The 288,358-nt window shown below is 43.8% G+C and overlaps 9 protein-coding genes across 25 annotated transcripts in view; 1 reads left to right on the top strand and 8 right to left on the bottom strand.

The window, feature by feature from the left end:
- LOC136308205 (zinc finger protein 343-like) overlaps positions 1 to 8,724 on the bottom strand; it is a 15,498-nt gene extending 6,774 nt beyond the window's left edge. The window contains exons 1-4 of the mRNA XM_066235432.1: positions 8,496 to 8,724; positions 7,815 to 8,066; positions 7,579 to 7,637; positions 3,599 to 3,725 (exon numbers count right to left, since the gene is read on the bottom strand). Of these exons, the coding sequence (XP_066091529.1) occupies positions 3,599 to 3,725; positions 7,579 to 7,637; positions 7,815 to 7,935 (307 nt within the window). The 5' untranslated portion in view covers positions 7,936 to 8,066; positions 8,496 to 8,724. The remainder of the gene's footprint in view (positions 1 to 3,598; positions 3,726 to 7,578; positions 7,638 to 7,814; positions 8,067 to 8,495) is intronic.
- A 25,244-nt stretch (positions 8,725 to 33,968) lies between these two features.
- LOC136308229 (zinc finger protein 343-like) lies at positions 33,969 to 59,872 on the bottom strand. The gene is made up of 5 exons (XM_066235503.1): positions 59,796 to 59,872; positions 58,776 to 59,028; positions 40,347 to 40,405; positions 35,472 to 35,598; positions 33,969 to 34,756 (listed from the first exon to the last, which is right to left on the bottom strand). The coding sequence occupies exons 1-5, from the start codon at positions 59,865 to 59,867 to the stop codon at positions 34,734 to 34,736; spliced, it is 534 nt and encodes a 177-aa protein (XP_066091600.1). The 5' UTR covers positions 59,868 to 59,872; the 3' UTR covers positions 33,969 to 34,733.
- An 8,035-nt stretch (positions 59,873 to 67,907) lies between these two features.
- Positions 67,908 to 123,544, bottom strand: LOC136308219 (zinc finger protein 343-like). Of its 7 annotated transcripts, none has more exons than XM_066235474.1 (6): positions 95,663 to 95,723; positions 94,852 to 94,962; positions 94,303 to 94,557; positions 77,464 to 77,522; positions 73,615 to 73,741; positions 67,908 to 71,383 (listed from the first exon to the last, which is right to left on the bottom strand). In XM_066235474.1, the coding sequence occupies exons 3-6, from the start codon at positions 94,421 to 94,423 to the stop codon at positions 69,942 to 69,944; spliced, it is 1,749 nt and encodes a 582-aa protein (XP_066091571.1). In that variant the 5' UTR covers positions 94,424 to 94,557; positions 94,852 to 94,962; positions 95,663 to 95,723; the 3' UTR covers positions 67,908 to 69,941. The 7 variants fall into 7 exon arrangements, with proteins under 7 accessions (XP_066091571.1, XP_066091574.1, XP_066091572.1 ...); XM_066235477.1 differs by lacking the exons at positions 67,908 to 71,383; positions 73,615 to 73,741; positions 77,464 to 77,522 and adding exons at positions 86,386 to 88,956; positions 92,331 to 92,457; positions 94,064 to 94,122; XM_066235475.1 differs by lacking the exons at positions 67,908 to 71,383; positions 73,615 to 73,741; positions 77,464 to 77,522 and adding exons at positions 86,386 to 88,959; positions 92,331 to 92,457; positions 94,064 to 94,122.
- On the bottom strand, positions 112,753 to 115,078 carry LOC136308224 (zinc finger protein 875-like). The gene has a single exon (XM_066235490.1). It carries the CDS (start codon positions 114,934 to 114,936, stop codon positions 113,659 to 113,661), a length of 1,278 nt encoding a protein of 425 aa, XP_066091587.1. The 5' UTR covers positions 114,937 to 115,078; the 3' UTR covers positions 112,753 to 113,658.
- A 13,322-nt stretch (positions 123,545 to 136,866) lies between the features above and the next one.
- On the top strand, positions 136,867 to 165,809 carry LOC136308199 (zinc finger protein 343-like). Of its 5 annotated transcripts, none has more exons than XM_066235421.1 (5): positions 136,867 to 137,282; positions 138,264 to 138,513; positions 138,694 to 138,752; positions 150,431 to 150,557; positions 153,633 to 157,633. In XM_066235421.1, exons 2-5 carry the CDS (start codon positions 138,393 to 138,395, stop codon positions 155,705 to 155,707), a joined length of 2,382 nt encoding a protein of 793 aa, XP_066091518.1. In that variant the 5' UTR covers positions 136,867 to 137,282; positions 138,264 to 138,392; the 3' UTR covers positions 155,708 to 157,633. The 5 variants fall into 5 exon arrangements, 3 of the variants coding, with proteins under 3 accessions (XP_066091518.1, XP_066091520.1, XP_066091519.1); XM_066235423.1 differs by lacking the exon at positions 153,633 to 157,633 and adding an exon at positions 165,637 to 165,809 and having other exon boundaries at positions 136,869 to 137,282; XM_066235422.1 differs by lacking the exon at positions 136,867 to 137,282 and adding an exon at positions 137,371 to 137,455.
- Positions 162,868 to 173,917, bottom strand: LOC136308201 (oocyte zinc finger protein XlCOF6-like). 3 transcript variants are annotated; one of them, XM_066235425.1, is made up of 5 exons: positions 173,827 to 173,917; positions 172,602 to 172,682; positions 172,363 to 172,421; positions 168,348 to 168,474; positions 162,868 to 164,867 (listed from the first exon to the last, which is right to left on the bottom strand). In XM_066235425.1, exons 2-5 carry the CDS (start codon positions 172,642 to 172,644, stop codon positions 162,961 to 162,963), a joined length of 2,136 nt encoding a protein of 711 aa, XP_066091522.1. In that variant the 5' UTR covers positions 172,645 to 172,682; positions 173,827 to 173,917; the 3' UTR covers positions 162,868 to 162,960. The 3 variants fall into 3 exon arrangements, with proteins under 3 accessions (XP_066091522.1, XP_066091523.1, XP_066091521.1); XM_066235426.1 differs by lacking the exon at positions 172,602 to 172,682 and having other exon boundaries at positions 173,827 to 173,873; XM_066235424.1 differs by lacking the exon at positions 173,827 to 173,917 and having other exon boundaries at positions 172,602 to 173,268.
- A 38,614-nt stretch (positions 173,918 to 212,531) lies between these two features.
- Positions 212,532 to 288,358, bottom strand: part of LOC136308198 (zinc finger protein 585A-like) — a 126,949-nt gene continuing 51,122 nt past the window's right edge. The window contains exons 1-5 of one of the 5 annotated variants that reach the window (XM_066235418.1): positions 273,001 to 273,131; positions 271,957 to 272,217; positions 271,718 to 271,776; positions 269,345 to 269,471; positions 212,532 to 216,128 (exon numbers count right to left, since the gene is read on the bottom strand). In XM_066235418.1, coding sequence (XP_066091515.1) covers positions 213,298 to 216,128; positions 269,345 to 269,471; positions 271,718 to 271,776; positions 271,957 to 271,990 — 3,051 coding nt within the window. In that variant the 5' untranslated portion in view covers positions 271,991 to 272,217; positions 273,001 to 273,131 and the 3' untranslated portion in view covers positions 212,532 to 213,297. Of the gene's footprint in view, positions 216,129 to 219,206; positions 219,349 to 239,863; positions 239,923 to 240,102; positions 240,353 to 241,630; positions 241,693 to 269,344; positions 269,472 to 271,717; positions 271,777 to 271,956; positions 272,218 to 273,000; positions 273,132 to 288,358 lie in introns of those variants that run through there. The other 4 variants (XM_066235416.1, XM_066235419.1, XM_066235417.1 and 1 more) reach the window with 4 other exon arrangements.
- LOC136308415 (oocyte zinc finger protein XlCOF6-like) lies at positions 259,510 to 264,015 on the bottom strand. Its single transcript, XM_066235753.1, is given in 3 exon segments — positions 259,510 to 262,681; positions 262,683 to 262,787; positions 262,882 to 264,015. Coding segments are annotated over 3 exon segments (1,905 nt in total). The 3' UTR covers positions 259,510 to 262,015.
- Positions 284,298 to 288,358, bottom strand: part of LOC136308213 (zinc finger protein 343-like) — an 11,253-nt gene continuing 7,192 nt past the window's right edge. Inside the window, exon 5 of the mRNA XM_066235460.1 lies at positions 284,298 to 287,980. Coding sequence (XP_066091557.1) covers positions 286,329 to 287,980 — 1,652 coding nt within the window. The 3' untranslated portion in view covers positions 284,298 to 286,328. The remainder of the gene's footprint in view (positions 287,981 to 288,358) is intronic.

Here is a 288,358-nt window from a genome sequence, read left to right on the forward strand (position 1 = left end):
ATTGGAAATGAGTCTGAATTTCAGGTTTCCCATTTGCAAACAAATATTTAGAAGAAATAATTTCTAAGTACTAAGTTCTCTGTTAAATACTGTAACTTCAGCCATGTACAAGAAAGACGTGGTCCATGGTTAAAGGATTTAGAAACCCTGTGCACAGACCAATCTCATCACACTAACACTGGCATGGCCAACATATGGCCCATGGGCTGGATCCGGCTCACATAATGAATTTATGCGGTCCACGATTAAAATCTTAATATTTCCCACTACTTTAAAATCTCATCTACTCAGAAGCAGAAGCATCTCTGGTTATTGGAAATCGAGATATTTAAGAAGATAGTGATACGCAGAAAAGAATTTCGCATGTGACTAATCTAGGGTTAACTTTCAATAATTGGTCGAATGGATTCATAATACTTCTTTATTTTTTTTTTAAACTCCATTATAAAGATTTACAACTTTTGGCCCTGGCCGGTTGGCTCAGTGGTAGAGCGTCGGCCTGGCGTGGGGGGGACCCGGGTTCGATTCCCGGCCAGGGCACGTAGGAGAAGCGCCCATCTGCTTCTCCCCCCCCCCCCCTTCCTCTCTGTCTCTCTCTTCCCCTTCCGCAGCCAAGGCTCCATTGGAGCAAAGATGGCCCAGGTGCTGGGGATGGCTCCTTGGCCTCTGCCCCAGGCACTAGAGTGGCTCTGGTTGCAGCAGAGCGATGCCCCAGAGGGGCAGAGCATCGCCCCCTGGTGGGCAGAGCATCGCCCCTGGTAGGCGTGCCGGGTGGATCCCGGTCAGGCGCATGCGGGAGTCTGACTGTCTCTCCCTGTTTCCAGCTTCAGAAAAATACAAAAAAAAAAAAAAAAAAAAAGAAAAGAAAAAGATTTACAACTTTTGTACTTGTCTGTATTCGATATGAACTGTTTGATGTTAAGCAGCGATGTGACACCCACATTCATTTAGGCGGAGTTTGCCAGTGCACACCCAAGGTCAAACAATTCATTATTTTTGTGGTCAAGTGTGCTGAATCAAGTAGCATTGTAGCATAGACAATAGCTGCAGTTAATAACTGAAAACGTGTGCAGGCTGTTTGTAAAATGAAATAACTGTTTTATATGCGATATAACCCCTTCAAGCTCATTATATTAATTAAATATTGTGTTGATTGTGATATAGTATGGATATTTATATGGTATGTAATGATATTTTTATTAAAACAATATTGTATATTAAAATTTTTTCCACCCACTTACATTCATAAACAAATTATATAATAAAATTTTGTTTACTTAAATGAATCGTTTTTGTATTTAACATTTTTCAATTTTAATATTTCGCTTGGCCCATGAAAAAAGTTTTCCTTCTAATCTGGCCCAGGGGCAAAAACTGTTGGCCACGTTTGCCCTAACATCACACTTGATAACAGGATTTCCCTGGGCCACCAGAGATTGGTGAAGAATTAGTGCCACTTTGAAACACATTTTTAAAAGTCACAATGTGGTGATCTCATTGCTGCTTCTCCCTTCTTATTTCTATCTGTCCCTCTCTCTGTCTCTCTCTATCTCCGTCACACACACACACATACACAAAGTATACCAGACCCAGACAGAGGCAAGTCTTTGCCAAGATTCTAGGACCGACAGAGTTGAAGAAGAGGCAACAGAAGACATGAACATTTGGCCCTGACCGTCAGTTCAGTGGTAGAGCATTGGCCTAGCATGTAGGTGTCCAAGGTTTGATTCCTGGTCAGGGCAACAAGAGAAGCAACCATGTGTTTCTCCACCCCTCCCCTTCTCCCTTCCCTCTCTCTATCTCTCTCTTCCCATTTCACAGACAAGACTCAGTTGGAGGAAATTGGACCCAGACACTGAGGATGGCTCCATGGCCTCGCCTCAGGTGCTAAAATAGCTGTTGCCAAGCAACACAGCAATGGGCCCAGGTGGGAAGAGCATCGCCCAGGAGAGGCCTTGAAGGTGGATCCCCGTTGGGGCCCATGTGGGACTCTTGCTCTTTGACTTTGTTTAAGAAATTTAAGAAAAACATTAAATCCACTTTTAAAAATATTTTGATTACATGTTGAAATAATATTTTGAAAAAAAAAAAAAAGAAATAATATTTTGATAGATTAGATGATATAACATTGTTAATTTCACCCATTCGTGTCTACTTTTTTAAAAAAATGTAGTTACTACGAAATTTAAAGTCAGCCCCGTGGCTCACATTACAGTTGCACAGCACAGCACTGATCTAGTGCAAGGGGTGGAAACAATAATGCCTGCGACCTATTTAGTCCTCCCCTCTGTTTCTGTACAGTCGACAAGTTCAGGATGGCATTTAAACTGTGAAAGAGACAGGAACAAATCAAGAGAATAACAGAGCATGACACATGAAACGATATGAAATTCAGACTTTTGTTTCCGCCAGAACCGTCTTACGGGGACGCAATCATACTCATTCCTCTACGTACCGACCTGACGACTTTAGTGCGACCCGGAGAGAGTTCAGAGCGGTTAGAGACCACATCGCCCATAAAAGACCTAAAGTAGCTATCCTCCGGCCCTTTACAGAAAGTGTGGCTGTTGGCTGATTCAGGGTAACGTGGCAATTGAAAGTATCCACCAACGGTTAAAGAATCCATGTAATTTTCTAAATAAAAAAAAAAAAAAAAACTAGCTTATGAAACTCAAATTTCTGACGGTTGCAGAAGGCGTTTCTCACTACTCTGCCATGTGCAAACTGCACTCCCGGTCCCACTGGCCTCCTTACAATTCCTTCCCTGGGAGGGACCATCCCTTCCTTAAATCCTTAGCACCAAACACGTCTCCACCTGAAATGCTCTTGCTTTAGACACACAGAGTCTAACTCCCTCACCACATTACATCTTTGGTCATGTTACCTCCTCTGTGATTTCAAATTCAGCCCTTCGACCTTTCACACTTGATACTACTTCCTCCTGCTTTTTTTTTTTTTTTTTTTCATTTTTCTGAAGCTGGAAACAGGGAGAGACAGTCAGACAGACTCCCGCATGCGCCCGACCGGGATCCACCCGGCACACCCACCAGGGGCGATGCTCTGCCCACCAGGGGGCGATGCTCTGCCCATCCTAGGCGTTGCCATGCTGCGACCAGAGCCACTCTAGCGCCTGAGGCAGAGGCCACAGAGCCATCCCCAGCGCCCGGGCCATCTTTGCTCCAATGGAGCCTTGGCTGCGGGAGGGGAAGAGAGAGACAGAGAGGAAAGCGCGGCGGAGGGGTGGAGAAGCAAATGGGCGCTTCTCCTGTGTGCCCTGGCCGGAAATCGAACCCGGGTCCTCCGCACACTAGGCCGACGCTCTACCGCTGAGCCAACCGGCCAGGGCTCCTTCCTCCTGCTTTAATTGATCATTACTATTGACTAGGAAATGCTTAGGACCATCTAACACACCATCCTTTCCCTGCCCGTGAAACTTCTTGTTTCTTATCTATCTTGATACATTGGGAAAAGTAAACTCCTATAAACAGAGGTTGCTTTACTTGACTTCTGTGCTGTTGTAAGGAAGTAGAACATTTTCTGCCCACGGTAGGTGGTCCATCCCGCTACCGCAGTAAGGAAGGACAGAACACAGCCTCACCCAGCGAGAGCAGGTTCCTGTAGTTCTCCAGCATCACTTCCTTGTACAGGCTCCTCTGCGCAGGGCTCAGCCTCTTCCATTCTGCCTTTGTGAAGACCACGGCCACATCCCTGAATGTGATCAGTACCTATTAACAAGCAATCTGTTAATGAACAGCAAGTCACCATCAATTTTCCAAAGCACAATGAGTAAATCTTGTGACCTTGGATGATCTGGGTCTACAAAAGTTGGTCCAGTTCTTTCCCTAGTACACAGTTCTATGTACCAACTCTTCTGGCCACAACAATGGCTTTGTATTAAAATCCAAGGGTGCAGAGCTGACACAGACACCCATTCCTGGGCCCTAGGCATTTATGATTTCCTTGGAGAAGTTATTTGTGAATCAATTTGAAACCTGGCCTGACCAGACAGGGGCACAGTGGATAGAGGATCGGACTGGGATGCAGAGGACCCAGGTTTGAATCCCCGATGTTACCATCTTGTGCACGGGTTTATCAGGCTGGAGCGTGAACTCAACAGCATGAGTGTGGGGTCACTGGCTTGAGCGTGGGTTCATAGATATAACCCTACGGTCACCGGCTTGAGGAAGGGTTAACTCCCTATGCTATAGCTCCCACCTCAAAGCACAAGTGTGGAAGCAATGACTGAACACTAAGGTGCTGCCATGAAGAACTGATGCTTTCATCTCTCTCCCTTCTTGTCTGTCCCTATCAGTCCATCCCTCAGATTTTCTATCTGTGCCAAAAAGTAAAAAAATTAAAACCTGAAATAATGTTCAGGAAGGTGACCTTGAGGATGCACTATGTTAAAATTTTGAGACAGGCCTGACCAGGCGGTGGCGCAGTGGATTGAGCATCAGACTGGGATGCGGAGGACCCAGGTTCGAGACCCCGAGGTCGCCAGCTTGAGCGTGGGCTCATCTGGTTTGAGCAAAAGCTCACCAGCTTGGACCCAGGGTCGCTGGCTCAAGCAAGGGGTCACTCCGTCTGCTGAAGGCCCACGGTCAAGGCACATATGAGAAAGCAATGAATGAACAACTAAGGTCTCGCAACAAAAAACTGATGATTGATGCTTCTCATCTCTCTTTGTTCCTGTCTGTCTGTCCCAGTCTATCCCTCTCTCTGACTATCTCTCTGTCCCTGAAAAAAAAATTTTTTTTTTGAGACAGAAGAGTTACAGATAGGCAGAAAAGTTTTCTTTTGAAACAGACTTGGTGTCCACCATGTATCGCCCAACACACAATTTATAACCCACAGAGGAAGGATTAATATACAGTCCAGGGACACTAGCTCCCCCCTCTGAACGTGGAGAATCCAGAAGAAGGCAGAGGAGAAGGGGGCCTGCAATGTCTGGGGTCTTACACTCCCGCCTGTGAGCTCAGTGTTCTTGACTGAGAGAACAAAGCCAGGCAGAAATTTTGAAAACTAACAAACCACGGGAGTGGACCTTGGTGGTTATCAGTTCCTTGAAATGAAGTGCAGCTCCAATAAGAAGTATGACCTACAGGATCACTAGTGATGGGATGATCGGGGACCGGCCCTTCAGCTGCCTCTCCCCTTTCCCTCCCTGAGACCTGAAAGTCAGGTCGGGCTGCAGACAAAGAAGTCACAGGAATCAGGCACGTGTCACGTGAAAGCTGAAGCTGCAAAGGTGTATGAGACAGAAGAAATCGGGCTTCAGGTAGCGCGTGTCTGTCTTGCCCCTTCCAGAAGTCACACTGCTCGGCCGGCTAAATAAATCCTACTTCCATCAACAAGTTCTATGGGCGTATTTGCCCTCCTTTGATTCCTGCAATAATAGGACTGAAAAGTTGTTTTCATTTTACATAACAGGGAAATTTATTTAGACTTCCTCTGGTTCTCATATTCATATGTTCTTTCTTTCTTTTCTTTTTTTTTTTTTTTGTATTTTTCTGAAGCTGGAAATGGGGAGAGACAGACTTCCGCATGCGCCTGACCGGGATCCACCCGGCTTGCCCACCAGGGGGCGATGCTCTGCCCCTCCGGGGGCGTCGCTTTGCTGCGACCAGAGCCACTCTAGCGCCTGGGGCAGAGGCCAAGGAGCCATTCCCAGCGCCCGGGCCATCCTTGCTCCAATGGAGCCTTGGCTACGGGAGGGGAAGAGAGAGACAGAGAGGAAGGGGGGGGGGAGAAGCAAATGGGCGCTTCTCCTATGTGCCCTGGCCGGGAATCGAACCCAGGTCCCCCGCATGCCAGGCCGACGCTCTACCGCTGAGCCAACCGGCCAGGGCCCATATGTTCTTTCTTTATCACCCTGCGTCTCAACCCTTTGATATACTTCCTTTGATAAGTAAACGACAATTTATGTAAAATATTGTAGCAACTCTGGAGACCAACCTAACTCACTCCTCAGGATGTGGCTCTTGTCACTTGTTCATGTTTTCTGAATCATCTTGGCAACTTCAATAAAAACTACTGCCCCGAAAGTCATGGCTAACCAGCAGGAGAAGTCTCGGACATGCACACAATCACGCTGATATTCCTCCTCCACCAATGACAGTCCTTTTAGTAGGTCTCACTTGGCCATTCTTCCTGAACTACTTATGTAACCGTCACTAGAATAAAAAAAAGAATCAATACAATGATGAGCTACACAGCATTACCAGATGAAGAAAACATCCACCTGGGCTGTAGCTCTACCCAACATCACCAGATGAAGAAAGCATCAGCCTGAGTCTTAGAGTAATAGCTAGTTAAAACAATAGACTAAGAAAGAAAGAAAAAAAATTATAAGTATGTACCAATCTCACCAAACACTACTAGAAGGACACATAACCACACCAGGAAGCTTCAGCCAGGGCTGCAAAATAGGCCTCCCACTGGGCGCATTTCCAATGAAGAGTCCTCTAGAGAGAACTGCCCATTCAGGGGTGTCTGAGACCCTACCAGTTTTTATGGGAAGAGTTTGGCAGAAGGGCCCTTCCTGCAAAGCCTCTAGAAACAAAGTTCACGACATTCAGAATAATTAACTAGGCAGGCAATGAAGTGATTAGGAACATCCTTTCCAGTTGGGGAAACTAGAGCAGGACCTCTCAACTCCGAGTCAATAACTCAGTCAGTCATTCCTGCAAAAATTCCTATTTTTATGACCTTTTTTGCTCATGTTCAATTGAGTTCAAATTCACATATTTTTAAAATACTATTCTTCCACACTATGCTCTGCTTCTCCACTGGTTCAAAAAAATTCGATAGTAAAAAAGTAAAAAGATGTCCACTACAACAGTCAGTACCTTTAGCTAGTGTGATGTGAAGTGACATTAAATAGTACATTTACAATTTTTAATAATCTCAATTTTTCAAACATAACTTTTATCTTTGGCACTTTCCTGGGTTCTACTAATCTTGGGTAGATTTTTCAACACGAAAAATGAAAGAGAAATGCAGGAGTCATTCTAAAACATGCTGCCTGACACAGGCATGGACTGTCGAATGTTGTTTATTTTTTCCCTTCCCAAGAAAAGAGAATACTCAGTTTGCCTATTCTTTGCAAAATGAGCCAGCACTTCATAAAAAAAAAAGGAAAAAGGCCCTGGCCGGTTGGCTCAGCGGTAGAGCGTCGGCCTGGCGTGCGGGGGACCTGGGTTCGATTCTGGGCCAGGGCACATAGGAGAAGCGCCCATTTGCTTCTCCACCCCCCCTCCTCCTTCCTCTCTGTCTCTCTCTTCTCCTCCCGCAGCCAAGGCTCCATTGGAGCAAAGATGGCCCGGGCGCTGGGCGCTGGGGATGGCTCCTTGGCCTTTGCCCCTGGCGCTAGAGTGGCTCTGGTCGCGGCAGAGCGACCCCTGGAGGGGCAGAGCATCCCCCCTGGTGGACAGAGCGTCGCCCCTGGTGGGCGTGCCGGGTGGATCCCGGTCGGGCGCATGCGGGAGTCTGTCTGACTGTCTCTCCCCGTTTCCAGCTTCAGAAAAATACAAAAAAAAAAAAAAAAAAAAAAAAGGAAAAAATGTAACTCAAACTCACCAGTGTTCTGGGCTTTCCCTCCTTTTCTTGGAGCGAGTCAGTGCAGCTGGAAGGCAGACCTAGGGGAAGAACACAGCTCTGAGGGTGCAGGCCTCCCAGAATGCCCCGGGGAGCAGCTCCTCGGAGCCCAGGACAGAGGGAGCAGTCCCTTTACTCAGCCGGGGTCACTACAGTGCTCTCAGCTAAGCCCAGAGCCTTACTCCTCCTCCTCACCTCTCTGGACTCTCAACTCTCACCTTTAGTCTCATGATTTGGGGTCAGATTCTTCATGGTCTGCACGTCTTCCCTGTTCTCCTCCTGGTCCTGCTCTCCCAAGGCCGAAGGATCAGGCAACGTCACGGCCCCGGGGTCAGACATGTGTTTGCCCTGAAATTCTACCACCCGACCACGTAGAAGTTATTTCATCTCGGGGCCGATTTCTGCTCCTGCCCGGGTCACTTCTCCGAACCCTTCTTGTGAAAGCTCCCGTGTTTCCACGAAGCCAGCACCTGCGGGAGGAGCAGCAATGTGACGTTTCCACACTCCTTACTGTACAAATCAGGCACTGCAGGTCCTGAGAGCTCCCACCCAACCGCATCCCCACTCACTCACCGACTTGGGCCAGAGTCACCTCCAGAAAAACAAGCAAAAACACCCAGAACTCTATATTCACAATCATTCCGTGGTGCCCACAACCATTCACACACGCATGACCCAAGTAGGTGTCTCCTTGCCAAAAGCAGGGGGGTATATGGTCGGCTCCCGACCACCACCACCACCACCACACGTTTCTGTCTATTTAGCTCTGGCTAAACTCGTGTACCCAGAGTCCAAGTAAACTCGGGGATGCACGTCTGCGGCCACCTCCTTATTTGAATCACACGGCCCAGAATCATCCCAATTTTCTCCCAAAAAATGATATGAGAGTTCCTGCTCACCCGCTCCAACAGGAGAAGGACACAGGAGAAGGACGGACCGCAGTAGGAACCGCAACTCATTAACTCGGAGCAAGCTGAGTCTCACCCCACTTCCCCGCCCCTAAATACACGTCTGGGGCCGCGTCCCGTTTCGAAAAATGAAACCTCCCACAGTTTCCGTTCCATCTACTGCACACCAGCCTCACTCATCCCGGGTCCAACCCACCAGCTCCCACCACGGCTCCTAACCCTACGCACCGCCGGTCCCGTCTTTCCTTACAGCTCAGTAGTCACCCAGGCAGTCCCCGACCACCGGAACCTGCTGCAGAGGTCCACGTGGTCTCCCGGGTGATCTGTGCAAGGACTACAATTCCCAGAATCCCTGGAGGCTTTGCCTCCATTGGCCGCAACACAGCGACCAATAAAACACGAGTATAATAGAACTGGACATAGTCTTCTGTAAAGGCAGCCGACCAGTTTTTTCTATTTTTATTATATATTTTAGAGAGAGAGAGTGTGTGTGTAAGGCAGAAAGACAGAGACACAGAGAGAGAGAGAGAGAGACAGTCAGACAGACAGAAACATAGATTTCATAACTGTTGGAATCCATGGGAGTCAGAAAGACCAGAGTAACAGGCTTTATTGAAAGGAAGAAAGGAACCCTGCCCGGCACTTCTCAGAGGAGAAGAGCGCCGGTTACAGACTAGGGGTGAGTTATATAGTGTTTGGGAGAGCCTGAGGGGATACTGAGGCAAAAGTCCTGGTATGTCCAGAGCCCCTCCTTGGGGACGCTTGTCAGCTTTTTGGAATTCCTCTGTCTCAGGGACGATAGTCCAGTAAGCCTGAGGTCTGACAGATAAGCAGAACATCAAGAAGGCAGTTTGGAATACACAAATCTATCAATAACCCACTTATTTATACATTCACTGGTTGATTCTTGTATGTACCCTGACTGGGGATCAAAACTGCAATCTTTGCATATTCCACGATGCTCTAACCAACTGAACACACCAGACAGCTCTACCCATCTCTTCTCTTAAGATGCTGAACGGTTTCAATTGAAAAGACTACAGTTCTAAGAAGTCTCTGCAGCAGCATCTCCTGAGGTTTTTCCCCCGTCCTCGCAGTCCTCTCCCGGGTTCTACGCAGAGTCGGCATTTGTGGTTTCTGAGCCCAGGTTGTCTAGCGCGCAGAGAGCGAGGCTGTTCTGCGCTTTGGAATGTATTTCCCTTCATGTGATCCAGGGAAACTCCCTGCGTTTAAGTCGGGTTACAAACACGCCTCTTTTTTTCCCTGAGCACCTTCTACGTGTGGCTTCGTGCTTCTGGCCTGCACCTGCGGGCAGCCCCGCGTTACTAGCAGGAAAACCACGGAATGCAAAGCTGTCACCCCACTGTAGATGCTGTATAATCAATTTCCTCTCTCCAAGTCAGCTGGTGGCAGAGAAATGCAGGACGGCTTAACAACACAGTACAGGACACGATGTGAAAACTGAAATGGGACGTGGGAAAACGAGGTTCCCCCAAATTATAATAAGTCTCCTCTCTCCTACCCCTCCTCCCACTCCCACGTGGTAGAGCTGCATGAAGTGTTTCCTGGGATGGACAGGAAGCTCTCAGGAGGGTCTAAGCACAGAAGTGACGGGACCGGGCCCTTGCTCACTGCTCCATCCTCATCTCTGGCTTCCCCCCTACTCCAGTAGACAGTTCCACCCTCCTAGACCTCGCGATTTTTCTTAGAGTTAAACTCCTCCATGCCTCTCTCTCCACCCTTCTTCCATGATAGATTGGACTAATCTTCCCTGAGGTGTAGGCTCAGATTTCTTTGCCTCCAGGAAGTCTCCTCTGGGTCCATGGTCTGATAGGAATTTTCTTGATCACCAGAGAAAATTTCCCACAGTTTTTTTAACATTTTATTCAGTCCTAGTCTGGTCAGAGCTGTCACTTAGGAGGCTGTGATTTTTCTGAGGACAGCACCATCTACTGTGTCACCGCTGCTTTATATGTCCCGAATAAACCCTGAAAACATTACTCTCAGAAAAAAATAATGACTGGATGAATGGATGGTTGATGGATGGATGGTTGGAGGATAACTTTATGGAAACCACTCAAAGACTTCAGCCTATTGCCAATTTATTGGAGGATAACTCTCTGTTGGAGAGCAGGGCAGAGATAACGTAGCAAGTTTGTAGCAGATGGTGGCTTTCATTGTTGTTCCTGTAGAAATAGACCATCCCTATTCCTCCAAACCCCACATCTCCAAATTCTGTTCCAACTTTCCAAGGGAAAGAATAAAGAACATCATTCACTGGACTCTGTTCAATTATTACAACTCTTCAGCTTGAAAGGAGAGTGTGTCCTGGGCAGCCCTGCCCCCTGCTGTTATGGGGGGGGCTCTTGCTGGGAAACAGCAATGGGCGTTGTGAGTAGCTGTGCTCTCCTGAAAAGTTTATTCCTAAGCTCCTTCCCATTACTCCTTTCTGGGTGTTTCATATCGAAGCCTCCAAAATGTCAAGCCAATATTTCTCAACAACATTTCACCTTTACATGCAATCATGTTTCCTGGGTCTACACGTGCTGTAAGGTACCAAAAAGCTGAAAATTGATATTGATATTCTGGGAGGAAAGGTCAGGCTTTCCTATCAGGCTTTCCTTTCCCGTTCTTCCTTTAGAGAGGGGAGGGAGAAGAATGTAAAAGTTTCTGGCTTACCAGAACAATGGGTCATTCCGTTTTAAATCTAAAATAAAGGTTAACCTTGAAATTTCTTCACTTTCAATGGGAGACACAGGATTTACATACCACCCTGCATTGATTGCATTGATTGTAGTTCCTCCCCCTTCCTGGAATCTTTTTTTTTTTTTTTTGTATTTTTCTGAAGTTGGAAACAGGGAGGCAGTCAGACAGATTCCCGCATGTACCCAACCGGGATCTACCTGGCACGCCCACCAGGGGGGCGATGCTCTGCCCATCTGGAGCGTTGCTCTGTTGCAACCAGAGCCATTCTAGCACCTGAGGCAGAGGCCATGGAGCCATCCTCAGTGCCCGGGCCAACTTTGCTCCAATAGAGCCTCGGCTACAGGAGGGGAAGAGAGAGACAGTGTCGGGAGCCAATCAACAACTGCTGGCTGACAAGGTCACAGCAGGAGAAGACCCACAACTGCTGGCTGACAAGGTCACAGCAGAAGAAGATCAAAAACTGCTGATTGACAAAGTCACAGCAGAGAAGACCAACGGCTGCTGGTTGACAGAGTCACCGCAGTGAAGACCAATGGCTGCGGGTTGACAAAGTCACCACAAAGGAAAGGCACAATGATACTTCCCCCTTTGACTTTTTGAATTAATCTGGCCTTATATCCCCCCTTTTCTGGGTGTGTGCTATTATTTGTAGCACAGGGATAATAGTACTGTGCTTTCCCTATAGATTCGTAGGAATTTCTTTGGAAATGAGACAGAGGGTGTGAGTTCCACAGAGAAGCCTGTAAGCCCCTTGAACTGGGCTCATAAACATAAGAGGCTGGCTATGATATCCCTTGTAAAGGGTTAAGTTTGTAGGAGAATTTCTTCTTAATAATGTTAGAAAGAATAGATTGTGACTTGTGCATGGGTAGAAGGCAGTGGCTGTGCACAGAGCACCTTTTGGCCTTCACTTAATTCATCATTTTTCCTCCCTAGCCTTTTCATGTGATAGAGTAGAGAAACTTTTCTTTCTTCTTGCGTACCTGACCTGCAGATGGTAGAACACTCTGAGAAGAATATAGTTAGAACTTAACTAGTGTGTGAATATAGTAAATAAATAAAATTTGACTAGACAATAGAATCTTAGGAAAGGAGTAATGGAATGGCCCGCTGCGTGGCCTGGGATGGGAACGCAGTCAGCAAGAAAAGAATGTTTTGCTAAGAGACTTGTTTTATGACTGAAGGCAGTTGCTGGGCTTTCTCAGTGAGACACTCTTGTGAGGTTTGTATACTTCCCAAAATTTTTTCTTCAGATAATAAGAGGAATGTGGGGGGATCCATAGCAGCAATAGCAATTAATGTCTGCTGAAATTATGTTGCTACTAAGCTATCTTACAAGTGCACTCTATATATCTTTAAGTAAAAGTTACTCTTAATGTTATGTCAATTTCTTAATGGAAAAGCCTTTTGTTATCTTGTGAGAAAAGTTAGGACACTGCATAAACTCAAGGCCATTTGACTGAGCAAGCAGTGGTCCTTTGCTAATCCTTAATGGTTTCATCTGTTAATCTCTCTCTGCCCCTTGACTCACAACAACAGTAAAGTTGAGTTACTAGTTAGTACTAATCCTTTAAAAGCTTTTACCGATGTTGTTATCACTATTCAAGTTATTTTTTAGTTGTACTTTGAGTGAATTGCCACCTGATTTGTAGTTTATAGATATAAATTAACTGTTATCTGGAAACATGTAAACATAGTGAAACAGAAGCAATGATTAATACCATGTAATTGTAACTTGGTGTGTGTGTATAAAAAAGGAGCTGTACTAGCATTTGGCAGAGATGCCTGGCAGTAAATGCTAACTAGAGAATAAAGAGAAAGAAAAGAATTCAGCTCTCTCACTCGATTTTGCCAATGCCGTCTCCTCCTGTGGGACACCTGGATCCCTCCCAGGGCTGGACCCCAGCATTTGGCGCCTGAAACAGGGACCCACAGGTAATCCCCCCTCGTTTGCCGGGGTCCAGCCCCAGGGGGATCCAGGGGTCCCACAGGAGGAGACGGAGTTGGCAAAATCGAGTGAGAGAGCTGAATTCTTTTCTTTCTCTTTATTCTCTAGTTAGCATTTACTGCCAGGCATCTCTACCAATGGCTGGTCTAACTTTACTTTTTATGCACACACACTAAGTTATAATCACATGATATTTTGAATACATCATTGTTTTAGTTTCACTATGGTTACATATTTCTAGATAACAGTTAATTCATATCTATAAGCTACAAGTCAGGTGGTAAGTTATTCAAAGTACAGTTATACAATAACTTGAATAGTAATAACAATATTGGTACAAACTTCTAAAAGATTAGTACTAATTAATAACTCTATTTTACTGTTGCTGTGAGTCAAGGGCGCAGAAAGAGATAGCAGATGAAATCATCAAGGACTAACAAAGGACCACCGCTTGCTCAGGCAAATAGCCTTGAGTTCATGTAGTGTCCTAATTCTTTTTTCACAAGACTACAAAAGGCTTGCTATTTAAGAAACTAACATAGCATTAAGAGTAACTTTTACTTAAAGATACATAGAGTGCACCTACAAGATAGCTAGTAGCAACATAATATCAGAAGGCATTAATTGCTATTGCTGCTATGAATCCCACCACATTCCTCTCCTTATTCTTGGAAAATACAAAAATCTCATGAGAATGTTTTACTGAGAAAAGCCCAGCAACTGCCTTCAGTGACAAAACAAGTCTTTTAACAAAACATTCTTTACTTGCCAGCTGCACTCCCATCCAAGGCCACGCAACAGGCCACTCCACTACACTTTACCTAAGATTCTAATGTCTAGTTAAACTTTATTCATTTACTATATTCATACACTAGTTAAGTTCTAACTTTATTCTTTCTAACATGATTAATAAGAAGAAATTCTCCTACAAACTTAACCCTGTATGAGGGAGATCATGGCCAGCCTCTTATGTCTATGAGCCCAGTTCAAGGGGCTTACAGGATTTTCTGTGCAACTTACACCTTCTGTCTCATTTCCAAAGAAATTACTACAAATCTACAGGGAAAGCACGGTACTACTATCCTTGTGCCATAAATAATAGCACACACCCAGAAAAGGGGGGAATATAAGGCCAGATTAATTCAAAAGATTAAAGGGGGAAGTATCGTTGTGCCTTTCCTTTGCGGTGACTTTTCACCCCGCAGCCATTGGTCTTCACTGCGGTGACTCTGTCAACCAGCAGCCGTTGGTCTTCTCTGCTGTGACTTTGTCAATCAGCAGTTTTTGATCTTCTTCTGCTGTGACCTTGTCAGCCAGCAGTTGTGGGTCTTCTTCTGCTGTGACCTTGTCAGCCAGCAGTCCTTGATCGGCTCCGACACTCCTTGTCTCCGGATGGCTGGGACTCCACTTAGGTTGCTGCAGACCCCCCTGTAAGAAAGACAGGGTGAGGATAGGTGGAGAATTTCGGAACTTAAGATTTTGAGAAGTCATGGGCCATACTGAGTCTAAAGAAAGAAGACTCTGTATAGAAGTCATTAAGTATATGCTTTCCCTAAAAAGAGTTAGTTTTTCCCCTCAACAAGTAGCTCGTTTTCTGTATTTCTTACAAGAATGTTCTCTGCCGGGGTCCAGCCCCGGGGGAGATCCAGGGGTCCCACAGGAGGAGACGGCATCGGCGAAAATGGAGTGAGAGAGCCGGATTCTTTTCTTTCTCTTTATTCTCTGGTTAGCATTTACTGCCAGGCATCTCTGCCAAATCCTAGTATAGCTCCCTTTTTATACACGCACACTGAGTTACAATCACATGGTGTTAATTATTGCTTTTGTTTCACTATGCTTGCATGTTTCCAGATAACAGTTAATTTACATGTATGAGTCACAAACCAGGTAGCAAATTATTCAAAATACAAAATAACTTGAATAGCGATAACAACATCAGTAAAAGCTTTTAAAGTATTAGTTCTAAAAGGCTTGCCTCTAAAGAAATTAACATAACATTAAGAATAGCTTTCATCCAAAGATATACAGAGTGCACTTGCAAGATAGCCCAGCAGCAACACAAGGCATTCCATGGATTTCCCTACATTTTTAAATCTCATGAGAACATTTCATTGAGAAAGCCTAGCAATTGCCTTTAGTCAAAAGACAATTCTCTTAGTAAAACATTCTTTTCTTGCCGACTATGCTCTCATCCTAGGCCACACAATGGGCCATTCTACTATACCTTACCTAAGATACTATTGTCTAGTCAAATATTACTTATTATATTTAAACACTAGTTAAGTTCTGACTCTATTCTTCTCAGAATATACCACTATTTGCAGATCAAATAAGCAAGAAGAAAGGAATGTTTCTCTACTCTATCACATGAAAAGGCTAGGGAGGAAAAATGTTGAATTAAGTGAAGGCCGAGAGGTGCTCTGTGCACAGCCACTGCCTCCTACCCATTAACAAGTCACAATCTATTCTTTCTAACATGATTAAGAAGGAATTCTCCTACAGACTTAATCCTTTACGAGGGATATCATAGCCAGCCTCTTATGTCTATGAGCCAGTTCAAGGGGCTTACAGGCTTTTCTGTGGAACTCACACCCTCTATCTCATTTCCAAAGAAATCACTATGAATCTACAGGGAAAGCACGGTACTATTATCCCTGTGCCATAATTAATAGCACACACCCAGAAAAGGGGGGATATAAGGCCAGATTAATTCAAAAAGTCAAAGGGGGAAGTATCATTGTGCCTTTCCTTTGCGGTGACTTTGTCACCCCGCAGCCATTGGTCTTCACTGCAGTGACTTTGTCACCCCACAGCCATTGGTCTTCTCTGCTGTGACTTTGTCAATCAGCAGTTTTTTGGGTTTTTTTTGTATTTTTCTGAAGCTGGAGACAGTGGAGAGATAGTCAGACAGACTCCCGCATGTGCCTGACCGGGATCCACCCGGCACGCCCACCAGGGATGATGCTCTGCCCACCAGGGGCGATGTTCTGCCCCGACCAGAGCCACTCTAGTGCCTGGGGAAGAGGCCAAGGAGCCATCCCCAGCGCCCGGGCCATCTTTGCTCCAATGGAGCCTTGGCTGCAGGAGGGGAAGAAAGAGACAGAGAGGAAGGAGGGGAGGTGGAGAAGCAAATGGGTGCTTCTCCTATGTGCCCTGGCCAGGAATCGAACCCAGGTCCCCGCACACGCAAGGCCGACGCTCTACCGCTGAGCCGACCGGCCAGGGCCTCAATCAGCAGTTTTTGATCTTCTTCTGCTGTGACCTTGTCAGCCAGCAGTTGTGGGTCTTCTTCTGCTGTGACCTTGTCAGCCAGCAGTTGTGGGTCTTCTCCTGCTGTGACCTTGTCAGCCAGCAGTCGTTGATCGGCTCCCGACATCTCCCCCTTTTTTATTATTTAAATAAAGCCTATGTACTTTCAATGTACTTTCACCATTGTTTTCCTGAGATTGTTGTTTAAGAGTCGGACAAGAAGAGTGATAATTGCCACAGCTATTATTATGCCTATATCAGTAGCTAAAGAGGTCAGGCCATGCATAGAAAACATACTTTTAATGTTTTCAACAAATTGATCAGCTACTTCTGAGGCAGAGACTAAAGAGCCTGAATGTCCTAAGTTTTGTATCTGCTGATGTAATTCCTTCAAATCTAAACTAACATCACTATTATTCCATACACCTAACAAATGATTCTGTATATTATTCCATGCTATGATAGACTGATTGTATTCTAAAGGAGTCACACATATCCACCTGAATTCTGCATGGCATCTAAGAGTCATCCTAGCCTTCATAGCTAACAGCTCATTACCTATGTGAATAAAAGCCTCCTCTAAAGCGTTCACTTTCATTTCTAACTTCTTATCTAGAGTCTCCTGTACTGCTAATGCAAAAGATATATTACGAGATAAACTATCTACATGATTTGCAGTGTGAACTGATTGAGCTAAAGCAGTGGTGGAAGCAGCTACAGATTCTATAATAGTAATAAGAGCAGTAATTCCCAAAATCAAGTCAGCAACAAATCGCTTTCCTCGATGGCGAGCAAGCTCTTCAGAAGCAGCCTGTAGTGCATGCAACCCTGGGTCATCATACCAAGGCTGAGACAGACTAACAGGTAACATCACATAAGGTGGCTGCTGCAAAATAAACATGACTTGAGCTTTGGTGTCATAAGATAGACAGTTTGTTAAAACACAGCGAGAGCAGGAAATGCTAAACATAGAATTATAAGTACTAACGGAAAGATTACTGTTCTTTGTAGCAATCAAGAGTACATAAGGAGCCTGTACACAAGCCTGAACAAAAATATTCTGAACAGGATAAGGGTGAGGTCTAACCAAATATGATGGTGCAGCAACTGCAATTAGCTGCCAAAGCTTTGTTTGATACCTGGTGGTTGATTTTTTTTTTTTTTTTACAGAGGCAGAGGTAGACAGGGACAGACAGACAGGAACGGAGAGAGATGAGAAGCATCAATCATCAGTTTCTCCTTGTGCGTTGCGACTTCTTAGTTGTTCATTGATTGCTTTCTCATATGTGCCTTGACCGTGGGCCTTCAGCAGACCGAGTAACCCCCTGCTGGAGCCAGCAACCTTGGGTCCAAGCTGGTGAGCTGTTTGCTCAAACCAGATGAGTCCGCGCTCAAGCTGGCGACCTCGGGGTCTCGAACCTGGGTCCTTCTGCATCCCAGTCCGATGCTCTATCCACTGCGCCACCACCTGGTCAGGCCCTGGTGGTTGATTTATACTGATAAGTTAGCTGTGCAGGTATCCATCCAGTAGACTGCCAACGTGTGATGATTTTATTTAAAGGATTATATTCATCTGACCAACTGTAAACGTCTTTCATTTTCTGTAATAATTTTCTATAATCATATTCAAAATAAGGACTAGACCAATCTTGTACAGTGAAATTAATAGCATATGCAGTATAATTCATATAATTGTAATATGCACATTCTTGCCATGGGGGAAAACCAAATCTATTTTCCACAGACCACCAGTAAGGCTCTTGAGTTGCCTCTCTTGGAGGATAAAGTTTACATGGGTGAAATCCCTTAGGAGGCAAAGTAACAGGATTATACTCATGGGTGTCAGGGCCTCCAGGCATTAAAATTGTTAGAGACCATAAGTCTCTTGTAATGTGTCCAGGTTTATTACTTTTAGGAGAGTCAGTCAAAATGGTCTTAAATGTAGTAGGAAAACACCCAGAAATCTTGTGAGTATTATTGAACGTAAAACATATAGGTATCTTATTCGTTTTTCCATGAAATGAGAAATTTGAATCAGTTTTATGCATAATAAAAGAACTACATGATTCTCCCAAAAACTTAGTATGATTATTAAACACAGATATATCATTTCCTCCCCAAGTAACAGGCTTAACTAATGGTGGATTAGGAATATAAGCCCAATAAGATTTGTTTTGTCCAATAGCTTCAACATTAAGTACCTGAATTGAAAGTACAGCTAGCATAGCAATAAACATATTAGCAGGGTTATGATGTATGTTTTGTCGATGACAAATTAAATCAGCCCTCTCAGACAATGCCTTCAACTGGTTCCAGGTTGGTGGGTTGACAGTTCGAGTAAAGCGAGCCATCCGTTGACCATGATAGGAAGGTCGTCTAGCTTCCTGTAATGACAGTCACTGCATCACTCGAGTAACAGGATTATACAGAGAGTTCCTTGATGGCTTTTGCTGGAAAGTCACTGGTGACACAGGTGGCACAGGAGTCTCCTTCTGGCTGGGAGGGGGCAGCAGTGGCAGCGGAGGCCTCTGGTGAGACATGGCGAATCAGCTGGTCTGGGATTCAGAGAGGCGAGTCAGCGTCCTGTGGAAATATACAAGCATACCCTCTCCCCTGAGTTAGAATTACATCTGGACCTTTCCATTGACCTGTCAATAAATCCTTCCACTTTGCCATTGGTTTAGGCTTATCCAGATCCAGATTCCAGTGTCTCAGCATGCGAGTGTGGCCTTGATAGTCTGAATTAAGATTGTTAATAACAAACAAAGCATGATTTAAAAGCTGATGTGGGGAACTATATTTTAACTCACCTTCCCGTAGTTTTTGAATCTGCATTTTTAGGGTCTGATGAGTCCTTTCTACTATACCTTGTCCCTGTGGATTGTAAGGGATGCCAGTAATATGTGAAATATTAAAGGTGTTACAAAACCTTTTAAAGGCAGCTGATGTATATGCTGGAGCATTATCAGTTTTAATAGCCTTTGGCACTCCTAGAATAGCAAAGCAGCGAAAAAGATGTTGTACTACATCCTTAAAGGCCTCTCCAGTTCGTGCAGTACAAGCAACAACATTTGAAAAGGTATCAACACAAACATGTACATAGCAAAGTTTGCCGAAAGATGGAATATGACAGACATCCATCTGCCAAGGTCATTGGGTCGGAGTCCTCGTGGGTTAACTCCAAAACTACGATTAGAAAAGTGAGTAGGGCACGTGTTACAGCTATGCACGATAACTCGAGCAGCTTCACGAGATAGTTGAAACTGCCACCGGAGTGCAGATGCATTCTGGTGATGTAAAGCATGGGAAAGTTTAGCTTCTTCTACTGCTGTAAACACTGCTTTCTGCTGTGTAAGAAAATCAGCAAGACGATTTCCTTTGAGTAGTGGTCCTGGAATAGAAGTGTGAGAGCGAATGTGGCCGATAAAGAAAGGGAGAGTTCTGGAATGAATCTGCTTTTGTAGGCTGTTTAAAAGTGAAAAAATAGTGGTTAGATGATGTGGCAAAGAAGCAGTTTCAATGTGAGGAAACATTTTAACTATATACTGTGAATCAGTGAACAAATTAAAGGGAACATGTTTCAATTTTTGAAATGCTGTTATAACAGCAATAATTTCTGGTTTTTGTGCTGATTTCTCCTGAGTTTCAGTGATAATATGCTCATTCCCTACAATTGTTACAGCTTTACCATTAGATGAGCCATCAGTAAAAACCAGTGCAGCTGGTGGCGGCAGCGGATTTCTAGAAGTCTTAGTGGGAAAAATTACTGATTGTCTTTTTAGAAATTGCAGCAGTGGGTGAGCAGGAAGATGAAATAAAACCTGCCCTGTAAAATTACTAAAAGCAATTTGCCATTCTGAATTTAGCTGTAATAATGCTTGAAATTGATTCTTATTATAAGGAACAATGACTTCCGCCATTTCTTTACCAAACAACTCTCTGCTGCGGTTTCTTCCTTTAATTATAAGAATAGCCACCAAATCAGTATAGGGCATAATAACTTTCTTGTGAGAGACAGGTAAGTGAAGCCACTCTAGAGGGCCATTCTGCCACAAACATCCAGTAGGAGTGTGTTCAGTGGCTAAAATCACAAGCTGCCATGGTTTCTCTATAATAATTCTGACTAAATGTTGATTATTAATTACTTCTTCTATTTTTCTAAGAGCTTTTGCCGCTTCTTCTGTGAGCTCTCGAGGAGAAGTTGGATCAGCATCTCCTCTCAAAATATCAAACAATGGCTTAAGCTCTGCTGTAGTTAATTTCAAATAAGGTCTAATTCAATTAATGTCTCCCAATAATTTTTGATAGTTATTTAGAGTTTTTAAATGATTTTTTCTTAATTGTAACTTTTGAAGACTGACAATGTCTGTAGACAGAACACCACTCAAGTAATTAAAAGGTGGCTGTACTTGAATTTTTTCAGGGGCAATTTTTAATCCAAAATTCTGAGTTGTTTCTTGTAAAATATTATGCAATTTTTCCCGATCAGGCAGAGCAAGTAAAATATTATTCATATAGTGAATTAAATAAAGATTAGGATATTTTATTTTTATTGGATCTAAAGCTTGATTCACAAATTTTTGACAAAGCGTGGGACTGTTCTTCATTCCCTGGGGCAATACCTTTCACTGATATCTCTCATAAGGTTGTTTAAAATTTTCTGATGGCAGACTAAATGCAAACCTTCGACAATCCTGTGTAGCTAATGGTATAGTAAAAAAGCAGTCCTGTAAATCTATAACAATTACACTGTAGTCATGAGGCACCACAACTAGTGCGGGGTTTAAGGGTTTTTATTCGCCTATATAAATCATTTCCATATATCTGGAGCTATTTGGAAAAAGACAAAACAGCAGTATTAGCTGGATTAAACAAAAGAGAGTAAAAGTTTGCAGGAGAAACAGGTTCAGCATTTCCTGTAGGACTCCAGCGTCTCTCAGGTGTTGAATAATCCTGTACATCAGCATTCAAAAGAAATTTTTTAAAGTAAGAAGCATGATAAAGAAGATTTGCAGGAGTTTCAGTATACGAGTTTCCTATATTCATAAAAACATTTCTACTCCATTAATTAACAGGCAATTTAAAGAACACGTTAAAGCTGGAAAATTCTAGTGTGACTTTTATTTTTTTTCTATATTAAAAAAATCTACACCTTTGTTAGGCAAATCTACTCTGCTTCATGCTCTGCAGCCACAGCAAGCAGCCTGAAGCTTGAAGCAGTTTAGTCAAAATTAACAAGTCTTTAGGATTCATATTTCATACTATTTAAATTTAAATGAGCGCGCTTTACTTGTTTCAATTAAAATTATAAATTTGTAGGGATGATATTTTTATAATATTAGAGCTGGCATATTCAATTTTTGCAAGCAAGAACTTAAAAAAATCACATTTAGACAACATTAAACAAAGACCAAACACAAACAAGAATCAGACAAAGTAGACAAATCAGACAAATTAGAGAGAAACCCGGGACTTTAGAGATTAGAATATGGCCTGCGTGATTTTTACACAGGGCTATTTTGATTGGAACACTAAGGATAGAAACCAAACAGAACTCTCTCTCAAAAAGTCTTGAGAACTGCCGTTTATGAGATTCTGTTTAGCCATATCCAAACAGGTGCTCCCTTTGCCCTCTCTTTTCAGGCATAGAACAGGAAAGAAATAATATGAGTTGAGAGAAAGAGGAGAACAAAAAAAAAACTGTAATTTTTCCAAACTCTTAAGTCCTTCTATTTACTAAAGAAAATCAGATAATAACACAACTTTAAAACTCATCTCAGTCTCTAATTATTCTTAAATTCTAATAGCTGCTACAACCGGCAGCCGAAATCCCTCCATTTCAACCCCACAAGAGGCTTCCTTCTCATATTTTGTATGAAGGCATGGGTGGTTTAGTGGTAGAATTCTTGCCTGCCATGCGGTAGGCCCGGGTGAAGTCTGAGACAGACCGGAGTTGACAAATGGATTCAGGCTGGCCCCAATTATTATTGGGGCCTGAGGCTGGCCCCCTTGCCAGTTTCCCTGATTACTACTTGGATTGCTTGCTAGATTTTGATTTTGTGGGGGCTGCCATTCTACTCCTAACTTTGGTCCTAATGGCTGTCTGTTTTTGTGAAATTTAGAACGGCACAGCTTTGCCTAATGATATCCTTTTTGACAGCGTGGACACAAAGTCTTAGGCAATGGGAAATTATTATTAGCATTATTAATTATGGGAGCTGTTCCTTGCACTCCTGGGCCTGCTTGCCCACTCTTGTTAGGGCATTGTCGGCTAAAGTGGCCCGTTTGGTTACAAGTAAAGCAAGTAAGACTTTCCTTAGAGGAAGCTTCATTGACAGAAGGCATTTTTCCTTGATACATAGTCTTAATAAATTGAGGATATGTTTCTCCTTTTAAAGCTGCAGCAATAGTTACTCCCTGAATAAAAGCAGGATTTACATCCTGACAGGTTTTGATGAAATCCCCTATCGTTCCTTCTCTCCTCACTGACCGCAACATGGCCTGGCAAGTGGAATTAGCATTTTCATAAGCCAACTGTTTAATTATAATATCTCCTGCCGCCTCATTTGAAATAACTCTTCTTACTGCTTGAATCAACTGAGCAACAAACTCCTCATAAGGTTCATCACCTTTCTGTTTTACTCCTACCACAGTAACATCTGCACCAGACGAAGCCGGCAACGTTCTCCAAGCTGATATAGCACAACCATTCACTTGTATCAAAGCCGGTTTAGAAAGTTTTAACTGTTCACTAACATCAGCAAATTCTCCTTCTCCCGTAATCATTTCTCTAATCACAGGATTATGAGTCCTCCGATTCCTAACTGCCTGTTGTTTAGCTTGCTCCTCATATTCAGCTCTCCAAAGGAGATAATTTCCTCCAGATAAACAAGCTTTAGCCACTTGTTCCCAATTATAAGGAGTCATCCAATTATGAGAAACTGTTTCCACCAAAGACATAGTATAAGGAGAGGTGGGTCCATATTGACTGCAAGCCATTTTCAACTCTTTCAATAATTTATAAGGAAGCGGCTCCCATGTAGGATCCTCCTCATCATCAAATTCACCAGCCACAGGAAAACATAATGCCAAATCAGTTTCCCCTTGGTTGCAAGAAGCTTGAATTGCCTTCTGCAACCCTGTTAACCCTGATGATTTTTTCTTTTCATTAACATCTGGTGATTGTACTGGTAGAGGCAAAGACATTTTAATAGCCTTATTTTTATCCTTTTTGTCAGTCTTGGAGGGATATAATATGGGCAAGACTGTTTTTGACTTCCAATCCTCATTATCCCTATTATTTTTAGCTGCCTCATCTTCTAATTCAGCCTCATCTGTTGGAGATAAATGATCTTCACTATCATCCTGATGTTTACTTAATTTTAAAGAGGCCACAGCATGATCTGTACTATCTTGAGACTGCCTTCTACTTCTAATTAACGGAATCTCTTCTTTTGGAGGAGCAGTTGCCTTAGGAAGTTTATGCATCTCATGTTCTGGATCTAAGGCATCTTTAATCAAGCTCCATAAAGCAAATGTATCAACTGGGACCCTTTCTGGTCCGTGTAGCTCATAATAAAGTTTTAAATCTTCTCCAACTTTAACCTATTTCTCGAAACTAAGCGTTCCCTCATCTGGAAACCATGGAGAACATTTTTGTACGAATTTCATAAAACGAGCTACTTGTTGAGGGGAAATACTAACTCCTTTTAGGGAAAGCGTATACTTAATGACTCCTATAAAGAGTCTTCTTTCTTTAGACTCAGTATGGCCCATGACTTCTCAAAATCTTAAGTTCTGAAATTCTCCACCTATCCTCACCCTGTCTTTCTTACAGGGGGGTCTGCAGCACCGTGAGTGGAGTCCTAGCCATCCCGAGACAACAAGGGGGGCTTACCTGTGGGTCCCTGTTTGGGCGCCAAATGCCGGGGTCCAGCCCCGGGGGGGATCCAGGGGTCCCACAGGAGGAGATGGCGTCAGTGCGAATCGAGTGAGAGAGCCGAATTCTTTTCTTTCTCTTTATTCTCTGGTTAGCATTTACAGTCAGACATCTCTCTCAAATGCTAGTATAGGTCCCTTTTTATACACACACACTAAGTTACAATTACATGGTGTTAATTATTGCTTCTGTTTCACTATGTTTACATGTTTCCGGATAACAGTTAATTTATATCTATAAATCACAAACCAGGTAGCAAATCATTCAAAATACAAAATAACTTGAATAGCGATAACAACATTGGTAAAAGCTTTTAAGGTATTAGTACTAATAGTTAACTAACTTTACTGTTGTTGTGAGTCAAGGGGCAGAGAGAGATTAGCAGATGAAATCATTAAGGAGTAACAATGGACCACCGCTTGCTTAGGTAAATGGCCTTGTGTTTGTGCAGTGTCCTACTTTTTCTCACAAGATTCTAAAAGGCTTGCCTATAAAGAAATTGACATAACATTAAGAATAGCTTTCACCCAAAAATATACAGAGTGCACTTGCAAGATAGCCTAGTACCAACATAATTTCAGAAGACATGAACTGTTATTACTTCTATGGATTTCCCTACATTCCTCTCATTATCAAAGAATCTTGGAAAGTATATAAATCTCATGAGAACATCTCATTGAGAAAGCGTAGCAATTGCCTTTAGTCAAAAGACAATTCTCTTAGTAAAACATTCTTTTCTTGCCGACTGTGCTCTCATCCTAGGCTACACAATGGGCCATTCTACTATACCTTACCTAAGATTCTATTGTCTAGTCAAATATTACTTATTTATTATATTTAAACACTAGTTAAGTTCTGACTCTATTCTTCTTAGAGTGTACCACTATCTGCAGATCAAATAAGAAGAAAGGAATGTTTCTCTACTCTATCACATGAAAAGGCTAGGGAGGAAAAATGTTGAATTAAGTGAAGGCCGAAAGGCGCTCTGTGCACAGCCACTGTCTCCTACCCATTCACAAGTCACAATCTATTCTTTCTAACATGATTAAGAAGGAATTCTCCTACAAACTTAACACTTTATGAGGGATATCATAGCCAGCCTCTTATGTCTATGAGCCCAGTTCAAGGGGCTTACAGGCTTTTCTGTGGAACTCACACCCTCTGTCTCATTTCCAAAGAAATCACTACGAATCTACAGGGAAAGCACGGTACTATTATCCCTGTGCCATAAATAATAGCACACACCCAGAAAAGGGGGGATATAAGGCCAGATTAATTCAAAAAGTCAAAGGGGAAGTATCGTTGTGTCTCTCCTTTGGGTGACTTCATCAACCCGCAGCCATTGGTCTTCTCTATTGTGACTTTGTCAATCAGCAGTTTTTGATCTTCTCCTGCTGTGACCTTGTCAGCCAGCAGTTGTGGGTCTTCTTCTGCTGTGACCTTGTCAGCCAGCAGTCGTTGATTGGCTCCCGACAGAGGATAAAGCTCCACCCACAAATCCTGCCCACATCTGTCTATTCAGAGTGTCCCCTGGTGCACTACTAGGTATAACTGATTGCTAAAGCTTCTCACAGACTCCCCTCCAGCCAAGAAAATTTGCTCCTAGTGCAGTGTAGTATTAAAGCCCCATTGGAATTTCCAACGTCCCATGGAAAAATCCTCCTCAAGACAAACTGATTGCAAGAGGAAGAAGGAGAGGCCTGCCAGGACAGGCAAAGACTTCCGGAGCCCTCTTCCTCACAACTTTTATTGACCAGAGGACAAAACTTTTTCTTTTTTTTTTTTTTTTTTTTTTTTTTTGTATTTTTCTGAAGCTGGAAACGGGGAGAAACCATCAGACAGACTCCCGCATGCGCCCGACCGGGATCCACCTGGCACGCCCACCAGGGGCGATGCTCTGCCCACCAGGGGGCAATGCTCTGCCCCTCCGGGGCGTCGCTCTGCCGTGACCAGAGCCACTCTAGCGCCTGGGGCAGAGGCCAAGGAGCCATCCCCAGCGCCCGGGCCATCTTTGCTCCAATGGAGCCTTGGCTGTGGGAGGGGAAGAGAGAGAGAGGAAGGAGAGGGGGAGGGGTGGAGAAGCAGATGGGCGCTTCTTCTGTGTGCCCTGGCCGGGAATCGAACCCGGGACTTCTGCACGCCAGGCCGACGCTTTACCACTGAGCCAACCGGCCAGGGCCAGGACAAAACTTTTTTACAAGAACAAAAAAAACAGGGTTACTAGTGGAGCAAGATCAAGAGATAGGGGGAAAGAATGAATAAATAATGGACTTTTTGCTGACATGAAGAAAGGGCTAGTATGGGTCAGAACGTTCTTTTGCTTTTGCTAATTAACAAGCACAAAGGAAGGGAAATCTAGAACCTCTAGGCTACTTTTCTAAAGCCCCTTCAGGAGCATTTCTCTGTGTCTGCACAAGCGTCGCTCACAGAGTGTCTTGGTGTTGCATCCAAAACACACTCACTCAGGGCTGTGAACTCAAGTTTCCCAATCAGGTCATACAGGGTTCAAAGTGAGATGGCTGGTTGCCTACAGTGCAGCTGTTCTATGATGCATCCTGAGGTGAGCTTTTCCCTAGTCTGTGCCCATTCATCTCATACATCTAGAATGTATCATATATGCTGGCATTTGTGAGGGTAGTATATGGTCACAGCTGTGACTATCTTCCTTATACACTTAAGATGTCTCCTGAGAGTGGAGTCCCTGGAGAGACAATGGGTGGAGGATTGAGTGGTTTATTGGTGACTGAGGGCTGGACTGGGCAGAGGAAGGAGCTGACCTGCAGTGTGTTCACAGCTGAGATCTCATGGGCACTCCTGACCCAGGATGACCCTCTGAACCCAACAGAGACAAGAAGTGAGGTTTTGTCTCCCCATCTCAATCAGTCATGGGCCAGGAAACAATCTGTTTGAATGGGCCGTTCCCTGTGGCTGAGAGCAGGTCCTATAGAAGAATTCATCACCATGTCCATCAACAGGACTTAACAGCTGCAGGGGTGTGGGTCCTGATAAGGTGATCTGGGCAGAGCTCCTCAGGATCCCCAGTGAAGGATCTCCCCACAGCATGAGAACAAGGACGCATGATCACAGGAGCCTTGTCCACACTCCCTGCAAACACACGGCCCCTCCCTGACCATGCCATCATGTGTTTGCCTGTTGGCCACTGGCTGTCGGGCAATGTTGACTTTTTCCTAACGCTTCACCCACAGTCCCTGCACACACACTTCCTGCCTAAGTGCCTCCTCCTTGTACAATGGGGGCCGACGTACAGCTTGAGCTACCTGCATGCTGAATGCACGCAACTCTTCTGGTGAATGTGTCCTTGGTGCCTGATGACAGGTGACACATCTCTGTAGGTTCACTTACTTTACAAACACAAACAGACGGTGTGGTGCCTCTGGTGTGTAAGATGAGGTCTCACTGATTGTTGAAGTCTTGACCATGATCCCTGCACACACAAGGCTTCCCCTCTCCATGTGTCTGCGGGTGTCTGGTGCTCCGCCCACATTTTATGAAAACATCACCCTTGACCTTGAATGTATTCTTTGGTGATTAAGAAGTTCTGCTTTCCAGCTACAGCCTCAATAATGGAACTGTACTTGTAAAGATTCTCTCCCAAGTAAGTCTTCTGGTATCTATTGACGTTAGATGTTTCACCAAATCTTCATCTACACTCCAAACACTCGAAGGGTTTCTGCGCTGAGTGAGTCATCTGGTGTCTCATAAGGTGTGACTTAAGGAGAAATCTGTGTCTACACTTCGGGCACAGGTAGGGCTTCTCCCTCGAGTGAGACCGTTGTGTCCGAAAGCGGTCTGGACGCTCCCTGAAAATAGGCATGTCCTGGGAGTGTTCCTCTGGTGAAAACAAAGGGATGACTTCTAGACAGACTTAGGCCACACTTACTGCTTCTGCACTTGAACGAGTCATCTGGTGTGTCCTGAAGCTTGACGTCACCAAATCCTCGACCACACTGGAGACACACGAAGGGCTGTTCCCCCAAGTGAGTCGGCTGCAGCCAAATGTGATCTGAACTGTCTCTGGAGCTCTGCCCACACTCCCAGAAAGCATGCCTGTCCTGTGAGTGTTCCTCTGGTGAGAGTGGAGAGATGACCTGTGGACAAACTGCAGTCCACACTAAGAGCACAGAAGCTTCTCCCCTGAGTGAGTCTTCTGGTGTTTCCTAAGGTTTGACCTAACACGAAATCCTCGTCCACACTCCAGACATATGAAGGGCTTCTCCCTTGAGTGAGTCCTACAGTGTCTCCTGAAGGCTGAACTATCACCAAATCCTCGTCCACACTTTGGGCACACGAAGGGCTTCTCCCCTGAGTGAGTCCTCTGGTGTGTCCTGAGGGATGACGTATCGCTAAATCCTCGTCCACACTCCCGGCAAACAAAGGGCTTCTCCCCTGAGTGAGTCCTCTGGTGTCTCTTGAGGAGTGACTTATAACCAAATCTTCGTCCACACTCTGGGCACACAAAGGGCTTCTCCCCTGAGTGAGTCCTCTGGTGTGTCCTGAGGGATGACATATCACGAAATCCTTGTCCACACTCAGGGCAAACTAAGGGCTTCACTCCTGAGTGAGTCATCTGGTGTCTCCTGAGTTTTGACTTAAAAAGAAATTCTAGTCCACACTCTGGACACTCGAAGGGCTTCTCCTCTGAATGAGTCATCTGGTGTCTCCTGAGATAATACTTTTTACCAAATCCTCGTCCACACTCCGGGCACAAGAATGGCTTTTCTCCCGAGTGACTCTGATGGTGTCTCCTGAGGTCTGACTTATACCCAAGTCCTTGTCCACACTCCGGGCTCATGAATGGATTCTCCCCTGAGTGAGTTTGCTGCGGCTGAATGCTGTCTGAAGTATCTCTGAAGCTCTGCCCACACTTCCTAAAAGTGTCCGTGTTCCGTGAGTGTTTCCTCTGGTGCAAGAGAAGGGATGATTTCCTGACAAAGCACTGGCCACACTCACTGCACACATAAGGTTTCTCTGCTGAGTGAGTCCTCAGGTGTGTCCTGAGGTTTGACTTAACACCAAATGCTCGTCCACACTCCGGACACACGAAGGGATTCTCCCTCGAGTGAGTCCGTTGATGTCTCCTGAGGCCTGACTTAGAACCACATGTTCTTCCACACTCGAGACACACAAAGGGCTTGTCCCTCAAGTGAGTCCGTTGGTGCACTGTGACATTTGATTTATCATATCTTTGGCCACACTCATCACACAGAAAAGGCTTCTCTGTGGATGAGTGCACCCCTGAGTGTCTGAGGAGGTGTGATGTAAGTGTGAAGCCTCGCCCACACTGCCTGCAAATGTAGGAATTCTCCCCTGAGACGGTCACCCTGTCTGCCATAACGTTTGATTCCAGGCTGCAGTCTGGCTCATGTTCACTACAGCTCGAAGATTCGGATCTCCAGATTTCTAATTCCTTCCTCCCCTTGTCTGTCTGTACAGGGCTTACCCCTTGGGCTGAGCTGGGCTCTATTTCTAGCACCACATGACCTTTCCTGGAATGTCCTTGGGGTGGGCTGTGGAATTCACCTGAGGTTTCCCCATCCTGCGTCCTCACAAACAAGGGTCTCAAGCCATCTTCTCTGCCTTCACCTTCTGTGTTTTGTCTCCAGCAACTCTGAGAAAAAATTGTCCACTTCTGGTGCCACAGGGCCAAATTCCCTGGATGGAAGTCACACATGTCCGTGCACATGGGAAGCACCTGCTGGCTGGGCAGTGGCTCCCGGGAGAAGGCCAGTTTGGAGGAGTGGGGGTTCATTTCTGCCTTTGATTCTGCTGGAGAAAAAAAGTTCAGTCAGAGAAACCCCAAAAGGCTGCAGGGCAGTCCCTCCTGGTCTCAGGAAAACAAGGGTCCTCCTGCCACACCTGTTATTAATCATATGTGTACAACATCATTTGTTTCCACCAATGAATTCTTTTTTTTTTTTTTTTTTAATTTTATTTATTCATTTTTAGAGAGGAGAGAGAGAGGGAGAGAGAGAGAGAGAGAGGAGAGAGAGAGGGGGGAGGAGCTGGAAGCATCAACTCCCATATGTGCCTTGACCAGGCAAGCCCAGGGTTTCGAACCGGCGACCTCAGCATTTCCAGGTCGACGCTTTATCCACTGCGCCACCACAGGTCAGGCACCAATGAATTCTTTAGGTTCCATTTCTATACAGTCCCTTTTCTATGACAAAACAGAGGAACCATCCCAGAAACATATTCTTCATGTCACTCAGATAGCGAGCCTTCCAGGTCAGCAATCTGCCCTGTAAATACCTTCAATACCACCAGCTGTTTCTTTCTAGTAAGTCAGCCAAGCCATGACACTCCCACTTGTGCCCTGTTTACACTTCTGTTGTACTTGGTGGTGACAGTCTCTATGACCTATGTGGAAATTTTCTTCATGACTTTACTTATTATAAAAAAACAAAAACAAAGACAATACATAAAAAGTTACTTGATCAGGAAGGCTACCAAAGATAGGAAATGGTACATTACACAGTGGTTGAACAGAGTGTAGAACAACTGAATCTGAATTTCAGATTGCCCATTTGCAAAAAAAATACTGAGAAGAATTAATTTCTATGTACTAAGTTCTCTATTAAGTACTGTGACTTCCACCATGGGTAAGAAAGACACAGTCCGTGTTTCAGGCTTCTGGTAACCTGTGCCTAGACCAGGCATGGCCAACAGTTTTTGCCCCTGGGCCAGATTAAAAAGAAAACTTTTTTCACAGGCTGGATGAAATATTAAAATTAAAAAATGTTAAATACAAAAATGATTCGTTTAAGTAAACAAAATTTTATTATGTGATTTGTTTATGAATAAATGTAAGTAATTTAGTACAACAAATTAACAAAGAAACTAATGTGATGTGTTGAAGCGATTTACATCATCTATTATTTTTTTAATATCTGGCTCTACACTTGTAGCTATTCTTAACACAGTCTCCAAATGGAAATCATTCAATCTTGATCTTGTTGTACTTTTATTTAGATTCATCAAAGAAAAAGTTTGTTCACAAATATAAGCTGAGCTGAAGATTACTAAATGTTCCTTGGCAAGTTTTTTAAAATTTCCATATTTTCCATTATTCAATTGCTTATAAAAACTGCACAGATGAGTACAAAAGTTATAAATCTTTACAATAGAATTTTTTTAAAAAACAAAGAAGTTTCACGAATCCATTTGACCAATTATTGGAAGTTAACCCTAGATTAGTCACACGCGGAATTCTTTTCTATGTATCACTATCTTCTTAAATATCTCAATTTACAATAATCAAAGATGCTTCCGCTTCTGAGTAGCTGAGATTTTAACTTTCATTGTTGTACAATGGCTTGATATCGTAGTTTATGTATAATGATGTAAAAGTACCACTTATTTCATTTCCACAGTGCGTCGTGCGGAGAATATTAAAAATGTAATCGCGGGCGGCATAAACTCATTCTGCGGTCTGGATCCGGCCCGCGGGCCATATGTTGGCCATGCCTGGTCTAGATCCATCCTATCACACTGACATCACACTTGGCAACAGGATTTACTTGGGCCAATGGAGATTGATGAAAAGTTAGTGCCACGTTGACACACATTTTTAAAAGCCACAATGTGGTTTCCTGATTGCTCTTTCCCCGTCTTCTTTAAGAATCCCACATCAGACAGAGCGGGGTCCTTTCCCCTGGATTCCAGAGCCGACAATGCAGTTTAAGAGTCAATACACGACATGAACATTCGGACCTGGCCTGTCTGCTCAGTGGTAGAGCATGGCCTAGTACCGTGATGGCGAACCTATGACATGTGTGTCAGCACTAACACGTGTAGCCATTTTCGATGACACGCGGCCATGCGGCCGCATACCAGAGAAGTATGGGGCTGCATGCCAAGAAGGATGTTTCATCCTCGGCTCCTGCACAGCCAGGTGCAGTAGCTGAAGATAAAACATTTCCTGTAGTGCAGACACTCTGTGCCAGAGGTCTGTAAGTCAAAACAACAGAACTCTGGCACAGAGCGTCTAGTCCTGGGACTTCCAGTTAGGCCGTTAGGGGATCTCTGACCTCACTTCCAGCCCGCGGAGCAGGGAGCAGCGGATTGCCCCGGGGGACGCATCTCTGAGGGCCCTGTGATCGCCATTACCAGCAACCACATAACCACAGCAACCATCATCCAATCTACTGCTCTGGCGTGTCGTGGATTTCTAACTGACCATCATTACTGAGATAAGTGAGGGGGAGGCTGGGAGAGGCAAGGGTCTGTGCTATGGGTGCCGTTTCCTGCCATTAGAAATAGCGGCAGCCATCTTCATTTACATAAGGTGCAACTTGCAGAATTTCAAGACGGCATCTGGGCTCAGGTGTTTGTTTCTCAAGCTTGTCAAAGCTTGAGAATCTGGAAAGGTGCCGCTTGGAGAATCAAGAGGAGTGTCACTACGAACAGGAAATTTGGAGTGCCTGGAACCGATTACCAGCCACTTTTAGCACCTTGAAAAATACAGCAATGGCTTTACTCACAATTTTTCCCTCTACGTACTTTTGTGAGACCTTATTGTCAGCCTTAAATAGTATCAAAACCAAAAAAAAGAAACAGATTGACAGATGAAGTTAGTAGTGCTTGCTTGGGTTTGAAGTTACAAAATACCAACTTTCAATTGAAGATTTAGCCAATGAAATTCAGCAACAAAAAAGTCACTAACAGGCCCTGGCCGGTTGGCTCAGTGGTAGAGCGTCGGCCTGGCATGTGGGGGACCCGGGTTCGATTCCCAGCCAGAGCACATAGGAGAAGCGCCCATTTGCTTCTCCAACCCCCCCCTCCTTCCTCTCTGTCTCTCTCTTCCCCTCCTGCAGCCAAGGCTCCATTGGAGCAAAGATGGCCCAGGCGCTGGGGATGGCTCCTTGGCCTCTCTGCCCCAGGCGCTAGAGTGGCTCTGGTCGCGGCAGAGCATCGCCCTCTGGTGGGCAGAGCGTTGCCCCTGGTGGGCGTGCCGGGTGGATCCCGGTCGGGCGCATGCGGGAGTCTGTCTGACTGTCTCTCCCCGTTTCCAGCTTCAGAAAAATACAAAAAAAAAAAAAAAAAGTCACTATCAGGCAGGTTAGTTAAAGAATTCCCCCTCCTCCTCACTTATCTTAGTTCACAGCACCCCAAACAAGTTAAATAATATCAAGACCAACAAAAGAAACCGACTGACAGATGAACAAAGAAGTCACTAAGCAGGTAAGTTAAATAATTAGTTTTTGGTTTATTAAATACAGTTATATATTACAATTATACATTTTTGTTATTTAAAGTATAAATATCGCAAAATTATGGGGTTTTTTCTCGAAGTGACATACCACTCAAGTTATGCTTGGGGTTTTTTTTTGTATTTTTCTGAAGCTGGAAACGGGGAGAGATAGTCAGACAGACTCCCGCATGAGCCCGACCAGGGATCCACCTGGCACGCCCACCAGGGGCGACGCTCCGCCCACCAGGGGGCGATGCTCTGCCCCTCCCGGGCATGGCTCTGCCGCGACCAGAGCCACTCTAGCACCTGGGGCAGAGGCCAAGGAGCCATCCCCAGCGCCCGGGCCATCTTTGCTCCAATGGAGCCCTGGCTGCGGGAGGGGAAGAGAGAGACAGAGAGGAAGGGGGGGGGGGTTTGGAGAAGCAGATGGGCGCTTCTCCTGTGTGCCCTGGCCGGGAATCAAACCCGGGTCCTCTGCACGCCAGGTCGACGCTCTACCGCTGAGCCAACCGGCCAGGGCCATGCTCGGTTTTTTTGGCGAATTTTGACACATCAAGCTCAAAAGATTGCCCATCACTGGCCTAGCATGTAGGTGTCCCCGGTTTGATTCCAGGTACTGCGGATGGCTTCACGGCCTTGCCATAGGCACAGAAATATATCTATTGCCAAGTAACAAAGCAATACCCCAAGTGGGCAGAGCATTGCTGGGCAGAGGCCTTGCGGGTGGATCCCAGTCAAGGCCCATGTAAAAGTCTTTGTCTCTGACTCCCTGCTATTCATTTAAGAAAAACTAAAAAAAATTTTTTAAAATATTTTGATTAAGTGTTGAAATATTATTTTGATAAATTGGATAACATAGGGTTGTTAATTTCACTCATTTACTGTCAACTTTTAAAAAAATGTAGTTACTAGAAAACTTTAAATTATCCCTGTGGTTCACATTGTATTTGCACAGCACAGCACTGACCTAGAACAAGGGGTGGGAGAAATAGAGCTTCCGACCTATTTAATCCACCTCTCTCTCTTTGTACAGTCGACAAGCTCAGGATGACTTTTAAATTATTAAAGAGACGAAAGCCAGTCAAAAGAATAATAGTTCGTGACACATAAAAACAATATGAAATTCAAACTTTGTTGTCCGCAGAAAAAGTCTTACGGGGACACAATGATACTCCTTCATCCACGTGCCGTCCTGGCTACTTTAGCACGACAGGGAGAGAGTTCAGAGCCGTTAGAGATTGCATCACCAACAAAACACCTAAAGTAGCTATCTTCTGGCCCTTTACAGAAAAAATGGCTAATGGCTGACTCAGAGTAATGCTGCAATTAAAGGTATTTATCAACCTAGGATTAAAGAATCAATATAAGTTTCCAAATAAAAGTGAAAACACCAGCTTAGGAAACTCAAACCTCGGGCAGTTGCAGAAGGCGTTACTCTCTACTCTCCCACGTGCAAACTGCACTTCCAGTCCCACCGGCCTCCTTACAATTCCCTACCCCTGGGAGGGACATCCCTTCCCTGAGGCCTTAGCGCCAACACGTCTCCACCTGAAGTGTTCTTGCCCCAGATACAGAGAATCTATCTCCCTCACATTAGTCTTTGGTCAAATGTTACCTCTTCATTGATTTCAAATTCAGCCCACCACCAGTCACAACTGATACTCCTTTGTCCTGCTTCATTTGATCATTATTTTTGACTAGGAAGTGCTTATCACCATCTAAGGTACCATCCTATCACTGCAGGGGAAGCTGCTTGTTTCTTATCTGACTCAATACATAGGGGAAAGTAAGCCCCTACGGGCAGGGGTTTCTATTCCTTTACTTATGTGGGGCTCTAAGTGTCTGAAACATTTTCTGGCTCATGGTGGGTGGTCCATCCCACTACCGCAGTGAAGAAAAAAAAAACAGCCTCACCCAGTGAGAGCAGGTTCCTGTAGTTCTCCAGCATCACTTCCTTGTACAGGCTCCTCTGCGCAGGACTCAGCATCCTCCATTCCGTCTTTGTGAAGACCACGGCCACATCCCTGAATGTGATCGGTACCTATTAACCAGCAATCCGTTAATAAACAGCAATTCACCGTCAATTTTCCAAGCATGATGCACAAATTTCGTGGCCCTGGTCAATTTGGATCTAAAAAAATTGGTCTACTTCTTTCCCTAGTACACAGTTCTAGGCCCCAAATTCTTCTGGCCACGACCATGGCTTTGTATTAGAATCCACAAGGCGGAGAGCCAACGCAAACCCCCATTCCTGGGCCCTGGAAATGGATGATTTCCTTCAGGAAGTGATTTGTGAATCAATTTGAAACCTGGCCTGACCAGTGTACAGGGGCACTCTGAATAGAGCATCGGACTTGGACACAGAGGACCCAGGTTTGAATCCTCGATATCACCATCTTGAGCGTGGGCTCATCCAGCTGGAACGTGAACTCAACAGCATGAGTGTGGGGGTTGCAGCTTGAGTGTGGGTTCACAGATATGACTCCACGGTCGGTGGGTTGAGTCCAAGGTCGCTGGCTTGAGCTAGGGGTCACTCCCTGTGCTGTAGCTCCCATCTCAAACACAAGTGTGAAAGCAATGACTGAACACTAAAGTGCTGAAATGCAGAATTCATGCTTTTCATCTCTTTCCCTGCCTAGTAGGTCCCTACCGGTCCCTTTTTCAGACTCTCTCTCTCTATCAGTGTCAGTGTCAAAAAAAAAGTTGAAATCTGAAACACTGTTCAGGAAGGTACTGTGAGGATGCACTATGAAGAAATCTTGAGACAGAAGACTTATAGATGCGCAGAAAACATTTATTTTGAAAAGGACTTGGTGTCCACCATGTATTGCCCAACACACAATTCATAACCTGAAACGGAAGGATTAGTGTAAAGTCCAGAAAGATTGTAACTCAGCACAGAACAGAAAAGCTGTTTTCATTTTACAAAACAGGAACATTTGTTTTGACTTCCTCTCATTCTCATATTTGTATCTTCCTTTCCTTTCCTTCCTTCCTTCCTTCCTTCCTTCCTTCCTTCCTCCCTCCCTCCCTCCCTCCCTCCCCTCACTCTGCATCTCTCCCTGTCTTTGTACTTACTTCATTTAATACTGGATATTTTAGGTAAAACATTGTAGCAACTCTGGAGACCAACCCAGCTCCCTCTCAGGCTCTGGCTCTTGTCCCTTGTTCATGTTGTCTGACTCCTCTTGGCGAGTTCAGTAAAGGCTATTGTCCCCGAATATGTGGCTCATCAGCAGGAGAGGCCTGGACATGCACCGTCACACTGACCCTCCCCCTCCAGAAATGACTGTTCTTTTAGCAGAGCTCACACGGCCGTTCTCCCTGAACTGCTTATGTAACCTTAATTAGAATGAAGAAGAAGAATCAACACAAGGATGACCTACACAACATCACCAGATGAAGAAAACATCAGCCTGAGTCTTACATTAATAGCTCGTTAAAGAATAGACTATAGCCTGACCAGGTGGTGGCACAGTGGATAGAGTGTCGGACTGGGATGCGGAAGCACCCAGGTTCGAGACCCCGAGGTCGCCAGCTTGAGCGCGGGCTCATCTGGCTTGAGCAAAGAGCTCACCAGCTTGGACCCAAGGTCCCTGGCTCCAGCAGGGGGTTACTCGGTCTGCTGAAGGCCCACGGTCAAGGCACATGTGAGAAAGCAATCAATGAACAACTAAGAAGTCGCAACACGCAACAAGAAACTGATGATTGATGCTTCTCATCTCTCTCTCTGTTCCTGTCTGTCTGTCCCTGTCTATCTCTGCCTCTGTAAAAAAAAAAAAAGATAAAAAAAAAAAAAAAAAAAAAGAATAGACTATAAAAGAAAAGGAAAAAACCAATTATAATTATCTACAAATCTCACCAAACCTTGGAAGAACACATAACCAGATGAGGAAGCTTCAGCCAGGGCTGCAAAATGGGCCTCCCTCGCTGCACAGTTAAAGGAAGTGTCCTCTAGAGAGATCTGCCCATTCAGGGGTGTCTGAGCCCCTACCAGTTTTTTTTTTTGTTTTTTTGTTTTTGTTTTTGTTTTTTTCTGAAACTGGAAACGGAGAGAGACAGTCAGACAGACTCCCGCATGCGCCCGACCGGGATCCACCCGGCATGCCCACCAGGGGCGATGCTCTGCCCCTCCGGGGCGTCGCTCTGCCGAGACCAGAGCCACTCTAGCGCCAGGGGCAGAGGCCAAGGAGCCATCCCCAGCGCCCGGGCCATCTTTGCTCCAATGGAGCCTCGGCTGCGGGAGGGGAAGAGAGAGACAGAGAGGAAGGGGGGGGGTGGAGGAGCAAATGGGCGCTTCTCCTATGTGCCCTGGCCGGGAATCGAACCCAGGTCCCCCGCACGCCAGGCCGATGCTCTACCGTTGAGCCAACCGGCCAGGGCCAAGCCCCTACCAGTTTTTATGGGAAAGTTTAGCTTGAGGCTATTGAATGAGGGCCCTTTCTGCAATAGCCTCCAGGAACAAAAAAGAGTCATTGCATTCAGAATTGAGCAGTCTGGTAATCAAGTGATTAAGAACATCCTTCCCAGCTTAGGGGAAACTACAGCAGGACCTCTCAACCCAGAGTCAATAACTCAGGCATCCCTGCAACCATTTCTTTTATTGTGACTTTTACGGCTCATGTTCAATTCAGTAAAAATTCACATATTTTTAAATCCTGTTGCTCCACACTCTACTCTGTGTAGAGCCAGTAGTCGTAGCCGTCTCGGCCATGCACATGCACGTTCCCATCAGATTCATGCAGACAATAAAGAAACAGTGGAGCCAAGCGTGGTGGGCCACTCCTTTATTAGAGTCTCTCACCAGCCGACAAGAAACATAAAGGGAAGAACACTTCCCTCTCCATTCATTCAGAGCTCACAGAGCTACTGACACACGATCCAGTTCCACAAGCAGTAGAATCTTCTCTGGGTCCTCCTAGAATCAACGGCCCCGTCAATCTCAGCAGAGCTCACAAAAGCCCAGCACCTGTCTGCTCTCACTCTGCAAAAACCGGCTTCTCTCTCCACCTTCTCCTTCTCAAAACATTAGCATAACAATGCCCTTCCCATGCAGGAAGGTAATTTGCAATTTCACACATCACATATACCTCCTTGGTGCTGCCCCGTGCCATTTTTCACAATAAAAGTGAGCAAACTAAAAAAAGATTACTTTGATATATTCACTGACCGCCTGACCAGGCGGTGGCGCAGTGGATAGAGCATCAGACTGGGATGCTGAGGACCCAGGTTAGAGACCCCGGGGTCGCCAGCTTGAGCAAGGGCTCATCTGGTGTGAGCAAAGCTCACCAGCGTGGACCCAAGGTCGCTGGCTCAGGCAAGGGGTTACTCGGTCTGCTGAAGGCCCGCGGTCAAGGCACATATGAGAAAGCAATCAATGAGCAACTAAGGTGTTGCAATGCGCAACGAAAAACTAATGATTGATGCTTCTCATCTCTTCATTCCTGTCTGTCTGTCCCTGTCTGTTCCTCTCTCTGACTCTCTCTCTCTGTCTCTGTAAAAAAAAAAAAAACTTCACTGACCAACACTCTCCCCTACTTGTTCAAAAACTTCAATAGTAGCCTGATCTGCCGTGGCGCAGTGCATACAGCGTTAACCTGGAACAGAGGTGGCCAGTTCAAATCACTGGGTTTGGAGACTAAGAGACATGGACAGGAGTGTGGTGGTTACGGGGGGGGGGGGGGGGGGGTACAAAGAAAACTGGATTGAGGGTGACGGAGGACGATCTCTCTTTGGGTGATGGGTATGCAACAGAACTAAATGACAAGATAACCTGGAAATGTTTTCTTTGAATATATGTACCCTGATTTATTGATGTCACCCCATTAAAATAAAAATTTATTTATAAAAAGAAAAATCACTGGGTTTGCCTGGTCAAGGTACATACAGGAAGCAAATACTATTTGGAGATGCTTCCAGCTTCTCCTCCATCTTTCTCACTATCCCTCTCTTTCTCTCTCTTTCCCACCTCTCTCAAAATATCAATAAATATAATCTAACAAAAAAAGATTAAAAAAAGTTTGAATAGTAAAAAAAAAGGATGTCTGCTGCAACGGACAGTATCTTGAGCTAATGTGATATGAAGTGAAATTAAAGACTACATTTAAAATTTTTAATAATCAGCCTTGGCCAGTTTGCTCAGCAGTAGAGTGTCGGCCTGATGTGTGGAAGTCCCAGGTTTAATTCCGGGTCAGAGAACACAGGAGAAGCGCCCATCTGCTTCTCCACCCCTTCCCCTCACCTTTCTGTCTATCTCTCTCTTCTGCTCCCACAGCCAAGGCTACAATAGAGCAAAGTTGGCCCTGGCACAGAGGACACTGCATGGCCTCTGCCTCAGGCACTAGAATAGCTCTGGTTGCAACGGAGCAATGCCCCAGATGGGCAAAGCATCGCCCCCAGTGGGCATGCCGGGTGGATCCCGAATGGTCACATGTGGGGGTCTGTCAGACTGCCTCCCCGCTTCTAACTTCAGAATAATACAAAAAATAAAATAAATTTTAAAAATAAAACAAAATTTTGAATAATCTCAGTTTTTCAAGAAAATCCCTTATATTTGGCTCTTTCCTGAGCTCCACTAATACTGTGTAGATTTCCTAACAAGGACAATAAAACACACAAATGCAGGGGTCATTCTAAATTGAACAACATGGTGTATGACACAGGCATGAACTATGTAATGCTGTTTGCTTTTTCTCTTCTCCAGAAAAGAGAATATCCAGTTCACCTATTTTCTGGAAAACAAGCCATCATTTCAGAAAAAAAGAAGGAAAAAATGTAGCCCCAACTCACCAGTGTTTTGGGTTTTCCCTTCTTTTCTTGGAGCGAGTCAGTGCAGTTGGAAGGCAGACCTAAGAGAAGAACAAAGCTCTGAGGGTGCAGGCCTCCCAGAATGCCCCGGGGAGCAGCTCCTCGGAGCCCAGGACAGAGGGAGCAGTCCCTTTACTCAGCTGGGGTCACTACAGTGCTCTCAGCTAAGCCCAGAGCCTTACTCCTCCTCCACACCTGTCCAGACTCTCAGCAACTCTCACCTTTAGCCACATGACTTCGGGTCAGATACTTCATGGTCTCCACGTCTTCCCTGTTCTCCTCCTGGTCCTGCTCTCCCAAGGTTGAAGGATCAGGCAGTCACCGCCTAGGGGTCACACCAGTGTTTGCCCTGAAATTCTACCTTCCAGCCAGGTAGATGTTAGATTCAGGGAGTACTGGAGCTGCCAAAGAGTGTAACTATTGCAGGAACAGTAAGTGCTGATATGGCTCCTGTGAGGCTGGGAACAAAGAAGGTCAGAGACCCTTATCAGAAGTTTAGGTTTGAAATTCGCCACTAAGCTAAAACCGGCCCGTTGCTATGCCGGCCCCTGTTGCTATGCTGCGTGTGACCTCCCTAGCCAATAGCTAAACTGCCACATCTGCTTCTGTCTATGCTTGCTCACTTAGGATATATAAGGGCTTGGCTGTAAGCTCCAGGCGCAGCTCCCATTTGCAGCTCCTTGTGGGCACGGTGTCTCCGGACATCTCGGGAGTTCTCCCCTGCGCAGGTTAAACTGGCCAATAAAGTAACATCTTAACTCCTGAAAGTCTCCGACATTTGTTCTCGTACCCGGTGGATGCTACAGTAGACGTTAATTTTATTGCAATGCTGATTTCTGCTCCTGCCCCAGGTCACTTCTCCAAACCCTTCTTGTGAAAGCCCACCGTGTTTCCACGAAGCCAGCACCTGCGGGTGGAGCAGCAATGTGACGTTTCCACACTCCTTACTGTACAAATCAGGCACTGCAGCTCCTGAGAGCTCCCACCCCAACCGCATCCCCACTCACTCACCGACTTGGGCCAATCACCCCCACAAAAACAAGCCCCAAACCCCAGAACTCTATATTCACAGTCAGTCCGGGGTTCCCACAACCATTCACACACGCATGACCCAAGTAGGTGTCCCGTTGCCAAAAACAGAGGGGCTATAGGGTCGGTTCTGCACCCCCACCCACCACAGGGAACGCCTATTTAGCTCTGGCTGAACTCGAGTGCCCAGAGCCCAAGTAAACTTCGGGAATGCACGCCTGCAGCCACCTCCCTATGTGCATTGTATGGCCCAGAATCATCTCAATTCATCCAAAATATGATATGAGAGTTACTGCACACCCGCTCCAGAGAGAGAGAGAGAGAGAGAGAGAACTCAGGTACTCCGGTCAAGCTGAATCTCATCCCAATTCCCTGCCCCAAAACGAACATCTGATTCCGCGATCTGGCTCCTAAAATGAAACCTCTAGCACTTCCCGTTCTACTACTGCACACCAGCCTCACTCATCCTGGGTCCAACCCACCAGCTCCCACCACGGCTCCTAACCCTACGCACCGCCTCTCCATCCCTCCTTCCAGCTCGGTAGTCACCCAGGCAGCCCGCGAACGCTAGAACCAGCAGCAGAGGTTCACGTGATCTCTCTGCTCATCTGCGCAAGAACTACAGTTCCCAGAATCTCTGCAGGCTTCGCCTGCCATTGGCCGCAACACAACTACGTATAACCCACGAGTATAATATACCTAAATATTGTATACTGTAGTGGCACCCGAGACGTTTTGAAATTTTTAATTTATTGATTTTAGATAGAGAGAGTGGAAGTCAGACAAAGAGAGAGAGAGAGAGAAACTTGGATTTTTGTTCCACTGATTTATGAATTCATTGGTCAATTTTTGTATGTACCCTGACTGAGGATTAAAACTGCAATCTTGGCACATTACCCGATGCTCTAACCAACTGAACAATCCAACCAGCTCGACCGCTCTCTAATTCTAAATTACTCAAGTATTCAGAGACAACAATTCCGGGTAGTAGTCTGTTCCCAAGGTTTCAACTGGAAAGACTACAGTTCCCAGAAGGCTCTGCGGCAACATCTCCTGAGGTTTTTCCCGTGGAGAGGATTTCTCACCCAGGTTCATTGCGGAGAAAGCATTTCCGGTTTCTCAATCCAGGTTTTTCTCACTCACTGGCTGTGAGCCTTTTCTCCGCTTTGGCAAGTCTTTCCCTTCCCGCGACCCAGGGTAACTCACCGCGTGTCAGGAGGGTTACACGCCTCCTTCTGTGCGCGCCTTCTAAGAGTGGCTCCGTGCTACTGGCCCGACTCTGTGGATAGCCCCACGTCACTAGCAGGAAAACCACGGAAGGCAAAGCTGTCACCCCACTGTGGATACTGTGTAGTCGATTTCCTCTCTCCAAGTCAGCTGGTGGCAGCGAAATGCAGGACGGCTTAACAACACAGTACAGGACACGATGTGAAAACTGAAATGAGAGTTGGGGAAGCCAGGTTCCCCAAAATTATAACGAGGGTCCTCTCTCCTTGTCCTCCTGCCAGGTGATAGACCTACATGAAGTGTTTCCCGAGATGGACAGGGAAGCTCTAAGGAGGGTCTAAGCACGGAGGTGACTGGACCTGGCCCTTGGCCACAACTCCATCCTCATCTCTGGCTTCCCCCTACTCCAGTAGACAGTTCCACCCTCCTAGACCTCGCATTTCCTCCTCGAGTTAAACTCCTCCCTGTCTCTCTCTCCACCCTTCCCCCATGTTTGGTTAGTGGTCTAATCCTCCCTAAGATGTAGGATCAGATTTCTGTCTCCAGGAAGTCTCCTCTGGGCTCATTGTCAGACATGAATTTCCTTGATCCCCAGAGAACATTTCCCAGAGCTCTTACCATTCTATTCTGTGCTAGTCTGTTCAGAGCTGTCAGTTAGGAGACTGTGACCTTTTTTTTTTTTTTTTAATTCATTTTAGAGAAGAGAGAGAAAGAGACAGAGAGAGAGAGGAGAGAGAGACAGGGGGAGGAGCAGGAAGCATCAACTCTCATATGTGCCTTGACCAGGCAAGCCCAGGGTTTCGAACCGGCTACCTCAGCATTTCCAGGTTGACGTTTTATCCACTGCACCACCACAGGTCAGGCAGACTGTGACCTTTTTGAAGAATGCACCATCTGTTGTGGCACTGCTACATTTTATATCCAGAATAAATCCTATAAACATTATTCTCAGTAAAATTAATAATTGTTTGGATGGATGGATGATGGTTGGATGGATGGATGGATGATGGATGCATGGAAGATATTTTCATGGAAAGGCTCAAAAACGTCAGCCATTTTCCACTTTCTGTGGGGGGTGGCTCTCTGTTCAGGGGCAGGGCAGAGATAAGGGGGCAAGGTTGTATCAGAGGATGTCTTGAATTGCTGTTTTTACTGAAACAGTCACACCATCATTGGTGTGACTACCAACCCCACATCTCCAACTTCTGTTTCAGCTTTCTAAAAGAAGCGATCACAAAGATCACTCACATAACTATGTTCAGCTATTACAACTCTTCACTCTGAAATAGGAGTGTCTCCCAGCCAACCCTGCACCCTGCTGATGTACACTGGTCACTTGATGGTAGACAGCCGTGGGAGTTGAATAGCTGTGCTCTTCTAAAATGTTTATTCCTGCGCTCCCTTCCTATTACTCTTTTCGAGGTGTTTCCATGTTGAAATCACCAAAATGTCCAGCCAGTATATCTCGGTAACATTCCAGCTTTAAACGCACCCATGTTTCCCGGGTCCACCTACACCTCTCTCTGCTTTGTTCGTCAATCTGCTATCACCTGAATTTCTTTCCAGTTTACTTGGAGATTTCAGTGAGAGCTTAACTAAGATTCTCCCCCTGGATATCATGAATAAATAAATATTCCTGAAAGTTGAATACAGGACTTAGTGTTTATATGCATGTGTTCATTTCTGTAAGGACAATTAACTGTTTTTCTTAGTCTCAAAAAAAACGTATTATGTTAACAGAAACAGAGAGAGGGGCAGATAGGGACAGACAGACAGGGAGATCAGAAACATCTATTCTTCCTTCCCGCACCTCAGTTGTTCATCGATTGCTTTCTCATATGTAGAATTGTCAAATTGGGCTATTTGAGCTCAGAAGGAGGAGGAATAGGAAAGGGTGTGGCCAAACACCAGACCATTGGACTAAGAAACAACAGCTGGGGTATGTCGAAGCTGTCTTGGACAAAATAGTAGGATGATGTGTCTAAGCAGGAGGATCCTTGGATAAGTGAGCTGAGGTGACTTGTCATTGAAGGTTTATTTATGGTTCTTTAAACCCATGAGTAACTAAGAGTCCCAAAGCAATGATTCATGATGGGAGGAGTGATCACAACTAAAGTGATCACAACTAAGTGATCACAACTAAAGAGAGTGTACCAGTAAAGGGTCCCTGAAAATGTAGGGCTTGAATAGACCATTAAAAAACAGTGATGTCTTGATGTGGATGAGAGCAGAGTCGAAATTCAGAGAAAGAAAACCCAGGCGGTGTAGCCTTCACAGCAGCCAACGAAAGTCATCATTTAGAAGCAACAATTCAGTTCTCAGTGACTGGGGAAGGCTCTCCCCTCTGGAGCCTTGATCATTCACTCCATGCAAAGGCTCACATTCCCCAACAAATCTACTAGATTTATTTAGGACTCATTTCTTCAAGAGTTGGATTTATGCAGGAAACCTGGGCTGTGAATGCGAATTCTTTTCCAGGTGCAGGTGTGACTAAGGGGCACAGACTGAGCTTAAGAGATTACTGGAACAGAAGGACGGGAAAACAAGAGGATGAACTGTGTATGAAAATTGTTAAGCTGGTGGCCACGGCCACGGCCCTGCAGATGCGGGTTCACGTTGGATTCTGGCCGAAGGTAAAGGAACGATGGAGACAGAAAATGTTAAGCCATTCTGTTTCTTAGTCTTGTAACGCAGATCAAACAGGCAGGAAGGACCGCTTCCCTCTCACTCAGGGCTCCCAAGCCCAGATCATTCTGGGCGTCAACACTCCCCGTCTCCCTCTGCACTCTCCAGCAAACAATAGGAAACAATAGCCCCTTCCCAAGGAGGAAGACAATCCAGTTTGTTATTTGCTACCAAGGGCAGCACCTACATCCTTCCATACAGTATACACAGAGGGTGCTGCCCCAATAAAGAAGTAAACCTAAACAGTTTTTACCCAACAAAAATATAACAGTGGTCATTCTTAAGTTACTTAAATGATGCCTTTTATTTCTTTATTCCAATTACAAGAAGTGAAAAAAGAAAGATGTCTATTTAGCACCTAGTGCCATCTTTACTCTCATATGGTGGTGGGGGGGGTGTTCCCGACTTTTGAGAGCCCCTCAAAGGTGACTCATAATTGATGTGGTGATTCGTGGAAACAAGTATGAACTCTTGGAAGGTTGAGGAAAAACAACAGGATGAAGCTCTGCCGCGGACCAGCGCAGCTTCCAAATAACGGTGCGGAATTAAGGAAACACACTTTGTCAGAACAAAACCGATGGGACCGGGAGGACTCCTCAAACTGCCTGGCAGCATCTGAGTGCCTCACAGCCTCAGTTCGCTTTATTATATGGACCTATGCATATCAAGGACCCTGATACAAAGTTGCACATCAAAGGCTAAGACAGGAACTCTCCCAAGGCAAAAACAGTATACATTAGTGAATTTTACAAACATCTGAAAACAAAGAGTCAGAGGAAGGGTATGTATATTGCTTCCTGCAACCCAAGGAAGGAAGTGGAGTGGGTGCAAACACAGAGCATCAAAGCCAAATATGGAGATGGAGGGGGTAGAACTTAAGCCCCCTGCCAAGCCTTGAATCTATAATGGCTTTTTGCCATTACCGGTCCACAACAAAGCTCCACCCACAAACCCTGCCCACATCTGTCTTCTCCCCGAGTGTCCCCTGGAGCACTATGAGGTATGACTAATTGCGCTCCCAGGCCACGTAAAGTTTCTCCAAATGTACTGCAGTAATGCAGTCAAATCGGAACTACCAACATCCAGTGTCGTGGTGAAAAAACCTACTCAAGGCACAAACTGACTGCAAGAGGAAGAGGGAGAGGCCTAGGGGACAGGCAATGAAGACCTCCGGAGCTCTGATTCTCACAGCTGTTATTGAGCAGAGGACAAAACTTCTATATAAGAACAAGGGAACAGGATTACAGAGGAGGAAGGTCAGGTGATAAGGGAAAAGAATGAATGAATAAGAGACTTTTTGCTGACATGAAGAAAGGGATATTATGGGTCAGTACATTCTTTTTCTTTTGCTAATTATCAAGTACAAAGGATGTGGAAATCTAGAATCTCTAAGCTACTTTATAAAAGCCAATTCAGGAGCACTTCTCTGTGTCTGACAAAGGTCACTCACTCACAGTGTCTTGGTGTTGCAAACAACACATTCACTCAGGGCTATTAACTAAAGTTTCCCAGTTAAGTCATAGAGTTCAAAGTTAGATGGCTGGTTGCCTACAATGCAGATGTTCTATGATGTATCCTGAGGTGAGCTTTTCCCTAGTCTGTGCCCATTCATCTCACACACACTGAACGTATACGCTGACATTTGTGAGGGTTGGTTTATGGCCACAGCTGTGACTATTCTCCTTATACACTTCAGAGGTCTCGTGAGAGTGGAGTCCCTGGAGACAATGGGTGGAGAATTGAGTGGTTTATTGGTGAATGAGGGCTGGAATGGGCAGAGACAGGAGCTGACCTGCAATGTGTTCACAACTGAGATCTCATGGGCACTCCTGACCCAGGATGACCCTCTGAACCCAACAGAATCAAGGGGTGAGGTTTTGTCTCCCCATCTCAATCAGTCATGGGCAGGAATCACTGTGTCAAGGGGCTGATCTCTGTGGCTGAGAGCAGGTCCTATAGAAGAATTTATCACTGCGCCCATCAGCAGCTGCAGGGGTGTGGGTCCTGATAAGGTGATCTGAGCAGAGCTCCACAGGATCCCCACTGAGGGATCTCCCCACGGCATGAGAAGAAGGATGCACGATCACAGGATCCCTGTCCATAATGCCTTCACGCACACGGCTGGTCTCTGAGTATGCCTTCACGTGCCAGCCTATTGGTTACTGGGTGTTCGATCAGGGTTGAATTTTCGCTAACACCTCACCGACAGTCCCTGCACACACTCTTCCCGCCTAAGTGCCTCCTTCTTGTGCAATGGGGGCTGACTTACAGCTAAAGCTACCTGCATGCTGCATGCATGCGACTCCTCTGGTGAATGTGTCCTTGGTGCCTGATGACATCTGACACATCTCTGCAGTCTAACTTGCTTTACCCACACACAAGGGGACAGTCGGGTGTCTCTCTGGTGTGAGATGAGGTCTCACTGATTGCTGGAGTCCTCACCATGATCCCTGCATACGCAAGGCTTCCCCCCTCCCTGTGTCCTCAGGTGTCTCATGACATCAGACCTGTAGCTAAAGCTTTACCCACACATTCCCGAAAATGTCATGCTCGTCCTTAAAAGTATCCTCTGCTGATTAAAAAGTTCTGCTTTCCAGATAAAGTCTTGTCCACAGCAAACGCACTTCTAAGGATTCTCCCCCAAGCATGTCCTCTGGTGTCTCCTGAGGGCTGACGCATCAGCAAATCCTCATCTACACTCTGGGCACATGTACAGCTTCTCCCGCAAATGAATAGAATGGTGTTGAATAAGATCTGAACTATGTCTGAAGCTCTGCCCACGTTCTCTGCAAACATGCTTCTTCCGAGTGTTTCCTCTGGTGAGTCCAAAGGGATGACTTCCGCTATACCCTCGGACACACTCACCACACATAAAGGACTTCTCCGAGGTAGTCCGGTGTCTCATGAAGTTGCCCTTAAAACCAAGTCCTCGTACACACTCGGGGCATACCTAGAGCTTCTACCTCGAGTAGGCAGACCAGTGTTTCTTCAAGTATAACTTCAAACTAAATCCTCGTCTACACTCCTGGCACAGATAATGTTCTCCCTCAAGTCAGTCCGCTGGTGTGTCCTGAGGTCTCTCAGATAACCAAATTCTCCTCCACATTCCAGGCACACATAGCGTGTCTACTCTGAGTGAGTCCTCTGGTGTCTCCTGAGTGCTGACTTATAACCAAATCCTCGTCATCACTCCAGGCAAACAAAGGGCTTCTCCCCTGAGTGAGTCCTCTGGTGTGTTTTGAGGGTTGACTTCTCATGCAATCCTCATCCACACTTCGGACACACAAAGGGCTTGTCCCCCGAGTGAGTCCTCTGGTGTCTTCTGAGGTCTCTCAGAAAACCAAATTCTCATCCACACTCCAGGCGCACATAGGGTGTCCCCCCCAGTGAGTTATCTGGTGTGTCCTGAGGGCTAACTTATAACCAAAGGTTTGTCCATACTCAGGGCAAATGTGGGGCTTCTCCCCTGAGTGAGTCCTCTGCTGTGCTTTGAGGGTTGAAATCCTTGCCCACACGACAAGCACATGAACGGCTTCTCCTGCTGTGGGCCAGCTGCAACAAGTACACTCAGGTCCCCAGCTGGAATGGTATGGAATTAGAAAAAATAGACTGAAAGTCTGAAAGAATATAAAAGATGGGTGTGAAAGGGCCCTGCAATTCCTGCTAGCAGTAAATACTGCCCTAGCAGGGAGCAAAACATGGGGTTTGGCACCAGAAACCCTATTCTTCCTTATTTACACCGCAAAGTGAAAATTAGCATATCAATGACTTTTCTGATTACATTTTTTTTTTTTCAGTGACAGAGAGAGAGAGACAGATAGGGACAGACAGATAGGAATGGAGAGAGATGAGAAGCATCGACCATCAGTTTTTCGTTGCGCCATCTTAGTTGTTCATTGATTGCTTTCTCATATGTGCCTTGACCGTGGGCCTTCAGCAGACTAAGTAACCCCTTCCTCAAGCCAGCGACCTTGGGTCCAAGCTGGTGAGCATTTTGCTCAAGTCAGATGAGCCCGCGCTCAAGCTGGCGACCTCGGGGTCTCAAACCTGGGTCCTCAGCATCCAAGGCCGACACTCTATCCCAGGGGTCCCCAAACCGTTTATGCAGGGGGCCAGTTCACTGTTCCTCAGACCATTGGAGGGCCGGACTATAAAAAAAAACTATGGCCTGACCTGTGGTGGCACAGTGGATAAAGCGTCAACCTGAAAACACTGAATTTGCCGGTTCAAAACCCTGGCTTGCCTGGCCAAGGCACATATGGGAGTTGATGCTTCCTGCTCCTCCCCCTTCTCTCTTTCTCTCTCTCTCTCTCTCCTCTCTAAAATGAATTTTTAAAAAATTAAAAAACAAAAGAAAACTATGAACAAATCCCTATGCACACTGCACATATCTTATTTTAAAGTAAAAAAACAAAACAGGAACAAATACAATATTTAAAATAAAGTAAATTTAAATTAACAAACGGACCAGTATTTCAATGGGAACTATGGGCCTACTTTTGGCTAATGAGATGGTCAATGTGCTCCTCTCGCTGACCACCAATGAAAGAGGTGCCCCTTCCGGAAGTGCGGTGGGGGCCGGATAAATGGCCTGGGGGGGCAGATAAATGGCCTCGGGGGGGCCAGATAAATGGCCTTGGGGGGGCCAGATAAATGGCCTCGGGGGGCCGCATGCGGCCCGCGGGGCCGTAGTTTGGGGACCCCTGCTCTATCCACTGCACCACTGCTTGCTCAGGCTGATTACACTTTCCGAGTCAACTCAAAAACTCTACCAAGTGTGGAAAACCCCCACCAATTCTCAACATCCTAACTTTACAAAAAGAAGAACCTTGCTCCAGTTTCTCTGGGAAACACCAGGGGTAGGATGAGCAAATACATGGAGGTGTGGGGAAGGGCTTAGCCTTTTACACCTTCACAGAACAAGTGGTGTGAGGGATTGGACAGCAGCCAGGTCCCAGCACCTCTGTCCCTCAGAAACAACGCTAAAAACCCTGTTGATATTTCGGTCCCCAACACTCTCCCCTGAGTGAGTCCGCTGGTGTCTCCTGAGGAGCGAGTTATAACGAAATCCGCGTCCACACTCTGGGCACATGAAGGGCATCTCCCCCGAGTGAGTCATCTCGTGTGACCTGAGGTATTTCATATGACTAAATTCTCGTCCACATTCCAGGCACACATAGGGTGTCTCCCTTGAGTGAGTCCTCTGGTGTCTGCTGAGGGATGACTTAGAATCAAATCCTTGTCCACACTCTGGGCACACGAAGGGTGTCTCCCCGCTGTGAGTCATCTGGTGTGTCCTGAGGGCTAACTTATAACCAAATCCACGTCCACACTCAGGACAAATAAAGGGCTTCTCCCCAGAGTGAGTCCTCTGGTGTGCTTTGAGGGTTGACTTCTCACGAAATCCTCGTCCACACTCCAAGCACATGAAGGGCTTTTCCCCTGAGTGAGTCATCTGGTGTCTCCTGAGTTTTGAAATAACATGAAATCCTCGTCCACAATCTGGGCACATGAATGGCTTCTCCCCTGAGTGAGTCATCTGGTGTGTCCTGAGGTCTCTCAAAAAACAATATTCTCGTCCACATTCCAGGCACACAAAGGGTTTCTTTGCCAAGTGAGTCATCTGGTGATTCCTGAGGGCTGACTTATAACCAAATCCTCTTCCGCACTCTGGGCACATGAAGGGTTTCTCACCAGAGTGAGTCCGCTGGTGTCTCCTGAGGTGTGCGTTATCACGAAATTTTTGTCCACACTCCGGGCACATGAAGGGCTTCTCTCCCGAGTGAGTCATCTGGTGTCTCTTGAGTTTTGACTTAACAAGAAATTCTTGTCCACACTCTGGGCACATGAAGGGCTTCTCCACCGAGCGACTTCCCTGGTGTATCATGACATTTGATTTATCACCAAATCTTTGGCTACACTCACCACATAGAAAAGGATTCTCCATGGATGACTGTATCCCTGGGTGTCTGAGGAAGTGTGATGTGAGTGTGAAGCCTCTCCCACACTGCCTGCAAACATAGCGATTCTCCCCTGAGAGGGTCACCGTATCTGCCATAAGGTTTGATTCCAAACTGCAGTCAGGTTCATGTTCATTATAGCATACAGGTCTGGATCTCGGGGTTTCCAATTTATTTCTCCCCTTGTCTGTCTGCACAGGGCTTACCCCTTGGGCTGAGCTGGGCTCTATTTCTAGCACCACATGACCTTCCCTGGAAGGTCCTTGGGGTGGGCTGTGGAATGTGCCTGAGGTTTCCCCCTCCTCCATCTGCACAAACAAAACTCTCAAGCCGTCTTCTCTGCCTTCACCTTCTGTGTTTTCCCTCCAGCAACTCTGAGAAAAAGATGTCCACTCCTGATTCCACAGGACCGAATTCCCCGGATGGAAGTCACACGTGTCCGAGCACATGGGAAGCACCTGCTGGCTGGGCAGTGGCTCCCGGGAGAAGGCCAGAATTCGAGAAAACCTGGGGTCCATTTCTGGTTTTGATTGTGCTGTGGAAAGAAAGTTCAATCAGAGAAGCCCCAACAGGCTGCAGAAATTCCTGCCTGGTCTCAGGTAAACTAGTGCCCTCCTGCCACACCTGTTATTAATAATATGTCTGTAACATCATTTGTTTCTACCAATGATTTCTTTTTTTTTTTTTAAGAGACAGAGAGAGAGTCAGAGAGAGGGATAGACAGAGACAGACAGACAGGAACGGAAAAAAGAGAAGCATCAATTATTGGTTTTTCATTACGCATTGCGACACCTTAGTTGTTCATTGATTGCTTTCTCATATGTGCCTTGACCACGGGCCTTCAGCAGACCGAGTAACCCCTTGCTGGAGCCAGCAACCTTGGGTCCAAGCTGATGAGCTTTTTGCTCAAACCAGATGAGCCCGCGCTCAAGCTGGCGACCTCGGGGGTCTCGAACCAGGGTCCTCGACATCTCAGTCCTACGCTCTATCCACTGCGCCACTGCTGTTCAGGCCACTAATGATTTCTTTAGGTTCTGTTTCTACACAGTCCCTTTTCTTTGGAAATCCAGTGGAACCATCCCAGAAACATCTTCTACATGTCACTCAGACTGGGCACCTTCCAGGTCAGCAATCTGCCCTGTAAATACCTTCAATACACCAGCTCTTTCTTTCTAGTAAGTCAGCCAATCTGTGACACTCGCATGGATGCCTTGTTTACACTTCTGTTGTACTTGGAGGTGACAGTCTCTATGATCTATGTGGAAATCTTCTTCATGACTTTACTTGTTACAAAAAAAAAAAAAAAGAAAGACTGAACACATAAAAAGTTACTTAATCAGAAGGGCTTCCAGACATAGGAAATGGTATAATACACAGTGGTTGATCAGAGTTTTTAAGAAATGAATCTGGATTTCAGGATGCCCATCTGCAAAGAATTACTTGGAAGAAATAATTTCTAAGTACTAAGTCTCTATTAAGTACTGTGACTTCTGCCATGAGAAAGAAAGACATAGTTCATCGTTTCAGGATTCTGGAACCCTGGCCCAGACCAATCTCATCACACTGACATCACACTTCTCAACAGCATTTCCTTGGACCAATGGAGATTCTTGAAGGATTAGTGCCACTCTGAAACACATTTTTAAAAGCCACAATGTGGTTTCATGATTGCCACTATCTTCTTCATTTTTTTTTTGTATTTTTCTGAAGCTGGAAACGGGGAGAGACAGTCAGACAGACTCCCCCATGCGCCAGACCGGGATCCACCTGGCACGCCCACCAAGGGCCACACTCTGCCCACCAGGGGGCGATGCTCTGCCCCTCCGGGGCGTCGCTCTGTTGCAACCAGAGCCACTCTAGCGCCTGGGGCAGAGGCCAAGGAGCCATCCCCAGCGCCCAGGCCATCTTTGCTCCAATGGAGCCTCGGCTGCGGGAGGGGAAGAGAGAGACAGAGAGGAAGGAGAGGGGGAGGGGTGGAGAAGCAGATGGGCGCTTCTCCTGTGTGCCCTGGCCGGGAATCAAACCTGGGACTCCTGCACACCAGGCCAACGCTCTACCACTGAGCCAACCGGCCAGGGCCTTCTTCATTTTTAAGAATACTAGACCCAGCCTGACCAGGCGGTGGCGCAGTGGATAGAGTGTCAGACTGGGACATGAAGGACCCAGACTAGAAACCCCGAGGTCACCAGCTTGAGCGTGGGCTCATCTGGTTTGAACAAGGCTCACTAGCTTGATCCTAAGGTCACTGGCTTGCACTAGGGGTCACTCTGTCTGCTATAGTTTTCAGGTCAAGGCATATATGAGAAAGTAATAATGAGAAATTAAGGTACTGCAATAAAGAATTGATGTTTCTCATTTCTCTCCCTTCTGGTCTATTTCTATCTGTACCTCTGTCTGTCTCTGTCACAAAAAAAAAAGAAAAAAAGAATAGCAGACCCAGACAGAGGTAGTTCTTTTACCAAGATTCCAGAACCGTTAGAGTTGAACAAGAGGCCATACAAGACATGAACATTTGGCCCTGCTCTGTCAGCTCAGTGGTAGAGTGTCAGCCTAGCATGTAGGTGTCCCGGGTGTGGTTCCTGGTCAGGGCAACAGAACTGACCATCTGCTTCTCCACCACTCACCTATTCCCTTCTCTCTATCTCTCTCTCTCTTCCCCTTTCCCAGCCATGACTCAGTTAGAGGGTGTTAAACCCAGATGCTGAGGACTGCTCCACGGCCTCGCCTCGGGCACTAAGATATCTCTGTTGCCAAGCAACAGAGCAATGGTCCCAGGTGGACAGAGCGCCCTGTAGGAGAAGCCTGGTGGATGGATCCTATTCGGAACCCATGCGGGAGTCTTTCTCTTTGACTCCGTGGATCTCACTTAAGGAATACGCAAAAAAAATTCTGTTTAGCCCTGGTCGGTTGGCTCAGTGGTAGAGGGTCGGCCTGGCGTGCAGAAATCCCGGGTTCGATTCCCGGCCAGGGCACACAGGAGAAGCGCCCATCTGCTTCTCCACCCCTCCCCTCTCCTTCCTCTCTGTCTCTCTCTTCCCCTCCCGCAGCCAAGGCTCCATTGGAGCAAAGATGGCCGGGGCGCTGGGGATGGCTCCTTGGCCTCTGCCCCAGGCGCTGGAGTGGCTCTGGTCTCAACAGAGCAACGCCCCGGAGGGGCAGAGCGTCGCCCCCTGGTGGGCGTGCCGGGTGGATCCCGTTTGGGCGCATGCGGGAGTCTCTGTCTCTCCCCGTTTCCAACTTCAGAAAAATACAAAAAAAAAAAAATTTTTTTGTTTAATGTTTTGATTACATGTTAAAATAATATTTTGCTATATTGGATGACATAACATTGTTAATTTCACACATTTATGTCTATTTTTTAATAAATATAGTTAAAATTTTTAAATTATTCTTATGGCTCACATTATATTTACACAGAACAGCAAGGATCTAGAACAGGGGTGGGAACAATATAGCTTCTTACATATATAATCCTCCCTTCTGTTTTTCTGTCCATAAGCTCAGGATGGTTTTTACATTGTGAACCATACGCAAACAAGCCAAAAGAATAATACTTCATGACACATAAAAACGACATGAAATTCAAATTTTGGTTTCCACAAAAAAATCTTAAGGGGACAGAAACATACCCACTCACCTACCTACCATCCTGGCTACTTTAGTGTGACAGAAACAGAGGTCAGAGCAGTTAGAGACCGGTTTAACAACAAAACACCAAAAAGAGCTATTCTCTGGCCCTTAATAGAAAAAGTGGCCAATGGCTGATTCAGAGTAATGTTGCAATTGAAAGTATTTATCCACTAGGATTAAAGAACCAATGTAAGTTTCTAAATAAAAGAGAAAAGAACTAGCTCATGAAACTCAAACCTCCAACAGTTAGAAGGCGTTTCTCTCTACTCTCCCACGTGCAAACTGCACTTCCAGTCCCACCGGCCTCCTTACAATTCCCTACCCCTGGGAGGAACATCTCTTCCTTAATGTCTTAGTGCCAACATGTCTCTACCTGAAATGCTATTTCCTTTCACACACACAGTCTAACTCCATCACCGCATTACATCTTTAGTCAAATGTTACCTATTCCTTGATTTCAAGTTCAGCCCGCCACCCCGTCACACTTGATACTCCTTTGTTTGTCCTGCTTTATTTGATTATTATTTTTTACCAGGAAGTGCTTAGTATGGTTTAACATACCATTTATCCCTGCACGTGAAGCTTGTTTCTTATCTGTCTCGATACATTGGGAAAAGTAAGACTCCACGGGCAGGGGCTGCTATTCTCTCACTTCTGTGAGGCTCTAAGTGTCTAGAACATCTTCTGGCCCACGGTAGGTGGTCCATCCCGCTACCGCAGTAAGGAAGGACAGAACACAGCCTCACCCAGCGAGAGCAGGTTCCTGTAGTTCTCCAGCATCACGTCTTTGTACAGGCTCCTCTGCGCAGGGCTCAGCATCCTCCATTCCACCTCTGTGAAGACCACGGCCACATCCCTGAATGTGATCGGTACCTATTAACAAGGAATTCATTAACAAGAAGCAAGTCACCATCAATTTTCCAAGTGCGATGAGTAAATCTCGTGGCCCTGGGGGTCTGGATCTACACATGTTGGTCCAGTTCTTTCCCTGGTACACAGTTCTATGTTCCAAATTCTAATGGCCTCGACTATGGCTTTGTATTAAAATTGAAGGGGCGTAGAGCTGACGCATACACCCATTCCTGGGCCCTGGACATTTATAATTTCATTGGAGAAGTGATTTGTGAATCAAATTTTAAACCTGGCCTTACAAGGCTGGGGCACAGTGGTTAGAGCATCGGACTGGGAAGCAGAGGACCCAGGTTCGAATCCCCGATTTCGCTGCTTTGAGTGCAGCCTCATCCAGCTGGAGCATGGACTCAAGGGGATAAGTGTGGGTTCACAGATTTGACCCCATGATCGCTGGCTTTAGTCCAAGGTCACTGGCTTGAGCCAGGGCTCACTCTTTATGCGGTTGCTCCCATCTCAAAGCACAAGTGAGGAAGCAATGATTGAACACTAAGGTGCTATAATGAAGAATTCATGCTTTTCATCTCTCTCCCTTTCTGTCTGTCCCTATCGATCTCTTTTTCAGTCTCTCTCTCTATCAGTGTCAAAAAAAAAACAACCTGAAATCTAAAACAGTGTTTGTTCATGAAGGTGACATTGAGTTTGCATAAGGCGCAAGAGGTGCAGATGGGCATAAAAGATTTTGAAAGGGACTCGGTATCCACAGTGTATCACCCAGCACACATCTCATTACCAGTGAGGGAAGGATTAATGTACCGTCCAGGGACATTTTAACTCAGCACAGAACTGAAAAGTTGTTTTCATTTTATGCAACAGGGAAATATATTTAGACTTCCTCTCATTCTCATATTCGTATGTTCTTTCTTTCTTTCACACCCTGTATCTCTCCCCTTCAATATATACTGTTAAATACTGCACATTTTAGGTAAAATAATGTAGCAACTCTGGAGACCAACCTAACTCCCTGCTCAGGCTGTGGCTCTCGTCACTTGTTCATGTTTTCTGACTCCTCTTGGCGAGTTCAGTAAAGGCTCTTGCCCCAGAATATGTGTCTAATCAGCAGGGGAGGCCGGGACATGCACCATCACGCTGACCCTCCCCCTTCAGAAATGAGTTTGTTTAGCAGGGTTCACTTGGCCGTTCTGCCTGATGTACTTCTGTAACCTTACGTAGTATAAAAAAAAAGAATTAACACAAAGGTGAGCTACACAACAACACCAGACAAAATAAACTTCCACCTGGGCTGTTGTTCCACACATCACCAGATGTAAAAAAACAACGGCCTGAGTCTTAGAGTAATAGCTAGTTAAAACAATAGACTAAGAAAGAAAGAAAAAAAGGAATTATAAGTATGTACAAATATTCTCTAATCTTGGAAAAATACATAACCAGACCAGGAAGCTTCAACCAGGGCTGCAAAATGGGCCTCCCAGTATGCACATTTATGAGGAAGCGTCCTCTAGAGAGAAACGCCCATTCAGATATATCTGAGATGCTACCAGTTTTTATGAGAAAAGTTTGGCTGAAGACTACTGCATGAAAGCCCTTCCTGCATAACCTCTAGGAACAAAAAAGGTCACTACATTCAGAATAACTCACTAGATCGGCAATCACATGATTAAGAACATCCTTCCCAGTTTAGGGGAAACTATAGCAGGACCTCTCAACCCAGAGTCAATAACTCAGTCATTCCTGCAAAAACTCCTTTTTTTGTGAATTTTTCTGCTCATGTTCAACCGAGTTCAAATTCACATTTTTAAGTACTGTTTCTCCACACTATGCTTTGATTCTTCATTTGTTCAAAAATTTCAATAGTATAAAATAAATAGATGTTTGCTACAAAAGACAGTAACTTTAGCTAGTGTGATATAAAATGAAATTAAATAGTACATTTAAAATTTTTTTTTTTTTTTAAAGATTATTTATTTATTTACAGAGACAGAGAGAGAGTCAGTGAGAGGGATAGACAGGACAGACAGACAGGAACGGAGAGATGAGAAGCATCAATCATTAGTTTTGCGTTGCGCATTGCGACACTTTAGTTGTTCATTGAATGCTTTCTCATATGTGCCTTGACCGTGGAGCTACAGCAGACTGAGTAACCCCTTGCTCGAGCCAGCGACCTTGGGTCCAAGGTGGTGAGTTTTTGTTCTAACCAGATGAGCCTGCGCACAAGTTGGCAACCTCGGGTCTCGAACCTGGGTCCTCCGCATCCCAGTCCGACGCTCTATCCACTGCGCCACCGCCTGGTCAGGCCATTTAAAATTTTTAATAATCTTGCCTGACCTGTGGTGGCACACTGGGTAAAGCATTGACCTGGAATGCTGAGGTTACTGGTTTGAAACCCGGACTTGCCTGGTCAAGGCACATATGGGAGTTGATGCTTCCTGCTCCTCCCTCTGTTCTCTCTCTCTTCCCTCTCTCTAATAAAAATGAATAAATTAAAAAAAAGAAAAGAAATACTGACCCCTTTAAAAAAATTTTAATAATCTCACTTTTTCAAAAATATCCCTATATTTTGCACTTTCCTGGGTTCTATTATTCTTGGGTAGATTTTTCAACAAGGACAATAAAACACACAAATGCAGGAGTCATTCCAAATTGACCAACATGGTGCAGGACACAAGCATGAACTGTCTAATGTTGATTGCTTTTCCCTTCCCAAGAAAAGAGAATATCTAGTTTGCCTAGTCAGCATTTCAGAGAAAAGGGAAAAAATGTAACCCCAACTCACCAGTGTTTTGGGCTTTCCCCACTTTTCTTGGAGCGAGTCAGTGCAGTTGGAAGGCAGACCTAGGGGAAGAACAAAGCTCTGAGGGTGCAGGCCTCTCAGAATGCCCCGGGGGAGCAGCTCCTCAGAGCCCAGGACAGAGGGAGCAGTCCCTTTACTCAGCTGGGGTCACTACAGTGCTCTCAGCTAAGCCCAGAGCCTTACTCCTTCTCCTCACCTCTCCAGACTCTCAACTCTCACCTTTAGCCTCATGATTTAGGGTCAGATTCTTCATGGTCTCCATGTCTTCCCTGTTCTCCTCCTGGTCCTGCTCTCTCAAGGCCGAAGTTTGAGACAATGTCATGGCCCTGGGGTCAGACACGTGTTTGCCCTGAAATGCTACCACCCAGTCAGGTAGAACTTGGTTCATCGCAAGATGAAATTCTGCTCCTGCCCCAGGTGACTTCTCCAACCGTCCTTGTGAAAGCCCACCGTGTTTCCAGGAAGCCAGCACCTGCGGGTGGAGCAGCAATGTGACGTTTCCACACTCTTTACTGTACAAATCAGGCACTGCAGGTCCTGAGAGCTCCCACCCCAACCGCATCCCCACTCACTCACCGACTTGGGCCAGAGTCAGCCCCGCACAAACAAGCCCAAAACCCCAGAACTCTGTATTTACAATCAGTCTGGGGTTCCCACAACCATTCAAATATACGCATGACCTCAGTTGGTGTTCCCTTGCCAAAAACAGGGGGGCTATGTGGTCGGATGTGAACCCCCACCCACCACAGGGAATGCCTATTTAGCTCTGGCTTAACTTGAGTCCTCAGAGCCCATGTAAACCTCGGGGGTGCACGTCTGCAGCCTCCACTCTATGTGAATTGTATGGCTCAGAATCATCTCAACTCCTCCAAAAAGTGATATGAGTCTGACCAGGATGTAGTGCAGTGGATAGAGCATCGGACTGGGACGCGGGAAACCCAGATTCGAAAATACGAGGTCGCCAGCTTGAGCTGCGCTCATGTGGTTTGAGCAAAGCCCACCAGCTTGGACCTAAGGTTGCTGACCTTGAATAAAGAGTCACTCGCTCTGCTGTCGTCTCCCCCCCCTCCCCCCATTAAGATTCATATGAGAAAGCAGTCAATGAACAACTAAGGTGCCGCAAGAAAGAATTGATGCTTTTCATCTCTCTCCCTTCCTGTCTCTCCCTATCTACCCCATTCTCTGACTCTCTCTCTTTATGTGTGTTTTTTAAAAAATCATATGAGAATTCCGGCTCACATGCTCCAGCGGGTGACGGAAGGACCCCGGCAGGACCCGCAACTCACGTCTCCCCAGCAAGCTAAATCTCATCCCATTTCCCCGCGCTAAATGGACGTCTGGGGCCCCGTCCCTGCTCCAAAAATGAAACCTCCCGCACTTCCCGTTCCATCTACTGCACATCAGCCTCACTCATCCCGGGTCCAACCCACCAGCTCCCAGCACCGCTCCTAACCCTAGGCACGGACTCTAATCCCTTCTTCCAGCTCGGCAGTCACCCAGGCAGCCCGCAACTACGAGAACCAGCAGCAAAGGTTCACATAATCTCCATGCTCATCCGCAAAACAACTACAATTCCCAGAATCCCTTGCGGCATCTCCTCCCATTGCCTGCAACACAACGACCGTTAAACCACGAGTATAATATTCCTAAATAGCGTATACTGTAGTGGCACCCAACAAGTTTTTCACATTTTTAATATATTGATTTCAGAGAGAAAGCGAGAGTGGAAGTCAGAAAGACAGAGAGAAAGAGAGAAACATGGATTTTTTTATTCCACTAATTTATGCATTCATTGGTTGATTCTTGTATGTACCCTGACTGGGGATCAAACCTGCAATCTTTGCACATTCCCCGATGCTCTAACCAACCGAACAATCCGACTAGCTCGACCTGATCTCTTATTCTAAATTATTCAAGTATAAAGAGAAAATAATTCCGGGTAGTAGTCCGTTCCCAGGATTTCAATCGAAAAGACTACAGTTCCCAGAAGGCTCTACGGCAGCATCTCCTGAGGTTATTTCCCGTGTAGACTATTTCTTACCCAGGTTCAGTGGAGAAAGCATTTCCGGTTTCTGAGTCCAGGTGGTCACCCCGCAGGTTGTGAGGCTGTTCTCGGCTTTGGCATGTATTTCCCTTCCCGTGACCCAGCTAAACTCACTGCGTTTAAGGCAGATTACACACACGCCTCTTTTTTTCCCCCCGAGTGACTTCTAAGTGTGGCTCCCTGCTACTGGCCCACTGTTGGGATGCAAGCCGTGAGGAACGGAACCAGAGCCCAAATTGATTAGGAATTTGAAAAGCCTTTATTAGCACGCCGCCATCTGTCCACTGGCAATTGCAACAGACAACGATGAGCTCCAGGGGACAGAGGTATTTAAGGGCAAAACCCATGAGGTTACAGTTGTTTCAGCACGTTTGCACTATATCTTGCAAAGTTCTCATTGTTCTAAAGATAATAAACCGTCTTCCTGCAATATCTGCAAGGCTGACGCACAAAGAACACACCCTGCTTCTGTTAGCAAGATTAGATCTGAGCCTAACTGCTGAGGCTTGTAAATATTTTCTACTTGTTGTAGCTATAAACTAGTTCCTCTTAAGCATTGAACTAAATTGGGTCAGGGTTCCTTAGCATGGGCTGGCAAGCCAGCACACCTGCCCCTGTAGGCATCCGCATGTTACTAGCAGGAAAACCATGAAAGGCAAAGCGGTCCCTCTATTGTGGATGCTGTACAATCAATTTCCTCTCTCCAAGTCAGCTGGTGGCAGAGAAATGCAGGATGACTTAATAACAGAGTACAGCACACGATGTGAAAACTGAAATGGGACGTGGGGAATCCAGGTTCCCCCGAATTATAATGAGGCTCCTCTCTCCTACCCCTCCTTCCACATGATAGAGCTGCATGAAGTGTTTTCTGAGATGGACAGGGAAGCTCTAAGGAGGGTCTGAGCACGGAGGTGACTGGACCTGGCCGTTGCTCACCGCTCCATCCTCATGTCTGGCTTCCCCCTACTCCAGTAGACAGTTCCACCCTCCTAGACCTCGCATTTCCTCCTCCAGGTAAACCCCTCCCTGCCTCTCTCTCCAGCCTTCTCCCATGTTTGGTTAGTGGTCTAATCCTCCCTGAGGTGTAGGCTCAGATTTCTTTGCCTCCAGGAAGTCTCCTCTGGCCTCATTGTCTTGACATGAATTTCTTTGATCCTCAGAGAACATTTCCTGGAGTTCTTACCATTCTATTGTGTCCTAGTCTGTTCAGAGCTGTCACTTAGGAGATTGTGATCTTTCTGAGAAATGCACCATCTACTGTGGCACTGCTGTATTTTATGTCTGGAATAAACCCTGTAAACATTATTCTCAAAAGAATTAATCATTGGTTGGATGGATGAATGATGAATGGATGGATGGATAGATAGATGATGGATCGATGAATGGGTGCATGGAAGATATTTTCATGGAAAAGACTAAAAAATGTCAGTCATGTGCCACCTTCTGTTGGGGGATGTCTCTCTGTTCAGGAGCAGGGCCGATATAAGGTGGCAAGGTTGTAGTAGATGGTGTCTTAAATTGCTGTTCCTATAGAAACAGTCCCAACATCATTGTCCCTCCCAACCCCACATCTCCAACTTCTCAAAGAGAGGCGATCACAAACATGACTCACTGGACTAGGTTCAACTGCTACAACTCTTCAGTCTGAAATGAGAGTGTCGCCTGGCCAACCTTGTACCCTGCTGATGTACCCTGGGTTCTTGCTGGGAGACAGCTATGTGCATTGTGAGTAGCTGTGCTCTCCTGAAATGTTTATTCCTGGCTCCCTTACTATTACTCACTTCTAGGTGTTTCCATGTTGAAGCCACCAAAATGTCCAGCCAGTATTTCTCGGTAACATTCCAGGTTCACACGCACCCATGTTTCCCGGGTCTACCCACACCTCTCTCTGCTTTGTTCGTCAATCTGCTATCACTTGAATTGCTTTCCAGTTTACTTGGAGATTTAAGTGAGAGCCTAACTAAGGTTCTTCCCCTGGATATCATGAATAAATACTTCTGAAAGTTGAGTACAGGACCTTGTTTGTATATGCATGTGTGCATTTTTCTGTAAGGAGAATTAACTGGGTTTTTTTTCGTCTCAAAAAAATTTTATTATATTAACAGAAACAGAGAGAGGGACAGATAGGGACAAACAGGAAGAGAGAGTTGAGAAGCATCAATTCTTCATTGCCAACCTCAGTTGTTCATTGATTGCTTTCTTGTATGTGGAACTATGAAATTGGGCTATTTGGACCCAGAAAGAGGAGGAATAGGAAAGGGTGTGGCCAACCCACCAGGGCATTGGACAAAGAAACAACAGCTGGGGCATGACGAAGCTGTCTTGGACAATTAGTAGGATGATGGGTCTAAGCAGGAGGACCCTTGGATTGAAGAGCTGAGGTGACTTGGCATTGAAGCTGATTCATGGGTCTTTGAACCCGTGAGTAGCAAACAGGCCCAAAGGAATGATTCATGATGGGAGGACAGGTCATACCTAAAGGTTCTGCACTTAGAATATGGAGCTTGAGACTGGTTTGGAGGTTCTAGCAGGGGAGCGCAGCTACTCGTATACCCTTGACCGAAGAACGGTCCTCTCCTCTAGCGGGGAAGGTCGTCCTCTTCGACCGAGCCCGCAGCTTCGGGAGGGACGCACATGGAGCGGTGAGGGAGGAAGGGGACACCCGCCTAGCCAGCCAGATCAACCGAATCAACCCTGGCCATCAATGGGGTGACAGATGTCGCAGCCAGATCGCCCTCACATGCAAATATGGAAACCCAAACAGAATGTACCTGTAAGGTATATTCTGCCAAGGAAGAAAGAAGGATGTAGTCACCAAGTGTGGACAAGCAAAAGCTTTATTTAGAGTGCATTCCGGACGAGGTTCACTGGTTCGCAAGACGGGCCCAGGGAAGTCGTGCAGCTTCCCCCATACAGGGGTCATTTATAGGGTTGGTAGGGGAGTGCGAGTGGTGAAATTTCATTGGACGGCGGTTTTTTCAACATGCTCCTGGGCCGTATCTTTTGGCAGGCCTGGGTGTGGGTGCTTCCAGCCAAAGTCCCCGGACCTGGTTCCTCACGTGACCTTCCCCCATTGCCAATCCACCTCACATTCCGACCTTTTATGTTAGATAGGGCCGCCGCTATTCACCTGGCTGCATCCTGGTGGCGAGGGCCATCATGGAGAAGCGAGGTCGGAAGGTGGTGGTGAGGAGAGTCGCATATATGGGTATAGGAAAACTCTCCCAGTTTCATACCTATTCAGTGCAGTTCGACGTGGGCTCACGCACAGATTTTTTAGGGCTCCTTAGGTAGCTATCCCGTATAGCCTCTACAGACTCGTCACTGACTGATGGCCTACCAGAATGGGGTTTCTCCACCAAACTGGCGGTTTCCTTCAACTGCTTATCCCACCGAGTCATGTTATTCCTATGTGGTGGCACTTCGTTATAAACGTGCTGATATTCACATTGCACTTTGGTCACGAATTCAAATTTAGCGAGCCACAGAACACACTGAACTTTCCTCTGTACTGTCCACATTTCGACTGGCATGGCCGTGGGCTGCTCCGCTGTATACTTGGTGTTACATCATCATCTGCGCATGCGCACATGCTGCCACATCATCCTACAGAAACTGGGAGGGTTTTCCTTTTATTTGGTGCAGATTTCACATTTCTGTTCTTTTGTTGCTTTTCTGTGACTGGTCAAAACTGCACCATGACTTTATGAACACACTGTATATACCTACGCATTTTCCCTGGGCCATAGTGAGTGCCTGCGTGAGGGCAATTAGCTCTGCTTTCTGGGAGGTGGTGCCTCTGGCAGCTGTTGGGCTTCTAGAGTGGAGGAGGTGGTGACCACTGCATAGGTAGCCTGTCGCCGTCCGTTGGGTACAGAGCTCCCATCTACAATAAGTATCAGATCTGGATCTTTTAAAGGAGAATCTGATAATCCATCTCGGGGTCTGTTGAGGAAATCTATTAGCTCTGTAGAAGAGTGGGTGGGTTCTGGAGTTGTCGTTGGAGCTGGCAGTAGAGTGGCTGGGTTGAGTCTGGGAGAGGATGAAAGAGTGACTGAAGGGTTTTCGAGGAACAGGTCCAATTCTTGTAGGCAGGAAGGACTTAACAGAGAAAGAGATTTGTGCGAAAGGAGATCAGTGAACCTGTGGGAGGAGAAGAGGTTGGGAAAGGGTGAGTTCAGTAGCCTCCTTGGTGAGTTCCGCTGCCGTGTCCAGTGCCCGGAGGCAGGGCTGCCAGTCTTTGACGGTGGTGTCCAGTTGTTTAGAGAGGTATGCTATGGGAAGGTATGTAGGCCCCACAGGTTGAGTCAGTAGTCCTATTGCATTACCGTGATTTCATCAGTGAAAAGGTGGAAGGGGCATCTGGGGTCAGATAGAGCAAGAGGGGGAGAGGAGATGAGGGCATCTCAAAGGGTAGAGAAAGCCCTTTTAATAGTGTTGGGGGGCCTGGCCTGTGGGGGCACAGTGGATAAAGCGTCGACCTGGAATGCTGAGTTTGCAGGTTTAAAACCCAGGGCTTGCCTGGTCAAGGCACATATGGAAGTTGATGCTTCCTGTTCCTCCCCCCTTTTTTCTGTCTCTATCTCTTGCTCTCTCTCTCTCCTCTCTTTCTAAAAATGAAAAAATAAGAAAACTAAAAAAAAAAAAATTTTTTTTTAAATAGTGTGGGGTGATGTGAGAGGTCCCGTGGGAATCTCTTTTGCAGCCTCATAGAGGGGTTTAGCCAAAAGAGCAAAATTGGGAATCCAGTGTCTCAAGATGCCCATCAGACTGAGGAAAGCAAGAATCTGATCTGCGGTGGTAGGCGGCTGGAGACTGTGGAGGGCCCGTGTTCAATCCAGGGTGAGACGCCGAGTGGCGGGAGTTAAGGCGATGCTCAGATAGACTTGGGACTGAGAGTGAAGTTGAGCCCTAGCAGGGGAGAGACGATACCCCTTCACAGCGAGAAGTTAAGAAGGGTGACTGTCGGACAGGGAGGGGCTGCAGAGGAGTAGGTCATCTACATTTTGCAAGAGTACTTGTAAAGGCAAACAGAAAGTACAAGTCAGGAGTCAGGGTGTAGAGCAGGGGTCCCCAAACTACGGCCCGTGGGCCACATGCAGCCCGCTGAGGCCATTTATCCGGCCCCCACCGCACTTCCGGAAGCGGCACCTCTTTCATTGGTGGTCAGTGAGAGGAGCACATTGACCATCTCATTAGCCAGAAGCAGGCCCATAGTTCCCATTGAAATACTGGTCAGTTTGTTGATTTAAATTTACTTGTTCTTTATTTTAAATATTGTATTTGTTCCCATTGTTTTTTTTACTTTAAAATAAGATATGTGCAGTGTGCATAGGGATTTGTTCATAGTTTGTTTGTTTTGTATTTTTCTGAAGCTGGAAACGGGGAGAGACAGTCAGACAGACTCCCACATGCACCCGACCAGGATCCACCCAGCACGCCCACCAGGGGGCGACACTCTGCCCACCAGGGGACGATGCTCTGCCCCTCCAGGAGGTCACTCTGTTGCAACCAGAGCCACTCTAGCGCCTGGGGCAGAGGCCAAGGAGCCATCCCCAGGACCCGGGCCATCTTTGCTCCAATGGAGCCTCAGCTGCGAGAGGGGAAGAGAGAGACAGAGAGGAAGGAGAGGGGGAGGAGTGGAGAAGCAGATGGGTGCTTCTCCTGTGTGCCCTGGCCGGGAATCAAACCCGGGACTTCCACACGCCAGGCCGATGCTCTACCACTGAGCCAACCGGCCAGGGCTGTTCATAGTTTTTTTTATAGTCCAGCCCTCCAACAGTCTGAGGGACAGTGAACTGGCCCCCTGTGTAAAAAGTTTGGGGACCCCTGGTGTAGAGGAATGGTAAAGAAGACATCCTTGAGGTCTAGGACCCTGAAGTGAGTGGTGTTTGAGGGAATATGTGACAGTAACTTATAAGAGATTAGGGACTACTGGATGGAGGGGAACTATCGCCTCATTGATTAGGTGTAAGTCTTGTACGAGGAGATAAGCCCCTGAAGGTTTTCAAACAGGAAGAATGGGGGTATTGCAGGGAGAGTCCATGGGGATGAATAAGCCTTGGTTCAAGAGGCAAGTAATTACTGGTTTAAGGCCTAGGCAGTGACTTGCTGAAATAGGGAGTTGGGGCCTAGATGGGAATCTAGTGGATGTGTACAGGTGGGTGGTGGGTCACTACCACTGGGGTAGAGGTGTCCCAAATTTGGGGGTTGACAACGTCTGGTGGAATAGGAGGTATAACCAGGTTAGGGTGATCTGTGGTAGTGGGAGAGCCTTCAGTAAGGAGTAGAAGAAGTAAGTGGGAAGATGTTGTCAGTTGGATAGTGGCTCCGAGTCCGCGTCAATCGTCCATGAGGCTGAGGAGTTCGAGTGATGGAACCACCTGGCTGGCTTAATCTCCCATTTGGGTGTCTTGTCCTCCGCTTGTAAACGCGGAGGAAGAGCCTGTTACCCGAATGGGGCAATCGCTCCACCAGTGACCCGGCTGCTTGCAGTCAGGGCAGGGTTTGGTGGGTGGCCTCGGGCAGGGACACTGCCGGGCCCAGCGACCCTCTGCCACATTTAAAGCAAGATCCTGGTGGGTTCCTCTTTGCGGCCGAACCTGGGTCAGGCACTTTCTATGCTTTGCCCCTGTTGCTCTGCCGGTGACTGGACCTGGTCCTTGCCCACCATTCCGTCCTCATCCCTGGATTCCCTCCTACTCCAGCAGACAGTTCTACCCTCCTAGACCTCGCATTTCCTCCTGGAGGTAAACTCCTCCCTGCCTCTCTCTCCACCGTCCCCATGTTTATTTAGGAGATTCACCCTCCCTGAGCTGTAGGCTCAGATTTCCTCCAGGAAGTGTCCTCTGACCCCAGTGTCTGATATGAATTTGCTGGATTGTTGCAGGAAAGCCAAATCACTCAATGACCTTCTGCTCCCATCCTGAGGAAGTGAAGGTCGAGAATAAGCATTCCTGACTCAAAGCAGTCGCGTCCAGGGAAGGCCCAAGGACGTGGGAGCTTAGCCCAGCCGGAGCTTTCTGCAGGTCTGGAATCAGACTGCCGATGGTGCTGTTATGTCTCAGAAAGGGCAAAAGAAGGCCTGACCTGTGGTGGCACAGTGGATAAAGCGTCGACCTGGAAATGCTGAGGCCGCCGGTTCAAAACCCTGGGTTTGCCTGGTCAAGGCACATATGGGAGTTGATGCTTCCTGCTCCTCCCCCCATCTCTCTCTCTCTCTCTCTCTCTCTCCTTTCTAAAATGAATAAATAAAAATAAAAAATAAAAAAAATAAAAAAATTAAAAAAAGGGCAAAAGAAGTATAATTACCCAACAAATCTACTAGATTTATTTGGGACTTATTTCTTTCTCAGGGGTTGGATTCATGCAGGAAATCTGGCTGTGAATGTGAACTCTTTTCCAGATGCATGTGTGACTAAGGGGCACAGATGAATCTTATGAAAGAGTTAACTGGAATAGAATTAACAAGCCCGAAGGAAGGAAAATCTAGAACCTCTAGGCTACTTTTCTAAAGCCCTTCAGGAGTATTTCTTTGTGTCTCCACAAAGATCACTCACTCACAATGTCTCGGTATTGCATCCAAAAGACATTCATTCAGGGAAGTAAAATAAAGTTCTGCAATCAAGTCATACAGGGTTTAAGTTTAGATGGCTTGTTGCCTACAATGCAGCTGTTCTATGATGTATCCTGAGGTGAGCTTTTCCTCCTGTCCCCATTCATCACAAACACATAAAATGTATATGGTGAAATTTGTGAGAGATGGTTTATGGCAACCACCATGTCTATATTTATCCACTTAAGAAGTCTGAGAGTGGAGTCCCTGGAGAGACAATGGATGGAGAATTGAATGGTATTGGTGAATGAGGGCTGGAATGGGCCGAGGAAGAAGCTGAGCTGCCATATGTTCACAAGCAGGATCTGATGGGCCCTCGTAATTCTAGGATAACTCTCTGATCCTAACAGAGTCAAGGGTTGAGATTCCGTCACCCCACCTCAATCAGGAATGGGCAAGGAGCCACTGTTTGTGAAGGGGCAGATCCCTGTTGCTGAGAGCAGGTCCTAGAGAAGAATTCATCACTGCGGCCATTAGCAGTACATATCAGCAGCTGCAGGGGGTGTCAGTCCTGGTATGGGTTTCTGGCCAGAGCTCTTCAGCATCCCCAGTGAAGGATGTCACCAGGGCATGAGAGCAAGGGCTCATGACAAGAGCTTTGTCTACAATCCCTGAAAACACACGGCCCTTCCCTGAGTATGCCCTCAAGGGCCGGCCTGTTGGCCACTGGCTGTTCGGTCACTGTTGACTTATTGCTCACACCTCACTCAGGCACACACGCTTCCCATTTAAGTGCACCTTCCCTTGTGCAATGGGGACTGATGTACGGCTAGACGTATCTACATGCTGGATGCATGCGACTCCTCTGGTGAATGTGTCCTTGGTGCCTGATGACAGGCGACACATCTCTGCAGGTTCACTACTACACACACACAGAGGGATGGTTGGTATAAGATGAGGTCTCACTGATTGTTAAGTCCTGACTGTGATCCCTGTATACACAAGGCTTCCCCCCTCCATGTGTCCTGAGGATTCTGATGACATCACACTTGTAGCTAAAGCTTCCCCCACACTCCATGAAAATGTCACACTTGTCCTTGATGTGTCCTCTGCTGACTAAGAACTTTTGCTTTCCAGCTACAGCCTCATCCACAGAAACCACACGTGTAAGGATTTTCCTCTAAGTACGTTTTCTGGTGTCTCCTCAGGGATGACTTATCACCAACTCTTTGTCCACACTCCAGGCAGATGTAAGGCTTCTCCCCCAAATGAGTATATTGAGTCGAATGAGATCTGAACGATGTCTGAAGCTCTGTCCACATTCCCTGCAAACATGCTTCTCCCCTGAGTGTTTCCTCTGTTGAGTCCAGAGAGATGACTTCCGGCTGTAGCCTCGGCCACACTCACCACACATGTCAGACTTCTCCTCCGAGTTAGTCTTCCGGTGTCTCATGACATTTCCCTTAAAACCAAGTCCATCCACACTTGGGGCATAAGCTTGTTCTCACTCGGGGTCTAAGCAGGGCTTCCATTCTGAGTGAGTACACAGTCCTTCCTGAAGTAGGACTTCAAACTAAATCCTCGTTCACACTCTGGGCACACGTACTCTTCTCCCTGAAATGAGTTCACTGGTGTCTTCTGAGGTGTGACTTTTCACCAAGTTCTTGTCCACACTCTAGACACAGATAAGGCTTCTCCCCCAAGTGAGAGCACTGCGGTTGAATGCGGTCTGACGTACCTCAGAAGCTCTGCCACACTCCTTGAAAGCGTGCCTTTCCCGTGAGTGTTACCACTGGTGCAAGAGGAGGGATGACTTCTTTACAAAGTGACACCCACACTCACCGCACACGTAAGGCATCTCCCCTGAGTGAGTCATCTGGTGCCTCCTGAGGTTTGACTTAAAAGCAAATCCTCGTCCACACTCTGGGCACACAAAGGGCTTCTCCCCCGAGTGAGTCGTCTGGTGTTTCCTGAGGGCTGCCTTATCACCAAATTCTTGTGCACACTCTGGGCACACAAAGGGCTTCTCCACCGAGTGAGTCCTCTGGTGTCTCCTGAGGGTTGACTTATCACCAAATCCTCGTCCACACACGGGGCAGATGAAGGGCTTCTCCCCCGAGTGAATCCTCTGGTGTCTATTGAGGGTTGACTTATCACGAAATCCTCGTCCACACAGGGGGCAGATGAAGGGCTTCTCCCCCGAGTGAGTCTTCTGGTGTTTCTTGAGGGCTGACTTATTACGAAATCCTCGTCTACACTTGGGGCAGATGAAGGGCTTCTCCCCCGAGTGAGTCCTGAGGGCTGACTTGTCACCAAATCCTTGTCCATACTCCGGGCACACTAAAGGCTCCTCCACTGAATGAGACTGCTGGTGTCTCCTGAAACATGATTTATATGCAAATCCTCGTCCACACTCAAGACACACAAAGGGCTTCTCCCCCGAGTGAGTCCTGAGGGCTGACTTGTCACCAAATCCTTGTCCATACTCCGGGCACACTAAAGGCTTCTCCACTGAATGAGACTGCTGGTGTCTCCTGAAACATGATTTATATGCAAATCCTCGTCCACACTCAAGACACACAAAGGGCTTTTCCCCTGAGTGAGTCCGCTGCTGTATCGTGACTTTTGACTTATCACCAAATCTTTGGCCACACTCATCACAAAAGAAAGGCTTCATCGTTGATAAGTGCACCCCTGGGTGTCTGAGGAGATGTGATTTGAGTTTGAAGCCACGCCCACACTGCCTGCAAACGTAGGGCTTCTCCCCTGAGAGAATCATCCTGTCTGTCATAACGTTTGATTCCAAGCTACAGTCCGGTTCGAGCTCACTACAACTGACAGATCTGGATATCGCGGTTTCTAATTCCTTCCTCCCCTTGTCTACCTGACCAGGGCTTATCCTTTGTGCTGAGCTGGGCTCTATTTCTAGCACCGCATGACCTTCCTTGGAAGGTCCTCTGGGAAAACTATGGAATGCACCTGAGGTTTCCACCTCCTCTGTCATCACAAAAAAATGTCTCAAGCCGCCTTCTGTGCCTTCACCTTCTGTGTTTTCCCTTAGGCAACTTCGAAAAAAAGATGTCTGCTCCTGATGCCACAGGCCCGAATCTTCCGGAGAGAAGTCACACGTGTCCGAGCACATGGGAAGCACCTGCTGGCTGGGCAGTGGCTCCTGGGAGAAGGTGGAAAGACGGGAGCGGTGGGGGTCCACTTCTGGCTTTGATTCTGCTGGAGAAAGTGAGTTCGGTCAGAGAAGCACAAACAGGGCTGCAGGGCAGTCACTCCTGGTCTCGTGAAAACTAGGGCCCTCCTGCCACACCTGGTATTAATAATATAGGTACACATCATTTGTTTCCACTAATGATTTCTTTACGTTCCATTTCTACACAGTCCCTTTTCTATGGCAATCTAGGGGGACCATCCCAGAAACATCTTCTCAGACTGGGCGCCTTCCAGGTATGCATTCTACCATGTAAATCCCTTCAGTACACCAGCTGTTTCTTTCTTGTATGTCAGAGAAGCCATGACACTCCCACTGGTGCCTTTTTTACACCTGTTGTACTTGGTGGTGACAGTCTCTATGACCCACGAGGAAATCTCACTCCTGATTTTACTTATTCAGAAAAAAAAAAAAAAAGACTGAACACATAAGAAGTTACTTAATCACGAGGGCTTTCAAACACAGAAAAACAGTACATTACACAGTAGTTAAACAGAGTGTATAACAACTGAATCTGAATTTCAGGTTTCCCATTTGCAAACAAATACTTAAAAGGAATAATATCTAACTGCCAAGTTTTCTATTAGGTACTGTGACTTCTGCCACGGACAAGAAAGACACGGTCCATGTTTCAGGATTCTGGTACCCAGCGCCCAGACCAGTCTCATCACACTGACATCACACTTGTCCACAGGATTCCCTGAGCTAACGGTGACTGGTGAAAACTTAGTGCCACACTGAAACACATTTTGAAAAGGCACACTGTGGTTTCCTGATTGCTGACTTTCCCTTTCCTCTTTAGGAATCCCACACACAGAGGCGGGTCCTTTTCCCTGGATTCCAGAACCGACAGAGCTGACCAAGAGGCAATACAAGACATGAACATTGGGCCCTGGCCTGTTGGCTCAGAGGAGAGCACCGGCCTAGCACGTAGGTGTCCCGGGTTGGATTCCAGGTGCTGAGGATGCTTCATGGCCTCGCCTCAGGCTCAGAAATATATCTGTTGCCAAACAACAAAGAATTTCCTCAGGTAGTGAGAGCATCCCCCCTGCAGAGGCCTCACGGGTGGATCCCAGTTGGGACCCATGCGGGAGTCTTTCTCTTTGACTTTCTGCTATTCACTTAAGAAAAACTTTGAAAAAACTTTTTTAAATATTTTCATTACATGTTGAAATATTTTGATATATTGGATAATATAGGATTGTTAATTACACCCATTTATGTCAAGTTTTTTTTTAAATGTGGTTACTGAAGAATTTAAAATATCCCTACAGCTCACTTTATATTTGTTCAGCACAGCACTGACCTAGAACAATTAGTGAGAACAATACAGCTTGTGACCTATTTAATCCTCACCTCTCTTTGTACCGTCGACAACCTCAGGATGGTTTTTAAGTTGTTAACAAGATGGAAACAAGACAAAGAAATAATACTTCATGACACATAAAAACAATATGTAAATCAAACTTTGGTGTCCACAAAAAAAGTCTTCTTGAGACACAATCATACTCACTCATCTACGTACCGTTCTGGCTACTTCAGAGTGACATGGAGAGAGTTCAAAGCATTTAGAGGTCGCATCACCCACAAAACACCTAAATTAGCCATTCTCTGGCCCTCTGCATAAAAATTGGCCAATAACTGACTCAAAGTTATGGTGCTGTTGAAAGTGTTTATCAACCTAGGACTAAAGAACCAATGTACGTTTCTAAATAAAAGAGAAAAAACAAGCTTATGAAAGGCAAATCTCTGTCAGTTGCTCACTCCTCTCCCACGTGCCAACGGCTCTTCCAGTCCCAAGGCCTCCTTACAATTTCTTACCCCTGGGAGGGACATCTTTTCCTTAAGGTGATAGCGCCAAGTCTCCCCCTGAAATGTTCTTGCCTCAGAAACACAGTCTAATTTCGTCAGCACATTATGACTTTGGTCACATGTTACCTCCCTACTGATTTCAAATTCAGCCCACCGCCCTGTCACAATAGATCTCCTTTATCCTGTTTCACTTGATCATTATTTTTGACTAGGAAGTGCTTATCACCGTCTAACATACCATCCTATTCCTGTACAGGACGTTTCTTGTATCTTCTCTGTATCAATACAATGGTAAAAGTAAGCCCTGATGGGTAGGGGCTGCTATTCTCTCACTTCTGTGAGGCTCTACGTGTCTAGAACATCTTCTGTCCCACGGTAGGTGGTCCATCCCGCTACCACAGTAAGGAAGGACAGAACACAGCCTCACCCAGCGAGAGCAGGTTCCTGTAGTTCTCCAGCATCACTTCCTTGTACAGGCTCCTCTGCGCAGGGCTCAGCATCCTCCATTCCGCCTCTGTGAAGACCACGGCCACATCCCTGAATGTGATCAGTACCTATTAACAAGCAATTTGTTAATGAACAGCAAGTCACCATCAATTTTCCAAGCACGATGGAAAAATCTCATGGCCCTAAACAGTCCGGATCTATAAAAAGTTGGTCCAGTTCTTTCCCAAGTACACAGTTCTATGTGCCAATTTTTTCTAGCCATTACTATGGTTTTGTATTAAAATCTAAGGGGCACAGAGCAGACACATACAGCTCATTACTGGGCCTTGCACAATTATAATTTCCTTGGGGAAGTGTTCTTCCAGTAAGTTCGACACGTGGTCTGACCAGGTAGGGACACAGTGGATAGAGCATCAGACCGGGACATGGTGACCCAGGCTGGAAAACCCCAATGTCGCCATCTTGAGCTCAGGCTCATCCAGCAGGAGCGTGGGTCAACAGCATGAGTGCGGGTTCACTGGCTTGAGCGTGCAATCAGAGATTTGCCCCATGGTCACTAACTTCAGCCTAAGGTCGCTGGCTTGAGCAGAAAGTCACTGGATTAGGCACGGTGTCACTCGCTCTGCTATACCTCCCACCTCAAAACACAAGTGAGTAAGCAATGAATGAACACTGATGTGCTACAATGAAGAATTGAAGCTTTCATCTCTCTCCCTTCCTGTCTGTCCCTATTGGTTCCTCTTTCAGACTCTCTCTCCATCTGTGTAAAGATAAAATTGAAACCTGAAACAGTGTTCAGGAACGTGACCTTGAGCCCGACCAGTCAGTGGCAGAGTGGATGGAGCATCTAACTGGGATGCAGAGGACCCAGGTTCGAGACCCTGAGGTCGCCAGCTTGAGCACAGGCTCATCTGGTTTGAGCAAAAGCTCACCAGCTTGGACCCAAGGTCGCTGGCTCGAGCAAGGGGTTACTCAGTCTGCTGAAGGCCCGCGGTCAAGGCATATATGAGAAAGCAATCAATGAACAACTAAGCTGTCACACCAAAAAACTGATGATTAATGCTTCTCATCTCTCTCCGTTCCTTTCTGTCTGTCCCTATCTATCCCTCTCTGTCAGTGTAAAAAAAAAAAAAAAAAGGAACATGTCCTTGAGGATGCACTATGGAAAAATTTTGAGATGCTAGAGTTACAGATAGGTAGAAAAGTTTTATTTTGAAAGGGACTTACTGTCTATCACGTATCATCAAACACACAATTCATAACCCATTAAGGCAATGATACATGTATCTCTCTCCCTTCTTATCTGTCTCTATCGGTCCCTCTCTGACTCTTGAACTGTGTCAAAAGAAAAATGGAAACCTGAAGCAGTGCTCAGGAAGGTGACGGTGAGGACACACTATGGAAGATTTTGAGAAGGAAGAGTTCTAGATGGGCAGAGATGTTCCAATTTGAGGGGGACCTGCTGTTCAGAGTGTATCGTCCAACACACACACAATGTCCAGGGACATTGTAACTCAGTACAGAATGGGAAACTATTTTCATATTACATAACAGGGAAATTTATTTTAACTTCCTCTCATTCTTATATTCATATGTTCTTCCTTCTTTCCTCCCTCCGTTCTTTCCTCCCTTCTTTCCTTTCTCATCCTGTGTTTCTCCCCTTCAAAACACTGTCTTTGTTAAATACTGGACATTTTAGGTAAAATATTCCAGCAACTCTGGAGACCAACCTAACTTCCTCTTCAGGCTGTGGCTCTCCTCACTTGTTCATGTTTTCTGACTTGTCTTGGTGAGTTCAGTAAAGGCTCTTGCCCCCGAATATGAGGCTAATCAGCAGGAGAGGCCTGGACATGCACAGTCACGCTGACCCTCCCCCTCCAGAAATGACTGTCTTTTTAGCAGGGCTCACGCGGCAGTTCTGCCTGATCTACTTCTGTAAACTTAAGTACTAAAAATAAAAAGAATCAACACAAGGATGAGCTACCCAACACCACCAGAGAAAAAAGCATCAGCCTGGATCCTACAGGAAAGCTAGTTAAAACAACAGACTAAGAAAGAAAGAAAAAAAGAGTTATAAGTTATGTACAAATATCACCAACCATAGAAGAAGACATAAGGAGACCAGGAAGCTTCACCTAGGACTGCAGAACGGGCCTCCCACTGGGCGCATTTCCAAGGAAGTGTCAGAGAGAGAGAGAGAGGGAGGGAGGGAGGGAGGGAGGGAGAGAGAGAACGGCACATTCAGGTGTATCTGACACACTACTAGTTTTTATGGGAAGAGTTTGGCTGGAGGCTATTGAATGAGGGACCTTTCTGCACAGCCTCTAGAAACAAAAAAGGTCGATGCATTCAGAATTAACTAGGCTGGCAATCAAGTGATTAGAAACGTCCTTCTCAGTCTAGGCAAAACCTCAGCAAGACTTTTCACCCAGAGTCAGTATCTCAGTCATTTCTACAACCATTTCCTTTTTTGTGATACTTTCTGTTCATATTCAGTTGAATTCAAATTAACATATTTTTAAATACTGTTGCCTGACCTGTGGTGGCGCAGTGGATAAAGCGTCGACCTGGAAATGCTGAGGTCGCCGGTTCGAAACCCTGGGCTTGCCTGGTCAAGGCACATATGGGAGTTGATGCTTCCACCTCCTCCCCCCTTCTCTCTCTGCCTCTCTATCCTCTCTCTCCTCTCTAGAAATGAATAAAAAAAAAAAAAAAAATAAAAATTAAAAAAAAATAAATAAATAAAAACTGATGATTGATGCTTCTCATCTCTCTCCGTTCCTGTCTGTCTGTCCCTGTCTATCCCTCTCTCTGACTCTCTCTCTGTCCCTGTAAAAAAAAAAAAAAAAAAAAAAAAAAAAAAAAAAAAAAAAATACTGTTCCTTCACACCATGCTCTACTTCTCGATCAAAAATGTCAATAGTAGGCCCTGGCCGGCTGGCTCAGTGGTAGAGCGTTGGCCTGGCGTGCAGAAGTCCCGGGTTCGATTCCCGGCCAGGGCACACAGGAGAAGCGCCCATCTGCTTCTCCCCCCCTCCCCCCCTCTCCTTCCTCTCTGTCTCTCTCTTCCCCTCCCGCAGCGAGGCTCCATGGGAGCAAAGATGGCCCGGGCACTGGGGATGGCTCCTTGGCCTCTGCCCCAGGCGTTGGAGTGGCTCTGGTCTCAACAGAGAGATGCCCCGGAGGGGCAGAGCATCGCCCCCTGGTGGGCAGAGCGTTGCCCCCTGGTGGGCGTGCCGGGTGGATCCCGGTCGGGCGCATGCGGGACTCTGTCTGACTGTCTCTCCCCATTTCCAGCTTCAGAAAAATACAAAAAAAAAAAAGTCAATAGTACAAAAGTAAAAAGATGTCCACTGCAAAAGACACTATCTTTAGCTTAGTGTGATGTAAAATGAAATCGAATACATTTAAAATTCTTAATAGTCTCAGTTTTTCAAAAATATTCTTTATAATTTACACTTTCCTGGGTTCCTATGCTCTTGGGTAGATTTTCCAACAAGGAAAATAAAACGCACAAATGCAGAAGTCATTACAAATTGACCATCATGGTGCCTGAAACAGGAATAAACTGTCTTTTTCCCTTCCAAAGAAAAGAGAATATCTAGTTTGCCTATTCTCTGGGTGAAAAGTCTTGCTGAGGTTTTGCCTAGACTGAGAAGGACGTTTCTAATCACTTGATTGCCAGCCTAGTTAATTCTGAATGCATCGACCTTTTTTGTTTCTAGAGGCTGTGCAGAAAGGTCCCTCATTCAATAGCCTCCAGCCAAACTCTTCCCATAATGAGGCAGCCTTTCAAAAAAAAATGGGAAAAAATGTAATCCCAACTCACCAGTGCTTTGGGCTTTTCCTCCTTTTCTTGGAGCGAGTCAGTGCAGTTGGAAGGCAGACCTAGGGGAAGAACAAAGCTCTGAGGGTGCAGGCCTCCCAGAATGTCCCGGGGAGCAGCTCCTCGGAGCCCAGGACAGAGGGAGCAGTCCCTTTACTCAGCTGGGGTCACTACAGTGCTCTCAGCTAAGCCCAGAGCCTTACTCCTCCTCCTCACCTCTCCAGACTCTCAGCAACTCTCACCTTTGGCCTCATGATTTAGGGCCAAATTCTTCATGGTCTCCACATCTTCCCTGATCTCCTCTTGGTCCTGGTTTGCCAAAGCTGAAGGATCAGTCAACATCATGGCCTTGGGGTCAGATCAGTGTTTGCCCTGAAATTCTACCACCCAGCCAGGTAGACCTTTATTTCATTGCAAGATCGATTTCTGCACTGGCCCCAGGTGACTTCTCCGAACCGTCCTTGTGAAAGCCCACCGTGTTTCCACTAAGCCAGCACCTGCGGGTGGAGCAGCAATGTGACGTTTCCACACTCCTTACTGTACAAATCAGGCACTGCAGGTCCTGAGAGCTCCCATCCCAACCGCATCCCCACTCACTCACCGCCTTGGGCCAGAGTCACCTCCAGAAAAACAAGTCAAAACACCCAGAACTCTATATTCACAATCAGACCGGGGTTCCCACAACCATTCACACACACATGACCCAAGTAGGTGCCCCCTTGCCAAAAGCAAGGGGTCTTATATAGTCGACTTCTAACCACCCACCCACCATAGGGGATGCCTATTTAGCTCTGTCTGAACTCGTGTCCCCAAAGCCCAAATTAAACCTTGGGAAGCACGCCTGCAGCCACCTCCCTATGTGAATTGTATGGCCCAGAATCATCCTAACTTAAAAAAAAAAAAAAAAAGATATGAGAGTCCTTGCTCACCTGCCCCAGCAGGAGTTAGAAAGACCCCGGTAGCGCCCCGCTACTCAGGGACTCCGAGGAAGCTGAGTCTCCACCCAATTTACCCCCCGAAATACATCCCGGCTCCAAAAATAAAACCTCCCGCACTTCCCGTTCCATCTACTGCACACCAGCCTCACTCAACCCGGGTCCAACCGATCCTAACCCTACGCTGGGATTCTCTCATCCCTCCTTCCAGCTCCGTAGTCACCCCGCAGCCCCGGCTCACTGGAACCAGCAGCAGAGGTTCACGTGACCTCCCGGGTGATCTGCTCAAGAACTACGATTCCCAGAATCCCCGGAGGCTTCGACTCCGGCAACACAATGACCTCCTAAACACGAGTATAATATACCTGAACATTACATACTGTAGTGACAGCCAACGCGTGTTTCCTATTTTTTATTTATTGATTTTAGAGTGAGAGAGTAGAAGGCAGAAAGACATAGAGGGAAAGAGACAAACATGGATTTCTAGTTCCACTAATTTATGCATTCATTGGTTGATTCTTTCATGTACCCAGACTGGGGATCAAACCTGCAATCTTACTGCACATTCCCGATGCTCTAACAAACTGAAAAATCCAGCCAGCTGTACCCATCTCTTTTCCTTAAATATCCATGTATAAAACAGACAATATTTCGGAAAGGAAGTCTGTCCCAGGGTTTCAATCGGAAAGACTACAGTTCCCAGAAGTCTCAGCGGCAGCATCTCCTGAGATTTATACCGTTTTCCATAGTCCTCTCCCGGGTTCTATGCTGGAAAGCCGTATCTGGTTTCCGAGTCCAGCTTGTCTAGCGCTGTTGTAGACCATAAATGGCAGAAAGCCATTGTAGATTTGAGGCTTAACAAAAGGCTAAGTTCTCTCCCCTTCACCTCCATATTGGCTATTATGCTGAGCACTTGCACCCAATTCACTTGCTTCCTTGGGTTGCTGGAAGCAATTTACATACCCTTCCTCTGTTTGTTTTCAGATGTTGGTAGATTTCACTAATGCATCCTGTTTATGCCTCAGGAGAGTTCCTGTTTTAGCCTTGGATGTGTAACTTTGTATCAAGGACTTTCTTGATTTGCATATGGCTATATAATAAAGCAAACTGGGGCTATGGGGCACCTGAATATTGCCATCAGCCTTTGAAGAGTCCTCCGGTCCCATTTTTTCTTGATGAGTATATTTCCTTAATTCCGCACCGTTATTAGGAGCTGCGCTGGTCCGCGGCATAGCGCACAGGCTGTGGGGTTGTTCTGCGCTTTGGCATGTATTTCCCTTCCCGTGACCCAGGGAAACTCACGGTGTTTAAGCTGAATAGGACACACCGCCTCCTTCCCTAAGCACCACCTAAGTGTGGCTCTATGCTACTGGCCCGCACCTGCGGGCAGCCCCACGTTACTAGCAGGAAAACCACAAAGGCAAAGCTGTCTCCCCACTGTGGATGCTGTGCAGTCGATTTCCTCTCTCCAAGTCAGCTGATGGCAGAGAAATGCAGGACGGCTAACAACACAGTACAGGACACTATGTGAAAACTGAAATGGGACGTGGGGAAGCCCGATTCCCCCAAATTATAAGGAGGCTCCTGTGTGCTACCCCTCCTTCCACGTGATAGAGCTGCATGAAGTGTTTCCTGAGATGGACAGGGAAGCTCTCAGGAGGGTCTGAGCACTGAGGTGACTGGACCTGGCCCTCGCCCACACCTCCATCCTCATCCCTGTCTTCCCCCTACTCCAGTGGACAGTTCCGCCCTCCTAGACCTCACATTTACTCCTAGAAATAAATTTTTCCATGACTCTCGCTTCCCTCTCCCCCCATGTTTGATTAGTGGACTCATCCTCCCTGCGCTGTAGGCTCAGATTTCTTTATTCCAGGAAGGCTCCTTTAGCCTCATTGTCTGATATGAAATATCCTTGATCCCCAGAGAATGTTTCCCAGAGCTCTTACCATTCTATTCTGTCCTAGTCTGTTCGGAGCTGTCACTTAAGTGACTGTTATCTTTCTGAGGAATGCTCCATCTACTGTGCCATCCCTGCCTTACATGCCCTGAATAAACCCTGAAAACATTATTCTCAGAAGAAAAAATGACTGGGTCGATGATGGATGAATGGATGCATGAAGATAACTTTATGGAAAAGATTGAAAGACTTCAGCCATTTACCACCTTTTGTTGGTGGATGGCTCTCTGTTAAGGGGCAGGGCAGAGATGAGGTGGCAAGATTGTAGCAGATGGTGGCTTTGTTCCTGCAGAAACAGTCAGACCATCCCTGTTCCTCCCAAACTCACATCACCAACTTCTGTTCCAGCTTTCCAATGGAGGCGATCAAGAACATCACACACTGGACTCTGTTCAAGTATTACAACTCTTCAGCCTGAAAGGAGAGTGTCGCCCAGCAACCCCTGCACACTGCTGATGTACCTGGAGTTCTTGCTAGGAGACAGATGTGGGTGTTGTGAGTAGCTGCACTCTCCTGAAATGTTTATTCCTGTGCATCCTTCTTATTACTGTTTTCTGGGTGTTTCCATGTTGAAGCCACTAAAATGTCCAGCCAGTATTTCTCGGGAACATTCCACCTTTACACTCACCCACGTTTGCTGGATCCACCTACACCTCTCTCTGCTTGGTTTGTCAATCTGCTAACGGTTGAAGTTATTACCAGTTTACCTGTAAATTTCAGTGAGTACCTAACTAAGGTTCTCCTCCTGGAAATCATGAATAAATCAATACTCCTGAAGGTTGAATATAGGACCTTGCATGTATATACATCTGTGCACTTTTCTGCAAAGACCACTAAAGGTTTTTAAGAGTCTCAAAAAAAATTTTATTGTGACAGAGACAGAATGACAGACAGATAAGGACAGACAGACAAGGGAGAGAAGCATCAATTTTTTATTCCCAAACCTAAGTTGTTCATCAATTGCTTTCTCATATGTGGAACTGTCAAATTGGGCTACTTGGCCTCAGAAGAAGGGGCAGTAGGAGAAGGTGTGGACAAAATGCCAGGCCTTTGGACTAACACATAACTGCTTGGGTATGACAAATCTGTTGTAGACAAATCAGTAGGATGATGTGTCTCAGCAGGACCCGTGTATTGGAGAACTGAGGTGACTTGTCATTGAAGCTGTATTTATCGGTGTTTAAACCCATGAGAAGTTAAGAGGCCCAAAGCAATGATTCATGATGGGAAGAGAGGTCACAGCTAAAGGACTTGCACGTAGAATATGGAAGTCTAAAGAGAGTGTACCAATAAAGGGTCTGTGAAAAAGAACTAGAACAGACTTTAAGGAACAGTGATGTCTTGATGGGGATGAGAGGTATTCAGCAGAGACCTGAGTAGAGATTGGGAGAAGAAAACCCAGGCGATGGAGTCTTCACTGCAGCCAATGGGAGTCATCATTTAGGAGAAGTAGTAATCTAAGCCTTGATGACCTGGGAAGTTCCTCCTCTCTGGAACCTCGATCATCCTCTCCATACAACGGTTCAGATCCCCCAAGAAGTGTACTAATTTTACTTGGGATTTATTTGTTTCTCAAGGATTGGATTCTTGCAGGAAACCTGGGCTGTGAATGTGAACTCTTTTCCAGATGCATGTGTGACTAAGGGGCACAGACTGAGCTCATGAAAGACTTTACTGGAACAGAAGGACGAGAAAACATGAGAACGATTTGTGTATGAGAATTGTAAAGCTGGTGACCACGGCCACGGCCATGCAGATGCGGGTTCACAACGGATTCTTGCAGAAGGCAAAGGAAGAGTAGAGACAGAAAATGTTGGGCCATTCTGTTTATTAGTGTGAACGTGTTGTAAAGTACCTGTACCTCAATTCCGCAGGTTTACATAGAGAGACCTTGTCCCGATGAATTTTGAAAAGTTTTATTAGAGGAGGAGATTTATTAAATATGACGGCCGCATATAGCTGACATGGGGCAGTCTGGAAGCCCAAATCATGTGCGCTTAAAATATTTCATGGGATGTTTATATACCCTTGATCACACATGGGCGGGGAGAGCATGACATCATGGCACCTGCTCACAACAGTACAACATTTGTTTAGGGGATATAAAGAAACATTAAGACTTTCAAGGTAACACAATCAAAGATGTTTACAAATCTTTCAGGGTTCCTCTTCCCTCACTAGCCTAGAGCTACAATATTTTACTCTCAGGATTCCAGGAAGGGGGAGGAACTACAATCAATGCAAGGTGGTATGTAAATTCTGTCTCCTATTGAAAGAAAAGAAGTTTCTAGGTTATCCTTTATTTTAGATTTAAAACTGAATGACCCATTGTTCTTGCAAGCCAGAAACTTCTAAATTCTTCTCCCTCCCCTCCCCAAGGGATGGAAGGGACAGGAAAGCCTGATCTTTTTCCTCCTAGAATATCAATATTAATTTTGCAGCTTTTTGGTACCTTACAACAAACGCAAAAAAAGCAAAGAGGCTGGGAAGACCGCTTCTATCTCACTGAAGGCTCCCAAACTCAGACTCATTCTCAGGCTCTACAGGAGTCCTGGGGCCCCTTAAAAAACTCAGCAGGGTTCCTAAGCATTGAACACTCCCGCTCACCCTATACACTCCCTAGACAAACAGGCTGGAGGGAATAAACCTTTCTACAGCAAACAATAGGAAACACTCCTACAATCGAAGCAGGAAGTCAACTCACAGTTTGCAATTTGCTGCCCTGAGGGCAGCACCTACATCCTCCCATAGACTATACACACAGGGCGCTGCCCCAACACAAAGGAGCAACCTAGAAACATCTGTTTACCCAAGAAAGACATAAAAGTGGTCATTCTTAGGTTACTTAAATGAAATCTTTTATTTCCTTATTCTGTAGTGGAATAACCCATTGCATGGCCTTGGATGGGCACACAGCCAACAAGAAAAGAATGTTTTGCCAAGAGAATTGTTTTGTGACTTGAAGGCGAGTCACTGAAACAGGTCTATGTGACTGAAGGCAGTTGCTGGGCTTTTTTCTCAGTAAAACATTCTCATCAGATTTCTGTACCTTCCAAGGTCATCCCTTGAGATAAAGAGAGGAATGTTGTGGGAACCATAGAATAGAAATTACTGTCTTTTGATATTATATTTGTAACCGTGAGTGGAAAAATTCTGCTTGACCTTTTGACTAAAATTAAAGAAAGCAGGAATTGACCGCTCCCTACCATAAACCACTTAGAAATTTGCTTAGAGCTAGTTCACAGGAGGCAGCTGGACCCCAACCTGCTTATGCGAATAGGTATGTGTTCCTGATAAAGATAAAGATAGGATAAGGGTTTTAACAACTAACTGCCAACTCAGCTTCTGTAAACGGTTGCTTGCTTGCCTACCAAAGTATAAAAGCCCTTGCAAAAAGACTGAGAGTGTTCTTGGCCACCTCCTTGCCTTGAGCCCGCTCGCGAGTGTAATAAACTTTTTCTTCTGTTTTACCCACACACTTGGGTCTAGAGTCTTAGTGGTGCGCCCTCGGTCAACAATATTGTTATTAAGCTATCATGCAGGTGTACTGTGCTGCATGTATCTTTAAGTAAAAGTTATGCTTGATGTTATGCCAATTTCTCAGAAAACAAGCTCTTTGAAATCTTGTGAATAAAAATAAGACAGCGCAAACTTGGGGCCATTTGCCTGAGCGAGCGGTGGTCCTTCGCTAGTTTACAATGATTTTGTCTGCTGATCTCTCTCTCTCTGTGCCCCCAACTCACAACAACATTATTCCAATTTTAAAAAGTGAAAAAATAAAGACATGTCTATTGAGTAGCTAGTGCCATCCTCCCTCTCACACAGAGGGGCGGGGAGGGTTCAAGACTTCTGAAAGCCCCTCAAAGGTGACTGACAACTGAGGTAGTGATTCGTGGGAACAAGAATTTACTCTTGGCCTGACCTGTGCTGGCACAGTGGATAATGAGGAGCCACTGCGCCACCTCCGCTGCAGGTGTTGTAAAGTACCAAAAGCTACAGAATTAATATTAATATTTTGGGAGGTTTGAAGAACATTTTATTAATTTGGGTTAAGGTGTGCAGAGAAATTGTGAGAAATAGTCTCTTTACTGTGTGATTGGCATGACCAGGATGGCCCTTGGCATTGTATTGTAAATGCAAAGGGGTGAATGGCTAGCTACGTACAGGGAAAGAAAAGCCAAAATAAACTTTTTCTTATAGCAATGAGCCATTTGCGGGCATTTGTCCCCCAGAAACTACCTCTCCTATGTAAATGCGTGTGGTTAACGCGTGTGACTCTGGACAAAGAGATGGCATATAAACACTAGATTATATAGGAATGCCTTTTAATATGTCATTTAGGATTAGTGTTCTGAAAGGATTGAGGTTATCTGAAGAACTTCCTTTCCCTTTCAATAAGACAAAATTTACATACCACCTTACACTAATTTTGGCTCTCCCTCCATTCCTGGAATCCTGAGATTAACGTGTATCTCTAGGAAAAGGGGGTGAGATAGATACTAAAAGATTTGTGGCCTGACCAGGTGGTGGCGCATTAGATAAAGCGTCGGACTGGGATGCAGAGGACCCAGGTTCGAGACCCCGAGGTCGCCAACTTGAGCGCTGGCTCATCTGGTTTGAGCAAAAAGCCCACCAGCTTGAACCCAAGGTCGCTGGCTCAAGCAAGGGGCTACTCGGTCTGCTGAAAGGCCCGCGGTCAAGGCACATATGAGAAAGCAATCAATGAACAACTAAGGTGTTGCAGCACACAATGAAAAACTAATGATTAATGCTTCTCATCTCTCTCCGTTCCTGTCTGTCTGTCCCTCTCTCTGACACACTCTCTGTCTCTGTAGAAAATAATAATAAAGATTTGTGAATGTTTTTGATTGTATTACCTTGAAAGCTTTAATGTTTTTTATAAATCCCTAAGACAAATGTTATAATCTTGTTAATGATTGTGTCATGATGTCATGCTCCCCCCAACCTGTATGAGGTCAAAGGGTGTATAACCCGCTTCTGAGATAAACTTGGAATTGCACAATTTAGGTCAGATACCGTTAGTCATATGCAGCCAGCATATTAATAAACCAATTTTTTTTTTCTGTGACAGAGACAGAGAGTCAGAGAGAGGGATAGAAAGAGACAGAAAGACAGGAACAGAAAGATGAGAAGCATCAATCACCAGGGTTTTTTTGTGGCACTTTAGTTGTTCATTGATTGCTTTCTCATATGTGCCTTGTCTGTGGGCCTTCAGCAGACCGAGTGACCCCTTGCTCAAGCCAGCGACCTTGGGTCCAAACTGGTGAGCTTTGCTCAAACCAGATGAGCCCACGCTCAAGCTGGCGACCTCGAGGTCTCAAACCTGGGTCCTTCGCATCCCAGTCTGATGCTGTGTCCACTGTGCCACCGCCTGGCCGGACTATAAATTTCCTCCTTTTAATAAAACCCTTTAAAACTCATCTGGACTTGGTGTCTCTACAGAATCACGTGGAAGTGAAGTACGGTAGTTTACAACAAACACCAAAGCCACTACCTCATCCGAGTGTCCTAGAATCAAAGGTTTCTACCTCACCAGCCTGATTCACCTCTGTTTTCCCATCTCCTCCTCTCTGCACAAACTGGCTTCTCCTTCAGCACTCCACCATCTTGACTGCCTCTTCTATGCAATGCTAATTTCAGGAACCAGGAAAGAGCAAGCCTCCGGTCTGCCCCATTTTATAGTGTAGAAGTCAGACTCTTTAAGCCAGCATACAAATAAGGAAGTCTGATACAAAGCCACTTATCCGAGGCATAAATGGGATTCCTCATAAGAGCGCACCACCCCACATTATGTAACAGTCAACGATGTGGGGAAAAGCTTAGCTTGGAAAATATCTTAGTATTAAAAAACTGGGAAAGGCTAAGTCTTAAACTAAGACTTAGGCTATAATGAGTTTGCTAGCTTACAACCTGTCTCCCACACCCATTGCAAACTAGAAGTGAGCAAACATATACATCATATTTGCAAACTTATTTGACCCACACTAAGTTAATCATGTTATGCAGAATACATTGAATAATAGTTCTTTGATTTAATATGGATAAATATTTCAGGAAAAGATTAGTCCATTTCTTTAAGCTATAAATCAGGTGATAAGCCATTCTAAGTACAGTTACACAACACCTTGAGCAGCAACAAAAATATTGGCATCAGCCTTGCACAGGCTTCTAAAAGATCACTATTGATTAACAACTCTGCTTTACCTAAAGGCCTACTGTCCAGTAAAATTATGTTTTTCTACTATTTTCATCTATTAGTTAAGTTCTACCTTTATTTTTCTCAGAGCATTCCACTACCTGAAGGTCAGGTATATAAGAGGAACGGAAAGTTTTTCTATTCTTCTATAGTATGAAAAGGCTAGAGGGTTAAGTAATCAGGTAAAGGCTGAAAGGTGCTTTTGTGTTTAGCCTCTGTTTCCCACTTATTCGTAAGTCACAACTTATTTTCTGATAATATGATTTTTAGGACGAAATAGTCCTACAGACCTAGCCCCTTTCGGGGGATACCATAGCCAGCCTCCTATGTCTATGAGCTTAGGCAAGGGGGTTATATTCTTTAGCAGGGGTTTCTTCAGGGAATTCCTGAGGGTAACAGCTTAGACATTTTGGAAGTACAATTGTCCTGATAATTACCTCTAGCTCTTGTTTTAGGGTTTGCTGGTAAGTTTTCTTAAAAGGAACACAGAGGGCTCGAGTGGTCAAGGAGGTATTAGTGTGGTTACTTTTAGAGTAATTCTGGAGAGACATAGTCACAGACTGGTTGACCTCAGGGTCTCCAGTAGCCTGGGGAATTACAGTATTGATGGAATCATACCGTGGACCCCTCACAATAGTGAATGCACATAGCCCTAATAAGGAAAGAATTGTCAAAGCAAATGCCCAGCTACGACCCCAAAAATATATGCTGTGCAAATGTTTCTTTACTGCTGCGACTGTGTCAGACAGCAAGGTGGGATCAACACCCGACAAGATGACGTCTCACTGATTGCTGATCTCTTGACAGCGATCCCTGCACACAAAAGGCTTCCCCCCTTATGTGTCCTCAGGTGTCTCATGACATCAGACTTCTAGCTAAAGCTTCACCCACACTCCACAAAAATGTCATGCTTGTCCTTGAATGTGTCCTCTGCTGATTGAGAAGTTCCACTTTCCAGCTACAGCCTCGTCCACAGCAACCGCACTTCTAAGGATTCTTTCTCGAGCATGTTCTCTGGTGTCTCCTGAGGGCTAACTTATAACCAAATCCTTGTCCACACTCAGGGCAAATAAAGGGCTTCTCCCCAGAGTGAGTCCTCTGGTGTGTTTTGAGGGTTGCCTTCCAAAGAAATCCTCGTCCACACTCCAAGCACACGAAGGGTTTCTCCCCTGAGTGAGTCAACTGATGTTTCCTGAGTTTTGAATTAATACGAAATCCTCGTCCACAATCTGGGCACATGAACGGCTTCTCCCCCGAGTGAGTAATTTGGTGTGTCCTGAGGTCTCTCAAAAAACAATATTCTCGTCCACATTCCAGGCACACATAGGGTTTCATTCCCAAGTGAGTCATCTGGTGATTCCTGAGGGCAGATTTATAATCAAATCCTCTTCCGCACTCTGGGCACATGAAGGGCTTCTGCCCTGAGTGAGTCCTCTGGTGTCTCCTGAGGGATGTCTTATCACGAAATCCTTGTCCACACTCCAGGCACGGGAAGGGCTTGTCCCCAGAGTGAGTCTGCTGGTGTCTCCTGAGGGCTGAATTATAACCAAATGCTCGTCCACACTCTGAGCACAAGAAAGGTTTCTCTCCTGAGTGAGTCCTGAGGTGTGTCTTGAGGTGTGACTTACCACCAAATGCTCGTCCACATTCTGGACACATGAAGGGATTCTCCTTCGAGTGAGTCTGTTGATGTCTCCTGAGGCCTGACTTATAACCATATGCTCTTCCGCACTCGAAACACACAAAGGGCTTCACCCCTGAGTCACTCTGCTGGTGTACCGTGACATTTGATTTATCACCAAATCTTTTGCCACACTCATCGCAAAGGAAAGCCTTCTCTGTGGATGAGTGTGCCCCTGGGTGTCTGAGGAGGTGTGATATAAGTCTAAAGCCTCGCCCACACTGGCTGCAAACCAAAGGCTTCTCCCCTGAGGGGGTCACCTGGTTTGTCATAACGTTTGATTCCACGCTGCAGTCTGGTTCATGTTCGCTACAGCTCACAGATCCAGATCTCGAGGTTTCTAATTCCTTCCTCCCCTTGTCTGTCTGCACAGGGCTTACCCCTTGGGCTGAGCTGGGCTCTATTTCTAGCACCGCATGACCTTTCCTGACAGGTCCTCGGGTTGGGCTGTGAAATGAGCCTGAGGTTTTCCCCTCCTCTGTCTCCACAAAGAAAAGTCTCAAGCCATCTTCTCCGCCTTCACCTTTTGTGTTTTCTCTCCAGCAACTCTGAGAAAAAGATGTCCGCTCCTGATGCCAGAGGACTGATTCCTGCGGATGGAAGTCACACGTGTCCAAGCACATGGGAGACACCTGCTGGCTGGGCAGTGGCTCCCGGGAGAAAACCAGAAGTTGGCAGGAGCGGGACTCTTTTTCTGGCTTTGATTCTGCTGGAAAAAGAAAGCTCGGTCAGAGAAGCCCCAACAGGGCTGCAGGGAGTCCCTCCTGGTCTCAGGAAGACTAGGGCCCTCCTGCCACACCTGTTATTAATAACCTGTGTAAAATGTCATTTGTTTCCACCAATGATTTCTTTACGTTTGGTTTCTACACAGTCCTTTTTTTTTTTTTTTTTTTGTATTTTTCCGAAGCTGGAAACGGGGAGGCAGTCAGACAGACTCCTGCATGCGCCCGACCGGGATCCACCTGGCATGCCCACCAGGGGGCGATGCTCGACCCCTCCTAGGCATTGCTCTGTTGCAACCAGAGCCATTCTAGCGCCTGAGGCAGAGGCCACGGAGCCATCCTCAGTGCCTGGGCCAACTTTGCTCCAATGGAACCTTGGCTGCGGGAGGGGAAGAGAGAGAGAGGAAGGAGAGAGGGAGGGGTGGAGAAGCAGGTGGGCGCTTCTCCTGTGTGCCCTGGCCGAGAATTGAACCCAGGACTCCTGCACGCCAGGCCGACGCTCTACCACTAAACCCACCAGCTAGGGCTACACAGTCCATTTTTTATGTCAAAATGGGAGAACCATCCCAAAAACATCTTCTACATGTCACTCAGACTGGGAGCCATACAAGGAAGCAATCAGCCGTGTACACAGCTTCAATACCACAAGCTTTTTCTTTCTAGTAAAGTCAGCCAAGCCATGACCCTCCCAGTGATGCCCTGTTTACACTTCTGTTGTACTTGGAGGTGACAGTCTCTATGACCTATATGGAAATCTTCTTTTTTTTTTTTTTTTTTTTTTTTTTTTTTTTTTTTTTAAATTTATTTATTTATTTATTTATTTTTTACAGAGACAGAGAGTGAGTCAGAGAGAGGGACAGACAGGGACAGACAGGAATGGAGAGAGATGAGAAGCATCAATCATTAGTTTTTCATTGCACGTTGCAACACCTTAGTTGTTCATTGATTGCTTTCTCATATGTGCCTTGACCGCGGGCCTTCAGCAGACCGAGTAACTCCTTGCTGGAGCCAGCGACCCTGGGTTCAAGCTGGTGGGCTTTTCCTCAAACCAGATGAGTCCGCACTCAAGCTGGCGACCTCGGGGTCTCGAACCCGGGTCCTCTGCATCCCAGTCCGACGCTCTATCCACTGCGCCACCGCCTGGTCAGGCTGGAAATCTTCTTCATGACATTACTTATTACAAAAAAAAAAGACTGAATACATAAAAAGTTACTTGACCAGGAGAGCTTCCAAACAGAGGAAATGGTACATTATACAGTGGTTGAACAGAGTGTATAAGAATTGAATCTGAATTTCAGGTTGCCCGTTTGCAAACAAATACTGAGAAGAATTAATTTCTTACTATTATGTTCTCCATTAAGTACTGTGACTTCTGCCATAGACAAGAAATACACGGTCCATGTTTCAGGATTCTGGTAACCTGCGCCCAGACCAATCTCATCACACTGACATCACACTTGCGAAAGGATTTATTTGGGCCAATGGAGATAGGTGAAAAGTTACTGCCACGTTGACACACATTTTTAGAAGCCACAATGTGGTTTCCTGATTGCTGTCTTTCCCCTTCTTCTCCAAGAATCCCACATCCAGAGAGAGCTGGGTCCTTTCCCCTGGATTCCAAAACCGACAATGCAGTTTAAGAGTCAACACAAGACATGAACATTTGGACCTGGCCTGTCTGCTAAGTGGTAGAGCATCAGCCTACCACGTACGTATCCCAGGTTTGATTTCAGGTGTTGCAGATGGCTTCACGACCTCGCCTTAGGCACAGAAATATATCTGTTGCCAAGCAACAAAGCAATAGCCCCAGGTGGACAGAGAATTCCTGGGCAGAGGCCATGAAGTCGGATCTCAGTTGGGGCCCAAGTGGGAATCTTTCTGACTCCCTGCTATTCACTTAAAAAAATTAAAAAAAAAAAAAATTTTTTTAATATTTTGACTCAGTGTTGAATTCATATTTTGATATGCCTGACCAGGCAGTGGCGCAGTGGATAGAGCGTCGGACTAGGATGCGGAAGTACCCAGGTTCGAGACTCCGAGGTCGCGCGCGGGCTCATCTGGCTTGAGCAAAGAGCTCGCCAGCTTGGACCCAAGGTCGCTGGCTCCAGCAAGGGGTTACTCGGTCTGCTGAAGGCCCACGGTCAAGGCACATATGAGAAAGCAATCAATGAACAACTAAGAAGTCGCAACGCGCACCGAGAAACTGATGATTGATGCTTCTCATCTCTCTCTGTCCCTATCTCTGCCTCTGTAAAAAAAAAAAAAAAAAAAAAAAAAAATTTGATAGATTGGATAACATAAGATTGTTAATTTGACCTATTTATATCAACTTTTTAAAAAATGTAGTTACTACAAAATTTAAAATTATCTCTGTGCCTCACATTGTATTTGCACAGCATAGCACTGACCTAGAACAAGGGATAGGACCAAGAGAGCTTGTGACCTATTTCATCCTCCCCTCTCTCTGTACTGTCAACCAGCTCAGGATGACTAATAAATTATTAGAGAGATGGAAACCAGTCAAAAGAATAATAGTTCATGACACATAAAAACAATATGAAATGCAAACTTTGTTGTCCACAGAAAAAGTCCTACGAGGACACGATACTCATTCATCCAAGTGCCGTCCTGGCTACTTTATCGTGACAGGAAAAAAGTTCAGAGCAGATAGAGATCGCATCACACACAAAACACCTAAAATAGCTACTCTCTGGCCCTTTACAGAAAAAATGGCCAATGGCTGACTCAGAGTAATGTTGCAGTCAAAGGTACTTATCAACCTAAAATTCAAGAATCAAAGTAAGACTCCAAATAAAAGTGAAAAAAAAAAAACAGCTTAGGAAACTCTAACCTCTGACAGTTGCAGAAGGCGTTTCTCACTACTCTGCCACGTGAGAACTGCACTTCCAGTCCCACCGGCCTCCTTACAGTCCTTACCCCTGGGAGGGACCGTCCCTTCCTTGAGGCCTTAGCGCTGAAATCTCCAGCTGAAATCATCTTGACCCAGACACAGAGAGTCTATGTCCCTCACCACATTATGTATTTGGTCACATTACCTCCTCATTAATCTTAAATTCAGCCCTCTGTCCTGTCAAACTTGATACTCTGTTATCCTACTTCATTTGATCATTGTTTTTGACTAGGAAGTGCTTATCACCATCTAACGTACCATCCTATCCCTGCAGGGGAAGCTGCTTGTTTCTTCTCTGTCTCAATAAATAGGGAAAAGTAAGCTCCCAGGAGCAGGGGCTGCTATTCCTTCACTTCTGTGTGGCTCTAAGTGTCTAGAACATCTTCTGGCCCACGGTAGGTGGTCCATCCCGCTACCGCAGTAAGGAAGGACAGAACACAGCCTCACCCAGCGAGAGCAGGTTCCTGATGTTCTCCAGCATCACGTCCTTGTACAGGCTCCTCTGTGCAGGGCTCAGCATCCTCCATTCCGCCTCTGTGAAGATCACAGAAACATCCCTAAACGTGATCGGTACCTATAACAAGCAATCTGTTAATGAACAGCAAGTCAGCATCAATTTTCCAAGCATGGTGCATAAATTTTGTGGCCCTGGTCAGTCTGAATCTACAGAAATTGGTCTACTTCTTTCCCTAGTACACAGTTCTATGCACTCAATTCTTCTGGCCACGACCATGGCTTTGTATTAAAACCCACGGGACGCAGAGCCAACGCTAACACCCATTCCTGGGCCCTGGAACTTATGATTTCCTTGGAGAAGTGATTTCTAAATCAATCTGAAACGTGGCCTGACCCAGCAGGCTCACACTGGACAGAGCATCAAACTTGGACACACAAGACCCAGGCCTGAATCCATGATATCACCATCTTGAGCGTGGGCTCATCCAGCTGGAACCTGAACTCAACAGCATGAATGTGGGCCTGCAGCTTGAGTGTGGGTTCATAGATATGACCTCATGGTCAGGGGGTTGAGTCCAAGGTCGCTGGCTTGAGCTAGAGGTCACTCCCTGTGCTGTAGCTCCCATCTCAAAGCACAAGTGTGAAAGAAATGACTAACACTAAGGTGCTGCAATGAAGAATTCATGCTTTTCATCTCTCTCCCTTCCTGTCTGTCCCTACTGGTCCCTCTTTCAGACTCTCTCTCTGTGTCAAATAAAAAGTTGATACCTGAAACAGTGCTCAGAAAAATGACCGTGAGGATGCATTATAGAGGAATTTTGAGACAGAGGAGTTACAGATGAGCAGAAAAGATTTATTTTGAAAGGGGCTTAATTTCCACCATGTATGTTTGCCCAACACAAAATTCATAACCCAAAACAGAATGATTAGTGTACAGTTCAGGGAGATTGTAACACAGCACAGAACTGAAAAGTTGTTTCCATTTTACATACCAAGGAAATTTGTTTTGACTTCCTCTCATTCTCATATTCGTATGTCCTTTCTTTCTTTCCCACTTTGCGTCTTTTCCTTTCCTTATACTTTCTTTGTTAAATCTGTTAAATCCTGGATATTTTAGGTAAAACATTGTAGCAACTCTGGAGACCAACCCAGCTCCCTCCTCAGGCTCTGGCTCTTGTCCCTTGTTCATGTTTTCTGACTCCTCTTGGCGAGAGTTCAATAAAGGCTATTGCTCCCGAATATGTGGCTAAGTAGCAGGGGGGGCCTGGACAGGCACAATCACGCTGACCCTCCCCCTTCAGATATGACAGTCCTCTTAGTAGGGCTCTCTTGGCCAGTCTCCCTGATCTACTTATGTAACATTAATTAGAATGAAGAAAAAGAATCTCCCCCATCTTTCTCAATGTCCCTCTCTTTCTTTCTCAATTTCTCTCTCCCTCCTCTCTCCAAAAATCAATAAATAAAATCTAACAAAAAAAAGATTAAATTTTCAATACTTAAAAAAAAAAGGATGTCTGCTGCAATGAACAGTATCATTAGCTAATGTGATGTGAAGTGAAATTAAAGACTACATATAAAATTTTTAATAATCAGTCTTAGCCAGTTCATTCAGCGGTAGAGCATTGGTCGGGCGCATGTGGGAGTCTGTCTGACTGTCTCTCCCGGTTTCCAGCTTCAGAAAAATACAAAAAAAAAAAATAGAAGAAAATGTAACCCCAACTCACCAGTCTTTTGGGCTTTCCCTCCTTTTCTTGGAGCGAGTCAGTGCAGTTGGAAGGCAGACCTAGGGGAAGAACAAAGCTCTGAGGGTGCAGGCCTCCCAGAATGCCCCGGGGAGCAGCTCCTCGGAGCCCAGGACAGAGGGAGCAGTCCCTTTACTCAGCTGGGGTCACTACAGTGCTCTCAACTAAGCCCAGAGCCTTATTCCTCCTCCTCACCTCTCCAGACTCCCAACAACTCTCACCTTTAGCCTCATGATTTAGGGTCAGATTCTTCACGATCTCCATGTCTTCCCTGTTCTCCTCGCGGCCCTGCTCTCCCAAGGCCAAAGGATCAGCCAACGTCACAGCCCCGAGGTCAGACATGTGTTTGCCCCGAAATTCTGCAATTTGGCCAGGTAAACCTTAATTTTATTGCAAAGCCGATTTCTACTGCTGCACCAGGTCACTTCTCCGAACCATCCTTGTGAAAGCTCACTGAGTATCCAGGAAGCCAGCACCTGCAGGTGGAGCAGCAATGTGACGTTTCCACACTCCTTACTGTACAAATCAGGCACTGCAGGTCCTGAGAGCTCCCACCCCAACCGCATCCCCACTCACCCACAGACTTGGGACATTCTCAGCACCATAAAATCAAGCTCCAACACCCAGAATTCTATATTCACAATCAGTCCGGGGTTCCCACAACGATTCACACACGCATGACCCCAGTACATGTTTCCTTCCCAAAAGTAGGAGGTCTATATTGTCGACTCTGCACCCGATCTCACCACAGGGAATACCTGTCTATTTACCTCTGGCTGAGCTCGTGTGCCTGTGGCGGTGTAACTTGCGAGGTATGGAACCAGAGCCCAAATTGACTAGGAATTTGGAGAGCTTCTACCCGTCGGCTGGCGGTCTGTTTCCTGCGCGGAGAAGCAACAAACAGCCCTGAGCTGGGGTGGGGTATTTAAAAGCGAAAACCACAAGGTTACAGTTGTTTCAGCACGTTTGTACAATAACTTGTAAAAGTAGACACTGTTGCATAGATAATAAACCGGTTTCCTGCAATATCTGCAAGGCTGACGCACAAAGAACACACCCTGCCTGTTATCAAGATTAGATCTGCTGAGGCTGCAAGAATTTTCTACTTGCAGCTGTAGCTATAAACTAGCTGAGCTTGCCCACTCTTAATCACTGAGCTAAATTGGGTCAAGGGTCCTTAGCATGGGCTGGCGCACCAGCACAGTGTCCAGAGTTCAAATGAACCTTGTGGATACAACCCTGCAGCCACTTCCTTATGTGAACTGTACGGCCCAGAATCATCCCAATTCCTCCAAAATATGATATGAGAGTTCCTGCTCACTAGCTCCAGCGGGAGAGAGAAGGACCGCTGTAGCGCCCCCAAATCAGATACTCCGGTCAAGCTGGGTCTCATCCCAATTCCCCGCCCGAAAATGCACATCTGGTTTTGAGATCTGGTTCCAAAAATAAAACCTCTCGAACTTGCCGCACTAGCTACTTCACATCACCCTCACTCAACCCGGATCCAATCCACCAGCTCCCCACCACAGTTCGAACCCTACTCACTGCCTCTCTCATCTCTCCTTCCAGCACCGTACTCACCCCGGCAGCCCGCGCTCACCAGAACCAGCAGCAGAAGTTCACGTGATCTCCATGCTCATCCGCGAAAGAACTACAGTTCCCAGAATCCGTGGAGTCTTCTCCTCCCATTGGCCGCAACACAACAACCTCTAAACCACGACTATAATATACCTAAATATTGTATACTGTAGTGGCACCCAACACGTTTTCAAAATTTTAATTTATTGATTCTAGAGAGAGAGAGTGGAAGTCAGAAAGATAGAAAGAAAGAGAGAGAGAGAGAGAGAGAGAGAAACTTGGATTTTTCATTCCACTAACTTCTGCATTGATTGGTTGATTCTTGTATATACCCTGACTGGGGATTGAAACTGCAATCTTGGCACATTCCCTGATACTATAACAAATTGAACAATCCAACCAGCTCGACCGCTCTCTTATCCTAAGTTACTCAAGTATAAGGAGACAATAATTCCGGGTAGTAGTCTGTTACTAGGGTTTCATTCGAAAAGACTACAGTTCCCAGAAGGCTCTGCGGCAGCATCCCTGAGGTTTTTACCCTCGAGACCATTTCTCACCCAGGTTCATTGAGGAGAAAGCATTTCCGGTTTCTGAATCCAGGTGGTCCACCCGGCAGGTGTGAGGTTGTTCTCCCCTTTGGCAGGTATTTCGCTTCCCGTGACCCAGCTAAACTCACTGCGTTTAAGGTGCATTACACACACACCTCCTTACGTGAGTGACACCTAAGTGTGGCTCCGTGCTGCTGACCCAGCCCTGTGGGCCGCTCTACGTCACTAGCAGAAAAACCATGGGAGGCAAAGCGGTCACCCCTGTGGATGCTGTGCCATCAATTTCCTCTTTCCAAGTCAGCTGGTGGCAGAGAAATGCAGGACGGCTTAACAACAGAGTGCAGGACGCGATGTGAAAGCTGAAATGGAACCTGTGGAAGCCAGGTTCCCCAAAATTATAATGCGGATCCTCCCTTTGACCCCTCCTTCCACGTGATAGAGCTGCATGAAGTGTCTCCTGAGATGGACAGGGAGGCTCTAAGGAGGGTCTAAGCATGAAGGTGACTGGACCTGGCTCTTGCCCACCATTCCATCCTCATCTCTGGGTCCCCTCCTACTGAAGCAGACAGTTCCACACTGGTAGACCTCGCATTTTTTCCTCAAAATAAACCCCTCCCTGCCTTTCTTGCCACCCTTACCCCGTGTCTGTTTAGATACTAAACTTTAGTGGACTCAGCCTCCCTGAGGTGTAGGCTCAGATTTCTTTGCCTCCAGGAAGGCTCCTCTGGCCTCATTGTCTGACATAAATTTCCTTGATTCCCAGAGAACATTTCCCAGAGCTCTTACCATTCTATTCTGTCCTCGTCTGTTCAGAGCTGTCACTTAGGAGACTGGGATCTTTCTGAGGAATGCACCATCTACTGTGGCACTGCTGCATTTTATGTCCAGAATAATTCCTCTCTCCACTTCTTTCATCAATCTGCTATCACTGGAATTTATTTCCAGTTTACGTGTGGATTTCACTGACAGCCTAACAAAGTTTCTCCCCCTCAATATCATGAATAAATTAATACTCCTGAAAGTTGAATACAGGACCTTGTGTGTATATGCATGTGTACATTTTTTTGTAAGGACAATTTACTCTTTTTGATAGCCTCAAAAAAACTTTATTATTGTAACAGAGACAAAGAGAGGGACAGATAGGGACAAACAAAAAGAGAAAGATAAGAAGCATCAATTTTTCCTTCCCGCACCTCAGTTGTTCATCAATTGCTTTTTCATATGTAGAACTGTAAAATTGGGCTATTTGGGCTCAGAAGGAGGAGAGGACATATAGAAGAATCATGAAGTCCTTAGAATTCTCTAGTCTTTGTAATAATAAAATAAGTAAATACTAATTTTCTTTGGTGTTTTAGCTATGGTACCCTGAACTATCATTTTGTTAATTCTTATTCTTTGCCTGGAAACTGAGGTGGGGGACATGTTGTTGGATCTGACTATAGAAAATATCCCACCAGCTGCCAAGAGAATTTTCTTGGGGAAATTTTGTTTAGTCTCATCCATCGTCAGTCCCTCTGTCAGGAAACACCCTGATTAAAATCAGGCAGGCATCTTTCTAGTCTGACTGTGCTCTGAAATCCCGGGTTTCTCTTTGGTTTGTCTGATCTCGTTTGTCTGATTCTAATTTCTGTTCAGTTTTTATTTCATGTTGTCTAAAATGTAATTTTTAATGACTGAATTAAGTGTTTACATACAAAGATTAAAAATGCCTGCTTTTATTTTGAAAAAATAGTTTCATCCATATATTTTTGCTTTAAAATTAGAAATGATAAGGAGCACTCATTTAAATTTAAATTGAATAGAATATGGATCCTTAAGACTTGCTAATTTGGTTAATACATTGTAAGGTATATTCAAAGTTTGAAATCAAATAAGAATTCAAATATTAGGATTAATTAAAGTTATATGTTATACTTATGTTTCTGTGTTGAAAATTGTCTTGTTTGTGTGTAAAATATGCTCAAATTTGTAAAACTAAGGAATTAAATAAAATTAAGCTATTTTAAGAATTTATCTCAAGCTGCTTCAGACAGTTGGCTGCTTGTAAGGCAACATCCTGAAAAAGGAGGCACTGAGGAAAGCGGGAATTTAGTTTCTCTGAAGCCCTATAATAGGCTTAACAATACAAAAGACTTTTAAATATAGGAAACAATGCATCTCTTATTACTAAGCAACATTAGTTTTCTTTTTATGTCCAGAATAATTCCTCTCTCCACTTCTGCCTACCCACTTAGGCAGTAGTCACTAAACTGCGTGGTTTAGGAGAAGTCCCTAACAAAGCTCTAAAATTTCTTTTACAATAGGAAAATAACAAGGGTCATTTAGCCTTTAATAAAGAAAAACATTTATCTGTTAAATAATTAAAAGAGCAGCTTTTTAAATTATAGTCTAAACTTTCTGACAAGGAGTTTTTAACACTCACTATGATCAAACTTCTGTTAAAGCTCTTAAAGAGTTAAAAACAGCTTGCTCCCAGTATAAAACTAACTGTCCTTTCCCGGCCAGGGCACACAGGAGAAGTGCCCATTTGCTTCTCCACCCCTCCGCCGCGCCTTCCTCTCTGTCTCTCTCTTCCCCTCCCGCAGCCAAGGCTCCATTGGAGCAAAGATGGCCCCAGGCGCTGGGGATGGGTCTGTGGCCTCTGCCCCAGGCGCTAGAGTGGCTCTGGTCGCAACATGGCGACGCTCAGGATGGGCAGAACATCGCCCCCTGGTGGGCAGAGCGTAGCCCCATGGTGGGCGTGCCGGGTGGATCCCGGTCGGGCGCATGCGGGAGTCTGTCTGACTGTCTCTCCCTGTTTCCAGCTTCAGAAAAATGCAAAAAACCAACAACAACAAAAAACAACAACAAAAAACCTGTCTTTATACGCAGGAACTGCTATCCTCCTACATGGACTCTAAATGTTTTATTTCAAAAAGTTTAGAAATGTTAGCTCGGACTGTTCCTTCAAAAGCAAAACAGTTACAATTTATGACTTAGGAAAATCAAGCTTGTATTCAAGCTAATCAAAATGCTAATGCTAACCCTCTTATTAATATTACACAAGATGAACTTTTAAAATGGACAGTTTGCTAAAGTACAACAGCAATGTAGGCAAAATGTAGGAGTGAGGATTAGCTCTTATCTCCACAGATACGGGACTGTAGATACCTTCCAGAAGATTGAAGCCTCGGCATAAGTCGGAAATAAAAGAAAGGGAGATTTGACAATTAAATAAACTTACCCAGGAGGCAAAAATGTTTTAATTAAGACTAAGACTTCAAAATACATCATTAACTCTGTTTCTAGCAATGCTAGCTGTTGTGTCTATAACAAGAAGCATAACTATTCTTACTAAGTTTATATTACTTAAATAAGCAATGTTGAATAGCCTGACACTGTATCAACATTATGTAAATCAACCTTTAAAAAAATTCGTCAGAAATATCAACCTTTAATAATCCATTATATAAATGACATATTAATAGCTTGTAAAAATAATGCTGAACTTTCAGTCATCCTTAAAAATGCTTCTGAAACCTTAAATCAGTGTAGTTTGTTGCTGAAGACAAAATTCAAACATTCTATCCTATTAATATTGTCACTGATTCACAATATGTAGAACATAGAGTTAAACTTATAGAAACTGTTTACATTTCAAATAATGGTTCTGAATTACACAAATTGTTTCAAGAGTGACAACTTTTTTTTTATAAGTTTTTTTAAACAACTTTTATTTATTTATTTATTTATTTTAATTAATTTATTTATTTATTCATTTTTAGAGAGGAGAGAGAGGGAGAGAGAGTGACAGAGAGGGAGAGAGAGGAGAGACAGAGAGAGAGAGAAGGGGGGAGGAGCTGGAAGCATCAACTCCCATATGTGCCTTGACCAGGCAAGCCCAGGGTTTTGAACCGGCGACCTCAGCATTTCCAGGTCGACACTTTATCCACTGTGCCACCACAGGTCAGGCGTGACAACTTTTATTGTAGGAACAAACTTTGCCTATCTATATAACTCACATTTATTCTCATACAGCTTTACCAGGACCTATGTCTACTACAGATAATGAAGTTGATCAATTACTCATTAGATCAGTAGAAACAGCTATTAACTTTTATACAAAGACTCATACAAATAAGAAAGATTTAATACAAAAATTTAGAATAACCAGGCAAGAAGCTCAGAATATTGTTGAAAACTCTCCTCAGTATAGTATTATAAATGCTCCTCCATTACCGAGAGGAATGAATCCTAGAGGACAACACAGTAATAACCTGTAGCAAATAGATATTACTCATATTTCTTCTTTTAAAAAAACTATCTTGGCCTGACCTGTGGTGGCGCAGTAGATAAGGCATCGACCTGGAATGCTGAGGTCGCCGGTTCAAAACCCTGAGCTTGCCTGGTCAAGGCACATATGGGAGTTGATGCTTCCTGCTCCTCCTCCTGTTCTCTCTCTCTCTCTCTCTCTCTCTCTCTCTCTCTCTCTCTCCCCTCACTCTCTAATAAAAAATAATAATAAAAATAAAAATTAAAAAACTATCTTATGTACAGTTTTATTAATATTTTTTCTTCCTTTGGATAGGCCACACCTTTGCCTACAGTAAAGGCTGATTGTGTCATTTAACATCTTATTGAAGCTTTTAATGTTATAGGCATTCCTAAAGCAATTAAAACTGACCATAGTCCTGCCTATACATCTACTAAATCCAACAATTCTTAGCATTTTTAAATACTAAATATACTTCTAGAATTCCATATAATCCACAAAAACAAGCAATTATTATTATTTTTTATTGGACACTGACATTTATTTATTTATTTATTTATTTATTTCCAGGGACAGAGAGAGGGACAGACAGGGATAGACAGAAATGGAGATGATAAGTATCAATCATCAGTTTCTCGTTGTGACACCTTAGTTGTTCATTGATTGCTTTCTCAAATGTGCCTTGACCACGGGCCTTCAGTAGACTGAGTGACCCCTTGCTCGAGCCAGTGACCTTGGGTTCAAGCTGGTGAGCTTTTTTTTTTCCTGAAGCCAGATGAGCCCGCGATCAAGCTGGTGATCTTGGGGTCTCGAACCTGGGTCCTCCGCAACCCAGTCCGAGGCTCTATCCACTGTGCCACTGTCTGGTCAGGCAGAACAAGCAATTATTAAACGCAGTAATTACACTCTGAAAAATATGTTACTTAAACAAAAGGGGGGGGAGAAGAAAGGAGATTATCCCCTAGAATTATGTTACACAAAGCTGTATTTACTTTAAATTTCTTAAATACAGGAGAAGATAATTTGACTGCTGCAAACAGACACTGGACAAAAAACAGTCCTAAGATTAATCAACCAATGCATTATAAAAGTGAGCTGGATCAATAGGTACCTAGTGTAGTGCAACATTGGGGAAGAGGGTTTGCTTGTGTCATTGCAGAATCCGGTGAAGTCCTTTGGAGTCCTGCTCGCACAATTAAAGTAACAACATGAATAAGAACAATAGATTCTTTCCATATCTGCCCATTGCTGAGATGGAAGAAATGAATTTCAAAAGAAGAATCTTAAAGGTGTTGCTGCTTGGTATTGAAAAGGCTAAAATACCAAGTTGGGTTCAACTTAAAAAGCTGACCTTTAATGGTAAAAATATGCCCATAAGCTACTAGAAAAAAAAATGCTACTAACCTGTTTTTAGCAACGATTGCTTTGGTAACAATTCCGGTAAGTAGAGCTGAAAATTTTAGTTATTAGGCATATTTGCCTAATCCTCCATTAAGTAGAGCTATTCATTAGGAAAATACTGCCTTCCCTATTTTTGTTAATGACTTTAATTGGCTTCCAGGACCTTTTAATGATAGAGGTCCCTTAGCACCTTCAGAAGAAGGCATGAAATTAAAAAATTATACAACAGGAGTTGAGGGATTACCTGTATATATAGGACATGAGCCACATTGTTTAAAAGTAGAAGCTCAAGCTTGGCTCTATTGTCAAAGATAACAGTAAAGGAGAGGGGGAAAAAAAACGTTTGTTACTAGGATACGGATTTAAAAGTAATACATCTGTACATAAAATGTCATAGATTAAAGCCCTCATAGCTCTGCCCAAGTTAAAGGCCAGGGTGCTGATTTAAGGTGCATAATAACAATGGTTTAATTACAGCTGGTGATCAAAGTAATCATACTATCATATAGCATAGAGGAGGGATGTCACCTCGAGCTCCTCATATAAAATTTGGCCCTATACAATATCATTTGTAGAAAGTAGCCACGGCACTTAAACATTTGTCAGCGTGGAAAGGAGAAATCTAGAAAGATTATCCTTCTAATCATATTATGTTAATCTTTAAGAAGAATGAAACACATTTCATATCTGCTTGTGTTAGATGGCCTTATATGTTTATTATAGGTGAAACCAAATAGCTGAAAATTATTCAATAACTTGCAATAAGTGTGCTTTTTATACATGTACTAATTTTTCTATTCTTTTTAATAAAAATAGTCAAAGTCTTTACATTTTAAGAAACCGAACAGGAGTCTGGATTCCAGTACAGATGCATTGGATGTTCCCCTTCCATGATGCTGTTACAACATCTTATGAAGTCCTTGAAGAGAACCAAGAGACTGGTTGGACTGATCATCACCATCGTTGTAGGACTAATAGCTGTAACCACTGTAAGGTATTTTTCCCCGCCGAGAAGGAAGGAACAGGTCTCGGAGCCACGAAGTGTGGAATAGCAAAAAGGCTTTATTCAGTCCAGAGCGAGCACCCTGCCCAGCAAGGTTCCCTGGCCCCAAGGAAAGAAAGATGGAGGTCAGGGAAGGTGCACACACAGAGACCGCGTGGGTACATTTAAAAAGGGGTCCCTCTAGGGAAGTCAGGCTAATATGACGTAGAGAAATCTCACTGGCTGACAGTCAGTCGCTTTTTTTCCAAGGACTCCTAGGAAGTTTCTTTTGGAGCGCTTGGCTCTGGGCGGTCCTAGCCAAAGTTCGCGGGCCTGGGTTCCCCACGTGACTATCCCTCTATTTACCGACCGTACATTCCGATCTTTTTGTGTTAATAAGGGTCCCTGCTTATTCGTCTGGCTACTTCCTGCTGAATAGGGGCATCGTGGGGAAGGGGAGGTCGGGAGGTGGTGGTTTTGAGAGGTGTCAGGAGGGACATCCATCCGTTTGGCCATGAGTTGAGAAACTTCGCTGGTGCGATTCTGTAAGAATTTTTTTTTTTTTTAAAGAGAGGCAAATATGAGTTATATGCTGATAATTAGAAGAAGATTTAGGTAGGATAGGGGCAGCCCAGGTAAGAATAGGTGGCTGCTATTAGGAGTTAAGCAGGTTGTAAGAGGAGAGATTTTTGCTTAATTTTTCTTGCAGACAGTTCAGGTTGAAGCTTCTTTTATCAGGCCAGTCTTACTGAACAGCATTGCTCCCTGCTTCAGCTCACTCTGGTGGCAGGTTCCTGGTGGGAGGGACAGGAGCAACAGGAGGGTCTACATGGCCCAATTTTTTGGTGAGCCGCAGGCGAGTAAGACCCAGTGGTTCTGACTCCCAGCAATCCTGTATGGGAGCAAGTTTGAGGCGAGAGACATGATACCAAGGTGTTTGCCCTAGGAGCTTAGGAGCTTAGCTGCAGTAGGAGTAGTCAGTATTACCGTATGGGGTCCCGTCCATCTGGGCTGCAGGGAGCCAGGCTGGAGCTCCCTCAGAAGAACCCTGTCTCCTGGCTGGAAGGGACCGCTGGCTGTGTTTCATCTGGACCCCCTATGGGAGGAAGGGTCCGGTCCGTATGTTCCCTGAGAAGATGGCGAAATAAAGACAGAAAGGGGAGGTACATGGCAAGAGGAGGGGGGTTGACAGGTAAGCTGTGATTGATTAGGAATGGTCTACTGTAAACCAGCTCAAAGGGGCTGAGTCCAGTGGGGTTTCATGGGGTTGCCCTGATTCTGATAAGTGCCAGGGGGAGGAGGTTTGGCCAGGAGAGTCTGGTCTCAATGGAAAGTTTAGTTAGCTGACCTTTCAGGATGCCATGGGCCCTTTCCACCTTACCCGACGATTGAGGGTGATAGGGTATGTGGAGCTTCCAGGTGCTGTTGAGAGAGGTGGCAACCTGCTGGACTATTTGGGCAGTGAAGGCTGGGCCGTTGTCTGACTGGATGGTAGCCGGCAGTCCAAACCGCAGGATGATGTTTTCAACGAGAATGGAGGCAACGGTGTCTGCTGTTTCTCGAGAAGTAGGAAAGGCTTCTATCCACCCTGAAAAGGTGTCAACAAAGGTTAAGAGATAACGGAGTTTTTTGTGAGGGGGCATGTGAGTGAAGTCGATCTGCCAATCCTGGCCTGGCACGTGTCCCCTCAGCTGATGAGTGGGGACGCGGGGGCAGAGTCCCCCTTGTGTAGAGGCTTTGGAACAGGCAGCACGTGCTGCGTGTACCTTTTCGATAGTCTGCTGGAGGCCTGGGAGGAAAAAGAGTGGTTGTAAGAACTGATAGAGAGCTTTTGGCCCTATGTGTAAGGAACAGTGGATATCAGACAGGAGAGTTTCAGCCTGTCCTTGTGGTAAGGCAGTTCTATCTCCGAGAAATATCCATCCCTGGTTGCACACGTCTCCACCCTTTCTGAGGAGGGTCTGTTCTTCCTCAGGAGCGTAGGGAGGTTTCAAGGAGGTGGAGAGAAACATGAGAGGAGAGGGGGAGGCTCCCAGGGTGAGGTTTCGAGCCTTCGCGTCGACCCGAGCATTTCCCAAGGCCACCGGGTCCTGAGAGGTTTGATGGCCCCTACAATGTACCACAGCCACCTCAGCGGGAAGCTGTAACGCCTGCAAAAGTTTAGAAATGAGGGTAGCATTGATTATGGGGGAGCCCTTGGTGGTGAGGAAGCCCCTTTCCTTCCAGAGGGCAGAGTGGCTGTGGGTGATAAAAGCATATTTAGAGTCAGTATATATAGTTACACGTGTTCCCTGGGCCAGAGCGAGTGCCCGCGTGAGGGCAATCAGCTCTGCTTTCTGGGAGGTGGTGCCCTCTGGCAGCTGTTGAGCTTCTAGGGTGGAGGAGGTGGTGACCACCGCATAGGCTGCCCGCCGTCGTCCGTCGGGTCCCTGTACAGAGCTCCCATCTACAAAGAGTATCAGATCTGGATCCTTTAAAGGAGAATCTGATAATCCATCTCGAGGCGTGTTGAGGAAATCTAATGGCTCCGTACAGGAGTGGGTGGGTTCCGGAAGTGTTGCTGGAGCTGGCAGTAGAGTGGCTGGGTTGAGTCAGGGAGAGGGTAAAAGAGTGACTGACGGGTTTTTGATGAACAGGAGGTGAAATTCTTGTAGGCAGGAAGGACTTAACGGAGAAAGAGATTTGTGTGAAAGGAGGTCAGTGAGCCTGTGGGAGGAGAAGACAGTGGTGGGTTGGGAAAGGGTGAGCTTAGTAGCCTCCTTGGTGAGTTCAGCTGCTGCACCCAGTGCCCGGAGGCAGGGCTGCCAGCCTTTGATGGTAGTGTCCAGTTGTTTAGAGAGGTATGCCACGGGGCGGTATGTAGGCCCCACAAGTTGAGTTAACACACCAACAGCATTACCATGCTTTTCATCAGTGAAAAGATGGAAGGGGCGTCTGGAGTCAGGTAAAGCGAGAGGGGGAGAGGAGATGAGGGCGTCTCGAAGGGTACAGAAAGCCCTTTTGACGGTGTTAGGGCATGTGAGAGGTCCCGTGGGAGTCTCTTTTGCAGCCTCGTAGAGGGGTTTGGCTAAGAGAGCAAAATTGGGAATCCAGTGTCTAAAAAAGCCTATTAGACCGAGGAAAGAAAGAATCTGATCAGCGGTGGTAGGTGGTTGGAGACTGTGGATGGTCTGAGTTCGATCTAGAGTGAGACCTCAGGTGGTGGGAGTCAAGGCGATGCCCAGATAGACTACAGACTGAGAGTGAAGTTGAGCCTTAGTAGGGGAGACACGATATCCCTTCATGGCAAGAAAGTTAAGAAGGGTAGCTGTGTGTCTTCTTGAGGCAGACAGGGAGGGACTGGAGAGAAGTAGGTCATCTACATATTGTAAGAGAGTACTAGTCTCGAGATCGCATGCAGCTAAATCCCGAGCCAGCGCCTGTCCAAACAGGTGTGGGCTGTCTCTGAACCCCTGGGGCAGGACGGTCCATGTAAGCTGCTGGGCTGCATTAGTGTCCGGATCAGTCCAAGTAAAGGCAAACAGAAAGTAAGAGACAGGGTGTAGAGCAGGGGTCCCCAAACTACGGCCTACAGGCCATTTATCCGGCCCCGCTGCACTTCCGGAAGAGGCACCTCTTTCACTGGTGGTCAGTGACAGAAGCATAGTTCCCATTGAAATACTGGTCAGCTTGTTGATTTAAATTTACTTGTTCTTTATTTTAAATATTGTATTTGTTCCCATTTTGTTTTCTTACTTTAAAATAAGATATGTGCAGTGTGCATAAGGATTTGTTCGTAGTTTTTTTATAGTCTGGCCCTCCAATGGTCTGAGGGACAGTGAACTGGCCCCCTGTGTAAAAAGTTTGGGGACCCCTGGTGTAGAGGAATGGTAAAGAAGGCATCCTTGAGATCTAGGACTGTGAAGTGAGTGGTGTCTGACAGAATGTGTGACAGTAATGTATAAGGATTAGGGACTACTGGATGGAGGGGAACTACTGCCTCATTGATTAGGCATAAGTCTTGTACCAGGCGATAAGCTCCTAAAGGTTTTCGAACAGGAAGGATGGGGGTGTTGCAGGGAGAGTCCGTAGGGATGAGTAAGCCTTGGTTTAAGAGGCGGAAATTATGGGTTTAAGGCCCTGGAGGTGACTTGCTGAAATAGGGAATTGGAGCCTAGATGGAAATTGGGAGGGATTCTTTAAGCGGATGTGTACAGGTGGGTGGTAGGTTGCTACCACAGGGGTAGAAGTGTCCCAGACCTGAGGGTTGACAACATTCGGTGGAATAGGAGGTGTGACCGGGTTAGGGTGATCTGTGGTTGTGGAAGAGTCTTTAGTCAGGAGTGGTAGGAGTAGGTGGGAAGATGCTGTCAGCTGGATAGTGGCTCTGAGACTGTGTAGAATGTCCCGACCCAGGAGGGGTACAGGGCACGATGGCTTGACTGATAACGAGTGTGAAAAGGGGATTCCGTCCAAACTGCATGTCAGAGGTGGTGTGCAAAGAGGAGGAGAAAGGGTTCCACCCACTCCCATAACTGAGACCTGTGAGGGAACTAGAAGTCCAGAGTATGAAGGTAAAACAGAGAAGGTAGCCCCCGTGTCCACAAGAAATGATATGGACTTACCTGCTACCTGTAGCATCACCCTTGGCTCAGAGAGAGCAATGGGGTCTCCGAGTCTGGGCCTCATGCATCAGTCATCTGTGAGGCCTAGGAATTCAAATGATGGCCCCGCCTGGCTGACTTGGTCTCCCAGCTGAGCGGCCTGTCCTCCACGTTGAGACATCGAGGATGAGCCTGCTGCCCAAAGGGGGCAATCGCTCTGCCAGTGACCGTGCTGCTTGCACTTAGGGCAGGGCTTAGTGGGCGGCCTCGGGCAGGGGCACTGCCGGGACCAATGACCCTCCTTGCCACACTTAAAGCAAGCTCCTGGTGGGGATCCTCTTGGTGGTCCGGACCTAGGTCGAGCACCCTCTGTGCCTTGCCCTTGTTTCTCTGTTGGCCTTAGGGCTGCCACGAGAGCCTGGGTTTGGAGTGATACTTTCTGTTGCATGCGGGCCCGGCGTTCTGCCTCAGCCTGTTCCTCTCGACTGTTAAAAACCTTAAATGCCATGTTCATCAGGTCTCGGATAGGGGTCTGGGCCCTCTTCTGCCTTTTTAAGTTTCCTCCGAATGTCCGGGGCTGATTGGGAAATAAAGTGAGTGGCTAATACAGTGGCCCCGGCATTGGAGGTAGGGTCTAAACGAGTGTGGAGGACCATAGCGTCAGTGAGGTGATTTAAGAAGGGAGCTGGATTTTCCTCAGGTCCTTGAGTAATTACCCCTTGATTTGTCATAGTTAACTACCTTTTGTGCTGCATCCTGCATGCCACCTATGAGACATTCAATCATTTGGTCTCGTCATCTCCTACCTGTTTGTTCCGCCTGGTAATTCCAGTTGGGGTCCCTGTCAGGGACCGCCTCTGGGCCCACCAGCATTTGAGGGTTTGAGGCGTGGACCTTATCTGCATGAGCTCGCGCCGCCGTCCGGATTCGGTCCCGTTCATCAGGGGTAAGGGTAGAAGACATAATAATATAGAGGTCATATGCCTGAGTGAGATATTGGAATTCCTTGGTATAGTTGGTAGGACTAGAAGAATAAGAGCCCAAGCGCTTTTCAATTGCAGACAGATCAGAGAGGGAGAAAGGCACATGAACCCAAACAACTCCTTCTGCTCCGGCCACCTCGTGGAGAGGGCATAGGAGGTTGGCTCCCTCTTGAGGCCTGGAGTGAGATCGGGTGTGAGCGCTGACTGGAGAGGAGAGAGAGAGAGCATCATCTGCAGGTGGGGAAGCAGGATCTAGCGAAGAGGGGGGAGGAGTCCGATGGGACCGAGGCAGTCTTGCAGGAGGGGAAGAGAGTTCCTCAGGGGAGTCGGAAGAGGAGGAGGAATCTGGAGCGGAGGGTTTAGCTGAGGTTTCTCTGGCCAAGAGGACGTGCGTCGTAGAACAACCGGCACAGATTTTAGGATGAGAACACAGATGCCAAAACCCCTGAATAGAAGGGATTTCTGACCACTTTCCAGCCTGCTGGCAATAGTTCCGTAAATCGGTAAGGATGTTAAAATCGAAAATCCCTTCCTGCGGCCACCTGGTCTGGTTATCCAGTGGGTACTGTGGCCAGGCTATGCTGCAGAAGAAGATTAGTTTCCTCTTTTTCAGGGAAGGATCAATGTTTGAGAGATTCCGGATAAGGCACCCCAGGGCTGTTTTAGAGTCAGGTTTGGATCCCTTTGCCCCCATGGTCACCCTCAGTTCTCGGAGTGGTCAGATTTGAGAATCAGCGTCCTAAAACTCAAGCTCTAGCCACAGATGGATAAGGTAGAGTGGAAATGCTCCGGACGTCTCCAAAGCAAATGCACTGGGTCGGAAGAAGAAGTCCCTGACGCAGCTGCAGTTTTGGACAGGGATTCTCGGAGGAGAGAACTGAGGAGGGGGGAGGCTGGAGGTGGGGAACTTACCGCACCGTGCGCTGAAGTGGGTGGAAGGTCGGAGGTCCTGGTTCTTTCTCCGAGGGGAGGGGAGAAGAGCAGTCCTTGCAGACTTCTGACTCCCCCCGGGTTTCTGGCACCAAAATGTAAGGTATTTTTCCCCGCCGAGAAGGAAGGAACAGGTCTCGGAGCCACGAAGTGTGGAATAGCAAAAAGGCTCTATTCAGTACAGAGCGCACATCCGGCCCGGCAAGGTTCCCTGGCCCCGAGGACAGAAAGATGGAGGCCAGATGGAGGTCAGGGAAGTTGCACACACAGAAACCATGTGGGTACATTTAAAAAGGGGTCCCTCTAGGGAAGTTGGGCTAATATGACGTAGAGAAATCTCACTGGCTGACAGTCAGTCGCTTTTTTTCCAAGGACTCCTAGGAAGTTTCTTTTGGTGCACTTGGCTGTGGGAGGTCCTAGCCAAAGTTCGCGGGCCTGGGTTCCCCACGTGACCGTCCCTCTATCCACCGACCTTACAACCACCACAGCTGCTGTATCTGGAGTTGCATTACATCAAAATATAGTCTGTGAACTTTACGCAAAAATGGCATGAAGATTCTGAACAACTGTGGACTTCTCAATAACATAAATAGTGACATTAATACTAAAGTTAATGATTTAGAACAGACTATGATTATGTTAAGGGATCAAACTGTTAGCCTGCAAAGACAAATTAAGCTAAGATGTGATTAAAATGCAACTACTGTTTGTGTTACCCCTATTCCTTAAAATTGTACTTATTTCCCTTAGGAAAATGTTCAAAAGCATTTGTTAAATCATGATAATGTAACTAAAGAAATCATTAAATTACAAAGATATATTTATGAAGCTTTTCAAAGAAAACTAGAAATTCTAACATGTCAACCTATATTGAAGGAATTAATGGATAATTTATCACAATTAAATCCTATTGAATATATTAAAGGATTTTGGGGATCCACTGTAGGACTTCTTATAATAGTATTAATTCTATGTTTTCTTTTATATACTGTCGACAAATCAAAGCAAGAGAAATAAGGGATGAATGACAGAAGGCTGTGTTTTCTGTGGTGCTTCTAACATTCAGCATAAACAAAAATGGGGAAATGTAGTGGAATAACCCATTGCATGGCCTTGGATGGGAACACAGCCAACTAGAAAAGAATGTTTTGCCAATAAAATTGTTTTGTGACTTGAAGGCGAATCACTGAAACAGGTCTATGTGACTGAAGGCAGTTGCTGGGCTTTTCTCAGTAAAACATTCTCATAAGATTTCTCTGTACTTTCCAAGGTCATCCCTTGAGATAGAGGAATGTTGTGGAAACCATAGAAGCAATAGCAATTAATGCCTTCTGATATTATATTGTTATTAAGCTATCATGCAGGTGCACTCCATGTATCTTCAAGTAAAAGTTATGCTTGATGTTATGCCAATTTCTCAGTAAACAAGCTTTTTGAAGTCTGGTGAATAAAAATAGGACACAGCGCGAACTCAGGGCCATTTGCCTGAGCGAGCGGTGGTCCTTTGCTAGTCCATGATTTCGTCTGCTGATCTCACTCTCTGCGCCCCCGACTCATAGCAACACAGAGGAGGGAGGGTTCAAGACATTTGAGAGCCCCTACAAGGTGACTCATAACAGTGGTAGTGATTCATAGGAACAAGAATGTCCTATTGGAAGCTTGAGAAGAAAGAACAGGATAAACTGCACCCACAAACCCTGCCCACATCTGTCTTCGTCGAGTGTCCCCTGTAGCACTGTGAGGTGTAACTGATTGAGAAAGTATCACCAGTCCCTCCCTGGCCACCTAAAGTTTATCCTAATTCACTGTAGTAATGCAGCCCAATCACAACTACCAGCGTCCAGCATTGCGGGAGGGGGTGGGTGGATGGGTAAGGGACCTACTCAAGACAGAAATTGATTGCAAGGGGAACAGGAACACAGTTTCTCACAGCTGTTATTGACCAGAGGACAAAACAACTTTACAATAACACAAGCAACAGGATTACAGGGGAGGAAGATCAGGTGATAAGAAGAAAGAATGAATGAATAAACTTTTTGCTAAGCTGAATTAAGGACTAGTATGGGTCAGTACATTCTTTTTCTTTTGTTAATTACCAAGTACAAAGGAAGAGAAGATCTAGAACCTCTAGCCTAGTTTTCTAAAGCCCCTTCAGGAGCATTTCTCTGTGTCTGCACAAAGGTCATTCACACACAGTGTTGTGGGGTTGCATCCAAAACACATTCACTCAGGGCTGTTAACTAATGTTTCCCAATCAGGTCATACAGGGTTCAAAGTTAGATGGCTGGTTGCCTACAATGCAGCTGTTCTATGATGTATCCTGAGGTGAGCTTTTCCCTAGTCTGTGCCCATTCATCTCATACATCTAGAATGTATCATATATGCTGGCATTTGTGAGGGTGGTTTATGGCCACAGCTGTGACTATTCTCCTTATACACTTAAGATGTCTCCTGAGAGTGGAGTCCCTGGGGAGATAATGGGTGGAGGATTGAGTGGTTTATTGGTGACTGAGGGCTGGAATGGGCAGAGGAAGAAGCTGACCTGCAGTGTGTTCACAGCTGAGATCTCATGGGCACTCCTGACCCAGGATGACCCTCTGAACCCAACAGAGTCAAGTGTTGTAAAGTACCCAAACCCCAATTCCGCAGGTTTACATAGAAACACGAAGTCCAGATGAATTTTAAGAAGTTTATTAAAGGAGGAGATTTATTATATATGCTGGCCATATATGGCTGACATGAAGCATTGGCAGAACCAAGTCGTGCAGCCCCACCAATAGTTCAGGGTCTGCTCAGATACCCTTGACTACACACTGGTGGGAGAGCATGACGTCATGGCACATGCTTACAACCTTTGTTTTCACCCATACAGGTTTGGGAAAAGGATGAACGGGGATGGGACAGAATTCATTAGCAAGCTTACAACATTTGTCTATAGGACCTATAAAAACATTTCTACACATTAAAACTTGTAAGGTAAGACAATAGCAAAAATGTTATTCCACATATTAAAATATATAACTAAGTTTTCTAATGTTCATTTGCCATTCCTTTGTTTAGAAATATATACGTTAATTATAAGCTTTCAGGAGGGGAAGGGTAGTTTTCATGGGAACAAATGCCTGTAAATGGCCCATCAATATAAGAAAAGGTTTATTTTCATCTTTCTCTTCGTGCACCTTCCTAGCTATTTACCTACTTCCTTGCAGGTGTGGGGAAAGGACAGGGAATCCAATTCTCCTTCCCCTCTGCAGTTACAATACAACGCTATTGCCATCCCGAGTTGGTGCTCATCACACAACTATAGAAATCACATTTACAAAATCTCTCTGCACACTTAGCTCAAATGAATAAAATGTTTTTTAAGCTTCCTAAACCATTAATACTAATTCTGAGGCTTTTTGGTACCTTACAACATAAGAGGTGAGGTTCTGTCTCCCCATCTCAATTAGTCATGGGCAGGAGTGACTCTGTGTGAAGAAGCCGTTCACTGTGGCTCAGAGCAGGTCCTCGAGAAGAATTCATCACCGTGCCCATCAGCAGCAGTTATCAGCAGCTGCAGGGGTGTGGGTTCCTGAGAAGATGCTCTGAACAGAGCTCCACATGGTCCCCACTGAAGGATCTCCCCACGACACGAAAACAAGGACAGATGATCACAGGATCCCTGTCCACAATCCCTGCAAACACACAGCCCCTCCCTGAGTACTCATCATGTGCCTGCCTGCTGGTTACTGGCTGTTTTGTCACGGTTGAATTTGTGCTAACACCTCACCCACAGTCCTTGCACACGTGCTTCTTCTCTAAGTGCATCCTTCTTGTGCAGGGGGGGCTGATTTACGGCTAGAGCTACCTGCATGGTGCATGCACGCAACTCCTCTCGTAAACGCGTTGTTGGTGACACATCTCTGCAGGTTCAATTACTATACACACACACAGAGGGACAGCAGGGTTTTTTCTGGTGTAAGATGAAGTTTTACTGATTGCTAAAGTCTTGACCATGATCCCTGCATACGCAAGGCATCCCCCCTCCATGTGTCCTCAAGAGTCTGATGACATCAGACTTATAGCTAAATCTTTCCCCACACTTGATGAAAATGTTACACTTGTCCTTGATTGTGTCCTCTGCTGATAAGAATTTCTGCTTTCCAGCTAAAGCCTTGTCCACAGCAACTGCACTTCTAAGTATTCTCTCCCGAGCAAGTCCTCTGGTGTGTCCTGAAGGCTAACTTATAACCAAATCCTCGTCCACACTCTGGGCACATGAAAGGCTTCTCTCCCATCCAAGTACTAACCAGGCCCGACCCTGCTTAGCTTCCAGGATCAGACGAGATCGGGCGTGTTCAGGGTGGTATGGCCATAGACAAAAGGCTTCTCTCCCGAGTGAGTCATCTGGTGTGCTTTGAGGGTTGACTTGTGACGATATCCTCGTCCACATTCTAAGCACACAAAGGGCTTCTCCCCTGAGTGAGTTCTCTGGTGTATTTTTAGCTGTCCTTTATAACCAAATCCTCGTCCGCACTCCAGGCACATGAAGGGCTTATCCCCCGAGTGAGTCCTCTGGTGTGCGTTGAGGGTTGACTTGTCACGAAATCCTCGTCCACACTCCAAGCACACAAAGGGCTTCTCCCCAGAGTGAATTCTCTGGTGTATCTGAAGGGCTGACTTATAACCATATCGACGTCCACACTCCAAGCACACAAAGGGCTTCTCCCCAGAGTGAGTTCTCTGGTGTACTTTTAGCTGATCTTTATCACGAAATTCTCGTCCGCACTCTGGGCACACAAAGGGCTTCTCTCCCGAGTGAGTCCTCTGGTGTTTCCTGAGGGATGACCTATAACCAAATCCTCGTCCACACTCCAGGCACACAAAGGGCTTCTCCCCCGAGTGAGTTCTCTGGTGTGCCCTAAGGGCTGACTTATAACCAAATCTTCGTCCGCATTCCAGGCACTTGAAGGGCTTCTCCCCAGAGTGAGTTCTCTGGTGTATTTTTAGCTGTCCTTTATAACCAAATCCTCGTCCGCACTCTGGACACACAAAGGGCTTCTCCCCTGAGTGAGTCATCTGGTGCTCCCTAAGTACTGACTTAAAACGAAATCCTCGTCCACACTCTGTGCACATGAAGGGCTTCTCCCCAGAGTGAGTCATCTGGTGCAACCTAAGTCCTGACTTTAAAATAAATCCTCGTCCACACTCTGTGCACACAAAGGGCTTCTCCCCTGAGTGAGTCATCTGGTGCAACCTAAGTCCTGACTTAAAAATAAATCCTCGTCCACACTCTGTGCACATGAAGGGCTTCTCCACCGAGTGAGTCCTCTGGTGCTCCCTGAGTTTTGACTTAAAATGAAATCGTCGTCCGCACTCTGTGCACACGAAGGGCTTCTCCCCAGAGTGAGTCTTCTGGTGCTCCTTGAGTCTTGTCTTAAAAAAAAATCCTCGTCCACACTCTGTGCACACGAAGGGCTTCTCCCCCGAGTGAGTCCTCTGGTGTTCCCTAAGTTTTGTCTTAAAAAAAAAATCGTCGTCCACACTCTGGACACACGAAGGGCTTCTCCCCTGAGTGAGTCTTCTGGTGTGTCCTAAGAGCTGACCTAAAAACATATCTTTTTCCACACTCTGGGCACATAAAGTGCTTCTCCCCTGTGTGACTCATACGATGTGCCTTGAGTATACTCCTAGTAAGAAATCCTCGTCCACACTCTGCACACACAAACGGCTTCTCCCCCGAGTGAGTCATTTGGTGTATCTTGAGTTCTGAGCCAGTAATAAATCCTCGTCCACACTGCGGGCACACGAATGGCTTCTCCCCCGAGTGAGTCCGTTGATGTCTCCAGAGGCCTGACTTATAACCATATGCTCTTCCACACTTGAGACACACAAAGGGCTTCACCCCCAAGTCAGTCTGCTGGTGGACTGTTACATTTAATTTATCACGAAATCTTCTGCCACATTCATCACACAGGAAAGGCTTCTCTGTGGATGAGTGCACCCCTGGGTGTCTGAGGAGGTGTGATGGACGTGTGAAGCCTCGCCCACACTGGCTGCAAACATAGGACACCTCCCCTGAGAGAGTCACTTCGTTTGTCATAACGTTTGATTCCACGCTGCCTTCTGGTTCATGTTCGCTACAGCTCACAGACCCAGATCTCAGGATTTCTAATTCCTTCCTCCCTTTTTCCATCTGCATGGCGGGTACCCCTTGGGCTGAGCTGGGCTCTATTTCTAGCACCACATGACCTTCTCTATAATGTCCTTGAGGTGGGCTGTGGAATGCCCCTGAGGTTGCCCCCTCCTCCGTCTGCAGAAACGAAAGTCTCAAGCCAATTTCTCTGCCTTCACCTTCTGTGTTTCCTCTGCAGCAACTCCCAGAAAAAGACGTCTGCTCCTGATGCCACAGGCCCGAATCCCGCAGATAGAAGTCACTCATGTCCGAGCACATGGGAAGCACCTGCTGGCCAAGCAGTGTCTCCCGGGAGAAGGACGAAAGGTTGAAAAAGTGGAGGTCTGATTCTGGCCTTGATTCTCCTGGAGAAAGAGAGTTCAGTCAGAGAAGCCCCAACAGGCTGCAGGGATTCCCGCCTGGTCTCAGGAAAACTAGTGCCCTCCTGCCACACCTGTTATTAATCATATGTGTACAATGTCATTTGTTTCCACCAATGAATTCTTTAGGTTCTGATTCTACACAGTCGGTTTTCTACAAAACTGCAGTGAAACCATCCCAGAAACATCTTCTACATGTCACTCAGACTGGGCACCTTCCAGGTAAGCAATCTGCCCTGTAAATACCTTCAATACATCAGCTCTCTCTTTCTAAGTCACCCAAACCATGACACTCCATGATTCTCCCACTGGTGCCAGTTTACACTTCTGTTGTACTTCGAGATGACAGTCTCTATGACCAATGTGAAAATCACCTTCATGACTTTAATTATTACAAAAAAAAAAAAAAAAGGCCCTGGCCAGTTGGCTCAGCAGTAGAGCGTCGGCCTGGCGTGCGGGGGACCCAGGTTCGATTCCCGGCCAGGGCACATAGGAGAAGCGCCCATTTGCTTCTTCACCCCCTCCCCCTCCTTCCTCTCTGTCTCTCTCTTCCCCTCCCGCAGCCGAGGCTCCATTGGAGCAAAGATGGCCCAGGCACTGGGGATGGCTCCTTGGCCTCTGCCCCAGGCGCTAGAGTGGCTCTGGTTGTGGCAGAGCGACCCCCTGGAGGGGCAGAGCATTGCCCCCTGGTGGGCAGAGCGTCGCCCCTGATGGGCGTGCCGGGTGGATCCCGGTGCGGCGCATGCGGGAGTCTATCTGACTGTCTCTCCCCGTTTCCAGCTTCAGAAAAATACAAAAAAAAAAAAAAAAAAGACTGAACATACACATTACACAGTGGTTGAACAGAGTGTATAGGAAATGAATCTGAGTTTCAGGATGCCCATCTGCAAACAAATACTTAGAAGAAATAATTTCTAAGTACCAAGTACTCTATATAGTACTGCGACTTCCGCCATTGACATAATGACGTGGCCCATGGATTCAGGATTCTGACCCTGTGCCCAGACCAACCACATCACACTAACATCACACTTCTCACAGCATTTCCATGGGCCAATGGAGATTGGCGAAGGATAGTGCCACTTTGAAACACATTTTTATTTATTTTTATTTTATTTTATTTTTTTTAGAGAGGAGAGAGAGAGGGAGAGAGACAGAGAGGAGGGGGGAGGAGATGGAAGCATCAACTCCCATATGTGCCTTGACCAGGCAAGCCCAGGGTTTCAAACCAGCGACCTCAGCATTTCCAGGTCGACGCTTTATCCACTGCGCCACCACAGGTCAGGCTGAAACACATTTTTAAAACCCACAATGTGGTTTCCTCATTGCTGCTTCTTCCCTTGTTTTTTAATACCAGACCCAGACTTGACGAGGTGCTGCTGCAGTGGACAGAGTATCGAACTGGGACATGGAGGACCCATACTCGAAACCCTGAGGTTGCCAGCATGAGCATGGGTTCATCTGCTCTGAGCAAGGCTCACCAGATTTCAAGGTCACGGGTTTGCACAAAAGGTCATTCCGTCTGCTGTAGTCCCCACCTCAAGGCATACATCAGGAAGCAATAATGACACATTAAGGTGCTGAAATAAAGAACTGATGTTTCTTATTTCTCTCCCTTCCAGTCTGTCTATTTCTATCTGTCCCTTTTTCTATCTCTGTCACAAAAAAAGAATAGCAGACCCAGACAGGGTAGGTCTGTTGTCCAGGATTCCAGAACCAACAGAGCTGAACAAGAGGCAATACAAGACATGGGCACATGGCCCTGGCCTGTCGGCTCAGTGGTGGAGCGTCGGCCTAGCATGGAGGTGTCCTGGGTGTGATTCCTGGTCAGGGCAACAGGAGAAGAGACCATCTGCTTCTCCACCGCTCCCCATCTCCCTTCTCTCTCTATCTCTCTCTTCCCCTCGCCCAGTCATGACGCAGTTAGAGGGAACTAAACTCAGATGCTGAGGATGCCTCCATGGCCTCGCTTCAGGCACTAAAATAGCTCTGTTGCCAAGCAATAAAGCAATGGCCCCAGTTGAACACAGCTTCCTACAGGAGAGGCCTTGGTGTTGAATCCCTCTTAAGACCCATGCAGTAGTGTTTCTGTTTGACTCTGTGGATCTCACTTAAAAGAAATGTAAAAAAAATTTTGTTTTATATTTTGATTACATTTTTAAATAATATTTTGATAGATTAGATGACATAAGATTTTTTTCATCTTATCCAGTTATGTCTACTTGATTAAAAAATGGAGTTACTGGCCTGACCTGTGGTGGCGCAGTGGATAAACGTCAACCTGGAAATGCTGGGCTTGCCTGGTCAAGGCACATATGGGAGTTGATGCTTCTTGCTCCTCCCCCTTCTCTCTCTCTCTCTCTCTCTCTCTATCCCTCCCCCCCATAATGAATAAATAAAATCTAAAAAAAAAATGGAGTTACTATAAAATTTAAAATTATCTCTATGGCTCACATTATATTTTAACAGAAGAGCACTGATCTAGAACAAGGGGTGGGAACAATAGAGCTTGTGACCTATTTAATCCTCCCCTCTGTTTGTTGTAATGTCCATAAGCGCAGGATGGGTTTTACATTGTTAAAGGGAGGAAAACCAGCCAATAGAATAATAGTCCATGACAAATAAAAATAATATAAAATTCAAATTTTGGTTTCCAGACAGAAATTCTTAAGGGAAAAAAATCATACTCACTCATCTACATACCGTCCTGGCTACTTTAGTGTAAAAGAGAAAGAATTCAGAGTGGTTAGAGATTGCATCGCCCACAAAACACTTAAAATAGCTATTCTCTGACACTTTATAGAAAAGGTGGTCAATGGCTGACTCAGGGTAATGTTGCAATGAAAGTATTTATTCACCTACGATTAAAGAATCAATGTAATTTTCTAAATGAAAGACAAAAAAACTAGCTCATGAAACGCAAAATTCCGACAGTTACAGAAGGCGTTTCTCACTGCTCTGCCAAATGCACACTGCACTTCCAGTGCCACCGGCCTCCTTACAATTCCCTACACTGCAGGGACATCCCTCCCTTAATGCCTTAGGGCCAACACGTCTCCAGATGAAATGCACTTGCCTTAGACATAAAGAGTCTAACTCCGTCACCACATTATGTCTTTGGTCCAATGTTACCTATTCACTGATTTTAAATTCTGCCCGGCACCCTGTCACACTCGAAACTCCTTTGTTCCGCTTTATTTAATCAGTATTTTTTACTAGGAAGTGCTTAGGATAGTCTAACACACTATCCTATCCCTGCACGGGAAGCTTCTTGTTTCTGATCTGACTCAACACATTGGGAAAAGTAAGACCCCATGGGCGGGGGCTGCTATTCCCTCACTTCTGTGTGGCTCTAAGTGTCTAGAACATTTTCTGTCCCACGGTAGGTGGTCCATCCCGCTACCGCAGTAAGGAAGGACAGAATACAGCCTCACCCAGCGAGAGCAGGTTCCTGTAGTTCTCCAGCATCACTTCCTTGTACAGGCTCCTCTGTGCAGGGCTCAGCCTCCTCCACTCTGCCTTTGTGAAGACCACGGCCACATCCCTGAACGTGATCGGTACCTATTAACAAGCAATTCATTAATGACCAGCAAGTCACCATTAATTTTCCAAACTCAATGAGTAAATCTCCTGGCCCTAGAGGGTCAGTTATGTACAAAAGCTGGTCCAGTTCTTTCCCTAGTACACAGTTCTATGTTCCAAATTATTCTGGCCATGACTATGGCTTTGTAATAAAATCGATGGGCCCAGAAATGACACATATACCCATTCCTGGGCTCTTGACATTTATGATTTCCGAGGAGAAGTGATTTGTGAGTCAATTTGAAACTTGGCCTGACCAGGCAGGCTCACACTGGATAGAGGATCTAACTTGGACACAGAGGACCCAGGTTTGAATCCCTGATATCACCATCTTGCGTGCGGGCTCATCCAGCTGGAACGTGGACTCAAGAGTATGAGTGTGGGTCGCTGGCTTGAGCGTGGGTTCACAGATATGACCTAATGGTCACTGACTTTGGTTTAAGGTCACTGGATTGAGCAAGGGGTCACTCCCTGTGCTCTAGCTCCCAACTCAAACACAAGTGTGAAAGCAATGATTGAACAGTAAGGTGCTGCAATGAAGAATTCATGCTTTTCCTCTCTCTCCCTTCCTCTGTTTCTATTAGTCCCTCTTTAACGCTGTCTCTGTGTCCAAAAAAGAAAAACTGAAACCTGAAATAGTGTTTTTTCATGAAAGTGACCTTGAGGATGCACTATAGAGAAATTTCGAAACAGAAGAGTTACAAATGCACAGAAAATTTTTATTTTAAAAGGGACTTGGTGTAGTGGAATAACCCACTGCATGGCCTTGGATGGGAATACAGCCAACAAGAAAAGAATGTTTTGCCAATAAAATTGTTTTGTGACTTGAAGGCGGGTCACTGAAACAGGTCTATGTGACTGAAGGCAGTTTCTGGGCTTTTCTCAGTAAAACATTCTCACACTATTTCTCTTCCTTTCAAGATTATCCCTTGAGATAAAGAGAGGAATGCTCTGGAAACCATAGAAGCAATAGCAATTAATGCCTTCTGATATTATGTTGTTACTAAGCTATCTTGCAGGTGCACTCCATGTATCTTTAAGTAAAAGTTACACTTGATGTTATGCCAATTTCTCAGTAAACAAGTTTTCTGAAGTCTTGTAAATAAAATTAGAACACAGCGTGAACTCGGGGCCATTTGCCTGAGTAAGCGGTGGTCCTTTGCTAGTCCTTGATGATTTCGTCTACTGATCTCTCTCTCTCTGTGCCCCCGACTTACAACAAACTTGGTGTCCACAGTGTATCGCCCAGCACAGAACTCACAGTCAGTAAAGGAAGGGCGAATGTTCAGTACAGGGAGAGTGTAACTCAGCAGAGAACTGAAAAGCTGTTTTCACTTTACATAACAGGAAAACTTATTTAGACTTTCTTACAATATTAAATTCATAGGATCCTTCTTTCTTTCACACCCTGTATCTCTCCACTTCAATATACTTTCTTTGTTAAATACTGGAGATTTAAGGTAAAACATTGAGGAAACTCTGGAGACCAACACAACTCACTCCTCAGCCTGTGGCTCTCATCACTTGTTCATGTTTTCTGACTCGTCTTAGCGAGTTCAATAAAGATGATTGCCCCAGAATATGTGGCTCATCAACAGGAGGAGGCCTGGACATACACCATCACGCTGACCCTCCACATCCTGAAATGACAGTCCTTATAGCAGGGCTCCCTGACCGTTCTGCCTGATCTACTTATGTCACCTGAGGTACAATGAAGGAGAACCATCAACACAAGGACTACTTACACAGCCTCACCAGACAACACAACAGCAGCCCGAATCTTACACTAAAAGCTAGTTAAAACAATAGATAAGAAAAAAAGAAAAAAAAGAAATTTTAAGTATGTAAAAATCTCACCAAACTCTGGAAAAACACATAACCAGGAAGCTTTAGGAGGAAGTGTCCTCTAGAGAGAACGGCCCATTCAGGAGTGTCTGAGACCCTACACATACTTCTGGAAGAGTTTGGCTACAGACTGTTCCATGAGGACCCTTCCTGCACAGCCTCTGGAAAAAGAAAGGTCTCCCATTCAGAATAATTAACTAGGCCTGCAGTCAAATGATTAAGAACATCCTTCCCACTTTAGGAGAAACAACAGGAGGACATCTCTACCCAGAGTCAAACACTCCATCATTCCTGCAAAAATTCCTTTTTTTGGTGAACTTTTCTGTTCATGTTATTTGAGTTCAAAATCACATATTTTTTAAATACTGTTCCTCCACACTATGCTCTGAAAGACAGTATCTTTAGCTAGTGTGATATGAAATGAAATCAAGTAGTACATTTCAAATTTTTAATATTCTCAGTTTTTCAAAAATATCCCTTAATTTTGCACTTTGCAGGGCTCTACTATTCTTGGGTAGATTTTCCAACAAGGAAAATAAAACACAAATGCAGGAGTCATTCCAAAGTGACCAACACAGTGCCTGAAACAGGCATGAACTGTCTAATGTTGCTTGCTTTTTACCTTCCCAAAAAAAGAGAATATACAGCTCTGCCTATTCTCTGGAAAATGAGCCAGCATTTCATAATAAAAAATGAAAAAATGTAACCCCAACTCACCAGTGCTTTGGGCTTTCCCTCCTTTTCTTGGAGCGAGTCAGTGCAGTTGGAAGGCAGACCTAAGGGAAGAACAAAGCTCTGAGGGTGCAGGCCTCCCAGAATACCCCGGGGAGCAGCTCCTCGGAGCCCAGGACAGAGGGAGCAGTCCCTTTACTCAGCTGGGGTCACTACAGTGCTCTCAGCTAAGCCCAGAGCCTTACTCCTCCTCCTCACCTCTCCAGACTCTCAACAACTCTCACCTTTGGCCTCATGATTTAGGGTCAAATTCTTCATGGTCTCCATGCCTTCTCTGTTCTCCTCCCGGTCCTGCTCTCCCAAGGCTGAAGGATAAGCCAACATCACAGCCCGGGGATCAGACATGTTTTTGCCCTGAAATTCTACCAAGCGGCCGCGTAGACATTTCAGCACAAGATTGATTTCTGCTCCTGCCGTGAGTCACATCTCCAAATCATCCTTGTGAAAGCGCAATGTGTTTCCACGAAGCAGCACCTGCGGGTGGAGCAGCAATGTGACGTTTCCACACTCCTTACTGTACAAATCAGGCACTGCAGGTCCTGAGAGCTCCCACCCCAACCGCATCCCCACTCACTCACCGACTTGGGCCAGAGTCACCTCCAGAAAAACAAGCAAAAACACCCAGAACTCTATATTCACAATCAGTCCGGGGTTCCCACAACCATTCACACACGCATGACCCATGTAGATATCCCCTTACCAAAAGCAGGGGGGGCTATATAGTCGACTCTGCACCCCCACCCACCACAGGGAATGCCTGTCTATTTAGCTCTGGCTGAACTCATGTGCCCAGAGCCCAAATAAACCTCGGGGATGCGCGTCTACAGTAACCTCCCTATGTGCCCAGAATCATCCCAACTCCTCCTAAAAATGACATGAGCCTGCCTAGACGGTGGCGCAGTGGATAAGGTGTCGGACTGGGACGCAGAGGACCCAGATTCGAAAGTAGGAGCTCACCAGCTTGAGCGCGGGCTCATCTGGTTTGAGCAAAGCTCACCAGCTTGGACCCAAGAAAGCTGGCTAGAACAAGGGGTCACTCGGTCTACTTTAGCCCCAAAGTCAAGGCACATATGAGAAAGCAATCAGTGAACAACTAAGGTCCCGCAACAAAAAATTGGTGCTTCTCATCTCCCTCCCTTCCTGTCTGTCCCCGTCTATCCGTCTCTCTGTCTCTCTCTCTCTGGTCACACAAAAAAAATTGTATGAGAATTCCAGCTCAACCGCTCCAGCGGGAGACGGAAGGATCTCTGTAGGACCCTCAACTCACGTCTTCTGAGCAACCTAATTCGCATCCCCTTTCCTTGCCACTAAATACGTCTCGGCCGGTCTCTGCTCCAGAAATGAAACCTCCCGCACTTCCCGTTCCATCTACTGCACACCAGCCTCACTCATCCCGGGTCCAACCAACCAGGGCTCCTAACCCTACTCACCGCCTCCCTAGTCCCTCCTTCAAGCACCGACCCAAGCACCGACCCAAGCACCGACCGCGATCCGGGCAGCCGAACGTAACGGAACCAGCAGCAGAGGTCCACGTGATCTGCGGGGGTCACCTGAGCAAGAACTACGATTCCCAGAATCCCTAGAGGCTTTGCCGCCTTTCGGCCGTTACACAGCGAACTCGAAACCACGACTTTAATATATATTCACATTGTCTTGTATAATGACAGTCGACCTGTGTTTTACATTTTTAAAATTGATTTTAGAGAGAGAGAGTGGAAAGCAGAGAGAGAGAGAGAGAGAGAAACATGGATTTGTCGCCCCACGTATTGATGCAATCCTTGGTTCATTCTTGTATGCACCTAACTGGGGATAAAAACTGCAATCTTAGCATATTGCACGATGCTCTAACCAAGTGAACAAACCGGCCAGCTCTACTCATCTCTCTTCTTAACATGCACAATATAAATTACATAATTCGCCTGACCTGCAGTGGCGCAGTGGGTAAAAGTGTCAACCTGGAACACTGAGATCGCTGGTTCTAAACCCTAGGCTTGCCTGGTCAAGGCACATATGGGAGTTGATGCTTTCTGCTCCTCCCTCCTTCTCTCTCTCTCTCTCTTTCTATCTCTAAAAAAAAAAAAATAATAATAATCTAAAAACAAAAATTTTAAAATACATAATTCTGGAAAGCAGTCTGTTCCCAGGGTTTCAATTGGAAACACTACAGTTCCCAGGAGCCTCGGCTGCAGCATCTCCTGAAGTTTTCCTGCCCGAGGGCCCTCCCGGTGGTCTAGATAGAAGACAGTTCCGGTTTCTGAGTCCAGCTGCTCTAGCGCACAGGCTGCTTGGCTGTTCTGCGCTTTGGCGTATTTTTACCTTCACGAAACCTAGCTAAACTCACTGTGTTTAAGGCGGGTTAAACTTAGGTGAGTGACATCTAAGTGTGGCTCCCTGTGCTACTGGACAGCCCCACGTTACTAGCAGGAAAACCACCCTTCACCCCACTGTGGATGCTGTGCACTGGATTTCCTCTCTCCAAGTCAGCCGGTGGCAGAGAAATGCAGGACGGCTTAACAACACAGTACAGGACACGATGTGAAAACTGAAATGGAAAAAGGGAAAGCCAGGTTCCCCCAAATTATAATGAGACTCCTCTCTCCTACCCCTCCTGCCACTGATGGAACTGCATGAAGTGTTTCCTGAGATGGACAGGGAAGCTCTCAGGAGGGTCTAAGCACGGAGGTGACTGGACCTGGCCCTTGCCCACCGCTCCAGACTCATCTCTGGCTTCCCCCTACTCCAGTAGACAGTTCCACCCTCCTTGACCCTGCATTTCCTCCTCGAGATAAACTCCTGCCTGCCTCTCTCTCCACCTTTCCCCCATGTTTGTTTACTAGACTCATCCTCCCTGAGCTATAGGCTCAGATTTCCTCCAGGAAGTGTCCTCTGGGCCCATTGTCTGATATGAATTTGCTGGATTGTTGCAGGAAAGCCAAAGCACCCAATGACCTTCTGCTCCCATCCTGAGGAAGTGAAGGTCGAGAATAAGCATTCCTGACTGAAAGCAGTCACGTCCAGGGAAGGCCCAAGGACCTGGGTGCTTAGCTCAACTGGAGCTTTCTGCAGGTCTGGAATCAGACAACGATGGTGCTGTTATGTCTCAGAAAGGACAAGAGAAATCTAATGAGTTTTGCAAAACTAAATAAAATTATATACTGTATTTTGCCTGTTAATTTCTTATGCAAGATGACATTTTTCTGCTTAATAAATTGGATAGCTTAGTTCCCCAAGGCACCTCAATCCTGGAGAGATTGGGGTCTCCCAATCTTGCAGTATTGTTGCTGCCTCATTCATTTGCAGCTGCTCTTCATGAAACCCTGAACATTAAAAACATTTTATCACCAGAGAACATTTCCCAAAGCTCTTACCATTCTATTGTGTCCTAGTCTGTTAAGAGCTGTCACTTAAGAGACTGTGATCTTTCTGAGGAATGCACCATCTACTGTGGCACTGCTACCTTACATGTCCAAAATAAACACTGAAAACATTATTCTCTGAAGAATTAATAATTCGATGGATGGATAAATGGATGATAGATGGATGGATGGATGGATGGATGGATGGAAGATAACTTCATGGAAAAGACTCAAGGACTTCAGCCAATTGCCACCTTCTGTTGGGGGATGGCTGTGTGTTCAGAGTCAGGGCAGAGATGAGGTGGCATATTTGTAGCAGATGGTGGCTTTAAATTGTTCTTCCTACGGAAACAGTCAAACCATTCCAGTTCTTCCCGATACCACATGTCCAACTTCTCTTCCAGCATTCCAATGAAGACCATGAAGAAAATCACTCACCGGATTCGGATAGACGGTAATAAAACAACGAAGCCAAGAACTGGTGGGCTATTACCTTTAATCCTAGCTTGCACCCGGCAGGCAAGTAAAAACACATGCTGGGCTCCAAAACCCACTCATTCAGTGCTCACAAAGCTACTGACTTATCCGAGTTTCCTAGAATCAAAGGTTTCTAGTTCACCAGCTTATTCATCTCTGTTCCCATCTCCTTCTCTCTGCACAAACTTTACACAAACTAACTTCTCACTAAGCACTCCACCATCTTGGTTGCTTCTCCTGGCCTCCTCCTCGTGGCTTTTCCCTGCTCTCCTCTCTAATGCTAATCTCAGGAACAGAGAGAGAGCAAGCTCCTGGTCTGCCCCACTTTATAGTGTAGAAATTCAAACTTTTAATCCAATATACAAACAAGGAAGTCTCTGATACAAAGTTACTTATCTGAGGCATAATGGGATTCCTCATGAGAGTGCACCACCCCACATCAAAGAGGGTGGTAAAGGCTTAGTCTTAAAAGTAAACCATAGGCTAAGGATCCTGCCTGCTTATAGCCTGTACCTGCAACACATATTAATATAATCACGCCCATCCCAAACAAGAAGGGCAACTAATATCACCTGGGTGACAGGTTTCCACGTGGGCAGCGCCATCTTTAACAAAGTGAGCATAAAATATTTTATCTGCCCAACACATATTCTCTAATATTTAAGCTAAGATTTCAACATCAACAGGGCTATGAAACAGAAAAAAAAAAAAAAAAAAAAAGGAGAATTAACAAAAGGCTCTTGAAATAACATATACATTTCTAACATGGAAAATATTTTTTACACAACAAGGGATCCTTGATACGAAAAGAAAGTCTTTGGATTTGGCATAGTATACCATTTTATATGCCTTATTATCAGTACAACTTTAGTATAGTTTATAATAAGAGGATTGTAAACTACTCCCCCAATGACCCACTCACCAGTGAAGGGCAACCAGTCATTAACCCAGCCCATGCGACCCCCAGTCCCTCGGGAGGGGAAGGGAAGGGCTTACTGCATCATGAAAGCCAAATTAAGCCAGGTTGTTTTCAGTAGCATCTGGGTCTATGGGGGTTTACAGCCAGTATGCTTCACAAAGGCATTCAAAAAAATGCGGCAGAGGATTCCTGCAGATCCTGCATAGTTACAGCAACCTTCCAGAGGTTGGTGGGCTTTTGGGCCACAGTCTTTATTCCTGATAAAGAGATACCAGTGAAAAGAGGGATTTTTCTCCTGGGAGTTGTGACCCCATGGAGGTCTGGTGGAGGGGAAAGTCGCCTCAATGCGGTCCCTATTTTCCTCTATTGATTCCCCTCCCAGCCCTAGGACTGTCTTTTTACCTTCCTGTCTAATTCTGTTCCTCTCCTCTGAAGTAAAGAGAGTATTTAAAAGTTGCTGGCAGTCTTCCCAGGTAGGTCTATGAGTTTGTAAGACAGACTCTATAAACCAAGGGTCCCCAAACTTTTTACACAGGGGGCCAGTTCACTGTCCCTTATACTGTTGGAGAGCCGGACTATAAAAAATAATGAACAAATCCCTATGCACACTGCACATACCTTATTTTAAAGTAAAAAAACAAACAAAACAAAACGAGAACAAATACAATATTTAAAATAAAGAACAAGTAAATTTAAATCAACAAACTGACCAGTATTTCAATAGGAATTATGCTCCTCTCACTGACCACCAATGAAAGAAGTGCCCCTTCCGGAAGTGCGGTGGGGGCCAGATAAATGGCCTCAGGGGGTCGCAGTTTGGGGACCCCTGCTATAAGCCCTATTAACACACGAGGCTTCTCTGAGAATGGAAGATTTTGGCTTTTCCAATTATATAGATCACTGGTGGAGAATAAGACATACACAAGGAAGGGCAGTTCCTCAAGGTCGGGGTCAGTTCCTGATGGGGGAGCTTCCCTGAGTGGTAAGATAGACTCTCTTCTCTGCTCATACTCAGATCCACTCCGAGTGTGGGGAGGGGATGGAACAGTGGAAGTTATGGCCTCTGTAAAGCCAGAAGCCAGGGCCAGGGCCACCATCAGAGCAGCCCAGCCCAGCCCATGCAGATTCGCATTGGATTCAGACAGTCGGTAAAGAAACAACGGAGCCACAAACTGGTGGGCCATAGTCTTTAATCCTAGCTTGCACCCGGCGGGCAAGTAAAAACACACACTGGGCTCCAAAACCCACTCACATTCAGTGCTCACAAAGCCACTGACTTATCCAAGTTTCCTAGAATCAAAGGTTTCTAGCTCACCAACCTTATTCTCCTCAGTTCCCGATCTCCTTCCTTATCCCAGATACAAACTCTACACAAACTGGCTTCTCACTCAGTACTCTGCAATCTTGGCTGCTTCTCCTGGCCACATGGCCTCTTTCTGCTCTCTGCTCTGCTCCCTCTGCTCTCTCATGCTAATCATCCCAGGAACCAAGAGCACAAACTCTCGTTCTGCCCCCATTTTATATTGTAGCTTCACAACCTTTAATCCAATATACAAAACAGGGAAGTCTCTACTACAAAGTCACTTCTCTGAGGCATGATTGGATTGTACCGCCCCACATCAAAAAAGGGTGGGAAAGGCTTAATCCCAAAACCAAGCCCCAGGATACAAGGATTCTGCCTGCCCAGAGAGACACACATTAATATCATCTGGGCAACGGCCTCCACGTGGGCAGCGCCACTTTAACAAAGTGAGCATAATACATTTTATCTGCCCAACAGCCTCCTTCTGTAGCTGCAGTGTGGACTCAAGGGCTCTAGCTTTTGGCCTATAGAAGGGTGGTGGCTTAGTTGCCTCAGGAAGCTTTGTAAGGACAGGAAGCCTTGGGGATGTTCTTATAATTCCCTTTCTGCTTTAGACTCAAATCTGGCCTGACTAAGAAGACGTGGCACCCTCTTTGTATCCAGCATGCTTTTAGCCATTGTGGCGGATTCATTGTTAAATTTAGCCATTGATCAATCTATAGAAACTGATTGGGGTGACCTGGATCCTCAGCTACAATGTTCCAAACTGCCCTTACTAGTCAGAGATTAGAAGTCCCGGGCAATGGCCATCCAACCCTGAAGGTGGGATATTCTGATTCACAAGAGAGTGCGAAGCCTTCTCTTGGACCATGTAATTCCGTACCCACAGTTGTGTCCATAGGGTCTTGAAAGTGCTTTAACAGGCAACCTAAGAAAGTCCTCTGTGTACTGGACCCTCCTCCCATATTTGATAGCTAGGGCCACCTATTTACAAAATTGAAACTGTCTAGGAGAATATAGGAATTAGCACACCAACAAAAGCAAAAAATAAGAGAGATAACACTGGGGAACAATTTTTTTTTTTCATTTTCTGTTGCATGAGGTTTTAGAACTTTTTCTATATATTTCTGCATCGCTGATTCCAAATCTGAAATCCGTTTTTTTGGTGAATGCTCTAGTTTTTATGCAATTTTAATTTCTTTTTGTTACAGTTAATGACATGCATTTGTTTTCAAATTGGAGTTAAAGGGCAATGACTCTTGGATTGAACATAACCACAAGGCAATTAATGTTTTACAAACATCACTTTTACATAATTGTAATTGTTTTTAAATGTAAAAAATTATTATCTGATAAAAACACCCTCTTATTTTGTTTTAAGATTGAATCATGGCTCCTTCAAGTAGGCGTAAATGTAAGAATAGTTCTGACACCTTTTGTTATATATGTGGCTGTCACACACTTCAACATCAAAGGCGCAATATTTCATCATTTGTGACACGTGCATATATTGCCTATTTTCAAGTTCCCCTTGGCGATCAAGACAAGAATTGGGCTCCTCATATTGTGTGTCATAATTGTGAGGAAATGCTTTGTCACTGGACAAAAGGAAAACACAAAGAAATGCCTTTTGGTATTCCCATGGTTTGTCATGAACCTAAGGACCATGACAGTGACTGTTATTTCTGTCTGATCTATACAAAGGGCGTTGACAAGAAAAAACAGCATATGATCGCATATCCTAATATTCCTTCAGCAATACAACCTATCCCACACTATGAGACACTCCCGGTTCCAGTTTTCAATGGTTTTATTTCTTCTAAGGATGAAGAAAGTGAACATGATGATCAAGTATATTTTGATAAGATGCATGAGGAAATGGTTGTAGAATCTGAAGGGTCTTCTTCTGATGCCAAGCAATCATTAACCCCTCAGCAGTTTAGCCAGCCTGAATTGAATGACTTAGTAAGAGATTTGGGCTTATCAAAGAAAGCAGCTGAGTTATTAGCCTCCAGGCTTCAAGAAAAGAATGTACTTCACCAGTCAGCTAAAGTACCCCATTTCAGGAAATGTAAACAAATTTTTGTGGACTTTTTTTCCAAAGACAAACACTTTGTTTACTGTCATGATATCAGTAGTCTTCTCAGCCAGCTAGGTGTTACCACTTACAGAATGGAGGCTATTTCTTGACAGCTCTAAATGGAGTCTGAAATGTGCTCTCCTACACAATGGTAATGTTTATGCAGCGGTTCCAATTGGTTATTCAACTCATCTGTGAGAAGATTATAATGACATAAAAATTGTCCTCAACTTACTGAAGTATGAGGAGCATAACTGGATCATTTGTGTGGATCTTAAAATGGTAAATTTCCTGCTAGGACAACAGAGAGGTTTCACGGAGTATCCTTGCTTTCTGTGTTTGTGGGACAGCTGAGCTCAGGAGAAACACTGGACACAGAAGGAGTGGCCAAAATGTAAAGCTCTGGAAGTAGGGATGCAAAATATTATGGATGAACCTGTAGTTAATTGAGACAGGATCATTTTTCCCCCACTTCACATCAAACTTGTCTTAATGAAGCAGTTTCTTCAGGCTTTAAATAGAGAAAGTGAATGCTTTCAACATATTATTTCTGCTTTTCCTGCCTTGTCTTTTGAGAAGATAAAAGCAGGTGTATTTGATGGACCTCAAATTTGAACCCTCATATGTGATGAAAAATTTGCCAGGAAGATGAATAATGAGGAGAAAGCTGCATGACAGTCTTTTGTGGCAGTTACAAAGAACTTTCTTGGCAACAAAAAAGCAGAAAACTATGAACTTCTGGTTCAAAGGATGTTGTTGGCTTTCCATAACATTGGATGTAACATGAGCATTAAGATTCACTTCCTGAACAGTCACCTTGATAAGTTTCCTGAAAATCTTGGAGCTGTTAGTGATGAGCAGACTACTGCTGGAGCATCAAACGAGATTGTCCTCAACAAGTACACAAACGTAAGAGCTACAAACGCAAATTTTTACCTGAATAGAATTTAAATAAGTTTTGCACAATTTTTATGAATAAAATAATGGTTTTAATATGTTCTATTTTGAAACTGTAGACAAATTCTGATGCAATCATATTTTTAGTATATTAGTGTATTTACTGCATTATATAAATTATTATATTTTCACAAAGCTGATGCCTAAGAAGACATTCTACTTCATTATGTTAAACTAAATGTTGAAAATTTTACAGAAAGATGAAAACATAAAATTTTGAATTGCAAAAAAATTGTAGCTTACAGAGAAAAGCTAATGTCAGATTTGAGATCAGCACACTAGAATTAGGTAAGAATAAGTGGTTTTTTTTTGTTTTTTTTTGTTTTTTTTTTGTTTTTTTTTTCTGAAGCTGGAAACAGGGAGAGACAGTCAGACAGACTCCCGCATGCGCCCGACCGGGATCCACCCGGCACGCCCACCAGGGGCAACGCTCTGCCCACCAGGGGGCGATGCTCTGCCCATCCTGGGCGTCGCCATGTTGTGACCAGAGCCACTCTAGCACCTGGGGCAGAGGCCACAGAGCCATCCCCCACGCCCAGGCCATCTTTGCTCCAATGGAGCCTTGGCTGCGGGAGGGGAAAAGAGAGACAGAGAGGGAAAGCACGGCGGAGGGGTGGAGAAGCAAATGGGCGCTTCTCCTGTGTGCCCTGGCCGGGAATCGAACCTGGGTCCTCCACACGCTAGGCCGACGCTCTACCACTGAGCCAACCGGCCAGGGCTGTTTGTTTGTTTTTTAAATACAGGGACAGAGATAGAGTCAGAGAGAGGAATAGATAGGAACAGACAGACAGGAAAGAGAGATGAGAAGCATCAATCATCAGTTTTTTGTTTTGACACCTTAGTTGTTCATTGATTGCTTTCTTATATGTGCCCTGACAGCGGGCCTTCAGCAGACCGAGTAACCCCTTGCTCGAGCCAGCGACCTTGGGTCCAAGCTGGTGAGCTTTTTGCTCAAACCAGATGAGCCCGCGCTCAAGCTGGCGACCTCGGGGTCTCGAACCTGGGTCCTCTGCATCCCAGTCGGATGCTCTCTCTACTGTGCCACCACCTTGTCAGGCAAGAACAAGTGTTTGTGTGGATGCAAGAAAAATTTTGTTCCCCAGTGTTATTCATTCATTCTTTCCCCTTATCACTTGATCTTTCCCCTATGTAATTGTGTTGCCTTTTTTATTGTTGTTAAGAAGTTTTATCCTCTGCTCAATAAAAGCTGTGAGAAAGAGGGCTCCAAAAGTCTTCCTTGCCTGTCCCCGCAGGCCTCTCCCTCTTCCTCTTGCAATCAGGTTGTGTCTTGACTATGTTTCCGATGGGCTGATGGTTCCGATTGAGCTGCATTACTATAGTACATTAGGATACACTTTAGGTGGCCTGGGAGGAACTCTGTGAGAAGTTTTAGCAATCAGTTACACCTCATAGTGCACCAGGGGGCACTCGGGGAGAAGACAGATGTAAGCAGAATTTTAGGTCAAGCTTTATCCTGTTATTTCTCCTCTACATTCCAAGAGGACATTCTTGTTCCCAGGAATCACTACCTGAGTTATCACTCACTTTTGAGAGGCTTTCTGAAGTCTTGAAAGTCTTCTGAAAGACTTCCTCCTCCTCTGTGTGAGAGTGAGGATGGCACTAGCTACTCAATAGACATGTCTTTATTTTTTCACTTTTTGTAATTGGAACAAAAAAAAATGAAATGTTTCATTTAAGTAACCTAAGAATGACCACTTTTGTCTTTGTTGGGTAAATAACTGTTTTGAACTTTGCTCCATTGTATGGGGGCAGCGCCCTGTGTGTATAATCTATGGAAGGACGTGGGTGCTTGTCTTCAGGGAAGTTAAGTGCAAACTGAATATCCTTTCTGTTTGGGAGAGGAGATTGTTTCCTATTGTTTGCTGGAGAATGGTTTTTCCCCCCAGCCTGTTTTTGCTGGACAGTGCATAGTGAGAGGGAGTGTTGAAGTGCTCTTGGGAACGCTTCTGAGTTTTGTAGGGGGGCCCAGGATTTCCATAAATGCTGAGAATGAGTTGGGGTTTCAGAAGGTTGAGTGAGAGGGAAGCGGTTTTCCGACCTGTTTGCTCTTCTGCGTTACAAGACTGATAAACAGAATGGCCCACCATTTCCTGTCTCCACTGTTCCTTTACCTTCTGCCAGAATCCAATGTGAACCTGTATCTGCAAGGCCATGTCCAGGGTCACCAGCTCTACAATTTTCATACACAGTTCATCCTCATGTTTTCTTGTATTTCAGTTCCAGTAAACTCTTTCATAAGCTCAGTCTGTGCCCCTTAGTCACACATGCATCTGGAAAAGAGTTCACATTTACAGCCCAGGTTTCTTGCATGAATCGAATTCTTGAGAAACAAATAAGTCACAAATAAATATAGTGGATATGTTGGGGACCTGACCTTTTGCATAGAAAGGATGATTGAAGTTCCAGAGGGGAGGAACTTCCCAGGTCGCCAAGGTCTGAATTGATGCTTCTTCTTTGTTGTGAGTCGGGGGCGCAAAGGAAAATCAGCAGATGAAATGTCAGTGAACTAGGAAAGGACCACCGCTCGCTCAGGCAAATGGCACTGAGTTCACGCTGTGTCCTATTTTTATTCACAAGATTTCAAAAAGCTTATTCACTTAGAAATTCGCATAGCATCAAGCATAACCTTTACTTAAAAATACAAGGAATACATCTGCACGATAGCTTAATAACAACACAATGTCAAAAGGCATTAACTGTTATTGCTTCTATGGTTCTCGCAACATTCCTTTCTTTTTATCTCAAGGAACAGCCTTGAAGGGAACAGTAAAATATTATGAGAATGTTTTACTGAGAAGAGAGTCCAGCAACCGCCTTTGGTCACATGTACTTGTTCCAGAGACTCGCCTTGACAACAAAACAATTCTCTTGGCAAAGCATTCTTTTCTTGTTGGCTGTGTTCCCATTCGAGGTCATGCGATGGATTATTCCACTTCACTTCTCCTAAATCATTACTCCCATTAGTGCTATGAAGACTTTATCTCTGGGATTTTCTTCCTTTCAGTCTCTACTTAGGTGTCTGCTGAATATTTTTCATCCCCATTAAGACATCACTGTTCTTCACGGTCTGTTCAAGTCTTGGATTTTCACGGACCCTTTATCGGTACACTCTCTTTAGAATTTTATATTCTAAGTGCAGATCCTTTAGCTGTGACCACTCTTCCCATTATGAATCAGTGCTTTAGGCCTGTTTGCTATTCATGGGTTTAAACACCCATAAATACAGCTTCAATGATAGGTCACCTCAACTCTCCAAGGGTCCTGCTTAGACACAACATCCTACTAATTTCTCCAAGATAGCCGATTCATACACAAGTTTTGGTTTTTTAGTCTAAAGGCCTGGGGATTTGGTCACAGCCTTTTCTATTCCCTCTCCTTTTGAGTCCAAATAGCTTAATATGACAGTTCGACATATTGGAAAGCAATCGATGAACAAGTGAGGTGCAGGAATAAATTGATGCTTCTCATCTCTCCCTTTCTATCTGTCTCTGCCTATATATCCCTCTCTCTGTTTTTGTCACAATAATAAATTTTATGGAGACTAGGAAAAAATGTTAAGTGTCCTTACAGAGAAACGCACACATGCGTATACATACAATATCCTGTATTCAACTTTAAGAAGTGTTTATTTATGCATGATTTCCAGGGGGATAACCTTAGGCTCTCAGTGAAATCTACAAGTAAACTGGAAATAAATTCAGGTGATAGCAGATTGGAAAATGAAGCAGAGAGAGGTATTGGTAGACCTGGGAAACATGGGTGTGTATAAAGGTGGAAACTTCCCAAGAAATACTGCCTGCACATTTTGGTGTCTTCAACATAAAAGTACCCAGAAAGGAGTAACAGAAAGGGAGTGCGGGAATAAAGATTTCAGGAGAGCACAGCTACTCAAAACGCCCACGGCTGTCTCCCAGGAAGATCCGCGGGCATGTTAGCAGGGCGCAGGGCTGCCCGGGAGACTCTGGTTCCACGCAAAAGAGTTGTAATAGTCGAACAGAGTCCAATGAGTGATTTTCTTCATGATCTTCATTGGAATGCTGGAAGAGTAGTTGGACATGTGGTATCGGGAAGAACTGGAATGGTTTGACTGTTTCCGTAGGAAGAACAATTTAAAGCCACCATCTGCTACAAATATGCCACCTCATCTCTGCCCTGACTCTGAATACACAGCCATCCCCCAACAGAAGGTGGCAATTGGCTGAAGTCCTTGAGTCTTTTCCATGAAGTTATCTTTCATGTATTCATCCATCCACCCATCCATCATCCATTTATCCTTCCATCGAATTATTAATTCTTCAGAGAATAATGTTTTCAGGGTTTATTTTGGACATGTAAGGTAGCAGTGCCACAGTAGATGGTGCATTCCTCAGAAAGATCACAGTCTCTTAAGTGACAGCTCTTAACAGACTAGGACACAATAGAATGGTAAGAGCTTTGGGAAATGTTCTCTGGTGATTAAATGTTTTTAATGTTCAGGGTTTCATGAAGAGCAGCTGCAAATGAATGAGGCAGCAACAATACTGCAAGATTGGGAGACCCCAATCTCTCCAGGATTGAGGTGCCTTGGGGAACTAAGCTATCCAATTTATTAAGCAGAAAAATGTCATCTTGCATAAGAAATTAACAAGCAAAATACAGTATATAATTTTATTTAGTTTTGCAAAACTCATTAGATTTCTCTTGTCCTTTCTGAGACATAACAGCACCATCGTTGTCTGATTCCAGACCTGCAGAAAGCTCCAGTTGAGCTAAGCACCCAGGTCCTTGGGCCTTCCCTGGACGTGACTGCTTTCAGTCAGGAATGCTTATTCTCGACCTTCACTTCCTCAGGATGGGAGCAGAAGGTCATTGAGTGCTTTGGCTTTCCTGCAACAATCAAGTAAATTCATATCAGACACTGGGTCCAGAGGACACTTCCTGGAGGAAATCTGAGCTTACAGCTCAGGGAGGGTGACTCCCCTAAATAAACATGGGGACGGGTGGAGAGAGAGGCAGGCAAGAGTTTATTTTGAGGAGGAAATGCGAGGTCTAGGAGGGTGGAACTGTTTACTGGAGTAGGGGGAAGCCAGACATGAGGATGGAGCTGTGGGCAAAAGCCAAGTCCAATTAGCTCTGAGCTTAGACCCTCCTTAGAGCTTCCCTGTCCATCTCAGGAAACACTTCATAAAGTTCCATCAGTGGCAGGAGGGGTAGGAGAGAGGAGCCTCATTATAATTTGGGGGAACCTGGTTTTCCCTTGTTTCATTTCAGTTTTCACATCGTGTCCTGTACTGTGTTGTTAAGCCGTCCTGCATTTCTCTGCCACCGGCTGACTTGGAGAGAGGAAATCCAGTGCACAGCATCCACAGTGGGGTGAAGGGTGGTTTTCCTGCTAGTAACGTGGGGCTGCCCAGTAGCACACGGAGCCACACTTAGATGTCACTCACCTAAGTTTAACCCGCCTTAAACACAGTGAGTTTAGCTAGGTTTCGTGGAGGTAAAAATACGCCAAAGCGCAGAAGAGCCAAGCAGCCTGTGCTCTAGAGCAGCTGGACTCAGAAACCGGAACTGTCTTCTCGTGTAGACCACCGCGAGGGCCCTCGGGCAGGAAAACTTCAGGAGATGCTGCAGCCGAGGCTCCTGGGAACTGTAGTGTTTCCAATTGAAACCATGGGAACAGACTGCTTTCCAGAATTATGTATTTTATATTGTGCATGTTAAGCAGAGAGATGGGTAGAGCTGGCCGGTTTGTTCACTTGGTTAGAGCATCGTGCAATATGCTAAGATTGCAGTTTTGATCCCCAGTCAGGTGCATACAAGAATGAACCAAGGATTGCATCAATACGTGGGGCGACAAATCCATGTTTCTCTCTCTCTCTCTGTCTCTCTGCTTTCCACTCTCTCACTCTCTAATTAATTTTAAAAATGTAAAAAACAGGTAGACTGTCATTATACAAGACAATGTGAATATATATTAAAGTCGTGGTTTCGAGTTCGCTGTGTAACGGCCGAAAGGCGGCACAGCCTCTAGGGATTCTGGGAATCGTAGTTCTTGCTCAGGTGACCCCGCAGATCACGTGGACCTCTGCTGCTGATTCCCATACGCTCGGCTGCCCGGATCGCGGTCGGTGCTTGAAGGAGGGGACAAGAGCGGCGGTGAGTACGGTTAGGAGCCGTGGTGGGAGCTGGTGGGTTGGACCCGGGATGAGTGAGGCTGGTGTGCAGTAGATGGAACGGGAAGTGCGGGAGGTTTCATTTCTGGAGCAGGGACCGGCCGAGACGTATTTAGTGGCAAGGAAAGGGGATGCGAATTAGGTTGCTCAGAAGACGTGAGTTGAGGGTCCTACAGAGATCCTTCCGTCTCCCGCTGGAGCGGTTGAGCTGGAATTCTCATATAATTTTTGTGTGTGACCCAGATAGAGAGAGACAGAGAGACGGATAGACAGGGACAGACAGACAGGAAGGGAGGGAGATGAGAAGCATCAATTTTTTGTTGCGGGACCTTAGTTGTTCATTGATTGCTTTCTCATATGTGCCTTGACTTTGGGGCTAAAGTAGACCGAGTGACCCCTTGTTCTAGCCAGCTTTCTTGGGTCCAAGCTGGTGAGCTTTGCTCAAACCAGATGAGTCCGCGCTCAAGCTGGTGACCTCCTACTTTCGAATCTGGGTCCTCTGCGTCCCAGTCCGACGCCTTATCCACTGCGCCACCGTCTAGGCAGGCTCATGTCATTTTTAGGAGGAGTTGGGATGATTCTGGGCCATTCAATGCACATAGGGAGGTTACTGTAGACGCGCAACCCCGAGGTTTATTTGGGCTCTGGGCACATGAGTTCATCCAGAGCTAAATAGACAGGCATTCCCTGTGGTGGGTGGGGGTGCAGATTCGACTGTATAGCCCCCCTGCTTTTGGTAAGGGGACATCTACATGGGTCATGCGTGTGTGAATGGTTGTGGGAACCCCGGAATGATTTTGAATATAGAGTTCTGGGTGTTTTTGCTTGTTTTTCTGGAGGTGAGACTCTGGCCCAAGTCTGTGAGTGAGTGGGGATGCGGTTGGAGTGGGAGCTCTCAGGACCTGCAGTGCCTGATTTGTACAGTAAGGAGTGTGAAAACGTCACATTGCTGCTCCACCCGCAGGTGCTGCTTCGTGGAAACACATTGCGCTTTCACAAGGATGATTTGGAGATGTGACTCACGGCAGGAGCAGAAATCAATCTTGTGCTGAAATGTCTACGCGGCTGCTTGGTAGAATTTCAGGGCAAACACATGTCTGACCCACTGGCCGTTATGTTGGCTTATCGTTCAGTCCTGGGAGAGCAGGACCGAGCGGAGTACAAAGAAGACATGGAGATCGTGAAGAATCTGACCCTAAATCATGAGGCTAAAGGTGAGAGTTGTTGAGAGTCTGGAGAGGTGAGGAGGAGGAATAAGGCTCTGGGCTTAGTTGAGAGCACTGTAGTGACCGCAGCTGAGTAAAGGGACTGCTCCCTCTGTCCTGGGCTCCGAGGAGCTGTTCCCCGGGGCATTCTGGGAGGCCTGCACCCTCAGAGCTTTGTTCTTCCCCTAGGTCTGCCTTCCAACTGCACTGACTCGCTCCAAGAAAAGGAGGGAAAGCCCAAAGCACTGGTGAGTTGGGGTTATATTTTTTCACTTTTTATTATGAAATGCTGGCTCATTTTCCAGAGAATAGGCAGAGCTGGATATTCTCTTTTCTTGGGAAGGGAAAAAGCAAGCAACATTAGACAGTTCATGCCTGTTTCAGGCACCATGTTGGTCAATTTAGAATGATTCCTGCATTTGTGTGTTTTATATTCCTTGTTGGAAAATCTACCCATGAATAGTAGAGCCCTGCAAAGTTCAAAATATAAGGGATATTTTTGAAAAACGGAGAATATTAAAAATTTTAAATGTACTATTTGATTTCATTTCACGTGACACTAGCTAAAGATACTGTCTTTCAAAGCATAGTGTGGACTAAAAAACATGTGATTTTGAACTCAAATAACATGAACAGAAAAGTTCACACAAAAAAGGAATTTTTGCAGGCATGATGGATTGTTTGACTCTGGGTAGAGATGTCCTCCTGTTGTTTCTCCTAAAGTGGGAAGGATGTTCTTAATCATTTGACTGCAGGCCTAGTTAATTATTCTGAATGGGAGACCTTTCTTTTTCTAGAGACTATGCAGGAAGGGTCCTCATGGAATAGTCTCCAGCCAGTCTTTCCATAAGAATGGGTAGGGTCTCAGACACCCCTGAATGGGCGGTTCTCTCTAGAGGACACTTCCTCCTAAATGCGCCCAGTGGTAGACCCAATTTGCAGCCCTAGCGTAAGCTTCCTGGTCTGGTTATGTGTTTTTCCAGAGTTTGGTAAGAATTTTACATACTTAAAATTTCTTTTTTTTCTTTTTTTCTTAGTCTATTGTTTTAACTAGCTTTTTTTTTTTTTTTTTTTTTTAATTTTTTTTTTTTTTTGTATTTTTCTGAAGCTGGAAACGGGGAGAGACAGTCAGACAGACTCCCGTATGCGCCCGACTGGGATCCACCCAGCACACCCACCAGGGGCGAAGCTCTGCCCACCAGGGGGCGATGCTCTGCCCCTTCGGGGCGTCGCTCTGCCGCGACCAGAGCCACTCTAGTGCCTGGGGCAGAGGCCAAGGAGCCATCCCCAGTGCCCGGGCCATCTTTGCTCCAATGGAGCCTTGGCTGCGGGAGGGGAAGAGAGAGACAGAGAGGAAGGAAGGGGTTGGGGGTGGAGAAGCAAATGGGCGCTTCTCCTATGTGCCCTGGCCGGAAATCGAACCCGGGTGCCCCGCACGCCAGGCCAACGCTCTACCGCTGAGCCAACCGGCCAGGGCCTTAACTAGCTTTTAATGTAAGATTTGGGCTGCTGTTGTGTTGTCTGGTGAGGCTGTGTAAGTAGTCCTTGTGTTGATGGTTCTCTTTCATTGTACCTCAGGTGACATAAGTAGATCAGGCAGAACGGTCAGGGAGCCCTGCTATAAGGACTGTCATTTGAGGATGTGGAGGGTCAGCGTGATGGTGCATGTCCAGGCCTCCTCCTGTTGATGAGCCACATATTTTGGGGCAGTAGTCTTTATTGAACTCGCTAAGACGAGTCAGAAAACATGAACAAGTGATGAGAGCCACAGTCTGAGGAGTGAGTTGTGTTGGTCTCCAGAGTTTCCTCAATGTTTTACCTTAAATCTCCAGTATTTAACAAAGAAAGTATATTGAAGTGGAGAGATACAGGGTGTGAAAGAAAGAAAGAAGGAACCTATGAATATAATATTGTAAGAAAGTCTAAATAAATTTCCCTGTTATGTAAAGTGAAAACAGCTTTTCAGTTCTCTCCTGAGTTACACTCTCTCTGTACTGAACATTCGCCCTTCCTTTACTGGCTGTGAGTTCTGTGTTGGACAATACACTGTGGACACGAAGTCTGTTGTGAGTCAGGGGCACAGAGAGAGAGATCAGCAGATGACATCATCAAGAACTAGCAAAGGACCACTGCTCGCTCAGGCAAATGGCCCCGAGTTCATGCTGTGTCCTAATTTTATTCAAAAGACTTCAAAAAACTTGTTTACTGAGAAATTGGCATAACATCAAGTGTAACTTTTACTTAAAGATACATGGAGTGCACCTGCAAGATAGCTTAGTAACAACATAATATCAGAAGGCATTAATTGCTATTGCTTCTATGGATCCCATAACATTCCTCTCCTTATCTAGAGATAACCTTGGAAAGTACAGAAGTCTTATGAGAATGTTTTACTGAGAAAAGCCCAGCACCTGCCTTCAGTCACATAGACCTGTTTCAGTGACCCGCCTTCAAGTCACAAAACAATTCTCTTGGCAAAACATTCTTTTCTTGTTGGCTGTGTTCCCATCCAAGGCCATGCAGTGGGTTATTCCACTACATTTCCCCCTTTTTGTTTATGCTGAATGTTATGGAGCACCACAGAAAAAACAGCCCTCTGTCATTCATCCCGTATTTCTCTTGCTTTGATTTGTGGACAGACTACATATAAAAGAAAACATAGAATTAATATTATTATAAAAAGTCCTACAGTGGATCCCCCAAATCTTTTGATTTATTTAATAGGATTTAATTGTGATAAATTATCCATTAATCCCTTCAATATAGGTTGACATGTTAGAATTTCTAATTTTTTTTTGAAAAGCTTCATGAATATGTTTTTGTAATTTAATGATTTCTTTAGTTCCATTATCATGATTTAACAAATGCTTTTGAACATTTTCCTAATGGAAATAAGTACGATTTTAAGAAATAGGGGTAACACAAAAAGTAGTTACATTCTAATCACCTTAGCTTAATTTGTCTTTGCAGGCTAACAGTTTGATCCCTTAACATAATCATAGTCTGTTCTAAATCATTAACTTTAGTATTAATGTTACTATTTATACGTTATTGAGAAGTCCACAGTTGTTCAGAATCTTCATGCCATTTTTGCACAAAGTCCACAGTCTATACTTTGATGTAATGTAACTCCAGATACAGCAGCCGCGGTGGTTACAGCTATTAGTCCTATAATGATGGCGATGATCAGTCCAACCAGTCTCTTGGTTCGCTTCAAGGACTTCATAAGACGTTGTAACAGCATCATGGAAGGGGAACATCCGATGCATCTGTACTGGAATCCAGACTCCTGTTCAGGTTCTTAAAATGTAAAGACTTTGACTATTTTATTAAAAAGAATAGAAGAGTTAATACATGTATAAAAAGCACACTTATTGCAAGTTATTGAATAATTTTCAGCTATTTGGTTTCACCTATAACAAATATATAAAGCAATCTAACACAAGCAGATATAAAATGTGTTTCATTTTTCTTAAAGATTAACATAATATAATTAGAAGGATAATTTCTCCAGATTTTTTCTTTCTACACTGACATATGTTTAAGTGCCATGGCTACTTTCCACAAATGATATTGTATAGGGCCAAATTTTATATGAGGAGCTTGAGGTGACATCCCTCCTCTATGCTATATGATAGTATGATTACTTTGATCACCAGCTGTAATTAAACTATTGTTCTTATGCCACCTTAAATCAGCCCCCTGCCCTTTAACTTGGGCAGAGCTAGCTATGAGGGCTTTAATCTATAACATTTTATGTACAGATGTATTACTTTTAAATATATATCCTTGTAACAAACTTTTTTCCCCATCTCTTTATTTTTTACAATAGAGAGCCAAGCTTGAGTTTCTATTTTTAAACAATGTGGCTCATGTCCTATACATATAGGTAATTCCTCAATTCCTGTTGTATGATTTCTAATTTTACACCTTATTTTGAAGGTGCTAAGGGACCTCTATCATTCAAAGGTGCTAGAAGCCAATTAGAGTCATTAACAAAAATAGGAAAGGCACTATTTTCCTAATGAATAGCTCTACTTAATGGAGGATTAGGAACATATGCCTAATAACTAAAATTTTCAGCTCTACTTACCAGAATTGTTACCAAAGCAATCATTGCTAAAAACAGGTTAGTAGCATTTTTTTTCTAGTAGCTTGTAGCATATTTTTACCATTAAAGATCAGCTTTTTGAGTTGAACCCAACTTGGTATTTTAGCCTCTTCAATACCAAGCAGCAGCACCTTTAAGATTCTTCTTTTGAAATTCATTTCTTCCATCTCAGCAATGGGCAGATATGGAAAGAATCTATTGTTCCTATTCATGTTGTTAGTTTAATTGTGCAAGCAGGACTCCAAAGGACTTCACCGGATTCTGCAATGACACCAGCAAACCCTCTTCCCCAATGTTGCGCTACACTAGGTACCTATTGATTCAACTCACTTTTATAGTGTATAGGTTGATTAATCTTAGAACTGTTATTTTTTGTCCAATGGCTGTCTGCAGCAAATTATCCTATTTAAGAAATTTAAAGTAAGTACAGCTTTGTGTAACATAATTCTAGGGGATAATCTCCTTTCTTCTCCCCCCTTTTGTTTCAGTAACATATTTTTCAGAGTGCAGTTACTGCGTTCAATAACTGCTTGTTCTTGTGGATTATATGGAATTCTAGTAGTATGTTTAATATTCTGAAATGCTAAGAATTGTTGAAATTTAGTAGATGTATACAGGCAGGACTATTGTCAGTTTTAGTTGCCTATGACATTAAAAGCTTCAATAAGATGTTGAATGACACAATTAGCCTTTTCTCCAGGCAAAAGTGTGGCCTATCGAAAGGAAGAATAAATATTAATAAAACCATGCATAAGATAGTTTTTTAAAAGAAGAAATATGAGCAATATCTATGCTACAGGTTATCACTGTGTTGCCCTCTAGGATTCATTCCTCTCGGTAATGGTGGAGCATTTATAATACTATACTGAGGACAGTTTCTAACAATATTCTGAGCTTCTCACCAGGTTATTCTAAATTTTTGCATTAAATCTTTTTTATTTGTATAAGTCTTTGTATAAAACTTAGTTGCCGGGGTCCAGCCCCGGGGGGGATCCAGGGGTCCCACAGGAAGAGACGGCGTCGGCGAAATCAAGTGAGAGAGCCAAATTCTTTTCTTTCTCTTTATTCTCTGGTTAGCATTTAATGCCAGGCATCTCTGCCAAATGCTAGTACAGCTCCTTTTTTATACACACACACTGAGTTACAATTACATGGTGTTAATCATTGCTTCTGTTTCACTATGTTTACATGTTTCCGGATAACAGTTAATTTATATCTATAAATTACAAACCAGGTAGCAAATCATTCAAAGTACAAAATAACTTGAATAGCAATAACAACATTGGTAAAAGCTTTTAAAGGATTAGTACTAATAGTTAACTAACTTTACTGCTGTTGTGAGTTAAGGGGCAGAGAGAGATTAGCAGACGAAATCATTAAGGACTAACAATGGACCACTGCTTGCTCAGGTAAATGGCTTTGAGTTTAAGCAGTGTCCTACTTTTTCTCACAAGATTCTAAAAGGCTTGCCTATAAAGAAATTGACATAACATTAAGAGTAGCTTTCACCCAATGATATACAGAGTGTACTTGCAAGATAGCCTAGTAGCAACATAAGACATTAACTGTTATTACTTCTATGGATTCTCCTACATTTTTCTCATTATCAGAGAATCTTGGAAAGCATATAAATCTCATGAGAACATCTCACTGAGAAAGCCTAGCAATTGCCTTTAGTCAAAAGACAATTCTCTTAGTAAAACATTCTTTTCTTGCCGACTGTGCTCTCATCCTAGGCCACACAATGGGCCATTCTACTATACCTTACCTAAGATTCTATTGTCTAGTCAAATATTACTTATTTATTATATTTAAACACTAGTTAAGTCCTGACTCTATTCTTCTTAGAGTGTACCACTATCTGCAGATCAAATAAGAAGAAAGGAATGTTTCTCTACTCTATCACATGAAAAGGCTAGGGAGGAAAAATGTTGAATTAAGTGAAGGCCGAAAGGCGCTTTGTGCACAGCCACTGTCTCCTACCCATTCACAAGTCACAATCTATTCTTTCTAACATGATTAAGAAGAAATTCTCCTACAAACTTAACCCTTTACAAGGGATATCATAGCCAGCCTCTTATGTCTATGAGCCCAGTTCAAGGGGCTTACAGGCTTTTCTGTGGAACTCACACCCTCTGTCTCATTTCCAAAGAAATCACTACGAATCTACAGGGAAAGCACGGTACTATTATCCCTGTGCCATAAATAATAGCACACACCCAGAAAAGGGAAGATATAAGGCCAGATTAATTAAAAAAGTCAAAGGGGGAAGTATCATTGTGTCTCTCCTTTGGGTGACTTCTTCACCCCGCAGCCATTGGTCTTCTCTGCTGTGACCTTGTCAGCCAGCAGTTGTGGGTCTTCTCCTGCTGTGACCTTGTCAGCCAGCAGTTGTTGATCGGCTCCCGACACTTAGTAGCTATTTTTATTGATCTAATGAGTAATTGCTCAATTTCGTTACCTGTAGTAGACATAGGTCCTGGTAAAGCTGTATGAGAACAAATGTGAATTATATAGATAGGCAAATTTCATTCCTACAATAAAAGTTGTAACTCTTAAAAAAAAAAAAAGTTGTAACTCTTGAAACAATTTGTGTAATCTAGAACTATTATTTGAAATATAAACAGTTTCTATAAGTTTAATTGTATGTTCTACATATTGTGAATCAGTGACAATGTTAATAGGACAGGATGTTTGAATTTTGTCTTTAACTACAATCAAACTACACTGATTTAAGGTTTCAGAAGCATTTTTAAGGATGACTGAAAGTTTAGCATTATTTTTATAAGCTATTAATATGCCATTTATATAATGGATTATTAAAGATTGAGGTTTTGTTTGTTTTTCTTTTTGTATTTTTCTGAAGCTGGAAACGGGGAGAGACAGTCAGACAGACTCCCGCATGTGCCCGACCGGGATCCACCTGGCATGCCCACCAGGGGTCGACGCTCTGCCCACCAGGGGGCGATGCTCTGCCCCTCCGGGGCTTCGCTCTGCCATGACCAGAGCCTCTCTAGCGCCTGGGGCAGAGGCCAAGGAGCCATCCTCAGCGCCCGGGCCATCTTTGCTCCAATGGAGCCTTGGCTGCAGGAGGGGAAGAGAGAGACAGAAAGGAAGGAGGGGGTGGGTGGAGAAGCAAATGGGCGCCTCTCCTATGTGCCCTGGCCGGGAATTGAACCCGGGTCCCCCACACGCCAGGCCGACGCTCTACCGCTGAGCCAACCGGCCAGGGCCGATTGAGGATATTTTTAACAAATTTTTTCTAAAGGTTGATTTACATAATGTTGATACAGTGTCAGACTATTCAACATTGCTTATTTAAGTAATATAAACTTAGTAAGAATAGTTATGCTTCTTGTTATAGACACAACAGCTAGCATTGCTAGAAACAGAATTAATGATGTATTTTGAAATCTTAGTCTTAATTAAAACATTTTTTGCCTCCTGGGTAAGTTTATTTAATTGTCAAATTTCCCTTTTTTCTATTTCCAAGATATGCCGAGGCTTCAATCTTCTGGAAGGTATCTACTAGTCTCGTATCTGTGGAGATAAGAGCAAATCCTCACCCCTACATTTTGTCTACATTGCTGTTGTAAATTAGCAAACTGTTCATCTAAAAAGTTCATCTTGTGTAATATTAATAAGAGGGTTAGCATTAGCATTTTGATTACCTTGAATATAAGCTTGATTTTCCTAAGTTATAAATTGTAACTCTTTTGCTTTTGAAAGAACAGTCCAAGCTAACATTTCTAAATTTTTTGAAATAAAACATTCAGAGTCTATGAAGGAGGATAGTAGTTCCTGCATATAAAGACAATTATTCAATAGTTTTATACTGGGAGCAAGCTGTTTTTAACTCTTTAAGAGCTTTGACAGAAATTTGGTCATAGTGAGTGTTAAAAACGCCTTGTCAGAAAGGTTAGACTGTAATTTAAAAAGTTGCTTTTTTAATTATTTATTAGATAAATGTTTTTCTTTATCAGAGGCCAAATGACCCTTGTTATTTTCCTATTGTAAAATAATTTTAGAGCTTTGTTAGGGACTTCTCCTAAGCCATGCAGCTTAGTGACTACTGCCTAAGTGGGCTAAAAAGAAAACTAATGTTGCTTAGTAATAAGAGATGTATTAGCTTCTATATCTAAAAGTCTTTTGCATTGTTCAGTCTATTATAGGGCATCAGAGAAACTAAATTCCCGCTTTCCTCAGTGCCTCCTTTTTCAGGATGTTGCCTTACAAGCAGTAACTGTCTGAAGCAGCTTGAGATAAATTCTTAAAATAACTTAATTTTGTTTAATTCCTTAGTTTTACAAATTTGAGCATATTTTACACAAACAAGATAATTTTCAACACAGAAACACAAGTATAACATTTAATTTTAATTAATCCTAATACTTGAATTCTTATTTGATTTCAAACTTTGAATATACCTTACAATGTATTAACCAAATTAGCAAGTCTTAAGGATTCATATTCTATTTAATTTTAATTTAAATGACCGCTCCTTATAATTTCTCATTTTAAAGAAAAAAGTATATCGATGAAACTATTTTTTCAATATAAAAGCCGGCATTTTTCATCTTTGTATATAAACACAATTCAGGTCTTAAAAATCACATTTTAGCCTGAGCTGTGGTGGCGCAGTGGATAAAGCGTCGACCTGGAAATGCTGAGGTCACCGGTTCGAAACCCTGGGCTTGCCTGGTCAAGGCACATATGGGAGTTGATGCTTCCAGCTCCTCCCCCCTTCTCTCTCTCTGTCTCTCTCTCCTCTCTCTCTCTCTCTATCCCTCTTCCTCCTCTCTAAAGATGAATAAATAAAAAAATTTAAAAAAAATTAAAAAAAAAAATCACATTTTAGACAACATCAAACAAAAGTTAAACAAATTAGAATCAGACAAACCAGACCAGACAAACCAAAGAGAAACCCGGGATTTCAGAGCACAGTCAGACTAGAAAGATGCCTGCCTGATTTTAATCAGGGCGTTTCCTGACAGAGGGACTGACGATGGATGAGACTAAACAAAATTTCCCCAAGAAAATTCTCTTGGCAGCTGCTGGGATATTTTCTATAGTCAGATCCAACACATGTCCCCCACCTCAGTTTCCAGGCAAAGAATAAGAAAGAAACAAAATGATAGTTCAGAGGATTGTAGCTAAAACACCAAAGAAAATTAGTATTTATTTATTTTATTATTACAAAGACTAGAGAATTCTAAGGACTTCATGATTCTTCTATATGTCCTAATTCTAATTGAATTTGTACCAACTGATGTAAAGTTGCAAGCTTTTCTTCCTTGTCTCCATCTCCAGTGATCTGCATCCAGGCTTTAAGACAATTGATCTAATCTGAGCTATAACAGCATCAGTATAACCAGTTTGTTGTCCCACAGCTGCATAAGCGCCAACGCCAATGAGCATTTCAAAAGTAGCTCCTGGGGGATTATTTCTAGCGTTCATGCGAGATATTAGAAAAGCCTCCTCTCTCCACCAAGATTTGAATTTTAAATATTGTCCTGGTTCCAAAACCGTACTAGCAAGTAAATCCCAATCCAAAGGAATCATTAAATGATCATTACAATAGGAAGAGATCAGATCTTGAACATATGAGGACTGAGGTCCATACATAGCAACAGATTGTTTGACTAGCTTTAAGAAAGTAAATTCAAATTGGTCAAATTGGATATTATGCCCTCCCCCAGGATCTGGAGCACTAAGAGGAAAAGGCTGCCGAATAATTGGAAAAATAGATGTAGAAAAATTACTAGAATTAGATTCTAAATCATCATGACGCATAAGCACCTGTTGCATTTCAGAGATTTCAGGGAATTGAAAAATCCTTCCCCTGCCAGTACCAATTAATTCTTGAACTTGGATTGGAGGAGCCGTAGGCTCACATATATCTTGCTTTTGAACAGGATAAGCAGTATACTGATTTCCATTCTCCTGTTGTTCCAGTGTAAATTGTAGTTTACTTAATAAATGTTTTAGACAGGCAGCATCATCCATAGGGGCTCCCTCATTTTTTAAGAAAGAGGGATGAAAGCCTGTGGATGGCTGAACTTCATTAACATTATCAGTAACTTCAGAAGCAGGGACAGTATTGTCCAAGTCATTATTCTGTTCATTCTATGCTGAATCAGATTCTTCAGGCTCATTAAAAATAACCTCACTCAAGTCTTTAACAGAATCTCCATCTGATTGCGAAGGTCCAAGGGCTGTAGCAATAAGATTATAAGCAGCGCACATTTCAGCACCAAGTGGATCTCCGTGCTGATGAACACAGCATAAAGAGTTTCCTACTTGTTGCCAAACATTCAAATTCAATTGATTACAATGTTCAGGAGTATACCAATAACAGTGTTTCTGAATAGCATTTAAAAGATGTAAGAAAACATTGTCTTTTATCTGAATCCCAGACCCTTTTAAAAGGGATTTTAAAACTTGTATATAATTGTCACATAATGAATGGGAATTTCCCATGACTTTGCTAGTTTCCCGAAAGTATCGCGTACACAGCACGTCCAACTTACCCTTTCGGGGTTCCATCTGTTCCCAAGCTCTTCTTAAGGACCCACAGTAGGCGCCAAATGTTGTTAGGAGTCAGGGGCACAGAGAGAGAGATCAGACGAAATCATCAAGGACTAGCAAAGGACCACCGCTCGCTCAGGCCCCGAGTTCAGGCTGTGTCCTAATTTTATTCACAAGACTTCAAAAAGCTTGTTTACTGAGAAATTGGCATAACATCAAGTGTAACTTAAAGATACATGGAGTGCACCTGCAAGATAGCTTAGTAACAACATAATATCAGAAGGCATTAATAGTTATTGCTTCTATGAATCCCATAACATTCCTCTCTTTATTTCAAGGGATAATCTTGAAAGGAAGAGAAATCTTATGAGAATGTTTTACTGAGAAAAGCCCAGAAACTGCCTTAAGTCACATAGACCTGTTTCAGTGACCCTCCTTCAAGTCTCAAAACAATTCTCTTGCCAAAACATTCTTTTCTTGTTGGCTGTGTTCCCATCCAAGGCCATGCAGTGGGTTATTCCACTACACCAAGTCCCTTTTAAAATAAAACTTTTCTGTGCATTTGTAACTCTTCTGTTTCGAAATTTCTCCATAGTGCATCCTCAAGGTCACCTTCATGAAAAAACACTATTTCAGGTTTCAATTTTTCTTTTTTGGACATAGAGACAGCATTAAAGAGAGACCAACAGAAAGAGAGGAAGGGAGAGACAGGAAAAGCATGAATTCTTCATTGCAGCACCTTACTGTTCAATCATTGCTTTCACACTTGTGTTTGAGATGGGAGCTACAGCACTGGGAGTGACCCCTTGCTCAATCCAGTGACCTTAAACAGAAGCCAGTGACCATGGGGTCATATCTGTGAACTTATGCTCAAGCCAGCGACCCACACTCATGCTCTTGAGTCCACGTTCCAGCTGGATGAGCCCGCACGCAAGATGGTGATATGGGGGATTCAAACCTGGGTCCTCTGTGTCCAAGTTAGATCCTCTATCCAGTGTGAGCCTGCCTGGTCAGGCCAAGTTTTCAATTGACTCACAAATCACTTCTCCTCGGAAATCATAAATGTCAAGAGCCCAGGAATGGGTATATGTGTCATTTCTGGGCCCATCGATTTTATTACAAAGCCATAGTCATGGCCAGAATAATTTGGAACATAGAACTGTGTACTAGGGAAAGAACTGGACCAGCTTTTGTACATAACTGACCCTCCAGGGCCAGGAGATTTACTCATTGAGTTTGGAAAATTGATGGTGACTTGCTGTTCATTAACAGATTGCTTCTTAATAGGTACCGATCACGTTCAGGGATGTGGCCGTGGTCTTCACAAAGGCGGAATGGAGGAGGCTGAGCCCTGTGCAGAGGAGCCTGTACAAGGAAGTGATGCTGGAGAACTACAGGAACCTGCTCTCGCTGGGTGAGGCTGTGTTCTGTCCTTCCTTACTGCGGTAGCGGGATGGACCACCTACCGTGGGACAGAAAATGTTCTAGACACTTAGAGCCACACAGAAGTGAAGGAATAGCAGCCCCTGCCTATGGTGTCTTACTTTTCCCAATGTGTTGAGTCAGATAAGAAACAAGAAGCTTCATGTGCAGTGATAAAATTGTTTGTTAGACGGTACTAAGCACTTCCTAGTCAAAAATAATGATTAAAAAAAACGGAACAAAGGAGTTTCGAGTGTGACAGGGTGCCAGGCAGAATTTAAAATCAGTGAATAGGTAACATTGGACCAAAGACATAATGTGGTGACGAAGTTAGACTCTTTATGTCTAAGGCAAGCGCATTTCATCTGGAGACGTGTTGGCCCTAAGGCATTAAGGGAGGGATGTCCCTGCAGTGTAGGGAATTGTAAGGAGGCCAGTGGCACTGGAAGTGCAGTGTGCATTTGGCAGAGCAGTGAGAAACACCTTCTGTAACTGTCGGAGTTTTGCGTTTCATGAGCTAGTTTTTTTGTCTTTTATTTAGAAAATTACATTGATTCTTTAATGCTAGGTGGATAAATACTTTCATTCCAACATTACCATTAGTCAGCCATTGACCACTTTTTCTATAGAAGACCAGAGAATAGCTATTTTAAGTGTTTTGTGGGCGATGCAATCTCTAACCACTCTGAATTCTTTCTCTGTTACACTAAAGTAGCCAGGACGGTATGTAGATGAGTGAGTATGATTTTTTTCCCTTAAGAATTTTTGTCTGGAAACCAAAATTTGCATTTTATATTATTTTTATTTGTCATGGACTATTATTCTATTGGCTGGTTTACTTCTCTTTAACAATAGAAAACCATCCTGAGCTTAGGGACATTACAACAGACAGAGAAGAAGATTAAATAGGTCACAAGCTCTGTTGTTCCCACCCCTTGTTCTAGATCAGTGCTCTTCTGTGCAAATACAATGTGAGCCATAGGGATAATTTTAAATTTTGTAGTAACTACATTTTTTAATAAAGTAGACATAACTGGATAAGATGAAAAAAATCTTATGTCATCTAATCTATCAAAATATTATTTAAAAATGTAATCAAAATATAAAACAAATTTTTTTTACATTTCTTTTAAGTGAGATCCACAGAGTCAAACAGAAACACTACTGCATGGGTCTTAAGAGGGATTCAATACCAAGGCCTCTCCTGTAGGAAGCTGTGCTCAACTGGGGCCATTGCTTTGTTGCTTGGCAACAGAGCTATTTTAGTGCCTGAGGCGAGGCCATGGAGGCATCCTCAGCATCTGAGTTTAGTTCCCTCTAACTGCGTCATGGCTGGGCGAGGGGAAGAGAGAGATAGAGAGAGAAGGGAGATGGGGAGAGGTGGAGAAGCAGATGGTCTCTTCTCCTGTTGCCCTGACCAGGAATCACACCCAGGACACCTCCATGCTAGGCCGACGCTCCACCACTGAGCCGACAGGCCAGGGCCGTGTGTTCACATCTTGTTTTGCTTCTTGTTCAGCTCTGTTGGTTCTGGAATCCTGGACAACAGACCTACCCTGTCTGGGTCTGCTATTCTTTTCTTTTTTTGTGACAGAGATAGAAAAAGGGACAGATAGAAATAGACAGACTGGAAGGGAGAGAAATAAGAAACATCAGTTCTTTATTTCAGCACCTTAATGTGTCATTATTGCTTCCTGATATATGCCTTGAGCTGGAGACTACAACAGACAGAGTGACCCCTTGTGCAAACCCGTGACCTTGAAATCTGGTGAGCCTTGCTCAAAGCAGATGAACCCATGCTCATGCTGGCAACCTCGGGGTTTCGAGTATGGGTCCTCCATGTCCCAGTTCGATACTCTGTCCACTGCAGCAGCACCTCATCAAGTCTGGGTCTGGTATTAAAAAACAAGGGGAGCCCTGGCCGGTTGGCTCAGCGGTCGAGCGTCGGCCTAGCGTGCGGAGGACCCGGGTTCGATTCCCAGCCAGGGCACACAGGAGAAGCGCCCATTTGCTTCTCCACCCCTCCGCCGCGCTTTCCTCTCTGTCTCTCTCTTCCCCTCCCGCAGCCAAGGCTCCATTGGAGCAAAGATGGCCCGGGCGCTGGGGATGGCTCTGTGGCCTCTGCCCCAGGCGCTAGAGTGGCTCTGGTCGCAACATGGCGATGCCCAGGATGGGCAAAGCATCGCCCCTGGTGGGCGTGCCGGGTGGATCCCGGTCGGGCGCATGCGGGAGTCTGTCTGACTCTCTTCCCTGTTTCCAGCTTCAGAAAAATGAAAAAAAAACAAAAAACAAACAAACAAACAAAAAAAAAACAAGGGGAAAAGCAGCAATGAGGAAACCACATTGTGAGTTTTAAAAATGTGTTTCAAAGTGGCACTATCCTTCGCCAATCTCCATTGGCCCATGGAAATGCTGTGAGAAGTATGATGTTAGTGTGATGTGGTTGGTCTGGGCACAGGGTCAGAATCCTGAATCCATGGGCCACGTCATTATGTCAATGGCGGAAGTCGCAGTACTATATAGAGTATTTGGTACTTAGAAATTATTTCTTCTAAGTATTTGTTTGCAGATGGGCATCCTGAAACTCAGATTCATTTCTTATACACTCTGTTCAACCACTGTGTAATGTGTATGTTCAGTTTTTTTGTTTTTTTTTTGTAATAAGTAAAGTCATGAAGGAGATTTCCATATAGGTCATAGAGACTGTCACCTCGACGAACAACAGAAGTGTAAACTGGCACCAGTGGGAGAATCATGGAGTGTCATGGTTTGGGTGACTTAGAAAGAAAGAGCTGATGTATTGAAGGTATTTACATGGCAGATTGCTTACCTAGAACGTGCCCAGTCTGAGTGACATGTAGAAGATGTTTCCGGGATGGTTTCACTGCAGTTTCGCAGAAAACCGACTGTGTAGAATCAGAACCTAAAGAATTCATTGGTGGAAACAAATGACATTGTACACATATGATTAATAACAGGTGTGGCAGGAGGGCACTAGTTTTCCTGAGACCAGGCGGGAATCCGTGCAGCCTGTTGGGGCTTCTCTGACTGAACTCTCTTTCTCCAGGACAATCAAGGCCAGAATCAGACCTCCACTTTTTCAACCTTTCGTCCTTCTCCCGGGAGACACTGCTTGGCCAGCAGGTGCTTCCCATGTGCTCGGACATGTGTGACTTCTATCTGCGGGATTCGGGCCTGGGGCATCAGGAGCAGACATCTTTTTCTGAGAGTTGCTGCAGAGGAAACACAGAAGGTGAAGGCAGAGAAGTTGGCTTGAGACTTTCGTTTCTGCAGACGGAGGAGGGGGCAACCTCAGGGGCATTCCACAACCCACCTCAAGGACATTATAGAGAAGGTCATGTGGTGCTAGAAATAGAGCCCAGCTCAGCCCAAGGGGTACCTGCCATGCAGATGGAAAAAGGGAGGAAGGAATTAGAAATCCTGAGATCTGGGTCTGTGAGCTGTAGCGAACATGAACCAGAATGCAGTGTGGAATCAAACATTATGACAAACCAGGTGACTCTCTCAGGGGAGATGTCCTATGTTTGCAGCCAGTGTGGGCGAGGCTTCACACGTCCATCACAGCTCCTCAGACACCCAGGGGTGCACTCATCCACAGAGAAGCCTTTCCTGTGTGATGAATGTGGCAGAAGATTTCGTGATAAATCAAATGTAACAGTCCACCAGCAAACTGACTTGGGGGTGAAGCCCTTTGTGTGTCTCAAGTGTGGAAGAGCATATGGTTATAAGTCAGGCCTCTGGAAACATGAACGGACTCACTCGGGGGAGAAGCCATTCGTGTGCCCGCAGTGTGGACGAGGATTTATTACTGGATCAAAACTCAAGATACACGAAATGACTCACTCGGGGGAGAAGCCGTTTGTGTGTGCAGAGTGTGGACGAGGATTTCTTACTAGGAGTATACTCAAGGCACATCGTATGAGTCACACAGGGGAGAAGAACTTTATGTGCCCAGAGTGTGGAAAAAGATATGTTTTTAGGTCAGCCCTTACGACACACCAGAAGACTCACTCAGGGGAGAAGCCCTTCGTTTGTCCAGAGTGTGGACGACGATTTTTTTTTAAGACAAAACTCAGGGAGCACCAGAGGACTCACTCGCTGGAGAAGCCCTTTGTGTGCACAGAGTGTGGACGAGGATATTTTTTAAAGACAAGACTCAAGGAGCACCAGAAGACTCACTCTGGGGAGAAGCCCTTCGTGTGCACAGAGTGTGGACGAGGATTTATTTTAAAGTCAGGACTCAAGTCGCACCAGATGACTCACTCTGGGGAGAAGCCCTTTGTGTGCACAGAGTGTGGACGAGGATTTATTTTAAAGTCAGGACTCAGGTTGCACCAGATGACTCACTCAGGAGAGAAGCCCTTCATGTGCACAGAGTGTCGACGAGGATTTCGTTCTAAGTCAGAACTCAGGGAGCACCAGATGACTCACTCAGGGGAGAAGCCCTTCCTGTGCCTGGAATGTGGACGAAGATTTGGTTATAAGTCAGCCCTTACGGCACACCAGAGGACTCATTCGGGGGAGAAGTCTTTTGTGTGCCTGGAGTGTGGACGAGGATTTGGTTATAGTTCATCCCTCAGGAAACACCAGAGGATTCACTCAGGGGAGAAGCTCTTTGTGTGCCCAGAGTGCAGACGAAAATTTCGTGATAAAGGTCAGCTAAAAGTACACCAGAGAACTCACTCCGGGGAGAAGCCCTTTGTGTGCTTGGAGTGTGGACGTCGATATGGTTATAAGTCAGCCCTTCAGATCCACCAGAGAATTCACTCGGGGGAGAAGCCCTTTGTGTGCTTGGAGTGTGGACGAGGATATCGTGGAAGGTCAGCCCTCAAAGCACACCAGATGACTCACTCGGGAGAGAAGCCCTTCGTGTGTCTGGAGTGCGGACGAGAATTTCATTATGAAAGACTGCTAAAAATACACCAGAGAACTCACTCAGGGGAGAAGCCCTTTGTGTGCTTAGAGTGTGGACGAGGATATCGTCACAAGTCAACGCTCAAAGCACACCAGATGACTCACTCGGGAGAGAAGCCTTTCATGTGCCCAGAGTGTGGACGAGGATTTGGTTATAAGTTAGCCCTCAGGACACACCAGAGGACTTGCTCGGGAGAGAATACTTAGAAGTGCAGTTGCTGTGGACAAGGCTTTAGCTGGAAAGCAGAAATTCTTATCAGCAAAGGACACAATCAAGGACAAGTGTAACATTTTCATCGAGTGTGGGGGAAAACTTTAGCTACAATTCTGATGTCATCAGATTCCTGAGGACACATGAAGCGGGGATGCCTTGCGTATGCATTGATTACGGTCAAGACTTTAGCAATCAGTAAAACTTCATCTTACACCAGAAAAAACCCTGCTGTCCCTCTGTGTGTGTGTATAGTAATTGAACCTGCAGAGATGAGTCACCAAGAACGCATTTACGAGGCCCTGGCCGGTTGGCTCACCGATAGAGCTTCGGCTGGCGTGCGGGGGACCCGGGTTCGATTCCCGGCCAGGGCACATAGGAGAAGTACCCATTTGCTTCTCCACCCCACCTCCCCCCTCCTTCCTCTCTGTCTCTCTCTTCCCCTCCCTCAGCCGAGGCTCCATTGGAGCAAAGATGGCCCGGGCGCTGGGGATGGCTCCTTGGCCTCTTCCCCAGGCGCTAGACTGTCTCCGGTCGCGGCAGAGCGACCCCCCGGAGGGGCAGAGCATCGCCCCCTGGTGGGCAGAGCGTTGCCCCTGGTGGGCGTGCCGGGTGGATCCCGGTCAGGCGCATGTGGGAGTCTGTCTGACTGTCTCTCCCTATTTCCAGCTTCAGAAAAATACAAAAAAAAAAAAAAAAAAAAAGAACGCGTTTACGAGAGGAGTTGTGTGCATGCACCATGCAGGTAGCTCTAGCCGTAAATCAGCCCCCCCTGCACAAGAAGGATGCACTTAGAGAAGAAGCGCGTGTGCAAGGACTGTGGGTGAGGTGTTAGCACAAATTCAACCGTGACAAAACAGCCAGTAACCAGCAGGCAGGCACATGACGGGTACTCAGGGAGGGGCCGTGTGTTTGCAGGGATTGTGGACAGGGATCCTGTGATCATCTGTCCTTGTTTTCGTGTCGTGGGGAGATCCTTCAGTGGGGACCATGTGGAGCTCTGCTCAGAGCATCTTCTCAGGAACCCACACCCCTGCAGCTGCTGATAACTGCTGCTGATGGGCACGGTGATGAATTCTTCTCTAGGACCTGCTCTGAGCCACAGCGATCGGCTTCTTCACACAGAGTCACTCCTGCCCATGACTAATTGAGATGGGGAGACAGAACCTCACCTCTTATGTTGTAAGGTACCAAAAAGCCTCAGAATTAATATTAATGGTTTAGGAAGCTTAAAAAACATTTTATTCATTTGAGCTAAGTGTGCAGAGAGATTTTGTAAGTGTGATTTCTATAGTTGTGTGATGAGCACCAACTCGGGATGGCAATAGCGTTGTGTTGTCAATGCAGAGGGGAAGGAGAAATGGATTCCCTGTCCTCCCCCCCACACCTGCAAGGAAGTAGGTAAATAGCTAGGAAGGTGCACGAAGAGAAAGATGAAAATAAACCTTTTCTTATATTGATGGGCCATTTACAGGCATTTGTTCCCATGAAAACTACCCTTCCCCTCCTGAAAGCTTATAATTAATGTATATATTTCTAAACAAAGGAATGGCAAATGAACATTAGAAAATTTAGTTATATATTTCAATATGTGGAATAACATTTTTGCTATTGTCTTACCTTACAAGTTTTAATGTGTAGAAATGTTTTTATAGGTCCTATAGACAAATGTTGTAAGCTTGCTAATGAATTCTGTCCCATCCCCGTTCATCCTTTTCCCAAACCTGTATGGGTGAAAACAAAGGTTGTAAGCGTGTACCATGACGTCATGCTCTCCCTGCCAGTGTGTAATCAAGGGTATCTGAGCAGACCCTGAACTATTTGTGGGGCTGCACGACTTGGTTCTGCCAATGCTTCATGTCAGCCATATGCGGCCAGCATATATAATAAATCTCCTCCTTTAATAAACTTCTTAAAATTCATCTGGACTTCGTGTTTCTATGTAAACCTGCGGAATTGGGGTTTGAGTACTTTACAACACTTGACTCTGTTTGGTTCAGACGGTCATCCTGGGTCAGGAGTGCCCATGAGATCTCAGCTGTGAACACACTGCAGGTCAGCTTCTTCCTCTGCCCATTCCAGCCCTCAGTCACCAATAAACCACTCAATCCTCCACCCATTGTCTCTCCAGGGACTCCACTCTCAGAAGACATCTTAAGTGTATAAGGAGAATAGTCACAGCTGTGGCCATAAACCACCCTCACAAATGCCAGCATATATGATACATTCTAGATGTATGAGATGAATGGGCACAGACTAGGGAAAAGCTCACCTCAGGATGCATCATAGAACAGCTGCACTGTAGGCAACCAGCCATCTCACTTTGAACCCTGTATGACCTGATTGGGAAACATTAGTTAACAGCCCTGAGTGAATGTGTTTTGGATGCAACACCACAACACTGTGTGTATGAATGACCTTTGTGCAGACACAGAGAAATGCTCCTGAGGAGGGTGTAGAATACTAGGCTAGAGGTTTTAGATCTTCTCTTCCTTTGTACTGGTAATTAACAAAAGAAAAAGAATGTACTGACCCATACCAGTCCTTAATTCAGCTTAGCAAAAAGTCTCTTATTTATTCATTCTTTCTTCTTATCACCTGATCTTCCTCCCCTGTAATCCTGTTGCCTGTGTTATTGTAAAGTTGTTTTGTCCTCTGGTCAATAACAGCTGTGAGAAACTGTGTTCCTGTTCCCCTTGCAATCAATTTCTGTCCTGAGTAGGTCCCTTACCCCTCCCCCCACCCCCTCCCGCAATGCTGGATGCTGGTAGTTGTGATTGGGCTGCGTTACTACAGTGAATTAGGATAAACTTTAGGTGGCCAGGGAGGGACTGGTGATACTTTCTCAATCAGTTACACCTCACAGTGCTACAGGGGACACTCGGAGAAGACAGATGTGGGCAGGGTTTGTGGGTGCAGTTTATCCTGTTCTTTCTTCTCAAGCTTCCAATAGGACATTCTTGTTCCTATGAATCACTACCACTGTTATGAGTCACCTTGTTGGGGCTCTCAAATGTCTTGAACTCTCCTTCCTTGTGAGTCAGGGGCACAGAGAGTGAGATCAGCAGATGAAATCATGGACTAGCAAAGGACCACCGCTCGCTCAGGCAAACGGCCCCGAGTTGGCGCTGTGTCCTATTTTTATTCACAAGACTTCAAAAAGCTTGTTTACTGAGAAATTGGCATAACATCAAGCGTAACTTTTACTTAAAGATACATGGAGTGCACCTGCAAGATAGCTTAGTAACAACATAATATCAGAAAGCATTAATTGCTATTGCTTCTATGGATCCCACAACATTCCTATCCTTATCTCAAGGGATAACCTTGGAAAGTACAGAAATCTGATGAGAATGTTTTACTGAGAAAAAGCCCAGAAACTGCCTTCAGTCACATAGACCTGTTTCAGTGACTCGCCTTCAAGTCACGAAACAATTCTCTTGGCAAAGCATCCTTTTCTTGTTGGCTGTGTTTCCATCCAAGGCCATGCAATGGGTTATTCCAATTAACATCCTTAAAAACGCTTCTGAAATCTTAAATCAGTGTAGTTTGATTATTTCTGAAGACAAAATTCAAACATTCTATCCTATTAACATTGTCACTGATTCACAATATGTAGAACATAGAGTTAAACTTATAGAAACTGTTTACATTTCAAATAATGGTTCTGAATTACACAAATTGTTTCAAGAGTGACAACTTTTATTGTAGGAACAAACTTTGCCTATCTATATAACTCACATTTATTCTCATACAGCTTTACCAGGACCTATGTCTACTACAGATAATGAAGTTGATCAATTATTCATTAGATCAATAGAAATAGCTACTAAGTTTTATACAAAGACTCATACAAATAAAAAAGATTTAATGCAAAAATTTAGAATAACCAGGCAAGAAGCTCGGAATATTGTTAGAAACTGTCCTCAGTATAGTATTATAAATACTCCTCCATTACCGAGAGGAATGAATCCTAGAGGGCAACACAGTGATAACCTGTAGCAAATAGATATTGCTCATATTTCTTCTTTAAAAAAACTATCTTATGTACAGTTTTATTAATATTTTTTCTTCCTTTCGATAGGCCACACCTTTGCCTAGAGTAAAGGCTAATTGTGTCATTCAACATCTTATTGAAGCTTTTAATGTTATAGGCATTCCTAAAGCAATTAAAACTGACAATAGTCCTGCCTATATACATCTACTAAATTTCAACAATTCTTAGCATTTTAGAATATTAAATATACTACTAGAATTCCATATAATCCAGAAGGACAAGCGATTATTAAACGCAGTAATTACACTCTGAAAAATATGTTATCTAAACAAAAGAGGGGAGAAGAAAGGAGATTATCCCCTAGAATTATGTTACACAAAGCTTTATTTACTTTAAATTTCTTAAATACAGGAGAAGATAATTTGACTGCTGCAAACAGACACTGGACAAAAAACAGTCCTAAGATTAATCAACCTATACACTATAAAAGTGAGCTGGATAAATAGGTACCTAGTGTAGCGCAACATTGGGGAAGAGGGTTTGCTTGTGTCATTGCAGAATCCGGTGAAGTCCTTTGGAGTCCTGCTTGCACAATTAAACTAACAACATGAATAGGAACAATAGATTCTTTCCATATCTGCCTATTGCTGAGATAGAAGAAATGAATTTCAAAAGAAGAATCTTAAAGGTGCTGCTGCTTGGTATTGAAAAGGCTAAAATACCAAGTTGGGTTCAACTTAAAAAGCTGACCTTTAATGGTAAAAATATGCCCACAAGCTACTAGAAAAAAATGCTACTAACCTGTTTTTAGCAACGACTGCTTTGGTAACAATTCCGGTAAGTAGAGCTGAAAATTTTAGTTATTAGGCATATTTGCCTAATCCTCCATTAAGTAGAGCTATTCATTAGGAAATTAGTGCCTTTCCTATTTTTGTTAATGACTCTAATTGGCTTCCAGGACCTTTTAATGATAGAGGTCCCTTAGCACCTTCAGAAGAAGGCATGAAATTAAAAAATTATACAACAGGAGTTGAGGGATTACCTGTATGTATAGGACATGAGCTACATTGTTGAAAAGTAGAAGCTCAAGCTTGGCTCTCTATTGTCAAAAATAACAGTAAAGGAGAGGGAAAAAAAAAAACGTTTGTTACTAGGATACGGATTTAAAAGTAATACATCTGTACATAAAATGTCATAGATTAAAGCCCTCATAACTCCGCCCAAGTAAAAGGCCAGGGTGCTCATTTAAGGTGCATAATAACAATGGTTTAATTACAGCTGGTGATCATACTATCATATAGCATAGAGGAGGGATGTCACCTCGAGCTCCTCATATAAAATTTGGCCCTATACAATATCATCTGTAGAAAGTAGCCACGGCACTTAAACATATGTCAGCGTGGAAAGGAGAAATCTAGAAAGATTATCCTTCTAATCATATTATGTTAATCTTTAAGAAGAATGAAACACATTTCATATCTGCTTATGTTAGATGGCCTTATATGTTTATTATAGGTGAAACCAAATAGACAGCTGAAAATTATTCAATAACTTGTAATAAGTGTGCTTTTTATACATGTACTAATTTTTCTATTCTTTTTAATAAAAACAGTCAAAGTCTATACATTTTAAGAATCCTAACAGGAGTCTAGATTCCAGTACAGATACATCAGATGTGGCAGGGTTCCCCTTCCATGATGCTGTTACAACGTCTTATTAAGTCCTTGAAGCGAACCAAGAGACTGGTTGGATTGATCATCGCCATCATTATAGGACTAATAGCTGTAACCACCGCGGCTGCTGTATCTGGAGTTACATTACATCAAAATATAGACTGTGGGCTTTGTGCAAAAATGGCATGAAGATTCTGAACAACTGTGGACTTCTCAATAACGTATAAATAGTGACATTAATACTAAAGTTAATGATTTAGAACAGACTATGATTATGTTAAGGGATCAAATTGTTAGCCTGCAAAGACAAATTAAGCTAAGATGTGATTAAAACGCAACTACTTTTTGTGTTACCCTATTCCTTAAAATCGTACTTATTTCCCTTAGGAAAATGTTCAAAAGCATTTGTTAAATCATGATAATGTAACTAAAGAAATCATTAAATAACAAAGACATATTTATTAAGCTTTTCAAAGAAAATTAGAAATTCTAACATGTCAACCTATATTGAAGGAATTAATGAATAATTTATCACAATTAAATCCTATTGAATATATTAAAGGACTTTGGGGATTCACTGTAGGACTTTTTATAATAGTATTAATTCTATGTTTTCTTTTATATACTGTCGACAAGTCAAAGCAAGAAAAATAAGGATGAACGACAGAAGGCTGTGTTTTCTGTGGTGCTTCTAACATTCAGCATAAAAATGGGGAAATGTAGTGGAATAACCCATTGCATGGCCTTGGATGGGAACACAGCCAACAAGAAAAGAATGCTTTGCCAATAAAATTGTTTTGTGACTTGAAGGCAGGTCACTGAAACAGGTCTATGTGACTGAAGGCAGTTTCTGGGCTTTTCTCAGTAAAACATTCTCATAAGATTTCTCTGTACTTTCCAAGGTCATCCCTTGAGATAGAGGAATGATATGGAAACCATAGAAACAATAGCAATTAATGCCTTTTGATATTATATTGTTATAATATAACAATTATATTATATTGTCCACATGGTCCCCACTGAAGGATCTCCCCATGACACGAAAACAAGGACAGATGATCATCCCTGTCCACAATCCCTGCAAACACACGGCCCCTCCCTGAGTACCCGTCATGTGCCTGCCTGCTGGTTACTGGCTGTTTTGTCATGGTTGAATTTGTGCTAACACCTCACCCACAGTCCTTGCACACGCACTTCTTCTCTAAGTGCATTCTTCTTGTGCAGGGGGGGCTGATTTACGGCTAGAGCTACCTGCATGGTGTATGCACACAACTCCTCTCGTAAACGCGTTGTTGGTGAGACATCTCTGCAGGTTCAATTACTAAACACACACACAGAGGGACAGCAGGGTTTTTTCTGGTGTAAGATGAGGTTTTACTGATTGCTAAAGTCTTGACCGTAATCAATGCATACGCAAGGCATCCCCCTCCATGTGTCCTCAGGAGTCTGATGACATTAGACTTATAGCTAAAGTTTTCCCCCACACTCGATGAAAATGTAACACTTGTCCTTGATTGTGTCCTTTGCTGATAAGAATTTCTGCTTTCCAGCTAAAGCCTTGTCCACAGCGACCACACTTCTAAGTATTCTCTCCCGAGCAAGTCCTCTGGTGTGTCCTGAGGGCTAACTTATAACCAAATCCTCGTCCACACTCTGGGCACATGAAAGGCTTCTCTCCCGAGTGGGTCCTCTGGTGTGCTTTGAGGGTTGATTTGTGACGATATCCTCGTCCACACTCTAAGCACACAAAGGGCTTCTCCCCTGAGTGAGTTCTGTGGTGTATTTTTAGCAGTCTTTCATAATGAAATTCTCGTCCGCACTCCAGACACACGAAGGGCTTCTCTCCCGAGTGAGTCATCTGGTGTGCTTTGAGGGCTGACCTTCCACGATATCCTCGTCCACACTCCAAGCACACAAAGGGCTTCTCCCCCGAGTGAATTCTCTGGTGTATCTGAAGGGCTGACTTATAACCATATCGTCGTCCACACTCCAAGCACACAAAGGGCTTCTCCCCGGAGTGAGTTCTCTGGTGTACTTTTAGCTGATCTTTATCACGAAATTCTCGTCCGCACTCTGGGCACAGAAAGGGCTTCTCTCCCGAGTGAGTCATCTGGTGCAACCTGAGTCCTGACTTAAAAATAAATCCTCGTCCACACTCTGTGCACACGAAGGGCTTCTCCCCCGAGTGAGTCATCTGGTGTAACCTGAGTCTTGTCTTAAAATGAAATCCTTGTCCACACTCTGTGCACATAAAGGGGTTCTCCCCAGAGTGAGTCATCTGGTGCGACTTGAGTCCTGACTTTAAAATAAATCCTCGTCCACACTCTGTGCACACGAAGGGCTTCTCCACTAAGTGAGTCTTCTGGTGCTCCTTGAGTCTTGTCTTTAAAAAATATCCTCGTCCACACTCTGTGCACACAAAGGGCTTCTCCAGTGAGTGAGTCCTCTGGTGTTCCCTAAGTTTTGTCTTAAAAAAAAATCGTCGTCCACACTCTGGACACACGAAGGGCTTCTCCCCTGAGTGAGTCTTCTGGTGTTTTGTAAGGGCTGACCTAAAAACATATCTTTTTCCACACTCTGGGCACATAAAGTTCTTCTCCCCCGTGTGACTCATACAATGTATCTTGAGTATACTCCTAGTACGAAATCCTCGTCCACACTCTGCGCACACAAACGGCTTCTCCCCCGAGTGAGTCATTTGGTGTATCTTGAGTTCTGAGCCAGTAATAAATCCTCGTCCACACTGTGGGCACACGAATGGCTTCTCCCCCGAGTGAGTCCGTTGATGTCTCCAGAGGCCTGACTTATAACCATATGCTCTTCCACACTTGAGACACACAAAGGGCTTCACCCCCAAGTCAGTCTGCTGGTGGACTGTTACATTTGATTTATCACGAAATCTTCTGCCACATTCATCACACAGGAAAGGCTTCTCTGTGGATGAGTGCACCCCTGGGTGTCTGAGGAGCTGTGATGGACGTGTGAAGCCTCGCCCACACTGGCTGCAAACATAGGACATCTCCCCTGAGAGAGTCACCTGGTCTGTCATAACCTTTGATTCCACGCTGCATTCTGGTTCATGTTCGCTACAGCTCACAGACCCAGATCTCAGGATTTCTAATTCCTTCCTCCCTTTTTCCATCTGCATGGTGGGTACCCCTTGGGCTGAGCTGGGCTCTATTTCTAGCACCACATGACCTTCTCTATAATGTCCTTGAGGTGGGCTGTGGAATGCCCCTGAGGTTGCCCCCTCCTCCGTCTGCAGAAACGAAAGTCTCAAGCCAACTTCTCTGCCTTCACCTTCTGTGTTTCCTCTGCAGCAACTCTCAGAAAAAGATGTCTGCTCCTGATGCCACAGGCCCGAATCCCGCAGATAGAAGTCACTCATGTCCGAGCACATGGGAAGCACCTGCTGGCCAAGCAGCGTCTCCCGGGAGAAGGACGAAAGGTTGAAAAAGTGGAGGTCTGATTCTGGCCTTGATTCTCCTGGAGAAAGAGAGTTCAGTCAGAGAAGCCCCAACAGGCTGCACGGATTCCCGCCTGGTCTCAGGAAAACTAGTGCCCTCCTGCCACACCTGTTATTAATCATATGTGTACAATGTCATTTGTTTCCACCAATGAATTCTTTAGGTTCTGATTCTACACAGTCGGTTTTCTGCAAAACTGCAGTGAAACCATCCCAGAAACATCTTCTACATGTCACTCAGACTGGGCACCTTCCAGGTAAGCAATCTGCCGTGTAAATACCTTCAATACATCAGCTCTTTCTTTCTAAGTCACCCAAACCATGACACTCCATGATTCTCCCACTGGTTCCCAGTTTACGCTTCTGGTGTAGTTCGAGGTGACAGTCTCTATGACCTATATGGAAATCTCCCTCATGACTTTACTTATTACAAAAAAAAACAAAAAGACTGAACATACACATTACACAGTGGTTGAACAGAGTGTATAAGAAATGAATCTGAGTTTCAGGATGCCCATCTGCAAACAAATACTTAGAAGAAATAATTTCTAAGTACCAAGTACTCTATATAGTACTGCAACTTCCGCCATTGACATAATGACGTGGCCCATGGATTCAGGATTCTGACCCTGTGCCCAGACCAACCACATCACACTAACATCACACTTCTCAACAGCATTTCCATGGGCCAATGGAGATTGGCGAAGGATAGTGCCACTTTGAAACACATTTTAAAACCCCCAGTGTGGTTTCCTCATTGCTGCTTTTCCTTTTGTTTTTTAATACCAGACCCAGACTTGACGAGGTGCTGCTGCAGTGGACAGAGTATCGAACTGGGACATGGAGGACCCATACTCGAAACCCCGAGGTTGCCAGCATGAGCATGGGTTCATCTGCTCTGAGCAAGGCTCACCAGATTTCAAGGTCATGGGTTTGCACAAAAGGTCATTCCGTCTGCTGTAGTCCCCACCTCAAGGCATACATCAGGAAGCAATAATGATACAGTAAGGTGCTGAAATAAAGAACTGATGTTTCTTATTTGTCTCCCTTCCAGTCTGTCTATTTCTATCTGTCCCTTTTTCTATCTCTGTCACAAAAAAAGAATAGCAGACCCAGATAGGGTAGGTCTGTTGTCCAGGATTCCAGAACCAACAGAGCTGAACAAGAAGCAATACAAGACATGGGCACATGGCCCTGGCCTGTCGGCTCAGTGGTGGAGCGTCGGCCTAGCATGGAGGTGTCCTGGGTGTGATTCCTGGTCAGGGCAACAGGAGAAGAGACCATCTGCTTCTCCACCGCTCCCCATCTCCCTTCTCTCTATCTCTCTCTTCCCCTCGCCCAGTCATGACGCAGTTAAAGGGAAATAAACTCAGATGCTGAGGATGCCTCCATGGCTTCGCCTCAGGCACTAAAATAGCTCTGTTGCCAAGCAACAAAGCAATGGCCCCAGTTGAGCACAGCTTCCTACAGGAGAGGCCTTGGTGTTGAATCCCTCTTAAGACCCATGCAGTAGTGTTTCTGTTTGACTCTGTGGATCTCACTTAAAAGAAATGTAAAAAAAATTTTGTTTTATATTTTGATTACATTTTTAAATAATATTTTGATAGATTAGATGACATAAGATTTTTTTTTTTTTGTATTTTTCTGAAGCTGGAAACGGGGAGAGACAGTCAGACAGACTCCGGCATGCGCCCGACCGGGATCCACCCGGCACGCCACCAGGGGTGATGCTCTGCCCATCAGGGGGGGATGCTCTGCCCCTCTGGGGCGTCGCTCTGCCACGACCAGAGCCACTCTAGCGCCTGGGGCAGAGGGCAAGGAGCCATGCCCATCGCCCGGGCCATCCTTGCTCCAATGGAGCCTTGGCTGAGGGAGGGGAAGAGAGAGACAGAGAGGAAGGAGGGGGTGGGGGTGGAGAAGCAAATGGGCACTTCTCCTATGTGCCCTGGCCGGGAATCGAACCCGGGTCCCCCGCACGCCAGGCCAACGCTCTACTGCTGAGCCAACCGGCCAGGGCCGACATAAGATTTTTTAATCTTATCCAGTTATGTCTACTTTATTAAAAAATGGAGTTACAACAAAATTTAAAATTATCCCTATGGCTCACATTGTATTTGCACAGAAGAGCACTGATCTAGAACAAGGAGTGGGAACAACAGAGCTTGTGACTTATTTAATCCTCCCCTCTGTTTGTTCTAATGTCCATAAGCTCAGGATGGGTTTTACATTGTCAAAGAGAAGAAAACAAGCCAATAGAATAATAGTCCATGACAAATAAAAATAATATAAAATGCAAATTTTGGTTTCCAGACAGGGAAAAAAATCATACTCACCATCTACATACTGTCCTGGCTACTTTAGTGTAACAGAGAAAGAATTCAGAGTGGTTAGAGATTGCATCGCCCACAAAACACATAAAATAGCTATTCTCTGGCCTTTTATAGAAAAAGTGGCCAATGGCTGACTCAGGGTAATGTTGCAATGAAAGTATTTATTCACCTAGGATTAAAGAATCAATGTAATTTTCTAAATAAAAGACAAAAAAACTAGCTCATGAAACACAAAACTCCGATGGTTGCAGAAGGCATTTCTCACTGCTCTGCCAAATGCACACTGCACTTCCAGTCCCTCCGGTCTCCTTACAATTCCCTACACTGCAGGGACATCCCTCCCTTAATGCCTTAGGGCCAACACGTCTCCAAATGAAATGCGCTTGCCTTAGACACACAGAGTCTAACTCCGTCACCACATTATGTCCTTGGTCAAATGTTACCTATTCACTGATTTGATTTGATTTTATTCATTTTATTTATTTATTTTTTATTTTTATTTTTTTCATTTTTCCAAAGCTGGAAACGGGGAGGCAGTCAGACAGACTCCCGCATGCGCCCGACCGGGATCCACCCGGCATGCCCACCCAGGGGCGATGCTCTGCCCATCTGGAGCGTCGCTTTGTTGCATCCAGAGCCATTCTTGCACCTGAGGCAGAGGCCACAGAACCATCCCCAGCGCCTGGGCCATCTTTGCTCCAATGGAGCCTCAGCTTCGGGAGCGGAAGAGAGAGACAGAGAGGAAGGAGAGGGGGAGGGGTGGAGAAGCAGATGGGCTCTTCTCCTGTGTGCCCTGGCCGGGAATCGAACCCGGGACTTCTGCACGCCAGGCCGACGCTCTACCGCTGAGCCAACCAGCCAGGGCCTATTCACTGATTTTAAATTCTGCCCGGCACCCTGTCACACTCAATACTCCTTTGTTCTGCTTTATTTAATCATTATTTTTGACTAGGAAGTGCTTAGTACTGTCTAACACACTATCCTATCCCTGCACAGGAAGCTTCTTGTTTCTTATCTGTCTCAACACATTGGAAAAAGTAAGCCCCCATGGGCAGGGAATGCTATTCCTTGACTTTTCTCTTGTTGTTTTAAGTGTCTAGAACACCGACTGGCCCACGGTAGGGGGTCCATCCCACTACCGCAGTAAGGAACGACAGAACACAGCCTCACCCAGCGAGAGCAGGTTCCTGATGTTCTCCAGCATCACTTCCTTGTACAGGCTCCTCTGCGCAGGGCTCAGCCTCCTCCATTCTGCCTTTGTAAAGACCACGGCCACATCCCTGAATGTAATTGGTACCTATAAACAAGCAATCTGTTAATGAACAGCAAGTCACCATTAATGTTCCAAACTCAATGAGTAAATCTCCTGGCCTTGGAGGGTCAGTAATGTACAAAAGCTGGTCCAGTTCTTTCCCTAGTACACAGTTCTATGTTCCAAATTATTCTGGCTATGACTATGGCTTTGTAATAAAATCGATGGGCCCAAAATGACACATATACCCATTCCTGGGCTCTTAACATTTATGATTTCCGAGGAGAAGTGATTTGTGAGTCGATTGAAAACTTGGCCTGACCAGGCAGGCTCACACTGGATAGAGGATCTAACTTGGATGCAGAGGACCCAGGTTTGAATCCGCGATATCACCATCTTGCGTGCGGGCTCATCCAGCTGGAACGTGGACTCAAGAGCATGAGTGTGGGTCGCTGGCTTGAGCGTGGGTTCACAGATATGGCCCCATGGATGCTGGCTTTGGTTTAAGGTCACTGGATTGAGCAAGAGGTCACTCCTGTGCTGTAGCTCCCATTTCAAAGACAAGCGTGAAAGCAATGATTGAACAGTAAGGTGCTGTTGTCGGGAGCCGATCAACGACTGCTGGCTGACAAGGTCACAGCAGGAGAAGACCCACAACTGCTGACTGACAAGGTCACAGCAGAAGAAAATCAAAAACTGCTGATTGACAAAGTCACAGCAGAGAAGACCAATGGCTGCTGGTTGACAGAGTCACCACAGTGAAGACCAATGGCTGCGGGTTGACAAAGTAACCGCAAAGGAAAGGCACAACAATACTTCTCCCTTTGACCTTTTGAATTAATCTGGCCTTATATCCCCCCTTTTCTGGGTGTGTGCTATTATTTATGGCGCAGGGATAATAGTACCGTGCTTTTCCTGTAGATTCGTAGTAATTTCTTTGGAAATGAGACAAAGGGTGTGAGTTCCACAGAAAAGCCTGTAAGTCCCTTGAACTGGGCTCGTAAACATAAGAGGCTGGCTATGATATCCCTCGTAAAGGGTTAAGTTTGTAGCAGAATTTCTTCTTAATCATGTTAGAAAGAATAGATTGTGACTTGTGAATGGGTAGGAGGCAGTGGCTGTGCACAGAGCACCTTTCGGCCTTCACTTAATTCATCATTTTTCCTCCGTAGCCTTTTCATGTGATAGAGAAACATTCCTTTCTTCTTGCTTACCTGACCAAGAGATGGTGGAACACTCTGAGAAGAATATAGTTAGAACTTAACTAGTGTGTGAATATAGTAAATAAATAAAATTTGACTAGACAATAGAATCTTAGGAAAGGAGTAATGGAATGGCCCGTTGCGTGGCCTGGGATGGGAACGCAGTCAGCAAGAAAAGAATGTTTTGCTAAGAGACTTGTTTTATGACTGAAGGCACTTGCTGGGCTTTCTCAGTGAGACACTCTCATGAGGTTTGTATACTTCTCCAAGATAATGAGAGGAATGTGGGGGAATCCACAGAAGCAATAGCAATTAATGTCTTCTGAAATTATGTTGCTACTAAGCTATCTTGCGACTGCACTCTATATATCTTTAAGTAAAAGTTACTCTTAATGTTATGTCAATTTCTTAATGGGCAAGCCTTTTGTTATCTTGTGAGAAAAGTCAGGATACTGCATAAACTCAAGGCCATTTGCCTGAGCAAGCAGTGGTCCTTTGCTAATCCTTAATGATTTCGTCTGTTAATCTCTCTCTGCCCCTTGACTCACAACAGTAAAATTGAGTTATTAGTTAGTACTAATCCTTTAAAAGCTTTTACCAATGTTGTTATCGCTATTCAAGTTATTTTGTAGTTGTACTTTGAATGAGTTAATGTTTCCTCTCAACAAGTAGCTCGTTTTATGAATTTCGTACAAATATGTTCTCCATGGTTTCCAGATGAGGGTACGCTTAGTTTCGAGAAATGGGTTGAAGTTGGAGAAGATTTAAAACTTTATTATGAGCTACACGGACCGGAAAGGGTCCCAGTTGATGCATTTGCTTTATGGAGCTTGATTAAAGATGCCTTAGATCCAGAACATGAGATGCATAAATTCCCTATTCAAGTTATTTTGTAGTTGTACTTTGAAGGATTTGCCACCTGATTTGTAGTTTATAGATATAAATTAACTGTTATCTGGAATCATGTAAACATAGTGAAACAAAAGCAATGATTAATACCATGTAATTGTAACTTGGTGTGTGTGTATAAAAAAGGAGCTGTACTAGCATTTGGCAGAGGTGCCTGGCAGTAAATGCTAACCATAGAATAAAGAGAAAGAAAAGAATTTGGCTCTCTCACTCGAATTTCGCGGATGCTGTCTCCTCCTGTGGGACCCCTGGATCTCCCCCGGGGCTGGACCCCGGCTGTGCTGCAATGAAGAATTCATGCTTTTCCTCTCTCTCCCTTCCTCTGTTTCTGTTAGTCCCTCTTTAACGCTGTCTCTGTGTCCAAAAAAGAAAAATTTAAACCTGAAATAGTGTTTTTCATGAAGGTGACCTTGAGGATCCATTATGGAGAAATTTCGAGACAGAAGAGTTACAAATGCACAGAAAAGTTTTATTTTAAAAGGGATTTGGTGTCCACAGTGTAAAGTCCAACACAGAACTCACAGCCAGTAAAGGAAGGGCGAATGTTCAGTACAGGGAGAGTGTAAATCAGCAGACAACTGAAAAGCTGTTTTCACTTTACATGACAGAAAAATTTATTTAGACTTTCTTACAATATTATATTCATGGGTTCTTTCTTTCTTTCTTTCACACCCTGTATCTCTCCACTTCAATATACTTTCTTTGTTAAATACTGGAGATTTAAGGTAAAACATTGAGGAAACTCTGGAGACCAACACAACTCACTCCTCAGACTGTGGCTCTCATCACTTGTTCATGTTTTCTGACTCGTCTTAGCGAGTTCAATAAAGACTACTGCCCCAGAATATGTGGCTCATCAACAGGAGGAGGCCTGGACATGCACCATCACGCTGACCCTCCACATCCTGAAATGACAGTCCTTATAGCAGGGCTCCCTGACCGTTCTGCCTGATCTACTTATGTCACCTGAGGTACAATGAAGGAGAACCATCAACACAAGGACTACTTACACAGCCTCACCAGACAACACAACAGCAGCCCGAATCTTACATGAAAAGCTAGTTAAAACAATAGACTAAGAAAAAAAGAAATTTTAAGTATGTAAAAATCTCACCAAACTCTGGAAAAACACATAACCAGGAAGCTTTAGGAGGAAGTGTCCTCTAGAGAGAACGGCCCATTCAGGAGTGTCTGAGACCCTACACATTCTTATGGAAGAGTTTGGCTACAGACTGTTCCATGAGGACCCTTCCTGCACAGCCTCTAGAAAAAGAAAGGTCTCCCATTCAGAATAATTAACCAGGCCTGCAGTCAAATGATTAAGAGCATCCTTCCCACTTTAGGAGAAACAACAGGAGGACATCTCTACCCAGACTCAAACACTCCATCATTCCTGCAAAAATTCCTTTTTTTGGTGAACTTTTCTGTTCATGTTATTAGAGTTCAAAATCACATATTTTTTAAATACTGTTCCTCCACACTATGCTCTGAAAGACAGTATCTTTAGCTAGTGTGATATGAAATTAAATCAAGTAGTACATTTAAAATTTTTAATATTCTCAGTTTTTCAAAAATATCCCTTATATTTTGCACTTTGCAGGGCTCTACTATTCTTGGGTAGATTTTCCAATAAGGAAAATAAAACACACAAATGCAGGAGTCATTTCATATTGACCAACACAGTGCCTGAAACAGGCATGAACTGTCTTATGTTGTTTGCTTTATCTCTTCCCAAGAAAAGAGAATATCCAGCTCTGCCTATTCTCTGGAAAATGAGCCAGCATTTCAAAATAAAAAGTGAAAAATTGTAACCCCAACTCACCAGTGTTTCAGGCTTTCCCTCCTTTTCTTGGAGCGAGTCAGTGCAGTTGGAAGGCAGACCTAGGGGAAGAACAAAGCTCTGAGGGTGCAGGCCTCCCAGAATGCCCCGGGGAGCAGCTCCTCGGAGCCCAGGACAGAGGGAGCAGTTCCTTTACTCAGCGGGGGTCACTACAGTGCTCTCAGCTAAGCCCAGAGCCTTACTCCTCCTCCTCACCTCTCCAGACTCTCAACAACTCTCACCTTTAGCCTCATGATTTGGGGTCAGATTCTTCACGATCTCCATGTCTTCTTTGTACTCCGCTCGGTCCTGCTCTCCCAGGACTGAACGATAAGCCAACATAACGGCCAGTGGGTCAGACATGTGTTTGCCCTGAAATTCTACCAAGCAGCCGCGTAGACATTTCAGCACAAGATTGACTTCTGCTCCTGCCCCGGGTCACATCTCCAAATCACCCTTGTGAAAGCGCACCGTGTTTCCACGAAGCAGCACCGGTGGTGTGGAGCAGCAACGTGACGTTTCCACACTCCTTACTGTACAAATCAGGCACTGCAGGTCCTGAGAGCTCCCACCCAACCGCATCCCCACTCACTCACCGACTTGGGCCAGAGTCACCTCCAGAAAAACAAGCAAAAACACCCAGAACTCTATATTCACAATCAGTCCGGGGTTCCCACAACCATTCACACACGCATGGCCCATGTAGATATCCCCTTACCAAAAGCAGGGGGGCTATATTGTCAGCTCTGCACCCCCATCCACCATAGGGGATGCCTGTCTATTTAGCTCTGGCTGAACTCATGTGCCCAGAGCCCAAATAAACCTCGGGGAAGCACGTCTGCAGCCACCTCCCTATGTGCATTCTATGGCCCAGAACCAACATCCTCCTAAAAATGACATGAGCCTTACTAGACTCCGGCACACTGGATAGGGCGTCGGACTGGGACGCAGAGGACCCAGATTCGAAAGTAGGAGGTCACCAGCTTGAGCGCGGACTCATCTGGTTTGAGCAAAGCTCACCAGCTTGGACCCAAGAAAGCTGGCTAGAACAAGGGGTCACTCGGTCTACTTTAGCCCCAAAGTCAAGGCACGGATGAGAAAGCAATCAATGAACAACTAAGGTCCCGCAACAAAAAATTGATGCTTCTCATCTCCCTCCCTTCCTGTCTGTCTGTCCCTGTCTATCCGTCTCTCTGTCTCTCTCTGTCTGGGTCACACAAAATAATTATATGAGAATTCCAGCTCAACCGCTCCAGCGGGAGACGGAAGGATCTCTGTAGGACCCTCAACTCACGTCTTCTGAGCAACGTAATTCGCATCCCATTTCCTTGCCACTAAATACGTCTCGGCCGGTCTCTGCTCCAGAAATGAAACCTCCCGCACTTCCCGTTCCATCTACTGCACACCAGCCTCACTCATCCCGGGTCCAACCCACCAGCTCCCACCACGGCTCCTAACCCTACTCACCGCCTCCCTAGTCCCTCCTTCATGCACCGACCGCGATCCGGGCAGCCGAGCGTAAGGGAACCAGCAGCAGAGGTCCACGTGATCTGCGGGGGGGAGGGGGGGGGGTCACCTGAGCAAGAACTACGATTCCCAGAATCCCTAGAGGCTGTGCCGCCTTTCGGCTGTTGCACAGCGAACTCTAAACCACGACTTTAATATATATTCACATTGTCTTGTATAATGACAGTCTACCTGTTTTTTACATTTTTAAAATTAATTTTAGAGAGAGAGAGTGGAAAGCAGAGAGACAGAGAGAGAGAGAGAAACATGGATTTGTCGCCCCACGTATTGATGCAATCCTTGGTTCATTCTTGTATGCACCTGACTGGGGATCAAAACTGCAATCTTAGCATATTGCACGATGCTCTAACCAAGTGAACAAACCGGCCAGCTCTACCCATCTCTCTGCTTAACATGCACAATATAAATTACATAATTCTGGAAAGCAGTCTGTTCCCATGGTTTCAACTGGAAACACTACAGTTCCCAGGAGCCTCGGCTGCAGCATCTCCTGAAGTTTTCCTGCCCGAGGGCCCTCGCGGTGGTCTAGATAGAAGACAGTTCCGGTTTCTGAGTCCAGCTGCTCTAGAGCACAGGCTGCTTGGCTCTTCTGCGCTTTGGCGTATTTTTACCTCCACGAAACCTAGCTAAACTCACTGTGTTTAAGGCGGCTTAAACTTAGGTGAGTGACATCTAAGTGTGGCTCCGTGTGCTACTGGGCAGCCCCACGTTACTAAAAGCCACCCTTCATCCCACTGTGGATGCTGTGCACTGGATTTCCTTTCTCCAAGTCAGCTGGTGGCAGAGAAATGCAGCTGTTGAATAATTCTGTATATCAGCATTCAAAAAGAAATTTTTTAAAGTAAGAAGCATGATAAAGAAGATTTGCAGGAGTTCCAGTATATGAGTTTTCTATATTCATAAAAACATTTTACTCCATTAATTAACAGGCAATTTAAAGAACACATTAAAGCTGGAAAATTCTAATGTGGCTTTTATTATTTTTCTATATTAAAAAAATCTACACCTTTGTTAGGCAAATCAAGCTTTAGATCCAATAAGATTAAAATATCCTGATCTTTATTTAATTCACTATATGGATGACATTTTGCTTGCTCTGCCTGATCGGGAAAAATTGCATAATATTTTACAAGAAACAACTCAGTCTTTACAGAATTTTGGATTGAAAATAGCCCCTGAAAAATTTCAAGTACAGCCACCTTTTAATTACTTGGGACGTGTTCTGTCTACAGACATTGTCAGTCCTCAAAAGTTACAATTAAGAAAAGATCATTTAAAAACTAAATGACTATCAAAAATTATTGGGAGACATTAATTGGATTAGACCCTATTTGAAATTAACTACAGCAGAGCTTAAACCATTGTTTGATATTTTGAGAGGAGATGCTGATCCAACTTCTCCTCGAGAGCTCACAGAAGTGGCAAAAGCTCTTAGAAAAATAGAAGAAGTAATTAATAATCAACATTTAGTCAGAGTTATTATAGAGGAACCATGGCAGCTTGTGGTTTTAGCCACTGAACACACTCCTACCGGATGTTTGTGGCAGAATGGCCCTCTAGAGTGGCTTCACTTACCTGTCTCTCACAAGAAAGTTATTATGCCCTATACTGATTTGGTGGCTACTCTTATAATTAAAGGAAGAAACCGCAGCAGAGAGTTGTTTGGTAAAGAAATGATAGAAGTCATTGTTCCTTATAATAAGGGTCAATTTCAAGCATTATTACAGCTAAATTCAGAATGCCAAATTGCTTTTAGTAATTTTACAGGGCAGGTTTTATTTCATCTTCCTGCTCACCCACTGCTGCAATTTCTAAAAAGACAATCAGTCATTTTTCCCACTAAGACTTCTAGAAATCCGCTGCCACCACCAGCTGCACTGGTTTTTACTGATGGCTCATCTAATGGTAAAGCTGTAACAGTTATAGGGAATAAGCATATTATCACTGAAACTCAGAAGAAATCAGCGCAAAAACAAAAATTATTGCTGTTATAACAGCATTTCAAAAATTGGAACAGGAAGGTGAGTTAAAATATAGTTCCCCACATCAGCTTTTAAATCATGCTTTGTTTGTTATTAACAATCTTAATTCAGACTGTCAAGGCCACACTCGCATGCTGAGACACTGGAATCTGGATCTGGATAAGCCTAAACCAATGGCAAAGTGGAAGGAATTATTGACAGGTCAATGGAAAGGTCCCGATGTAATTCTAACTCAGGGGAGAGGGTATGCTTGTATATTTCCAAAGGATGCTGACTCACCTCTCTGGATCCCAGAGCGGCTGATTCGCCATGTCTCACCAGAGGCCTCCGCTGCCACTGCTGCCCCCTCCCAGCCAGAAGGGGACTCCTGTGCCACCCGCGTCACCAGTGACTGCCGGGGTCCAGCCCCGGGGGGGATCCAGGGGTCCAGTTAGTTTCACTGTGGTTACATATTTCCAGATAACAGTTAATTCATATCTATAAACTACAAGTCAGGTGATAAGTTATTCAAAGTACAGTTATACAATAACTTGAATAGTAATAACAATATTGGTACAAACTTCTAAAAGATTAGTACTAATTAATAACTCTATATTACTGTTGTTGTGAGTTGAGGGCGCAGAAAGAGATAGCAGATGAAATCATCAAGGGCTAGCAAAAGGACCACCGCTTGCTCAGGCAAATAGCCTTGAGTTCATGCAGTGTCCTAATTCTTTTCCCACGAGACTACAAAAGGCTTGCTATTTAAGAAACTGACATAGTATCAAGAGTAACTTTCACCCAAAGATACATAGAGCGCATCTGCAAGATAGCTAGCAGCAACACAATATCAGAAGGCATTAGTTGCTACTGCTGCTATGAATCCCACCACATTCCTCTCCTTATTCTTGGCAAATACAAAAATCTCATGAGAACATTCCACTGAGAAAAGCCCAGCAACTGCCTTCAGTGACAAAACAAGTCTTTTAACAAAACATTCTTTACTAGCCAGCTGCACTCCTATCCAAGGCCACGCAACAGGCCACTCCACTACACTTTACCTAAGATTCTAATGTCTAGTTAAACTTTATTCATTTACTATATTCATACACTAGTTAAGTTCTAACTTTATTCTTTCTAACATGATTAATAAGAAGAAATTCTCCTACAAACTTAACCCTTTATGAGGGATATCATGGCCAGCCTCTTATGTTTATGAGCCCAGTTCAAGGGGCTTACAGGCTTTTCTGTGGAACTTACACCTTCTGTCTCATTTCCAAAGAAATTACTACAAATCTACAGGGAAAGCACGGTACTATTATCCCTGTGCTACAAATAATAGCACACACCCAGAAAAGGGGGGATATAAGGCCAGATTAATTCAAAAAGGTCAAAGGGGGGAGTATCGTTGTGCCTATTCTTTGTGGTGACTTTGTCACCCCACAGCCATTGGTCTTCACTGCAGTGACTTTGTCAATCAGCAGTTTTTGATCTTCTTCTGCTGTGACCTTGTCAGCCAGCAGTTGTGGGTCTTCTCCTGCTGTGGCCTTGCCAGCCAGCAGTTGTTGATCGGCTCCCGACAAGTGACTTTCCAGCAAAGGCCATCAAGGAACTCTCTGTATGATCGTGTTACTCGAGTGATGCAGCGATTGTCACTGGGATGGCTCGCTCTACTCGAACTGTCAACCCACCAACCTGGGACCAGTTGAAGGCATTGACTGAGAAGGCTGATTTAATTTGTCATCGACAAAACATACATCGTAACCCTGCTAATATGTTTATTGCTATGCTAGCTGTACTTTCAATTCAGGTACTTAATGTTGAGGCTATTGGACAAAACAAATCTTATTGGGCTTATATTCCAAATCCACCATTGGTTAAGCCTGTTACTTGGGAAGGAGATGATATACCTGTGTTTAATAATCATACTAAGTTTTTGGGAGAATCATGTAGTTCTTTTATTATGCATAAAACTGATTCCCCCATGGCAAGAATGTGCATATTACAATTATATGAATTATACTGCATATGCTTTAATTTCACTATACAAGATTGGTCTAGTCCTTATTTTGAATATGATTATAGAAAATTAGTACAGGAAATGAAAGACGTTTACAGTTAGTCAGATAAATATAATCCCTTAAATAAAATCATCACACGTTGGCAGTCTACTGGATGGATACCTGCACAGCTAACTTATCAGGATGAATCAACCACCAGGTATCAAACAAAGTTTTGGCAGCTAATTGCAGCTGCTACACCAGCATATTTGGTTAGGCCTCACCCTTATCCTGTTCAGAATATTTTTGTTCAGGCTTGTGTACAGGCTCCTTAGGTTCTCTTGATTGCTACAATGAGCAGTAATCTTTCTGTTAGTACTTATAATTTGCAAACGAAAGGCACAACGATACTTCCCCCTTTGACTTTTTGAATTAATCTGGCCTTATATCCCCCCTTTTCTGGGTGTGTGCTATTATTTATGGCACAGGGATAATAGTACCGTGCTTTCCCTGTAGATTCGTAGTGATTTCTTTGGAAATGAGACAGAGGGTGTGAGTTCCACAGAAAAGCCTGTAAGCCCCTTGAACTGGGCTCATAAACATAAGAGGCTGGCTATGATATCCCTCGTAAAGGGTTAAGTTTGTAGGAGAATTCCTTCTTAATCATGTTAGAAAGAATAGATTGTGACTTGTGAATGGGTAGGAGGCAGTGGCTGCTTTCGGCCTTTACTTAATTCAACATTTTTCCTCCCTAGCCTTTTCATGTGATAGAGTAGAGAAACATTCCTTTCTTCTTGCTTATATGATCTGCAGATAGTGGTACACTCTGAGAAGAATAGAGTTAGAACTTAACTAGTGTTTAAATATAATAAATAAGTAATATTTGACTAGACAATAGTATCTTAGGTAAGGTATAGTAGAATGGCCCATTGTGTAGCCTAGGATGAGAGCGCAGTCGGCAAGAATAGAATGTTTTACTAAGAGAATTGTCTTTTGACTAAAGGCAATTGCTACGCTTTCTCAATGAGATGTTCTCATGAGATTTATATACTTTTTTAATGAGAGGAATGTAGGGGAATCCATAGAAGTAATAACAGTTAATGTCTTCTGAAATTATGTTGCTACTAGGCTATCTTGCAAGTGCACTCTGTATATCTTTGGGTGAAAGCTATTCTTAATGTTATATCAATTTCTTTATAGGCAAGCCTTTTAGAATCTTGTGAGAAAAAGTAGGACACTGCATAAACACAAGGCCATTTACCTGAGCAAGTGGTGGTCCATTGTTAGTCCTTAATGATTTTGTCTGCTAATCTCTCTCTGCCCCTTAGTGAACTCACAACAGCAGTAAAGTTAGTTATCTATTAGTACTAATACCTTAAAAGCTTTTACCGATGTTGTTATCGCTATTCAAGTTATTTTGTACTTTGAATGATTTGTTACCTGGTTTGTAATTTATAGATATAAATTAACTATTATCCAGAAACATGTAAACATAGTGAAACAGAAGCAGTAATTAAGACCATGTAATTGTAACTCAGTGTGTGTGTATAAAAATGGAGCTATACTAGCATTTGGCAGAGATGCCTGGCAGTAAATGCTAACTAGAGAATAAAGAGAAAGAAAAGAATTCGGCTCTCTCACTCGATTGCGCCCACGCCGTCTCTTCCTGTGGGACCCCTGGATTCCCCCCGGGGCTGGACCCCAGCAGTCATTCTTAGGTTACTTAAATGAAACGTTTTATTTATTTTTTTGTTCCAATTACAAAAAGTGAAAAAATAAAGACATGTCTATTAAGTAGCTAGTGCCATCCTCACTCTCACACAGAGGAGGAGGAAGTCTTTCAGAAGACTTTCAAGACTTCTGAAAGCCTCTCAAAGGTGACTGATAACTCAGGTAGTGATTCCTGTGAACAAGAATGTCCTCTTGGAAAGTAGAGGAGAAATAACAGAATAAAGCTCGACCTAAAATTCTGCTTACATCTGTCTTCTCCCCGAGTGTCCCCTGGTGCACTATGAGGTGTAACTGATTGCTAAAACTTCTCAAAGAGTTCCTCCCAGGCCACCTAAAGTGTATCCTAATGAACTATAGTAATGCAGCTCAATCGGAACCATCAGCCCATCGGAAACAGTCAAGACACAAACTGATTGCAAGAGGAAGAGGGAGAGGCCTGCGGGGACAGGCAATGAAGACTTTTGGAGCCCTCTTTCTCACAGCTTTTATTGAGCAGAGGATAAAACTTCTTAACAACAAAAAAAGGCAACACAATTACATAGGGGAAAGATCAAGTGATAAGGGGAAAGAATGAATGAATAACACTGGGAAACAAAATTTTTCTTGCATCCACACAAACACTTGTTCTTGCCTGACCAGGTGGTGGCACAGTAGAGAGAGCATCGGACTGGGATGCAGAGGACCCAGGTTCGAGACCCCGAGGTTGCCAGCTTGAGCGCGGGCTCATCTGGTTTGAGCAAAAAGCTCACCAGCTTGGACCCAAGGTCGCTGGCTCGAGCAAGGGGTTACTCGGTCTGCTGAAGGCTCGGGGTCAGGGCACATATAAGAAAGCAATCAATGAACAACTAAGGTGTCAAAACAAAAAACTGATGATTGATGCTTCTCATCTCTCTTTCCTGTCTGTCTGTTCCTATCTATTCCTCTCTCTGACTCTATCTCTGTCCCTGTATTTAGAAAACAAACAAACAAACAAACAAAAAGCTTGTTCTTACCTAATTCTAGTGTGCTGATCTCAAATCTGACATTAGCTTTTCTCTGTAAGCTACAATTTTTTTGCAATTCAAAATTTTATGTTTTCATCCTACTATAAAATTTCCAACATTTAGTTTAACATAATGAAGTAGAATGTCTTCTTAGGCATCAGCTTTGTGAAAATATAATAATTTATATAATGCAGTAAATACACTAATATACTAAAAATATGATTGCATCAGAATTTGTCTACAGTTTCAAAATAGAACATATTAAAACCATTATTTTATTCATAAAAATTGTGCAAAACTTATTTAAATTCTATTCAGGTAAAAATTTGCGTTTGTAGCTCTCACGTTTGAGTCCTTGTTGAGGACAATCTCGTTTGATGCTCCAGCAGTAGTCTGCTCATCACTAACAGCTCCAAGATTTTCAGGAAACTTATCAAGGTGACTGTTCAGGAAGTGAATCTTAATGCTCATGTTACATCCAATATTATGGAACGCCAACAACATCCTTTGAACCAGAAGTTCATAGTTTTCTGCTTTTTTGTTGCCAAGAAAGTTCTTTGTAACTGCCACAAAAGACTGCTATGCTGCTTTCTCCTCATTATTCATCTTCCTGGCAAATTTTTCATCACATATGAGGGTTCAAATTTGAGGTCCATCAAATTCACCTGCTTTTATCTTCTCAAAAGACAAGGCAGGAAAAGCAGAAATAATATGTTGAAAGCATTCACTTTCTCTATTTAAAGCCTGAAGAAACTGCTTCATTAAGACAAGTTTGATGTGAAGTGGGGGGAAAATGATCCTGTCTCAATTAACTACAGGTTCATCCACAATATTTTGCATCCCTACTTCCAGAGCTTCACGTTTTGGCCACTCCTTCTGTGTCCAGTGTTTCTCCCGAGCTCAGCTGTCCCACAAACACAGAAAGCAAGGATACTTTGTGAAACCTCTCTGTTGTCCTAGCAGGAAATTTACCATCTTAAGATCCACACAAATGATCCAGTTATGCTCCTCATGCTTCAGTAAGTTGAGGACAATTTTTATGTCATTATAATCTTCTCACAGATGAGTTGAATAACCAATTGGAACTGCTGCATAGACATTACTGTTGTGTAGGAGAGCACATTTCAGACTCCATTTAGAGCTGTCAAGAAATAGCCTCCACCAGGCGGTGGCGCAGTGGATAGAGCGTCTGACTGGGATGCAGAAGGACCCAGGTTTGAGACCTCCAGGGTTGCCAGCTTGAGCGCAGGCTCATCTGGTTGAGCAAAAAGCTCACTAGCATGAACCCAAGGTCACTGGCTCCAGCAGGGGGTTACTCAGTCTGCTGAAGGCCCGTGGTCATGGCACATATGAGAAAGCAATCAATGAACAACTACGAGGTTGCAACGAAAAACTGATGATTGATGCTTCTCATCTCTGTCTGTTCCTGTCTGTCTGTCTATATCTATCCCTCTGACTCTCTCTCTGTCCCTGTAAAAAAAAAAAAATTTTTTTTTAATTAAAAAAAAAAAGAAATAGCCTCCATTCTCTAAGTGGTAACACCTAGCTGGCTGAGAAGACTACTGATATCATGACAGTAAACAAAGTGTTTGTCTTTGGAAAAAAAGTCCACAAAAATTTGTTTACATTTCCTGAAATGGGGTACTTTAGCTGACTGGTGAAGTACATTCTTTTCTTGAAGCCTGGAGGCTAATAAGTCAGCTGCTTTCTTTGATAGGCACAAATCTCCTACTAACTCATTCAATTAGGGTTGGCTAAACTGCTGAGGGGTTAATGACTGCTTGGCATCAGAAGAAGACCCTTCAGATTCTACAACCATTTCCTCATGCGTCTTATCAAAATATACTTGATCACCATGTTCACTTTCTTCATCCTTAGAAGAAATAAAACCATTGAAAACTGGAACCGGGAGTGTCTCATAGTGTGGGATAGGTTGTATTGCTGAAGGAATATTAGGATATCCGATCATATGCCGTTTTTTCTTATCGATGCCCTTTGTATGGATCAGACAGAAATAACAGTCACTGCTGTGGTCCCTAGGTTCAGGCCAAACCATGGGAATACCAAAAGGCATTCCTTTGTGTTTTCCTTTTGTCCAGTCACGAAGCATTTCCTCACAATTATGACACACAATAGGAGGAGCCCAATTCTTGTCTTGATCGCCAAGGGGAACTTGAAAATAGGCAATATATGCACATGTCACAAATGCTGAAATATTGCACCTTTGATGTTGAAGTGTGTAACAGCCACATATATAACAGAAGGTGTCAGGACTATTCTTACATTTACGCCTACTTGAAGGAGCCATGATTCAATCTTAAAACAAAGTAAGAGGGTGTTTTTATCAGATAATAATTTTTTACATTTAAAAACAACTACAATTATGTAAAAGTGATGTTTGTAAAACATTAATTGCCTTGTGGTTATGTTCAATCCAAGAGTCATTGCCCTTTAACTCCAATTTAAAAACAAATGCATGTCATTAAGTGTAACAAAAAGAAATTAAAATTGCATAAAAACTAGAGCATTCACCAAAAAAACGGATTTCAGATTTGGAATCAGTGATGCAGAAATATATAGAAAAAGTTCTAAAACCTCATGCAACAGAAAATGAAAGAAAAAATTGTTCCCCAGTGTTATCTCTCTTATTTTTTGCTTTTGTTGGTGTGCTAATTCCTATATTCTCCTAGACAGTTTCAATTTTGTAAATAGGTGGCCCTAGCTATTAAATATGGGAGGAGGGTCCAGTACACAGAGGACTTTCTTAGGTTGCCTCCTAAAGCACTTTCAAGAAGCCTATGGAGACAGCCGTGGGTACGGAATTACATGGTCCAAGAAAAGGCTTCGCACTCTCTTGTGAATCAGAATATCCCACCTTCAGGGTTGGATGGTCATCGCCCAGGACTTCTAATCTCTGACTAGTAAGGGCAGTTTGGAACATTGTAACTGAGGATCCAGGTCACCCCAATCAGTTTCCATAGATTGATCAATGGCTAAATTTAACAATGAATCCGCCACAATGGCTAAAAGCATGCTCGATACAAAGAGGGTGCCACGTCTTCTTAGGCCAGATTTGAGTCTAAAGCAGAAAGGGAATTATAAGAACATCCCCAAGGCTTCCTGTCCTTACAAAGCTTCCTGAGGCAACTAAGCCACCACCCTTCTATAGGCCAAAAGCTAGAGCCCTTGAGTCCACACTGCAGCTACAGAAGGAGGCCATAACTTCCACTGTTCCATCCCCTCCCCACACTCGGAGTGGATCTGAGTATGAGCAGAGAAGAGAGTCTATCTTACCACTCAGGGAAGCTCCCCCATCGGGAACTGACCCCGACCTTGAGGAACAGCCCTTCCTTGTGTATGTCTTATTCTCCACCAGTGATCTATATAATTGGAAAAGCCAAAATCTTCCATTCTCAGAGAAGCTTCGTGTGTTAATAGGGCTTATAGCAGGGGTCCCCAAACTGCGACCCCCTGAGGCCATTTAACTGCCCCCCCCCACTGCACTTCTGGAAGGGGCACTTCTTTCATTGGTGGTCAGTGAGAGGAGCATAATTCCTATTGAAATACTGGTTGTTAGATTCAGGGAGTACTGACATGCTGGGGCTGCCTAGAGTGTACAAGGTCCCTGTGATGCTGAGAACAAAGAGTTCAGCAACATCCTGCATTGAGTCAGAGACCCTTATCAGAAGTTTATGTTTGAAATTCTCCACTGAGTAATACCCCCCCCGTAACTGTGCACGACCTCCCTAGCCAATAGCTAACAGCCACATCAGCTTCTGTATGATGCTTGCTCATCCTAGATAGCCACCCTATAAAAAGGAGCCATTGTAGAAGCTCGGGGCTGCAGTGCTCCAGTCTCTTCGGAGGCGTGGGTTGCCTGCAGTCCCTGCGCAGGTTTGGGGGGCTGCAGTGTTCCCCTGTGTGGGTTACCTGCAGTCCCTGCGCAGGTTTGGGGGGCTGTAGTGCTCCCTTGCATAGGTTGCCTGCAGTCCCTGTGCAGGTCTGCAATAAAACTTATAAAATTCACTTTGTGTCTGCTGTGGCCTATCTCGCCGGGATGTAACACTGGTCAGTTTGTTGATTTAAATTTACTTGTTCTTTATTTTAAATATTGTATTTGTTCTCGTTTTGTTTTGTTTTTTACTTTAAAATAAGGTATGTGCAGTGTGCATAGGGATTTGTTCATTATTTTTTATACTCCGGCCCTCTAACAGTATGAGGGACAGTGAACTGGCCCCCTGTGTAAAAAGTTTGGGGACCCTTGGTTTACAGAGTCTGTCTTACAAACTCATAGACCTACCTGGGAAGACTGCCAGCAACTTTTAAATACTCTCTTTACTTCAGAGGAGAGGAACAGAATTAGACAGGAAGGTAAAAAGGCAGTCCTAGGGCTGGGAGGGGAATCAATAAAGGAAAATAAGGACTGCATTGAGGCGACTTTCCCCTCCACCTGACCTCCATGGGGTCACAACTCCCAGGAGAAAAATCCCTCTTTTCACTGGTATCTCTTTATCGGGAATAAAGATTGTGGCCCAAAAGCCCACCAGCCTCTGGAAGGTTGCTGTAACTATGCAGGATCTGCAGGAATCCTCTGCCGCATTTTTTTGAATGCCTTTGTGAAGCATACTGGCTGTAAACCCCCATAGACCCAGATGCTACTGAAAACAACCTGGCTATTAATTTGGCTTTCATGATGCAGTAAGCCCCAGATATTAAAAAAAAAAACTTCAAAAGCTAGAAGGGTTTGAAGGCATGAGTAAGTCCCAGTTAATTTTAATCACTCAGAAAGTTTTTTCTAATAGGGAGACAATTGAGGTAAAACAGGATAAAAGAATAGCTAAAGTAGTAGTGGCAGCGCTCTAAGAGACGAACTCTTTTAAGGGCAAGGGGCCCCCAAGAGACAGAAGTGAAGACAGAGGGGAAGGGCGTTGGAGTAAGGATGAGGTGAGTGAAGGAAATATAGAATAGGAACTAGTTTTAGATATTCAGATATTCACCTACAGACCAAAAGAAGTTTCACCCATTTGGAAAATACAGGGTGGGAATAATAGTATTAAAAAACCAGAACTTTGCTTTAGAAAAATCTGAGAAAAAGAAAAGGAAACAGGGCCAGGTGAAAAGATGTAGGAATGAACAAACCACGGGTGTAGACCTTGCTGGTTTCAGTTCCTTGAAATGAATTGCAACTCCAGAATAAGTGATGGGATCATGAGTAATAGGATTGTAGAAAATAGAATTATCAGGAACAGGCCCTCCAGCTGCCTCTTCCCTTCCCCTCCCGAGGGACTGGGGGTCGCATGGGCTGGGTTAATGGTTGGTTGCCCTTCACTGGTGAGTGGGTCATTGGGGGAGTAGTTTACAATCCTCTTATTATAAACTATACTAAAGTTGTACTGATAATAAGGCATATAAAATGGTATACTATGCCAAATCCAAAGACTTTCTTTTTGTATCAAGGATCCCTTGTTGTGTAAAAGGTATTTTCCATGTTATAAATGTATATGTTATTTCAAGAGCCTTTTGTTAATTCTCCTTTTTTTTTTTTTTTTTCCCTGTTTCATAGCCCTGTTGATGTTGAAATCTTAGCTTAAATATTAGAGAATATGTGTTGGGCAGATAAAATATATTATGCTCACTTTGTTAAAGATGGCGCTGCCCACGTGGAAGCCTGTCACCCAGGTGATATTAGTTGCCCTTCTTGTTTGGGATGGGCGTGATTATATTAATATGTGTTGTGGGTACAGGCTGTAAGCAGGCAGCATCCTTAGCCTATGGCTTACTTTTAAGACTAAGCCTTTACCACCCTTTTTGATGTAGGGTGGTGCACTCTCATGAGGAATCCCATTATGCCTCAGATAAGTAACTTTGTATCAGAGACTTCCTTGTTTGTATATTGGATTAAAAGTTTGAATTTCTACACTATAAAGTGGGGCAGACCGGGAGCTTGCTCTCTCTCTGTTCCTGAGATTAGCACTAGAGAGTAGAGCAGGGAAAAGCCACATGGAGGAGGCCAGGAGAAGCAACCAAGATGGTGGAGTGCTGAGTGAGAAGTCAGTTTGTGTAAAGTTTGTGCAGAGAGAAGGAGATGGGGAACAGAGATGAATAAGCTGGTGAACTAGAAACCTTTGATTCTAGGAAACTCGGATAAGTCAGTAGCTTTGTGAGCACTGAATGAGTGGGTTTTGGAGCCCAGCATGTGTTTTTACTTGCCTGCCAGGTGCAAGCTAGGATTAAAGGTAATGGCCCACCAGTTCTTGGCTTCGTTGTTTTATTACTGTCTGTCCGAATGCAATGCGACCTGCACGGGCCAGGCAGCTCTGATGGTGGCCGTGGCTACTGGCTTTACAATATGTAATGATTGTTAATTAATGTCTAATTTCAGTGGTGGGAGGCGTTTGAGTTTTGGGCCTGGATTGAAGGGGCTAGAGAGTGTGGGCTGAGGTCTGTTTCTCTTGAGCTTTTAAGACATTATCTGTTAAGGTGCATAAAATTACAGCATAAATAAGGTATATTTTCTTGGAATGTAAAACAAATTTGTAATTAAGTAGAATATAAGATTTACTGTATGAAATAATGGTCATTTCAGTTGGTGCTTGTAACTAAATCTTTAGAATTTGAGACATAAATGTAATCAGAAATAGTTTAAATTATTTTTTTTCCAAGTGACCTCGAGAATTAGAAAGCTCAGAATTTCCTTTAGGGGGGAAGCCTCAAGCCCTAGCAGAACTGTTAGAGTCTGTAAAACAATTGAGACCGCCTCAAGAAAACGTTCCTAATTGCCTAGCTTAAGGAAGCTTCTAGCTCTTAAGCAAGTGAGAAAGGTTTAGACATTTTCCCCTCAGTTTCTGTTAGCCAGGATCAGAAAAGATACTGAAGCAGTCAATTTAGCTTCTACATAGCAAGCAGCTCTAGAAATTAAAAAATATATTATAAGTTGTAAAAGGGTAGCATCATCAACTGCTAAAAATAAATAAGTGAAGAAAAGTAAGCATTTCAGAAGGGACAATACTCCTCCCTCAATCACATAGCTCTGCCTGGCCCCCCAAAATGGCTGGTTAGTCAATGATGAGTAAGACTCCCTAAATGAAAGGGAAAATTCTAAGACAGGCACAGTCGAGGGGGAGGGCAGCATAAAAAAAAGAATTAAGAACTAGCAAAGGTGAGGCTCAGACCCTCACCCAAACAATACAGGTCATCCACTGACCAGCATACCAAAGAAAGGGAAGCTCCCTAAAAACTCAGAAAAAAACCAGGCAGCAAAAGATGCCACCTAAACCCAGTGGGATTTTTAGTAATAAAACCCTTATTGCCAAAGGTCTATTCGCAACCAACTAGATAAAAATTTTGCTAGCAGGAAAGGAACTCATTTGCAGTTACATTGTGCCCACAGGCCCCAAAAGTTCAGGGCAAATAAAACGCATAAATCAAATCATAAAGGAAACATAACCACTCCTTCCTTAAGTACTTGCAGGGTCTGCAGATCACTCAGTAGACCCTTCAAATGGCTGTCCAAGAGGTGCTTCCAGCATGGCCAGAAAATCCGGAACATCCTTTTCAGCCTGGGGACTCAGTCTGAGTAAAGAAGTACATCAAGACTGACTCCCACTGCTGCCAAGGTAGAAGGCATGCCCGCCTGGGTCCACCATAGCCGGTTGAAGCCTGCAGTCCCAGCAGAGACACCCTCATGGACAGTGGAGACTGGCAGCACCAACACTTGTAAGTTAACCCCGAGAACGACAGCATGCCCTGCTCTGTGGTTGTGAGTCGGGGGGGCGCAGAGAGAGAGATCAACAGACAAAATCATCATGGACTAGCAAAGGACCACCGCTCGCTCAGGCAAATGGCCCCGAGTTCACGCTGTGTCCTAATTTTATTCACAAGACTTCATAAAGCTTGTTTACTGAGAAATTGGCATAACATCAAGTGTAACTTTTACGTAAAGATACATAGAGTGCACCTGCAAGATAGCTTAGTAGTGTAACAACATAATATCAAAAGGCATTAATTGCTATTGCTTCTATGGATCCCACAACATTCCTCTCCTTATCAGAAGGGATGACCTTGGAAAGTACAGAGAAATCTTATGAGAATGTTTTACTGAGAAAAGCCCAGCAACTGCCTTCAGTCACATAGACCTGTTTCAGTGACCCGCCTTCAAGTCACAAAACAATTCTCTTGGCAAAACATTCTTTTCTTGTTGGCTATGTTCCCATCCAAGGCCATGCAGTGGGTTATTCCATTATATTTCCCCCTTTTTGTTTATGCTGAATGTTATGAAGCACCACAGAAAACACAGCCTTCTGTCATTCATTCCTTATTTCTATTGCTTTGATTTGTCAACAGACTACATATAAAAGAAAACATAGAATTAATATTATAAAAAGTCCTACAGTGGATCCCCAAAATTCCTTAATATATTCAATAGGATTTAATTGTGATAAATTATCCACTAACCCCTTCAATATAGGTTGACATGTTAGAATTTCAAATTTTCTTTGAAAAGCTTCAAAATATGTCTTTAATGATTTCTTTAGTTACATTATCATGATTTAACAAATGCTTTTGAACATTTTCCTAAGGGAAATAAGTACGATTTTAAGGAATAGGGGTAACACAAAAAGTAGTTACATTCTAATTACATCTTAGCTTAATTTGTCTTTGCAGGCTAACACTTTGATCTCTTAACATAATCATAGTCTGTTCTAAATCATTAACTTATTATTAATGTTACTATTTATACGTTATTGAGAAGTGTCGGGAGCCGATCAACGACTGCTGGCTGACAAGGTCACAGCAAGAGAAGACCCACAACTGCTGGCTGACAAGGTCACAGCAGGAGAAGACCCACAACTGCTGGCTGACAAGGTCACAGCAGGAGAAGACCCACAACTGCTGGCTGACAAGGTTACAGCAGAAGAAGATCAAAAACTGCTGATTGACAAAGTCACAGCAGAGAAGACCAATGGCTGCGGGGTGACAAAGTCACTGCAATGAAGACCAATGGCTGCGGGGTGACAATGTCACTGCAAAAAGAATAGGCACAACGATACTTCCCCCTTTGACCTTTTGAATTAATCTGGCCTTATATCCCCCTTTTTCTGGGTGTGTGCTATTATTTGTGGCACAGGGATAATAGTACCGTGCTTTCCCTGTAAATCCGTAGTAATTTCTTTGGAAATGAGACAGAAGGTGGAAGTTCCACAGAAAAGCCTGTAAGCCCCTTGAACTGGGCTCATAAACATAAGAGGCTGGCTATGATATCCCTCATAAAGGGTTAAGTTTGTAGGAGAATTTCTTCTTATTAATCATGTTAGAAAGAATATAGTTAGAACTTAGCTAGTATATGAATATAGTAAATAAATAAAGTTTAACTAGACATTAGAATCTTAGGTAAAGTGTAGTGGAGTGGCCTGTTGCGTGGCCTTGGATAGGAGTGCAGCTGGCTAGTAAGAATGTTTTGTTAAGAGACTTGTTTTATGACTAAAGGCAGTTACTGGGCTTTCTCAGTGAGACATTCTCATGAAATTTATATACTTTCCCAAGGTTTTTCGTTCAGATAATAAAGAGGAATATGGAAGAATCCATAGAAGCAATAGCAATTAATGCCTTCTAATATTATGTTGCTACTAAGCTATCTTGCAGGTGCACTCTATATATCTTTAAGCAAAAGTTACTCTTGATGTTATGACAATTTCTTAATAAGCAAGCCTTTTGAAGTCTTGTGAGAAAAATTAGGACACTGCATGAACTCAAGGCCATTTGCCTAAGCAAGCGGTGGTCCTTTGCTAGTCCTTAATAATTTTGTCTGTTAATCTCTCTCTGCCCCTTGACTCACAAGTTGAGTTATTAGTTAGTACTAATCCTTTAAAAGCTTTCACCGATGTTATCGCTAGTCAAGTTATTTTTTAATTGTACTTTGAATGATTTGCCACCTGATTTGTAGTTTATAGATATAAATTAACTGTTATCCTCTGGAAAACATAGTAAGACATAGTGAACAGAAGCAATGATTAATACCATGTAATTGTAACTTGGTGTGTGTGTATAAAAAAGGAGCTGTACTAGCATTTGGTAGAGATGCCTGGCAGTAAATGCTAACTAGAGAATAAAGAGAAAGAAAAGAATTCGGCTCTCTCACTCGATTTTCGCCGACGCCGTCTCCTCCTGTGGGACCCCTGGATCCCCCCCGGGGCTGGACCCCGGCAGAGAAGTCCACAGTTGTTCAGAATCTTCATGCCATTTTTGCACAAAGCCCACAGTCTGTATACTTTGATGTAATGTAACTCCAGATACAGCAGCCGCGGTGGTTACAGCTATTAGTCCTATAATGATGGCGATGATCAGTCCAACCAGTCTCTTGGTTCGCTTCAAGGACTTCATAAGATGTTGTAACAGCATCATGGAAGGGGAACCCTGCTACAGCCGATGCATCTATACTGGAATCTAGACTCCCGTTCAGGTTCTTAAAATGTAAAGACTTTGACTATTTTATTAAAAAGAATAGAAGAGTTAATACATGTATAAAAAGTACACTTATTGTAAGTTATTGAATAATTTTCAGCTGTCTATTTGTTTTCACCTATAACAAATATATCATATAAAGCAATCTAATACAAGCAGATATGAAATGTGTTTCATTTTTCTTAAAAATTAACATAATATGATTAGAAGGATAATTTCTCCAGATTTTTTCTTTCTACACTGACATATCTTTAAGTGCCATGGCTACTTTCTAGTAATGATATTGTATAGGGCCAAATTTTATATGAGGAGCTTGAGGTGACATCCCTCCTCTATGCTATATGATAGTATGATTACTTTGATCACCAGCTGTAATTAAACCATTGCTCTTATGCCACCTTAAATCAACACCCTGCCCTTTAACTTGGGCAGGGCAATGAGGGCTTTAATCTATGACGTTTTATGTACAGATGTATTGCTTTTAAATCTATATCCTTGTAACAAACGTGGTTTTTTTTCATCTCCTTTACTGTTATCTTTGACAATAGAGAGCCAAGCTTGAGCTTCTATGTTTAAACAATGTGGCTCATGTCCTATACATATAGGTAATTCCTCAACTCCTGTTGTATAATTTCTAATTTTACGCCTTCTTTCGAAGGTGCTAAGGAACCTCTATCACTCAAAAGTCCTAGAAGCCAATTAGAGTCATTAACAAAAATAGGAAAGGCACTATTTTCCTAATGAACAGCTCTATTTAATGGAGGATTAGGAACATATGCCTAATAACTAAAATTTTCAGCTCTACTTACCGGAATTGTTACCAAAGCAATCGTTGCTAAAAACAGGTTAGTAGCATTTTTTTTTCTAGTAGCTTGTAGCATATTTTTACCATTAAAGATCAGCTTTTTAAGTTGAACCCAACTTGGTATTTTAGCCTTTTCAATACCAAGCAGCAGCACCTTTAAGATTCTTCTTTTGAAATTCATTTCTTCCATCTCAGCAATGGGCAGATATGGAAAGAATCTATTGTTCCTATTCATGTTGTTAGTTTAATTGTGCAAGCAGGACTCCAAAGGACTTCACCGGATTCTGCAATGACACCAGCAAACCCTCTTCCCCAATGTTGCGCTACACTAGGTACCTATTGATCCAACTCACTTTTATAATATATAGGTTGATTAATCTTAGAACTGTTACTTTTCGTCTAATGTCTGCAGCAGTCAAATTATCTCCTCCTGTATTTAAGAAATTTAAAGTAAATAAATCTTTGTGTAACATAATTCTAGGGAATAATCTCCTTTCTTCTCCCCCCTTTTGTTTCAGTAACATATTTTTCAGAGTGCAATTACTGCGTTCAATAATTGCTTGTTCTTGTGGATTATGTGGAATTCTAGTAGTATGTTTAATATTCTGAAATGCTAAGAATTGTTGAAATTTAGTAGATGTATATAGGCAGGACTATTGTCAGTTTTAATTGCTTTAGGAATGCCTATAACATTAAAAGCTTCAATAAGATGTTGAATGACACAATTAGCCTTTTCTCTAAGCAAAGGTGTGGTCTATCGAAAGGAATAATAAACATTAATAAAACCATACATAAGATAGTTTTTTAAAAGAAGAAATATGAGCAATATCTATTTGCTACAGGTTATCACTGTGTTGCCCTCTAGGATTCATTCCTCTCGGTAATGGAGAAGCATTTATAATACTATACTGAGGACAGTTTCTAACAATATTTCAAGCTTCTTGTCAGGTTAAATTTTTGCATAAAATATTTTCTATTTGTATGAGTTTCTGTATGACATTTTGTAGTTATTTTTATTGATTTAATGAGTAATTGATTAATTTTATTATTTGTAGTAGACATATGTCCTGGTAAAGCTGTAAGAGAATGAATGTGAGTTATATAGACAGGCGAATTTCATTCCTATAATAAAAGTTGTAACTCTTGAAATAAATTGTGCAATTTAGAATTATTATTTGAAATATAAAGTTTCTATAAGTTTAATTGTATGTTTTACAATATGTGAATTAGTAACAGTGTTAATAGGACAGGATGTTTGAATTTTGTCTTCAACTACAATCAAATTACACTGATTTGAGGTTTCAGAAGCATTTTTAAGGATGACTGAAAGTTCAGCATTATTTTTATAAGCTATTAATATGTCATTTATATAATGGATTATTAAAGATTGAGGATATTTTTAACAATTTTTTTCTAAAGGTTGATTTACATAATGTTGATAGTTTCTGACTATTCAACATTGCTTATTTAAGTAATATAAACTTAGTAAGAAAAGTTAGTTATGCTTATTGTTATAGACACAATAGCTAGCATTGCTAGACACAGAGTCAAAGATGTTTTTGAAGTCTTAGTCTTAATTACAATATTTTTTGCCTCCTGGGTAAGTTTAATTGTCAAATTTTCCTTTTTTCTATTTCCATCTTATGCCAAGGCTTGAATTTTCTGGAAGGTATCTACAGTCCAGTATCTGTGCAGATAAGAGCAAATCCTCACCTCTACATTTTGTCTACATTGCTGTTGTAAATTAGCAAACTGTCTATTTAAAAAGTTTATTTTCTGTAATATTAATAAGAGGGTTAGCATTAGTATTTTGATTAGCTTGAATACAAGCTTGATTTTCCTAAGTTATAAATTGTAACTCTTTTGCTTTTGAAAGAACAGTCAAGGCTAACATTTCTAAATTTTTTGGAATAAAACATTCAGAGTCTATGGAGGAGGATAGCAGTTCCTGCATATAAAGACAGTTTTATACTGGGAGCAAGCCGTTTTTAACTCTTTAAGAGCTTTGACAGAAATTTGGTCATAGTGAGTATAAAAAACTCCTTGTCAGAAAGTTTAGACTGTAATTTAAAAAGTTGCACTTTTAGTTATTTATAAGATAAATGTTTTTCTTTATTAGAGGCCAAATGACCCTTGTTATTTTCCTATTGTAAAAAAAATCTTAGAGCTTTGTTAGGGACTTCCGCTAAGCCATGCAGCTTAGTGACTACTGCCTACGTGGGTTAAAAAGAAAACTGTCGGGAGCCGATCAACAACTGCTGGCTGACAAGGTCGCAGCAGGAGAAGACCCACAACTGCTGGCTGACAAGGTCACGGCAGGAGAAGACCCACAACTGCTGGCTGACAAGGTCACGGCAGGAGAAGACCCACAACTGCTGGCTGACAAGGTCACGGCAGGAGAAGACCCACAACTGCTGGCTGACAAGGTCACGGCAGGAGAAGACCCACAACTGCTGGCTGACAAGGTCACGGCAGGAGAAGACCCACAACTGCTGGCTGACAAGGTCACGGCAGGAGAAGACCCACAACTGCTGGCTGACTAGGTCACAGCAGAAGAATATGATTCTTATTTAAGAAAGCCTGGGAGATGACGTCAGAGTAATGGCGGAGTAGGAAGCGATACCGATAAATCTCCCCCAAAACTCACAAGATCTTCAACCAGAAACAGAAAAACCTATACTTGGAGCTTCCAGATGCTTCGCAATACACCCAAAGGTATGATTGAGTGAAAAATTGGCTAAATATATAACCAAACCCCGAAGGAAATAGGGAGTAAGAAAATGCTCCGCCTTCCTCACTAACCTAAACAGGGCGGCTTTCTCTGGTAACTGTGAATATATAAACTGAGGCGGCAAAGGGGGTGAATAGATTCCAGGCCGCCGCAGCACAAACGGCCGAAACCAGGCTGTGGCTCGGAGATCCAAGCCGAGAAAAATCTGATCCTGTGGCAACCCGGGCAATACAAGCTAACACTCGCGCCAAACCCAAACAAAGAAAGACAAGCGGGAGCAGCCATTTTACCCGGTCTCCTGGTCGGTGCGCAGTTAGTGGGCGAGAGATTTCTTCCTAAGCCCCGGAAGTGGGTGCCCGTGTTACCCCACAGAGAGGCAGAGTCAGAGGCCTTTCTGTGGGCCGAAAGCAGAATCTCTGGGCAGCCCCAGCGCCCTGGGAAAGCCACGAACAGGAGGGAGCGAGAACTAATTCCAACGGTGGAGATTTTCCGTGCTGGTGAGGGTTTCACTCAGAGGAAAACCTGGCCAGCCTCATATCCTGGTCTGCGCGCGCAGATAGGGAGTGAGCGATTCCTCCGAGTGCCTCGGCAGTGCGCGCCCGTGTTATCACACAGAGGGGCAGAGTCAGGGGCCTTTGTGTGGGCAAAAGCAGAATCTCGGGCCGCCCCAGCGCCTTGCAAAAGCCGCAGCACTGGGGACGGAGCGAGAGCTCAATTCCAACGCTGCAACTTTTCCATGCGGTTGGGGGTTTCACTCAGAGCGTGAGACTGCTGGCCGGATATCCTGGTCTGCGGCAGACAGATGTGAAGTGAGAGTTTCCTCCAAGCGCCCCCAGAAGTGGGCGCCCGCTTGTGTTACCGGACAGAGTGGCAGAGCCAGAGGTCTTTGAGTGGGCGGAAAGCCTGCCTGATTATGCTAGCAGCTCTGACTGACTGAGCCTTACCCAGAGCCCTGTGCTGAGTGGAAATAGAGTGGGGAGTTGCCAGCTCTTTGAGCCTCTAACTATCCAGGCAGAGGCAGCAGCAACCCCATAGCTGGATATCAGGCTACTAATTGAGGAAGGAAAGACTAGGAGAAAGGCTCCAGGAACACGGACTCTCTCACTGTCGGAGCCTATAAATGCTAATGAGCCTCGACTCCCAACGAGAATAAAGCACAATACATGACATTGCCATAGAGACTTATCAACTGCAAACCTCTACCTGAGCGTGCCAAAGGGGCAGAACCCGGGGTACAGAGTCACCGACCAGGAAGAGGGAGAGAAAAGAAAAAGCAAGAAGATAACCTCTCAAAATCAAGAATAATCTGCAGACTTTATAACCTATCCCATTTTATTATATTTGTTCGTTTGTTTCTCTTATCTTCATTCTTGATACTTTTTTTTCCTCCTCCAATTTGGCCGATTAACTCTCTGCCGGTCTTACTCTCTCCTCTCCTTGAACTACACTACCCATAAGTGTTACATCTCCCATTATCTTTTTCTTCCTCTTCCTTTCTCTCTATGAGGGTTGCACTCCAAAACCCTTAACTCTTTCTCTCTCTCTCCTTTCTTTTTTCTTCTTTTAGTGGTTCCCTCTTTTTTTCTCTCTCTCTCTTTCTTTTCTCCCTCTATATTAGTTTCTTCCTTTCTCCTTTACATCTCCTCTCATTCAAACCTCAATAACAAACAAATTATCTTATCTGGGACTCAAACTTATGTTTGTGGCATTTTGGGGGGTTTTTACTTCACCTTTTTAACTCACTAGCAGTGCTCCATCCCTGGCTCTCCATATTATCTAGTTCTTGTTCCACTAAATACAATAGTATTTTTTAATTTGTCCCCCCATTTTTCTGTTTCCTCTTATTCCTCTCATCATAACTCTTAGAAAACCAACACCTAAAAGCAAATCATTTTATTCTTGACCCAAATTTTTTCCTTATTTGCTTTTTGTGGGTCCATACGCTTTTTTTTTCTTTTTTCTTTTTTTTTTCCTTTTATTTTTTTCTTTCTCTCTTTTTTGCCCCTTTATTACTTTTCCCCAATTCAGGCCCTCCATCACAGGCATTGTTTGTTATAACTCACAGTCCACCACAAGATTTTCTCAAGAAAGAGGGGAGAGGAGAGGAGAGGAAAAAAAAGAGGGGGGGAATAATTTTCTTTTTTTAAAAAATTTTTATTTTATTTTATTTTTCTTTATTTCATTATTAATTTTTTTAAAAAAAACAACTCTTTTCGATTTGTTATTTTTTTTTTTTTTAACTTTTTATTCTTTATTAAATCTCATTAATACTATCAACAAAACCACCCTCAGATGCCATTAAGGAAGAGAAAATCGAATATCATGGATACAAAAGAAAGAGAGGTAACACAGCTAGATGAGGAAAAATCTATGGAGAAAAAATTTAATATATTGGAAACCTTGGAGCTAAATGACAGAGAATTCAAGATAGAAATCCTAAAAATCCTCCGAGATATACAAGAAAACACAGAAAGGCAATATAGGGAGCTCAGAAAACAACTCAATGAACACAAAGAATATATGTCCAAGGAAATTGAAACTATAAAAACAAATCAAACAGAGATGAAAAACTCAATTCACGAGCTGAAAAACGAAGTAACAAGCTTAGCTAATAGAACAGGTCAGATAGAAGAGAGGATTAGTGAAATAGAAGACAAGCAACTTGAGGCACAACAGAGAGAAGAAGAAAGAGACTCAAAATTAAAAAAAATGAGATAGCCCTACAAGAATTATCTGACTCCATCAAAAAGAATAACATAAGAATAATAGGTATATCAGAGGGAGAAGAGAGAGAAAATGGAATGGAGAACATACTCAAACAAATAATAGATGAGAACTTCCCAAGCCTGTGGAAAGAACTAAAGCCTCAAGTTCAAGAAGCAAACAGAACTCCGAGTTTTCTTAACCCCAACAAACCTACTCCAAGGCATATCATAATGAAATTGACACAAACCAACAGCAAAGAAAAAATTCTCAAGGCAGCCAGGGAAAAGAAGAATACAACATATAAAGGAAGGCCCATTAGATTATCATCAGATTTCTCAGCAGAAACTCTACAAGCTAGAAGAGAGTGGACCCCAATATTTAAAGTCCTGAAAGAGAGGAACTTTCAGCCACGAATACTATACCCATCAAAGCTATCCTTCAAATACGAAGGAGAAATAAAAACATTCACAGATACAGAAAAGATGAGGGAATTTATCATCAGAAAACCCCCACTCCAGGAATTACTAAAGGGGGTTCTCCAATCAGATACAAAGAACAAAAAAAAAACAGAGCCACAAGTAAAAGCTCCAAGAAGAACACAATAAAACCAAATTTAAACTGTGACAACAACAAAAAGAAAGAGGGGGAGAAGATGGAGATTAACAGTAGCAAAGGACGATGGAGTGCAAAAGTACTCACAAAATAGTTCGCTACAATGAACAGGGTAGGGACCCTTTTCATTACTCAAAGGTAACCACCATTGAAAAAACCACCACAGAAGCACATGAGATAAAAAAGATAGCAACAGAGGAAAGATGTATGGAATACAACCAAATAAAAACAAAAGATAGAAAAACGAAAGAGAAGGATCAAACAAGACACAAAACTAACAGAAAGCAAGATATAAAATGGCAATAGGGAACTCACAAGTATCAATAATTACACTAAATGTAAACGGATTAAACTCACCAATAAAAAGGCACAGAGTAGCAGAATGGATTAAAAAAGAAAATCCAACTGTATGCTGCCTACAGGAAACTCATCTAAGTAACAAGGATAAAAACAAATTCAAAGTGAAAGGCTGGAAAACAATACTCCAAGCAAATAACATCCAAAAAAAAGCAGGTGTAGCAATACTCATATCGGATAATGCTGACTACAAGACAGGAAAAGTACTCAGAGACAAAAATGGCCATTTCATAATGGCTAAGGGGACACTGAATCAAGAAGACATAACAATTCTTAATATATATGCACCAAACCAAGGAGCACCAAAATATATAAGACAGCTACTTATTGATCTTAAAACAAAAACTGACAAAAATACAATCATACTTGGAGACCTCAATACACCGCTGACGGCTCTAGATCGGTCATCCAAACAGAGAATCAACAAAGACATAGTGGCCTTAAACAAAACACTAGAGCACCTGGATATGATAGACATCTACAGGACATTTCATCCCAAAGTGACTGAGTATACATTTTTCTCCAGTGTACATGGATCATTCTCAAGAATTGACCATATGTTGGGCCACAAAAACAACATCAGCAAATTCAGAAAAATTGAAGTTGTACCAAGCATATTTTCTGATCATAAAGCCTTGAAACTAGAATTCAACTGCAAAAAAGAGGAAAAAAATCCCACAAAAATGTGGAAACTAAACAACATACTTTTAAAAAATGAATGGGTCAAAGAAGAAATAAGTGCAGAGATCAAAAGATATATACAGACTAATGAAAATGACAATACGACATATCAGAATCTATGGGATGCAGCAAAAGCAGTGATAAGAGGGAAGTTCATATCACTTCAGGCATATATGAACAAACAAGAGAGAGCCCAAGTGAACCACTTAACTTCCCACCTTAAGGAACTAGAAAAAGAAGAACAAAGACAACCCAAAACCAGCCGAAGAAAGGAGATAATAAAAATCAGAGCAGAAATAAATGAATTAGAGAACAGAAAAACTATAGAAAAAATTAATAGAACAAGGAGCTGGTTCTTTGAAAAGATCAACAAAATTGACAAACCCTTGGCAAGACTTACCAAGGAAAAAAGAGAAAGAACTCATATAAACAAAATCCAAAATGAAAGAGGAGAAATCACCACGGACACCGTAGATATACAAAGAATTATTGTAGAATACTATGAAAAACTTTATGCCACTAAATTCAACAACCTAGAAGAAATGGATAAATTCCTAGAACAATACAACCTTCCTAGACTGAGTCAAGAAGAAGCAGAAAGCCTAAACAGACCTATCAGTAGAGAAGAAATAGAAAAAACCATTAAAAACCTCCCCAAAAATAAAAGTCCAGGCCCTGACGGCTATACCAGCGAATTTTATCAAACATTCAAAGAAGACTTGGTTCCTATTCTACTCAAAGTCTTCCAAAAAATTGAAGAAGAAGCAATACTTCCAAACACATTTTATGAGGCCAACATAACCCTCATACCAAAACCAGGCAAGGATGGCACAAAAAAAGAAAACTACAGACCAATATCTCTAATGAATACAGATGCTAAAATACTAAACAAAATACTAGCAAATCGAATACAACAACATATTAAAAAAATAATACATCATGATCAAGTGGGATTCATCCCAGAATCTCAAGGATGGTTCAACATACGTAAAACGGTTAATGTAATACACCATATCAACAAAACAAAGAACAAAAACCACATGATCTTATCAATAGACGCAGAAAAGGCTTTCGATAAAATACAACACAATTTTATGTTTAAGACTCTCAACAAAATGGGTATAGAAGGAAAATATCTCAACATGATAAAGGCCATATATGATAAACCATCAGCTAACATCATATTAAATGGCACTAAACTGAAGGCTTTCCCCCTTAAATCAGGAACAAGACAGGGTTGTCCACTCTCTCCACTCTTATTTAATGTGGTACTAGAGGTTCTAGCCAGAGCAATCAGACAAGACAAAGAAATAAAAGGCATCCATATCGGAAAAGAAGAAGTAAAGGTATCACTTTTTGCAGATGATATGATCCTATACATCGAAAACCCCAAAGAATCCACAAAAAGACTACTAGAAACAATAAGCCAATACAGTAAGGTCGCAGGATACAAAATTAACATACAGAAGTCAATAGCCTTTCTATATGCCAACAATGAAACAACTGAGAAGGAACTCAAAAGAATAATCCCCTTCACGATTGCAACAAAAAAAATAAAATACTTAGGAATAAACATAACAAAGAATGTAAAGGACTTATATAATGAAAACTATAAACCATTGTTAAGGGAAATCGAAAAAGATATAATGAGATGGAAGAATATACCTTGTTCTTGGCTAGGAAGAATAAATATAATCAAGATGGCTATATTACCCAAAGCAATATACAAATTTAATGCAATTCCCATCAAAATTCCAATGACATTTTTTAAAGAAATAGAGCAAAAAATCATCAGATTTATATGGAACTATAAAAAACCCCGAATAGCCAAAGCAATCCTAAAGAAAAAGAATGAAGCTGGGGGCATAACAATACCTGACTTCAAACTCTATTATAGGGCCACGACAATCAAAACAGCATGGTATTGGCAGAAAAATAGACACTCAGACCAATGGAACAGAATAGAAAGTCCAGAAATAAAACCACATATATATAGTCAAATAATTTTTGATAAAGGGGCCAACAACACACAATGGAGAAAAGAAAGCCTCTTCAATAAATGGTGCTGGGAAAACTGGAAAGCCACATGCAAAAGAATGAAACTGGACTACAGTCTCTCCCCCTGTACAAAAATTAACTCAAAATGGATCAAAGATCTAAACATAAGACCTGAAACAATTAAGTACATAGAAGAAGACATAGGTACTCAACTCATGGACCTGGGTTTTAAAGAGCATTTTATGAATTTGACTCCAATGGCAAGAGAAGTGAAGGCAAAAATTAATGAATGGGACTACATCAGACTAAGAAGTTTTTGCTCAGCAAGAGAAACTGATAACAAAATAAACAGAAAGCCAACTAAATGGGAAATGATATTTTCAAACAACAGCTCAGATAAGGGCCTAATATCCAAAATATACAAAGAACTCATAAAACTCAACAACAAACAAACAAACAATCCAATAAAAAAATGGGAAGAGGATATGAATAGACACTTCTCCCAGGAAGAAATACAAATGGCCAACAGATATATGAAAAGATGCTCATCTTCTTTAGCTATTAGAGAAATGCAAATCAAAACGGCAATGAGATACCACCTCACACCGTTCGATTAGCTATTATTAGCAAGATCAGGTAATAGCAAATGTTGGAGAGGCTGTGGAGAAAAAGGAACCCTCATACACTGTTGGTGGGAATGTAAAGTAGTACAACCATTATGGAAGAAAGTATGGTGGTTCCTCAAAAAACTGAAAATAGAACTACCTTATGACCCAGCAATCCCTCTACTGGGTATATACCCCAAAACTCAGAAACATTGATACGTAAAGACACATGCAGCCCCATGTTTATTGCAGCATTGTTCACAGTGGCCAGGACATGGAAACAACCAAAAAGCCCATCAATAGATGACTGGATAAAGAAGATGTGGCACATATACACTATGGAATACTACTCAGCCATAAGAAATGATGACATCGGAACATTTACAGCAAAATGGTGGGATCTTGATAACATGATACGAAGCGAAATAAGTAAATCAGAAAAAACCAGGAACTGTATTATTCCATACGTAGGTGGGACATAATAGTGAAACTAAGAGACATTGATAAGAGTGTGGTGGTTACGGGGGGGAGGGGGGAATAGGGAGAGGGATAGGGGGTGGGAGGGGCACAAAGAAAACAAGATAGAAGGTGACAGAGGACAATCTGACTTTGGGTGGTGGGTATGCAACATAATTGAACGACAAGATAACCTGGACTTGTTATCTTTGAATATATGTATCCTGATTTATTGATGTCACCCCATTAAAAAAATAAAATTATAAAAAAAAAAAAAAAAAGAGAGAAAAAAAAAAATTGCTGATTGACAAAGTCACAGCAGAGAAGACCAATGGCTGCGGGGTGACAAAGTCACAGCAGAGAAGACCTATGGCTGCGGGTTGACGAAGTCACCCAAAGGATAGGCACAACGATACTTCCCCCTTTGACCTTTTTGAATTAATCTGGCCTTATATCCCCCCTTTTCTGGGTGTGTGCTATTATTTATGGCACAGGGATAATAGTACCATGCTTTCCCTGTAGATTCGTAGTGATTTCTTTGGAAATGAGACAGAGGGTGTGAGTTCCACAGAAAAGCCTGTAAGCTCCTTGAACTGGGCTCATAAACAAAAGAGGCTGGCTATGATATCCCTCATAAAGGGTTAAGTTTGTAGGAGAATTCCTTCTTAATCATGTTAGAAAGAATAGATTGTGACTTGTGAATGGGTAGGAGGCAGTGGCTGTGCACAGAGCACCTTTCGGCCTTCACTTAATTCAACATTTTTCCTCCCTAGCCTTTTCATGTGATAGAGTAGAAAAGCATTTCTTTCTTCTTGCTTATTTGATCTGCAGATAGTGGTACACTCTGAGAAGAATAGAGTTAGAATTTAACTAGTGTTTAAATATAATAAATAAGTAATATTTGACTAGATAATAGTATCTTAGGTAAGGTATAGTAGAATGGCCCATTGTGTGGCCTAGGATGAGAGCGCATTCAGCAAGAAAAGAATGTTTTACTAAGAGAATTGTTTTTTGACTAAAGGCAGTTACTGTGCTTTCTCAGTGAGATGTTCTCATTAGATTTATATACTTCCCATGATTTTTTGATAATGAGAGGAATGTAGGAAAATCCATAGAAGTAATAACAGTTAATGTCTTCTGAAATTATGTTGCTACTAGGCTATCTTGCAAGTGCACTCTGTATATTTTTGGGTGAAAGCTATTCTTAATGTTATGTCAATTTCTTTATAGGCAAGCCTTTTAGAATCTTGTGAGAAAAAGTAGGACACTGCATAAACACAAGGCCATTCACCTGAGCAAGTGGTGGTCCATTGTTAGTCCTTAATGATTTTGTCTGCTAATCTCTCTCTGCCCCTTGACTCACAACAGCAGTAAAGTTAGTTAAGTATTAGTACTAATCCTTTAAAAGCTTTCACCGATGTTATCGCTATTCAAGTTATTTTGTACTCTGAATGATTTGCTACCTGGTTTGTAATGTATAGATATAAATTAACTGTTATCTGGAAACATGTAAACATAGTGAAACAGAAGCAATAATTAACACCATGTAATTGTAACTCAGTGTGTGTGTATAAAAAGGGAGCTATACTAGCATTTGTCAGAGATACCTGGCAGTAAATGCTAACCAGAGAATAAAGAGAACGAAAAGAATCCGGCTCTCTCATTCGATTCGCGCCGAGTCCGTCTCTTCCTGGGGGACCCCTGGATCCCCCCCGGGGCTGGACCCTGGCAGAAAACTAATGTTGCTTAGTAATAAGAGATGCATCAGCTTCTATATCTAAAAGTCTTTTGTATTGATAAGTCTATTATAGGGCATTAGAGGAACTAAGTTCCTGCTTTCCTCAGTGCCTCCTTTTTCAGGCTGTTGCCTTACAAGCAGTAACTGTCTGAAGCAGCTTGAGATAAATTCTTAAAATAACTTAATTTTGTTTAATTCCTTAGTTTTACAAATTTGAGCATATTTTACACATAAACAAGACAATTTTTAATACAGAAACACAAGTATAACATATAACTTTAATCCTAATATTTGAATTCTTATTTGATTTCAAACTTTGAATATACCTTATAATGTATTAACCAAATTAGCAAGTCTTAAGGATCCATATTCTATTTAATTTAAATTTAAATGAGCGCTCCTTATAATTTCTCATTTTAAAGCAAAAAATATATGGATGAAACTATTTTTTCAATATAAAAGCCGGCATTTTTAATCTTTGTATGTAAACACAATTCAGGCCTTAAAAATCACATTTTAGACAACATCAAACAAAAACTAAACAGAAATTAGAATCAGATAAACCAGACCAAACAAACCAAAGAGAAACCCGGGATTCAGAGCACAGTCAGACTAGAAAGATGCCTGCCTGATTTTAATCAGGGCATTTTCTGATGGAGGGACTGACGATGGATGAGACTAAACAAAATTTCCCCAAGAAAATTGCCTTGGCAGCTGCTGGGATATTTTCTATAGTCAGATCCAATACATGTCCCCTGCCTCAGTTTCCAGGCAAAGAATAAGAAAAAAACAAAATGATAGCTCAGAGGATTGTAGCTAAAACACCAAAGAAAATTAGTATTTATTTATTTTATTATTACAAAGACTAGAGAATTCTAAGGACTTCATGATTCTTCTATATGTCCTAATTCTAATTGAGTTTGTATCAACTGATGTAAAGCTGCAAACTTTTCTTCCTTGTCTCCATCTCCAGTGATCTGCATCCAGGCTTTAAGACAAGCGATCTAATCTGAGCTATAACAACATCAGTATAACCAGTTTGTTGTCCCACAGCTGCATAAGCATCAACGCCGATGAGCATTTCAAAAGTAGCTCCCGGGGGATTATTTCTGGCGTTCATGCGAGATATTCGAAAAGCCTCCTCTCTCCACCAAGATTTCAATTGTATATATTATCCTGGTTCCAAAACTGTACTAGCAAGTAAATCTCAATTCAAAGAAATGAATAAATGATCAATACAATAGGAAGAGATAAGACCTTGAACATATGAGGACTGAGGTCCATACGTAGCAACAGATTGTTTGACTAGCTTTAAGAAAGTAAATTCAAATTGGTCAAATTGGATATTATGCCCTCCCCCAGGATCTGGAGCATTAAGACGAAAAGGCTGTCAAATAATTGGAAAAATAGATGCAGAAAAATTACTAGAATTAGATTCTAAATCATTATGACACATAAGCACCTGTTGCATTTCAGAGATTTCAGGGAATTGAAAAATCCTTCCCCTGCCAGTACCAATTAATTCTTGACCTTGAATTGGAGGAGCCATAGGCTCACATATATCTTGCTTTTGAACAGGATACGCAGTATACTGATTTCCATTCTCCTGTTGGTCCAGTGTAAATTGTAGTTTACTTAATAAATGTTTTAGACAGGCAGCATCATTCATAGGGTCTCCCTCATTTTTTTATTTATTTATTCATTTTTAGAGAGGAGACAGAGACAGAGAGAGAGAGACATAGGGAGAGAAGAGGGGAGGAGCTGGAAGCATAAACTCCCATATGTGCCTTGACCAGGCAAGACCAGGGTTTTGAACCGGCGACCTCAGCATTTCCAGGTCGACGCTTTATCCACTGCGCCACCACAGGTCAGGCTCTCCCTCATTTTTTAAGAAAGAGGAATGAAAGCCTGTGGACGGCTGAATTTCATTAACATTATCAGTAACTTTAGAAGCAGAGACAGTATTGTCCAAATCATCATTCTGTTTATTCTGGGATGAATCAAATTCTTCAGGCTCATTATAAATAACATCACTCAAGTCTTTAACCCAATCTCCATTTGATTGCAAAGGGCTAAGGGCTGTTGCATTTCAGAGATTTCAGGGAATTGAAAAATCCTTCCCCTGCCAGTACCAATTAATTTTTGACCTTGAATTGGAGACTCACATATATCTTGCTTTTGAACAGGATAAGCAGTATACTGATTTCCATTCTCCTGTTGTTCCAGTGTAAATTGTAGTTTACTTAATAAATGTTTTAGACAGGCAGCATCATCCATAGGGGCTCCCTCATTTTTTAAGAAAGAGGGATGAAAGCCTGTGGATGGCTGAATTTCATTAACATTATCAGTAACTTCAGAAGCAGGGACAGTATTGTCCAAGTCATTATTCTGTTCATTCTGTGCTGAATCAGATTCTTCAGGCTCATTAAAAATAACCTCACTCAAGTCTTTAACAGAATCTCCATCTGATTGCGAAGGTCCAAGGGCTGTAGCAATAAGATTATAAGCAGCCCACATTTCAGCATCAAGTGGATCTCCGTGCTGATGAACACAGCTTAAAGATTTTCCTACTTGTTGCCAAACATTCAAATTCAATTAGTTACGATGTTCAGGAGTAAACCAATAACAGTGTTTCTGAATAGCATTTAAAAGACGTAACAAAATCTTATCTTTTATCTGAATCCCTGATCCTCTTGTGAGGGATTTTAAAACTTGTTCCTAATTGTCCTGTAATGAATGGGAATTTCCCATGACTTTGCTAGTTACCCGAAGGTTTCGCGTACACAGCGCGTCCAACTTACCCTTTCGGGGTTCCATCTATTTCCAATCTCTTCTTTAGGCCCATGTTAGGCGCCAAATGTTGTTGTGAGTCGGGGGAACAGAGAGAGAGATCATCAGATGAAATCATCAAGGACTAGCAAAGGACCACCGCTTGCTCAGGCAAATGGCCCCGAGTTCACGCTGTGTCCTAATTTTATTCACAAAACTTCAAAAAGCTTGTTTATTGAGAAATTGGCATAACATCAAGTGTAACATTTACTTTAAAGATACATGGAGTGCACCTGCAAGATAGCTTAGTAACAACATAATATCAGAAGGCATTAATTGCTATTGCTTCTATGGATCCCATAACATTCCTCTCCTTATCTGAAGGGATGACCTTTGAAAGTACAGAAATCTTATGAGAATGTTTTACTGAGAAAAAGCCCAGAAACTGCCTTCAGTCACAAAGACCTGTTTCAGTGACCCGCCTTCAAGTCACAAAACAATTCTCTTGGCAAAACATTCTTTTCTTGTTGGCTGTGTTTCCATCCAAGGCCATGCAATGGGTTATTCCAATTCACATCCTTAAAAACGCTTCTGAAATCTTAAATCAGTGTAGTTTGATTATTTCTGAAGACAAAATTCAAACATTCTATCCTATTAACATTGTCACTGATTCACAATATGTAGAACATAGAGTTAAACTTATAGAAACTGTTTACATTTCAAATAATGGTTCTGAATTACACAAATTGTTTCAAGAGTGACAACTTTTATTGTAGGAACAAACTTTGCCTATCTATATAACTCACATTTATTCTCATACAGCTTTACCAGGACCTATGTCTACTACAGATAATGAAGTTGGTCAATTACTCATTAGATCAATAGAAATAGCTACTAAGTTTTATACAAAGACTCATACAAATAAAAAAGATTTAATGCAAAAATTTAGAATAACCAGGCAAGAAGCTCGGAATATTGTTAGAAACTGTCCTCAGTATAGTATTATAAATACTCCTCCATTACTGAGAGGAATGAATCCTAGAGGGCAACACAGTGATAACCTGTAGCAAATAGATATTGCTCATATTTCTTCTTTAAAAAAACTATCTTATGTACAGTTTTATTAATATTTTTTCTTCCTTTCGATAGGCCACACCTTTGCCTAGAGTAAAGGCTAATTGTGTCATTCAACATCTTATTGAAGCTTTTAATGTTATAGGCATTTCTAAGGCAATTAAAACTGACAATAGTCCTGCCTATACATCTACTAAATTTAAACAATTCTTAGCATTTTAGAATATTAAATATACTACTAGAATTCCATATAATCCAGAAGGACAAGCGATTATTAAACGCAGTAATTACACTCTGAAAAATATGTTATCTAAACAAAAGAGGGAAGAAGAAAGGAGATTATCCCCTAGAATTATGTTACGCAAAGCTTTATTTACTTTAAATTTCTTAAATACAGGAGAAGATAATTTGACTGCTGCAAACAGACACTGGACAAAAAACAGTCCTAAGATTTATCAACCTATACACTATAAAAGTGAGCTGGATCAATAGGTACCTAGTGTAGCGCAACATTGGGGAAAAGGGTTTGCTTGTGTCATTGCAGAATCCGGTGAAGTCCTTTGGAGTCCTGCTCGCACAATTAAACTAACAACATGAATAAGAACAATAGATTCTTTCCATATCTGCCCATTGCTGAGATGGAAGAAATGAATTTCAAAAGAAGAATCTTAAAGGTGCTGCTGCTTGGTATTGAAAAGGCTAAAATACCAAGTTGGGTTCAACTTAAAAAGCTGACCTTTAATGGTAAAAATATGCCCACAAGCTACTAGAAAAAAAATGCTACTAACCTGTTTTTAGCAACGATTGCTTTGGTAACAATTCCGGTAAGTAGAGCTGAAAATTTTAGTTATTAGGCATATTTGCCTAATCCTCCATTAAGTAGAGCTGTTCATTAGGAAATTAGTGCCTTTCCTATTTTTATTAATGACTCTAATTGGCTTCCAGGACCTTTTAATGATAGAGGTCCCTTAGCACCTTCAGAAGAAGGCATGAAATTAAAAAATTATACAACAGGAGTTGAGGGATTACCTGTATATATAGGACATGAGCCACATTGTTTAAAAGTAGAAGCTCGCCTGACCTGTGGTGGCGCAGTGGATAAAGTGTTGACCTGGGAATGCTGAGGTCGCTGGTTCAAAACCCTGGGCTTGCCTGGCCAAGGTACATAGGAGAGTTGATGCTTTCTGCTCCTCTCCCTTCTCTCTCCCTCTCCCTCCCCCCCTCTCTAAAAAACAAACAAACAAACAAAAAAAACAAAAAAAAACCCTCCAAAAAACACCCAAAAACTGAATAAAGTTAAAAATAAAATATTAAAAAAAAAAAAAAAAAAAAGTAGAAGCTCAAGCTTGGCTCTCTATTGTCAAAAATAACAGTAAAGGAGAGGGAAAAAAAAGACGTTTGTTACTAGGATACGGATTTAAAAGTAATACATCTGTATATAAAATGTCATAGATTAAAGCCCTCATAGCTCCGCCCAAGTTAAACGCCAGGGTGTTGATTTAAGGTGCATAATAACAATGATTTAATTACAGCTGGTGATCATACTATCATATAGCATAGAGGAGGGATGTCACCTCGAGCTCCTCATATAAAATTTGGCCCTATACAATATCATCTGTAGAAAGTAGCCACGGCACTTAAACATATGTCAGCGTGGAAAGGAGAAATCTAGAAAGATTATCCTTCTAATCATATTATGTTAATCTTTAAGAAGAATGAAACACATTTCATATCTGCTTATGTTAGATGGCCTTATATGTTTATTATAGGTGAAACCAAATAGACAGCTGAAAATTATTCAATAACTTGCAATAAGTGTGCTTTTTATACATGTACTAATTTTTCTATTCTTTTTAATAAAAACAGTCAAAGTCTATACATTTTAAGAATCCTAACAGGAGTCTGGATTCCAGTATAGATGCATCAGATGTGGCAGGGTTCCCCTTCCATGATGCTGTTACAACGTCTTATTAAGTCCTTGAAGCGAACCAAGAGACTGGTTGGACTGATCATCGCCATCATTATAGGACTAATAGCTGTAACCACCGCGGCTGCTGTATCTGGAGTTACATTACATCAAAGTATACAGACTGTGGGCTTTGTGCAAAAATGGCATGAAGATTCTGAACAACTGTGGACTTCTCAATAACGTATAAATAGTGACATTAATACTAAAGTTAATGATTTAGAACAGACTATGATTATGTTAAGGGATCAAACTGTTAGCCTGCAAAGACAAATTAAGCTAAGATGTGATTAGAATGCAACTACTTTTTGTGTTACCCTATTCCTTAAAATCGTACTTATTTCCCTTAGGAAAATGCTCAAAAGCATTTGTTAAATCATGATAATGTAACTAAAGAAATCATTAAATTACAAAGATATATTTATGAACCTTTTCAAAGAAAATTAGAAATTCTAACATGTCAACCTATATTGAAGGAATTAATGAATAATTTATCACAATTAAATCCTATTGAATATATTAAAGGATTTTGGGGATTCACTGTAGGACTTTTTATAATAGTATTAATTCTATGTTTTCTTTTATATACTGTCGACAAATCAAAGCAAGAAAAATAAGGATGAATGACAGAAGGCTGTGTTTTCTGTGGTGCTTCTAACATTCAGCATAAACAAAAATGGGGAAATGTAGTGGAATAACCCATTGCATGGCCTTGGATGGGAACACAGCCAACTAGAAAAGAATGTTTTGCCAAGAAAATTGTTTTGTGACTTGAAGGTGAGTCACTGAAACTCACCTTCTTTGTGACTGAAGGCAGTTGCTGGGCTTTTCTCAGTAAAACATTCTCATAAGATTTCTGTACTTTCCAAGGTCATCCCTTGAGATAGAGGAATGTTGTGGAAACCATAGAACCAATAGCAATTAATGCCTTTTGAAATTATATTGTTATTAAGCTATCATGCAGGTGCACTCCATGTATCTTTAAGTAAAAGTTACGCTTGATGTTATGCCAATTTCTCAGTAAACAAGCTTTTTGAAGTCTTATGAATAAAAATAGGTCACAGTGCGAACTCGGGGCCATTTGCCTGAGCGAGCGGTGGTCCTTTGCTAGTCCATGATTTCGTCTGCTGATCTCACTCTCTGCACCCCCAACTCACAACAACACAGAGAAGAAAGGGTTCAAGACATTTGAGAGCTCCTACAAGGTGACTCATAACAGTGGTAGTGATTCATAGGAACAATGTCCTATTGGAAGCTTGAGAAGAAGGAACAGGATAAACTCCACCCACAAACCCTGCCCACATCTGTCTTCTCCAAGTGTCCCCTGTAGCACTGTGAGGTGTAACTGATTGAGAAAGTATCACAAGTCCCTCCCTGGCCACCTAAAGTTTATCCTAATTCACTGTAGTAACGCAGCCCAATCACAACTACCAGCGTCCAGCATTGTGGGAGGGGGTGGGGGGAGGGGTAAGGGACCTACTCAAAACAGAAATTGATTGCAAGGGGAACAGGAACACAGTTTCTCACAGCTGTTATTGACCAGAGGACAAAACAACTTTACAATAACACAGGCAACAGGATTACAGGGGAGGAAGATCAGGTGATAAGAAGAAAGAATGAATAAATAAACTTTTTGCTAATCTGAATTAAGGACTAGTATGGGTCAGTACATTCTTTTTCTTTTGTTAATTACCAAGTACAAAGGAAGAGAAGATCTAGAACCTCTAGCCTAGTTTTCTACAGCCTCCTCAGGAGCATTTCTCTGTGTCTGCACAAAGGTCATTCACACACGCAGTGTCGTGGTGTTGCATCCAAAACACATTCACTCAGGGCTGTTAACTAATGTTTCCCAATCAGGTCATACAGGGTTCAAAGTGAGATGGCTGGTTGCCTACAATGCAGCTGTTCTATGATGCATCCTGAGGTGAGCTTTTCCCTAGTCTGTGCCCATTCATCTCATACATCTATGTATCATATATGCTGGCATTTGTGAGGGTGGTTTATGGCCACAGCTGTGACTATTCTCCTTATACACTTAAGATGTCTCCTGAGAGTGGAGTCTCTGGAGAGACAATGGATGAAGTATTGATTGGTTTATTGGTGAACGAGGGCTGGACTGGGCAGAGGAAGAAGCTGACCTGCAGTGTGTTCACAGCTGAGATCTCATGGGCACTCCTGACCCAGGATGACCTCTGAACCCAACAGAGTCAAGTGTTGTAAATAAAGTACCCAAACCCCAATTCCGCGGGTTTACATAGAAACACAAAGTCCAGATAAATTTTAAGAAGTTTTATTAAAGAAGGAGATTTATTATATATGCTGGCCGCATATGGCTGACATGAAGCATTGGCAGAACCAAATTGTGCAGCCCCACCAATAGTTCAGGGTCTGCTCAGATACCCTTGACTACACACTGGTGGGAGAGCATGACGTCATGGCACACGCTTACAACCTTTTTTTCACCCATACAGGTTTGGGAAAGGATGAACGGGGATGGGACAGAATTCATTAGCAAGCTTACAACATTTGTCTATAGGACCTATAAAAACATTTCTACACATTAAAACTTGTAAGATAAGACAATAGCAAAAATGTTATTCCACATATTAAAATATATAACTAAATTTTCTAATGTTCATTTGCCATTCCTCTGTTTAGAAATATATACATTAATTATAAGCTTTCAAGAGGGGAGGGGTAGTTTCCATGGGAACAAGTGCCTGTAAATGGCCCATCAATATAAGAAAAGGTTTATTTTAATCTTTCTCTTTCTGCACCTTTCTAGCTATTGACCTACTTCCTGCAGGTGTGGGGGGAGGAGAGGGAATCCAATTCTCCTTCCCCTCTGCAGTTACAACACAACGCTATTGCCATCCCGAGTTGGTGCTCATCACACAACTATAGAAATCACATTTACAAAATCTCTCTGCACACTTAGCTCAAATGAATAAAATGTTTCTTAAGCTTCCTAAACCATTAATACTAATTCTGAGGCTTTTTGGTACCTTACAACATAAGAGGTGAGGTTCTGTCTCCCCATCTCAATTAGTCATGGGCAGGAGTGACTCTGTGTGAAGAAGCCGTTCACTGTGGCTCAGAGCAGGTCCTCGAGAAGAATTCATCACCGTGCCCATCAGCAGCAGTTATCAGCAGCTGCAGGGGTGTGGGTTCCTGAGAAGATGCTCTGAACAGAGCTCCACATGGTCCCCACTGAAGGATCTCCCCACGACATGAAAACAAGGACAGATGATCACAGGATCCCTGTCCACAATCCCTGCAAACACACGGCCCCTCCCTGAGTACCCGTCATGTGCCTGCCTGCTGGTTACTGGCTGTTTTGTCATGGTTGAATTTGTGCTAACACCTCACCCACAGTCCTTGCACACGCGCTTCTTCTCTAAGTGCATCCTTTTTGTGCAGTGGGGGCTGATTTACGGCTAGAGCTACCTGCATGGTGCATGCACGCAAGTCCTCTCATAAACGCGTTCTTGGTGACACATCTCTGCAGGTTCAATTACTATACACACACACAAAGGGACAGCATGGTTTTTTTCTGGTGTAAGATGAGGTTTTACTGATTGCTAAAGTCTTGACCATGATCCCTGCATACGCAAGGCATCCCCCCTCCATGTGTCCTCAGGAGTTTGATGACATCAGACTTATAGCTAAAGTTTTCCCTCACACTCGATGAAAATGTTACACTTGTCCTTGATTGTGTCCTCTGCTGATAAGAATTTCTGCTTTCCAGCTAAAGCCTTGTCCACAGCAACTGCACTTCTAAGTATTCTCTCCCGAGCAAGTCCTCTGGTGTATTTTTAGCCGTCTTTTATAATGAAATTCTTGTCCGCACTCCAGGCACATGAAGGGCTTCTCTCCCGAGTGAGTCCTCTGGTGTGCTTTGAGGGCTGACCTGCCGCGATATCTTCGTCCACACTCTAAGCACACAAAGGGCTTCTCCCCGGAGTGAGTTCTCTGGTGTACTTTTACCTGACCTTTATCACGAAATTCTCGTCCGCACTCTGGGCACAGAAAGGGCTTCTCTCCCGAGTGAGTCCTCTGGTGTTTCCTGAGGGATGAACTATAACCAAATCCTCGTCCACACTCCAAGCACACAAAGGGTTTCTCCCCCGAGTGAATTCTCTGGTGTACCTGAAGGGCTGACTTATAACCATATCGTCGTCCACACTCCAAGCACACAAAGGGCTTCTCCCCGGAGTGAGTTCTCTGGTGCACTTTTAGCTGACCTTTTTCACGAAATTCTCGTCCGCACTCTGGGCACAGAAAGGGCTTCTTTCCCGAGTGAGTCCTCTGGTGTTTCCTGAGGGATGAACTATAACCAAATCCTCGTCCACACTCCAGGCACACAAAAGGCTTCTCCCCCGAGTGAGTACTCTGGTGTGCCGTAAGGGCTGACTTATAACCAAATCTTCGTCCACATTCCAGGCACACGAAGGGCTTCTCCCCTGAGTGAGTCCTCTGGTGTATCCTGAGGGTTGACTTATTAATACATCCTTGTCCACACTCTGGACACACAAAGGGCTTCTCCCCTGAGTGAGTCATCTGGTGTAACCTGAGTACTGACTTAAAACGAAATCCTCGTCCACACTCTGTGCACATGAAGGGCTTCTCCCCAGAGTGAGTCAACTGGTGCGACTTGAGTCCCTTCTTTAAAATAAATCCTCGTCCACACTCTGTGCACACAAAGGGCTTCTCCCCTGAGTGAGTCATCTGGTGCAACCTGAGTCCTGACTTAAAAATAAATCCTCGTCCACACTCTGTGCAAACGAAGGGCTTCTCCCCCGAGTGAGTCCTCTGGTGTAACCTGAGTCTTGTCTTAAAATGAAATCCTCGTCCACACTCTGTGCACATGAAGGGCTTCTCCCCCGAGTGAGTTCTCTTGTGTTTCCTGAGGGATGAACTATAACCAAATCCTTGTCCACACTCCAGGCACACAAAAGGCTTCTCCCCCGAGTGAGTACTCTGGTGTGCCGTAAGGGCTGACTTATAACCAAATCTTCGTCCACATTCCAGGCACACGAAGGGCTTCTCCCCTGAGTGAGTCCTCTGGTGTGTCCTGAGGGATGACTTATCAATACATCCTCGTCCGCACTCTGGACACACAAAGGGCTTCTCCCCTGAGTGAGTCCTCTGGTGTAACCTGAGTACTGACTTAAAACGAAATCCTCGTCCACACTCTGTGCACATGAAGGGCTTCTCCCCTGAGTGAGTCATCTGGTGCGACTTGAGTCCTGACTTTAAAATAAATCCTCGTCCACACTCTGTGCACACGAAGGGCTTCTCCACTGAGTGAGTCTTCTGGTGTAACCTGAGTCTTGTCTTAAAATGAAATCCTTGTCCACACTCTGTGCACATGAAGGGCTTCTCTCCAGAGTGAGTCATCTGGTGCGACTTGAGTCCTGACTTTAAAATAAATCCTCGTCCACACTCTGTGCACACGAAGGGCTTCTCCACTAAGTGAGTCTTCTGGTGCTCCTTGAGTCTTGTCTTTAAAAAATATCCTCGTCCACACTCTGTGCACACAAAGGGCTTCTCCAGTGAGTGAGTCCTCTGGTGTTCCCTAAGTTTTGTCTTAAAAAAAAATCGTCGTCCACACTCTGGACACACGAAGGGCTTCTCCCCTGAGTGAGTCTTCTGGTGTTTTGTAAGGGCTGACCTAAAAACATATCTTTTTCCACACTCTGGGCACATAAAGTTCTTCTCCCCCGTGTGACTCATACGATGTATCTTGAGTATACTCCTAGTACGAAATCCTCGTCCACACTCTGCACACACAAACGGCTTCTCCCCCGAGTGAGTCATTTGGTGTATCTTGAGTTTTGATCCAATAATAAATCCTCGTCCACACTGAGGGCACACGAACGGCTTCTCCCCCGAGTGAGTCCGTTGATGTCTCCAGAGGCCTGACTTATAACCATATGCTCTTCCACACTTGAGACACACAAAGGGCTTCACCCCCAAGTCAGTCTGCTGGTGGACTGTTACATTTGATTTATCACGAAATCTTCTGCCACATTCATCACACAGGAAAGGCTTCTCTGTGGATGAGTGCACCCCTGGGTGTCTGAGGAGCTGTGATGGACATGTGAAGCCTCGCCCACACTGGCTGCAAACATAGGACATCTCCCCTGAGAGAGTCACCTGGTCTGTCATAACATTTGATTCCACGCTGCATTCTGGTTCATGTTCGCTACAGCTCACAGACCCAGATCTCAGGATTTCTAATTCCTTCCTCCCTTTTTCCATCTGCATGGTGGGTACCCCTTGGGCTAAGCTGGGCTCTATTTCTAGCACCACATGACCTTCTCTATAATGTCCTTGAGGTGGGCTGTGGAATGCCCCTGAGGTTGCCCCCTCCTCCGTCTGCAGAAACGAAAGTCTCAAGCCAACTTCTCTGCCTTCACCTTCTGTGTTTCCTCTGCAGCAACTCTCAGAAAAAGACGTCTGCTCCTGATGCCCCAGACCCGAATCCCGCAGATAGAAGTCACTCATGTCCGAGCACATGGGAAGCACCTGCTGGCCAAGCAGCGTCTCCCGGGAGAAGGACGAAAGGTTGAAAAAGTGGAGGTCTGATTCTGGCCTTGATTCTCCTGGAGAAAGAGAGTTCAGTCAGAGAAGCCCCAACAGGCTGCACGGATTCCCGCCTGGTCTCAGGAAAACTAGTGCCCTCCTGCCACACCTGTTATTAATCATATGTGTACAATGTCATTTGTTTCCACCAATGAATTCTTTAGGTTCTGATTCTACACAGTCGGTTTTCTACGAAACTGCAGTGAAACCATCCCGGAAACATCTTCTACATGTCACTCAGACTGGGCACCTTCCAGGTAAGCAATCTGCCGTGTAAATACCTTCAATACATCAGCTCTTTCTTTCTAAGTCACCCAAACCATGACACTCCATGATTCTCCCACTGGTTCCCAGTTTACACTTCTGGTGTAGTTCGAGGTGACAGTCTCTATGACCTATATGGAAATCTCCTTCATGACTTTACTTATTACAAAAAAAAAACAAAAAGACTGAACATATACATTACACAGTGGTTGAACAGAGTGTATAAGAAATGAATCTGAGTTTCAGGATGCCCATCTGCAAACAAATACTTAGAAGAAATAATTTCTAAGTACCAAGTACTCTATATAGTACTGCGACTTCCGCCATTGACATAAAGACGTGGCCCATGGATTCAGGATTCTGACCCTGTGCCCAGACCAACCACATCACACTAACATCACACTTCTCACAGCATTTCCATGGGCCAATGGAGTTTGGCGAAGGATAGTGCCACTTTGAAACACATTTTTAAAACCCCCAGTGTGGTTTCCTCATTGCTGCTTTTCCTTTTGTTTTTTAATACCAGACCCAGACTTGACGAGGTGCTGCTGCAGTGGACAGAGTATCGAACTGGGACATGGAGAGGACCCATACTCGAAACCCCGAGGTTGCCAGCATGAGCATGGGTTCATCTGCTCGAGCAAGGCTTCCACCAGATTTCAAGGTCACGGGTTGCAACAAAAGGTCATTCCATCTGCTGTAGTCCCCAGCTCAAGGCATATATCAGGAAGCAATAATGACACATTAAGGTGCTGAAATAAAAAACTGATGTTTCTTATTTCTCTTCCTTCCAGTCTGTCTATTTCTATCTGTCCCTTTTTCTATCTCTGTCACAAAAAAAGAAAAGAATAGCAGACCCAGACAGGGTAGGTCTGTTGTCCAGGATTCCAGAACCAACAGAGCTGAACAAGAGGCAATACAAGACATGAGCACACGGCCCTGGCCTGTCGGCTCAGTGGTGGAGCGTCGGCCTAGCATGGAGGTGTCCTGGGTGTGATTCCTGGTCAGGGCAACAGGAGAAGAGACCATCTGCTTCTCCACCGCTCCCCATCTCCCTTCTCTGTATCTCTCTCTTCCCCTCGCCCCAGTCATGACGCCAGTTAGAGGGAAATAAACTCAGATGCTCGAGGATGCCTCATGGCCTCGCCTCAGGCACTAAAATAGCTCTGTTGCCGAGCAACAAAGCAATGGCCCCAGTTGAGGCACAGCTTCCTACAGGAGAGGCCCTTGGTGTTGAATCCCTCTTAAGACCCATGCAGTAGTGTTTCTGTTTGACTCTGTGGATCTCACTTAAAAGAAATGTAAAAAAAATTTTGTTTTATATTTTGATTACATTTTTAAATAATATTTTGATAGATTAGATGACATAAGATTTTTTAATCTTATCCAGTTTTGTCTACTTTATTAAAAAATGTAGTTACTACAAAATTTAAAGTTATCCCTATGGCTCACATGATATTTGCACAGAAGAGCACTGATCTAGAACAAGGGGTGGGAACAACAGAGCTTGTGACCTATTTAATCCTCCTCTCTGTTTGTTGTAATGTCCTTAAGCGCAGGATGGTTTTTACATTGTAAAGAGAAAAAAACAAGCCAATAGAATAATAGTTCATGACAAATAAAAACGATATAAAATTCAAATTTTGGTTTCTAGACAGAAATTCTTAAGGGAAAAAAATCATACTCACTCATCTACATACTGTCCTGGCTACTTTAGTGTAACAGAGAAAGAATTCAGAGTGGTTAGAGATTGCATCGCCCACAAAACACTTAAAAGAGCTATTCTCTATTATAAAAAATGGCCAATGGCTGACTCAGGGTAATGTTGCAATGAAAGTATTTATTCACCTAGGATTAAAGAATCAATGTAATTTTCTAAATAAAAGACAACAAAAACTATCTCATGAAATGCAAAACTCCGATGGTTACAGAAGGCGTTTCTCACTACTCTGCCAAATGCACACTGCACTTCCCGTACCACCGGCCTCCTTACAATTCCCTACACTGCAGAGAAATCCCTCCCTTAATGCCTTAGGGCCAACACATCTCCAGATGAAATGCGCTTGCCTTAGACACACAGAGTCTAACTCCATCACCACATATGTCCTTGGTCAAATGTTACGTATTCACTGATTTTATTTTATTTTATTAATTTTATTTATTTATTTTTTATTTTTATTTTTTCCATTTTTCCGAAGCTGGAAACGGGGAGGCAGTCATACAGACTCCCGCATGCGCCCGACCGGGATCCACCGGGCATGCCCAGCAGGGGTGATGTTCTGCCCCTCTGGGGAGACGCTCTGTTGCATCCAGAGCCATTCTAGCACCTGAGGTAGAAGCCACAGAGCCATCCCCAGCACCCGGGCCATCTTTGCTCCAATGGAGCCTCGGCTGCGGGAGCGGAAGAGAGAGATAGAGAGGAAGGAGAGGGGGAGGGGTGGAGAAGCAGATGGGCGTTTCTCCTGTGTGCCCTGGCCAAGAATCGAACCCGGGACTCCTGCACACCCTACCGCTGAGCCAACCAGCCAGGGTCTATTCACTGATTTAAAATTCTGCCCGGCACCCTGTCACACTCAATACTCCTTTGTTCTGCTTTATTTAATCATTATTTTTGACTAGGAAGTGCTTAGTACTGTCTAACACACTATCCTATCCCTGCACGGGAAGCTTCTTGTTTCTTATCTGTCTCAACACATTGGAAAAAGTAGGCCCCCATGGGCAGGGAATGCTATTCCTTGAATTTTCTGTTGTTGTAAGTGTCTAGAACATTCTCTGGTCCACGGTAGGTGGTCCGTTCCGCTACCGCAGTAAGGAAGGACAGAACACAGCCTCACCCAGCGAGAGCAGGTTCCTGATGTTCTCCAGCATCACTTCCTTGTACAGGCTCCTCTGCACAGGGCTCAGCCTCCTCCATTCCGTCTTTGTGAAGACCACGGCCACATCTCTGAACGTGATCGGTATCTATTAACAAGCAATCTGTTAATGAACAGCAAGTCACCATTAATTTTCCAAACTCAATGAGTAAATCTCCTGGCCCTGGAGGGTCAGTTATCTACAAAAGTTGGTCCAGTTCTTTCCCTAGTACACAGTTCTATGTTCCAAATTATTCTGGCCATGACTATGGCTTTGTAATAAAATCGATGGGCCCAGAAATGACACATATACCCATTCCTGGGCTCTTGACATTTATGATTTCTGAGAAGTGATTTGTGAGTCAATTGAAAACTTGGCCTGACCAGGCAGGCTCACACTGGATAGAGGATCTAACTTGGATGCAGAGGACCCAGGTTTGAATCCCCCATATCACCATCTTGCGTGCGGGCTCATCCAGCTGGAACGTGGACTCAAGAGCATGAGTGTGGGTCGCTGGCTTGAGCGTGGGTTCACAGATATGGCCCCATGGATGCTGGCTTCGGTTTAAGGTCACTGGATTGAGCAAGAGGTCACTCCTGTGCTGTAGCTCCCATTTCAAAGACAAGTGTGAAAGCAATGATTGAACAGTAAGGTGCTGTGTCGGGAGCCGATCAACGACTGCTGGATGACAAGGTCACAGCAGGAGAAGACCCACAACTGCTGGCTGACAAGGTCACAGCAGAGAAGACCAACGGCTGCTGGTTGACAGAGTCACCGCAGTGAAGACCAATGGCTGCGGGTTGACAAAGTCACCGCAAAGGAAAGGGACAATGATACTTCCTCCTTTGACTTTTTGAATTAATCTGGCCTTATATACCCCCTTTTCTGGGTGTGTGCTATTATTTATGGCGCAGGGATAATAGTACCATGCTTTCCCTGTAGATTCGTAGTAATTTCTTTGGAAATGAGACAGAGGGTGTGAGTTCCACAGAAAAGCCTGTAAGCCCCTTGAACTGGGCTCGTAAACATAAGAGGCTGGCTATGATATCCCTCGTAAAGGGTTAAGTTTGTACGAGAATTTCTTCTTAATCATGTTAGAAAGAATAGATTGTGACTTGTGAATGGGTAGGAGGCAGTGGCTGTGCACAGAGCACCTTTCGGCCTTCACTTAATTCATCATTTTTCCTCCCTAGCCTTTTCATGTGATAGAGTAGAGAAACATTCCTTTCTTCTTGCTTACCTGACCTACAGATAGTGGAACACTCTGAGAAGAATATAGTTAGAACTTAACTAGTGTGTGAATATAGTAAATAAATAAAATTTGACTAGACAATAGAATCTTAGGCTAGAAGTAATGGAATGGCCTGTTGCGTGGCCTGGGATGGGAACGCAGTCAGCAAGAAAAGAATGTTTTGCTAAGAGACTTGTTTTATGACTGAAGGCACTTGCTGGGCTTTCTCAGTGAGACACTCTCATGAGGTTTGTATACTTCTCCAAGATAATGAGAGGAATGTGGGGGAATCCACAGAAGCAATAGCAATTAATGTCTTCTGAAATTATGTTGCTACTAAGCTATCTTGCAAGTGCACTCTATATATCTTTAAGTAAAAGTTACTCTTAATGTTATGTCAATTTCTTAATGGGCAAGCCTTTTGTTATCTTGTGAGAAAAGTCAGGACACTGCATAAACTCAAGGCCATTTGCCTGAGCAAGCGGTGGTCCTTTGCTAATCCCTAATGATTTTGTCTGTTAATCTCTCTCTGCCCCTTGACTCACAACAACAATAAAATTGAGTTATTAGTTAGTACTAATCCTTTAAAAGCTTTTACCAATGTTGTTATCGCTATTCAAGTTATTTTGTAGTTGTACTTTGAATGAGTTAATGTTTCCTCTCAACAAGTAGCTCGTTTTATGAATTTCGTACAAAAATGTTCTCCATGGTTTCCAGCTGAGGGAACGCTTAGTTTCGAGAAATGGGTTAAAGTTGGAGAAGATTTAAAACTTTATTATGAGCTACACGGACCGGAAAGGGTCCCAGTTGATGCATTTGCTTTATGGAGCTTGATTAAAGATGCCTTAGATCCAGAACATGAGATGCATAAATTCCCTAAGGCAACTGCTCCTCCAAAAGAAGAGAATCCGTTAATTAGAAATAGAAGGCAGTCTCAAGATAGTACAGATTATGGTATGGCCTCTTTAAAATTAAGTAAACATCAGGATGATAGTGAAAATCATTTATCTCCAACAGATGAGGCTGAATTAGAAGATGAGGCAGCTAAATATAATAGAGATAATGAGGATTGGAAGTCAAAAACAGTCTTGCCCATATTATATTCCTCCAAGACTGACAAAAAGGGTAAAAATAAGGCTATTAAAATGTCCTTGTGCCTCTACCAGTACAATCACCAGATGTTAATGAAAAGAAAAAATCATCAGGGTTAACAGGGTTGCAGAAGGCAATTCAAGCTTCTTGCGACCAAGGGGAAACTGATTTGGCATTGTGTTTTCCTGTGGCTGTGGCTGGTGAATTTGATGATGAGGAGGATCCTACATGGAAGCCGCCTTCTTATAAATTATTTAAAGAGTTGAAAATGGCTTGCAGTCAATATGGACCCACCTCTCCTTATACTATGTCTTTGATAGAAACAGTTTCTCATAATTGGATGACTCCTTATGATTGGGAACAAGTGGCTAAAGCTTGTTTATCTGGAGGAAATTATCTCCTTTGGAAAGCTGAATATGAGGAGCAAGCTAAACAACAGGCAGTTAGGAATCGGAGAATTCATAATCCTGTGATTAGAGAAATGATTACAGGAGAAGGAGAATTTGCTGATGTTAGTGAACAGTTAAAACTTTCTAAACCAGCTTTGATACAAGTGAATGGTTGTGCTATATCAGCTTGGAGAAAGTTGCCGGCTTCGTCTGGTGGAGATGTTACTGTGGTAGGAGTAAAACAGAAAGGTGATGAACCTTATGAGGAGTTTGTTGCTCAGTTGATTCAAGCAGTAAGAAGAGTTATTTCAAATGAGATGGCAGGAGATATTATAATTAAACAGTTGGCTTATGAAAATGCTAATTCCACTTGCCAGGCCATGTTGCGGTCAGTGAGGAGAGAAGGAATGATAGGGGATTTCATCAAAGCCTGTCAGGATGTAAATCCTGCTTTTATTCAGGGAGTAACTATTGCTGCAGCTTTAAAAGGAGAAACGTATCCTCAATTTATTAAGACTATGTATCAAGGAAAAATGCCTTCTGTCAATGAAGCTTCCTCTAAGGGAAGTCTTACTTGCTTTACTTGTAATCAAACGGGCCTCTTTAGCTGACAATGCCCTAACAAGAGTGGGCAAGCAGGCCCAGGAGTGCAAGGGACAGCTCCCATAATTAATAATGCTAATAATAATGTCCCATTGCCTAAGACTTTGTGTCCACGCTGTCAAAAAGGATATCATTGGGCAAAGCTGTGCCGTTCTAAATTTCACAAAAACAGACAGCCATTAGGACCAAAGTTAGGAATAGAATGGCAGCCCCCACAAAATCAAAATCTAGCAAGCAATCCAAGTAGTAATCAGGGAAACTGGCAAGGGGGCCAGCCTCAGGCCCCGATAACAATTGGGGCCAGCCTGAATCCATTTGTCAACTCCGGTCTGTCTCAGACCTCACCAGGGCGACCCCAGGCAGCGCAGGACTGGACCTCTGTTCCACCGCCTCAGCAATATTAACCCCTGACAGTCCTGCGGTTGCATTACCGACAGGAGTTAAAGGTCCCCTTCCTAAAGGAATGGTTGGATTATTAATTGGCAGAAGTTCAACATCTTTAAAAGGAATACACGTAATGCCAGGAATAATTTATTCGGACTATGAAGGGGAGATAAAAGTAATGATTGCTCCCCCAATTAAAACGCTTGAGACTTATCCTGGTCAAAGAATTGCTCAGCTTTTAATATTGCCTTACTGTCCCATCGGAAAGCCTATATCTGAACAAAAACGGGGAGAAGGTGCCTTTGGCTCCAGTGATTTTGTGTTTTGGATATAAGAAATTAAGAAAGTTAGGCCACTAAAGAAATTAAAGATTTCTGGAAAAGAAATTGAGGGGCTTTTAGATACCGGGTCAGACGTCTCCTGCATTGCTGGCAAAGATTGGCCTCCTCAGTCAACTCCAACCTCATTAGTTGGACTTGGCCAGGCTTCAAATGTTGCTAAAAGTTCTCAAATATTAACCTGGCAGGATGAAGACAATAACCAAGGAACTTTCTGCCCCTATGTAATTTCAAGTATACCATTATCTCTCTGGGGGAGAGACATTTTAGAACAAATGGGTGTTTTCATGTACAGCCCGGATTCAAAAGTAACTGCACAAATGTTACAGATGGGTTTTGATCCTAATCGAGGGCTAGGAAAGAAACAGCAGGGCCAAGTATATCCAATTCAGGTGTTAGAAAATCAAGGAAGACATGGTATAGAATACACAAATTTATAGTTGGGGCCACTGAGCTATTTGCTGCCGATCCTATTAACTGGAAATCTAACAACCCAGTATGGGTAGAACAGTGGCCCCTGAGTTCAGAAAAAATTAAGGCAGCCAGAGAATTAGTTATGCAGCAATTACAGGAAGGACATATAGAAGTTTCTAACAGTCCATGGAATACTCCTATTTTTGTTATTAAAAAGAAATCAGGAAAATGGAGGTTGCTACAGGACCTTAGGGCTATAAATGCCACTATGGGAGATACGGAGTCATTACAACCTGGACTCCCCTCACCAGTGCGGTGCCTCATGGCTACAGTGTAATTGTTATACATTTACAGGACTGCTTTTTTACTATACCATTAGCTACACAGGATTGTCGAAGGCTTGCATTTATTCTGCCATCAGAAAATTTTAAACAACCTTATGAGAGATATCAGTGGAAGGTATTGCCCCAGGAAATGAAAAACAGTCCCACGCTTTGTCAAAAATTTGTGAATCAAGCTTTAGATCCAATAAGAATAAAATATCCTAATCTTTATTTAAGTCACTATATGGATGACATTTTACTTGCTCTGCCTGATCGGGAAAAATTGCATAATATTTTACAAGAAACAACTCAGTCTTTACAAAATTTTGGATTAAAGATAGCCCCTGAAAAAATTCAAGTACAGCCACCTTTTAATTACTTGGGACGTGTTCTGTCTACAGACATTTTCAGTCCTCAAAATTACAATTAAGAAAAGATCATTTAAAAACTCTAAATGACTATCAAAAATTATTGGGAGACATTAATTGGATTAGACCCTATTTGAAATTAACTACAGCAGAGCTTAAGCCATTGTTTGATATTTTGAGAGGAGATGCTAATCCAACTTCTCCTCAAGAACTCACAGAAGAAGCGGCAAAAGCTCTTAGAAAAATAGAAGAAATAATTAATAATCAACATTTAGTCAGAGTTATTATAGAGGAACCATGGCAGCTTGTGATTTTAGCCACTGAACACACTCCTAACTGGATGTTTGTGGCAGAATGGCCCTCTAGAGTGGCTTCACTTACCTGTCTCTCACAAGAAAGTTATTATGCCCTATACTGATTTGGTGGCTACTCTTATAATTAAAGGAAGAAACCGCAGCAGAGAGTTGTTTGGTAAAGAAATGACAGAAGTCATTGTTCCTTATAATAAGAATCAATTTCAAGCATTATTACAGCTAAATTCAGAATGGCAAATTGCTTTTAGTAATTTTACAGGGCAGGTTTTATTTCATCTTCCTGCTCACCCACTGTTGCAATTTCTAAAAAGACAATCAGTAATTTTTCCCACTAAGACTTCTAAAAATCCGCTACCGCAACCAGCTGCACTGGTTTTTACTGATGGCTCATCTAATGGTAAAGCTGTAACAATTATAGGGGATGAGCATATTATCACTGAAACTCAGGAGAAATCAGCGCAAAAAACAGAAATTATTGCTGTTATAACAGCATTTCAAAAATTGAAACATGTTCCCTTTAATTTGTTCACTGATTCACAATATATAGTTAAAATGTTTCCTCACATTGAAACTGCTTCTTTGCCACATCATCTAACCACTATTTTTTCACTTTTAAGCAGCCTACAAAAGCAGATTTATTCCAGAACTCTTCCTTTCTTTATCGGCCACATTCGCTCTCACACTTCTATTCCAGGGCCACTACACGAAGGAAATCGTCTTGCTGATTTTCTTACACAGCAGAAAGCAGTGTTTACAGCAGTAGAAGAAGCTAAACTTTCACATGCTTTACATCACCAGAATGCATCTGCACTCCGGTGGCAGTTTCAACTATCTCGTGAAGCTGCTCGAGCTATCGTGCGTAGCTGTAACACTTGCCCTACTCACTTTTCTAATCGTAGTTTTGGAGTTAACCCACGAGGACTCCGACCCAATGACCTTTGGCAGATGGATGTCTGTCATATTCCATCTTTTGGCAAACTTTGCTATGTACATGTTTGTGTTGATACCTTTTCAAATGTTGTTGCTTGTACTGCACGAACTGGAGAGGCCTTTAAGGATGTAGTACAACATCTTTTTCACTGCTTTGCTATTCTAGGAATGCCAAAGGCTATTAAAACTGATAATGCTCCAGCATATACATCAGCTGCCTTTAAAAGGTTTTGTAACACCTTTAATATTTCACATATTACTGGCATCCCTTACAATCCACAGGGACAAGGTATAGTAGAAAGGACTCATCAGACCCTGAAAATGCAGATTCAAAAACTACAGGAAGGTGAGTTAAAATATAGTTCCCCACATCAGCTTTTAAATCATGCTTTGTTTGTTATTAACAATCTTAATTCAGACTCTCAAGGCCACACTCGCATGCTGAGACACTGGAATCTGGATCTGGATAAGCCTAAACCAATGGCAAAATGGAAGGATTTATTGACAGGTCAATGGAAAGGTCCAGATGTAATTCTAACTCAGGGGAGAGGGTATGCTTGTATATTTCCACAGGACGCTGACTCACCTCTCTGGATTTCAGACCGGCTGATTCGCCATGTCTCACCAGAGGCCTCCGCTGCCACTGCTGCCCCCTCCCAGCCAGAAGGAGACTTCTGTGCCACCCGCATCACCAGTGACTTTCCAGCAAAAGCCATCAAAAACTCTCCTGTATAATCCTGTTACTCGAGTAATGCAGCAATTGTCACTACAGGAAGCTAGAGACCTCCCTATCATAGTCAACGAATGATTCACTCTACTCGGACTGTCAACCCACCAACCTGGGACCAGTTGAAGGCATTGACTGAGAGGGCTAATTTAATTTGTCATCAACAAAACATACATCTGTAACCCTGTTAATATGTTTATTGCTATGCTTGCTGTACTTTCAATTCAGGTACTTAATGTTGAGGCTACTGGACAAAAGAAATCTTATTGGACTTATATTCCAAATCCACCATTAGTTAAGCCTGTTACTTGGGGAGGAGATGATATACCTGTGTTTAATAATCATACTAAGTTTTTGGGAGGATTATGTAGTTCTTTTATTATGCCTAAAAGTGATTCAAATTTCTCATTTCATGGAAAAATTGATAAGGTACCTATATGTTTTATGTTTAATAATACTCACAAGATTTCTGGGTGTTTTTCTACTACACTTAAGACTATTTTGACTGACTCTCCTAAAAGTAATAAACCTGGACACCCAACAAGAGACTTATGGTCTCTCACAATTTTAATGCCTGGAGGCCCTGACACCCATGAGTATAATCCTGTTACATTGCCTCCTAAGGGATTTCACCCATGTAAACTTTATCCTCCAAAAAAGGCAACTCAAGAGCCTTACTGGTGGTCTGTGGAGAATAGATTTGGTTTTCCCCCATGGCAAGAATGTGCATATTACAATTATATAAATTATACTGCATATAATGTTAATTTCTCTTACAAGATTGGTCTAGTCCTTATTTTGAATATGATTATAGAAAATTAGTGCAGGAAATGAGATACGATTACAGTTGGTCAGATAAATATAATCCTTTAAATAAAATCATCACACGTTGGCAGTCTACTGGATGGATACCTGCACAGCTGACTTATCAGGATGAATTAACCACCAGGTATCAAACAAAGCTTTGGCAGCTAATAGCAGCTGCTGCACCAGCATATTTGGTTAGACCTCACCCTTATCCTGTTCAGAATATTTTTGTTCAGGCTTGTGTACAGGCTCCTTATGTACTCTTGATTGCTACAATGAACAGTAATCTTTCTGTTAGCAATTATAATTCTATGTTTAGCATTTCCTGCTCTCGCTGTGTTTTAACAAACTGTCTATCTTATGACACCAAAGCTCAAGTCATGTTTATTTTGCAGCAGCCACCTTATGTGATGTTACCTGTTAGTCTGTCTCAGCCTTGGTATGATGACCCAGTGTTGCATGCACTACAGGCTGCTTCTGAAGCGCTTGCTCGCCATCGAGGAAAGCGATTTGTTGCCGAATTGATTTTGGGAATTACTGCTCTTATTGCTATTATAGGATCTGTAGCTGCTTCCACCACTGCTTTAACTCAATCAGTTCACACTGCAAATCATGTAGATAGTTTATCTCATAATATATCTTTTGCATTAGCAGTACAGGAGACTCTAGCTAGGAAGTTAGAAATAAAAGTGAATGCTTTAGAGGAGGCTTTTATTCACATAGGTAATGAGCTGTTAGCTATGAAGGCTAGGATGACTCTTAGATGCCATGCAGGATTCAGGTGGATATGTGTGACTCCTTTAGAATACAATCAGTCTATCATAGCATGGAATAATATACAGAATCATTTGTTAGGTGTATGGAATAATAGTGATATTAGTTTAGATTTGAAGGAATTACATCAGCAGATACAAAACTTAGGACATTCAGGCTCTTTAGTCTCTGCCTCAGAAGTAGCTGATCAATTTGTTGAAAACATTAAAAGTATGTTTTCTATGCATGGCCTGACCTCTTTAGCTACTGATATAGGCATAATAATAGCTGTGGAAATTATCACTCTTCTTGTCCTTCCAGTCATGTTCCAACTCTTAAACAAGGGTCTCAGGGAAACAGCGGTGAAAATACAAAAGCAGGGGGAGATGTCGGGAGCCGATCAACGACTGCTGGCTGACAAGGTCACAGCAGGGGAAGACCCACAACTGCTGGCTGACAAGGTCACAGCAGGAGAAGACCCACAACTGCTGGCTGACAAGGTCACAGCAGAAGAAGACCCACAACTGCTAGCTGACAAGGTCACAGCAGAAGAAAATTAAAAACTGCTGATTGACAAAGTCACCACAGTGAAGACCAATGGCTGCGGGGTGACAAAGTCACCGCAAAGGAAAGGGACAATGATACTTCCCCCTTTGACTTTTTGAATTAATTTGGCCTTATATGCCCCCTTATCTTGGAGTGTGCTATTATTTATGGCGCAGGGATAATAGTACCATGCTTTCCCTGTAGATTCGTAGTAATTTCTTTGGAAATGAGACAGAGGGTGTGAGTTCCACAGAAAAGCCTGTAAGCCCCTTGAACTGGGCTCATAAACATAAGAGGCTGGCTATGATATTCCTCGTAAAGGGTTAAGTCTGTAGGAGAATTTCTTCTTAATCATGTTAGAAAGAATAGATTGTGACTTGTGAATGGGTAGGAGGCAGTGGCTGTGCACAGAGCACCTTTCGGCCTTCACTTAATTCATCATTTTTCCTCCCTAGCCTTTTCATGTGATAGAGTAGAGAAACATTCCTTTCTTCTTGCTTACCTGACCTACAGATGGTGGAACACTCTGAGAAGAATATAGTTAGAACTTAACTAGTGTGTGAATATAGTAAATAAATAAAATTTGACTAGACAATAGAATCTTAGGCTAGGAGTAATGGAATGGCCTGTTGCGTGGCCTGGGATGGGAACGCAGTCAGCAAGAAAAGAATGTTTTGCTAAGAGACTTGTTTTATGACTGAAGGCAGTTGCTGGGCTTTCTCAGTGAGACACTCTCATGAGGTTTGTATACTTCTCCAAGATAATGAGAGGAATGTGGGGGAATCCACAGAAGCAATAGCAATTAATGTCTTCTGAAATTATGTTGCTACTAAGCTATCTTGCAAGTGCACTCTATATATCTTTAAGTAAAAGTTACTCTTAATGTTATGTCAATTTCTTAATGGGCAAGCCTTTTGTTATCTTGTGAGAAAAGTCAGGACACTGCATAAACTCAAGGCCATTTGCCTGAGCAAGCAGTGGTCCTTTGCTAATCCTTAATGATTTTGTCTGTTAATCTCTCTCTGCCCCTTGACTCACAACAACAGTAAAATTGAGTTATTAGTTAGTACTAATCCTTTAAAAGCTTTTACCAATGTTGTTATCGCTATTCAAGTTATTTTGTAGTTGTACTTTGAATGAGTTAATGTTTCCTCTCAACAAGTAGCTCGTTTTATGAATTTCGTACAAAAATGTTCTCCATGGTTTCCAGATGAGGGAACGCTTAGTTTCGAGAAATGGGTTAAAGTTGGAGAAGATTTAAAACTTTATTATGAGCTACACGGACCGGAAAGGGTCCCAGTTGATGCATTTGCTTTATGGAGCTTGATTAAAGATGCCTTAGATCCAGAACATGAGATGCATAAATTCCCTAATGCAACTGCTCCTCCAAAAGAAGAGAATCCGTTCATTAGAAATAGAAGGCAGTCTCAAGATAGTACAGATTATGGTATGGTCTCTTTAAAATTAAGTAAACATCAGGATGATAGTGAAAATCATTTATCTCCAACAGATGAGGCTGAATTAGAAGATGAGGCAGCTAAATATAATAGAGATAATGAGGATTGGAAGTCAAAAACAGTCTTGCCCATATTATATTCCTCCAAGACTGACAAAAAGGGTAAAAATAAGGCTATTAAAATGTCCTTGCCTCTACCAGTACAATCACCAGATGTTAATGAAAAGAAAAAATCATCAGGGTTAACAGGGTTGCAGAAAGCAATTCAAGCTTCTTGCGACCAAGGGGAAACTGATTTGGCAGTATATTTTCCTGTGGCTGTGGCTGGTGAATTTGATGATGATGAGGATCCTACATGGAAGCCACTTTCTTATAAATTATTGAAAGAGTTGAAAATGGCTTGCAGTCAATATGGACCCACCTCTCCTTATACTATGTCTTTGATAGAAACAGTTTCTCATAATTGGATGACTCCTTATGATTGGGAACAAGTGGCTAAAGCTTGTTTATCTGGAGGAAATGATCTCCTTTGGAAAGCTGAATATGAGGAGCAAGCTAAACAACAGGCAGTTAGGAATCGGAGGATTCATAATCCTGTGATTAAAGAAATGATTACGGGAGAAGGAGAATTTGCTGATGTTAGTGAACAGTTAAAACTTTCTAAACCGGCTTTGATACAAGTGAATTGTTGTGCTATATCAGCTTGGAGAAAGTTGCCGGCTTCGTCTGGTGGAGATGTTACTGTGGTAGGAGTAAAACAGAAAGGTGATGAACCTTATGAGGAGTTTGTTGCTCGGTTGATTCAAGCAGTAAGAAGAGTTATTTCAAATGAGACGGCAGGAGATATTATAATTAAACAGTTGGCTTATGAAAATGCTAATTCCACTTGCCAGGCCATGTTGCGGTCAGTGAGGAGAGAAGGAATGATAGGGGATTTCATCAAAGCCTGTCAGGATGTAAATCCTGCTTTTATTCAGGGAGTAACTATTGCTGCAACTTTAAAAGGAGAAACGTATCCTCAATTTATTAAGACTATGTATCAAGGAAAAATGCCTTCTGTCAATGAAGCTTCCTCTAAGGGAAGTCTTACTTGCTTTACTTGTAACCAAACGGGCCACTTTAGCCGACAATGCCCTAACAAGAGTGGGCAAGCAGGCCCAGGAGTGCAAGGGACAGCTCCCATAATTAATAATGCTAATAATAATGTCCCATTGCCTAAGACTTTGTGTCCATGCTGTCAAAAAGGATATCATTGGGCAAAGCTGTGCCGTTCTAAATTTCACAAAAACAGACAGCCATTAGGACCAAAGTTAGGAGTAGAATGGCAGCCCCCACAAAATCAAAATCTAGCAAGCAATCCAAGTAGTAATCAGGGAAACTGGCAAGGGGGCCAGCCTCAGGCCCCGATAACAATTGGGGCCAGCCTGAATCCATTTGTCAACTCCGGTCTGTCTCAGACCTCACCAGGGCGACCCCAGGCAGCGCAGGACTGGACCTCTGTTCCACCACCTCAGCAATATTAACCCCTGACAGTCCGGCGGTTACATTACCAACAGGAGTTAAAGGTCCCCTTCCTAAAGGAATGGTTGGATTATTAATTGGCAGAAGTTCAACATCTTTAAAAGGAATACACGTAATGCCAGGAATAATTTATTCGGACTATGAAGGGGAGATAAAAGTAATGATTGCTCCCCCAATTAAAACGCTTGAGACTTATCCTGGTCAAAGAATTGCTCAGCTTTTACTATTGCCTTACTGTCCCATCGGAAAGCCTATATCTGAACAAAAACGGGGAGAAGGTGCCTTTGGCTCCAGTGATTTTGTGTTTTGGATATAAGAAATTAAGAAAGTTAGGCCACTAAAGAAATTAAAGATTTCTGGAAAAGAAATTGAGGGGCTTTTAGATACCGGGGCAGGCGTCTCCTGCATTGCTGGCAAAGATTGGCCTCCTCAGTCAACTCCAACCTCATTAGTTGGACTTGGCCAGGCTTCAAATGTTGCTAAAAGTTCTCAAATATTAACCTGGCAGGATGAAGACAATAACCAAGGAACTTTCTACCCCTATGTAATTTTAAGTATACCATTATCTCTCTGGGGGAGAGACATTTTAGAACAAATGGGTGTTTTCATGTACAGCCCGGATTCAAAAATAACTGCACAAATGTTACAGATGGGTTTTGATCCTAATCGAGGGCTAGGAAAGAAACAGCAGGGCCAAGTATATCCAATTCAGGTGTTAGAAAATCAAGGAAGACATGGTATAGAATACACAAATTTATAGTTGGGGCCACTGAGCTATTTGCTGCCGATCCTATTAACTGGAAATCTAACAACCCAGTATGGGTAGAACAGTGGCCCCTGAGTTCAGAAAAAATTAAGGCAGCCAGAGAATTAGTTATGCAGCAATTACAGGAAGGACATATAGAAGTTTCTAACAGTCCATGAAACACTCCTATTTTTGTTATTAAAAAGAAATCAGGAAAATGGAGGTTGCTACAGGACCTTAGGGCTATAAATGCCACTATGGAAGATATGGAATCATTACAACCTGGACTCCCCTCACCAGTGCGGTGCCTCATGGCTACAGTGTAATTGTTATAGATTTACAGGACTGCTTTTTTACTATACCATTAGCTACACAGGATTGTCGAAGGCTTGCATTTATTCTGCCATCAGAAAATTTTAAACAACCTTATGAGAGATATCAGTGGAAGGTATTGCCCCAGGAAATGAAAAACAGTCCCACGCTTTGTCAAAAATTTGTGAATCAAGCTTTAGATCCAATAAGAATAAAATATCCTAATCTTTATTTAATTCACTATATGGATGACATTTTACTTGCTCTGCCTGATCGGGAAAAATTGCATAATATTTTACAAGAAACAACTCAGTCTTTACAAAATTTTGGATTAAAGATAGCCCCTGAAAAAATTCAAGTACAGCCACCTTTTAATTACTTGGGACGTGTTCTGTCTACAGACATTGTCAGTCCTCAAAAGTTACAATTAAGAAAAGATCATTTAAAAACTCTAAATGACTATCAAAAATTATTGGGAGACATTAATTGGATTAGACCCTATTTGAAATTAACTACAGCAGAGCTTAAGCCATTGTTTGATATTTTGAGAGGAGATGCTGATCCAACTTCTCCTCGAGAGCTCACAGAAGAAGTGGCAAAAGCTCTTAGAAAAATAGAAGAAGTAATTAATAATCAACATTTAGTCAGAGTTATTATAGAGGAACCATGGCAGCTTGTGATTTTAGCCACTGAACACACTCCTACTGGATGTTTGTGGCAGAATGGCCCTCTAGAGTGGCTTCACTTACCTGTCTCTCACAAGAAAGTTATTATGCCCTATACTGATTTGGTGGCTACTCTTATAATTAAAGGAAGAAACCGCAGCAGAGAGTTGTTTGGTAAAGAAATGATGGAAGTCATTGTTCCTTATAATAAGGATCAATTTCAAGCATTATTACAGCTAAATTCAGAATGGCAAATTGCTTTTAGTAATTTTACAGGGCAGGTTTTATTTCATCTTCCTGCTCACCACTGCTGCAATTTCTAAAAAGACAATCAGTCATTTTTCCCACTAAGACTTCTAGAAATCCGCTGCCGCCACCAGCCGCACTGGTTTTTACTGATGGCTCATCTAATGGTAAAGCTGTAACAATTATAGGGGATGAGCATATTATCACTGAAACTCAGGAGAAATCAGCGCAAAAAACAGAAATTATTGCTGTTATAACAGCATTTCAAAAATTGGAACATGTTCCCTTTAATTTGTTCACTGATTCACAGTATATAGTTAAAATGTTTCCTTACATTGAAACTGCTTCTTTGCCACATCATCTAACCACTATTTTTTTCACTTTTAAACAGCCTACAAAAGCAGATTCATTGCAGAACTCTCCCTTTCTTTATCGGCCACATTCGCTCTCACACTTCTATTCCAGGACCACTACACGAGGGAAATCGTCTTGCTGATTTTCTTACACAGCAGAAAGCAGTGTTTACAGCAGTAGAAGAAGCTAAACTTTCCCATGCTTTACATCACCAGAATGCATCTGCACTCCGGTGGCAGTTTCAACTATCTCATGAAGCTGCTCAAGCTATTGTTTGTAGCTTTAACACGTGCCCTACTCACTTTTCTAATCATAGTTTTGGAGTTAACCCACGAGGACTCCGACCCAATGACCTTTGGCAGATGGATGTCTGTCATATTCCATCTTTTGGCAAACTTTGCTATGTACATGTTTGTGTTGATACCTTTTCAAATGTTGTTGCTTGTACTGCACGAACTGGAGAGGCCTTTAAGGATGTAGTACAACATCTTTTTCACTGCTTTGCTATTCTAGGAATGCCAAAGGCTATTAAAACTGATAATGCTCCAGCATATACATCAGCTGCCTTTAAAAGGTTTTGTAACACCTTTAATATTTCACATAATACTGGCATCCCTTACAATCCACAGGGACAAGGTATAGTAGAAAGGACTCATCAGACCCTGAAAATGCAGATTCAAAAACTACGGGAAGGTGAGTTAAAATATAGTTCCCCACATCAGCTTTTAAATCATGCTTTGTTTGTTATTAACAATCTTAATACAGACTATCAAGGCCACACTCGCATGCTGAGACACTGGAATCTGGATCTGGATAAGCCTAAACCAATGGCAAAGTGGAAGGATTTATTGACAGGTCAATGGAAAGGTCCAGATGTAATTCTAACCCAGGGGAGAGGGTATGCTTGTATATTTCCACAGGACGCTGACTCGCCTCTCTGAATCCCAGACTGGCTGATTCGCCAAGTCTCACCAGAGGCCTCCGCTGCCACTGCTGCCCCCTCCCGGCCAGAAGGAGACTCCTGTGCCACCTGCATCACCAGTGACTTTCCAGCAAAAGCCATCAAAGAGCTCTCCGTATAATCCTGTTACTCGAGTGATGCAGCGATTGTCACTACAGGAAGCTAGATGACCTCCCTATCATAGTCAACGGATGATTCACTCTACTCGAACTGTCAACCCACCAACCTGGAACCAGTTGAAGGCATTGACTGAGAGGGCTAATTTAATTTGTCATCGACAAAACATACATCATAACCCTGTTAATATGTTTATTGCTATGCTAGCTGTACTTTCAATTCAGGTGCTTAATGTTGAGGCTACTGGACAAAACAAATCTTATTGGGCTTATATTCCAAATCCACCATTAGTTAAGCCTGTTACTTGGGGAGGAGATGATATACCTGTGTTTAATAATCATACTAAGTTTTTGGGAGGATCATCTAGTTCTTTTATTATGCATAAAACTGATTCAAATTTCTCATTTCATTGAAAAACGGATAATGTACCTATATGTTTTATGTTTAATAATACTCGCAAGATTTCTGGGTGTTTTCCTACTACACTTAAGACCATTTTGACTGACTCTCCTAAAAGTAATAAACCTGGACACATTACAAGAGACTTATGGTCTCTCACAATTTTAATGCCTGGAGGCCCTGACACCCATGAGTATAATCCTGTTACCTTGCCTCCTAAGGGATTTCACCCATGTAAACTTTATCCTCCAAAAAAGGCAACTCAAGAGCCTTACTGGTGGTCTGTGGAAAATAGATTTGGTTTTCCCCCATGGCAAGAATGTGCATATTACAATTATATAAATTATACTGCATATAATGTTAATTTCTCTTACAAGATTGGTCTAGTCCTTATTTTGAATATGATTATAGAAAATTAGTGCAGGAAATGAGATACGATTACAGTTGGTCAGATAAATATAATCCTTTAAATAAAATCATCACACGTTGGCAGTCTGCTGGATGGATACCTGCACAGCTGACTTATCAGGATGAATTAACCACCAGGTATCAAACAAAGCTTTGGCAGCTAATAGCAGCTGCTGCACCAGCATATTTGGTTAGGCCTTGCCCTTATCCTGTTCAAAATATTTTTGTTCAGGCTTGTGTACAGGCTCCTTATGTACTCTTGATTGCTACAATGAACAGTAATCTTTCTGTTAGCAATTATAATTCTATGTTTAGCATTTCCTGCTCTCGCTGTGTTTTAACAAACTGTCTATCTTATAACACCAAAGCTCAAGTCATGTTTATTTTGCAGCAGCCACCTTATGTAATGTTACCTGTTAGTCTGTCTCAGCCTTGGTATGATGACCCAGTGTTGCATGCACTACAGGCTGCTTCTGAAGCGCTTGCTCGCCATCGAGGAAAGCGATTTGTTGCCGAATTGATTTTGGGAATTACTATTCTTATTGCTATTATAGGATCTGTAGCTGCTTCCACCACTGCTTTAGCTCAATCAGTTCACACTGCAAATCATGTAGATAGTTTATCTCATAATATATCTTTTGCATTAGCAGTACAGGAGACTCTAGCTAGGAAGTTAGAAATAAAAGTGAATGCTTTAGAGGAGGCTTTTATTCACATAGGTAATGAGCTGTTAGCTATGAAGGCTAGGATGACTCTTAGATGCCATGCAGGATTCAGGTGGATATGTGTGACTCCTTTAGAATACAATCAGTCTATCATAGCATGGAATAATATACAGAATCATTTGTTAGGTGTATGGAATAATAGTGATATTAGTTTAGATTTGAAGGAATTACATCAGCAGATACAAAACTTAGGACATTCAGGCTCTTTAGTCTCTGCCTCAGAAGTAGCTGATCAATTTGTTGAAAACATTAAAAGTATGTTTTCTATGCATGGCCTGACCTCTTTAGCTACTGATATAGGCATAATAATAGCTGTGGCAATTATCACTCTTCTTGTCCTTCCAGTCATGTTCCAACTCTTAAACAACGGTCTCAGGGAAACAGCGGTGAAAATACAAAAGCAGGGGGAGATGTCGGGAGCCGATCAACAACTGCTGGCTGACAAGGTCACAGCAGGAGAAGACCCACAACTGCTGGCTGACAAGGTCACAGCAGGAGAAGACCCACAACTGCTGGCTGACAAGGTCACAGCAGAAGAAGACCCACAACTGCTGGCTGACAAGGTCACAGCAGAAGAAAATTAAAAACTGCTGATTGACAAAGTCACCACAGTGAAGACCAATGGCTGCGGGGGTGACAAAGTCACCGCAAAGGAAAGGGACAATGATACTTCCCCCTTTGACTTTTTGAATTAATTTGGCCTTATATGCCCCCTTATCTTGGAGTGTGCTATTATTTATGGCGCAGGGATAATAGTACCATGCTTTCCCTGTAGATTCGTAGTAATTTCTTTGGAAATGAGACAGAGGGTGTGAGTTCCACAGAAAAGCCTGTAAGCCCCTTGAACTGGGCTCATAAACATAAGAGGCTGGCTATGATATTCCTCGTAAAGGGTTAAGTCTGTAGGAGAATTTCTTCTTAATCATGTTAGAAAGAATAGATTGTGACTTGTGAATGGGTAGGAGGCAGTGGCTGTGCACAGAGCACCTTTCGGCCTTCACTTAATTCATCATTTTTCCTCCCTAGCCTTTTCATGTGATAGAGTAGAGAAACATTCCTTTCTTCTTGCTTACCTGACCTACAGATGGTGGAACACTCTAAAAAGAATATAGTTAGAACTTAACTAGTGTGTGAATATAGTAAATAAATAAAATTTGACTAGACAATAGAATCTTAGGAAAGGAGTAATGGAATGGCCCATTGCGTGGCCTGGGATGGGAACGCAGTCAGCAAGAAAAGAATGTTTTGCTAAGAGACTTGTTTTATGACTGAAGGCAGTTGCTGAGCTTTCTCAGTGAGACACTCTCATGAGGTTTGTATACTTCTCCAAGATAATGAGAGGAATGTGGGGGAATCCACAGAAGCAATAGCAATTAATGTCTTTTGAAATTATGTTGCTACTAAGCTATCTTGCGAGTGCACTCTATATATCTTTAAGTAAAAGTTACTCTTAATGTTATGTCAATTTCTTAATGGGCAAGCCTTTTGTTATCTTGTGAGAAAAGTTAGGACACTGCATAAACTCAAGGCCATTTGCCTGAGCAAGCGGTGGTCCTTTGCTAGTCCTTAATGATTTCGTCTGCTAATCTCTCTCTGCCCCTTGACTCACAACAACAGTAAAGTTGAGTTATTAGTTAGTACTAATCCTTTAAAAGCTTTTACCAATGGTGTTATCGCTATTCAAGTTATATTGTAGTTGTACTTTGAATGATTTGCCACCTGATTTGTAGTTTATAGATATAAATTAACTGTTATCTGGAATCATGTAAACATAGTGAAACAGAAGCAATGATTAATACCATGTAATTGTAACTTGGTGTGTGTGTATAAAAAAGGAGCTATACTAGCATTTGGCAGAGATGCCTGGCAGTAAATGCTAACTAGAGAATAAAGAGAAAGAAAAGAATTCGGCTCTCTCACTCGAATTTCGCCGACACCGTCTCCTCCTGTGGGACCCCTGGGTCCCCCCCGGGGCTGGACCTTGGCAGTGCTGCAATGAAGAATTCATGCTTTTCCTCTCTCTCCCTTCCTCTGTTTCTATTAGTCCCTCTTTAACGCTGTCTCTGTGTCCAAAAAAGAAAAATTAAAACCTGAAATAGTGTTTTTTCATGAAGGTGACCTTGAGGATGCACTATGGAGAAATTTCGAGACAGAAGAGTTACAAATGCACAGAAAAGTTTTATTTTAAAAGGGATTTGGTGTCCACAGAAGTCACAGTCAGTAAAGGAAGGGCGAATGTTCAGTACAGAGAGACGGTAACTCAGCAGAGAACTGAAAGCTGTTTTCACTTTACATAACAGGGAAATTTATTTAGACTTTCTTACAGTATTAAATTCATAGGTTCCTTCTTTCTTTCTTTCACACCCTGTATCTCTCCACTTCAATATACTTTCTTTGTTAAATACTGGAGATTTAAGGTAAAACATTGAGGAAACTCTGGAGACCAACACAACTCACTCCTCAGCCTGTGGCTCTCATCACTTGTTCATGTTTTCTGACTCATCTTAGCGAGTTCACTAAAGATGATTGCCCCAAAATATGTGGCTAATACAACAGGAGGAGGCCTGGACATGCACCATCACGCTGACCCTCCACATAGAAATGACAGTCCTTATAGCAGGGCTCCCTGACCGTTCTGCCTGATCTACTTATGTAACCTGAGGTACAATGAAGAAAACAATCAACACAAGGACTACTTACACAGCCTCACCAGACAACACAACAGCAGCCCGAATCTTACACTAAAAGCTAGTTAAAACAATAGACTAAGAAAAAAAGAAAAAAAGAAATTTTAAGTATGTAAAAATCTCACCAAACTCTGGAAAAACACATAACCAGGAAGCTTTAGGAGGAAGTGTCCTCTAGAGAGAACGGCCCATTCAGGAGTGTCTGAGACCCTACACATTCTTATGGAAGAGTTTGGCTACAGACTGTTCCATGAGGACCCTTCCTGCACAGCCTCTAGAAAAAGAAAGGTCTCCCATTCAGAATAATTAACTAGGCCTGCAGTCAAATGATTAAGAACATTTTTCCCACTTTAGGAGAAACAACAGGAGGACATCTCTACCCAGAGTCAAACACTCCATCATTCCTGCAAAAATTCCTTTTTTTGGTGAACTTTTTTGTTCATGTTATTTGAGTTCAAAATCACATATTTTTTTGTCCATACTATGCTCTGAAAGACAGTATCTTTAGCTAGTGTCATGTGAAATGAAATCAAATAGTACATTTAAAATTTTTAATATTCTCAGTTTTTCAAAAATATCCCTTATATTTTGCACTTTGCAGGGCTCTACTATTCTTGGGTAGATTTTCCAATAAGGAAAATAAAACACACAAATGCAGGAGTCATTTCATATTGACCAACGCAGTGCCTGAAACAGGCATGAACTGTCTAATGTTGTTTGTTTTATCCCTTCCCAAGAAAAGAGAATATCCAGCTCTGCCTATTCTCTGGAAAATGAGCCAGCATTTCAAAATAAAAAGTGAAAAATTGTAACCCCAACTCACCAGTGTTTTGGGCTTTCCCTCCTTTTCTTGGAGCGAGTCAGTGCAGTTCGAAGGCAGACCTAGAGGAAGAACAAAGCTCTGAGGGTGCAGGCCTCCCAGAATGCCCCGGGGAGCAGCTCCTCGGAGCCCAAAAAAGAGGGAGCAGTCCCTTTACTCAGCTGGGGTCACTACAGTGCTCTCAGCTAAGAACAGAGCCTTACTCCTCCTCCTCACCTCTCCAGACTCTCAACAACTCTCACCTTTAGCCTCATGATTTAGGGTCAGATTCTTCACGATCTCCATGTCTTCTTTGTACTCTGCTCGGTCCTGCTCTCCCAGGACTGAACGATATGCCAACATAACGGCCAGTGGGTCAGACATGTGTTTGCCCTGAAATTCTACCAAGCAGCCGCGTAGACATTTCAGCACAAGATTGACTTCTGCTCCTGACCCGGGTCACATCTCCAAACCACCCTTGTGAAAGCGCACCGTGTTTCCACGAAGCAGCACCTGCGGGTGGAGCAGCAACGTGACGTTTCCACACTCCTTACTGTACAAATCAGGCACTGCAGGTCCTGAGAGCTCCCACCCAACCGCATCCCCACTCACTCACCGACTTGGGCCAGTCACCCCCAGAAAAACAAGCAAAAACATCCAGAACTCTATATTCACAATCAGTCCGGGGTTCCCACAACCATTCACACACGCATGGCCCATGTAGATGTCCCCTTACCAAAAGCAGGGGGGCTATATAGTCGACTCTGCACCCCCACCCACCACAGGGAATGCCTGTCTATTTAGCTCTGGTTGAACTCATGTGCCCAGAGCCCAAATAAACCTCGGGGAAGCACGTCTACAGTAACCTCCCTATGTGCATTGTATGGCCCAGAACCATCCCAACTCCTAAAAATGACATGAGCCTGTCTGACCGGGTGGTGGCGCGGTGGATAGAGCGTTGGACTGGGATGTGGAGGGACCCGGGTTCGAGACCCTGAGGTCGCCAGCTTGAGCGCGGGCTCGTCTGGCTTGGGCAGAAAGCTAGCCGGCTTGGACCCAGGCTCGCTGGCTCCGGCAGGGGGTTGCTCGGTCTGCTGAGGGCCCGTGGACAGGGCGCATGTGAGAGAGCAATCAATGAACAACTGAAAAGTCGCAGCGCCCAACGAAAAGCTGATGATTGATGCTTCTCATCTCTCCTTTCCTGTCCGTCTGTCCCTCTCTCTGACTCTCAAAAAAAAAAAAAAAAAATGACATGAGCCTGACTAGACTGTGGCACACTGGATAGGGCGTCGGACTGGGACGCAGATTCAAAAGTAGGAGGTCACCAGCTTGAGCGCGGACTCATCTGGTTTGAGCAAAGCTCACCAGCTTGGACCCAAGAAAGCTGGCTAGAACAAGGGGTCACTCAGTCTACTTTAGCCCCAAAGTCAAGGAACATATGAGAAAGCAATCAATGAACAACTAAGGTCCCGCAACAAAAAATTGATGCTTCTCATCTCCCTCCCTTCTATCCGTCTCTCTGTCTCTCTCTGTCTGGGTCACACAAAAATTATATGAGAATTTCAGCTCAACCGCTCCAGCGGGAGACGGAAGGATCTCTGTAGGACCCTCAACTCACGTCTTCTGAGCAACCTAATTCGCATCCCATTTCCTTGCCACTAAATACGTCTCGGCCGGTCTCTGCTCCAGAAATGAAACCTCCCGCACTTCCCGTTCCATCTACTGCACACCAGCCTCACTCATCCCGGGTCCAACCCACCAGCTCCCACCACGGCTCCTAACCCTACTCACCGCCGCTCTTGTCCCCTCCTTCAAGCAAAGTACGCGATCCGGGCAGTCGAGCGTAAGGGAACCAGCAGCAGAGGTCCACGTGATCTGCGGGGGGAGGGGGGGTCACCTGAGCAAGAACTACCATTCCCAGAATCCCTAGAGGCTGTGCCGCCTTTCGGCTGTTACACAGCGAACTCGAAACCACGACTTTAATATATATTCACATTGTCTTGTATAATGACAGTCGACCTGTATTTTACATTTTTTAAAATTAATTTTAGAGAGAGAGCGTGGAAAGCAGAGAGAGAGAGAGAGAAACATGGATTTGTCGCCCCACGTACTGATGCAATCCTTGGTTCATTCTTGTATGCACCTAACTGGGAATCAAAACTGCAATCTTAGCATATTGCACGATGCTCTAACCAAGTGAACAAACCGGCCAGCTCTACCCATCTCTCTGCTTAACATGCACAATATAAATTACATAATTCTGGAAAGCAGTCTGTTCCCATGGTTTCAATTGGAAACACTACAGTTCCCAGGAGCCTCGGCTGCAGCATCTCCTGAAGTTTTCCTGTCCGAGGGCCCTCGCGGTGGTCTAGATCAGGGGTCCCCAATCTTTTTACACAGGGGGCCAGTTCACTGTCCCTCAGACCGTTGGAGGGCCGGACTATAAAAAAAAACTATGAACAAATCCCTATGCACAGTGCACATATCTTATTTTAAAGTAAAAAAACCAAACGAGAGCAAATACAATATTTAAAATAAAGAACAAGTAAATTTAAATAAACAAACTGAACAGTATTTCAGTGGGAACTGTGCTCCTCTCACTGACCACCAATGAAAGAGTTGCCCCTTCCGGAATTGCAGCGGGGGCGGATAAATGGCCTCAGGGGGCCATAGTTTGGGGACCCCTGGTCTAGATAGAAGACAGTTCCGGTTTCTGAGTCCAGCTGCTCTAGCGCACAGGCTGCTTGGCTGTTCTGCGCTTTGGCGTATTTTTACCTCCACGAAACGTAGCTAAACTCACTGTGTTTAAAGCCGGTTAAACTTAGGTGAGTGACATCTAAGTGTGGCTCCGTGCTACTGGGCAGCCCCACGTTACTAGCAGGAAAACCACCCTTCACCCCACTGTGGATGCTGTGCACTGGATTTCCTCTCTCCAAGTCAGCTGGTGGTAGAGAAATGCAGGACGGCTTAACAACACAGTACAGGACACGATGTGAAAACTGAAATGGAACGAGGGAAAGCCAGGTTCCCACAATTATAATGAGACTCCTCTCTCCTACCCATCCTGCCACGTGATGGAGCTGCATGAAGTGTTTCCTGAGATGGACAGGGAAGCTCTCAGGAGGGTCTAAGCACGGAGGTGACTGGACCTGGCCCTTGCCCACCATTCCATCCTCATCTCTGGATTCTCCTACTCAAGTAGACAGTTCTACCCTCCTAGACCTCACATTTCCTCCTCAAAATAAACTCCTGCCTGCCTCTCTCTCCACCCGTCCCCATGTTTATTTAGGGGACTCACCCTCCCTGAGCTGTAGGTTCAGATTTCCTCCAGGAAGTGTCCTCTGACCTGATATGAATTTACTTGATTGTTGCAGGAAAGCCAAAGCACCCAATGACCTTTTGTTTTTGTTTTAATTCTGAGGAAGTGAAGGTCGAGAGTAAGCATTCCTGACTGATCGCAGTCGCGTCCAGGGAAGGCCCAAGAACGAGGTGCTTGGCCCAACTGGAGCTTTCTGCGGATCTGGAATCAGATGATGGTGTGCTGTTATGTCTTAGAAAGGACAAGAGAAATCTAATGAGTTTTGCAAAACTAAATAAAGTTATATACTGTATTTTGCTTGTAAATTTCTTATGCAAGATGACATATTTCTGCTTAATAAATTGGATAGCTTAGTTCTTTAAGGCACCTCAATCCTGGAGAGATTGGGGTCCTCCACTTGCAGTATTGTTGCTGCCTCATTCATTTGCAGCTGCTCTTCATTAAAAACACTTCATCACCAGAGAACATTTCCCAAAGCTCTTACCATTCTATTGTGTCCTAGTCTGTTAAGCTCTGTCACTTAAGAGACTGTGATCTTTCTGAGGAATGCACCATCTACTGTGGCACTGCTACCTTACATGTCCAAAATAAACCCTGAAAACATTATTCTCTGAAGAATTAATAATTCGATGGATGGATAAATGGATGGTAGATGGATGGATGGATGGATGGATGGAAGATAACTTCATGGAAAAGACTCAAGGACTTCAGCCAATTGCCACCTTCTGTTGGGGGATGGCTGTGTGTTCAGAGATGAGGTGGCATATTTGTAGCAGATGGTGGCTTTAATTGTTCTTCCTATGGAAACAGTCAAACCATTCCAGTTCTTCCCGATACCACATGTCCAACTTCTCTTCCAGCATTCCAATGAAGATCATGAAGAAAATCACTCGCTGGACTCTGTTCAACTATTACAACTCTTTTGCCTGGAACCAGAGTCTCCGGGCAGCCCTGCACCCTGCTAACATGCCCGCGGGTCTTCCTGGGAGACAGCCGTGGGCGTTTTGAGTAGCTGTGCTCTCCTGAAATCTTTATTCCCGCACTCCCTTTCTGTTACTCCTTTCTGGGTACTTTTATGTTGAAGACACCAAAATGTGCAGGCAGTATTTCTTGGGAAGTTTCCACCTTTATACACACCCATGTTTCCCAGGTCTACCAACACCTCTCTCTGCTTCATTTGCCAATCTGCTATCACCTGAATTTATTTCCAGTTTACTTGTAGATTTCACTGAGAGCCTAAGGTTCTCCCCCTGGAAATCATGAATAAATAAACACTCCTTAAAGTTGAATACAGGATCTTGTATGTATATGCATGTGTGCGTTTCTCTGTAAGGACACTTAACATTTTTTCCGAGTCTCCATAAAATTTATTATTGTGACAAAAACAGAGAGAGGGATATATAGGCAGAGACAGATAGAAAGGGAGAGATGAGAAGCATCAATTCATTCCTGCACCTCACTTGTTCATTGATTGCTTTCCAATATGTCGAACTGTCATATTGAGCTATTTGGGCTCAAAGGGAGAGGGAATAGAAAAGGCTGTGACCAAATCCCCAGGCCTTTGTTTGTTTGTTTTTACAGAGACAGAGAGTGAGTCAGAGAGAGGAATAGACAGGGACAGACAGGAACGGAGAGAGATGAGAAGCATCAATTATTAGTTTTTCATTGCGCGTTGCAACACCTTAGTTGTTCATTGATTGCTTTCTCATATGTGCCTTGACCAGGGGCCTTCAGCAGACCAAATAACCCCTTGCTGGAGTCAGCGACCTTGGGTTCAACTGGTGGGCTTTTGCTTAAACCGGATGAGACCACGCTCAAGCTGGCAACCACGGGGGTCTCGAACCTGAGTCCTCTGCATCCCAGTCCAACGCTCTATCCACTGCACCACCACCTGATCAGGCTCACCAGGCCTTTCGACTAAAAAACCAAAACTTGTGTATTAATCAGCTATCTAGGAGAAATTAATAGGATGTTCTGTCTAAGCAGGACCCTAGGAGAGTTGAGGAGACTTGTCATTGAAGCTGTATTTATGGGTGTTTAAACCCATGAGTACCAAACAGGCCTAAATACTGATTCATAATGGGAAGAGTGGTCACAACTAAAGGATCTGCACTTAGAATATAAAAGTCTAAAGAGAGTGTACCAATAAAGGGTCCGTGAAAATCCAAGACTGTCGGGAGCCGATCAACGACTGCTGGCTGACAAGGTCACAGCAGAAGAAGACCCACAATTGCTGGCTGACAAGGTCACAGCAGAAGAAAATCAAAAACTGCTGATTGACAAAGTCACAGCAGAGAAGACCAATGGCTGCGGGTTGACGAAGTCACCCAAAGGAGAGACACAACGATACTTACCTCTTTGACTTTTTGAATTAATCTGGCCTTATATCCCCCCCCCCCCTTTTCTGGGTGTGTGCTATTATTTATGGCGCAGGGATAATAGTACCGTGCTTTCCCTGTAGATTCGTAGTAATTTCTTTGGAAATGAGACAGAGGGTGTGAGTTCCACAGAAAAGCCTGTAAGCCCCTTGAACTGGGCTCATAAACATAAGAGGCTGGCTATGATATCCCTCATGAAGGGTTAAGTTTGTAGGAGAATTTCTTCTTCTTAATCATGTTAGAAAGAATAGATTGTGACTTGTGAATGGGTAGGAGGCAGTGGCTGTGCACAGAGCACCTTTTGGCCTTCATTTAATTCATCATTTTTCCTCCCTAGCCTTTTCATGTGATAGAGTAGAGAAACATTCCTTTCTTCTTGCTTACCTGACCTGCAGATGGTGGAACACTCTGAGAAGAATATAGTTAGAACTTAACTAGTGTGTGAATATAGTAAATAAATAAAATTTGACTAGACAATAGGATCTTAGGTAAGGTGTAGTGGAATGGCCCTGTTGCGTGGCCTGGGATGGGAACGCAGTCAGCAAGAAAAGAATGTTTTGCTAAGAGACTTGTTTTATGACTGAAGGTAGTTCCTGGGCTTTCTCAGTGAGACATTCTCATGAGATTTATGTCCTTTCCAAGATTTTTCTTTCAGATAATGAGAGGAATGTGGGGGGATCCATAGAAGCAATAGCAATTAATGTCTTCTGAAATTATGTTTCTCTAAACTATCTTGCGAGTGCACTCTATATAGCTCTAAGTAAAAGCTACTCTTAATGTTATGTCAATTTCTTAATGGGCAAGCCTTTTGTTATCTTGTGAGAAAAAAGTTAGGATACTGCATAAACTCAAGGCCATTTGCCTGAGCAAGCTGTGGTCCTTTGCTAGTCCTTAATGATTTCGTCTGCTAATCTCTCTCTGCCCCTTGACTCACAACAACAGTAAAGTAGAGTTATTAGTTAGTACTAATCCTTTAAAAAGCTTTTACCGATGTTGTTATCGCTATTCAAGTTATTTTATAGTTGTACTTTGAGTGATTTGCCACCTGATTTGTAGTTTATACATATAAATTAACTGTTATCTGGAAATATGTAAACATAGTGAAACAAAAGCAATGATTAATACCATGTAATTGTAACAGTGTGTGTTTTTAAAAAGGAAGCTATCCTAGCATTTGGCAGAGATGCCTGGCAGTAAATGCTAACTAGAGAATAAAGAGAAACAAAAGAATTCGGCTCTCTCACTCGATTTCGCCGAGGCCATCTCTTCCTGTGGGACCCCTGGATCCCCCCCAGGGCTGGACCCCGGCATTTGGAGCCCGAAACAGGGACCCACAGCTAAGCCATACTGAGTCTAAAGACAGAAGACTCTTTATAGAAGTCATTAAGTATATCATTAAATATACACTTTCCCTAAAAGGAGTTAATGTTTCCCCTCAACAAGTAGCTTGTTTTCTGCATTTCGTACAAGAATGTTCTCCATGGTTTCCAAATGAGGGAACGCTGAGCCTCGAGACATGGGCTAAGGTCGGAGAAGATTTAAAACTTTACTATGAGCTACATGGACCAGAAAGGGTCCCAGTTGATACATTTGCTTTATGGAGCTTGATTAAAGATGTCTTAGATCCAGAACATGAGATGCATAAATTTTCTAAGACAACTGCTCCTCCAAAAGAAGAGACTCCATTAATTAGAAATAGAAGGCAGTCTCAAGATAGTACAGATTATGGTATGGCCTCGTTAAAATTAAGTAAACATCAGGATGATGGTGAAGATCATTTATCGCCATCTGATGAGGCTGAATTAGAAGATGAGGCAGCTAAATATAATAGAGATAATGAGGATTGGGATTCAAAAACAGTCTTGCCCATATTATATCCCCCCAAGACTGACAAAAAAGATAAAAATAAGGTTATTAATATGTCTTTGCCTCTACCAGTACAATCACCAGATGTTAATGAAAAGAAAAAATCATCGCCTGACCTGTGGTGGCGCAGTGGATAAAGTGTCGACCTGGAAATGCTGAGGTCACTGGTTCAAAACCCTGGGCTTGCCTGGTCAAGGCACATATGGGAGTTGATGCTTCCAGCTCCTCCCCCCTTCTCTCTCTCTTTCTGTGTCTCTCTACCTCTCTCTCTCCTCTCTAAAAATGAATAAAAAAAAAAAAGAAGGAAAAAATCATCAGGGTTAACAGGATTGCAGAAGGCAATTCAAGCTTCTTGCGACCAAGGGGAAACTGATTTGGCATTATGTTTTCCTGTGGCTGTGGCTGGTGAATTTGATGATGAGGGGGTTCCTTCATGGGAGCCACTTCCTTATAAATTATTGAAGGAGTTAAAAATGGCTTGCAGTCAATATGGACCCACCTTTCCTTATACGTCCTTGGTGGAAACAGTTTCTCATAATTGGATAACTCCTTATGATTGGAAACAAGTCGCTAAAGCCTGTTTATCTGGAGAAAATTACCTGCTATGGAAGGCAAAATATGAGAAGCAAGCCTCTTGTGGGGTTGAAATGGAGGGATTTCAGCTGTCGGTTGTAACAGCTATTAGAATTTAAGAATGATTAGAAGACTGAGATGAATTTTAAAGTTGTGTTATGATCTGATTTTCTTTAGTAAATAGAAAAACTTAAGAGTTTGGAAAAATTACAGTTTTTTTCTGTTCTCTTCTTTCTCTCAACTCATTTTATTTCTTTCCTGTTCTATGCCTGAAAAGAAGGCAAAGGGAACACCTGTTTGGATATTGCTAAACAGAATCTCATAAATGGCCGTTCTTGAAACTTTTCAAGAGAGAGTTCTGTTTGGTTTCTATCCTTAATGTTCCAATCAAAATAGCCCTGTGTAGAGATCAAGCAGGCCATATTCTAATCTCTAAAATCCCGGGTTTCTCTCTGATTTGTCTGCTTTGTCTGATTCTTGTTTGTGTTTGGTCTTTGTTTAATGTTGTCTAAATGTGATTTTTTTAAGTTCTTGCTTGCAAAAATTGAATATGCCGGCTCTAATATTATAAAAATATCATCCTTACAAATTTAAAATTTTAATTGAAACAAGTAAAGCGCACTCATTTAAATTTAAATAGTATGAAATATGAATCCTAAAGACTTGTTGATTTTGACTAAACTGCTTTAAGCTTCAGGCTGCTTGCTGCCGCTGCAGAGCATGAAGCAGAGTAGATTTACCTAACAAAGGTCTAGGTTTTTTTAATATAGAAAAATAATAAAAGTCACACAGCCTGACCTGTGGTGGCGCAGTGGATAAAGCATCAACCTGGAAATGCTGAGGTTGCCGGTTCGAAACCCTAGGCTTGCCTGGTTAAGGCACATATGGGAGTTGATGCTTCCAGCTCCTCTCCCCTGTCTCTCTCTCTCTCTGTCTCTCTCTCTCCCTCTCTCTCCTCTCTAAAATGAATAAAATAAAAAATAAAAAAAAAAAATAAATGGTACTTATTTTGACCTGTGGTGGCGCAGTGGATAAAGCATCGACCTGGAAATGCTGAGGTCGCTGGTTCAAAACCCTGGGCTTGCCTGGTCAAGGCACATATGGGAGTTGATGCTTTCAGCTCCTCCCCCTGTCTCTCTCTCCTCTCCCTCTCTCTCTCTCTGTCTCTCTCTATCCCTCTCTCTCTCCTCTCTAAAATGAATAAAAAAAAAAAAAAAGTCACACTAAAATTTTCCAGCTTTAATGTATTCTTTAAATTACCTGTTAATCAATGGAGTAGAAATGTTTTTATGAATATAGGAAACTCGTATACTGAAACTCCTGCAAATCTTCTTTATCATGCTTCTTACTTTAAAAAATTTCTTTTGAATGCTGATATACAGGATTATTCAACAGCTGAGAGACGCTGGAGTCCTACAGGAAATGCTGAACCTGTTTCTCCTGCAAACTTTTACTCTCTTTTGTTTGATCCAGCTAATAACGATGTTTTGTCTTTTTCCAAATAGCTCCAAATATATGGAAAAGATTTATATAGGCAAATAAGAACTCTTAAACCCCCAACAAAAATCTGAGCAAGAGTGAAAGAAAAGATCATTTAAAAACTCTAAATGACTATCAAAAATTATTGGGAGACATTAATTGGATTAGACCCTATTTGAAATTAACTACAGCAGAGCTTAAGCCATTGTTTGATATTTTGAGAGGAGATGCTGATCCAACTTCTCCTCGAGAGCTCACAGAAGAAGTGGCAAAAGCTCTTAGAAAAATAGAAGTAATTAATAATCAACATTTAGTCAGAGTTATTATAGAGGAACCATGGCAGCTTGTGATTTTAGCCACTGAACACACTCCTACCGGATGTTTGTGGCAGAATGGCCCTCTAGAGTGGCTTCACTTACCTGTCTCTCACAAGAAAGTTATTATGCCCTATACTGATTTGGTGGCTACTCTTATAATTAAAGGAAGAAACTGCAGCAGAGAGTTGTTTGGTAAAGAAATGATGGAAGTCATTGTTCCTTATAATAAGGATCAATTTCAAGCATTATTACAGCTAAATTCAGAATGGCAAATTGCTTTTAGTAATTTTACAGGGCAGGTTTTATTTCATCTTCCTGCTCACCCACTGCTGCAATTTCTAAAAAGACAATCAGTCATTTTTCCCACTAAGACTTCTAGAAATCCGCTGCCGCCACCAGCCGCACTGGTTTTTACTGATGGCTCATCTAATGGTAAAGCTGTAACAATTATAGGGGATGAGCATATTATCACTAAAACTCAGGAGAAATCAGCGCAAAAAACAGAAATTATTGCTGTTATAACAGCATTTCAAAAATTGGAACATGTTCCCTTTAATTTGTTCACTGATTCACAGTATATAGTTAAAATGTTTCCTCACATTGAAACTGCTTCTTTGCCACATCATCTAACCACTATTTTTTTCACTTTTAAACAGCCTACAAAAGCAGATTCATTGCAGAACTCTCCCTTTCTTTATCGGCCACATTCGCTCTCACACTTCTATTCCAGGACCACTACACGAAGGAAATTGTCTTGCTGATTTTCTTACACAGCAGAAAGCAGTGTTTACAGCAGTAGAAGAAGCTAAACTTTCCCATGCTTTACATCACCAGAATGCATCCGCACTCCGATGGCGTAAGGTCGGTGGATAATGGGGGATGGTCATGTGGGGAACTCAGAACCGCCCACTTTGGCTAGGACCGCCCACAATCAAGCCTGCCAGAGGAAGCTTCCCAGGAACCGTTTGGAGGAGAGTGATCGTCTGCCAGCCAGTGAAATTTCACCACGTCATAGTAGCTCCACTTCCCTAGAGGGACCCTTTAAATATCTCCCACGGGGTTTAATCCATGCAACTTCCCTGACCTCCATCTTTTCTTCCATCTTTTTTTCCTCGGGGCCAGTTAACCTTGCCGGGCAGGATGCACGCTCTGCACTCAATAAAGCCTTTTGCTATTCCACACTTTGTGGCTCTGGCCCATTCCTTCCTTCTCAGTGGGGAAAAATACCTTACAAATGGCAGTTTCAACTATTTCGTGAAGCTGCTCGAGCTATCGTGCGTAGCTGTAACACTTGCCCTACTCACTTTTCTAATCGTAGTTTTGGAGTTAACCCACGAGGACTCCAACCCAATGACCTTTGGCAGATGGATGTCTGTCATATTCCATCTTTTGGCAATCTTTGCTATGTACATGTTTGTGTTGACACCTTTTCAAATGTTGTTGCTTGTACTGCACGAACTGGAGAGGCCTTTAAGGATGTAGTACAACATCTTTTTCACTGCTTTGCTATTCTAGGAGTGCCAAAGGCTATTAAAACTGATAATGCTCCAGCATATACATCAGCTGCCTTTAAAAGGTTTTGTGTCGGGAGCCGATCAATGAATGCTGGTTGACAAGGTCACAGTAGGAGAAGACCCACAACTGCTGGCTGACAAGGTCACAGCAGGAGAAGACCCACAACTGCTGGCTGACAAGGTCACAGCAGAAGAAGATCAAAAACTGCTGATTGACAAAGTCACAGCAGAGAAGACCAATGGCTGCGGGGTGACAAAGTCACCACAAAAGAAAGGCATGATACTTCCCCCTTTGACTTTTTTTTTTTTTTTTAACAGAGACAGAGAGTGAGTCAGAGAGAGGGATAGACAGGGACAGGCAGGAATGGAGAGAGATGAGAAGCATCAATCATTAGTTTTTCATTGCACGTTGCAACACCTTAGTTGTTCATTGATTGCTTTCTCATGTGCCTTGACCGTGGGCCTTCAGCAGACCAAGTAACCCCTTGCTGGAGCCAGCGACCTTGGTTTCAAGCTGGTGGGCTTTTGCTCAAACCAGATGAGCCCGCGCTCAAGCTGGTGACCTCGGGGTCTCGAACCTGGGTCTTCCGCATCCCAGTTCGACGCTCTATCCACTGCGCCACTGCCTGGTCAAGCCCCCTTTGACTTTTTGAATTAATCTGGCCTTATATCCCCCCTTTTTCTGGGTGTGTGCTATTATTTGTGGCACAGGGATAATAGTACCGTGCTTTCCCTGTAGATTTGTAGTAACTTCTTTGGAAATAAGACAGAAGGTGTAAGTTCCACAGAAAAGCCTGTAAGCCCCTTGAACTGGGCTCATAAATATAAGAGGCTGGCGATGATATCCCTCATAAAGGGTTAAGTTTGTAGGAGAATTTCTTCTTATTAATCATATTAGAAAGAATAAAGTTAGAACTTAACTAGTATATGGATATAGTAAGTAAATAAAGTTTAACTAGACATTAGAATCTTAGGTAAGGTGTAGTGGAGTGGCCTGTTGCGTGGCCTTGGATAGGAGTGCAGCTGGCTAGTAAAGAATGTTTTGTTAAAAGACTTGTTTTGTCACTGAAGGCAGTTGCTGGGTTTTTCTCAGTAAAACATTCTTATAAGATTTTTGTATTTTCCAAGAATAAGGAAAGGAATGTAGTGGAATTCATAGCAGCAATAGCAATTAATGCCTTCTGATATTATGTTGCTACTAGCTATCTTGCAGGTGCACTCTATGTATTTTTAAGTAAAAGTTACTCTTAATGCTATGTTAGTTTCTTAAATAGCAAGCCTTTTGTAGTCTTGTGAAAAAATTAGGACACTGCATGAACTCAAGGCCATTTGCCTGAGCAAGCGGTGGTCCTTTGCTAGTCCTTGATGATTTCGTCTGTTAATCTCTCTCTCTGAGCCCTTGACTCACAACAACAGTAAAGTAGAGTTATTAATTAGTACTAATCTTTTAGAAGTTTGTACCACCTGATTTATAGCTTATAGATATGAATTAACTGTTATCTGGAAATACGTAACCATAGTGAAACAAAATACCATGTGATTGTAACTTAGTGTGTGTGCATAAAAAGAAAGCTAGACCAGCATTTGGCGGAGATGCCTGGCAGTAAATGCTAACTGGAGAATAAAGAGAAAGAAAAGAATTCGGCTCTCTCACTTGATTCGTGCCGATGCCGTCTCTTCCTGTGGGACCCCTAGATCCCCCCACCGGGGCTGGACCCAAGCAGTTTTGTAACACCTTTAACATTTCACATATTACTGGCATCCCTTACTATCCACAGGGACAAGGTATAGTAGAAAGGACTCATCAGACCCTGAAAATGCAGATTCAAAAACTACAGGAAGGTGAGTTCAAATATAGTTCCCCACATCAGCTTTTAAATCATGCTTGTTTGTTATTAACAATCTTAATTCAGACTATCAAGGCCACACTCGCATGCTGAGACACTGGAATCTGGATCTGGATAAGCCTAAACCAATGGCAAAGTGGAAGGAATTATTGACAGGTCAATGGAAGGGTCCAGATGTAATTCTAACTCAGGGGAGAGGGTATGCTTGTATATTTCCACTGCTGCCCCCTCAGCCAGGAGGAGACTCCTGTGCCACCCGCCTCAGCAGTGACTTTCCAGCAAAGGCCATCAAGGAACTCTTCGTATGATCCTGTTACCCGAGTGATGCAGCAATTGTCACTACAGGAAGCTAGACGACCTCCCTATCATGGTCAACGAATGACTCGTTCTACTCGAACTGTCAACCCACCAACCTGGGACCAGTTGAAGGCATTGTCTGAGAGGGTTGATTTAATTTGTCATCGACAAACGTACATCGTAACCCTGCTAATATGTTTATTGCTATGCTAGCTGTACTTTCAATTCAGGTACTTAATGTTGAGGCTATTGGACAAATCTTATTGGGCTTATATTCCAAATCCACCATTGGTTAAGCCTGTTACTTGGGGAGGAGATGATATACCTGTGTTTAATAATCATACTAAGTTTTTGGGAGGATCATCTAGTTCTTTTATTATGCATAAAACTGATTCAAATTTCTCATTTCATGGAAAAATGGATAATGTACCTATATGTTTTACGTTTAATAATACTTGCAAGATTTCTGGGTGTTTTCCTACTACACTTAAGACTATTTTGACTGACTCTCCTAAAAGTAATAAACCTGGACACATTACAAGAGACTTATGGTCTCTCACAATTTTAATGCCTGGAGGCCCTGACACCCATGAGTATAATCCTGTTACCTTGCCTCCTAAGGGATTTCACCCATGTAAACTTTATCCTCCAAAAAAGGCAACTCAAGAGCCTTACTGGTGGTCTGTGGAGAATAGATTTGGTTTTCCCCCATGGCAAGAATGTGCATATTACAATTATATGAATTATACTGCATATGCTGTTAATTTCTCTGTACAAGATTGGTCTAGTCCTTATTTTGAATATGATTATAGAAAATTAGTGCAGGAAATGAAAGACGTTTACAGTTGGTCAGATAAATATAATCCTTTAGATAAAATCATCACACGTTGGCAGTCTACTGGATGGATACCTGCACAGCTGATTTATCAGGATAAATCAACCACCAGGTATCAAACAAAGCTTTGGCAGCTAATAGCAGCTGCTGCACCAGCATATTTGGTTAGGCCTCACCCTTATCCTGTTCAGAATATTTTTGTTCAGGCTTGTGTACAGGCTCCTTATGTACTCTTGATTGCTACAATGAACAGTAATCTTTCTGTTAGCACTTATAATTCTATGTTTAGCAAACTGTCTATCTTATGACACCAAAGCTCAAGTCATGTTTATTTTGCAGCAGCCACCTTATGTGATGTTACCTGTTAGTCTGTCTCAGTCTTGGTATGATGACCCAGGGTTGCATGCACTACAGCAGGGTCCCCAAACTTTTTACACAGGGGGCCAGTTCACTGTCCCTCAGACCATTGGAGGGCCGGACTATAAAAAAAACTATGAACAAATTTCTATGCACACTGTACATATCTTATTTTAAAGTAAAAAAACAAAACGGGAACAAATACAATATTTAAAATAAAGAACAAGTAAATTTAAATCAACAAACTGACCAGTATTTCAATGGGAATTATGCTCCTCTCACTGACCACCAATGAAAGAGGTGCCCCTTCCGGAAGTGCGGCGGGGACTGGATAAATAGCCTAAGGGGGCAGCATGTGGCCCGCGGGCTGTAGTTTGGGGATCCCTGCACTACAGGCTGCTTCTGAAGCGCTTGCTCGCCATCTAGGAAAACGATTTGTCGCCGAATTGATTTTGAGAATTACTGCTCTTATTGCTATTATAGGATCTGTAGCTGCTTCCACCACTGCTTTAGCTCAATCAGTTCACACTGCAAATCATGTAGATAGTTTATCTTGCAATATATCTCTTGCATTAGCATTACAGGAGACCATAGATAGAAAGTTAGAAATGAAAGTGAATGCTTTAGAGGAGGCTTTTATTCACATAGGTAATGAGCTGTTAGCTATGAAGGCTAGGATGACTCTTAGATGCCATGCAGGATTCAGGTGGATATGTGTGACTCCTTTAGAATACAATCAGTCTATCATAGCATGGAATAATATACAGAATCATTTGTTAGGTGTATGGAATAATAGTGATATTAGTTTAGATTTGAAGGAATTACATCAGCAGATACAAAACTCAGGACATTCAGGCTCTTTAGTCTCTGCCTCAGAAGTAGCTGATCAATTTGTTGAAAACATTAAAAGTATGTTTTCTATGCATGGCCTGACCTCTCTGGCTACTGATATAGGCATAATAATAGCTGTGGCAATTATCACTCTTCTTGCCCTTCCAGTCATCTTCCGACTCTTAAACAGCAATCTCAGGGAAACAGCAGTGAAAATACAAAAGCTTTATTTAAATAATAAAAAAGGGGGAGATGTCGGGAGCCGATCAACGACTGCTGGCTGACGAGGTCACAGCAGGAGAAGACCCACAACTGCTGGCTGACAAGGTCACAGCAGAAGAAAATCAAAAACTGCTGATTGACAAAGTCACAGCAGAGAAGACCAATGGCTGCGGGTTGACAAAGTCACCCAAAGGAGAGACACAAGGATACTTACCCCTTTGACTTTTTGAATTAATCTGGCCTTATATCCCCCCTTTTCTGGTTGTGTGCTATTATTTATGGCACAGGGATAATAGTACCGTGCTTTCCCTGTAGATTCGTAGTAATTTCTTTGGAAATGAGACAGAGGGTGTGAGTTCCACAGAAAAGCCTGTAAGCCCCTTGAACTGGGCTCATAAACATAAGAGGCTGGCCATGATATCCCTTGTAAAGGGTTAAGTTTGTAGGAGAATTTCTTCTTATTAATCATGTTAGAAAGAATAGATTGTGGCTTGTAAATGGGTAGGAGGCAGTGGCTGTGCACAGAGCACCTTTCAGCCTTCACTTAATTCATCATTTTTCCTCCCTAGCCTTTTCATGTGATAGAGAAATTTTCCTTTCTTCTTGCTTACCTGACCTGCAGATGGTGGAACACTCTGAGAAGAATATAGTTAGAACTTAACTAGTGTGTGAATATAGTAAATAAATAAAATTTGACTAGACAATAGAATCTTAGGAAAGGAGTAATGGAATGGCCCATTGCGTGGCCTGGGATGGGAACGCAGTCAGCAAGAAAAGAATGTTTTGCTAAGAGACTTGTTTTATGACTGAAGGCAGTTGCTGGGCTTTCTCAGTGAGACATTCTCATGAGATTTATGTACTTCTCAAGATTTTTTTTTCAGATAATGAGAGGAATGTGGGGGGATCCATAGAAGCAATAGCAATTAATGTCTTCTGAAATTATGTTGCTACTAAGCTATCTTGCGAGTGCACTCTATATATCTTTAAGTAAAAGCTACTCTTAATGTTATGTCAATTTCTTAATGGGCAAGCCTTTTGTTATCTTGTGAGAAAAGTTAGGACACTGCATGAACTCAAGGCCATTTGCCTGAGCAAGCAGTGGTCCTTTGCTAGTCCTTAATGATTTCGTCTGCTAATCTCTCTCTGCCCCTTGACTCACAACAACAGTAAAGTTGAGTTATTAGTTAGTACTAATCCTTTAAAAGCTTTTACCGATGTTGTTATCGCTATTCAAGTTATTTTATAGTTGTACTTTGAGTGATTTGCCACCTGATTTGTAGTTTATAGATATAAATTAACTGTTATCTGGAAATATGTAAACATAGTGAAACAAAAGCAATGATTAATACCATGTAATTGTAACTTAGTGTGTGTTTTTAAAAAGGAAGCTATACTAGCATTTGGCAGAGATGCCTGGCAGTAAATGCTAACTAGAGAATAAAGAGAAAGAAAAGAATTCGGCTCTCTCACTCAATTTTGCCAACGCCGTCTCTTCCTGTGGGACCCCTGGATCCCCCCCGGGGCTGGACCCCGGCACAAGACTTGAACAGACCGTGAAGAACAGTGATGTCTTAATGGGGATGAAAAATATTCAGCAGACACCTAAGTAGAGACTGAAAGGAAGAAAATCCCAGAGATAAAGTCTTCATAGCACTAATGGGAGTAATGATTTAGGAGAAGTGAAGTGGAATAATCCATCGCATGACCTCGAATGGGAACACAGCCAACAAGAAAAGAATGCTTTGCCAAGAGAATTGTTTTGTTGTCAAGGCGAGTCTCTGGAACAAGTATATGTGACCGAAGGCGGTTGCTGGACTCTCTTCTCAGTAAAACATTCTCATAATATTTTACTGTTCCCTTCAAGGCTGTTCCTTGAGATAAAAAGAAAGGAATGTTGCGAAAACCATAGAAGCAATAACAGTTAATGCCTTTTGACATTGTGTTGTTATTAAGCTATTGTGCAGATGTATTCCTTGTATTTTTAAGTAAAGGTTATGCTTGATGCTATGCCAATTTCTAAGTGAATAAGCTTTTTGAAATCTTGTGAATAAAAATAGGACACAGCACGAACTCAGTGCCATTTGCCTGAGCGAGCGGTGGTCCTTTCCTAGTTCACTGACATTTCATCTGCTAATTTTCCTTTGCGCCCCCGACTCACAACAAAGAAGAAGCATCAATTCAGACCTTGGCGACCTGGGAAGTTCCTCCCCTCTGAAACCTCAATCATCCTTTCTATGCAAAAGGTCAGATTCCCCAACATATCCACTAGATTTATTTGCGATTTATTTGTTTCTCAAGAATTTGATTCATGCAAGAAACCTGGGCTGTGAATGTGAACTCTTTTCCAGATGCATGTGTGACTAAGGGGCACAGACTGAGCTTATGAAAGAGTTTACTGGAACAGAAGGACAAGAAAACATGAGGATGAACTGTGTATGAAAATTGTAGAGCTGGTGGCCCCGGACATGGCCATGCAGATGCAGGTTCACATTGGATTCCGGCAGAAGGTAAAGGAACAGTGGAGACAGATAATGGTGGGCCAATCTGTTTTTCAGTCTTGTAATGCAGAAGAGTAAACAGGTAGGAAAACCGCTTCCCTCTCACTCAACCTTCTGAGACCCCAACTCATTCTCAGCATTTATGGAAATCCTGGGCCCCCCTACAAAACTCAGAAGCGTTCCCAAGAGCACTTCAACACTCCCTCTCACTATGCACTGTCCAGCAAAAACAGGCTGGGGGGGAAAACCATTCTCCAGCAAACAATAGGAAACAATCGCCTCTCCCAAGCAGAAAGGATATTCAGTTTGCACTTAACTTCCCTGAAGACAAGCACCCACGTCCTTCCATAGATTATACACACAGGGCGCTGCCCCCATACAATGGAGCAAAGCTCAAAACAGTTATTTACCCAACAAAGACAAAAGTGGTCATTCTTAGGTTACTTAAATGAAACATTTCATTTTTTTTTGTTCCAATTACAAAAAGTGAAAAAATAAAGACATGTCTATTGAGTAGCTAGTGCCATCCTCACTCTCACACAGAGGAGGGGAAAGGGTTCAAGACTTCTGAAAGCCCCTCAAAGGTGACTTTTTTTTTTTTTCATTTTTCTGAAGCTGGAAACAGGGAGAGACAGTCAGACAGACTCCCGCATGCGCCCGACCGGGATCCACCCGGCACGCCCACCAGGGGCAAAGCTCTGCCCACCAGGGGGCGATGCTCTGCCCATCCTGGGTGTCGCCATGTTGCGACCAGAGCCACTCTAGCGCCTGAGGCAGAGGCCACAGAGCCATCCCCAGCGCCCGGGCCATCTTTGCTCCAATGGAGCCTTGGCTGCGGGAGGGGAAGAGAGAGACAGAGAGGAAAGCGCGGCGGAGGGGTGGAGAAGCAAATGGGCACTTCTCCTGTGTGCCCTGGCCAGGAATCGAACCTGGGTCCTCTGCACGCTAGGCCGACACTCTACCGCTGAGCCAACCGGCCAGGGCTCAAAGGTGACTCTTAACTGAGGTAGTGATTCCTGGGACCAAGTATGTCCTCTTGGAAAATAAAGAAATAACAGGATAAAGTTCGACCCAAAAACCCTGCACACATCTGTTTTCTCCCTGAGTGTCCCCTGGTGCACTATGAGGTTGAACTGATTGCTGAAACTTCTCACAGAGTCCCTCCCAGGTCACCTAAAGTGTATCCTAATGTACTATAGTAATGCAGCTCAATCAGAACTACCGGCATCGCAGGAGTGAAACCTACTCAAGACACAAACTGATTGCAAGGGGAAGAGGGAGAAGCCTGCGGAGACAGGTAATGAAGACCTCTGGAGCCCTCTTTGTCACAGCTTTTATTGAGCAGAGGACAAAATTTCTTTACAAGAACAAAGGCAACACAATTACGGGTAGGGGAGAAGATCAAATGATAAGGGGAAAGAATGAATGAATAATAGACTTTTTGCTGACATAAAGAAAGGGCTAGTATGAGTTAGTACATTCTTTTCTTTGGTTAATTAACAAGTACCAAAAAAGGGCAATCTAGAACCTCTAGGCTACTTTTCTAAAGCAAATTCAGTAGCATTTCTCTGTCTGCACAAAGGTCACTCACTCACAGAGTGTCATGGTGTTGCATCCAAAACACATTCACTCAGGGCTGTTAACTAATGTTTCCCAATCAGGTCATACAGGGTTCAAAGTGAGATGGCTGGTTGCCTACAAAGCAGCTGTTCTATGATGCATCCTGAAGTGAGCTTTTCCCTACTCTGTGCCCATTCATCTCACACACATAGAACGTAAACACTGGCATTTGTGAGGGGTGGCTTATGGCCACAGCTCTGACTATACTCCTTATACACTTAAGATGTCTCCTGAGAGTGGAGTCCCTGGAGAGACAATGGGTGGAGGACTGAGTGGTTTATTGGTGACTGAGGGCTGGACTGGGCAGAGGAAGGAGCTGACCTGCAGTGTGTTCACAGCTGAGATCTCATGGGCACTCCTGACCCAGGATGACCCGCTGAACCAAAAAGAGTCAAGTGTTGCGATCTTGTCTCCCCATCTCAATCAGTCATGGGCCAGGAGCCACCGTGTGTAAAGGGGCCGTTCTCTGTGGAGGAGAGCAGGTTCTACAATAGAAAGAATTTATCACTGCATCTGTCAGCTGCAGTTATCAGCAGTTGCGGGGATCTTGGTCCTGATAAGGTGATCTGGGCAAAGCTCTGGAACATCCTCACTGAAGGACCTCCCCACGGCATGAGAACAAGGGTGCAGGCCTGACCTGTGGTGGCGCAGTGGGATAAAGCATTGACCTGGAAATGCTGAGGTTGCTGGTTCAAAACCCTGGGCTTGCCTGGTCAAGGCACATATGGGAGTTGATGCTTCCAGCTCCTCCCCCCCTTCTCTCTCTCTGTCTCTCCTCTCTCTCTCTCTCTCTCTCTCTCCCTCACCTCTCTAAAAAAAAAAATGAATTAAAAAAATTATTAAAAAAGAACAAGGATGCATGATCACAGGATCGCTGTCCACAATCACTGCAAACATATAGCAATTCCCTGAGTATGCCATTATGTGCATGCTTGTTAGCCACTGGCTGTTCGGTCAATGTTGACTTATTGCTTACGCCTCATCCACAGTCCCTGCACACACACTTCCTACTTAAGTGCATCCTCTTTGAGCAATGGAGGCTGACATAAGGCTAGAGCTACCTGCATGCTGCATGCATGCGACTCCTCTGGTGAATGAGTCCTTGGTGCTTGATGACATCCGACACAACTCTGCAGGTTCATGTACTTGACACACACACAGAGGGACAGTTGGGTGTCTTTCTGGTGTAAGATGAGGTCTCACTCATTTCTAAGTTCTGACTGTGATCCGTGCATATGCAAGGTTTCCCCCCTTATGTGTCCTCAGGTGTCTGATGACATCAGACTTGTACCTAAAGCTTCACCCACACTCCATGAAAATATCACACTTGTCCTTGAATGTGTCCTCTGGTGATTAGAAAGTTTTGCTTTCCAGGTAAAGCCTCATCCACAGTACCACTTATAAGGATTCTCTCCCAAGCATGTCCTCTGGTGTCTCCTAGGGATGATTAATAACCAAATCCTCACCCGTACACTGGGCACACCTAGTACTTCTCCCACGAGTGAGTCCCCCACTGTCTCCTGAGAGATAACTCATCATCAAATCCTCATCTACACTCTGGGCACATGTACAGCTTCTCCCCAGAATGAGTAGAATGGTGCTGAATGAGATCTGAACTATGTATAAAGTTCTGTCCACATTCCCTGCAAACATGCTTCTCCCCTGAGTGTTTCCTCTGGTGAGTCCAGAGGAATGACTTCCGCTATACCTTCAGCCAAACTCACCACACATGAAGGACTTCTTCTCTGAGTAAGTCTTCCAGTGTCTCATGAAATTTCCCTTACAACCAAGTCCTCGTACACACTCAGGACATACGAAGGTTCACTCTTGGGGCATACCTAGGGGTTCTACCTTGAGTAGGCCCAGCAGTGTTTCTTCAAGTATAACTTCAAACTAAACCCTCCTTATCCACACTCTGGGTACAGATAATGTTCTCCCTCAAGTGAGTCCGGAGATGTGTCCTGAGGTCTTTCAGATAACAAAATTCTTGACCACACTCCAGGCACACGAAGGGCTTCTCCCCAGAGTGAGTCATCTGGTGTCTCCTGAGGGCTGACTTATAAAAAAATCCTCATCTACACTCTGGGTATATGAAGAGATTCTCCCTCGAGTGAGTTCTCTGGTGAGTCCTGAGGTGTGCATTATCACAAAATTCTCATCCACACTCTGGGCACACAAAGGGCTTCTCCCCAGAGTGAGTCATCTAGTGTGACCTGTGGTATCTCATATGACCAAATCCTCATCCACATTCCAGGCACATATACTGTGTCTCCCTTGTGTGAGTCCTCTGGTGTGTCCTAAGGGCTGACCTAAAAACATATCCTTTTCCACACTCTGGCACATGAAGGGCTTCTCCCCCAAGTGAGTTCTCTGGTGTCTTCTGAGGTTTCCTTTAACACAAAATTCTCATCCACACTCTGGGCACATGAAAGGCTTCTACCCTGAGTGAAATCTTTGGTGTCTCCTGAAGTTTCCATTACCAAGAAATTGTTGTCCACACTCAAGGCACACAAAGGGCTTCTCCCCTTAGTGGATCATCTGGTGTCTCTTGAGTTTTGACTTAGTAAGAAATCTTCGTCCACACTCTGGGCACACAAAAGGCTTCTCCCCTGAGTGAGTCATCTGGTGCTCCCTGAGTTGTGACTTAAAAAGAAATCCTCGTCCACATTCCGGGCACAAAAAGGGCTTCTCCCCTGAGTGACTCCTCTGGTGTATCCTAAGAGTTGCCCTATTAGCAAATCCTTTTCCACACTCCAAACACACGAAGGGCTTCTCCCCTGAGTGAGTCAACTGGTGTGTCCTAAGGAGTGAATTATAACGAAATCCTCGTCCACACTCCGGGCACATGAAGGGCTTCTCCCCTGAGTGAGTCATCTGGTGTGACCTGAGGTATCTCATTATGACGAAATCCTCGTCCACATTCCAGGCACATATACGGTGTCTCCCTTGAGTGAGTCCTCTGGTGTGCTTTGATCACAAAATCCTCGTCCACACTCTGGGCACAAGAAGGGCTTCTCCCCCGTGTGAGTCCTCTGGTGTGTCCTAAGGGCTGACCTAAAAACATATTTTTTTCCACACTTGGGGCAAACGAAGGGCTTGTCCCCTGAGTGAGTTCTCTGGTGTCTCCTGAGGTTTCCCTTTTCATGAAATTTTTGTCCACACTCCATGCACATGAAGGGCTTCTCCTGCGAGTGAGTCATCTGGTGTCTCTTGAGTTTTGACTTAGTAAGAAATCCTCGTCCACACTCTGGGCACACGAAGGGCTTCTCCCCCAAGTGAGTCCTCTGGTGTGTTCTAAGGGCTGACCTATAAACAAATCCTTTTCCACACTCCTGGCACACAAAGGGCTTCTCTCCCGAGTGATTTTTCTGGTGTCTCCTGAGGTTTCCGTTATCACAAAATTGTTGACCACACTCCAGGCACATGTAGGGCTTTTCCCCTGAGTGAGTCACCTGGTGTCTCTGGAGTTTGTACTTAGTAGGAAATCCTCGACCACACTCTGGGCACACACAGGACTTCTCCCTTGAGTGCGTTCTCTGGTGTGTCCTAAGGGCTGACTTATACACATACCCTCGTCCACACTGCGGGCACATGAAGGGCTTCTCTGCCGAGTGAGTCTGCTGCTGTATCGTGACATTTGATGTATCACCAAATCTTTGGCCACATTCATCACACAGGAAAGGATTCTCCGTGGACGAGTGTGCCCCTGGGTGTGTGAGGAGGTGTGATTTAAGTGTGAAGCCCCGCCCACACTGCCTGCAAACAGAGGGATTCTCCCCTGAGAGGGTCACCCTGTCTCCCATAATGTTAGATTCCAGGCTGCAGTCTGGTTCATGGTCACTACACCTCACAGCTTTGGATCTCAGGGTTTCTAATTCCTTCCCCCCCTTGTCTGTCTGCACAAAGGTTACCCCTTGGGCTGAGCTGGGCTCTATTTCTAGCACGGCATGACCTTTACTGGCAGGTCCTCGGGGTGGGCTGTGGAATGCGTCCGAGGTTTCCCCCTCCTCCGTCTGCACAAGCAAAAGTCTTAAGCCGTCATCTCTGCCTGCACCTTCTGTGTTTTCTCTCCAGCAACTTTGAGAAAAAGACGTCTGCTCCTGATGCCACAGGCTCAAATCCCCCAGATGAAAGTCACACGTGTCCGAGCACATGGGAAGCACCTGCTGGCCGGGCAGTGGCTCCCGGGAGAAGGCCGGAAGATGGAAAAAGCGAGGGTCCATTTCTGGCTTTGATTCTGCTGGAGAAAGAGAGTTCAGTCAGAGAAGCCCCAACAGACTACAGGGATCCCCACCTGGTCTCAGGAAAAGTAGCACCCTCCTGCCACACCTGTTATTAATCATATGTGTACAATGTCATTTGTTTCCACCAATGATTTCTTTAGATTCTGTTTCTACACTGTCCCTTTTCTTCAGAACTCTAGTGAAACCAGCCCAGAAACAACTTCTACATGTCACTCAGACTGGGCACCTTCTAGGTAAGCAATCTGCCATGTAAATACCTTCAATACATCAGCTCTTTCTTTCTAAGTCAACCAAGCCATGATACTCCATGATTCTCCCACTGATGCCCAGTTTACACTTCCAGTGTACTTGGAGGTGACAGTCTCTGTGACCTATGTGGAAATCTCCTTCATGACTTTACTTATTACCAAAAAATAAAAAGACTGAACACAGAAAAAGTTACTTAATCAGGAGGGATTCCAAACACAGGAAACGGTATATTACACAGGGGTTGAACACAGTGTTTAAGAAATGAATCTGAACTTCAGGATGCCCATCTGCAAAGAAATACTTGGAAGAAATAATTTCTCAGACTAAGTTCTCTATTAAGTACTGTGACTTCCGCCATGGACAAAAAAAGATGCAGCTCATGTTTTCAGGATTTTGGAACCCTGAGCCCAGAACAATCTCATCACACTAACATCACACTTCTCAACAGAATTTCCATGGGCCAATGGAGATTGGTGAAGGATTAGTGCCACTTTGAAACACAATTTTTTTTCTTTTTTGCTGGCAGAGACAGAGAGAGTCAGAGAGAGGGACAGAAAGGAAGGGAGAGAGATAAGAAACATCGATTCTTTGTTGTAGCTCCTTGGTTGTTCATTGATTGATTGCTCATATGTGCCTTGACCTTGGGGCTACAGCAGACCGATTGACCCCTTGCTCGAGTCAGCGACCTTGGGCTCAAGCTGGTGAGCCTTCCTCAAACTAGATGAGCCGGCTCTCAAGCTGGCGACCTCAGGGTCTCAAACCTGGGTCCTCCACATCCCAGCCTGACATTCTATCCACTGCGCCACCGCCTGGTCAGGCTGAAACACATTTTTAAAAGCCACGATGTGGTTTCCTCATTGCTGCTTTTCCCCTACTTTTTTAATACCAGACCCAACCTCACCAGTCGCTGGCGCAGTAGATAGGGTGTTGGACTGGGACCCAGAGGACCCAGATTTGAAATCCTGAGGTCGCCAGCTTGGCAGCGGGTTCATCTGGTTTGAGCAAGGCTCACCAGCTTGATTCCAAGGTCATGGGTTTGCACAGGGTTCACTCGTCTGCTATAGTCCCCAAGTCAAGGGATATATCAGGAAGCAATAATGAGACATTAAGGTGCTGCAATAAAGAATTGATGTTTCTTGCCCTGGCCGGTTGGCTCAGCGGTAGAGCATCGGCCTAGCGTGCGGAGGACCCGGGTTCGATTCCCGGCCAGGGCACATAGGAGAAGCGCCCATTTGCTTCTCCACCCCTCCGCCGCGCTTTCCTCTCTGTCTCTCTCTTCCCCTCCCGCAGCCGAGGCTCCATTGGAGCAAAGATGGCCCGGGCGCTGGGGATGGCTCTGTGGCCTCTGCCCCAGGCGCTAGAGCGGCTCTGGTCGCAACATGGCGACACCCAGGATGGGCAGAGCATTGCCCCCTGGTGGGCAGAGCTTTGCCCCTGGTGGGCGTGCCGGGTGGATCCTGGTCGGGCGCATGCGGGAGTCTGTCTGACTGTCTCTCCCTGTTTCCAGCTTCAGAAAAATGAAAAAAAAAAAAAAAAAGAATTGATGTTTCTTATTTCTCTCCTTCTGTTCTATTTCTATCTGAACTTCTCTCTGTCTTTGTCACACATACACAAAAAAGAATAAGAGACCCAGACAGAGGGAGGTCTTTTTTTTTTTAAAAACAGAGACAGAGAGTCAGAGAGAAGGATAGATAGGGACAGTCAGGAACGGAGAGAGATGAGAAGCATCAATCATTAGTTTTTCGTTGAGACACCTTAGTTGTTCATTGATTGCTTTCTCGTATGTGCTTGACCACGGGCCTTCAGAAGATGGAGTAACCCCTTGCTCAAGCCAGCGACCTTGGGTCCAAGCTGGTGAGCTTTGCTCAAACCAAATGAGCCCATGGTCAAGCTGGCGACCTCGGGGTCTCGAACTTGGGTCCTCCGCATCCCAGTCCGACGCTCTATCCACTGCACCACTGCCTGGTCAGGCCAGAGGTAGGTCTTTTGCCAAGATTCCAGAACCAACAGAGTTTAACAAGAGGCAATATGTGACATAAATATTTGGCCCTGCCCTGTCAGCACAGTGGTAGACTGTTGCTTACCATGTAGATGTTCTAGGTTTGATTTCTGGTCAGGGCAGCAAGAGAAGCAACCATCTGCTTCTCCACCCCTCCCCATCTCCCTTCTCTCTCTCCCTCTCCTTCTTCACTTCTCCCAGCCATGACTCAGTTAGAGAAAGCTAAACTCAGAAGCTGAGGATGTGTCCATGGCCTCGCCTCAGGCACTAAAATAGCTCTGTTGCCAAGCAACAAAGCAATGGCCCCAGGTGAGCACAGCTTCCTGCAGGAGAGGCCTTGTGGGTGGATCCCTCTCACAACCCATGTGGGAGTGTTTCTGTTTGGCTCTGTGGATCTCACTGAAAAACAACTTAAAAAAATTTTTGTTTTACATTTTCATTACATTTTGAAATAATATTTTGATAAATTGGATGACATAAAATGTGTTAATCTCACCCAGTTCTGTCTACTTTTTTAAAAAATGTGGTTACCACAAATTTAAAATTATTTCTATGGCTCACATTATATTGTTGTAAGGTGCCAAAAGCTACAGAATTAATATTAATATTTTAGGAAGTTTAAAGAACTTGGCTTAGGCTAGGTATGCAGAAATATTTTGTAAGTATGATTTCTGTACTTGTGTGACTAGCATAAAACCAACATGGCCAATGGCATTATGTTGTAAATGCCAAAGAGAAAGGAGACTTGGATTCTCTGACCTTTCCACATACCTATTGGGGAAGGCTAAATAGGTAGCCAGGTACAGGAAGAAAAGATTAAATTAAAATCTTTTCTGCCCGACCAGGCAGTGGCGCAGTGGATAGAGTGTCGGACTGGGATGCAGAGGACCCAGGTTCGAGACCCCAAGGTCACCAGCTTGAGCGCAGGCTCATCTGGTTTGAGCAAAAGCTCACCAGCTTGGACCCAAAGTCGCTGGCTTGAGCAAGGGGTTACTCGGTCTGCTGAAGGCCCGTGTCACAACGAAAAACTGATGATTGATGCTTCTCATCTCTCTCTGTTCCTGTCTGTCTATCTGTCTGTCCCTGTGTATTCCTCTCTCTCTTTCCCTGTCCTTGTTAAAAAAAAAAAAAAAATCTTTTCTTATACTGATGAACCATTTACAGGCATCTGTCCCTATGGAAACGACCCCTCCCCTCCTGAAAGCATGTAGTTAATGTACATATCTCTAAACAAAAGGTATAAACTTATGCCGTGATGTCAGGTTTTTTTCCCCTCCCATGTATAATTAGGAGTATATAAACAGCCCCTGAACTATTTTGGGGGACTGCAAAATTTGGGTCTGTAGCCTTGTGTCAGCCATATGCAGCCAGCATATTTAATAAATTTCTACTTTTTTTTTTTGGTATTTTTTTGTATTTTTCTGAAGCTGGAAACTGGAGAGACAGTCAGACAGACTCTCGCATGTGCCCGACCGGGATCCACCCGGCACGCCACCAGGGGCGAAGCTCTGCCCACCAGGGGGGCAACACTCTGCCCCTCTGGGGCGTCGCTCTGCTGCTACCAGAGCCACTCTAGTGCCTGGGGCAGAGGCCAAGGAGCCATCCCCAGCGCCCAGGCCATCTTTGCTCCAATGGAGCCTCAGCTGCGGGAGGGGAAGAGAGAGACAGAGAGGAAGGAGGGGGGTGGAGAAGCAAATGGGCGCTTCTCCTGTGTGCCCTGGCCGGGAATCGAACCCGGGTGCCCCGCACGCCAGGCCGACGCTCTACCGCTGAGCCAACCGGCCAGGGCCTAAATTTCCACTTTTAATAAAACTTTTCAAAAACTTATTTGGACTACGTGCCTCTACTAAAACCCGTGGAATTGTGGAATTGTGTACTTTACAACATTTGCACAGAAGAGCACTGATCTAGAGCAAGGGGTGAGAACAACAGAGTTTGTGACCTATTTAATCTTCTTCTCTGTTGTTTCTAATGTCCGTAAGCTCAGGATGGTTTTTACATTGTTAAAGAGAAGAAAACAAGCCAAAAGAATAATAGTTCATGTCAAATAAAAATGATATAAAATTCAAATTTTGGTTTCCAGACAGAAAGTCTTACAGGACAAAATCATACTCATTCATCTACGTACCGTCCTGGCTAATTTAGTGCGACAGGGAGAGTTCAGAGCAGTTAGAGATCACATCACCCACAAAACACCTAGAATAGCTATTTTCTGGCCCTTTACAGAAAAAGTAGCCAATAGCTGACTCAGGGTAATGTTGCAATTAAAAGTATTCGCCTAGCCTGACCTGTGGTGGCGCAGTGGATAAAGCGTCAACCTGGAAATGCTGAGGTCGCCGGTTCGAGGCCCTGGGCTTGCCTGGTTAAGGCACATATGGGAGTTCATGCTTCCAGCTCCTCCCCCCTTTCTCTCTCTCCTCTTTCTCTCTGTCTCTCTCTCTCTCCCTCTCTCCTCTCTAAAATGAATAAAAAAAAAAAAGTATTCACCTAAAATTAAAAAATCAATGTAATTTTCTAAATAAAAGAAAAAAAACTAGCTCATGAAACACAAACCTCTGACAGTTGCAGAAGGCATTTCTCACTACTCTGCCACATGTAAACTGCAATTCCAGTCCCACCGCCCTTACAATTCCTTACCCCTGCCGGGACATCCCTTCCTTAATGCCTTAGCACCAACACGTCTCCAACTGAAATGCTCTTGCCTTAGATACACAGAGTTTAACTCCATCGCCACATTACGTCTTTGGTGAAATGTTACTTGCCCATTGATTTTAAATTCAGCCCACTACCCTATCACACTCAGTACTCCTTTGTCCTGCTTCATTTAATCATTATTTTTGACTAGGAAGTCCTTAGTACCGTCTAACAAACAATTTTATCACTGCACGTGAAGCTTCTTGTTTCTTATCTGACTCAACACATTGGGAAAAGTAAGACACCATAGGTAGAGGCTGCTATTCCCTCACTTCTGTGTGGCTCTAAGTGTCTAGAACATCTTCTGTCCCACGGTAGGTGGTCCATCCCGCTACCGCAGTAAGGAAGGACAGAACACAGCCTCACCCAGCGACAGCAGGTTCCTGATGTTCTCCAGCATCACTTCCTTGTACAGGCTCCTCTGCGCAGGGCTCAGCATCCTCCATTCCTCCTTTGTGAACACCACGGCCACATCCCTGAACGTGATCGGTACCTATTAACAAGCAACCCATTAATGACCAGCAAGTCACCATCAATTTTCCAAACTCAAAGAGTAAATCTCGTGGCCCTGGAGGGTCAGGATCTACAAAAGTTAGTACAGTTCTTTCCCTGGTACACAGTCTTATGTTCCAAATTCTTTTGACCATGACTATGGCTTTGTATTAAAATTGATAGGGCACATAGTTGACACATACAGCCATTTCTGGGCCCTAGACATTTATGATTTCCTAGGAGAAGTGATTTGTGAATCAATTTGAAAGTCGGCCTGACCAGGCCGGCTCACATTGATACAGAATCAAACTTGGATACAGAGGACCCAGGTTTGAATCCCCGATATCACCATCTTACGTGCCGGCTCATCCATCTGGAACGTGGACTCAAGAGCATGAGTGTGGGGTCACTGGCTTCAGCGTGGGTTCATAATATGACCCCATGGTCGCTGGCTTCTGTCTAATATCACTGGCTTGAGCAAGGGGTCACTCCCTGTGCTGTAGCTCCCATCTCAAAGACAAATGTGAAAGCAATGATTGAACACTAAGGTGCTGCAATGAAGAATTCATGCTTTTCATCTCTCTTCCTTCCTCTGTTTCTATTGGTCCCTCTTTCACGGTCTGTGTCCAAAATAAAAATCGAAACCTGAGAGTGTTGGTTCATGCAGTTGACCTTCAGGATGCACTATGAAAGAATTTTGAGACGGCAGAGTTACAGATGGGCAGAAAAGTTTTATTTTGAAAGGAACTTGATCGTCCGCAGTGTATAATGCAACACAGAACTCATAGCCTGTAAAGGAAGGGTGAAAACGCAGTCCAGGGAGAGTGTAACTCAGCAGAGAACTGAAACGCTGTTTCATTTTACATAACAGGGAAATTTATTTAGACTTCCTCGCAGTCTCATATTCGTATGTTCCCCTTCCTCCCTCCCTCCCTCCCTCCCTCCCTCTCTCCCTCCCTCCCTCCCTTCCTTCCTTCCTTTTCTTTCTTTCTCATCCTGTATTCCCTTCAATATACTTCTTTTGTTAAATAGTGGAGATTTAAGGTAAAACATTGAGGCAACTTTGGAGACCAACCCAACTCACTCCTAGGCTGTGGCTCTCGTCACTTGTTCGTGTTTTCTGACTTGTCTTACAAGTTCAATTAAGACGATTGCCCCAGAATATGTGGCTAATACAACAGGAGGAGGCCTGGACATGCACCATCACGCTGACCCTCCACATAGAAATGACGGTCCTTATAGCAGGGCTCCCTGACCGTGCTGCCTGATCTACTTATGTCACCTGAGGTACAATGAGGAAAAACAATCAACACAAGGACTACTTACACAGCCTCACCAGACAACACAACAGCAGCCCGAATCTTACATTAAAAGCTAGTTAAAACAATAGATAAGAAAAAACGAAAGAAATGAATTTTAAGTATGTAAAATTCTTACCAAACTAGGGAAGAACACAGAACCAGATCAGGAAGATTAAGCCAGGGCTGAAAACTGGGCCTCCCTCTGGGCACATTTAGGAGGAAGTGTCCTCTAGAGAGAACCGCCCATTCAGGAGTGTCTGAAACCCTACCCATTCTTATGGGAAAAGTTTGGCTGGAGACTATTCCATGAGGACCCTTCCTGCACAGTCTCTAGGAACAAAAAAGGTTTCTGCATTCAGAATAATTAACTAGGCCTGCAATCAAGTGATTAAGAACATCCTTCCCAGTTTGGGAAACAACAGCAGGAGATCTCTACCCAGAGTCAAAAACTCAGTCATTCCTGCAAAAATTCCTTTTTTCGTAAACTTTTCTGTTCATGCTATTTGAGTGCAAATTCACATATTTTTAAAATACTGTTCCTCCACACTATGCTCTGCTCCTCCACTGATTGAAGAATTTTAATAGTAAAAAAAAAAAAGTCCGCTAGAAAAAACAGTATCTTTAGCTACTGTGATGTAAAATGAAATTAATTATTACATTTAAAATTTTTAATGTAAAATGAAATTAAATATTACATTTAAAAATTTTAATAATCTCAGTTTTTCAAAAATATCCGTTATATTTTGCACTTTGCAGGGCTCTACTATTCTTGGGTAGATTTTCCAACAAGGAAAATAAAACACATATGCAGGAGTCATTCTAAATTGACCAACATGGTTCCTGAAACAGGCATGAACATCTAATGTTGATTGCTTTTTCCCTTCCCCAAAAAAGAGAATATCCAGTTTGCCTATTCTCTGGAAAATTAGCCAGAACCCCAACTCACCAGTGCTTTGGGTTTTCCCTTCTTTCCTTGGAGCGAGTCAGTGCAGTTGGAAGGCAGATCTAGGGGAAGAACAAAGCTCTGAGGGTGCAGGCCTCCCAGAATGCCCCGGGGAGCAGCTCCTCGGAGCCCAGGACAGAGGGAGCAGTCCCTTTACTCAGCTGGGGTCACTACAGTGCTCTCAGCTAAGCCCAGAGCCTTACTCCTCCTCCTCACCTCTCCAGACTCTCAACAACTCTCACCTTTAGTCTCATGATTTGGGGTCAGATTCTTCATGGTCTCCTCGTCTTCCCTGTTCTCCTCCCGGTCATCCTCTCCCAAGGCCGAAAGATCAGGCAATTTTATGGCACAGGCCCGGGGGGTGAGACCTGTGTTTGCCCTGAAATTCTACCACCCAGCAGTGTAGACATTATTTCAGCACAAGATCGTTTTCTGCTCCTGCCCCAGGTCACTTTTCTGAACCATCCTTGTGAAAGCCCACCGTGTTTCCATGAAGCCAGCACCTGCGGGTGGAGCAGCAATGTGACGTTTCCACACTCCTTACTGTACAAATCAGGCACTGCAGGTCCTGAGAGCTCCCACCCCAACCGCATCCCCACTCACTCACCGACTTGGGACAGAGTCAGCCCCACACAAACAAGCCCCCAAACCTTGAACTCTATATTCACAATCAGTCCGGGGTTCCCACACCATTCACACACGCATGACCCAAGTAGGTGTTCCCTTGCCAAAAGCAGGGGACTCTGCACCCCCACCCACCACAGGGAATGCTTGTCTTTAGCTCTAGCTTTACTCATGTGCTCGGAGCCCAAATAAACCTCAGGGAAGCACGTCTGCAGCCACCTCCCTATGTCCATTCTATGGCCCAGAACCATCCCAACTCCTCCAAAAAATGACATGAGCCTGACTAGACTGTGACACACTGGATAGGGCATTGGACTGGGACGCAGAGGTCCTAGATTCGAAACTAGGTCACCAGCTTAGGGGCGGGCTTATCTGGTTTGAGCAAAGCTCACCAGTTTGAACCCAAGGTCGCTGGCTAGAACAAGGGGGCACTCGGTCTGCTTTAGACCAAAAATAAAGGTATTGTAAATATGAGAAAGCAGTCAACGAACAACTAAGTTGCAGCCCAAAAAATGGTTGCTTCTCATCTCTCTCCCTTCCTGTCCATCTGTCCCTGTCTAGCTCTCTCTTTGACTCTGTGTCACAAAAAAAAATTAAATGAGAATTCCTGCTCACTCGCTCCAGCGGGAGACGGAAGCACCTTGGTAGGACTCTCAACTCACGTCTTTCCAGCAAGCTAAATTTCATCCCATTTCCTTGGCACTAAATACATGTCTGGGGCCATTCCCTGCTCCAAAAATGAAAATTCCCGCACTTCCCGTTCTAACTACTGCACACCAGCCTCACTCATCTCGGGTCCAACCTATCAGCTCCGACCACGGCTCCTAACCCTACTCGCCGCCGCTGTCGTCCCTCCTTCTAGCACGGTACGCGATCCCGGTACGCGAATCTGCGGCAGACGTCCACATTGTTTCCCGGGTCATCTGAGAACTACAATTCCCACAATCCCTTGAGGCTTCGCCTCCTATTGGCCGCAACACAGCGACCTGTAAACCACGACTTTAATATATCTTCACATTGTCTTGTATAATTACAGTCGACCCATTTTTTACTTATTAATTTTAGAGAGAGAGAGTGGACGGCAGAGGGACAGAAAGAGACTGAGACAGAGAGAGATAGAAACATGGATTTGTCGTCCCACGTATTGATGCATCCATTGATTGATTCTTGCTTGAAATCTGACTGGAGATCAAAACTGCAATCTTAGCATAATGCACGATGCTCTAACCACCTGCACTAACCGGCCAGCTCTACCCATCTCTTTTCTTAAGATGCACAATATAAAATACATAATGATTCCGGAAAGCAGTCTGTTTTCACGGTTTCAATCAGAAACACTGCAGTTCCCAGGAGCCTCAGCGGCAGCATCTCCTGAGGTTTTCCCATCCGAGGGCCCTCGCGGTGCTCAACTCAACCCGAGAAGACGTTTGTGGTTTCCGAATCCAGCTGCTCTAGCGCACAGGCTGAGAGGCTGTTCTGCGCTTTGGCGTGTTTTTACCTTCACGTAACCCAGCTAAACTCATTGCGTTTAAGGCGGGTTACACACGTGAGTGACACCTAAGTGTGGCTCCGTGCTACCGGCCCGACCCTGTGGGCAGCCCCACATCACTAGCAGGAAAACCAGGGAATGCAAAGCAGTCACCCCACTGTGGATACTGTGCACTCGATTTCCTCTCTCCAAGTCAGCTGGTGGCAGAGAAATGCAGGACGGCTTAACAACAGAGTACAGCACACGATGTGAAAACTGAAATGGGACGTGGGGAAGCCAGGTTCCCCCAAATTATAATGAGGCTCCTCTCTCCTACTCCTCCTTCCACGTGATAGAGGTGCATGAAGTGTTTCCTGAGATGGACAGGGAAGCTCTAAGGAGGATCCAAGCACAGAGGTAACTGGACCTGGCCCTTGCCCACAGCTCCATCCTTATCTCTGGTTTCCCCCTACTTCAGTACACAGTTCTACCCTCCTAGATCTCAATTTTCCTCCTTGAGTTAAACTCCTCCCTTCCTCTCTCTCTCCACCCGTCCCCATGTTTGTTTAGGAGATTCACCCTCCCTGAGCTGTAGGCTCAGATTTCCTCCAGGAAGTGTCCTCTGGGCCCAGTGTCTGATATGAATTTGCTTGATTGTTGCAGGAAAGCAAACACCCAGTGACCTTCTGCTCCCATCCTGAGGAAGTGAAGGTCGAGAATAAGCATTCCTGACTGAAAGCAGTCGCGTCCAGGGAAGGCCCAAGGACCTGGGTGCTTGGCCCAGCTGGAGCTTTCTGCAGGTCTGGAATCAGACAACGATGGTGCTGTTATGTCTCAGAAAGGACAAGAGAAATCTAATCAGTTTTGCAAAACTAAGTAATAAAATACTATACTGTATTTTGCTTGTTAGTTTCTTATACAAGATAACATATTTCTTCTTAATAAATTGGATAGCTGAGCTCTGCAAGGTATCTTAATCCTGGAGAGATTGGGGTCCTCCACTTGCAGTATTGTTGCTGCCTCATTCATTTGCAGCTCCTCTTCATGAAACCCTGAACCTGAACAACACTTAATTCCGAGAGAACATTTCCCAGAGCTCTTACCATTCTATTCTGTCCTAGTCTGTTCAGAGCTGTCAGTTATGAGACTGTGACCTTCTGAGGAATGCTTCATCTACTGTGGCACTGCTACCTTACATGTCAAGAATAAACCCTTGAGGCCCTGGCCGGTTGGCTCAGTGGTAGAGCGTCGGCCTGGCGTGCAGGGGTCCCAGGTTCGATTCCCAGCCAGGGCACACAGGAGAAGCGCCCATCTGCTTCTCCACCCTCCCCCTCCCCTTCCTCTCTGTCTCTCTCTTCCCCTACCACAGCGAGGCTCCATTGGAGCAAAGATGGCCCAGGCGCTGGGGATGGCTCCTTGGCCTCTGCCCCAGGCACTAGAGTGGCTCTGGTCACGACAGAGCGACGCCCCGGAGGAGCAGAGCATCGCCCCCCGGTGGGCAGAGCGTTGCCCCTGGTGGGCGTGCCGGGTGGATCCCGGTCGGGCGCATGCGGGAGTCTGTCTGACTGTCTCTCCCCGTTTCCAGCTTCAGAAAACAAAACAAAACAAAACAAAAAAACTTAGTATTGGCAACGCCATTTTGAAGAGGAAGAGTCAGGCTTTCTGTCCTGTCCTTTCTATAGAAAATGGAAGAAGAAGGATATGAAAGTCTCTTGACTTACAAGGATAACTGGATCATTTCGTTTTAAGTTCTCTGAAAGGATTAAGGTTAGCTGAAGAACTTCCTTTCTCTTTCAATAAGAGACAAAATTTATATACCACCCTACACTGAGTTTGGCTCTCCCTCCCTTCCTGGAATCCTGAGATTAATGTGCACCTCTAGGCAAAGGAGGGGAGATAAATACTAAAAGATTTGTGAATGTCTTTGATTGTATTACCTTGAAAGTTTTAATGCTTTTTTATAAATCCTCTAGACAAATGTTATAATCTTCTTAATAATTGTGTCATACTGTCATGCTTCCCCCAATCTATATGTGGTCAAAGGTATACAACCAGCCTCTGAAATATACTTGGGGCTGCATGATTTGGGTCAGATATTCTCTGTGTCAGTCATATGCAGCTGGCATATTAATAAATGTCCTCCTTTTAATAAAACCCTTCAAAATTCATCTGGATTTGGTGTCTCTATGTAAACCCGCAGAAGTCAGGTATGGTACTTTACAACATTTGGGGGCTTGTCCGGGATCCGTTGTTTCGTGTCTCTGGGTAGGGAAACCCCGAATCGGCTGGTCTCTCCAGGGCTGCCTGACCCCACTGGAATCTCAAGGAGAGGTACCACCTTAGACTTTCCAGAGCTCCTGGTTTCCTGTGGGTTCGGACAGTTCTTCGGTAGACACCCCCCAGTTCCCAAATTTGACGATTTGGACAATTTGGCAGAGAAATCAAGGAGGTAGGTAAAGCAACTCTTTTGCTTTACTGAATTCTGTTCGGGACTAGTACTGGTCAGTCTGTTTGAGACTAGGATGTAGGTAAGGTAGATTTGTGGCTTTGCTGAATTGTGACTCCTGAAATATGTAAGTAAGGCAGGTCTTCTGCTTTGCTGAGTTGGGGCTCTGGAGGAGTGTAGGTAGGGCCAATCTTCTGCTTTGCTGAGTTGGGACTAGTCTGTCTGGACCTACTGCGTAGAGGACCGAACGTGACCACACTCTTGCAGTGGGCTCTCCAAGACCGAGACGTTGGTGGAGAGTTTTAGGTCCTGACTTAGGCTCATCTGGGACACATCTGGTTGTACTCTCGAAAGTGAGCTTCCAGAAATGTCCATTTGTGTTTGCACATTTGGTCATGCTCTAGGAAGACAATTAGTGGGAACTGAGTCAACCAGTTTGATTGTTCTGCCTTGGGCTTCCACAGACGTCTATTTTTGTTTACACATTTGTTCATGCTCTAGGAAGACAATTAGTGGGGACTGAGTAACCCTGAACTTCCGGAAATGTCTGATTGTGCTCTCAGAGAAAACCCTGAGTGGGGACATTTGGGGTGCTTTCAGGAAGAGACCTGAGTAGGGACTGAGTTAATACTGAGCTGATCTGCCTCGTCTAAGGACTTCCAGGTACACCTTTGTGTTTGTTGAGCTCTCAGGCTTTGTTTTAAATGTTTCTGTCTAAAACCCCAGAGCTGTGTGGGGCGAGTGGAAAATCTCTGGTGCCGCAGTCTGTGAGCACCTAAAAGGCCAGTAGGGGAAACCCCTTCCCTCGTCTATTAAGCTGTGTGCTTTGTTTCTCAGAAAAAAATATCCAGTATAATTTTAACTGGAATACGTAAAGCATGCTCATTTAAATTTCTTGATTTGTGACTCATGTCTGTGAAGTCCTTGTTTAATGTTTAAACGTGTCTGTTTTTAAGGCCTGAATTAAGTTTTTGCATGCATCTCTAGCTTCAAAGCATTCTGTCAGATTTCTCCCCTGAAGAAATTATTCTTTTCTGTTGGCTCCTTCCACTTGTCTAATAATTAATTCCTCTATAGCCAAACATCCATTATTCTGAATGCTACTTAATTATCTGGAGTAGGCAGGCATTTTCATGCGTATGTGGCTATTTGATTAATTATATTATTAGTAATTAGCTGGTACTCTATCAATTAGAGTTGCAATATGGGCATATTGTCCTTTCTCATTTAACATATCTACAGTACCAGCAACCTCCTTTTGCTGATTTTTCTCACCCTGCTTCACGGCCTTTTCATGAAAGTCTGACTTCCACAGCAAATGATCACCCCCACAGAGACAGGCACGAGCAATCATCTTCCAGTCATTTGGTGGAAGAGCCTTTGCACTAATAGTATTTAATAAATCAAGTGTAAAAGGAGCAGTAGGCCCATACTGAGTACAAGCAAGTTTAAGTTCTTTCAGAGTTTTACAAAGAACAGGTTCATGTTCTCTCACTAGTTTCCCCTTATCGTCCTGTCTTTCTACAACAGGAAAACAGGTAAGGCCATTTATTCTTTCCCCTATGTTTTGAGCCTGGTCTATAGGTTGTTGGAACAGAGATTTCCCAGATTTTGAGTTAAAGACTCTGGAATTAGCCTGATAAGGGTACAGAGGAGCAGAGGGTTGAGTGTAAGAAGGGGCCAAGGGCAGCAGAGGCCCAGGGGTTAAGGCAGCCATAGCCACAAAATTTTTATTTCCTGAGTCATTCTTAGACTCCAAGTTGTTTTCATATTGACATCCCTCCATTTCCGGCTCACCCTGATACTTTTTAGATGATTCATCCTCATATGAAAACATTTCTACAAAAAGTTCTCTTATTTTTGGTCCTAGCACTTACATAGTTATTTTTCTCTCAAATTATTTATTATTATATTTTCCCCCAAAACTCTACTTAAAAGCTTCACTTTTTAAAAGTCTTATACTTACTTTGTGTACACACCTCTGAAAGTATTCATTACTTTGTCTTTTTGTTTTTTGATGCCCCATGTTGGGTGCCAATGTTCTCGAGACAGCCATGACAAGTCTATTTCAAGGTCTTGAGCAGGAAAAAGTATGAAATTGAATTAATGAGAGACTGAGGCTTAAAGATATATAACATACACATGGGTTCAGGAGGATGCCAGAACAGTGAATAAAGGCCACTATTTCAGGGGAGCAGGCTCCTGCATTGTTGGGGTGAGGGCTTGAGCCTCACCTTTGTTAGTTCTTAAGTCTTCTTCCTGATGCCCCCTCTTCGACTGTGCCTTAGGTTGTTCCTGTCTTCAGGAATCTTACCCGTCTTTGACTAACCAGCCATCTTAGGGGCTAAACAGAGTTATGTGATTGAGGGAGGAGCAATGACCCTTTCGAAATGCTTAGTCCTTTTTTGTTTTGTTTTGTTTGTTTTGTTTATTTATTTTACAGAGAAAGAGAGAGAGTCAGAGAGAGGGATAGATAGGGACAGACAGGCAGGAACAGAGAGATGAGAAGCATCAATTATTAGTTTTTTCGTTGTGACACCTTAGTTGTTCATCAATTGCTTTCTCATATGTGCCTTGACCATGGGCCTTCAGCAGGCCAAGCAACCCACTGCTTGAGCCAGTGACCCTGGGTCCAAGCTGGTGAGCTTTTCTCAAACCAGATGAGCCCACGCTCAAACTGGAGACCTCAGGGTCTCGAACTTGGGTCCTTCCACATCCCAGTCCGATGCTCTACCCACTGCGCCACCACCTGGTCAGGCCGAAATGCTTAGTTTTATTATTTTTTTTAGTAGCTGATGATGCTATCTTTTAAAAACTTATAATACATTTTCCTTTTCAATTTCTAGAGCTGATTGGTATGTAAAGGCTAAATTGACTGCCTTAGTATCTTCTCCGGTCCTGGCTAACAGAAACTGGTGGAAAATGTCCAAAATTTCCTCACTTGCTTAGGAGCTAGGATCCCATTTATGCTAGGCAACTAGAAAATTTTTCTTGAGGTGGTCTCGACTGTCATAAGTGGGACAGCATATGTACAGTACAGATTCTAACAATCCTGTTAGGGTTTGAGGCTTCCCCAATAAAGGAAATTTTGAGCTTTCTATTTCTATAGGTCACTTGGGAAAAAAGGACTTAAATTATTTCCTATTACATTTATGTCTCAAATTTGAATGATCTAGTTACAAGCATCAACCAAAATGACCAATATTTTATAGGATAAATCCTATATTTTACTTAATCACAAATTTCTTTTACATTCCAAAAAAATATACCTTATTTATGCTGTAATTTTATGCACCCTAACAGATAATGTCTAGAAAAGCTCAAGAGAAACAGATTTTTTGTTCACATTCTTGAGCCGTTTTAATCTGGGCTCAAAACTTATATATTTCCTACTACCACAATTAGTTATTTATTTCTTATTTTCTCCATTCTACCTATTATGTTGAGAATTCTACTGTTTAGCCAATCTATAGTAATATTTGTCATTCTGGGTTTGGTGACCTAACATTGAACAATACTGCTTCAAAAATCATAATAAGCTGAACATTTATACACCACATAAAAAGACAATAATCATTATATATTCCCTAGTATTTAAACCAAGATTTCAACATCACAGGGCTATGAGATAGCCAATAAAAAGGAGAATTAACAAAAAGCTCTTGAAATAACATACATTTCTAACATGGAAAATATTTTTTAACAACTTTTCACAAACCAGTGGAGGGCTACAAGCCACACACCCCCAACCCATAGAGGGCCCACGTGACCCTCATGTCCTAGGGAGGGGAAGGAGAGAGACAGCCGGAGGGCCTGTCCCTGACAATCTCATCCCCTATAACCCTACCATTCATTCTCCTTCATGGAGCTGTAATTCATTTTAAGAAACTGATAATCAACAAGGTCCACACCCGTAGTTTCTTCATTTCTAAACATTTCTACCTGGTCCTGTTCTCTTTTCTTTCTCTAAGATTTTTCTGGAGAAAAGTTTTAATATTTTTAATACTATTCTTACCCCTTAAATGAGCAAGCTTTACTTATTTTAATTAAAATTACACCACAGATTTCCCTGATAAAGAGAACTTACAAAACAGAAAATTTGCCTGACCAGGCGGTGGCACAGTGGATAGAGTGTCGGACTGGGATGCGGAGGACCCAGGTTTGAGACCCCGAGGTCACCAGCTTGAGCGTGGGCTCATCTGATTTGAGCAAAAGCTAACCAGCTTGGACCCAAAGTTGCTGGCTCAAGCAAGGGGTCACTCTGTCTGCTGAAGGCCCATGGTCAAGGCACATATGAGAAAGCAATCAATGAACTAAGGTGTCAAAACAAAAAACTGATGATTGATGCTTCTCATCTCTCTCTGTTCCTGTCTGTCTGTCCCTATCTATCCCTCTCTCTTACTCTCTATTTATGTCTCTGTATTTAAAAAAAAGAAAAAAAACACAGAAAATTTACTATTTTATATTCACACTTGATGTTTAGGCACACAGTTCAACAGAAAAGTGGTTCACCACCAGGAGCTTCTCAGGTGCTCTCTTAGCTGCGTTCCCGAAACTCAGGCTTAGGCACCATTCACACATGAATCACTCAGGGGTTTTACACAGAAACAATAAAAGCAAAAAATGAGATCGCAGACAGCACAGAGGTGTCCCTGGAAGTCCGAGGCAGGACTGATTAACTCAGTCCCCACTAATTGTCTTCTTAGAGCATCACCAAATATCCCCACTAACGTTTTATCCTGAGAGCATAACTAGATGTCTCTGGAAGTCTGAGACAGGACCCAGTCCCCACTAATTACCTTCCTAGAACACAAACAGATGTGTCCCAGAAAAGCCCGAGGCAGGACCCAAAACTCTCCACCGACATCTCGGTCTTGAGAGCCTGTTGCTGAGTGAGACCGAATCCGGTCCCCATGCAATAATCCAAATTGACTAGTCCCAAACAGAAAAGCTAGAATTCAGAACAGACAAAAAGCTAGAATTCAGTAAAGCAAAAGAGTTGTTTTACCTACCACCTTGATTTCTATGCCGAATTGTCGAATTTGGGGACCAGAGATGTCTGCTGAGTAGTTGTCCAAACCCCACAGGAAAACAGGAGCAATAGAGTGGCTCAGGTCATGCCTCTCCTCGAGATCTCATTGAGTCAGGCAACCCTCCAGAGAGACCAGCCGATTTGGGTGTCTCTACCCAGTGACATGGAACACCGGATCCCAGACAAGCCCCCAAATACTGTAAAGTACCATACCTTACTTCTGTGGGTTTATGTAGAGACACCAAATCTAAATAAAATTTTAAGGAGTTTTATTGATTAAGCTGGCTGCATATGACTTACATGGGGTATAGCTAACCCAAGTTGTGCAGTCCCAAATATAACTCTGAGGCTAGTTATATACCCTTGACCACAAACAGGTTGGGGGGAGCAAGATACAATCATTAACAAGCTTATAACATTTGTCCAGAGCAGGGGTAGTCAACTTTTTTATACCTACAGTCCACTTTTGTATCTGTTAGTAGTAAAATTTTCTAACCACCCACCAGTTCCACAGTAATGGTGATTTATAAAGTAAGGAAGTAACTTTACTTTATAAAATTTATAAAGCAGAGTTACAGCAAATTAAAGCATATAATAATAATTACTTACCAAGTACTTTATGTTGGATTTTTGCTGTTTGGCAGAATAAATCATTATAAAACAACCTACTATACTTAAATCTATCTTTTCATTTATTTATTTTTTATTAAATCTATCCTTTTATTTTAATTGCTCCACTACCGCCCACCATGACAGCTGGAATGCCCAATAGTGGGTGGTAGGGACCAGGTTGACTAACAGTGGTCCAGAAAATCTATAAAAAATGTTAAAACTTTCAAGGTAACACAATAGTGATGTCGTTTTACATAACAAAGACATTCGAAAATCTTTTAGTGTCTATCTCCTCTCCTTTGCCCCGAGGTATATGTTACTCTCAGGATTCAAGGAAGGGAGGGAGAGTTAAAATCAGTGTAGGGTATGTAAATTTTGTCTCATATTGAAAGGGAAAGTGAGTTCTAAGACAACCTTTATCCTTTCAGAGGACTATAGTTAAACTAAATGACCCAGTCATCCTTCTAAGTCAGGAAACTCCCATATCCTTCTCCCTCCATTCTCTAAAGCAGGGGTCCCCAAACTATGGCCCGTGGGCCACATGCGGCCCCCTTAGGCCATTTATCTGGCCCCCACCGCACTTCTGGAAGGGTACTTCTTTCATTGGTGGTCAGTGAGAGGAGCATAGTTCCCATTGAAATATTGGTCAGTTTGTTGATTTAAATTTACTTGTTCTTTATTTTAAATATTGTATTTGTTTCCGTTTTGTTTTTTTACTTTAAAATAAGATATGTGCAGTGTGCATAGGAATTTGTTCATAGGTTTTTTATAGTCCAGCCCTCCAACGGTCTGAGGGACAGTGAACTGGCCCCCTGTGTAAAAAGTTTGGGGACCCCTGCTCTAAAGAAAGGATGGGGCACGAAGCCTGACTTTTTCTCCTAAAATACTAATATTAATTTTTGCAATGCTTTGGTACCTTACTACTGATAGATACGTGAATTCCAAACTGCCCTCTTGATGTTCCGCTTATCTGTCAGACCTCACCCTTACTGGACTATTGACCCTGAGACAGAGGAATTCCAAAAAGTTGACAACCCGCCCCAAGGAGGGGCTCTGGACATACCAGGACTATTGATTCAACACCCACATGCTCGAAGCCCCCCAAGGAGAAGCATTCCGGACATACCAGGACTTTTGCCTCAGTATCCCCTCAGGCTCTCCCAAACACTACATAACTCGCCGCTAGTCTGTAACCGGTGCACTTCTCCTGGAGGGGTGCCCAGTAGGTCTTTCTCCTCTAATAAAGCCTGCACATCTGGTGATCGAGTGCTATCTCATTCTTACAACTACACAGTCATCATCACTGCCGCCTGGCCAACACAGGTTCAGGTTTGATTTGGACAGGCAATAATGAAACAACAGAGTAAAAAACTGGTGGGCTATTACCTTTAATCCTAGCTTGCACCCAGTGGGCAAGAAATACACACAGAGGAAAAACACTTTCCTGCCCATTCAGGGCTCCCAAAACCACTGATCTCATCTGAGTTTCCTACAATCAAAGGTTTCTACCTCACCAGATTTACTCACCTCTGTTCTCCATCTCCTTCTCTCTGCACAAACTGGTTTCTCCTTCAGGACTCCACCATCTTGACTGCCTCTCCTATGCAATGCTAATTTCAGGAACCCAGAGAGAGCAAGCCCCCAGTCTGCCCCATTTTATAGTGTAGAAATCAAAATCTTTAAGCCAGTATACAAATAAGAAAGTCTCTGATACAAAGCCATTTATCTCAGGCATAAATGAGATTCCTCATAAGAGTAAACCACCTCACATCACGCAACAGTCAAGGATGTGGGAAAAAACTTAGCTTTGAAAAGATCTTAGTATTAAAAGGGTGGGAAAGGCTTATTTATTTATTTATTTATTTTGTATTTTTCTGAAGCTGGAAATGGGGAGAGACAGTCAGACAGACTCCCGCATGTGCCTGACCGGGATCCACCCGGCATGCCCACCAGGGGCGACGCTCCGCCCACCAGAGGGCAATGCTCTGCCCCTCCGGGGCGTGGCTCTGTTGTGACCAGAGCCACTCTAGCGCCTGAGGCAGAGGCCATGGAGCCATCCCCAGCGTCGGGCCATCCCCGCTCCAATGGAGCCTCGGCTGCGGGAGGGGAAGAGAGACAGAGAGGAAGGAGGGGGTAGGGGTTGAGAAGCAGATAGACGCTTCTCCTGTGTGCCCTGGCCGGGAATCGAACCCGGGACCTCTGCACGCCAGGCCGATGCTCCACCACTGAGCCAACCAGCCAGGGCCAAAAGGCTTAGTCTTAAAACTAATCTTTAGGCTATAATGACTTTGCCGGCTTACAACCTATCTTCCACATCCAATGCAAACTATAAGCGAGCAAACATATACATCATATTTGCAAACTTATTTGACGCAGTTATAATCACGTTATGCAGGATACATTGATTAATAGTTCTTTTTGCTTTAATATGGATAAATATTCCAGAAAGAGGTTAGTACATTTCTTTAAGCTATAAATCAGGTGGCAAGCCATTCTAAGTACAGTTACACAATACCTTGAACAGCAAAAACAATACTGGCATCAGCCTTATGTAGGCTTCTAAAAGATCACTATTGATTAACAACAAAGCTTTACTTAAAGGTCTACTGTCTAGTAAAATTATCTTTGTCTACTATTTTCATCTACTAGTGAACTTCTAACTTTATTTTTCTCAAAGCGTTTCACTACCTGAAGGTCAGGTATGTAAGAGGAACAAAAAGTTTTTCTATTCTTCTATAGTATGAAAAGGCTAGGGGCGTTAAGTAATCAGTTAGGTAAAGGCTGAAAGGTGCTTTTGTGTTTAGCCTCTGTTTCCCATCTATTCATAAGTCAAAACTTATTTTCTCATAATATGATTTTTTTGAAGGAGTTTTCCAGTTTTCCTACAGACCTAGTCCCTTTCGAGGGATATGATAGCCAGCCTACAATGTCTATGGGCTGAGGCAAGGGGGTTATATTCTTTAGCTGGAGTTTCTTCTGGGAACTCCTGAGGAGAACATCTTTGACAGTGGGAAGTACAGTTGCCTTGATAATTGCCTCTAGCTCTTGTTTTTGGGATTGCTAGTAAATTTTATTAAAAGGAACACAGGTGGCTCACGTGGTCAAGGAGGTATTAGTGTGGTTACTTTTAGAGTAATTCTGGAGAGACATAGTCACAGACTGGTTGACCTCAGGGTCTCCAGTAGCCTGGGAAATTACAGTATTGTTGGAATCATACCGTGGACCCCTCACAATAGTGAATGCACATAACACTAATAAGAAAAAAATTGTCAAAGGAAATGCCCAGATACGACCCAAAAAATATATGGTGTGAAATGTTTCTTTCCTGCTGTCACTGTGTCAGAGAGGAAGGTTGGATCGGCTCTCGACAAGATGAGGTCTGATTGCTGAACTCTTGACAGTGATACGTGCAGACGCAAGGTGTTCTCCCCCTTATGTGTTCTCAGGTGTCTCATGACATCAGACTTGTAGCTAAAGCTTCACCCACACTCCATGAAAATGTCACACCTGTCCTTGAATGTGTCCTCTGTTGATTAAGAAGTTCTGCTTCTCAGCTAAAGCAGAGGTTGGGAACCTATGGCTCGCGAGCCAGATGTGGCTCTTTTGATGTCTGCATCTGGCTCACAGACAAATCTTTAGTAAAAAAATAATAACATTAAAGATATAAAACATTCTCATGTATTACAATCCATTCATTTCCTATCGCTCATGTTCATGGTTGCGGGTGGCTGGAGCCAATCACAGCTATCCTCCAGGACACCAAATTTTTATTGGATAATGCATAAGATACACGGGTCGTTGTATGGCTCTCATGGAATTACATTTTAAAATATGTGGCGTTCATGGTTCTCTCAGCCAGAAAGGTTCCCAACCCCTGAGCTAAAAGCCTTGTCCACAGCAACCGCACTTCTAAGGATTCCCTCCAGAGCAAGTTCTCTGGTGTCTCCTGAGGGATAATTTATCACCAAATCCTCATCTACACTCTGGGCACATGTACGGCTTCTCCCCAGAATGAGTAGAATGGTGTTGAATGAAATCTGAACTATGTCTGAAGCCCTGCCCACATTCCCTGCAAACATGCTTCTCCATTGAGTGTTTCCTCTGGTGAGTCCAGACAGATGACTCCCAGCTCTAGCCTCAGCCAAACTCACCACACATGAAGGACTTTTCCTCCGAGTTAGTCTTCCGGTGTCTCATGACATTTCCCTTAAAACCAAGTCCTCACACACACTCGGGACATATGAAGGTTCACACTCGGGGCATACCTAGGGCCTCTATCTTGAGTAGGCCCAGCAGTGTTTCTTCAAGTATAACTTCAAACTAAATCCTAGTCCACACTGCAGGCACTGATAATGTTCTTCCTCAAGTGAGTCCACTGGTGTGTCCTGAGGTCTCTCATATAACCAATTTTTGGTCCACATTCCAGGCACACTTAGGGTGTCTCCCCTGAATGAGTCTTCTGGTGTTTCTTCAGGGCTAACTTATAACTAAATCCTTGACCACACTCAGGGCAAACGAAGGGCTTCTCCCCCGAGTGAGTCCTCTGGTGGCTCTTAAGGTTCCCATTATCATAAAATTTTTTTCCACACTCCAGGCACACGAAGGGCTTCTCCCCCGAGTGAGTCCTCTGGTGTCTCTTGAGTTTTGACTTAGTAAGAAATCCTCGTCCACACTCTGGACACATAAAGGGTTTCTCCCCCGAGTGAATCATCTGGTGCTCCCTGAATTGTGACTTAAAAAGAAACCCTTGTCCACACTCTGGGCACAAGAAGGGTTTCTCCCCCGAGTGACTCCTCTGGTGTGTCCCAAGGGCTGAACTATTAAAAAAGGCTTTTCCACACTCCAAACACACGAAGGGCTTCTCCCCTGAGTGAGTCCATTGGTGTGTCCTGAGGAGTGAATTATAACGAAATCTTCGTCCACACTCTGGGCACACAAAGGGCTTCTCCCCTGAGTGGGTCATCTGATGTGATCTGAGATATCTCATATGAACAAATCCCCGTCCACATTCCAGGCACATGAAAGGCTTCTCCCCCGAGTGAGTGCACTGGTGTGCTTTGAGGATGGAATTGTCACGAAATCCTCGTCCACACTCCAAGCACATGAAGGGCTTCTCTGCTGAGTGAGTCATCTGATGTGATTTGAGGATTGACTTGTAACGAAATCCTCGTCCACACTCCAAGCACACAAATGGCTTCTCCCCCGAGTGAGTCCTCTGGTGTCTCCTGAGGCTTCCATTATCACGATATTGCCGTCCACACTCCAGACATGCGAAGGGCTTCTCCCCCGAGTGAGTCCTCTGGTGTGTCTTAAGGGCCGACCTATAAGCATATCCCTGTCCACACTCCAGGCACATGAAGGGCTTCTGCCCCGAGTGAGTCCTCTGGTGTGTCCTAAAGGCTGATTTATAAACATATCCTCGTCCACACTGCAGGCACATGAAGGGCTTCTCCCCCGAGTGAGTCTGCTGCTGTATCCTGACTTTTGATTTATCACCAAATCTTTGGCCACACTCAACACAAAGGAAAGGATTCTCCGTGGACGAGTGTGCCCCTGGGTGTCTGAGGAGGTGTGATGTAAGTGTGAAGCCTCGCCCACACTGCCTGCAAATGTAGGAATTCTCCCCTGAGAGAGTCACTCCGTCTCCCATAACATTTGATTTCAGGCTACAGTCTGGTTCATGTTCGCTCCAGCTCACAAGTCCGGATCTCGAGATTTCTAATTCCTTCCTCCCCTTGTCTGTCGGCACAGGGCTTACCCCTTGGGCTGAGCTGGGCTCTATTTCTAGCACCGCATGACCTTTCCTGGCAGGTCTTTGGGGTGGACTGTGGGATGCGCCTGAGGTTTCCCCCTCCTTCGTCCTTTCAAACAAATGTCTTAAGCCATCTTCTCTGCCTTTACCTTCTGTGTTTTCTCTCCAGCAACTTTGAAGAAAAGACGTCTGCTGCTGACGCCACAGGCTCAAATCCCCCGGAGAGAAGTCATACGTGTTCGAGCACATGGGAAGCATTTGCTGGCTGGACAGTGGCTCCCAGAAGGCCGAAAGGTGGAAAAAGTGGGGGTTTGTTTCTGGCTTTGATTCTGCTGGAGAAAGAGAGTTCAGTCAGAGAAGATTCAACAGGGCTGCAGGGCAGTCACTTCTGGTATCAGGAAAACTAGTGCCCTCCTGCCACACTTTTTTTTTTTTGTATTTTTCTGAAGAAAATACAGGGAGAGACTGCCAGACAGACTCCCGCATGCGCCCGACCCGGATCCACCCAGCACGCCCACCAGGGGCGACACTCTGCCCACCAGGGGGCGATGCTCTGCCCCTCTGGGCCTCGCTCTGCCGCGACCAGAGCCACTCTAGCGCCTGGGGCAGAGGCCAAGGAGCCATCCCCAGCACCCGGGCCATCTTTGCTCCAATGGAGCCTCGGCTGCGGGAGGGGAAAAGAGAGACAGAGAGGAAGGAGGGGGTGGGGG

This window comes from Saccopteryx bilineata, chromosome 6 (assembly GCF_036850765.1).
Source record: "Saccopteryx bilineata isolate mSacBil1 chromosome 6, mSacBil1_pri_phased_curated, whole genome shotgun sequence".
Classification (NCBI taxonomy): Eukaryota; Metazoa; Chordata; class Mammalia; order Chiroptera; family Emballonuridae; genus Saccopteryx; species Saccopteryx bilineata.

What these genes read in the sequence shown, in the direction of transcription:
- LOC136308229 (XM_066235503.1), bottom strand. Translation starts at nt 59,867, where the DNA reads ATGAGATTTAGCTTGCTGGGGAGACGTGAGTTGCGGGTCCTGCCGGGG. An exon ending in AGGGAAAACCCAAAACACTG is followed by an intron (nt 35,599 to 40,346) that starts GTGAGTTGGGGC and finishes GCTGGTTAATAG; the next exon opens with GTACCGATCACATTCAGGGA. An exon ending in CAGGAACCTGCTCTCACTGG is followed by an intron (nt 34,757 to 35,471) that starts GTGAGGCTGTTT and finishes GTCGTGCTAAAG; the next exon opens with TAGCCAGGACGGCACGTGGA.
- LOC136308219 (XM_066235474.1), bottom strand. Translation starts at nt 94,423, where the DNA reads ATGTCTGACCTCGGGGCTGTGACGTTGGCTGATCCTTTGGCCTTGGGA. An exon ending in CCTAAATCATGAGGCTAAAG is followed by an intron (nt 77,523 to 94,302) that starts GTGAGAGTTGTT and finishes TTCTTCCCCTAG; the next exon opens with GTCTGCCTTCCAACTGCACT. An exon ending in AGGAAAAGCCCAAAGCACTG is followed by an intron (nt 73,742 to 77,463) that starts GTGAGTTGGGAT and finishes GCTTGTTAATAG; the next exon opens with GTACTGATCACATTCAGGGA.
- LOC136308224 (XM_066235490.1), bottom strand. Translation starts at nt 114,936, where the DNA reads ATGTTTTTAGGTCAGCTCTTAGGACACACCAGAAGACTCACTCAGGGG.
- LOC136308199 (XM_066235421.1), top strand. Translation starts at nt 138,393, where the DNA reads ATGTCTGACCCACTGGCCGTTATGTTGGCTTATCGTTCAGTCCTGGGA. An exon ending in CCTAAATCATGAGGCTAAAG is followed by an intron (nt 138,514 to 138,693) that starts GTGAGAGTTGTT and finishes TTCTTCCCCTAG; the next exon opens with GTCTGCCTTCCAACTGCACT. An exon ending in AGGGAAAGCCCAAAGCACTG is followed by an intron (nt 138,753 to 150,430) that starts GTGAGTTGGGGT and finishes GCTTCTTAATAG; the next exon opens with GTACCGATCACGTTCAGGGA.
- LOC136308201 (XM_066235424.1), bottom strand. Translation starts at nt 172,722, where the DNA reads ATGTCTGACCCACTGGCCGTTATGTTGGCTTATCGTTCAGTCCTGGGA. An exon ending in CCCAAATCATGAGGCTAAAG is followed by an intron (nt 172,422 to 172,601) that starts GTGAGAGTTGTT and finishes TTCTTCCCCTAG; the next exon opens with GTCTGCCTTCCAACTGCACT. An exon ending in AGGGAAAGCCTGAAACACTG is followed by an intron (nt 168,475 to 172,362) that starts GTGAGTTGGGGT and finishes GCTTGTTTATAG; the next exon opens with GTACCAATTACATTCAGGGA.